This window comes from Phyllobates terribilis, unplaced genomic scaffold (genome assembly GCF_046119375.1).
Source record: "Phyllobates terribilis strain yellow unplaced genomic scaffold, ASM4611937v1 Scaffold_4__5_contigs__length_816908805, whole genome shotgun sequence".
In the NCBI taxonomy this organism is placed as follows: Eukaryota; Metazoa; Chordata; class Amphibia; order Anura; family Dendrobatidae; genus Phyllobates; species Phyllobates terribilis.
The window spans coordinates 693,061,476-693,323,572 of record NW_027362764.1 but is presented as its reverse complement, the minus strand read 5'-3'; the positions used below and the strand labels follow the sequence as shown (position 1 = coordinate 693,323,572).

Genomic DNA, 262,097 nt, shown 5'->3' with positions numbered 1-262,097 from the left:
TGTCCGGGGCTGGAACCCCTGTGGACGTATAGGCTAAGCAAATGGCCTCCCTGAGCCACCTAGAGATGGTACCCTTGGACACCCCGTGACCTTTCCTACACCCTTGAAAGGCCAGGAACAGAGAACCGTCTTTCCTCCACAGACTGGTCATATGAATGTACTGTAGCAGGGACCTCCTAACATCTAGGTTATGGAACCTGACTTCCCCTGAGTTCTTGGGATTGCTGCAGAACGAGGGTAGCACAATCTCCTGACTACGGTGAAATCTAGATACCACCTTGGGAAGGTATGCTGGATCTGGCCGCAAGGTGACCCTATCCTCAAAGATTTGTGTGTAAGGAGGATTAACCGAAAGGGCCTGCAGATCACCCACCCTACGGGCTGACGTTAAGGCCACTAGGAGGATGGTCTTAAGGGTGAGAATTTTTGGAGAAACCTTGTGTAGAGGTTCAAATGGTTCACTAGTAAGAGCGTTCAAGACTAAGTTCAGGTCCCAAGGAGGAACACCCAAGGATCTAACCGGTCCTGCTCTGGCACAGGACTTGATAAACCTCGAGATCCACCTATTCCCAGCCAGATTACAATTGTAGAGTGCTCCCAAAGCTGAAACTTGAACCTTAAGGGTCCCTGTAGCTAGACCCAGGTCCCGCCCCTTTTGCAGAAATTCCAGGATCCCTCTGATCGGAGGTTTGCTCGATAGCGGGATATCTATAAACTCTAGGAATTTACCCCAAACCCTGCTATAAATCTTAGTTGTAATTGGTTTTCTGCTCCCCAATAAAGTAGAAACTAAGCCTGGTGAAAACCCCTTGCTACTCAATAGCGACCTCTCAAATTCCATGCCGAAAGATGGAACCCCCTGGCCTGGGCATGGAATACTGGTCCCTGCATGAGAAGGTCCGGCCTCTCTGGTAGAATCCAGGGATCTGACACTGACATTAGCCGAAGCAGAGAGAACCAAGGCCTCTTGGGCCAAAAAGGGGCTATCAAAATCACCCTGGCGCCTTCCTCCCGGATCTTCCTCACCACTACTGGAATCATCACTAATGGTGGAAAGGCATAGGCCTTCCTGAACCCCCAAGGAATCTGGAGGGCATCTACGGCATGGGGATTTTCTGCCGGATTTAGGGAGCAAAATCTCTGCACCTTTCTGTTTGCCCTTGTGGCGAACAGGTCTATGTCTGGCTGCCCCCATAACTGGACAATCTGATGGAAGACCTCCGGGTTCAACCCCCACTCCCCCTGTCTTAGGGTATGGCGGCTTAGAAAATCTGCTTTCACGTTTTCTATCCCCTTTATGTGAAGGGCGCTGAGGGATAGGAGGTTTCGCTCTGCTAGACCAAGGATCCTGTCTGCCACCACCATCAGAGGGCGTGACCTTGTCCCTCCTTGGTGATTCACATAGGCTACTGCTATCCGGTTGTCAGACCTGACCTGGACATGGTGATTTTGGATGTGAGGGAGGAAGCCCCTGAGGGATCTTTCTACGGCCCAAAGCTCCTTTAAGTTTGAGGATGCTCCCCCCTCGTGGTAAGCCCAGTGACCCTGTATTGCGAGTTCTGCCAGATGACCCCCCCCATCCGGAACTGCTTGCGTCGGTCGTAATTACCCGATCTACTGGTCTGGACCATTGAACGCCTGCGGTTAGATTTCCCCTGACTGTCCACCACGAAAGGGAATCTACTACTTGTGGGGAGAGAGAGAGCCTGCCTTCTAAATGCCCGTTGCAGGACGTCTGTGCTGACAGGACCTCCCACTGAAGCCGCCTCATATGCCCCTGGGCCCACATTACTGCTGGGAGACAGGCCGTCATAGAACCCAGGAGGGACATTGCCTCTCTCAGAGACATCTCTGGAGCTTGAATGGCCTTCGAGACTAATGCAATCAACCTGCAGATTTTGTCCTCTGGGAGGAAGCAGGTTTGGCGACGAGAGTCTAGGATTAGACCCAGAAAGGTCTGAGTCCTGGAGGGGGTTAGTCTTGATTTTTGGAAATTTACTAACCACCCCAGCTGATGCAACACTTCCGTGACCACTAGGAGCTGACTGGAGCAGTGGGCTTCTGTTTTCCCTATTATCAAGAAGTCGTCTAAATATGGCACGATCACTACATTCTTGATCCGTAGGAAGGCTGTCACTTCTGCTATTAGTTTCGTAAATATTCTCGGGGCAATGGAGAGGCCAAAGGGTAGGGCAGCAAACTGAAAACGCCTCAGCTTCCCCTGAATAAACAGGGCTACTCTCAGATACTTCTGATACTCCGGATGGATTGGGACGTGATAATATGCGTCCTTCAAGTCTATTACAGCCATAAAGCAGTTGCGATGTAAGAGCTTCACTGCCGAGCTTACTGACTCCATCTTGAAAGTCTGGTTTTCTACTACTTGGTTCAGACTCCTGAGGTTGATGATGGTCCTTAAGGACCCGTTTGTTTTTTTTATCATGAATAGTGGGGAATAGAACCCCCTCCCTCTCTGTGTTGCTGGTACTTCGAGAAGGACCTGCTTTCCTACTAACTCTAACACTTCTGTTTCCAGGGCTAATTGTTCTTCCTGGACCTTTCGTAGGGGGGTAACCACAAAGGTCCGCCAGGGGGTCTGGCTGAACCGGATCTTCAGGCCCCCACTGATAATTTTCAGAATCCAGGGGTTTGCTGTTATCGCATCCCAAGCTGGAAGAAAGTGGGAAAGCCTTCTACCCACTTCCAGCCTGGCGTCATTGGGAGGATCTCTTCGAACTCGAGGATGGTCCTCCAAACATGTAGCCCGATTCTTTTTTGGACTTGGCTTCCCATTTCTTTTTGTCTCCCGGAGGACGACCCCGGTTAAATTTTCTCCTCCGAAAACTAAATCTTCTTGGTTCCCCCGAAAATCCCGGGAACCCTTTGGTTTTATCGCCTGCTTTTTCCAACAGGTCTTCTAACTTTTGGCCAAACAGGAGTCTACCATCACATGGGAGGGAGCACAGTTTCTGTTTCGAAGGTAGGTCGCCTGGGCAACCTTTGAGCCACAAGGCCCGCCTGGCTGCATTGGATAGTCCCGCTGCCCTAGCTGACAGTCTGACCGAGTCAGCTGAAGAGTCGGCCAGGAAGGCCGATGCTGTTTGTATTAGAGGTAGCTCTGCAAGTATTGCCTGTCTGGAGACCTTTTTATCTTTAAGCTGGTCTTCCAGCTGTTGGAGCCACACCATCAAGGACCTCGCCACACAGGTGCTAGCCACCGCTGGTTTTAGGCCACCTGCCGCCGCCTCCCACGTGTGGCGCCCCTAACCAGTTTGTCTGTATTCTCAATGGGGAAGCAGGGTCTACCGCCCCCCGATGAGGAAGAGGACGATGAATCCCACTGCTCCTCGGACTGGGAGGAATCAGAGACGGGGGAAACCTCTCTACGGGGCCTTTTCTTCCCTCTAAGGAACCCTTTCAGGGACCCCTGAACTTCTGCATGTACTATGGACTTTAAATCTGCAGTAAAATCCCGGGAATTCTCAGCTATGGTTTTGGTCACACAGCCCTGGCAAAGTGGTTTCTGCCACTCTACTGAGAGAGAAGCTTGGCAAAGGGCACACATTCTATGCTTTTGCTTGGCACTACTCTTCTTAGGCTCCTAAAAAAAGGAAGCACATAAGAGACTTCCCGTTATTAACCAGTGACATTCACGAAGCTCACTCACCCTCGGAGGTCACAAACGGGTACCGGATTCGGAGGCTGTCGCGGAACCGATGATTCCATTCTGGATGGTCCAGAGGCACTCGAAGCCTTACTCCTGCGGCTGCCACTACGATTACTCGAGCGGCTGTCTGTATACGATGCATCCCTCTGCTTTTTCTGTTGCTGAGGTGGGGGGGCAAGCTGCTGCTGCTCCTGGCTATCTGGATCAGCCATGTCTCAGAAGCGCACCACGCTTCCAGGATAGCTCCCCCCCCCTTAAATATAGGGCCATCCAGCCTCCTCCGGTCTGTGGGCCCTCCCCCTTCCTCAGGCCGGAGCTCCGTTGAAAAAAAAAAAAATAAAAATAAAAAACCGGCCTGGGACGCTCCGATGGGCGCCGCCATCTTGGATCGGCACCGCCTCCTGACGTCACCCAGCGCGCCACTCCCAGCGTGCCCTGCGCCGTGACGTCAGGCGCGTCACACCCGGAAGCGTTCCACACTGCAGGGGGAGGACGGCGCCGCGGTCTCCGGGAGGACAGAGCCTGCCTCACCGCGTGCGCCCCGCTCGGCGCAGAGACCCCAGGGGAAGCTGCGGACGGCGCTTCAGGGATACTGAACCCGGAGCACAGGCCAGTGCCCGCTCTTCCACACCGGGACAGCCCCAGGTAAGTCTTGTTTCTTCCAGACAGGTTCCCCATCAAGGACAGGAAACCAACTGAAGCGAGGGAGAGGTACCGCCCTTTTATTTCAGACGGTTTCCTGTCCTTGGTGGGGCGGATCCTCTCTCTCAAGGTGTGCTGTCATGGGGGAGGGGAAAAAAAAGTGTAATGTGTAGGTGCATATATTTCACTGTGGCCATTACCAGAATAATATAAATTAGAATAAAAACAATGCATAGGGACCCTAGCCATCATATTATATGCAGGACTATCTGTGGGACCATCATATTATGTTCAGGACTATATGTGAGGCCATCATATTATGTGCAGGACTATATGTGGGGCCATCATATTATGTGCAGGACTATATGTGGGGCCATCGTATTATGTGCAGGACTATATGTGGAGCCATCATATTATATTCAGGACTATATGTGGGGCCATCATATTATGTGCAGGACTATGTGTGGGGTCATCATATTATGTGCAGGACTATATGTGGAGCTATCATATTATATTCAGGACTATATGTGGGTCCATCATATTATGTGTAGGACTATATGTGAGGCCATCATATTATGTGCAGGACTATATGTGAGGCCATCATATTATGTGCAGGACTATATGTGAGGCCATCATATTATATGTAGGACTATATGTGAGGCCATCATATTATGTGTAGGACTACATGTGAGGCCATCATATTATGTGAAGGACTATATGTGGAGCCATCATATTATATTCAGGACTATATGTGGAGCCATCATATAATATTCACAACTATATGTGGGGCCATCATATTATGTGTAGGACTATGTGTGAGGCCATCATATTATGTGTAGGACTATATGTGAGGCCATCATATTATGTGCAGGACCATATGTGAGGCCATCATATTATGTGCAGGACTATATGTGAGGCCATCATATTATGTGCAGGACTATATGTGAGGCCATCATATTATGTGCAGGACCATATGTGAGGCCATCATATTATGTGTAGGACCACATGTGAGGCCATCATATTATGTGCAGGACTATATGTGGGACCATCATATTATGTGTAGGACTATATGTGAGGCCATCATATTATGTGCAGGAATATATGTGGGGCCATCATATTATGTGCAGGACTATATGTGAGGCCATCATATTATGTGCAGGACTATGTGTGGGGTCATCATATTATGTGCAGGACTATATGTGAGGCCATCATATTATGTGCAGGACTATATGTGAGGCCATCATATTATGTGCAGGACTATGTGTGGGGTCATCATATTATGTGCAGGACTATATGTGGAGCCATCATATTATACTCAGGACTATATGTGGGGCCATCATATTATGTGCAGGACTATGTGTGGGGTCATCATATTATGTGCAGGACTATATGTGGAACCATCATATTATATTCAGGACTATATGTGGAGCCATCATATAATATTCAGAACTAAATGTGGGTCCATCATATTATGTGTAGGACTATATGTGAGGCCATCATATTATGTGCAGGACTATATGTGAGGCCATCATATTATGTGCAGGACTATATGTGAGGTCATCATATTATGTGCAGGACTATATGTGTGAGGCCATCATATTATGTGTAGGACTATATGTGAGGCCATCATATTATGTGTAGGACTATATGTGAGGCCATCATATTATGTGCAGGACTATATGTGAGGTCATCATATTATGTGCAGGACTATATGTGAGGCCATCATATTATATGCAGGACTATATGTGAGGCCATCATATTATGTGCAGGACTATATGTGGGACCATCATATTATGTGTAGGACTATATGAGGCCATCATATTATATGCAGGACTATATGTGGAGCCATTATATTATATTCAGGACTATATGTGGGACCATCATATTATGTGCAGGACTATATGTGAGGTCATCATATTATGTGCAGGACTATATGTGGAGCCATTATATTATATTCAGGACTATATGTGGGACCATCATATTATGTGCAGGAATATGTGTGAGGCCATCATATTATGTGTAGGACTATATGTGAGGCCATCATATTATGTGTAGGACTATATGTGAGGCCATCATATTATGTGCAGGACTATATGTGAGGCCATCATATTATGTGCAGGACTATGTGTGGGGTCATCATATTATGTGCAGGACTATATGTGAGGCCATCATATTATGTGCAGGACTATATGTGGAGCCATCATATTATATTCAGGACTATAAGTGGGGCCATCATATTATGTGCAGGACTACGTGTGGGGTCATCATATTATGTGCAGTACTATATGTGGAGCCATCATATAATATTCAGAACTATATGTGGGTCCATCATATTATGTGTAGGACTATATGTGAGGCCATCATATTATGTGCAGGACTATATGTGAGGCCATCATATTATGTGCAGGACTATATGTGAGGCCATCATATTATGTGCAGGACTATATGTGAGGTCATCATATTATGTGCAGGACTATATGTGTGAGGCCATCATATTATGTGTAGGACTATATGTGAGGCCATCATATTATGTGTAGGACTATATGTGAGGCCATCATATTATGTGCAGGACTATATGTGAGGTCATCATATTATGTGCAGGACTATATGTGAGGCCATCATATTATATGCAGGACTATATGTGAGGCCATCATATTATGTGCAGGACTATATGTGGGACCATCATATTATGTGTAGGACTATATGAGGCCATCATATTATATGCAGGACTATATGTGGAGCCATTATATTATATTCAGGACTATATGTGGGACCATCATATTATGTGCAGGACTATATGTGAGGCCATCATATTATGTGCAGGACTATATGTGAGGTCATCATATTATGTGCAGGACTATATGTGGGGCCATCATATTATGTGCAGGACTATATGTGAGGCCATCATATTATGTGCAGGACTATATGTGAGGTCATCATATTATGTGCAGGACTATATGTGGGGCCATCATATTATGTGCAGGACTATATGTGAGGCCATCATATTATGTGAAGGACTATATGTGAGGTCATCATATTATGTGCAGGACTATATGTGAGGTCATCATATTATGTGCAGGACTATATGTGGGGCCATCATATTATGTGCAGGACTATATGTGAGGCCATCATATTATGTGCAGGACTATATGTGAGGTCATCATATTATGTGCAGGACTACATGTGGGACCATCATATTATGTGCAGGACTATATGTGGGGCCATCATATTATGTGCAGGACTATATGTGAGGCCATCATATTATGTGAAGGACTATATGTGGGGCCATCATATTATGTGCAGGACTATATGTGGGGCCATCATATTATGTGCAGGACTTTATGTGAGGCCATCATATTATGTGAAGGACTATATGTGGGGCCATCATATTATGTGCAGGACTATATGTGGGGCCATCATATTTTGTGCAGGACTATATGTGGGGCCATCATATTATGTGCAGGACTATATGTGAGGTCATCATATTATGTGCAGGACTATATGTGGAGCCATTATATTATATTCAGGACTATATGTGGGGCAATCATATTATGTGCAGGACTATATGTGGGGCCATCATATTATGTGCAGGACTATATGTGGGGCCATCATATTATGTGCAGGATTATATGTGGAGTCATCATATTATGTGCAGGACTATATGTGGAGTCATTATATTATGTGCAGGACTATATGTGGAGTCATCATATTATGTGCAGGACTATATGTGGGGCCATCATATTATGTGCAGGATTATATGTGGAGTCATCATATTATGTGCAGGACTATATGTGGAGTCATCATATTATGTGCAGGACTATATGTGGGGCCATCATATTATGTGCAGGATTATATGTGGAGTCATCATATTATGTGCAGGACTATATGTGGAGTCATCATATTATGTGCAGGACTATATGTGGGGCCATCATATTATGTGCAGGATTATATGTGGAGTCATCATATTATGTGCAGGACTATATGTGGAGTCATTATATTATGTGCAGGATTATATGTGGAGTCATCATATTATGTGCAGGACTATATGTGGAGTCATTATATTATGTGCAGGACTATATGTGGGGCCATCATATTATGTGCAGGACTATATGTGGGGCCATCATATTATGTGTAGGACTATATGTGGAGTCATTATATTATGTGCAGGACTATATGTGGAGTCATTATATTATGTGCAGGACTATATGTGGAGTCATTATATTATGTGCAGGACTATATGTGGAGTCATCATATTATGTGCAGGACTATATGTGGGGCCATCATATTATGTGCAGGACTATATGTGGGGCCATCATATTATGTGTAGGACTATATGTGGGGCCATCATATTATGTGCAGGACTATATGTGGAGTCATCATATTATGTGCAGGACTATATGTGGGGCCATCATATTATGTGCAGGACTATATGTGGGGCCATCATACTATGTGCAGGACTATATGTGAGGTCATCATATTATGTGCAGGACTATTTGTGGGGCCATCATATTATGTGCAGGACTATATGTGAGGCCATCATATTATGTGCAGGACTATATGTGGGGCCATCATATTATGTGCAGGACTATATGTGGAGTCATCATATTATGTGCAGGACTATCTGTGGAGTCATCATATTATGTGCAGGACTATATGTGGAGTCATCATATTATGTGCAGGACTATATGTGGGGCCATCATATTATGTGCAGGACTATATGTGAGGCCATCATATTATGTGCAGGACTATATGTGGGGCCATCATATTATGTGCAGGACTATGTGTGGGGTCATCATATTATGTGCAGGACTATATGTGAGGCCATCATATTATGTGCAGGACTATATGTGGAGTCATCATATTATGTGCAGGACTATATGTGAGGCCATCACATTATGTGCAGGACTATATGTGGAGTCATCATATTATGTGCAGGACTATGTGTGGGGCCATCATATTATGTGCAGGACTATATGTGAGGCCATCATATTATGTGCAGGACTATATGTGAGGCCATCATATTATGTGCAGGACTATGTGTGGGGTCATCATATTATGTGCAGGACTATATGTGGGGCCATCATATTATGTGCAGGACTATATGTGGGGCCATCATATTATGTGCAGGACTATATGTGAGCCCATCATATTATGTGCAGGACTATATGTGGAGTCATCATATTATGTGTAGGACTATATGTGGAGTCATCATATTATGTGCAGGACTATATGTGGAGTCATCATATTATGTGTAGGACTATATGTGGGGCCATCAAATTATGTGCAGGACTATATGTGGGGCCATCATATTATGTGCAGGATTATATGTGGAGTCATCATATTATGTGCAGGACTATATGTGGGGCCATCATATTATGTGCAGGATTATATGTGGAGTCATCATATTATGTGCAGGACTATATGTGGAGTCATCATATTATGTGCAGGACTATATGTGGGGCCATCATATTATGTGCAGGACTATATGTGGAGTCATTATATTATGTGCAGGACTATATGTGGGGCCATCATATTATGTGCAGGACTATATGTGGGGCCATCATATTATGTGTAGGACTATATGTGGGGCCATCATATTATGTGCAGGACTATATGTGGAGTCATCATATTATGTGCAGGACTATATGTGGGGCCATCATATTATGTGCAGGACTATATGTGGGGCCATCATACTATGTGCAGGACTATATGTGGAGTCATCATATTATGTGCAGGACTATATGTGAGGCCATCATATTATGTGCAGGACTATATGTGGAGTCATCATATTATGTGCAGAACTATATGTGAGGCCATCATATTATGTGCAGGACTATATGTGAGGTCATCATATTATGTGCAGGACTATTTGTGGGGCCATCATATTATGTGCAGGACTATATGTGAGGCCATCATATTATGTGCAGGACTATATGTGGGGCCATCATATTATGTGCAGGACTATGTGTGGGGTCATCATATTATGTGCAGGACTATATGTGGAGTCATCATATTATGTGCAGAACTATATGTGGAGTCATCATATTATGTGCAGGACTATATGTGAGGCCATCATATTATGTGCAGGACTATATGTGAGGCCATCACATTATGTGCAGGACTATATGTGGAGTCATCATATTATGTGCAGGACTATGTGTGGGGCCATCATATTATGTGCAGGACTATATGTGAGGCCATCATATTATGTGCAGGACTATATGTGAGGCCATCATATTATGTGCAGGACTATGTGTGGGGTCATCATATTATGTGCAGTACTATGTGTGGGGTCATCATATTATGTGCAGGACTATATGTGGGGCCATCATATTATGTGCAGGACTATATGTGGGGCCATCATATTATGTGCAGGACTATATGTGAGCCCATCATATTATGTGCAGGACTATATGTGGAGTCATCATATTATGTGTAGGACTATATGTGGGGCCATCATATTATGTGCAGGACTATATGTGGGGCCATCATATTATGTGCAGGACTATATGTGGGGCCATCATATTATGTGCAGGACTATGTGTGGGGTCATCATATTATGTGCAGGACTATATGTGAGACCATCATATTATGTGCAGGACTATGTGCGGGGCCATCATATTATGTGCAGGACTATATGTGGGGCCATCATACTATGTGCAGGATTATATGTGAGGCCATCATATTATGTGCAGGACTATATGTGGGGCCATCATATTATGTGCAGGACTATATGTGGGGTCATCATATTATGTGCAGGACTATATGTGGGGCCATCATATTATGTGCAGGACTATATGTGGCGCCATCATACTATGTGCAGGATTATATGTGAGGCCATCATATTATGTGCAGGACTATATGTGGGGCCATCATATTATGTGCAGGACTATATGTGGGGTCATCATATTATGTGCAGGACTATATGTGGGGCCATCATATTATGTGCAGGACTATGTGCAGGGCCATCATATTATGTGCAGGACTATATGTGGGGCCATCATACTATGTGCAGGACTATATGTGGAGTCATCATATTATGTGCAGGACTATATGTGGAGTCATCATATTATGTGCAGAACTATATGTGAGGCCATCATATTATGTGCAGGACTATATGTGAGGTCATCATATTATGTGCAGGACTATTTGTGGGGCCATCATATTATGTGCAGGACTATGTGTGGGGTCATCATATTATGTGCAGGACTATATGTGGAGTCATCATATTATGTGCAGGACTATATGTGGAGTCATCATATTATGTGCAGAACTATATGTGAGGCCATCATATTATGTGCAGGACTATATGTGGGGCCATCATATTATGTGCAGGACTATATGTGGAGTCATCATATTATGTGCAGGACTATATGTGAGGCCATCATATTATGTGCAGGACTATATGTGGGGCCATCATATTATGTGCAGGACTATATGTGGAGTCATCATATTATGTGCAGAACTATATGTGAGGCCATCATATTATGTGCAGGACTATATGTGAGGTCATCATATTATGTGCAGGACTATTTGTGGGGCCATCATATTATGTGCAGGACTATGTGTGGGGTCATCATATTATGTGCAGGACTATATGTGGAGTCATCATATTATGTGCAGGACTATATGTGGAGTCATCATATTATGTGCAGGACTATATGTGAGGCCATCATATTATGTGCAGGACTATATGTGCGGCCATCATATTATGTGCAGAACTATATGTGGAGTCATCATATTATGTGCAGGACTATATGTGAGGCCATCATATTATGTGCAGGACTATATGTGGGGCCATCATATTATGTGCAGGACTATATGTGAGGCCATCACATTATGTGCAGGACTATATGTGGAGTCATCATATTATGTGCAGGACTATGTGTGGGGCCATCATATTATGTGCAGGACTATATGTGAGGCCATCATATTATGTGCAGGACTATATGTGAGGCCATCATATTATGTGCAGGACTATGTGTGGGGTCATCATATTATGTGCAGTACTATGTGTGGGGTCATCATATTATGTGCAGGACTATATGTGGGGCCATCATATTATGTGCAGGACTATGTGTGGGGTCATCATATTATGTGCAGGACTACATGTGGGGCCATCATATTATGTGCAGGACTATGTGCGGGGCCATCATACTATGTGCAGGATTATATGTGAGGCCATCATATTATGTGCAGGACTATATGTGGGGCCATCATATTATGTGCAGGACTATGTGTGGGGTCATCATATTATGTGCAGGACTACATGTGGGGCCATCATATTATGTGCAGGACTATGTGCGGGGCCATCATATTATGAGCAGGACTATATGTGGGGCCATCATATTATGTGCAGGACTATATGTGACGCCATCATATTATGTGCAGGACTATATGTGAGGCCATCATATTATGTGCAGGAATATGTGTGGGGTCATCATATTATGTGCAGGACTATATGTGAGGCCATCATATTATGTGCAGGACTATATGTGGAGTCATCATATTATGTGTAGGACTATGTGTGGGGCCATCATATTATGTGCAGGACTATATGTGGAGTCATCATATTATGTGTAGGACTATGTGTGGGGCCATCATATTATGTGCAGGACTATATGTGGGGCCATCATATTATGTGCAGGACTATATGTGGAGTCATCATATTATGTGCAGGATTATATATGAGGCCATCATATTATGTGCAGGACTATGTGCGGGGCCATCATATTATGTGCAGGACTATATGTGAGGGCATCATACTATGTGCAGGACTATATGTGAGGCCATCATATTATGTGCAGGACTATATGTGGGGCCATCATATTATGTGCAGGACTATGTGTGGGGTCATCATATTATGTGCAGGACTATATGTGGGGCCATCATATTATGTGCAGGACTATGTGCGGGGCCATCATATTATGTGCAGGACTATATGTGGGGCCATCATATTATGTGCAGGACTATATGTGACGCCATCATATTATGTGCAGGACTATGTGTGGGGTCATCATATTATGTGCAGGAATATGTGTGGGGTCATCATATTATGTGCAGGACTATATGTGAGGCCATCATATTATGTGCAGGAATATGTGTGGGGTCATCATATTATGTGCAGGACTATATGTGAGGCCATCATATTATGTGCAGGACTATGTGTGGGGTCATCATATTATGTGCAGGACTATATGTGAGGCCATCATATTATGTGCAGGACTATGTGTGGGGCCATCATACTATGTGCAGGACTATATGTGAGGCCATCATATTATGTGCAGGACTATTTGTGGGGTCATCATATTATGTGCAAGACTATATGTGGAGTCATCATATTATGTGCAGGACTATGTGTGGGGCCATCATACTATGTGCAGGACTATATGTGAGGCCATCATATTATGTGCAGGACTATGTGTGGGGTCATCATATTAAGTGCAGGACTATGTGTGGGGCCATCATACTATGTGCAGGACTATATGTGAGGCCATCATATTATGTGCAGGACTATGTGTGGGGTCATCATATTATGTGCAGGACTATATGTGGAGTCATCATATTATGTGCAGGGCTATATGTGGAGTCATCATATTATGTGCAGGACTATATGTGAGGCCATCATATTATGTGCAGGACTATATGTGGAGCCATCATATTATGTGCAGGACTATATGTGGGGCCGTCATATTATGTGCAGGAATATATGTGGAGTCATCATATTATGTGCAGGACTATATGTGGAGTCATCATATTATATGCAGGACTATATGTGGAGTCATCATATTATGTGCAGGACTATATGTGGGGCCATCATATTATGTGCAGGACTATATGTGGAGCCATCATATTATATGCAGGACTATATGTGGAGTCATCATATTATGTGCAGGACTATATGTGAGGCCATCATATTATGTGCAGGACTATATGTGGAGCCATCATATTATGTGCAGGGCTATATGTGGAGTCATCATATTATGTGCAGGACTATATGTGGAGCCATCATATTATATGCAGGACTATATGTGGAGTCATCATATTATGTGCAGGACTATATGTGAGGCCATCATATTATGTGCAGGACTATATGTGAGGCCATCATATTATGTGCAGGACTATATGTGGGGTCATCATATTATGTGCAGGACTATATGTGGGGCCATCATATTATGTGCAGGAATATATGTGGAGTCATCATATTATGTGCAGGACTATATGTGGGGTCATCATATTATGTGCAGAACTATATGTGAGGCCATCATATTATGTGCAGGACTATATGTGGAGTCATCATATTATGTGCAGGACTATATGTGGAGTCATCATATTATGTGCAGGACTATATGTGGGGCCATCATATTATGTGCAGGACTATATGTGGAGTCATCATATTATGTGTAGGACTATGTGTGGAGTCATCATATTATGTGTAGGACTATATGTGGAGTCATCATATTATGTGTAGGACTATATGTGGAGTCATCATATTATGTGTAGGACTATGTGTGGGGCCATCATATTATGTGCAGGACTATATGTGGGGCCATCATATTATGTGCAGGAATATATGTGGGGCCATCATATTATGTGTAGGACTATGTGTGGGGCCATCATATTATGTGCAGGACTATATGTGGAGTCATCATATTATGTGCAGGACTATATGTGGAGCCATCATATTATATGCAGGACTATTTGTAGAGCCATCATATTATGTGCAGGGCTATATGTGGAGTCATCATATTATATGCAGGACTATATGTGAGGCCATCATATTATGTGCAGGAATATATGTGGAGTCATCATATTATGTGCAGGACTATATGTGGAGTCATCATATTATGTGCAGGACTATATGTGAGGCCATCATATTATGTGCAGGAATATATGTGGAGTCATCATATTATGTGCAGGACTATATGTGGAGTCATCATATTATGTGTAGGACTATGTGTGGGGTCATCATATTATGTGCAGGACTATATGTGGGGCCATCATATTATGTACAGGACTATATGTGGGGCCATCATATTATGTGTAGGACTATATGTGGGGTCATCATATTATGTGCAGGACTATGTGTGGGGTCATCATATTATGTGCAGGACTATATGTGGGTCCATCATATTATGTGTAGGACTATGTGTGGAGTCATCATATTATGTGTAGGACTATGTGTGGGGTCATCATATTATGTGCAGGACTATGTGTGGGGTCATCATATTATGTGCAGGACTATATGTGGGGCCATCATATTATGTGCAGGACTATATGTGGGGCCATCATATTATGTGCAGGACTATATGTGGGGCCATCATATTATGTGCAGGACTATATGTGAGGCCATCATATTATGTGCAGGACTATATGTGGAGTCATCATATTATGTGCAGGACTATATGTGGAGTCATCATATTATGTGCAGGACTATATGTGGGGCCATCATATTATGTGCAGGACTATATGTGGAGTCATCATATTATGTGTAGGACTATATGTGGGGTCATCATATTATGTGCAGGACTATGTGTGGGGTCATCATATTATGTGCAGGACTATATGTGGGTCCATCATATTATGTGCAGGACTATATGTGGGGCCGTCATATTATGTGCAGGACTATGTGTGGGGCCATCATATTATGTGCAGGACTAAATGTGGGGCCATCATACTATGTGCAGGACTATATGTGAGGCCATCATATTATGTGCAGGACTATATGTGGGGCCATCATATTATGTGCAGGACTATATGTGGAGTCATCATATTATGTGCAGGACTATATGTGGGGCCATCATATTATGTGCAGGACTATGTGTGGGGCCATCATATTATGTGCAGGACTATGTGTGAGGTCATCATATTATGTGCAGGACTATGTGTGGGGTCATCATATTATGTGCAGGACTATGTGTGGGGCCACCATATTATGTTCAGGACTATATGTGGAGTCATCATATTATGTGCAGGACTATATGTGGAGTCATCATATTATGTGCAGGACTATATGTGGAGTCATCATATTATGTGTAGGACTATGTGTGGGGTCATCATATTATGTGCAGGACTATGTGTTGGGTCATCATATTATGTGCAGGACTATATGTGGGGCCATCATATTATGTGCAGGACTATATGTGGAGTCATCATATTATGTGTAGGACTATATGTGGGGCCATCATATTATGTGCAGGACTATATGTGGAGTCATCATATTATGTGTAGGACTATATGTGGGGTCATCATATTATGTGCAGGACTATATGTGGGGTCATCATATTATGTGCAGGACTATATGTGGGGCCATCATATTATGTGCAGGACTATATGTGGAGTCATCATATTATGTGTAGGACTATATGTGGGGTCATCATATTATGTGCAGGACTATGTGTGGGGTCATCATATTATGTGCAGGACTATGTGTGGGGCCATCATATTATGTTCAGGACTATATGTGGAGTCATCATATTATGTGCAGGACTATATGTGGAGTCATCATATTATGTGCAGGACTATATGTGGAGTCATCATATTATGTGTAGGACTATGTGTGGGGTCATCATATTATGTGCAGGACTATGTGTTGGGTCATCATATTATGTGCAGGACTATATGTGGGGTCATCATATTATGTGCAGGACTATATGTGGGGCCATCATATTATGTGCAGGACTATATGTGGGGCCATCATATTATATGCAGGACTATATGTGGGGTCATCATATTATGTGCAGGACTATATGTGGGACCATCATACTATGTGCAGGACTATATGTGAGGCCATCATATTATGTGCAGGACTATATGTGAGCCCATCATATTATGTGCAGGACTATATGTGGGGCCATCATATTATGTGTAGGACTATATGTGGGGCCATCATATTATGTGTAGGACTATATGTGTGGCCATCATATTATGTGCAGGACTATGTGTGGGGTCATCATATTATGTGCAGGACTATATGTGGGGCCATCATATTATGTGTAGGACTATATGTGGGGCCATCATATTATGTGTAGGACTATATGTGGGGCCATCATATTATGTGCAGGACTATGTGTGGGGTCATCATATTATGTGCAGGACTATATGTGGAGTCATCATATTATGTGCAGGACTATGTGCGGGGTCATCATATTATGTGCAATACTATGTGTGGGGTCATCATATTATGTGCAGGACTATATGTGGGGCCATCATATTATGTGCAGGATTATATATGAGGCCATCATATTATGTGCAGGACTATATGTGGAGTCATCATATTATGTCCAGGACTATGTGCGGGGTCATCATATTATGTGCAGGACTATGTGTGGGGTCATCATATTATGTGCAGGACTATATGTGGGGCCATCATATTATGTGCAGGACTATATGTGGGGCCATCATATTATGTGCAGGACTATATGTGGAGTCATCAGATTATGTTCAGGACTATATGTGGAGTCATCATATTATGTGCAGGACTATATGTGGAGTCATCATATTATGTCCAGGACTATGTGCGGGGTCATCATATTATGTGCAGGACTATGTGTAGGGTCATCATATTATGTGCAGGACTATATGTGGGGCCATCATATTATGTGCAGGACTATATGTGGAGCCATAATATTATGTGCAGGATTATATGTGGGGCCATCATATTATGTGTAGGACTATGTGCGGGGTCATCATATTATGTGCAGGACTATATGTGGGGTCATCATATTTTGTGCAGGACTATATGTGAGGCCATCATATTATGTGCAGGACTATATGTGGAGTCATCATATTATGTGCAGGACTATATGTGAGTCATCATATTATGTGCAGGACTATATGTGGAGCCATAATATTATGTGCAGGATTATATGTGGGGCCATCATATTATGTGCAGGACTATGTGCGGGGTCATCATATTATGTGCAGGACTATATGTGGGGTAATCATATTATGTGCAGGACTATATGTGGGGCCATCATATTATGTGTAGGACTATATGTGGAGTCATCAGATTATGTTCAGGACTATATGTGGAGTCATCATATTATGTGCAGGACTATATGTGAGGCCATCATATTATGTGCAGGACTATATGTGGGGCCATAATATTATCTGCAGGAGTATATGAGGCCATCATACTATGTGCAGGACTATATGTGGGGCCATCATATTATGTGCAGGACTATATGTGAGGCCATCATATTATGTGCAGGACTATATGTGGAGTCATCATATTATGTGCAGAACTATATGTGGGGCCATAATATTATGTGCAGGAATATATGTGAGGTCATCATATTATGTGCAGGACTATATGTGAGGCCATCATATTATGTGCAGGACTATATGTGAGGCCATCATATTATGTGCAGGACTATATGTGAGGCCATCATATTATGTGCAGGACTATATGTGAGGTCATAATATTATGTGCAGGACTATATGTGTGAGGCCATCATATTATGTGTAGGACTATATGTGAGGCCATCATATTATGTGCAGGACTATATGTGGGGCCATCATATTATGTGCAGGACTATATGTGAGGCCATCATATTATGTGCAGGACTATATGTGGGGCCATCATATTATGTGCAGGACTATATGTGGGGCCATCGTATTATGTGCAGGACTATATGTGGAGCCATCATATTATATTCAAGACTATATGTGGGGCCATCATATTATGTGCAGGACTATGTGTGGGGTCATCATATTATGTGCAGGACTATATGTGGAGCTATCATATTATATTCAGGACTATATGTGGGTCCATCATATTATGTGTAGGACTATATGTGAGGCCATCATATTATGTGCAGGACTATATGTGAGGCCATCATATTATGTGCAGGACTATATGTGAGGCCATCATATGTGCAGGACTATATGTGAGGCCATCATATTATGTGCAGGACTATATGTGAGGCCATCATATTATGTGCAGGACTATATGTGAGGTCATAATATTATGTGCAGGACTATATGTGTGAGGCCATCATATTATGTGTAGGACTATATGTGAGGCCATCATATTATGTGCAGGACTATATGTGGGGCCATCATATTATGTGCAGGACTATATGTGAGGCCATCATATTATGTGCAGGACTATGTGTGGGGTCATCATATTATGTGCAGGACTATATGTGAGGCCATCATATTATGTGCAGGACTATATGTGAGGCCATCATATTATGTGCAGGACTATGTGTGGGGTCATCATATTATGTGCAGGACTATATGTGAGGCCTTCATATTATGTGCAGGACTATATGTGGAGCCATCATATTATACTCAGGACTACATGTGGGGCCATCATATTATGTGCAGGACTATGTGTGGGGCCATCATATTATGTGCAGGACTATATGTGGAACCATCATATTATATTCAGGACTATATGTGGAGCCAACATATAATATTCAGAACTATATGTGGGTCCATCATATTATGTGTAGGACTATATGTGAAGCCATCATATTATGTGCAGGACTATATGTGAGGCCATCATATTATGTGCAGGACTATATGTGAGGTCATCATATTATGTGCAGGACTATATGTGTGAGGCCATCATATTATGTGTAGGACTATATGTGAGCCCATCATATTATGTGTAGGACTATATGTGAGGCCATCATATTATGTGTAGGACTATATGTGAGGCCATCATATTATGTGCAGGACTATATGTGAGGTCATCATATTATGTGCAGGACTATATGTGTGAGGCCATCATATTATGTGTAGGACTATATGTGAGCCCATCATATTATGTGTAGGACTATATGTGTGAGGCCATCATATTATGTGTAGGACTATATGTGAGGCCATCATATTATGTGTAGGACTATATGTGAGGCCATCATATTATGTGCAGGACTATATGTGAGGTCATCATATTATGTGCAGGACTATATGTGAGGCCATCATATTATGTGCAGGACTATATGTGAGGTCATCATATTATGTGCAGGACTATATGTGAGGCCATCATATTATATGCAGGACTATATGTGAGGCCATCATATTATGTGCAGGACTATATGTGGGACCATCATATTATGTGTAGGACTATATGAGGCCATCATATTATATGCAGGACTATATGTGGAGCCATTATATTATATTCAGGACTATATGTGGGACCATCATATTATGTGCAGGACTATATGTGAGGTCATCATATTATGTGCAGGACTATATGTGTGAGGCCATCATATTATGTGTAGGACTATATGTGAGGCCATCATATTATGTGTAGGACTATATGTGAGGCCATCATATTATGTGCAGGACTATATGTGAGGCCATCATATTATGTGCAGGACTATGTGTGGGGTCATCATATTATGTGCAGGACTATATGTGAGGCCATCATATTATGTGCAAGACTATATGTGGAGCCATCATATTATATTCAGGACTATATGTGGGGCCATCATATTATGTGCAGGACTATGTGTGGGGTCATCATATTATGTGCAGGACTATATGTGGAACCATCATATAATATTCAGAACTATATTTGGGTCCATCATATTATGTGTAGGACTATATGTGAGGCCATCATATTATGTGCAGGACTATATGTGAGGCCATCATATTATGTGCAGGACTATATGTGAGGCCATCATATTATGTGCAGGACTATATGTGAGGTCATCATATTATGTGCAGGACTATATGTGTGAGGCCATCATATTATGTGTAGGACTATATGTGAGGCCATCATATTATGTGTAGGACTATATGTGAGGCCATCATATTATGTGCAGGACTATATGTGAGGTCATCATATTATGTGCAGGACTATATGTGAGGCCATCATATTATATGCAGGACTATATGTGAGGCCATCATATTATGTGCAGGACTATATGTGGGACCATCATATTATGTGTAGGACTATATGAGGCCATCATATTATATGCAGGACTATATGTGGAGCCATTATATTATATTCAGGACTATATGTGGGACCATCATATTATGTGCAGGACTATATGTGAGGTCATCATATTATGTGCAGGACTATATGTGAGGTCATCATATTATGTGCAGGACTATATGTGGGGCCATCATATTATGTGCAGGACTATATGTGAGGCCATCATATTATGTGCAGGACTATATGTGAGGTCATCATATTATGTGCAGGACTATATGTGAGGTCATCATATTATGTGCAGGACTATATGTGAGGTCATCATATTATGTGCAGGACTAAATGTGAGGCCATCATATTATGTGCAGGACTATATGTGAGGCCATCATATTATGTGCAGGACTATATGTGAGGCCATCATATTATGTGCAGGACTATATGTGAGGTCATCATATTATGTGCAGGACTATATGTGAGGCCATCATATTATGTGCAGGACTATATGTGAGGCCATCATATTATATGCAGGACTATATGTGAGGCCATCATATTATGTGCAGGACTATATGTGGGACCATCATATTATGTGTAGGACTATATGAGGCCATCATATTATATGCAGGACTATATGTGGAGCCATTATATTATATTCAGGACTATATGTGGGACCATCATATTATGTGCAGGACTATATGTGAGGTCATCATATTATGTCCAGGACTATGTGTGGGGTCATCATATTATGTGCAGGACTATATGTGAGGTCATCATATTATGTGCAGGACTATATGTGGGGCCATCATATTATGTGCAGGACTATATGTGAGGCCATCATATTATGTGCAGGACTATATGTGAGGTCATCATATTATGTGCAGGACTATATGTGAGGTCATCATATTATGTGCAGGACTATATGTGGGGCCATCATATTATGTGAAGGACTATATGTGAGGTCATCATATTATGTGCAGGACTATATGTGAGGTCATCATATTATGTGCAGGACTATATGTGGGGCCATCATATTATGTGCAGGACTATATGTGAGGCCATCATATTATGTGAAGGACTATATGTGAGGTCATCATATTATGTGCAGGACTATATGTGAGGCCATCATATTATGTGCAGGACTATATGTGGGGCCATCATATTATGTGCAGGACTATATGTGAGGCCATCATATTATGTGCAGGACTATATGTGAGGCCATCATATTATGTGCAGGACTATATGTGAGGCCATCATATTATGTGAAGGACTATATGTGAGGTCATCATATTATGTGCAGGACTATATGTGAGGTCATCATATTATGTGCAGGACTGTATGTGGGGCCATCATATTATGTGCAGGACTATATGTGGGACCATCATATTATGTGCAGGACTATATGTGAGGTCATCATATTATGTGCAGGACTATATGTGAGGCCATCATATTATGTGCAGGACTATGTGTGGGGTCATCATATTATGTGCAGGACTATATGTGAGGCCATCATATTATGTGCAAGACTATATGTGGAGCCATCATATTATATTCAGGACTATATGTGGGGCCATCATATTATGTGCAGGACTATGTGTGGGGTCATCATATTATGTGCAGGACTATATGTGGAACCATCATATTATATTCAGGACTATATGTGGAGCCATCATATAATGTTCAGAACTATATTTGGGTCCATCATATTATGTGTAGGACTATATGTGAGGCCATCATATTATGTGCAGGACTATATGTGAGGCCATCATATTATGTGCAGGACTATATGTGAGGCCATCATATTATGTGCAGGACTATATGTGAGGTCATCATATTATGTGCAGGACTATATGTGTGAGGCCATCATATTATGTGTAGGACTATATGTGAGGCCATCATATTATGTGTAGGACTATATGTGAGGCCATCATATTATGTGCAGGACTATATGTGAGGTCATCATATTATGTGCAGGACTATATGTGAGGCCATCATATTATATGCAGGACTATATGTGAGGCCATCATATTATGTGCAGGACTATATGTGGGACCATCATATTATGTGTAGGACTATATGAGGCCATCATATTATATGCAGGACTATATGTGGAGCCATTATATTATATTCAGGACTATATGTGGGACCATCATATTATGTGCAGGACTATATGTGAGGTCATCATATTATGTGCAGGACTATATGTGTGAGGCCATCATATTATGTGTAGGACTATATGTGAGGCCATCATATTATGTGTAGGACTATATGTGAGGCCATCATATTATGTGCAGGACTATATGTGAGGCCATCATATTATGTGCAGGACTATGTGTGGGGTCATCATATTATGTGCAGGACTATATGTGAGGCCATCATATTATGTGCAAGACTATATGTGGAGCCATCATATTATATTCAGGACTATATGTGGGGCCATCATATTATGTGCAGGACTATGTGTGGGGTCATCATATTATGTGCAGGACTATATGTGGAACCATCATATAATATTCAGAACTATATTTGGGTCCATCATATTATGTGTAGGACTATATGTGAGGCCATCATATTATGTGCAGGACTATATGTGAGGCCATCATATTATGTGCAGGACTATATGTGAGGCCATCATATTATGTGCAGGACTATATGTGAGGTCATCATATTATGTGCAGGACTATATGTGTGAGGCCATCATATTATGTGTAGGACTATATGTGAGGCCATCATATTATGTGTAGGACTATATGTGAGGCCATCATATTATGTGCAGGACTATATGTGAGGTCATCATATTATGTGCAGGACTATATGTGAGGCCATCATATTATGTGAAGGACTATATGTGAGGTCATCATATTATGTGCAGGACTATATGTGAGGTCATCATATTATGTGCAGGACTATATGTGGGGCCATCATATTATGTGCAGGACTATATGTGAGGCCATCATATTATGTGAAGGACTATATGTGAGGTCATCATATTATGTGCAGGACTATATGTGAGGCCATCATATTATGTGCAGGACTATATGTGGGGCCATCATATTATGTGCAGGACTATATGTGAGGCCATCATATTATGTGCAGGACTATATGTGAGGCCATCATATTATGTGCAGGACTATATGTGAGGCCATCATATTATGTGAAGGACTATATGTGAGGTCATCATATTATGTGCAGGACTATATGTGAGGTCATCATATTATGTGCAGGACTGTATGTGGGGCCATCATATTATGTGCAGGACTATATGTGGGACCATCATATTATGTGCAGGACTATATGTGAGGTCATCATATTATGTGCAGGACTATATGTGAGGCCATCATATTATGTGCAGGACTATGTGTGGGGTCATCATATTATGTGCAGGACTATATGTGAGGCCATCATATTATGTGCAAGACTATATGTGGAGCCATCATATTATATTCAGGACTATATGTGGGGCCATCATATTATGTGCAGGACTATGTGTGGGGTCATCATATTATGTGCAGGACTATATGTGGAACCATCATATTATATTCAGGACTATATGTGGAGCCATCATATAATGTTCAGAACTATATTTGGGTCCATCATATTATGTGTAGGACTATATGTGAGGCCATCATATTATGTGCAGGACTATATGTGAGGCCATCATATTATGTGCAGGACTATATGTGAGGCCATCATATTATGTGCAGGACTATATGTGAGGTCATCATATTATGTGCAGGACTATATGTGTGAGGCCATCATATTATGTGTAGGACTATATGTGAGGCCATCATATTATGTGTAGGACTATATGTGAGGCCATCATATTATGTGCAGGACTATATGTGAGGTCATCATATTATGTGCAGGACTATATGTGAGGCCATCATATTATATGCAGGACTATATGTGAGGCCATCATATTATGTGCAGGACTATATGTGGGACCATCATATTATGTGTAGGACTATATGAGGCCATCATATTATATGCAGGACTATATGTGGAGCCATTATATTATATTCAGGACTATATGTGGGACCATCATATTATGTGCAGGACTATATGTGAGGTCATCATATTATGTGCAGGACTATATGTGAGGTCATCATATTATGTGCAGGACTATATGTGGGGCCATCATATTATGTGCAGGACTATATGTGAGGCCATCATATTATGTGCAGGACTATATGTGAGGTCATCATATTATGTGCAGGACTATATGTGAGGCCATCATATTATGTGCAGGACTATATGTGAGGTCATCATATTATGTGCAGGACTAAATGTGAGGCCATCATATTATGTGCAGGACTATATGTGAGGCCATCATATTATGTGCAGGACTATATGTGAGGCCATCATATTATGTGCAGGACTATATGTGAGGTCATCATATTATGTGCATGACTATATGTGAGGCCATCATATTATGTGCAGGACTATATGTGAGGCCATCATATTATATGCAGGACTATATGTGAGGCCATCATATTATGTGCAGGACTATATGTGGGACCATCATATTATGTGTAGGACTATATGAGGCCATCATATTATATGCAGGACTATATGTGGAGCCATTATATTATATTCAGGACTATATGTGGGACCATCATATTATGTGCAGGACTATATGTGAGGTCATCATATTATGTCCAGGACTATGTGTGGGGTCATCATATTATGTGCAGGACTATATGTGAGGTCATCATATTATGTGCAGGACTATATGTGGGGCCATCATATTATGTGCAGGACTATATGTGAGGCCATCATATTATGTGAAGGACTATATGTGAGGTCATCATATTATGTGCAGGACTATATGTGAGGTCATCATATTATGTGCAGGACTATATGTGGGGCCATCATATTATGTGCAGGACTATATGTGAGGCCATCATATTATGTGAAGGACTATATGTGAGGTCATCATATTATGTGCAGGACTATATGTGAGGCCATCATATTATGTGCAGGACTATATGTGAGGCCATCATATTATGTGAAGGACTATATGTGAGGCCATCATATTATGTGCAGGACTATATGTGAGGCCATCATATTATGTGCAGGACTATATCTGAGGCCATCATATTATGTGAAGGACTATATGTGAGGTCATCATATTATGTGCAGGACTATATGTGAGGTCATCATATTATGTGCAGGACTATGTGGGGCCATCATATTATGTGCAGGACTATATGTGGGACCATCATATTATGTGCAGGACTATATGTGAGGTCATCATATTATGTGCAGGACTATATGTGAGGTCATCATATTATGTGCAGGACTATATGTGGGGCCATCATATTATGTGAAGGACTATATGTGAGGCCATCATATTATGTGCAGGACTATATGTGAGGCCATCATATTATGTGCAGGACTATATGTGAGGCCATCATATTATGTGAAGGACTATATGTGAGGTCATCATATTATGTGCAGGACTATATGTGAGGTCATCATATTATGTGCAGGACTATATGTGGGGCCATCATATTATGTGCAGGACTATATGTGGGACCATCATATTATGTGCAGGACTATATGTGAGGTCATCATATTATGTGCAGGACTATATGTGAGGCCATCATATTATGTGCAGGACTATATGTGGGGCCATCATATTATGTGAAGGACTATATGTGAGGCCATCATATTATGTGCAGGACTATATGTGAGGCCATCATATTATGTGCAGGACTATATGTGAGGCCATCATATTATGTGAAGGACTATATGTGAGGTCATCATATTATGTGCAGGACTATATGTGAGGTCATCATATTATGTGCAGGACTATATGTGGGGCCATCATATTATGTGCAGGACTATATGTGGGACCATCATATTATGTGCAGGACTATATGTGAGGTCATCATATTATGTGCAGGACTATATGTGAGGTCATCATATTATGTGCAGGACTATATGTGGGGCCATCATATTATGTGCAGGACTATATGTGAGGCCATCATATTATGTGCAGGACTATATGTGAGGTCATCATATTATGTGCAGGACTATATGTGGGGCCATCATATTATGTGCAGGACTATATGTGAGGCCATCATATTATGTGAAGGACTATATGTGAGGTCATCATATTATGTGCAGGACTATATGTGAGGTCATCATATTATGTGCAGGACTATATGTGGGGCCATCATATTATGTGCAGGACTATATGTGAGGCCATCATATTATGTGAAGGACTATATGTGAGGTCATCATATTATGTGCAGGACTATATGTGAGGCCATCATATTATGTGCAGGACTATATGTGAGGCCATCATATTATGTGCAGGACTATATGTGAGGTCATCATATTATGTGCAGGACTATATGTGGGACCATCATATTATGTGCAGGACTATATGTGGGGCCATCATATTATGTGCAGGACTATATGTGAGGCCATCATATTATGTGAAGGACTATATGTGGGGCCATCATATTATGTGCAGGACTATATGTGAGGCCATCATATTATGTGAAGGACTATATGTGGAGTCATCATATTATGTGCAGGACTATATGTGAGGCCATCATATTATGTGCAGGACTATATGTGAGGTCATCATATTATGTGCAGGACTATATGTGGAGCCATTATATTATATTCAGGACTATATGTGGGGCCATCATATTATGTGCAGGACTATATGTGGGGCCATCATATTATGTGCAGGACTATATATGAGGCCATCATATTATGTGCAGGACTATATGTGGGGCCATCATATTATGTGCAGGACTATATGTGGAGTCATCATATTATGTGCAGGACTATATGTGGAGTCATCATATTATGTGCAGGACTATATGTGGGGCCATCATATTATGTGCAGGACTATATGTGGGGCCATCATATTATGTGTAGGACTATATGTGGGGCCATCATATTATGTGCAGGACTATATGTGGAGTCATCATATTATGTGCAGGACTATATGTGGAGCCATTATATTATATTCAGGACTATATGTGGGGCCATCATATTATGTGCAGGACTATATGTGGGGCCATCATATTATGTGCAGGACTATATATGAGGCCATCATATTATGTGCAGGACTATATGTGGGGCCATCATATTATGTGCAGGACTATATGTGGAGTCATCATATTATGTGCAGGACTATATGTGGAGTCATCATATTATGTGCAGGACTATATGTGGGGCCATCATATTATGTGCAGGACTATATGTGGGGCCATCATATTATGTGTAGGACTATATGTGGGGCCATCATATTATGTGCAGGACTATATGTGGAGTCATCATATTATGTGCAGGACTATATGTGGGGCCATCATATTATGTGCAGGACTATATGTGGGGCCATCATACTATGTGCAGGACTATATGTGAGGTCATCATATTATGTGCAGGACTATTTGTGGGGCCATCATATTATGTGCAGGACTATATGTGAGGTCATCATATTATGTGCAGGACTATATGTGGGGCCATCATATTATGTGCAGGACTATATGTCGGGCCATCATATTATGTGCAGGACTATATGTGAGGCCATCACATTATGTGTAGGACTATATGTGAGGCCATCATATTATGTGTAGGACTATATGTGGGGCCATCATATTATGTGCAGGACTATATGTGGGGCCATCATATTATGTGCAGGACTATGTGTGGGGCCATCATATTATGTGCAGGACTATATGTGAGGCCATCATACTATGTGCAGGACTATATGTGAGGCCATCATATTATGTGCAGGACTATATCTGGGGCCATCATATTATGTGCAGGACTATGTGTGGGGTCATCATATTATGTGCAGGACTATATGTGGAGTCATCATATTATGTGCAGGACTATATGTGGAGTCATCATATTATGTGCAGGACTATATGTGGAGTCATCATATTATGTGCAGGACTATATGTGAGGCCATCATATTATGTGCAGGACTATATGTGAGGCCATCATATTATGTGCAGGACTATATGTGAGGCCATCATATTATGTGCAGGACTATATGTGGAGTCATCATATTATGTGCAGGACTATGTGTGGGGCCATCATATTATGTGCAGGACTATATGTGAGGCCATCATATTATGTGCAGGACTATATGTGAGGCCATCATATTATGTGCAGGACTATATGTGGAGTCATCATATTATGTGTAGGACTATGTGTGGGGTCATCATATTATGTGCAGGACTATGTGTGGGTTCATCATATTATGTGCAGGACTATATGTGGGGCCATCATATTATCTGCAGGACTATATGTGGGGCCATCATATTATGTGCAGGACTATATGTGAGCCCATCATATTATGTGCAGGACTATATGTGGAGTCATCATATTATGTGTAGGACTATATGTGGGGTCATCATATTATGTGCAGGACTATATGTGGGGCCATCATATTATGTGCAGGACTATATGTGGGGCCATCATATTATGTGCAGGACTATGTGTGGGGTCATCATATTATGTGCAGGACTATATGTGGAGTCATCATATTATGTGCAGGATTATATATGAGGCCATCATATTATGTGCAGGACTATGTGCGGGGCCATCATATTATGTGCAGGACTATATGTGGGGCCATCATATTATGTGCAGGACTATATGTGGGGCCATCATACTATGTGCAGGACTATATGTGAGGCCATCATATTATGTGCAGGACTATATGTGGGGCCATCATATTATGTGCAGGACTATGTGTGGGGTCATCATATTATGTGCAGGACTATATGTGGGGCCATCATATTATGTGCAGGACTATGTGCGGGGCCATCATATTATAAGCAGGACTATATGTGGGGCCATCATATTATGTGCAGGACTATATGTGACGCCATCATATTATGTGCAGGACTATATGTGAGGCCATCATATTATGTGCAGGACTATGTGTGGGGTCATCATATTATGTGCAGGACTATATGTGAGGCCATCATATTATGTGCAGGACTATGTGTGGGGCCATCATACTATGTGCAGGACTATATGTGAGGCCATCATATTATGTGCAGGACTATATGTGGAGTCATCATATTATGTGCAGGACTATATGTGGAGTCATCATATTATGTGCAGGACTATATGTGGAGTCATATTATGTCCAGGACTATGTGCGGGGCCATCATATTATAAGCAGGACTATATGTGGGGCCATCATATTATGTGCAGGACTATATGTGAGGCCATCATATTATGTGCAGGACTATGTGTGGGGTCATCATATTATGTGCAGGACTATATGTGAGGCCATCATATTATGTGCAGGACTATGTGTGAGGCCATCATATTATGTGCAGGACTATATGTGAGGCCATCATATTATGTGCAGGACTATATGTGGAGTCATCATATTATGTGCAGGACTATGTGTGGGGTCATCATATTATGTGCAGGACTATATGTGGGGCCATCATATTATGTGCAGGATTATATATGAGGCCATCATATTATGTGCAGGACTATATGTGGAGTCATATTATGTCCAGGACTATGTGCGGGGTCATCATATTATGTGCATTACTATGTGTGGGGTCATCATATTATGTGCAGGACTATATGTGGGGCCATCATATTATGTGCAGGACTATATGTGGAGTCATCAGATTATGTTCAGGACTATATGTGGAGTCATCATATTATGTCTAGGACTATGTGCGGGGCCATCATATTATGTGCAGGACTATGTGTGGGGTCATCATATTATGCGCAGGACTATGTGTGGGGTCATCATATTATGTGCAGGACTATATGTGGAGTCATCATATTATGTCCAGGACTATGTGCGGGGTCATCATATTATGTGCAGGACTATGTGTGGGGTCATCATATTATGCGCAGGACTATGTGTGGGGTCATCATATTATGTGCAGGACTATATGTGGGGCCATCATATTATGTGCAGGACTATATGTGGGGCCATCATATTATGTGTAGGACTACATGTGGAGTCATCATATTATGTGCAGGACTATATGTGGAGTCATCATATTATGTGTAGGACTATGTGTGGGGTCATCATATTATGTGCAGGACTATGTGCGGGGCCATCATATTATGTGCAGGACTATATGTGGAGTCATCATATTATGTGCAGGACTATATGTGGGGTCATCATATTATGTGCAGGACTATGTGCGGGGTCATCATATTATGTGCAGGACTATGTGTGGGGTCATCATATTATGCGCAGGACTATGTGTGGGGTCATCATATTATGTGCAGGACTATATGTGGGGCCATCATATTATGTGCAGGACTATATGTGGGGCCATCATATTATGTGCAGGACTATATGTGGGGCCATCATATTATGTGCAGGACTATATGTGGGGCCATCATATTATGTGCAGGACTATATGTGGGGCCATCATATTATGTGTAGGACTATATGTGGAGTCATCATATTATGTCCAGGACTATGTGCGGGGTCATCATATTATGCGCAGGACTATGTGTGGGGTCATCATATTATGTGCAGGACTATATGTGGGGCCATCATATTATGTGTAGGACTATATGTGGAGTCATCATATTATGTGCAGGACTATATGTGGAGTCATCATATTATGTGTAGGACTATGTGTGGGGTCATCATATTATGTGCAGGACTATGTGTGGGGTCATCATATTATGTGCAGGACTATATGTGGGGCCATCATATTATGTGCAGGACTATATGTGGGGCCATCATATTATGTGCAGGACTATATGTGAGTCCATCATATTATGTGCAGGACTATATGTGGAGTCATCATATTATGTGCAGGACTATATGTGGGGCCATCATATTATGTGCAGGACTATGTGTGGGGTCATCATATTATGTGCAGGACTATATGTGGAGTCATCATATTATGTGCAGGATTATATATGAGGCCATCATATTATGTGCAGGACTATGTGCGGGGCCATCATATTATGTGCAGGACTATATGTGGAGTCATCATATTATGTGCAGGACTATATGTGAGGCTATCATATTATGTGCAGGACTATATGTGGGGCCATCATATTATGTGCAGGACTATATGTGACGCCATCATATTATGTGCAGGACTCTATGTGACGCCATCATATTATGTGCAGGACTCTATGTGACGCCATCATATTATGTGCAGGACTATATGTGAGGCCATCATATTATGTGCAGGAATATGTGTGGGGTCATCATATTATGTGCAGGACTATATGTGGGGTCATCATATTATGTGCAGGACTATATGTGGGGCCATCATATTATGTGCAGGACTATATGTGGGGCCATCATACTATGTGCAGGACTATGTGTGGGGCCATCATATTATGTGCAGGACTATATGTGAGGCCATCATATTATGTGCAGGACTATATGTGGGGCCATCATATTATGTGCAGGACTATATGTGGGGCCATCATACTATGTGCAGGACTATATGTGAGGCCATCATATTATGTGCAGGACTATATGTGGGGCCATCATACTATGTGCAGGACTATATGTGAGGCCATCATATTATGTGCAGGACTATATGTGAGGCCATCATATTATGTGCAGGACTATATGTGAGGCCATCATATTATGTGCAGGACTATATGTGAGGTCATCATATTATGTGCAGGACTATATGTGACGCCATCATATTATGTGCAGGACTATATGTGAGGCCATCATATTATGTGCAGGAATATGTGTGGGGTCATCATATTATGTGCAGGACTATATGTGGGGTCATCATATTATGTGCAGGACTACATGTGGGGCCATCATATTATGTGCAGGACTATATGTGGGGCCATCATACTATGTGCAGGACTATATGTGAGGCCATCATATTATGTGCAGGACTATATGTGAGGCCATCATATTATGTGCAGGACTATATGTGAGGCCATCATATTATGTGAAGGACTATATGTGGGGTCATCATATTATGTGCAGGACTATATGTGGGGCCATCATATTATGTGCAGGACTTTATGTGAGGCCATCATATTATGTGCAGGACTATATGTGGGGCCATCATATTATGTGCAGGACTATATGTGGGGCCATCATATTTTGTGCAGGACTATATGTGAGGCCATCATATTATGTGCAGGATTATATGTGAGGTCATCATATTATGTGCAGGACTATATGTGGAGCCATTATATTATATTCAGGACTATATATGGGGCCATCATATTATGTGCAGGACTATATGTGGGGCCATCATATTATGTGCAGGACTATATGTGGAGTCATCATATTATGTGCAGGACTATATGTGGAGTCATCATATTATGTGCAGGACTATATGTGGAGTCATCATATTATGTGTAGGACTATATGTGGGGCCATCATATTATGTGCAGGACTATATGTGAAGTCATCATATTATGTGCAGGACTATATGTGGAGTCATCATATTATGTGTAGGACTATATGTGGAGTCATCATATTATGTGCAGGACTATATGTGGAGTCATCATATTATGTGCAGGACTATATGTGGAGTCATCATATTATGTGTAGGACTATATGTGGAGTCATCATATTATGTGCAGGACTATATGTGGAGTCATCATATTATGTGTAGGACTATATGTGGGGCCATCATATTATGTGCAGGACTATATGTGAAGTCATCATATTATGTGCAGGACTATATGTGGAGTCATCATATTATGTGCAGGACTATATGTGGAGTCATCATATTATGTGTAGGACTATATGTGGAGTCATCATATTATGTGCAGGACTATATGTGGAGTCATCATATTATGTGCAGGACTATATGTGGAGTCATCATATTATGTGTAGGACTATATGTGGAGTCATCATATTATGTGTAGGACTATATGTGGAGTCATCATATTATGTGCAGGACTATATGTGGAGTCATCATATTATGTGTAGGACTATATGTGGAGTCATCATATTATGTGCAGGACTATATGTGGAGTCATCATATTATGTGTAGGACTATATGTGGGGCCATCATATTATGTGCAGGACTATATGTGGAGTCATCATATTATGTGCAGGACTATATGTGGGGCCATTATATTATGTGCAGGACTATATGTGGGGCCATCATATTATGTGCAGGACTATATGTGGGGCCATCATATTATGTGCAGGACTATATGTGGGGCCATCATATTATGTGTAGGACTATATGTGGGGCCATCATATTATGTGCAGGACTATATGTGGAGTCATCATATTATGTGCAGGACTATATGTGGGGCCATCATATTATGTGCAGGACTATATGTGGGGCCATCATACTATGTGCAGGACTATATGTGAGGTCATCATATTATGTGCAGGACTATTTGTGGGGCCATCATATTATGTGCAGGACTATATGTGAGGTCATCATATTATGTGCAGGACTATATGTGGGGCCATCATACTATGTGCAGGACTATATGTGGGGCCATCATATTATGTGCAGGACTATATGTCGGGCCATCATATTATGTGCAGGACTATATGTGAGGCCATCATATTATGTGTAGGACTATATGTGGGGCCATCATATTATGTGCAGGACTATTTGTGGGGCCATCATATTATGTGTAGGACTATATGTGGGGTCATCATATTATGTGCAGGACTATTTGTGGGGCCATCATATTATGTGTAGGACTATATGTGGGGCCATCATATTATGTGCAGGACTATATGTCGGGCCATCATATTATGTGCAGGACTATATGTGAGGCCATCATATTATGTGTAGGACTATATGTGGGGCCATCATATTATGTGCAGGACTATATGTGGGGCCATCATATTATGTGCAGGACTATGTGTGGGGCCATCATATTATGTGCAGGACTATATGTGAGGCCATCATACTATGTGCAGGACTATATGTGAGGCCATCATATTATGTGCAGGACTATGTGTGGGGTCATCATATTATGTGCAGGACTATATGTGGAGTCATCATATTATGTGCAGGACTATATGTGGGGCCATCATATTATGTGCAGGACTATATGTGGAGTCATCATATTATGTGCAGGACTATATGTGGAGTCATCATATTATGTGCAGGACTATATGTGGAGTCATCATATTATGTGCAGGACTATATGTGAGGCCATCATATTATGTGCAGGACTATATGTGAGGCCATCATATTATGTGAAGGACTATATGTGAGGCCATCATATTATGTGCAGGACTATATGTGGAGTCATCATATTATGTGCAGGACTATGTGTGGGGCCATCATATTATGTGCAGGACTATATGTGAGGCCATCATATTATGTGCAGGACTATATGTGAGGCCATCATATTATGTGCAGGACTATATGTGGAGTCATCATATTATGTGTAGGACTATGTGTGGGGTCATCATATTATGTGCAGGACTATATGTGGGGTCATCATATTATGTGCAGGACTATATGTGGAGTCATCATATTATGTGCAGGACTATGTGTGGGGTCATCATATTATGTGCAGGACTATATGTGGGGCCATCATATTATGTGCAGGACTATATGTGGGGCCATCATATTATGTGCAGGACTATATGTGAGCCCATCATATTATGTGCAGGACTATATGTGGAGTCATCATATTATGTGTAGGACTATATGTGGAGCCATCATATTATGTGTAGGACTATATGTGGAGCCATCATATTATGTGTAGGACTATATGTGAGGCCATCATATTATGTGCAGGACTATATGTGAGGCCATCATATTATGTGCAGGACTATATGTGGGGCCATCATATTATGTGCAGGACTATATGTGGGGCCATCATATTATGTGCAGGACTATGTGTGGGGTCATCATATTATGTGCAGGACTATATGTGGAGTCATCATATTATGTGCAGGATTATATATGAGGCCATCATATTATGTGCAGGACTATGTGCGGAGCCATTATATTATGTGCAGGACTATATGTGGGGCCATCATATTATGTGCAGGACTATATGTGGGGCCATCATACTATGTGCAGGACTATATGTGAGGCCATCATATTATGTGCAGGACTATATGTGGGGCCATCATATTATGTGCAGGACTATGTGTGGGGTCATCATATTATGTGCAGGACTATATGTGGAGTCATCATATTATGTGCAGGATTATATATGAGGCCATCATATTATGTGCAGGACTATGTGCGGAGCCATTATATTATGTGCAGGACTATATGTGAGGCCATCATACTATGTGCAGGACTATATGTGAGGCCATCATATTATGTGCAGGACTATATGTGGGGCCATCACATTATGTGCAGGACTATATGTGGGGCCATCATACTATGTGCAGGACTATATGTGAGGCCATCATATTATGTGCAGGACTATATGTGGGGCCATCATATTATGTGCAGGACTATATGTGGGGCCATCATACTATGTGCAGGACTATATGTGAGGCCATCATATTATGTGCAGGACTATATGTGGGGCCATCATATTATGTGCAGGACTATGTGCGGGGTCATCATATCATGTGCAGGACTATATGTGGGGCCATCATATTATGTGCAGGACTATATGTGGGGCCATCATATTATGTGCAGGACTATGTGCGGGGCCATCATATTATGAGCAGGACTATATGTGGGGCCATCATATTATGTGCAGGACTATATGTGAGGCCATCATATTATGTGCAGGACTATATGTGAGGCCATCATATTATGTGCAGGACTATGTGTGGGGTCATCATATTATGTGCAGGACTATATGTGAGGCCATCATATTATGTGCAGGACTATGTGTGGGGCCATCATACTATGTGCAGGACTATATGTGAGGCCATCATATTATGTGCAGGACTATATGTGGAGTCATCATATTATGTGCAGGACTATATGTGGAGTCATCATATTATGTGCAGGACTATATGTGGAGTCATCATATTATGTGCAGGACTATATGTGGAGTCATCATATTATGTGCAGGACTATGTGCGGGGTCATCATATTATGTGCAGGACTATGTGTGGGGTCATCATATTATGTGCAGGATTATATATGAGGCCATCATATTATGTGCAGGACTATATGTGGAGTCATATTATGTCCAGGACTATGTGCGGGGTCATCATATTATGTGCAGGACTATGTGTGGGGTCATCATATTATGTGCAGGACTATATGTGGAGTCATCAGATTATGTTCAGGACTATATGTGGAGTCATCAGATTATGTTCAGGACTATATGTGGAGTCATCATATTATGTCCAGGACTATATGCGGGGTCATCATATTATGTGCAGGACTATATGTGGAGTCATCATATTATGTCCAGGACTATGTGCGGGGTCATCATATTATGCGCAGGACTATGTGTGGGGCCATCATATTATGTGCAGGACTATATGTGGGGCCATCATATTATGTGTAGGACTATATGTGGAGTCATCATATTATGTGCAGGACTATATGTGGAGTCATCATATTATGTGTAGGACTATGTGTGGGGTCATCATATTATGTGCAGGACTATGTGTGGGGTCATCATATTATGTGCAGGACTATATGTGGGGCCATCATATTATGTGCAGGACTATATGTGGGGCCATCATATTATGTGCAGGACTATATGTGAGTCCATCATATTATGTGCAGGACTATATGTGGAGTCATCATATTATGTGTAGGACTATATGTGGGGCCATCATATTATGTGCAGGACTATATGTGGGGCCATCATATTATGTGTAGGACTATATGTGGGGCCATCATATTATGTGTAGGACTATATGTGAGTCCATCATATTATGTGCAGGACTATATGTGGAGTCATCATATTATGTGTAGGACTATATGTGGAGTCATCATATTATGTGTAGGACTATATGTGGGGCCATCATATTATGTGCAGGACTATGTGTGGGGTCATCATATTATGTGCAGGATTATATATGAGGCCATCATATTATGTGCAGGACTATGTGCGGGGCCATCATATTATGTGCAGGACTATATGTGGGGCCATCATATTATGTGCAGGACTATATGTGGGGCCATCATATTATGTGCAGGACTATATGTGAGGGCATCATACTATGTGCAGGACTATATGTGGGGCCATCATATTATGTGTAGGACTATATGTGGGGCCATCATATTATGTGCAGGACTATATGTGGGGCCATCATATTATGTGCAGGACTATATGTGGAGTCATCATATTATGTGCAGGATTATATATGAGGCCATCATATTATGTGCAGGACTATGTGCGGGGCCATCATATTATGTGCAGGACTATATGTGAGGCCATCATATTATGTGCAGGACTATATGTGGGGCCATCATATTATGTGCAGGACTATGTGTGGGGTCATCATATGATGTGCAGGACTATATGTGGGGCCATCATATTATGTGCAGGACTATATGTGACGCCATCATATTATGTGCAGGACTATATGTGACGCCATCATATTATGTGCAGGACTATATGTGAGGCCATCATATTATGTGCAGGACTATATGTGAGGTCATCATATTATGTGCAGGTCTATGTGTGGGGTCATCATATTATGTGCAGGACTATATGTGGAGTCATCATATTATGTGCAGGAATATGTGTGGGGTCATCATATTATGTGCAGGACTATATGTGGGGCCATCATATTATGTGCAGGACTATGTGTGGGGTCATCATATTATGTGCAGGACTATATGTGGAGTCATCATATTATGTGCAGGACTATGTGTGGGGTCATCATATTATGTGCAGGACTATATGTGGAGTCATCATATTATGTGCAGGACTATGTGTGGGGCCATCATATTATGTGCAGGACTATATGTGGAGTCATCATATTATGTGCAGGACTATATGTGGGGCCATCATATTATGTGCAGGACTATGTGTGGGGTCATCATATTATGTGCAGGACTATATGTGGAGTCATCATATTATGTGCAGGACTATGTGTGGGGTCATCATATTATGTGCAGGACTATATGTGGAGTCATCATATTATGTGCAGGACTATGTGTGGGGTCATCATATTATGTGCAGGACTATATGTGGGGCCATCATATTATGTGCAGGACTATATGTGGAGTCATCATATTATGTGCAGGACTATATGTGGAGTCATCATATTATGTGCAGGACTATGTGTGGGGCCATCATACTATGTGCAGGACTATATGTGAGGCCATCATATTATGTGCAGGACTATGTGTGGGGTCATCATATTATGTGCAGGACTATATGTGGAGTCATCATATTATGTGCAGGACTATATGTGGAGCCATCATATTATGTGCAGGACTATATGTGGAGTCATCATATTATGTGTAGGACTATGTGTGGGGCCATCATATTATGTGCAGGACTATATGTGGGGCCATCATATTATGTGCAGGACTATATGTGGAGTCATCATATTATGTTCAGGACTATATGTGGAGTCATTATATTATGTGCAGGACTATATGTGAGGCCATCATATTATCTGCAGGAATATATGTGGAGTCATCATATTATCTGCAGGAATATATGTGGAGTCATCATATTATGTGCAGGACTATGTGTGGGGTCATCATATTATGTGCAGGACTATATGTGGGGCCATCATATTATCTGCAGGAATATATGTGGAGTCATCATATTATGTGCAGGACTATATGTGGAGTCATCATATTATGTGCAGGACTATATGTGAGGCCATCATATTATGTGCAGGACTATATGTGGAGTCATTATATTATGTGTAGGACTATGTGTGGAGTCATCATATTATGTGCAGGACTATATGTGAGACCATCATATTATGTGCAGGACTATATGTGGGACCATCATATTATGTGCAGGACTATATGTGAGGCCATCATATTATGTGCAGGACTATATGTGGAGTCATCATATTATGTGCAGGACTATATGTGGAGTCATCATATTATGTGCAGGACTATATGTGGAGTCATCATATTATGTGCAGGACTATATGTGGAGTCATCATATTATGTTCAGGACTATATGTGGAGTCATCATATTATGTGCAGGACTATATGTGGAGTCATCATATTATGTGCAGGACTATATGTGGAGTCATCATATTATGTGTAGGACTATGTGTGGGGCCATCATATTATGTGCAGGACTATGTGTGGGGTCATCATATTATATGCAGGACTATATGTGGGGCCATCATATTATGTGCAGGACTATATGTGGGGCCATCATATTATGTGCAGGACTATATGTGGAGTCATCATATTATGTGCAGGACTATATGTGGGGCCATCATATTATGTGCAGGACTATATGTGGAGTCATCATATTATGTGCAGGACTATATGTGGAGCCATCATATTATGTGTAGGACTATATGTGGGGTCATCATATTATGTGCAGGACTATGTGTGGGGTCATCATATTATGTGCAGGACTAAATGTGAGGCCATCATATTATGTGCAGGACTATATGTGGGTCCATCATATTATGTGCAGGACTATATGTGGGGCCATCATATTATCTGCAGGACTATGTGTGGGGCCATCATATTATGTGCAGGACTATATGTGGGGCCATCATATTATGTGCAGGACTATGTGTGGGGCCATCATATTATGTGCAGGACTATATGTGGGGCCATCATACTATGTGCAGGACTATATGTGAGGCCATCATATTATGTGCAGGACTATATGTGGGGCCATCATATTATGTTCAGGACTATATGTGGAGTCATCATATTATGTGCAGAACTATATGTGGAGTCATCATATTATGTTCAGGACTATATGTGAGGCCATCATATTATGTGCAGGACTATATGTGAAGTCATCATATTATGTGCAGGACTATATGTGGAGTCATCATATTATGTGCAGGACTATGTGTGGGGCCATCATATTATGTGCAGGACTATATGTGGAGTCATCATACTATGTTCAGGAGTATATGTGGGGCCATCATATTATGTGCAGGACTATATGTGGAGTCATCATATTATGTTCAGGACTATATGTGGGGCCATCATATTATGTGCAGGACTATATGTGGGGCCATCATATTATGTACAGGACTATATGTGGGGCCATCATATTATGTGCAGGACTATGTGTGGGGCCATCATATTATGAGCAGGACTATATGTGGGGCCATCATATTATGTACAGGACTATATGTGGGGCCATCATATTATGTGCAGGACTATATGTGGAGTCATCATATTATGTGCAGGACTATATGTGGAGTCATCATATTATGTGCAGGACTATGTGTGAGGTCATCATATTATGTGCAGGACTATGTGTGGGGTCATCATATTATGTGCAGGACTATGTGTGGGGCCATCATATTATGTTCAGGACTATATGTGGAGTCATCATATTATGTGCAGGACTATATGTGGAGTCATCATATTATGTGCAGGACTATATGTGGAGTCATCATATTATGTGTAGGACTATGTGTGGGGTCATCATATTATGTGCAGGACTATGTGTGGGGTCATCATATTATGTGCAGGACTATATGTGGGGTCATCATATTATGTGCAGGACTATATGTGGGGCCATCATATTATGTGCAGGACTATATGTGGGGCCATCATATTATGTGCAGGACTATATGTGGAGTCATCATATTATGTGCAGGACTATATGTGGGGCCATCATATTATGTGCAGGACTATATGTGGGCCATCATATTATGTGCAGGACTATATGTGGGGTCATCATATTATGTGCAGGACTATATGTGGGGTCATCATATTATGTGCAGGACTATATGTGGGGTCATCATATTATGTGCAGGACTATATGTGGGACCATCATACTATGTGCAGGACTATATGTGAGGCCATCATATTATGTGCAGGACTATATGTGAGCCCATCATATTATGTGCAGGACTATATGTGGGGCCATCATATTATGTGTAGGACTATATGTGGGGCCATCATATTATGTGTAGGACTATATGTGAGGTCATCATATTATGTGCAGGACTATATGTGGGCCATCATATTATGTGCAGGACTATATGTGGGGTCATCATATTATGTGCAGGACTATATGTGGGACCATCATACTATGTGCAGGACTATATGTGAGGCCATCATATTATGTGCAGGACTATATGTGGGGCCATCATATTATGTGTAGGACTATATGTGGGGCCATCATATTATGTGCAGGACTATATGTGGGGCCATCATATTATGTGTAGGACTATATGTGGGGCCATCATATTATGTGTAGGACTATATGTGGGGCCATCATATTATGTGCAGGACTATGTGTGGGGTCATCATATTATGTGCAGGACTATATGTGGGGCCATCATATTATGTGTAGGACTATATGTGGGGCCATCATATTATGTGTAGGACTATATGTGGGGCCATCATATTATGTGCAGGACTATGTGTGGGGTCATCATATTATGTGCAGGACTATATGTGGAGTCATCATATTATGTGCAGGACTATGTGCGGGGTCATCATATTATGTGCAAGACTATGTGTGGGGTCATCATATTATGTGCAGGACTATATGTGGAGTCATCATATTATGTGCAGGACTATGTGCGGGGTCATCATATTATGTGCAGGACTATATGTGGGGCCATCATATTATGTGCAGGATTATATATGAGGCCATCATATTATGTGCAGGACTATATGTGGGGCCATCATATTATGTGCAGGATTATATATGAGGCCATCATATTATGTGCAGGACTATATGTGGAGTCATCATATTATGTCCAGGACTATGTGTGGGGTCATCATATTATGTGCAGGACTATATGTGGGGCCATCATATTATGTGCAGGACTATATGTGGAGTCATCAGATTATGTTCAGGACTATATGTGGAGTCATCATATTATGTGCAGGACTATATGTGGAGTCATCATATTATGTGCAGGACTATGTGCGGGGTCATCATATTATGTGCAGGACTATGTGTAGGGTCATCATATTATGTGCAGGACTATATGTGGGGCCATCATATTATGTGCAGGACTATATGTGGGGCCATCATATTATGTGCAGGATTATATATGAGGCCATCATATTATGTGCAGGACTATATGTGGAGTCATCATATTATGTGCAGGATTATATATGAGGCCATCATATTATGTGCAGGACTATATGTGGAGTCATCAGATTATGTTCAGGACTATATGTGGAGTCATCATATTATGTGCAGGACTATATGTGGAGTCATCATATTATGTCCAGGACTATGTGCGGGGTCATCATATTATGTGCAGGACTATGTGTAGGGTCATCATATTATGTGCAGGACTATATGTGGGGCCATCATATTATGTGCAGGACTATATGTGGGGCCATCATATTATGTGCAGGACTATATGTGGAGTCATCATATTATGTGCAGGACTATATGTGGGGCCATCATATTATGTGTAGGACTATATGTGGAGTCATCATATTATGTGCAGGACTATATGTGGAGTCATCATATTATGTGCAGGACTATGTGTGGGGTCATCATATTATGTGCAGGACTATATGTGGAGTCATCATATTATGTGCAGGACTATATGTGAGGCCATCATATTATGTGCAGGACTATATGTGGGTCCATCATATTATGTGCAGGACTATATGTGGGGCCATCATATTATGTGCAGGACAATGTGTGGGGCCATCATATTATGTGCAGGACTATATGTGGGGCCATCATACTATGTGCAGGACTATATGTGAGGCCATCATATTATGTGCAGGACTATATGTGGGGCCATCATATTATGTGCAGGACTATATGTGGAGTCATCATATTATGTGCAGGACTATGTGTGGGGCCATCATATTATGTGCAGGACTATATGTGAGGCCATCATATTATGTGCAGGACTATATGTGGAGTCATCATATTATGTTCAGGACTATATGTGGGGCCATCATATTATGTGCAGGACTATATGTGGAGTCATCATATTATGTGCAGGACTATATGTGGAGTCATCATACTATGTCCAGGACTATATGTGGAGTCATCATATTATGTGCAGGACTATATGTGAGGCCATCATATTATATTCAGGACTATATGTGGGGCCATCATATTATGTGCAGGACTATATGTGGGGCCATCATATTATGTACAGGACTATATGTGGGGCCATCATATTATGTGCAGGACTATATGTGGAGTCATCATATTATGTGCAGGACTATATGTGGGGCCATCATATTATGTACAGGACTATATGTGGGGCCATCATATTATGTGCAGGACTATATGTGGAGTCATCATATTATGTGCAGGACTATGTGTGGGGCCATCATATTATGTGCAGGACTATGTGTGAGGTCATCATATTATGTGCAGGACTATGTGTGGGGTCATCATATTATGTGCAGGACTATGTGTGGGGCCATCATATTATGTTCAGGACTATATGTGGAGTCATCATATTATGTGCAGGACTATATGTGGAGTCATCATATTATGTGCAGGACTATATGTGGAGTCATCATATTATGTGTAGGACTATGTGTGGGGTCATCATATTATGTGCAGGACTATGTGTGGGGTCATCATATTATGTGCAGGACTATATGTGGGGTCATCATATTATGTGCAGGACTATATGTGGGGCCATCATATTATGTGCAGGACTATATGTGGGGCCATCATATTATGTGCAGGACTATATGTGGGGTCATCATATTATGTGCAGGACTATATGTGGGACCATCATACTATGTGCAGGACTATATGTGAGGCCATCATATTATGTGCAGGACTATATGTGGGGCCATCATATTATGTGTAGGACTATATGTGGGGCCATCATATTATGTGTAGGACTATATGTGGGGCCATCATATTATGTGCAGGACTATGTGTGGGGTCATCATATTATGTGCAGGACTATATGTGGGGCCATCATATTATGTGTAGGACTATATGTGGGGCCATCATATTATGTGTAGGACTATGTGCGGGGTCATCATATTATGTGCAAGACTATGTGTGGGGTCATCATATTATGTGCAGGACTATATGTGGAGTCATCATATTATGTGCAAGACTATGTGTGGGGTCATCATATTATGTGCAGGATTATATATGAGGCCATCATATTATGTGCAGGACTATATGTGGAGTCATCATATTATGTGCAGGACTATATGTGGGGCCATCATATTATGTGTAGGACTATATGTGGGGCCATCATATTATGTGCAGGACTATATGTGGGGCCATCATATTATGTGCAGGACTATATGTGGGGCCATCATATTATGTGCAGGACTATATGTGGGGCCATCATATTATGTGTAGGACTATATGTGGAGTCATCATATTATGTGCAGGACTATATGTGGGGCCATCATATTATGTGCAGGACTATATGTGGGGCCATCATATTATGTGCAGGACTATATGTGGGGCCATCATATTATGTGCAGGACTATATGTGGGGCCATCATATTATGTGCAGGACTATATGTGGGGCCATCATATTATGTGCAGGACTATATGTGGGGCCATCATATTAAGTGTAGGACTATATGTGGAGTCATCATATTATGTGCAGGACTATATGTGGGGCCATCATATTATGTGCAGGACTATATGTGGGGCCATCATATTATGTGCAGGACTATATGTGGGGCCATCATATTATGTGCAGGACTATGTGTAGGGTCATCATATTATGTGCAGGACTATATGTGGGGCCATCATATTATGTGCAGGACTATATGTGGGGCCATCATATTATGTGCAGGACTATATGTGGGGCCATCATATTATGTGTAGGACTATATGTGGGGCCATCATATTATGTGCAGGACTATATGTGGGGCCATCATATTATGTGCAGGACTATATGTGGGGCCATCATATTATGTGCAGGACTATATGTGGGGCCATCATATTATGTGTAGGACTATATGTGGAGTCATCATATTATGTGCAGGATTATATATGAGGCCATCATATTATGTGCAGGACTATATGTGGAGTCATCATATTATGTCCAGGACTATGTGCGGGGTCATCATATTATGTGCAGGACTATGTGTAGGGTCATCATATTATGTGCAGGACTATATGTGGGGCCATCATATTATGTGCAGGACTATATGTGAGGACATCATATTATGTGCAGGACTATATGTGGGGCCATCATATTATGTGCAGGACTATATGTGGGGCTATCATATTATGTGCAGGACTATATGTGGGGCCATCATATTATGTGTAGGACTATATGTGGAGTCATCATATTATGTGCAGGACTATATGTGGAGTCATCATATTATGTGCAGGACTATATGTGGAGTCATCATATTATGTGCAGGACTATATGTGGGGCCATCATATTATGTGCAGGACTATATGTGGGGCCATCATATTATGTGCAGGACTATATGTGGGGCCATCATATTATGTGCAGGACTATATGTGGGGCTATCATATTATGTGCAGGACTATATGTGGGGCCATCATATTATGTGCAGGACTATATGTGGGGCCATCATATTATGTGCAGGACTATATGTGGGGCTATCATATTATGTGCAGGACTATATGTGGGGCCATCATATTATGTGCAGGACTATATGTGGGGCCATCATATTATGTGCAGGACTATATGTGGGGCCATCATATTATGTGCAGGACTATATGTGGGGCCATCATATTATGTGCAGGACTATATGTGGGGCTATCATATTATGTGCAGGACTATATGTGGGGCCATCATATTATGTGTAGGACTATATGTGGAGTCATCATATTATGTGCAGGACTATATGTGGAGTCATCATATTATGTGCAGGACTATATGTGGAGTCATCATATTATGTGCAGGACTATATGTGGGGCTATCATATTATGTGCAGGACTATGTGCGGGGTCATCATATTATGTGCAGGACTATATGTGGGGCCATCATATTATGTGTAGGACTATATGTGGAGTCATCAGATTATGTTCAGGACTATATGTGGAGTCATCATATTATGTGCAGGACTATATGTGGAGTCATCATATTATGTGCAGGACTATATGTGGAGTCATCATATTATGTGCAGGACTATATGTGGGGCCATCATATTATGTGCAGGATTATATGAGGCCATCATATTATGTGCAGGACTATATGTGAGGTCATCATATTATGTGCAGGACTATATGTGAGGCCATCATATTATGTGCAGGACTATATGTGGGGCCATCATATTATGTGTAGGACTATATGTGAGGCCATCATATTATGTGCAGGATTATATGAGGCCATCATATTATGTGCAGGACTATATGTGAGGCCATCATATTATGTGCAGGACTATATGTGGGGCCATCATATTATGTGCAGGACTATATGTGGGGCCATAATATTATGTGCAGGATTATATGAGGCCATCATATTATGTGCAGGACTATGTGTGGGGCCATCATATTATGTGCAGGACTATGTGTGAGGTCATCATATTATGTGCAGGACTATGTGTGGGGTCATCATATTATGTGCAGGACTATGTGTGGGGCCATCATATTATGTTCAGGACTATATGTGGAGTCATCATATTATGTGCAGGACTATATGTGGAGTCATCATATTATGTGCAGGACTATATGTGGAGTCATCATATTATGTGTAGGACTATGTGTGGGGTCATCATATTATGTGCAGGACTATATGTGGGGCCATCATATTATGTGCAGGACTATATGTGAGGCCATCATATTATGTGCAGGACTATATGTGGGGTCATCATATTATGTGCAGGACTATATGTGGGGCCATCATATTATGTGCAGGACTATATGTGGGGCCATCATATTATGTGCAGGACTATATGTGGGGTCATCATATTATGTGCAGGACTATATGTGGGACCATCATACTATGTGCAGGACTATATGTGAGGCCATCATATTATGTGCAGGACTATATGTGGGGCCATCATATTATGTGTAGGACTATATGTGGGGCCATCATATTATGTGTAGGACTATATGTGGGGCCATCATATTATGTGCAGGACTATGTGTGGGGTCATCATATTATGTGCAGGACTATATGTGGGGCCATCATATTATGTGTAGGACTATATGTGGGGCCATCATATTATGTGTAGGACTATGTGCGGGGTCATCATATTATGTGCAAGACTATGTGTGGGGTCATCATATTATGTGCAGGACTATATGTGGAGTCATCATATTATGTGCAAGACTATGTGTGGGGTCATCATATTATGTGCAAGACTATGTGTGGGGTCATCATATTATGTGCAGGACTATATGTGGAGTCATCAGATTATGTTCAGGACTATATGTGGAGTCATCATATTATGTGTAGGACTATATGTGGGGCCATCATATTATGTGCAGGACTATATGTGGGGCCATCATATTATGTGCAGGACTATATGTGGGGCCATCATATTATGTGCAGGACTATATGTGGGGCCATCATATTATGTGTAGGACTATATGTGGAGTCATCATATTATGTGCAGGATTATATATGAGGCCATCATATTATGTGCAGGACTATATGTGGAGTCATCATATTATGTGTAGGACTATATGTGGGGCCATCATATTATGTGCAGGACTATATGTGGGGCCATCATATTATGTGTAGGACTATATGTGGGGCCATCATATTATGTGCAGGACTATATGTGGGGCCATCATATTATGTGCAGGACTATATGTGGGGCCATCATATTATGTGCAGGACTATATGTGGGGCCATCATATTATGTGTAGGACTATATGTGGAGTCATCATATTATGTGCAGGACTATATGTGGGGCCATCATATTATGTGCAGGACTATATGTGGGGCCATCATATTATGTGCAGGACTATATGTGGGGCCATCATATTATGTGCAGGACTATATGTGGAGCCATCATATTATGTGCAGGACTATATGTGGGGCCATCATATTATGTGTAGGACTATATGTGGAGTCATCATATTATGTGCAGGACTATATGTGGGGCCATCATATTATGTGCAGGACTATATGTGGGGCCATCATATTATGTGCAGGACTATATGTGGGGCCATCATATTATGTGCAGGACTATATGTGGGGCCATCATATTATGTGCAGGACTATATGTGGGGCCATCATATTATGTGCAGGACTATATGTGGGGCCATCATATTATGTGCAGGACTATATGTGGGGCCATCATATTATGTGCAGGACTATATGTGGGGCCATCATATTATGTGCAGGACTATATGTGGGGCCATCATATTATGTGCAGGACTATATGTGGGGCCATCATATTATGTGCAGGACTATATGTGGGGCCATCATATTATGTGCAGGACTATATGTGGGGCCATCATATTATGTGCAGGACTATATGTGGGGCCATCATATTATGTGTAGGACTATATGTGGAGTCATCATATTATGTGCAGGACTATATGTGGGGCCATCATATTATGTGCAGGACTATATGTGGGGCCATCATATTATGTGCAGGACTATATGTGGGGCCATCATATGTGCAGGACTATATGTGGGGCCATCATATTATGTGCAGGACTATATGTGGGGCCATCATATTATGTGTAGGACTATATGTGGGGCCATCATATTATGTGCAGGACTATATGTGGGGCCATCATATTATGTGCAGGACTATATGTGGGGCCATCATATTATGTGCAGGACTATATGTGGGGCCATCATATTATGTGTAGGACTATATGTGGAGTCATCATATTATGTGCAGGACTATATGTGGGGCCATCATATTATGTGCAGGACTATATGTGGGGCCATCATATTATGTGCAGGACTATATGTGGGGCTATCATATTATGTGCAGGACTATATGTGGGGCCATCATATTATGTGTAGGACTATATGTGGAGTCATCATATTATGTGCAGGACTATATGTGGAGTCATCATATTATGTGCAGGACTATATGTGGGGCCATCATATTATGTGTAGGACTATATGTGGAGTCATCAGATTATGTTCAGGACTATATGTGGAGTCATCATATTATGTGCAGGACTATATGTGGAGTCATCATATTATGTGCAGGACTATATGTGAGGTCATCATATTATGTGCAGGACTATATGTGAGGCCATCATATTATGTGCAGGACTATATGTGGGGCCATCATATTATGTGTAGGACTATATGTGAGGCCATCATATTATGTGCAGGATTATATGAGGCCATCATATTATGTGCAGGACTATATGTGAGGCCATCATATTATGTGCAGGACTATATGTGGGGCCATCATATTATGTGCAGGACTATATGTGGGGCCATAATATTATGTGCAGGATTATATGAGGCCATCATATTATGTGCAGGACTATATGTGAGGCCATCATATTATGTGCAGGACAATATGTGAGGCCATCATACTATGTGCAGGACTATATGTGGGGCCATCATATTATGTGCAGGACTATATGTGGGAACATCATATTATGTGCAGGACTATATGTGAGGCCATCATACTATGTGCAGGACTATATGTGAGGCCATCATATTATGTGCAGGACTATATGTGAGGCCATCATACTATGTGCAGGACTATATGTGGGGCCATCATATTATGTGCAGGACTATATGTGAGGCCATCATATTATGTGCAGGACTATATGTGGAGTCATCATATTATGTGCAGAACTATATGTGGGGCCATAATATTATGTGCAGGGTTATATATGAGGCCATCATATTATGTGCAGGACTATATGTGAGGCCATCATATTATGTGCAGGACTATATGTGAGGCCATCATATTATGTGCAGGACTATATGTGAGGCCATCATATTATTTGCAGGACTATATGTGGGGCCATCATATTATGTGCAGGACTATATGTGGGGTCATCATACTATGTGCAGGACTATATGTGGTGTCATCATATTATGTGCAGGACTATATGTGAGGCCATCATATTATGTGCAGGACTATATGTGAGGCCATCATATTATGTGCAGGACTATATGTGGGGCTATAATATTATGTGCAGGATTATATGAGGCCATCATACTATGTGCAGGACTATATGTGAGGCCATCATATTATGTGCAGGACTATATGTGGGGTCATCATATTATGTGCAGGACTATATGTGGGGCCATCATATTATGTGTAGGACTATATGTGGAGTCATCATATTATGTGCAGGACTATATGTGAGGCCATCATATTATGTGCAGGACTATATGTGGGGTCATCATATTATGTGCAGGACTATATGTGGGGCTATAATATTATGTGCAGGATTATATGAGGCCATCATACTATGTGCAGGACTATATGTGGGGCCATCATATTATGTGCAGGACTATATGTGGGGTCATCATACTATGTGCAGGACTATATGTGGGACCATAATATTATGTGCAGGGTTATATATGAGGCCATCATATTATGTGCAGGACTATATGTGAGGCCATCATATTATGTGCAGGACTATATGTGAGGCCATCATATTATGTGCAGGACTATATGTGAGGCCATCATATTATGTGCAGGACTATATGTGAGGCCATCATATTATTTGCAGGACTATATGTGGGGCCATCATATTATGTGCAGGACTATATGTGGGGTCATCATACTATGTGCAGGACTATATGTGGGGCCATCATATTATGTGCAGGACTATATGTGGGGCCATCATATTATGTGCAGGAATATGTGTGGGGTCATCATATTATGTGCAGGACTATATGTGGGGTCATCATATTATGTGCAGGACTATATGTGGGGCCATCATATTATGTGTAGGACTATATGTGGAGTCATCATATTATGTGCAGGACTATATGTGAGGCCATCATATTATGTGCAGGACTATATGTGAGGCCATCATATTATGTGCAGGACTATATGTGAGGCCATCATATTATGTGCAGGACTATATGTGAGGCCATCATATTATATGCAGGACTATATGTGAGGCCATCATATTATGTGCAGGACTATATGTGAGGCCATCATATTATGTGTAGGACTATATGTGAGTTCATCATATTATGTGCAGGACTATATGTGGGGCCATCATATTATGTGCAGGACTATATGTGAGTTCATCATATTATGTGCAGGACTATATGTGGAGTCATCATATTATGTGCAGAACTATATGTGGGGCCATAATATTATGTGCAGGGTTATATATGAGGCCATCATATTATGTGCAGGACTATATGTGAGGCCATCATATTATGTGCAGGACTATATGTGGGGTCATCATATTATGTGCAGGACTATATGTGAGGCCATCATATTATGTGTAGGACTATATGTGAGTTCATCATATTATGTGCAGGACTATATGTGGGGCCATCATACTATGTGCAGGACTATATGTGGGGCCATCATACTATGTGCAGGACTATATGTGGGGCCATCATATTATGTGCAGGACTATATGTGGGGTCATCATACTATGTGCAGGACTATATGTGGGACCATAATATTATGTGCAGGGTTATATATGAGGCCATCATATTATGTGCAGGACTATATGTGAGGCCATCATATTATGTGCAGGACTATATGTGAGGCCATCATATTATGTGCAGGACTATATGTGAGGCCATCATATTATGTGCAGGACTATATGTGAGGCCATCATATTATTTGCAGGACTATATGTGGGGCCATCATATTATGTGCAGGACTATATGTGGGGTCATCATACTATGTGCAGGACTATATGTGGGGCCATCATATTATGTGCAGGACTATATGTGGGGCCATCATATTATGTGCAGGAATATGTGTGGGGTCATCATATTATGTGCAGGACTATATGTGGGGTCATCATATTATGTGCAGGACTATATGTGGGGCCATCATATTATGTGTAGGACTATATGTGGAGTCATCATATTATGTGCAGGACTATATGTGAGGCCATCATATTATGTGCAGGACTATATGTGAGGCCATCATATTATGTGCAGGACTATATGTGAGGCCATCATATTATGTGCAGGACTATATGTGAGGCCATCATATTATGTGCAGGACTATATGTGGGGTCATCATACTATGTGCAGGACTATATGTGAGGCCATCATATTATGTGCAGGACTATATGTGAGGCCATCATATTATGTGCAGGACTATATGTGAGGCCATCATATTATGTGCAGGACTATATGTGAGGCCATCATATTATGTGCAGGACTATATGTGGGGCCATCATATTATGTGCAGGACTATATGTGAGGCCATCATATTATGTGCAGGACTATATGTGGGGTCATCATACTATGTGCAGGACTATATGTGAGGCCATCATATTATGTGCAGGACTATATGTGAGGCCATCATATTATGTGCAGGACTATATGTGAGGCCATCATATTATGTGCAGGACTATATGTGAGGCCATCATATTATGTGCAGGACTATATGTGGGGCCATCATATTATGTGCAGGACTATATGTGAGGCCATCATATTATGTGCAGGACTATATGTGAGGCCATCATATTATGTGCAGGACTATATGTGAGGCCATCATATTATGTGCAGGACTATATGTGGGGCCATCATATTATGTGCAGGACTATATGTGGGGTCATCATACTATGTGCAGGACTATATGTGGGACCATAATATTATGTGCAGGGTTATATATGAGGCCATCATATTATGTGCAGGACTATATGTGAGGCCATCATATTATGTGCAGGACTATATGTGAGGCCATCATATTATGTGCAGGACTATATGTGGGGTCATCATACTATGTGCAGGACTATATGTGGGACCATAATATTATGTGCAGGGTTATATATGAGGCCATCATATTATGTGCAGGACTATATGTGAGGCCATCATATTATGTGCAGGACTATATGTGAGGCCATCATATTATGTGCAGGACTATATGTGAGGCCATCATATTATGTGCAGGACTATATGTGAGGCCATCATATTATTTGCAGGACTATATGTGGGGCCATCATATTATGTGCAGGACTATATGTGGGGCCATCATATTATGTGCAGGACTATATGTGGGGTCATCATATTATGTGCAGGACTATATGTGGGGCCATCATATTATGTGCAGGACTATATGTGAGGCCATCATATTATGTGCAGGACTATATGTGAGGCCATCATATTATGTGCAGGACTATATGTGAGGCCATCATATTATGTGCAGGACTATATGTGGAGTCATCATATTATGTGCAGGACTATATGTGGGGCCATCATATTATGTGCAGGACTACATGTGGGGTCATCATATTATGTGCAGGACTATATGTGGGGCCATCATATTATGTGCAGGACTATATGTGGGGTCATCATATTATGTGCAGGACTATATGTGAGGCCATCATATTATGTGCAGGACTATATGTGGAGTCATCATATTATGTGCAGGACTATATGTGGGGCAATCATATTATGTGCAGGACTATATGTGAGGCCATCATATTATGTGCAGGACTATATGTGGAGTCATCATATTATGTGCAGGACTATATGTGGAGTCATCATATTATGTGCAGGACTATATGTGAGGCCATCATATTATGTGCAGGACTATATGTGAGGCCATCATATTATGTGCAGGACTATATGTGAGGCCATCATATTATGTGCAGGACTATATGTGAGGCCATCATATTATGTGCAGGACTATATGTGAGGCCATCATATTATGTGCAGGACTATATGTGAGGCCATCATATTATGTGCAGGACTATGTACACAACTCTTAGTACATCACAACCATATCTCAGATACAGAGATAAGGAACATTTCTTCTCCTTATCCTCTGTCTTCTAAAGTCAGGAATCCCCTCTCATGATTCAGAGAATAGACTTGTTATCAGTGGTGTAACAATCAATGCTGTGATTAAAAGAGACTGACCGCAGTATTAAGACTACACTGTGAACCAAATGACCATAGCATTTACATTACACTGTGGACTGAATGACCACAGCATTTACCTTACATTGTGGACCAACTGATCACAGTCATTATTCCTGAGCCAACCAATTTTGGCCTTAGTTTGTTTTACTTTTTGTTATGTATAACGTGTAGCAGGAACATATTATCAACAATTTGACTATTTACAGGTGACTGACGAAATGGTGGAACGTGACATTTTTTCTTGAGGACTCCAAGACGAGATAAAAAATATCACATCTGGTAAATAATATTCATATTATTTACTGATAATTGTTGGTCTAGGCCAGGCTTGCACAACATACTGTCCGCAGGTCGCTTGTGCCTGCCAAAGGAAGCTGTGCACATTGCTAAGTTGTGCTTGATGCGCTGACTTTGAGATGCTAATACATTTGAAACCTGTGGCACCACGATAGGGGTGTAACTTATATTAATAGTTTAGATAGGTCAAATGTGGTTACAGATTCCCTTTAAGGACATAATGGGAATTGTAGGTTCATGCAATACAAATGTATATGAGGCTGACCTGACATTACAATTGATTCCTGTACCAAGCTTGGTGTTGTATACATGTACTGATGGTGTTTGTGGCACTACATTCATGAACTGGGAGTGTTTCTGGTGCTGCATTCACTTACGGACAGTAGATTCTGGCGTTGCATTCATATACTGACTGTGGTTCTGGTGCAGCATTCATGTAATGGTTTTGGTTCTGATGCTTAATTCATGTGCTGATGGTGGTTCTGATGACTCATTGATGTACTGATAGTGGCTCTGGTGTTGCTCCCATGTGCTGACAGTGGTTCTGATCTTGTACACATATAGCAATCCATACCGTGCTTCATGGCTATGTTGAAACTTAAAGAAGCGTCAAAACTTAGATTATGAGGAGGACTTGGCGAGTTTCTGCTACAAAAAAATTCAGTTTAAATTTGCATGTGTTCATTTCACAAAAAAAATTACCCCTAAAAGGTTATAACTTTATTTAATTTATTTAAAAAATATTTTACCACTGCAAATGTGAAAAAAAAAGAAAAAATGGTGATCTCGGTTTGCAATTAATAATGATAATTTTTATTTTTATAGCGCTAACATATTCCACAGCACTTTACAATTTTAGAGGGGGTTGAACAGACAAAAAGACAAGCATAACTCAGATATTAAAAGGAGTGAGGGCCCAGCTCGCAAGCTTATAGTCTATGAGGAAGTGAGCTGAGATCTAACTCTGTGCACGGCTGACACTGGTGTCATTTTCCTGAAGTCCACCGTGAGGTCAATGTACGTAGTGGGGACTTCGCTCCTGCCTCCGTTGCTTGGCACCGCCAGGACACTACCAGCCCAGAGCCCGTAGCATCGCCCCCGCCGACGTCCTGCAGTGGTGACCCTGCTCCTGCCTCCTGAGACCCCACTCCCCCGCCGCCACCCCACAAGGCTATATTCAGACTATAAGACACATCCCCATTTCACCCCCAAATTTTTTGGGAAAAAAGTGCGTCTTATAATCTGAAAAATACGGTATATCTTACAACAACCATACATCTCAGGTACAGAGATAGGGAACATTTCTGACTTCAGCAATTACACCATGACTGCCGCTCAGTGAGACAGTGGGACCTGATACTTGCCCCTGTCAACTGCAGGAAACGAAAAACAAGGCAGGTAACGTAACTAATCAGGATAGAAATAATTTCTAGACCTACAGCTGTATGATCTTTCTGTTTAACCTTTGCCTATTTAAGAAGCATAAATATTCAAGCTATAACTTTGTACAGAGTAAGACATAGTAATAATGAATACAATAATACAATCATAATCAATAATTATATATGCAAAAATGAGAAAAACATGGTAATGAGCTATATGCCATTTTCATAAAGAGTCTGGATGTCGTACATTTATGCTTATTTAAGGTAAAGCGGGACAGGAGGACCCATCTTATCATTAAGGAATTACACCACTTAAATTTGCTTTTCAAACCCCCTGTATTTTAGGGCAGCTCTTTAGGAGGTGATAAAATGTTTGGGGCGTTTGCCTGGGATGTCAGGACAAAATTTAGCCAGCCGGGATGTATTGCTGCGTGGCCTCCCTTTCTGAGCTAAGTATGTAATCTGTATATCACCCCATGGACAGGTGTATAAGTCATGGCCTTGTCCTGCTCTGCCCTTATTCACATTGGCGTTGTGTAACACATGGTAAGGTTTTAATACTAGACAGGCTAGGACCGTCCTGATGGGTACACCTTGACGTGATGGGATGGCTTTTATGCTTTCTTGCTGAAAATAGCATTAACTAATTACCCTACGTTATTTACATGTACCATTACTATTTACTTATTTACTTGCTGTAGGATATATGCTCATTTTGTTTTTTGGGGGTTTTTTGTCTGTGAAATGGCCACAGTGTGAACATGCTCTTATATTTTGCACCTACAGTTGTGCTCAAAAGTTTACATACCCCGGCAGAATTTTTCCTTTCTTGGCCTTGTTTCAGAGAATATGGATGATAACAAAAAAATTTTTCCTCCCCGCATGGTTATTGGTTGGGTGAAGCCATTTATTGTCAAACTACTGTGTTTTCTTTTTTAAAATTTTAATGACAACCAAAAACATCCAAATGACCCTGATCAAAAGTTCACATACCCTGGTGATTTTGGCCTGATAACATGCAATTTTTTGAGGATCACTTTCTTGTACATGCAAATCTCTTTATTGTACTGTAATAACTAATTTTGACCACTAGGTGTCAGAATTGGTAAAAAAATTATTTTGTTAACACAGTTCTGAAATATAATGTATTGTCAGTCACTAGTTTGGGGCTGCTGGCTACTACACTTACACTATATGGTCAGAAGTACTGGGACATCTACAGATTACACTGACAGGAGCTTTCGTAACATCCTATTCTAGATCTATAGACATTTCAATGGAGTTGTTTTCCCTTTTGGATCCCAAACAACTTCCACTTTTTGGGGAAGGCTTTTCACAAGATTTTGCATACCTCTGGACATTGAAAGACAGGAAAAGGGGACACTTTTCCTGTGCTTCTCACTAAATTAGAATATCATCAAAAAGTTAATTTATTTTAGTTCTTCAATACAAAAAGTGAAACTCATATATTATATAGAGTCATTACAAACAGAGTGATCTATTTCAAGTGTTTATGTGGCCCCCCTGAGGGTTCGGTCACCCCAGAGATACTGCATCTCAACCAGAGGTGTGGTATCTCACTCTCAGGTAAGGAAGGAGTACAGCTCGGGACCCTAACACCTGCATCCAAAACATACCAGCAGTGGGGGTAGTGTTAGAACTCTCCTGTTAGGTTTTTTCTAGTTTGCTGGTCACATGACCATTTTTGCCTATTTAATCCGGCTCCGCCCTCCTGGCCTTGCTGGACTTCATTGTATTTTCTACTCTTGAGCTAGCTTGGTACTCTGTTACCTTTCTCTGTTAGTTTTGCTAGGTCTTCTGACCTCTATGTTCTATGTTGTGTGTTTGTCTTTACTGCTACAATTTCTGCTAGGAGGTGTCCAACTTTATCCCAGTCCCTAGTTCTTGTAGGGATCCCTCCCTTGCATCTATAGGTCTTCGTACAGACTAGCCGAGGACTTTAGCGGGTCTGATCGCAGGATCAGGTTCCCCGTTACATCGTAGGGATCCAGTTTAGTTCTATTGTAGGGACAGATCTCCTGTCTTTCCTTAGTGCTCGTAGCAGATCATAACAGTAAGTCCAGCCCAAAAAATTTCTCTAAGAAAAGACCTCCAGTTTCCATCATGGTCTCGGTTCAAGATTTGGCTCAACGCTTGCAGGGACTCTCTCTGGAGGTGGCCGAGCTCCAACAACACGTGAGTAGCTGTTCTGGAGCACATTTTGTGGAGCCAAAGGTACGTCTGCCTGATCTATTTTTAGGTGAACAACAAGATTTTTTTTCTTTTAAAAATGCTTGTTTATTGTATTTTCGTTTAAGACCCGGATCCTCTGGTGATGAATCACAGCGCATAGGGTTCATAATGTCACTTTTGCGCAAGGATCCTCAGGGATGGGCTTTTTCTCTCCAACCTAGTGATCCGTGCTTTAGATCAGTGGATAGTTTTTTTTCTGCTTTGGGTTTGTTGTATGATGATCCTGATCGTGTCTCATCTGCTGAGTCTGAATTGAGACGTTTGAGGCAGGGATCAGGTAATGTGGAAAAATATTGTTCTCACTTCCGTCGGTGGTCTGCCCAGGTGGGGTGGAACGATTCAGCTTTGAAAAGTTTGTTTCTTGCGGGGCTAGGTGAAAGGGTTAAAGATTTGCTGATTGCTTATCCCACACCTGGAAACTTGCAGGAGGCTATGCAATTAGCTATACGGGTGGACAGGAGACTGCGTGCAAGGGTTAATGAGAGCAAATCCTCTGCTATGTCAGCTCCGAGTCTTGAGAGGGTCTGTGCTGACAAAGGAGAGCCGATGGAGATTGGGGCGATGACACCCCGCTCTCAGGAAAAAGACCGCAGGCTTTCTGAAGGTTTGTGCTTCTATTGCGGAAATTCTGGTCATTTTATTAAGAACTCTGTGCTTCGTATGAACAAAGAAAAAAAATGGTCAGTTATGCACGTATAGCCTGTTTAAATACTAAGGGAGTATTCCTATCTGCTACTACCGCTGCTCAGGAAGAATTAATTGAATTTCGGTCTATTTGTGGATTGTGGTTCTACTCTGAATGTGATTGATGGGGGATTCTTGGAAAAACTTACATTAAAACCTAAACCTTTGTCATCCCCTATTGCTGTGGTTTCTGTTGATGGCTCTCCCTTGAAGAGTGTTACTCACAAGGTCTGTGAGTTTCCCCTCACTATTAATGGTGTTCATCAAGAGAATTTGGATTTGGTAGTATTGAATAATTTGCCTTCTCCAGTAATATTGGGGTTGCCCTGGTTAAAATTGCACAATCCTGTACTGGATTGGTCTACCAATGAAATTAAGTCCTGGAGCCCTAAATGTTATGACAAGTGTTGTAACGGACGTATTGCTGCGGTGGAAAAAGGGGAATTACCTGTACCTATTCAGGATTTTTGGAGAGTTTTTTCTGAGGAGGAGTCACAAATTTTGCCTCCCCATAGAGACTATGATTGTACCATTGAATTTGTCCCTGGAGCGACTCTTCCTAAAAGTCGTTTATTTAATCTTACTATTCCTGAGAGAAAGGCTTTGGAGGAATACATACAGACAAGCTTGGCCGCTGGTCACATTAGGCCTTCCAAGTCTCCTGTGGCTGTTGGATTTTTTTTTGTTAAAAAAAAAGATGGCGGTTTACGTCCTTGTCTGGACTTTCGTGAGATTAATAAAATTACGGTACGCAATCCTTACCCACTGCCATTGATTCCTGATTTGTTTAACCAGTTAGTGGGGGCCAAGTGGTTCTCTAAAATTGATCTCCGGGGGACATACAATTTGTTGCGCATGAAGGAGGGTGATGAATGGAAGACTGCTTTTAACACTCCTGTGGGTCATTTTGAGAACCTGGTTATGCCTTTTGGTCTCACCAATGCTCCAGCATTTTTTCAGAATCTTATTAATGACATCCTTAGACCTTTGATCGGCAAAAATGTGGTTGTGTATTTGGATGACATTCTGATTTATTCGCCTGATCTGGAGTCTCATTGGCGGAGCGTACGTGAGGTTTTACAGTTATTAATGGACAATTCGCTTTTTGCTAAGCTGGAGAAATGTGAGTTCGCTGTACAGAGAATTAGTTTTTGGGTTACATTATCTCCAGTGAAGGTTTTGAGATGGACCCGGTTAAAGTTCAAGCTGTGCAGGAATGGCCTAGGCCTATTGGTTTGAAATCGATACAGAGGTTTTTGGGTTTCGCCAATTATTACAGAAAATTCATAAAAAAAAATTCTATTATTGTCAAACCGCTGACCGATCTCACCAGGAAAGGTGCTAATGCGGTTCAGTGGACTTCTGAGGCCATTGAAGCTTTTGTGTTTCTAAAGGAGAGGTTCAGCTCTGCTCCCATCCTTATGCAGCCTGATGTGACTAAGCCGTTTTTGGTTGAGGTTGATGCTTCTTCTGTGGAGGTTGGTGCGGTGTTGTCTCAGGAAAGCAAGGATGGAGTACATCCCTGTGCCTTTTTTTCAAAAAACTTTTCTGAGACTAAACTTAATTACGATATTGGTAATTGGGAATTGCTGGCTATTAAACTCGCATTTGAACACTGGCACCACCTCTTGGAAGGTGCTGAATTTCCCATTCAGGTTCTTACGGATCATAAAAATCTGATCTATCTTGATGCTGCCAAGCGCCTGAATGCCCATCAGGCTAGGTGGGCACTTTTTTTCTCGCGGTTTAATTTTTCCGTTACTTACATCCCGGGTACCAAGAATGTTAAAGCGGATGCTTTGTCTCGCAGCTTTTCTCCCATGGTCAGTGCTGAGGAGGAGGAGAGCATTTTACAAGAAGGTGTTGTGATTGCTGCTTTGGACTCTGTTTTGGAGGATGAGATTCTTAAAGCTCAGGAGAATGCCCCATCTAACACTCCCCATGGGAGGTTGTTTGTGCCTAGGACCTTTAGGAGAGATTTGTTTATTGAGTGTCATGAGTCTCGGTTGGCAGGTCATCCAGGAATTTCTGAGACCAAGAGACTTGTGGGTCGCAGTTTTTGGTGGCCTGGATGGCAGAAGGAAGTCATTAAGTGGGTGCGTCAATGTACTGTGTGTGCTAGATCTAAGTCTTCGCATGCTCCTGCTGCGGGGTTGCTTTGCCCTCTGGAGGTTCCTAGTGCACCTTGGACACATCTGGCTATGGACTTTATTACTGACCTTCCCCCCTCTGAAGGTTTCACGGTCATCTGGGTGGTCGTGGACCGTTTTAGCAAGATGTGTCACTTGGTTCCCTTCATCAAACTGCCTTGCGCTAAGACACTCGCTAAGGCCTTTGTCAAGGAAATTGTCAGACTACATGGCGTTTCTACTGACATTGTTTCTGATAGTGGACCTCAGTTCGTGGCTCGTTTTTGGCATGCCTTTTGTGACAGGTTGGGAGTTCATTTGTCGTTTTCATCCGGATATCATCCTGAGTCTAATGGCCAGACAGAAAGAAAGAACCAGGATGTTGAACAGTTCTTGCGTTGCTTTGTGGCAGACAATCAAGAGGGGTGGTCTGAGTTTCTGCCACTTGCTGAATTTGCTCTTAGCAACCATACATCCTCTTCTGCTGGGTGTTCGCCTTTTTTTTGTTGTTCTGGGAGACATCCGTCTTTTGGGTCATTCTCCAAATTGGTATCGGCTGTGCCTGAGGAGGAGAGTTTTTCCGGTGATTTGGAGAGAGTTTGGACGGATATGCGTAATAATCTTCAGGAGGCTAACAAAAAATCTAAGAGGTACTTTGATAGGAAACGGCAAGAGGTTTCGTTTGCTATTGGTGACATGGTTTGGTTGTCCTCTAAGAATCTGCGATTGAGGATTCCTTCGAAAAAATTGGGTCCCAAGTTTGTAGGGCCCTTTAAGGTGCTTCAGATAGTTAACCAATCTGCTGTTAGGTTGGAGGTTCCTACTTCCTGGAAGATTAATCCGGTGTTTCATGTTTCTCTGTTGAAAAAAGCTGATGTGTCGGTTGGTGACGCCTCTGCCACTGTTCCTCCGGTGGTGGAGGACGGGGAATATGAGATTTCCCGCATCCTAAATTCTAGACGGTATAGAGGGAGTTTGCAGTATCTCGTCGCTTGGAAGGGTTTCGGACCCGAGGATAACTCATGGGTGAGGGCGGATGATGTTTCTGCTTCCAGACTTGTCAGAGCGTTTCACAGGAAGTTTCCTGATAAGCCCGGTCCTAGGGGATCCGGAGGATCCTCTTAGAAGAGGGGGTACTGTTAGAACTCTCCTGTTAGTTTTTTTCTAGTTTGCTGGTCACATGACCATTTTTGCCTATTTAATCCGGCTCCGCCCTCCTGGCCTTGCTGGACTTCATTGTATTTTCTACTCTTGAGCTAGCTTGGTACTCTGTTACCTTTCTCTGTTAGTTTTGCTAGGTCTTCTGACCTCTATGTTCTATGTTGTGTGTTTGTCTTTACTGCTACAATTTTTGCTAGGAGGTGTTCAACTTTATCCCAGTCCCTAGTTCTTGTAGGGATCCCTCCCTTGCATCTATAGGTCTTCGTACAGACTAGCCGAGGACTTTAGCGGGTCTGATCGCAGGATCAGGTTTCCCGTTACATCGTAGGGATCCAGTTTAGTTCTATTGTAGGGACAGATCTCCTGTCTTTCCTTAGTGCTTGTAGCAGATCATAACAGGTAGGGCGAGATTGCTCCTAAGGTAGAGCACAGTCCCGGGTCCCTAGCTGATGGGAGGAGCTATGTAGTGGGTGTGGATGGAGGAAGTAGCTTAGGGGAGCACATGAGAGGAAGGTATAAATAGAGAAGCCATCTTGTTCAGTTCAGTTCAGTTCAGTCCAGTCAGAACAGTGAGAACAACCTACAGTTAGTGGAGCAGGGCCCTGCAGGAGCTCTGCTCAGGCAGAGGGCCTGAGGAGAGGCCCCGGACTGAAGAGAGAGGAGCAGGAAGGGCTCCAGGAACAAAGAAGGGACCCCAGGGGTTCTGGCAGTGTGAGAGGCCACCCGTACGCCCGAATCTACCAGGAGGTGGAGGGGTCAGGCCACACAAAGGGGACCGGTCCCTCAACTAGCGGAGGACTTTATGCCTTAACTAGAAACCAGAGGCTGCAGTATTTCATGTCCTGTAGCCAACAGTCCATATCAGTCTCACCAAGAAGGTAGCTATAGAGGACCCAGGGGACGGAACAGACGTCGCCCGACAAAGCCCGCAGGTACCGGATTGGGACACTTGGTATGAGGTGCAGGGAAGAGGCCAGAGAGAGGACACGGAAGGGGGTCCTGCTAAGTACTCCGGAGATACCTGAGGGTGGACTGAACCCCTCCCTGAGTAAGCGCAGCACGACGAGGGAAGTTACTTTGGTGCCTGTAACTTGGACTACAACAACCGTGAGTAAAAGACCCTGAGGACTGCATTCCATTGTCTCTGCGCCATCAACCCCTGCACTACAACGCCCAGCACAACCTATTACATCAACACTGCCCTGGAGCTAATCTCTACCTGTGGAGAGCCACACCATCCCTGCTGCACTCACATCAGCTCCAGAGGACCTGCTCCGCAGCAGCGGCCCCCTTTAGCCACATACCACAGGTGGAGTCACGAACTTTATACAATCACTATAAATCCCTTATAAATAAACCTCTGTTATTGGCTGCCCTGGGTCACGGACTGGGTCACCGCCACTGTGACATCCCCCAGTATCTACCGGCCCGGCACCGGGTACCCCACGGCCCAGGGGGCGCGTCATTTATTTCTGTTAATGTTGATGATTATGGCTTATAGTCAATGAAAACACAAAAGTCATTATCTCAGTAAATTAGAATACTTTATAATAGCTTGAAAAATGTTTTTAAAATCCGAAATGTTGGCCTACTGAAATGTATGTTCAGTAAATGCATTCAATACTTGATCGGGGCTCCTTTTGCATCAATTACTCTATAACTGCAGACTTATGAATCCGCACAGTGCATGCACTGTGCGCTGCAGGGATTCGCCGGTTTCAGACCCGGTAACGGAGGGTATGTATGAGTTATACATACACCCAGCCGGCGGGCGCGGCCTCGCTCTCCATATACTTGGGTTGAGCGAGGCCGCACCCTCTAGTTGGACACACCCACTCACCATCCGCGTCACTAGTCGGGCCGTGGCCTTAGCTCTATACAAGTGTATGAACATGCTCACACAGAGTGACTGCAGACTCATCGGTTTTGACCGGACGTCCGCTTTAAGATTTGCCTTCACTAAAATTAAGAGCCTAGGCCAAACCAAGCATAGCATTGTGTCATAGCAGCCACTGAAATACCTAAATAACTTTAACTTAAAGGGGTTGTCTCATGTTCATTAATAGTGAACAAAATGATTGTAAAAACAAGCAACTTTGCAATTTACCTCAAAAATCCTTTCCGTTTTCAAGAATGGAGGGATATTTTTGTCTATATTTTACTGCTCATTGCCTAGGTTACTTAGTTTAATAGGCAAAGAGTGTGCTTTTGCAACCTGTTTGATATACAGCTTGCAAGTGCAGCTCTGAAGCTGTCCGAATTGCTGGACCTGGATAGCATCTGGGCCCATACACTTTTCTGATGCTGTCGGCAGCATAGGAGAAGGCACAGTTCAGAGCAGCTGTGCTATCATGACGCTTGTCTGCCAATCTTCTGAAGCGCACCACCCCCTGCCAAGCAGAAAACCAAGAGGCAATGTTGAAGTCAATTTATAATTTTGTGAAAGAAAATTGCACTTATGGAAGTTTTGTTTTTTTAATTGAAAACAAGTTTGCCCTCTTTGTCCTGCCCTGCATAGGAGACCAATCCTGTGCAGAGTGCTACCAGGAAAAGTCACCCCAGATACAGGTGACGCGCCCCCTGGGTCATGGGGTACTCCGTAGCCGGGCCAGTCGAAGCGGGTAGATGTCACAGTGGCAGTGACCCGGTCCGTGACCCAGGGCGATAAATAAAAGAGGAAAAGTAAAAGGGGAATGAAGTATTTATATATATTGTTCGTGACGCCACCTGTGGTATGCGGCTATATGGAGCCGCCGCTGCAGTGCAGATCCTCTGGAGCTGATGGTGACGCAGCAGAGTTGGTTCAGCTCTCCACAGGCAGAGCTTAGCTCCACGGCAGGATGTAGTGATACTATAGGGTAGATGTTGTTGGTGCAGTGTAGTGCAGGTGATGGCGCAGATAATGACTAGTCCACAACTTAATGGTGGTTTCCTCTTATCTTTATTTGCGGTTGTTAAGCAGACCGGGGCACAGGTACTAGCTGGTAGTAGAGGTCCGGGAGGCCTGGAAGCAAGTTGGGGATCCACCTCGCCAGGTAAAGTTGTAGGCCTTCCCTGTGCGCTAATCTCTTGGTCTCTTTGGTCCTGCTGCTTGTAGCTATGCTGCGGCCCTCCTCCCTGAGTAAAACGTCTGTTCCTCACCCGTATGGCAGGCAGCTCGGGCCTTCTTGGAGTGTCGCTCCCACGTGGCGGTGCTGGGCCCTATGTGCTGCTGAGTCTCCGGGCGTCTGATGGGGCCAGGAGACCTGCAGTCTCCTGCCCTCCGATTTCTGCTGCTGGGCCTTCAGTGCCCCACAACCTCGGACTCCGGTGTCCGGTTCTTCTGCGCTTCCTGCTGGTCTGGAGCCAGGAAAGTGTTGTATGCTGGTATACCTGATTAGGGGACCCCTCCTTTCTTCCAGGCATGGCATCACCCCCTGTGAGGAAGGCAATGCCACTATGGCAAACGGACCCCTGGGGTGCGACATTCTCCCCTAGTTCAGAACACCCTGACTGAGGATACCTTTTTGAATTAACAATTAACAACAATAACAATTCTCATTACAAATAATTTAAAAAGTCTCAAAAAGCAAAAATCACAAAAAACAAACTAGAAATGAGAGCAGTCATTGCGGCGCTTAGTCTTTACGCCACAATCGGGGAATTGTCTTTTTCCGGATACTGAAGTTTGGTTGGTGGGAACCGCCTCAACCCACTAAGTGTATCGTCCCTGGGCGTGGCTTTAGGGCACTCTGTCGGTTGGCCTGGTTTTCGGCCACACCTGCGGTTTATTTTCAAGGCCAATTATTAACTATATTCAACATTGTCCTGACCACACCTAGTCCTGTGGTCCAATTGTCCATAAGTTTAACAACTATATACTTTACATTTTTATTCTCTTACACTTTAGTTCCTCCAGCGGGCAGGGAGCTGACCTTTAGTACTACGGGTTGATCTACGCAGTACATTTGTTGTCACTGACCTACCCGGGTCTCTAGTATCTACCGCTGGTGTGGTGGGCTCAGTGTGGAGTACTCTACGGTTAGTCTGAGGTAACACTGGTAGACTTGGTAGTCTTCTACGAACTCTTTGACTCAATATGGGTATGACAGATTCTCCGCTAGCAGGGGGTAGATTCACTTGTTCCACTGCTGATGAACCATCTATTTCTGGGGCCAACTGGTCCCTCTGCTGTTCTAGAGTCTCTGCGGCATCCGGTGAGGCCACTTGGAGAAAGGTCAGGACAGGTACCACAATTGCTCGGTTCACCTGCGTCCAAGACCGGGGAAATTCTCCAAGGATTGTTTGGACTGTTTCTTCCACCTTTCCTGTGTGCTGGGGGTTGTCTTGGTCTTCTTCTTTGTGTTTCAACTGATCAGGGCATATCTTCAAGTGGTCTCTTGAGACTGCCGCTGAAGCTTCCCCTCCATCTTTACTGATGAGTCATACCTTGGTGTTATCGAAATTTGAAGGTAAGACGGTGTATGGCTCAACCTCCCACTGGTCATCTAATTTGTGGACTTGTCTCTTCCTTTAGAGTATTTGTTCTCCAGGTGACAAGGGAATTGCAGGTGCATGCTGATTGTAAGTTTTTTCTTGCCTCTGTCTCGACTGGGGCAAACTTCTCTCCACACATTCTTGCACCTTGTGGTATTGTTGCTGCCGCTCCATATCCCAGTCTGCATCTGGTGATGTCGTCTCAGGTGTTAATACTCCCATGTCTAAGTCAATGGGTAGCTTGCCAGGTCTTGCTCTCATCAGGTAGGCAGGTGTACAGTTGGTGGAGTTCACCGGGATGTGGTTATATAGGTCCACCAAATCTCGTAACTTCTCAGGCCACAGGCTAAGTTCTTCAAGTGGCAATGTCTTCAACAGGTCTATCACCACCTGGTTCATTTTCTCGCACAACCCGTTGGTCTGGGGATGATACGGCGTCGTCCTTATTTTCTTGCAGCCGTACAAGTTACAGAATTCTTGAAACACTTCTGCTTCAAAGGCTGGACTTTGGTCGGTGAGCACTTGTTCAGGGTAACCGTGCGGGCGACAAAAGTGTTGTTGAAACGCTTTGGCTGCCGTCTGAGCCGTCTGATCTTTCGCTGGCACTACTACCAGGAATCGGGAGTAGTGGTCTACTATGGTGAGAGCGCAGACATAGAATGACTGGCTTGGGGCTAGCTTCACGTGGTCCAAGGCTACCAGTTCAAGTGGTTGTTTGGTGATTATGGGCAGCAGGGGAGATCTCTTGATTGCTTTCCTCATGCCAGCCCAGTAGACTCGCTCACGTAGCAGGGCTTCCAACTTCTTCCACCCGAAGTGTCCTGCTCCATCGTGGTACGCTTCTAAAACCATTGGCGCATCCCGCCTTGGGACTACCACCTGCCAGACCAGTTTGTGTGTCCGGGAGTTGATGCTTCTCCAACACAGCTTTCCCTCGTAGATGAACAGCTTGCCTTTCTCCTTCCACAACTGTTGGGTCTCCGGTGGAGCATCTGGATCAGGGTGTGAGTCAGCTTGTGTCAGCAACTCCTTCACTAAGTGGACAGCTGGGTCACTATCCTGCGTCTCTGCCCATCCATGGTGGGGCAATGGGTAATAAACGTGGCCTCTCTGTTGGCGGAGCGCTTGTTCCTCACACAGTGGGTCACCCCATGACGAAAGCGGGTAGCTCTATCTCCTCCAGCTCTTCCGGGTCTTCTCCCCCATCTGGCAAGTTGGGCACCCTGGACATTGCATTAGCATTACTGTTTTTATGCCCCACCCGATACTTGATGGTAAACTCATAGTTGGACAGTCGAGCCATCTATCGTTGTTTTAGGGCACCAAGCTTCGCAGTCTCCAGGTGCGTCAGCGGGTTGTTATCTGTGAAGACTGTAAATCTGGAGGAGGCGAGGTAATGTTTAAAGCGCTCTGTTACAGCCCAGACTATGGTTAAAAACTCCAACTTGAAGGAACTATAGTTGTCGGGGTTCCTTTCCGTAGGACGGAACTTCCTGCTGGCGTAGGCAATCACTCTCTCTCTGCCCTGCTGTACCTGGGACAGCACCGCTCCCAATCCCACGTTGCTGGCGTCCGTATGGAGTATAAAGGGTTGGCCATAGTCGGGGTTGGCCAGGACTTCGTCTCCCGTAAGAGCCACTTTCAGTTGAGTGAAGGATTCTTCTTCTGTTTTACTCCACTTAAATGGAGGATTCGAGTTCTTGGCCTTCTTGGACTGGCCTACTAAGAGGTCTTGCATGGGTGCCGCTATCTTGGTGAAACCCTTGATGAATCTCCTGTAGTAGCTTACTAGCCTGAGGAACTGCCACACTTCTTTGATAGTTGAATGTCTTTGCCAGTCCTTGATCACGGTGACTTTTTCTGGGTCTGGTGCTACACCTTCGGCGCTTACCACATGACCTAGGTACTGCACCTTGGGCTTCAACAGGTGGCACTTGGACGGCTTTACCTTCAGGCCAAAACCAGATGGGCTTTGAACACCTTGGCCAGGTGCTCCAGGTGGTCTTCATATGTCTTTGAGTAGACAATTACATCATCTAGGTACAGCAGGACAGTTTAGAAGTTTTTGTGTCCTAGGGAACACTCCATTAACCGCTGGAAGGTTCCTGGGGCGTTGCAGAGCCCGAATGGCATGCAGTAGAACTCGCTGAGGCCCATTGGTGTTGTTAACATGGTCTTTTCTCTGTCCGCCTCTGCCACGGGAAACTGACAATACACACTGGTGAGATCCAAAGTGGAGAAATAGTTAGCGGATATCAGTGCTGCTAATGATTCCTCAATTCTGGGTAATGGGTAGGCGTCCTTATGTGTAATGTGGTTAATCTGCCTGTAATCAACACACATCCTCATTGGACTATCTTTCTTTCTAACGAGAACTAATGGAGCTGCCCAGGGGCTACAACTATCTCTGATCACCCCAGCCTCCTTCATCTCCCGTAACATTCCTTTGGCACATTGATAGTGAGCTGGGGGTACAGGCCGGTACCTCTCTTTAATGGGCGGATGATCTACTGTGGGGATATGATGTTGGACCCCTTTTACCTGCCCAAAGTCTAGTGGGTGTTTGCTAAAGACTCGCTCATATTCTTGGACCATGCGGTACACTCCATGCTTTTGGTGCAAAGGGGTGGTCAGTGCCCACTTGTAGCTTCTGACACCAATCCTCCAGCTGCCCCTTGGAGTCATTATCCCCCACCGGTTTGGACGGAGGCAAGGGTTCCACTGCCTTTATTGCGTTGTTACTGACAGTGAACAGCTTAGCAAGGGTAGCATACCGTGGTAAATTGACCTCTTTCTCCCCACAATTCAAGATGCGTATAGGTACTCTCCCCTTGCGGACATCGACTACACCCCTGGCTGTCAAGTTGGTTGGCCTACTATCAGAGTACACGGGCTCTACCAGGGCCTGATAATCATGACCCCTGAGACCTATTGCAGCCCGACACCATATTAACATTTCACTCCTAGGGGGCATTGCAATGGGGAATGGATAACTCATTCGAACACTGCCAATTTCTCCTCCAGACAGCTCTACCTGTTGTCTTTGCATCAGGGCTCTGATCTCCTTGTACAGAACTCGCTGCTGACTTGAACTGGCAGTCTCTGTGACCTGCAACAAAACAATAATTTCTCCAAGAAAATTTTCTATCACATTGGTGCCTAATGTTATCATAGGATGACTTTCTTGGCTATCAATATCAACAATAATCATTCCTTGTGATGGCAATTCTACTCGGCCAACTTTTATGGTCACCTCTTTATACCCCACCCGAGGCAAGGGCTGATCATTGCTGGCATAGATGATAAGATGTTCATCTGGACTGCGGGTAATGTCTGAATCAGTCCAGTATCGTTTGAAAAGGATATATGGCATCGTTGTCACCTGGGAACCAGTGTCCAGCAATGCATTCATCGGGATGCCATCAAGCACGACAAGTAGGACCGGTCATCCTCCCACGTACTTGTTTCGCCAGCTTTGTGGGCCTGGTCATCTTACTCCTGGGGGTTGCTCGTTTAAATTACGGAATCTTGTGAAGTGCCCCGCCTTTTCATAGCGGCGGCAGATCGGTTGTCCGTCCTGGTCGTAGCGATCGTTGTTCCTCCCTCTGGTCGGTGAAATTCTTCTCTGTCGTCACCACGAGACGTCATCTGGACTGGAAGCCAGCTGGATCTTTTCCTTTTGAGACACTTGCATGGCCTGCACGGTTTTGGTTAGTGTAGCCACACTTTTGGTCAGCTCCTGGACCTGAAGGCGTAGGTCTGCAGAGGGGTCATTATCTAGGGTCTGCAAGTCAGCCTACACATTTGCCGGGGAAAAGGACGCCACCTCCTGGTGGTATGTGATAGCTGGGCGCTGGAGGGATGCAGTGCCACCTGGGGTTGGTTCTCGTAGCACCCGGATGGCTCGGTCTTTAAATTGTGCAAAGTCCAGATCAGGGTTTTGCAGAGCCATAATGCGCAGCTGTGTCCGGTGAGCATTAGACATGAGCCCCTCAATAAACTGCTCAGTTAGCAATCTGTCCTCGTCTCGCACACTGTCGGGGTCTACCTGTTTAATGGCCCGCAGCGCCTCCTGCAGGTTTAGAGCATAGTCCCGTACACTATTCTGCACCATTTGTTTGCACCCGTAGAACTTCATTTTAATTTCTGCTGCTGTGCGGGTGTCAAAGGTATCCTTCAACTGGGCCAGTATTTCCTTAACAGTGCCTTTGTCCCTGCCCGGCCAGGACTTCACCTCTCTCTGGGCTGCACCGATTAGCTGGCCTATGAGGATGCTGACTTTTTGCTCCTCAGACAGGGGGTACACTTTAAACAAACTGCGCAGTCTCTCCTCAAAGTTGCACTGGGTGTGTGACTCCCCTGAGTACTGGGGAAACCACGCCGCCCCTGGTATATATGGCATTGATAACGGCATTACAGTGGCGGCGGCCGTGCCCGCGACTGAGTCCTCTCCCATATTGGGCATCTTACTCCCCCCCCTAGTGAACCTCAGCTAGGTCCTGGGTTTCTGCTGGAGTACCAGTATGCTGCTCTTCAGGTGCGAGGGATCGCTCACCCGGCGGTTTCGGATCGGGGCCTCCTGCTTCCCTTGGCTGACGGCAAATGACGTGATGACACAGTTCAGTAAAGTCTATGGCACACAGGACCCGGTTATACCGGGCTTTGTGAATCCTGTTCGCGACGCCAAGTCACGTGGGGTACTCGGTAGCCAGGCCGGTCGATGCGGGGAGATATCACAGTGGCAGTGACCTGGTCCGTGACCCAGGGCGGTCAATAAAAGGGGAAAAGTAAAAGGGAATTAAGTTTTTATATATATTGTTTGTGACGCCACCTGTGGTATGCGGCTATATGGAGCCGCCGCTGCGGTGCAGATCCTCTGGAGCTGATGGTGGCGCAGCAGAATTGGTTCAGCTCTCCACAGGCAGAGCTTAGTTCCAGGGCAGGATGTAGTGATACTATAGGGTAGATGTGGTTGGTGCGGTGAAATGAAGGTGATGGCGCAGATAATGACCAGTCCACAACTTAATGGCGGTTTCCTCTTATCTTTACTTGCAGTTGTTAAGCAGACAGGGGTACAGGTACTAGCTGGTAGTAGAGGTCCGGGCGGCCTGGAAGCAAGTTGGGGATCCACCTCGCCAAGTAAAGTTGTAGGCCTTCCCTGTGCGCTAATCTCTTTGGCCCTGCTCCTTGTTGTAGCATCTGCCCCCTGACAGGCAGAGACGCCGCCCCCCTTACTGCCGCGCTCCCGGCCTGGCGTCTTCCGGCTCTCCTGCTGCTGCTGCCGGCGCGCAGCTTCCCAGGCACTGAGATTAGGGCATGCACGCGCTCCCTCCCTCTTAAAGGGGCCGCGCGCGCCGTCCTAAGGAGTCCCCGGCCAATGGCCGGAGGACCTCTCATATAAAAGGCACCTCCTCCAAAATGGAGGTGCCCGTGCAAGGTTGTAGCGCTGTGTGCTAAACTCTGCTTCAGCCCTCAGGTCCCGCTGCTAGCCTGACTACCAGTCCAGTCCGCGAGCCTAACTACCAGTCCAGTCCGCCAGCCTGACTACCAGTCTAGTCCGCCAGCCTGACTACCAGTCCAGTCCGCCAGCCTGACTACCAGTCCAGTCCGCCAGCCTGACTACCAGTCCAGTCCGCCTGTCTACCCGTGTCCACCTGCCAAGTACACTCTCCAGCCCGACGGTCTGCCTACGGTCCTAACTCGCCAGTCTGTCTATGGGCCAGGCTTGCCTGCCTACCCGGAGAACGTACCAGTTACCTGCCGTGCCTACCAGCCAGCCTACCTGGAGGCTCCTGCCAGATACCCGTAGTGTCTACTAGTCCGTCTTCCCGGATCACCCGTCAGCCTGCCTGCCGTGCTCATCTGCTATATTGGTCAGTCCCTGCCTTCTGACCCATGGGAGTCACCTGCTCTCATACAAGGACTGGTCCAGAGTAGCACCTGGTCCCTCTGCTCGGTCCTTCCCTGGTTCACGGAGTCAATTGAGCCGCCGTGCGACCTTGGTCAGTCCGAGTTGATACCTAGTTAAGCCCCTCTGGTCCCTCCTTGCACCGCAGCACAGAGGTTCCACCACCCGGATCCGTAACACTTTTAGCTATGCTGCGGCCCTCGTCCCTGAGTAAAACGTCTGTTCCTCACCCATATGGCAGGCAGCTCGGGCCTTCTTGGAGTGTCGTTCCCACGTGGCCGTGCTGGGCACTATTGTGCTGCTGAGCCTCCGGGCGTCTGATGGGGCCAGGAGACCTGCAGTCTCCTGCCCTCCGGTTTCTGTTGCTGGGCCTTCAGTGCCACACAACCTCAGACTCCGGTGTCCGGTTCTTCTGCGCTCCTCTCTGGGGTGAGCTGGCTTACAGCTCCACTTCCCAGGTCCTTCCTCGTCGCTGTCCTGTCTTCAACTCCTTGCAACTCACTCTAACTAACCCCGCCTCTAGATCCCAGTTGCTAAGGGGAGGAGCTCACCTTGCTGGTCTGGAGCCAGGAAAGTGTTGTATGCTGGTATACCTGATTAGGGGACCCCTCCATGCTTCCAGGCATGGCATCACCCCCTGTGAGGTAGGCAATGCCACTGTGGCAACCGGACCTCTGAGGTGCCACACAGGCACAATAACATTTTATTTCACAAAAAATTAGAATGAAGGAGAGTTTTATAGAAAAGTTTATGCACGGAACTCAATAAATTTTGTTGTTGAAAAAATGTTGCATTTTGTGCCCAAACCTGGCAGGGATGGCTAGGTATCTTCCATTGAGGTTAACCACTCGAGATTCATTGGCAAAAGGTAGTGCAATCCATTAGTTTTGGCATCTATTATTATGTACTCGGATATATAGGAGTATAATTTCCATGTAACTGGATGGCTGAGTGCATGGTTTTTGGGCACAGGTACACAATAGAAACACTGAAGATGCAATGGAGGTAGTGTACAGAAAGAACTAGGTGAGGATGATGATGGGGCTGATGATAATGACCAAGCACTACTTGTGGGTGCAGACCGGTTACCAGAAACATGACCATGAGGAGAGGTAGTAGGACAGCTTGAACCTTGCTGATCTCGATGGTCAGTTACCTTTCCCCACATGAGCAGGTGATACCGTTTCATGTACTGACGGAGTGATGTATTTCCTAGTCTATGTGTGTCAGAACATACCCGGCTTATTTTCCAACAGCTCAGCTTGCACACTACAATAGATTCGTCCAGTGGCAATGTGGAAAATAATTCCCATACACAAGATGCACATATGAATCACCACCACTACATCCGCCAAAACAACCGTTAGGCACTATTGAGCCTCCTAAACCAAAAATAAGCCCGACATCACCTGCTCTAGAGGATCTTTTAGCCGCATGTTGCCTGAGCTGTCTATCGTCAAGGCCAATACCCTCTTCATCTGATGACATAAACTCCTTGGCACCCCTGTCTGGTTCCCATTTATTGTCCACCACAGAATCATCCTCACCATCGTCATCTCGGATCCGGTTGACATTTACCTCTGTCTGGGGAATGACATGCGCTCCCTCGCCTCGCCTGATTCCCATGTCGAATTTTGCCCTGGCTCAGCTACTACTACTACTGCCAATGCCCCTACCACCATGACTCGCAGTGCCAGCAACACAGCTCGGCATTAGATTTTAGTTCTCCATCTCCTCTGGTCCCATGTCTTCTGAGTAGAAAGTTGTTCTGGTCTAGTATCTTCCTTAGCCCCATCTGCTGTGTGTTAATGACATATGTAAAGGAAGGTTAGCAACAAATATGAATCAACATATGATGGCTGTGCAAACGCCAAAATATAATAACCTATAAATAGATTGCACAACAGCAAATGATAGCAAAATAGAACAACTTTATTTTGTAAAATTAGACAGACAGAATCAACAAAACAGAATCCAACAGGTGGTATTCAGAAGGTGGGGCACTAGAATAGTAATAAAATTTCATCTTGGGTACATACAAGTATTTATACATGATTAGCCATATTGTATTATATAGAGTACACATAAACATAAATATAATAGTCACAAGGCAGGTAAGGAGTAAGCCAAATGATATAAGTTCATCCGTGTTGAAAAAAGTGGTGTAAAGGGCTCAAAAGCAGTAAATAACAAGGCCCATATACAGTACAGACCAAAAGTTTGGACACACCTTCTCATTTAACGATTTTTCTGTATTTTCATGACTTTGAAAATTGTACATTCACACTGAAGGCATCAAAACTATGAATTAACACATGTGGAATTATATACTTAACAAAAAAGTGTGAAACAACTGAAAATATGTCTTATATTCTAGGTTCTTCAAAGTAACCACCTTTTTCTTTGATGACTGCTTTGCACACTCTTGGCATTCTCTTGATGAGCTTCAAGAGGTAGTCACCGGAAATATTTTTCACTTCACAGGTGTGCCCTGTCAGGTTTAATAAGTGGGATTTCTTGCCTTATAAATGGGGTTGGTACCATCAGTGCAGAAGTCAGGTGGATACACAGCTGATAGTCCTACTGAATAGACTGTTAGAATTTGTATTATGGCAAGAAAAAAGCAGCTAAGTAAAGAAAAACGAGTGGCCATCATTACTTTAAGAAATGAAGGTCAGTCAGTCTGAAAAATTGGGAAAACTTTGAAAGTGTCCCCAAGTGCAGTTGCAAAAACCATCAAGCACTACAAAGAAACTGGCTCACATGAGGACCGCCCCAGGAAAGGAAGACCAAGAGTCACCTCTGCTTCTCAGGATAAGTTTATCCGAGTCACCAGCCTCAGAAATTGCAAGTTAACAGCAGCTCAGATTAGAGACCAGGTCAATGCCACACAGAGTTCTAGCAGCAGACACATCTCTACAACAACTGTTAAGAGGAGACTTTGTGCAGCAGGCCTTCATGGTAAAATAGCTGCTAGGAAACCACTGCTAAGGACAGGCAACAAGCAGAAGAGACTTGTTTGGGCTAAAGAGCACAAGGAATGGACATTAGACCAGTGGAAATCTGTGCTTTGGTCTGATGAGTCCAAATTTGAGATCTTTGGTTCCAACCACCGTGTCTTTGTGCGACGCAGAAAAGGTGAACGGATAGACTCTACATGCCTGGTTCCCATCGTGAAGCATGGAGGAGGAGGTGTGATGGTGTGGGGGTGCTTTGCTGGTGACACTGTTGGGGATTTATTCAAAATTGAAGGCATACTGAACCAGCATGGCTACCACAGCATCTTGCAGCAACATGCTATTCCATCCGGTTTGCGTTTAGTTGGACCATCATTTATTTTTTAACAGGACAATGACCCCAAACACACCTCCAGGCTGTGTAAGGGCTATTTGACCAAGCAGGAGAGGGATGGGGTGCTACGCCAGATGACCTGGCCTCCACAGTCACCAGACCTGAATCCAATCGAGATGGTTTGGGGTGAGCTGGACCGCAGAGTGAAGGCAAGAGGGCCAACAAGTGCTAAGCATCTCTGGGAACTCCTTCAAGATTGTTGGAAGACCATTTCCGGTGACTACCTCTTGAAGCTCATCAAGAGAATGCCAAGAGTGTGCAAAGCAGTCATCAAAGCAAAAGGTGGCTACTTTGAAGAACCTAGAATATAAGACATATTTTCAGTTGTTTCACACTTTTTTGTTAAGTAGATAATGCCACATGTGTTAATTCATAGTTTTGATGCGTTCAGTGTGAATGTACAATTTTCATAGTCATGAAAATACAGAAAAATCTTTAAATGAGAAGGTGTGTCCAAACTTTTGGTCTGTACTGTACATATTAAGAAAGGCACCTCTACATACAGTACAGACCAAAAGTTTGGACACACCTTCTCATTTAATGATTTTTCTGTATTTTCATGACTATGAAAATTGTACATTCACACTGAAGGCATCAAAACTATGAATTAACACATGTGGAATTATATACTTGACAAAAAAGTGTGAAACAACTGAAAATATGTCTTATATTCTAGGTTCTTCAAAGTAGCCACCTTTTGCTTTGATGACTGCTTTGCACACTCTTGGCATTCTCTTGATGAGCTTCAAGAGGTAGTCACCGGAAATGGTCTTCCAACAATCTTGAAGGAGTTCCCAGAGATGCTTAGCACATGTTGGCCCTTTTGCCTTCACTCTGCGGTCCAGCTCACCCCAAACCATCTCGATTGGGTTCAGGTCTGGTGACTGTGGAGGCCAGGTCATCTGGCGTAGCACCCCATCACTCTCCTTCTTGGTCAAATAGCCCTTACACAGCCTGGAGGTGTGTTTGGGGTCATTGTCCTGTTGAAAAATAAATGATGGTCCAACTAAACGCAAACCGGATGGAATAGCATGCCGCTGCAAGATAATGTGGTAGCCATGCTGGTTCAGTATGCCTTCAATTTTTAAATAAATGCCCAACATTGTCACCAGCAAAGCACCCCCACACCATCACACCTCCTCCGCCATGCTTCACGGTGGTAACTAGGCATGTAGAGTCCATCCGTTCACCTTTTCTGCGTCGCACAAAGACACGGTGGTTGGAACCAAAAATCTCAAATTTGGACTCATCAGACCAAAGCACAGATTTCCACTGGTCTAATGTCCATTCCTTGTGTTCTTTAGCCCAAACAAGTCGCTTCTGTTTGTTGCCTGTCCTTAGCAGTGGTTTCCTAGCAGCTATTTTACCATGAAGGCCTGCTGCACAAAGTCTCCTCTTAACAGTTGTTGTAGAGATGTGTCTGCTGCTAGAACTCTGTGTGGCATTGACCTGGTCTCTAATCTGAGCTGCTGTTAACCTGCGATTTCTGAGGCTGGTGACTTGGATAAACGTATCCTCAGAAGCAGAGGTGACTCTTGGTCTTCCTTTCCTTGGGCGGTCCTCATGTGAGCCAGTTTCTTTGTAGCGCTTGATGGTTTTTGCAACTGCACTTGGGGACACTTTCAAAGTTTGCCCAATTTTTCGGACTGACTGACCTTCATTTCTTAAAGTAATGATGGCCACTCGTTTTTCTTTACTTAGAATTTGTATTATGGCAAGAAAAAAGCAGCTAACAGTCTATTCAGTAGGACTATCAGCTGTGTATCCACTAGACTTCTGCACAACACAACTGATGGTCCCAACCCCATTTATAAGGGAAGAAATCCCACTTATTAAACCTGACAGGGCACACCTGTGAAGTGAAAACCATTTCCGGTGACTACCTCTTGAAGCTCATCAAGAGAATGCCAAGAGTGTGCAAAGCAGTCATCAAAGCAAAAGGTGGCTACTTTGAAGAACCTAGAATATAAGATATATTTTCAGTTGTTTCACACTTTTTTGTAAAGTATATAATTCCACATCTGTTAATTCATAGTTTTGATGCTTTCAGTGTGAATGTACAATTTTCATAGTCATGAAAATACAGAAAAAACTTTAAATGAGAAGGTGTGTCCAAACTTTTGGTCTGTACTGTATATAGTCCACTGGTTAGTGGAGTAGGATTGCACGGTCTGATTTTCACATGGTAGTGAGAGAATCTAGTAAAGTGACCGTGCATAGAGGGTGCAAGTGTGCAAAAAAAATAAAGAAATAAGGAGCTCATGAGACCTGGATAATCATTATCAAAATTAAAACAGAATATCACCACATGGAGGAACCAATGTAGTCAAATAGACATGCTTACCGCCAAAGTGCTGGTGCCTCACACAACGTTTCCCAACGCGCGTTTCGCACTGCGGGCTTTAACGAGGGATTGGCTTACTCCTTACCTGGCTTGTTACTATTACATTTATTTTTATGTGTACTCTATATAATACAATATGGCTAATCATGTATAAATACTTGTATGTACCCGAGATGAAATTTTATTACTATTCTAGTGCCCCACCTTCTGAATACCACCTGTTGGATTCTGTTTTGTTGATTCTGTTTGTCTAATTTTACAAAATAAAGTTGTTCTATTTTTCTATCATTTGCTGTTGTGCAATCAATTTATAGGTTATTATACAGTTAGGTCCATATATATTTGGACAGAGACAACATTTTTCTAATTTTGGTTCTAGACATTACCACAATGAATTTTAAACAAAACAATTCAGATACAGTTGAACTTCAGACTTTCAGCTTTCATTTGAGGGTATCCACATTAAAATTGGATGAAGGCTTTAGGAGTTTCAGCTCCTTAACATGTGCCACCCTGTTTTTAAAGGGACCAAAAGTAATTGGACCGCTTAAATAATTGTAAATAAAATGTTCATTTCTAGTACTTGGTTGAAAACCTTTCATTGGCAATGACTGCCTGAAGTCTTGAACTCATGGACATCAGTAGACGCTGTGTTTCCTCCTTTTTGATGCTCTGTCATACCTTCACTGTGGTGGTTTTCAGTTGCTGTTTGTTTGTGGGCCTTTCTGTCTGAAGTTTAGTCTTTAACAAGTGAAATGCATGCTCAATTGGGTTGAGATCAGGTGACTGACTTGGCCATTCAAGAATATTCCACTTCTTTGTTGAAATAAACTCCTTGGTTGCTTTGGCTTTATGTTTTGGGTCATTGTCCATCTGTAGTATGAAACGACGACCAATCAGTTTGGCTGCATTTGGCTGGATCTGAGCACACAGTATGGCTCTGAATTCATCAGAATTCATTCGGCTGCTTCTGTCCTGTGTACCACGCCTTCGCCATACTTTTTCTCTTTCCATCATTCTGGTAAAGGTTGATCTTGGTTTCATCTGTCCAAAGAATGTTCTTCCAGAACTGTGCAGGCTTTTTTAGATGTTTTTTTTAGCAAAGTCCTGTCTAGCCTTTTTATTCTTGATGCTTATGAGTGGCTTGCACCGTGCAGTGAACCCTCTGTATTTACTTTCATGCAGTCTTCTCTTTATGGTAGATTTGGATATTGATATGCCTACCTCCTGGAGAGTGTTGTTCACTTGGTTGGCTGTTGTGAAGGGGTTTCTCTTCACCATGGAGATTATTCTGCGATCATCCACCACCGTTGTCTTCCGTGGTCGCCCAGGTCTTTTTGCATTGATGAGTTCACCAGTGCTTTCTTTCTTTCTCAGGATGTACCAAACTGTAGATTTTGCCACTCCTAATATTGTAGCAATTTTTCGGATGTTTTTTTTTTTCTGTTTTTGCAGCTTAAGGATGGCTTGTTTCACCTGCATGGAGAGCTCCTTTGACCGCATGTTTACTTCACAGCAAAACCTTCCAAATGCAAGCACCACACCTCAAATCAACTCCAGGCCTTTAATTTGCTTAATTGAGAATGACATAACGAAGGGATTGCCCACACCTGTCCATGAAATAGCCTTGGAGTCAATTGTCCAATTACTTTTGGTCCCTTTAAAAACAGGGTGGCACATGTTAAGGAGCTGAAACTCCTAAACCCTTCATCCAATTTTAATGTGGATGCCCTCAAATGAAATCTGAAAGTCTGAACTTCAACTGCATCTGAATTGTTTTGCTTAAAATTCATTGTGGTAATGTCTAGAACCAAAATTAGAAAAATGTTGTCTCTGTCCAAATATATATGGACCTAACTGTATGTAAAGGGAGTTTGACAGCACAGAATGACTGTTCAAGTCAAGTACAGGTGCCCGGTGCACCATGACAGGGCCAATCATTTATGTACACCTTCACACCAACTTGTTTCCCTCAACTGGCAAAATTAGGACACAGGGTATTAAACTGACCTTGTGGCTTGAAATTGCAGTAATACAGCACAATCCAATTTGAGCCTTTTTCTTGCGTGTCCCTAATTTATAAAAGCATAAAATGGCGCTGCTTGGCCTGTTCTCATATTTTATACAGCTTTGAGAGTGTGAAAATTACTGATGAAACACTGTTGGTAAGGCTGGGGTTACCGGCCGTCGATTCTTTCATACGACAGAAAAGGGACCGATTACGCAAATGACACTCGTTTCAAACTCTCTCTATCTCCTCCTGGAGTGCAGTCCAATGTTTCACACGCACCAATAGACTTGTATGGATGAGTGCGATCCGATCCTCGGCATGTGATTCAGCATGAAAAAAAAAATTGCAGATCTGCACTGCCCCACAGTATAACATTCTGAGTGCTATCCGGTTTTTAATCGGATTGCACTTGTCCGATTTAAACGCTCTTGTGAGCAAGCCCTAAAAGCGACACACTGACCAAACACTAATGAAACTCAGATCCAAAACACTGATGAACAATAGCCCTTATTTTTACATACAAGAAAAAGCACAGATGTCTGAATGAGGCTTAAGGAGAACTGAACAATAGTAAAAAAATATAAAACAAAGTTTAAAAAAATGTAAATAAGGCTGTGTGCCCACTATGCGTTTTTCAAGCGTTTTTGCTGTGGAATTTCAGTAGCGAAAATGCTTAAAAATTGCTTGGTAGTACGTGCCCCATGGTCCCCAATGATAATCCGCATGTGCTGTGCACATTCTGCGGAAATTTCCGCTGCGGATTATCATTGCGGAAAAATACGCAGCATGTCCATTATTTTTGCGGATACGCGGCGTAATTGCCGCCATTGACTTGCATTGAATCACTTAATATCCGCATGACTACATGTGCACATGCGGATATTAAGCGATTCAATGTGCGGATGGTACCCGGGTCTGGAGAAGAGGAGACTCTCATCCAGACCCGGGTATCATAGTACCGGTAAAAAAAAGAGTTTAAGATAAAAAATATACATTATACTCACCTTCTAATGGCTCGCGGTCTCCTTTACGATGCGTCCTCGCTCCCCGCTGCTCGCGATGGTGTTAAAAGACCTTCCATGACGTCATTTAGTCATGTGACAGGTCACGTGACTGCTGACTAAATGACATCATGGAAGGTCCTTTTACACCATCGAGAGCCGCCCAAGACACCGGACGCACTGGAGAGAAGACCGCGGGCCATCAGAAGGTGAGTATAATGGGTTTTTTTTTGTTTTTTTTTACCATTTTTTTAAATATTAACTTGGTCACACTATATAAATCCATGCTGGATTTATATAGTGTGACCAAGTTGTCCAGCACTTTTCCAAGTGATGCTAAAATCGCTTGGAAAAGCGCTTGATAAGCCGCATGCAGAAATTCATGCAGAAACGCTTGACAAACGCTTCTACCTGGCGGGAAAAACACATGTAAAATCCGCATGCGTTTTTCCTGCCAGGGAGATGCAGAAAAAATCAGCAGCATTTCTGCTTCGTTGGCACATAGCCTAACAGTTTGAATCATTCCTTTTTAATCCCGTTTAAAAAATACTAAAAAAATAATCATTTGATATTGTCACATCTGTAAAAGTTCGATCTCTCAAAATATAAAATTGTTTTAACCATATATTAAACACCGAAAAGAAGAATAAAAGTTGAAATGCAAAAACACAGAAAATGAAAAAATACCTTATCTGTGTATGTGCCCACAATGTCTTTTTCAGTCCTTTTCCAGCAGACGCTCCCTCCTCCACCATTCTCCTTGTGCGTCTGACAGTTTAGCGCTGCCGGCTAGTGTAAGATATAGAGAAAAGATGTTGGTGGCGAAGTCGCCACAGGAAACGACGGCGAAACCATAAGCACAGCAGATCCAAAAGAAAGGCCGCAAGCGTTTTCCTGAATCGTATTTGTCTGGAAAAACTTAGGGGAACAAAGTTATCATGTGCATATTCCCTTAGTTTGGTATCTGCATACTTGTTCTGGCCTGAAGAATCATATTGCCAGGTCATTTTTACCACATAATAAATACTGTAAAAAAAATAAAATAAAAAAATTAAAAAAAAATGGAGGAATTGCCCTTTTTCTTCTTCACAGTTTTACCGCAGTTGGATTTTTTTTACCCGGCTTTCTCTACATTACATGATTAAGTGAATGCTGTCATTCCTAACTACAACTTGTCCCTTTAAAAAAAAGCCACCATATGGCTATTATGATGGACAAATAAGAAAAAAAAGTTATTGCTCTTGGAAGAAGGAAGGTGTAAAATGACACTGCAAAAGTTTTCCAGTCGGGAAGGGGTTAACAACATGTGATTTTTTTTGGGGGGGGGCTTTATTCACACATCAGTATTTTATCATTATTTCTAGGTCAAAACCAGCAGTGTCTCAAAAACACAGAACAGATGTCAGTCTTTCAATTATAGTTTTTCTCTGTAAGTTCCACTCCTGGTTTTGGCTACAGATACTGATGAAAAATACTGATGTGTGAATAAGGCCTTACACTTTGTGGCTTTGTGCTCTGCTCATGTTACAGTTGTTATTTGCTGTAGCTCTGGATCACTAGTATCTGTTTTCTAGGAAATTTAACCTTTTACCAGCTGAGAAATGTGATTCAGATTGAGAGGGCTGGGCGCGGCCTGTAAGGAAGGAACAGGCATTGTGGTGTATATACGTCATACATAAAATGCTTGGAGACAAACAGTGGCAGACAGAGGGTTAAACATTCCCAGTAGGGAGATCCTGGCCTCTGTGCACTTCCTGCAGTGTTAGCTTACATGAGAATTACCATTTAGTTCTGTAAGGAAGAGCCAGCACCAGAGCTGAGACCACCCTTGGGCATGGAGCTTCTGTCTCTCCCATTCTCCTTGCTGCCTGTTGGGAATGCTACTTGTATCGTCCTTGCTGTTGTACTTTGTCTATTAATTCACTGGGTGAAGAACAGAAAAGGACATAATTACCCCCCAGGACCCTTCCCTCTCCCCTTGGTGGGGAATGCCTTCCATCTGGACTTCAACAACTTACCTGAAAGTTTATCCCAGGTAAAACTATAGGAATAATTTTGTCTGCACATAAGCAAGGGAGAGATGAACTACTAAACACACGATGAGGGGATCCACCTAAAATGCAGAACATTTGGCATAAGCCTGAATTCACACATCCGTCTGATTATCGTTCGAGAAGTAGACCTTTTTTTTTTTTCCATTGAAGCAGATGAACTTTTTATTCATTGACGCATAATAATGTATCAGTTAGAATCGGATGGAACTCTGAAGTACAATGTGTGTCTTTCTAGTCTAATGTGTCTCACAAATTCCCATAGACTTTAAGGTTACGTTCCCACAATGACCTTTTGGTGAGTTTTTGACTCTGCAGAATTTCTGTCGCATTTAAATTAGATTACTTGCGTTTTTTCATTGATTTTTGGGGGCTTTTTTTTTTTTTTTTGGAACATGCGTTTTTATTGCATTTTTGACGCTGCAGTTTTTGTCTCTTGTTGGTATGTCATGCTTCAAATATAGCTGCTTTGTTTGTTTGTTTTTGCTTTCTGGTATTTGGCTTTGACAACTTTATTGATATATGTAGATGTGGATTACATGCGCTTCTGATGTTTTTCCGCCACAGATGTGGTGGACAAAAAAAAAACATGCATTTTTTTTTTACTGGCAGATTTTCCACATCTAACATAAAACCAAGAGAAACACCAAATATAGGATCCAAAGATCAACAGAACAATTATAGAGTAAGATAAACCTTTATTAGACAAATGGGTACGGTGGCACTACAAGCACAACAGTGCCCGCACTAAGAATTTTTTGTAAATCAAGACATAGTGCCATCAACAGAAAGTAGAAGGACCGCAAGGGAAAGATATACATGCATAGATATTATTCCAAAAAAAAATACATACAGCTCTAGCAAAAATTAAGAGACCACTGCAAAATTTTCATTTTCTGACTTTTCTCTTTATAGGTATATTTTTGAGTAAAATGTACATTGCTGTTTTATTCTATAAACTACTGACAACATGTCTCCGAAATTCAAAGCTAAAAATGTTGTATTTATTTGCAGCAAATGAGAAATCAAAATAATAAAAAAGAAGCAGTGCTTTCACACCTCAAATGTTTTCTTTGCATTAAGTTCTTATTCATTTCGAAACAACATTACTCATGTTTTAACTCAGGAAGAGTTCAGAAATCAATATTTGGTGGAATAACCATGATTTTTAATCACAGCTTTCATGCGTCTTGGCTGCTTTCCACCAGTCTTTCACGCTGCTTTTGGGTGACCTTATGCCATTCCTGGCACAAAAATGTAAGCAGTTCTTCTTTGTTTGATGGCTGTGACGATCCATCTTCCTCTTGATTACATTCCAGAGGTTTTCAATGGGGTTCAGGTCTGGAGATTGGGCTGGCCATGACAGGGTCTTGATGTGGTGCTCCTTCATCCATTCATTGATTGACCTAGCTGTGTGGCATGGGGCATTGTCCTGCTGGAGAAAACAGTCCTCAGAGTTGGGGAACATTGCCTGAGCAGAAGGAAGCAAGTGTTTTTCAAGGATAACCTTGTATGCAGCTTGATTCATACGTCCTTCGCAAAGATTAACCTGCCCAATTCCAGCCTTGCTGAAGCATCCCCAGATCATCACCGATCCTCCACCAAATTTCACAGTGGTGCAAGACACTGTGGCTTGTATGCCTCTCCAGGTCTCCGTCTAACCATTAGAAGACCAGGTGTTGGGCAAAGCTGAAAATTAGACTCATCAGAGAAGATTACCTTACTCCAGTCCTCTATGGTCCAATCCTTATGGTCTTTGGCAAACTTCAGCCTGGCTCTCCTTTGCTTCTCATTGATGAAAGGCTTTTTTCTAGCTTTACATGACTTGAGGCCTGCCTCTAGGAGCCTGTTACGAACTGTTCTTGCCATGCACTTCACTCCAGCTGCCATTTGCCATTCCTTTTGTAGGTCACTTGATGTCATCCTGCGATTGCTGAGTGACATTCGAATAAGATGACGGTAATCCCGGTCAGTGGAGAGTCGCTTTCGCCCTCTGCCGGTCTGTAGCTTTGTTGTCCCCAATGTCTGCTGCTTGACCTTGTTGTAATGGACTGCCATCTTCGGAATTTTAAAGATGGAGGCAACATGGCGCTCACTGTATCCCTCTGCTAGTAAAGCCAGAATTGAGCCCTTCTTTTCCTCACTCAAGACTTTTCTTTTCAACTCCTTTTGCATGGTTAAACGTTATTTCTTTCATTCAAATTACATTTGGGCTATTCCTAGCACTTGTTTTGCCATCCATCTTGTCCTATTGCAAGAGGATAGTGAAGACCACAGCAGTGTTTTTTATACTTTCCCTCGTTACATAAGATTGGGTTCAGGTGATCACCTAATCAGAAGCACATTAAGTAGAATGAGGTGGACTTTGGTTGCACTGGAATGGAAGTCAAACATGTAGAGATGGTGATTTTTAGTAATATTTTCTCTCTCTCTCTTTCCTTTCTCTCTTTCCTTCTTTCTCTCTTTCCTTCTTTCTCTCTTTCCTTCTTTCTCTCTTTCCTTCTTTCTCTCTTTCCTTCTTTCTCTCTTTCCTTCTTTCTCTCTTTCCTTCTTTCTCTCTCTCCTTCTTTCTCTCTTTCTTTCTCTCTCTCTCTCTTTCTTTCTCTCTCTCTCTCTTTTTTTTTCTCTCTCTCTCTCTTTTTTTTTCTCTCTCTCTCTTTCAAATTCAAATGAGCTTTATTGGCAGGACTAAGTACATATTAGCATTGCCAAAGCAAATGGTAAAAAATAGGTGGGTGGGGGTGGGGAGTAGGGAGGCATATAGAGGTCCAGGATATATCAAGATCCTTTTAGAGGGTAGGGGCATGTCCAAGGTGGGGTACAGAAGTCCATGGCATATCATGCTCTTAGTTGGGGAATAGGGGCATGTCCAGGGTGGGGTATAGACGTCCATGGTATATCAGTCTCTTCTTAGTCTTTGGCAGGCACTGACATATTGCGCTGCTATGGACGCTGCACTTTCCTCTTCCCCCAGTAGTATCGGCAGTTTCTCTTCCTCCTCCATGGAGGTGAAGTCAGGGAGGAGATCAGACAGTCTCTGGAAGTGAGTGTCCCTCACTGCGGAGTATTTGGGGCACCTCAGCAAGAAGTGGGCCTCATTCTCCACGGCCTCCTGGGGGCACTGCTGGCACAGTCTGCTCTCTCGGGGCTTGTAGTTCTGTCGGTGCCGCCCGGATTCGATGAGTAGGCTGTGGGCGCTCAGTCTGTATCGGCTCAGGATCTGTCGCTCTTTGGGGTTTTCCAGTTTCTCTAGATATGGGGCTAGTTTGTACTCCCTCTGTAGGTTCTGGTATATCGTCCGTTTCTGTGATTTGTTTATGTCATTTCTCCAGATATTCCTCTTTGCCTTTGTGTACCATTTTCTGAATTTCGCCTTTTGTCAGGCCATGTGGGTTGGTGGCTTGGTCAGGCTGTCTTTGGGTACTTTGTGTTGGGAGGTTTCCTGGGGCTTCCCGGTTTAGGAAGGCTTTGTGATGGTAGGAGCTGGGACTACTGCTTTGTAGATGAGCCTTGAAAGACAGCGCCTTCTTCTGGATCTTGAGGTGTAGCGGGAATCTGCCCAGCTCTGCTCGGCAGGTGCTGTTTGATTTGCTCCGATGGACTTGGAGAAGATGCTTGCAGAACTCTAGGTGGAATATTTCAGTCAGTCCAGCGTCCCACTTTGACCAGTTTGGGTATGAGACTGGGCCCCAGACCTCACTGCCATACAGAACGATTGGGGCAATGATGGAGTCAAAGATTTTTAGCCAGACGGTTACTGGTGCCTTGAGGTGGTACAGACGTCTTCTGATGGCATAGAAAGCTTTGAAGGCCTTGTCTTTCAGTAGCTCTATGGCTTGCTTCAAGCTCCCTGATTGGCTGAGTTTTAGGCCCAGGTAGGTGTACTTGTTGGTTTCTGTGAGTGGACAGTTGTCTATCGTAAAGGGAGGATGGCCAGCAGGTTTCTGCTTTCTTTTCTGGAACACCGTGATGTTAGTTTTCTTCTGGTTGATTGGCATTGCCCATGTGCTGCTGAAGGTCTCTAGGATGTTCAGATGATCTTGGAGGCCTTTCTCGGTTGGTGATAACAGCACGAGGTCATTAGCGTACAGCAGAAATTTCACCTGGGTGTCATGGAGGGTGAGTCCTGGTGCTGAGGAGGACTCTAGGGCCACCGCCAGCTCATTGATGTAGATGTTAAAGAGCGTTGGACTGAGGCTGCAGCCCTGTCTCACACCTCTGCTTTGTTGGAAATAGGCCGTCCTCTTTCCATTGACCCTCACACTGCAGCTATTCTCAGTGTAGGAGCAATCGGATGACATCATATGTTTTGCCTCCTATTCCGCTCCCTAGTAGTTTTAGGAATAATCCTGGGTGCCACACTGAGTCAAAGGCCTTTTTGAAGTCCACGAAACAAGCGTATATTTTCCCGTTTTTTGTATCGTGGACATGGCTCTTGATGAGGCTGTGCAGGGTGTAGATGTGGTGCTGTGGTTCGGCATGAACCCTGCTTGGCTCTTGCTGAGGACGTTGTGCTCGGTGAGGAAGGTGAGGATCCTCTTGTTCAGGATGCTGTTGAACAGTTTTCCCAGGTTGCTGCTGACACATATCCCCCGGTAGTTTGCTGGGTCGTACTTGTCCCCGTTTTGTATTGGGGTTATGAGGCCTTGGTTCCAGATTTTGGGGAAGTAGCCGGCCTGCAGTACGTTATTGAATAGTTTTGTTATCGCAGCCTGGATGTCTGGCGGGCTGTGTTTTAGCATTTCTGGGAGGATCCCATCTGGGCCGCTGGCTTTTTTACCTTTCATCTATGTGATCCTTTCTGTTATTTCTGTCATTGTGATTGGTGTATCCAGAGGATTTTGGAAATCTTTAAGCTTTTCCTCCATATCTTTCAGTTTTTTTCACAAGCTCTTTTTGTGTCGGGTTCAGGTCTTCGCTTGGGATGTCTTTGTAAAGGTCCTTGAAGTACTGGAGCCAGATGTTGCCGTTCTGGATGTGGAGGCTGTTGCTTTTCTGGTTGGATCCAAGGTGATTCCACAGTTCCCAAAATTGTCTTCAAGGGCGTCTTGGAGTTGAAGGAGTTTGGTGGAGATGTGGTTTTGCTTTTTCTTTCTGAGGATGGCTTTGTAATTTCATTGTATGGTGTGGTAGTCTTCTCTCAGAGTGGGGTTGTTCGGGTCTCTGTGTTTTTTATTTGAAGCCATTCTTAGGGCCTTCCGTATGGTCTTGCATTCTTTGTCAAACCAGTTGTTGGTATTTGGTTTACTCGGCCTCTTGCTGATGCATTTTTTCAGGTCGGACATTTCTGCCATGGCATAGAGAATGTTGTTAAGGTCCCTTACCGCCAGTTGTGCTCCTTTTGGGTTAAGCTCATACACATTATTATGGAAGTGTTGGAGCTTCTCCTTGACCTCTGGTCTATTGATGGAATCTTTATATTTTGAGGCCGACATCTTGGACCATTTGAAGGATGGCTGCAAGCTAAAGAGGCCGGTCTTTTGTGAGGTTTGTGAGGGTGATTTGATTGTGGATTTTATGTATAGAAGCAGTTGGTTGTGGTCCGACAGGTGTGTTTGTGGGGTGACTATGAGGGCGCCAATATTTGTGGGGTCCATATCTGTGATGGCATAGTCCATCACACTGCTGCCCACATGGGAGTTTAGGGTATATCTTCCCAATGAGTCTCCCTTGGTGCGGCCATTGAGGATACGAAGTCCCAGGCTTCGGCATAGGTTCAGAAGTGTTCTGCCGCTTTTATTAACTGTGCAGTCGTAGCTGTTCCTTTCGGTGTGCACTGGGTTGTCACAGTCTGTGTCTGCTCCAAATATATAGATGTTTCCATCAGTGGTCAGGTAGTCTTTTTCCCTTCCCGTCCTTGCGTTGAGGTCTCCGTAGATGAGAACGTTGCCCAGAGTCTTGAAGTGGGCAGCTTCAGTTTTTAGGGTCTCAAAGGTGTCTGGAATGAAGTATGGAGACTCTGGAGGGGCTACATATGCTGCACACAGGTAGATGTCTGCCTGGGAGGTGAGGATGGAGTGGCTTATTCTTATCCAGATGTGGCTGTCTCCTCTCTTCACGGCTCTGATATGTTCATGGAGCTTCTCTTTGTACCAGATTAATATTCCTCCTGAGCTCCAGCCCTGTTTGATGTTTTTGTTTTTCAGGGCAGAGACAGAATTCCCTGTATCCGGTGGGAACATGGGATTCATTATTTGCCTTAGTCCATGTTTCCTGGAGGATCTGTATATCTATGTTTTCCAATCTTTGAGTAAAGTCTGGGTCGCTTGTCTTACATCCAAAGGCAGAAGTGTTCAGGCCCTGGATGTTCCAGCTACTAATGATGAGGGTTGACATGGTGTAGCTGTGTACCTTGTAATTGGCTGTCCTGCATAGGACATCTTGGATTGCTGACTGGTGATCTTGTTGTAGGTAATTGGTCGCATGAGGGCCCTGCACACGGAGCTGAGCATGGTCTTTATTTCTGCCAGGTCACTGCTCTGCTTCACTCTGTGTGGGGCGGGTGGTGTCTTCCATGGTTTGTGTCTCTCATGGGCTTGTTTTACATACAGGTTGCAGGTTCCAGTTTGTTGAGCATATTCTGTTTTAGGTCTATTAGTTGTCGGTGCTCTTTCTACCGGTTTTCGGTTTGCATGGGTTCTTGGTCCGGGGATTCTGTTGAATACTATGTCTTTAAGGTCTTTGGCAAGAAGGCTGACTCCTTGGTTATTGAGATGTTTATCGTCATACAGGTGGTGGTGGTTTATGACGGGATGTTGTGCCAGGGTGATGTCTAGCGTCGTGGTGATCTTGGCTGCTAGCTCTCTGTTGACATCTTGGGTGATGTGTTTGAGGGAATCTTTTCTTGGCAGCAGAGACGAGAGGATAATTTTACTGCTGGGGAAATTTTGTTGCGTGGTCTCTGCTAGCTGACACAATTGTCCTGCTACCTGCTGGTGTTGATCCTGGAGATTGTTGGTGCCTGTATGTATGACGATGTGGTTTGGGTTGGTGAAATATGGATCATAAATTACTGCTGTTGCTTGTTCTATAGTTGAACAGCGGATTTTAGAAACCCCTTTTCCAGGGAAGAGTCGTCTTGTGTTGAGGTATTTTCCATTGGAGTCTATAATCAGGACTATATCAGGATGTGGTTGTTGACTGCTCCTGTGAGAACTTCTGTTTTTGTTTTGATTGTTGCTCTGTTGTGTTGCTGTAGCCTGCTGTTGTTTTTGACTTGGGGTTTGTTTGATGCTCGGGTCTGGCTCATCCTGTGTTTCTTGGTTATTTAGTGATTTGCTCTCAGTATTTATGCAGTTGTTTAAGTTAGTGGTGATGTGGCTGTTGGCTCTCATTGTGTCTTCACCTATCTCCTTCCCTGGGCCCCCCTCCTGTGTCTGGCTCTTTAGGTTTGCTATTTGTTCTTTTAATTTAGCATTTTCTTGCCGTAGATCATATATTTCATGTTTGATTTCTTGCATGGCTGAGTCCAGTACACACTTCAGTCTGGTTACCTCTGCGGCTGTGGGGTCATTTGTTTGACTTTGGATCTGTTCTTTAAGCAGTGTGAAGTCCCTCTCCAGCTGAGACAGGCATTTTCTAAGGGTCTCCAGTGAGGGGAGTGCATTATCAGGGCTTTGGGCTGCAAGAGGGTCCCTGGTGGTCCTCTTTGTAGTACTTGTGGGCCCATTACTCTGCCTACGTACTGGCTTTACTACTTTATATGTTTGAGCCTTGACTTTAATATGAGGGAAGGTTACCTAAAACGCCTGAAGGTTGTCCTCATTTCCCTGTATGACTATTGTACCAGAGTAGTATAAGTTAACGGTGAGTGAAATATCCTCATCTTGTGGGTTTATTACTCTGATTTGTCGGCCCTTGCTGATGCCACCTTTTATAGGTATAGAAGATGTAAGGAGCCCCTCAATAAACTGCTCAGTTAGCAATCTGTCCTTGTCTCGCACACTGTCGGGGTCTACCTGTTTAATGCCCCGCAGCACCTCCTGCAGGTTTAGAGCATAGTCCCGTACACTGTCCTGCACCCTTTGTTTGCACCCGTAGAACTTCATTTTAATCTCCGCTGCTGTGCGGGTGTCAAAGGTATCCTTCAACCGGGCCAGTATTTCCTTAACAGTGCTTTTGTCCCTGCCCGGCCAGGACTTCACCTCCCTCCTAGTGAACCTCAGCCTGGTCCTGGGTTTCTGCTGACATACCAGTATGCTGCTCTGCAGGCGAGAGAGATTGCTTACCCGGCGGTTCCGGATCGGGGCCTCCTGCTTCCCCTCGGCTGACGGCAAATGACGTGATGATACAGTTCAGCAAAGTCTATGGCACACAGTACCTGGTTATACCGGGCTTCGTTTATCATGTTCGTGATGCCAAGTATGACGCGCCCCCTGGGCCGTGGGGTACTCGGTAGTCGGGCCGGTCGGTGCTGGGGATGTCACGGTGGCAGTGACTCGGTACTTGACCCAGGGAGGTCAGTTAAACAAAAAGTAAAAGGGGAATAAAGTTTTTGGAGAATAATGTTCGTGATGCCACCTGTGGTATGCAGCTATGTGGGGCCGCCGCTGCGGTGCAAATCCACTGGAGCTGATGGTGACGCACTAGAGTTGGATCAGCTCTCCACAGGCAGAGCTAAGCTCCAGGGCAGTATATGATGAATTGTGGAGGTAGATCTTGTTGGTGCGGTGTAATGCAGGGCTGAGGGTGCAGATAATGACCAGACAACAAATTAATGGCGGTTTCCTCTATTTTTACTTGCGGTTTGTCAGAGCAGACCGGGGCATGGGCACTAGCTGGTAGCGGAGGTCCGGGCGGCCTGGAAGCAAGTTGGGGATCCACTTCACCAGGTGGAGTTGTAGGCCTTCCCTCTGCGCTATTCTCTTTGGCCCTGCTGCTTGAAGCTATGCTGCGGCCCTCGTCCCTGAGTAAAACGTCTGTTCCTCACCCGTATGGCAGGCACCTCGGGCCTTCCTCAAGTGTCGCTCCCACGTGGTGGTGCTGGGCCCTATGATGCTGCTGAGCCGCTGGGTTTCTGGTGGGGCCAGGAGACCTGCAGTCTCCTGCCCTCCGGATTTAGTTGCTGGGCCTTCAGTGCTCCACAACCATGGACTCCGGTGTCCGGTTCCTTTGCGCTCCTCTCTGGGGTGAGCTTGTCCACAGCTCCCTTCCCCAGGTCCTTCCTCGTTACTCTCCTGTCTCCAACTCTCTTCAACTCACTCTCTCTAACCCTGCATCCAGATTCCAGTTTAAAGGGGAGGAGCTCCCCTTTCTGGTCTGGAGCCAGGAAAGTGTTGCATGCTGGTAAACCTGATTAGGGGACCCCTCGTTGCTTCCAGGCATGGCATCACCCCTTGTGAGGGAGGCAATGCCACTGTGGCAACCGGACCTCTGGGGTGCCACATAAGTAATAGGGAGGAAGGAAGGGAGGGAAAGAGGGCATGGAAAGGGAAATGTATTGCTTGTGAAATAGGGTTTGCAAAAACTGGGTGATAATTGCATACCCCCCCCCCCCCCAGGGTTGCCTTGCACTACTTCGTCTCTTGGATAGCTTGGTCAGGTAAATACCATAGGAGGATATCCAGTCCTCTTCCACTCTGAAGAAGCAATTTGCATATTTAATTTTCCAGAGGAACATTGAATGGCCTAGAAGTCTCCTCACATTGGCATGACAGGCTAGGTATGTCACTCTCCACAAGGAGAAACGTTACCCCACAGCATCATCAGCGCTAACCATCTTGGTAGGCATTTCAAAACGGTGCAGAAGGGTGCAGAGGTCCTTTAATCTGCGCTTACTCCGCAAATGTGATTTGCACCAAGTCAGTACTGTGTTGGCCCAGGCTATGCACATCAGATACTGCGCCACTGCTCGTTGCTGCTGCCACAGTCACTGCAACATGTGCAGGGTGGAATTCCACCGTGTCGGCAAATCGTATATCCTTTGCGGTCTCAAAAAAGGCCTGGCCTAAGAAACCCTTGCCGGCCATGCGAACTGCAGACTCACGACTGCTGCTGGGCACAGCCACAGTTGTGGCTGAGGATGCAGTGCTTGTTTTGGTTGTATCACGCTGTGTCTTTGTGGGAGGCCGCAACATAACCTTCTCGTCTTCCTCCTACTTCTCCACCTCCTCTGCTGAGCTACTCGTCTTCGTGCATCTGGGTTCACACCCAGTGGGATCTACAACCTCATCGTCATCTTATCTGTTCTCTTACTCCTCACCCTGAGTCACTCTCCTCCTCTTCCTGCCCTGACAGCATAGTACAGTCCGCGTGCACCTCAGGTACCTGATACTCATCAGGATCACCTCCACCCCCAGGGGTTAACATCTGGTGATGAGGGTCTGGATTCTGCTCGGACCCCATTTCGTCCAGGCCCGTATCCAACAGAAAAAAAATTTGGGCATTGATGCAGTTGCTTTCCTCCACTTCAGCCTGTGTATCTTTGGAGCAGACCTCTGATGCTCATGAAATAGATTGTATGAATAGCTCTGCAGACTCGCCCATCTGTGGCTCCCCACAGCCAGTTGGGCAGTTACAGAGTTGTGACTCGGGGAGAAACCAGGGTAATTGGGGTGCCACCTCTGAGGACTGGTGTGTGTGTGTGTGTGTGTGTGTGTGTTGTTGAGGAGGAGAGCCAACTTGATGCTGTGCTTGCCATCCACTAGAGCACATGCTCTTTCTAGCCCTCATCTACAAGGCGTATCGCTGTGCGGCTGCCAAAGAAAGGGAGTGGTGTAGCCTGTCCAGTAACAGAAGTTGGCAGTTGTCTTTGGATAGGACAAGACTGTGTTCGTTCAGTAGAGCTTTCACTAACATTACCACCTACCCCACATACACCTTGAACACCAAACCTATTTCCCCTTCCACCACAGCCTCGATTCCCACCCCCCCACACACTCATTTTGTACCCTTCCCCTCTTGTAACCAGCTGTTCCACAACCCTAGGCCCAGACCTATCACTAAAGTAACAATCCGTATTTATTTGCTGAGCTAGTGTGGGTGGAGCACGCTATTGGCACCAAAAATTGAGATTCAGAAATGTGGACTCCTGGCTAAAGCAAAACTAGTAGCGCAAAATATTTATATGCAGGAATGTGGTCTGATTTCTGCAGCACGCTATTTAGCACCAAAAATTTTAGATTTTCAAATGTGGACTCCTGCATGGCCAAAAATATTACCAGCACAAAATATTTATATGCACAGATGTGGCCTTGTTTCAGGACCACGCTATTAGCACAAAAAATGTAGAGTTTCAAATGTGGACTCTTGCCTGGAGCACAATATTAGCAGCACAAAAGAGTTATGTGCTGAAATGTGGCCTGGTGTCTCTGGACCACACTATTGGCAAAAAGGATTGATATGCCAGAGGCTCGATTTCACAGCCACATCGGATCCTATCTATCTGAACTAGTTAGCTAGGCGGTTGATTGTCAGTCAGCTATCTCACTATCCAGTAGCAGCAGCAGATGCAGCCTCTTTGTGCTGTTACACTGACAAAATGGCGCCACAACAACATGTCCGTTCTTTATATGGAGAGGGACATGTGACTTCGGCAGCCAATGACACAAGCCCTTGTCTGGACATTGAGGATGGTTTCTGCACCCGGATTGGCAGCCAGAATCTCCACACATTAAGTTAAGGAAAAAAAATTAAGAATAATAGTCTGCTGCTCCTCTGACCTTTACCCACCCCCTCCTCATCAAACACGTCCCCACCGCTCGACATATATCACCCCTTCCTAGCCAAAGTCCTAAAAAAAGCATTAGTGGGAATGCAATCATTTTAGTGCACTTTGGCTGAATTTTGACAATTTTGGAGTAAAAACGCTCGTGGGTTCGAACACGAATCCGAATGTGCAATGTTCATGCCGACTGTGACACTGTCGGCCGTTTTCTGAACAAGTTTGCTCATCTCTAGTCGCTAGGCAACAGTGAGTTTCAGCTCCCTCCAAAGATTTTTCTATTGGGTTTAGGTCTTTAGACTGGCTATGCCACTCCAGGACCTTGATATGCTTCTTATGTAGGTGGTTGGCCCAAATCTTGCGATACATAAACCCATCCATCTTCCCTTCAATAAGGTGCAGTTGTCCTGTTTCCTTTGCAGAAAAGAACCCCTAAAGTATGTTTTCCCCACCATCCTTCACGGTACTGTACTGTATTATACTCATCCTCCAAACATGGCAAGTGGAGTTGATAACAAAAAATTCTATTTTGGTCTCATCTGACCACGTGACCTTCTTCCATGCCTCCTCTGGATCAATTAGATGGTAATTGGGGAACTTCAAACGGCCCTAGACATGTGCTGGCGTAAGCAGGGGGACCTCTCGTGCCCTGCAGGATTTTAATCCATGACGGCATAGTGTGTTACTGACAGTAATGTTTGAGACTGTGGTCCCAGATCTCTTCAGGTCATTGACCAGGTCCTCCTGTGTATTTCTGGGCTGATTCCTGACCTTTCTCAAAATCATCCTTACACCATGAGGCAAGATCTTGCATGGAGCCCCAGACCAAGGAAGATTGACAGTCATCTTGTGTTTCTTCCATTTTCTAATAATTGTGCCAACAGTTGTTGCCCATTGTCCCGTAGCCCATCCCAGCCTTGTGCAAGTCTATAATTGTCACTGGTGTCCTTTAGACAGCTCTTTGGTCTTGTCCATGGTGGAGAAGTTGAAGTGTGATTGAGTGTATGGACAGGTGTCTTTTATACAGGTAACCTGTTCAAACAGGTGCAATTAATACAGGTAATGAGTGCAGAGTAGGAGGGCTTCATAAAGAAAAGCTAAAAGGTCTGTGAGAGACAGAATTCTTACTGATTGGTAGGTAATCAAATACTTAATTAAACTACATTTTATTGCACGAAATATGTAAAAATCATACAATGAAATTTTCTGGTTTTTATTTTTAGATTCTGTCTCTCACAGTTGAAGTGTACCTACTATAAAAATTACAGACCTCTCCATTCTTTGTAGGTGGGAAAACTTGCAAAATTGGTAATATATCAAATACTTATTTTCCCCACTGTATATACACCGTGCAGTATACATACAGATACTGGGAGAGCTGGCAGCATTCCCAGAAACTGACTGAGTGCAGCACCGCCCACCTGCACGGCAAGCTCTGCTCTCTAGTAAGTTTCCATAGCCCTGAAGTGTGGGAGAATCTGCCATCACAGTAAGCAGCAGATTCTCATCCACAGATCATGTGACATGCTGGGCAGATCATGTGACATGCTGGGCAGCTCAGGTTACAGAAGGATGTGACAAAGCAAAGTATTGTTAAGTGCTTATCTATAGTGGTTAGTTCACATGAAAGAGACATGTAAAGTAGTGGCCTACCTCTTTAAGTAAAGAGCATTCAATTTACATTAACTCTTGCTAGCGCAGCACCAGATCGCTCCTCCAATGCTGCAGAGGCAAAGCTCCCACTGCCAGAAACATCAAGAGAGCGCACAGTTCAGTGCAGGGGTGCGACCATATTCACGAGGGCACCATTCCCGACAAGCAGGAAGCCAGGGGCAGTGCCCTCCTGAATAAAATTAAACAATTCCTTTAATGGAGGATCTGAGTCATTAATACTAATACACTATAATATAAATGTTAATTCTTATATTCTTTGCGCACTCTAGCCTTACTTTTTATTGTAAGTATGTATAAAAACTTTATTTTTTTATTTAGTTTTCTTTTTAATATCATTAGTGCAATTTTGACATGTATTTTTGTACTTTTTTTTTTAAATTTCTCTTTTTCTAATTTGTTACAGTTGGGAAAGCAGTATGGAAATGTTTTCAGCCTGCAGATTTTTTTTGAGAACTCTGTAGTATTAAATGGATATGATGCGATAAAAGAAGGACTAGTAACTAAATCAGAGGACACCGCTGACAGACCCTCCATACCAATGTTTGAGCATCTCGGCTTGAATAAAGGTAGGTGTCAATACGTATATACAGGATGTGGTAGATCGGCTCACTCGGCTGTACACAGGAACATCATCTCTTTAAATCTTCTTGCTGGTTTATCAAGAGTACGGCATAAACCACGGCAATGTTAGCAAAACAAACATGGCCTTCCCAGCCTAACAGTACAAACAAAACATAGCGTATGGCACAGTCCTTGTTGCTATGGGAAACTGCCAGCTTCAGGAATAAAACAGCCCAAGGTTTAGCTTTTCTTCTGACAATACCGCTCCAGAGCGTATGCCTCCAGACCCACCCCACACAAAATGCTCTAAAAGGCTGGGAATTTTTCCTCTGAATTCCTCCCTTTCTACAGGTGTTTAATCACCTTAGCACTAAACATTGGCGATTAACCCCTTTACAACCCAAGGAGGTTTGCACGTTAATGACCGGGCCAATTTTTACAATTCTGACCACTGTCACTTTATGAGGTAATTACTCTGGAATGCTTCAACAGATCCCCCTGATTCTGAGATTGTTTTTTCGTGACGTATTGTACTTCATGATAGTGGTAAAATTTATTCGATATCACTTGCATTTATTTGTGAAAAAAATGGAAATTTGGTGAAAATTTTGCAATTTTCAAAATTTGAATTTTTATGCCCTTAAATCAGAGAGATATGTTGCACAAAATAGTTAATAAATAACATTTCCCACATGTCTACTTTACATCAGCACAATTTTGGAACCAACTTTTCTTTTTTATTAGGGAGCTATAAGGGTTAAAAGTTAACCAGCGATTTCTCATTTTTCCAACAAAATTTACAAAGCCATTTTTTTTAGGAACGACATCACATTTGAAGTGACTTTGAGGGGCCTTTATACAGAAAATACCCAAAAGTGACACCATTCTAAAAACTGCACCCCTCAATGTGCTCAAAACCACATTCAAGAAGTTTATTAACCCTTCACGTGTTTTACAGGAATTTTTGGAATATATAAGAAAAAAATTAACATTTAACTTTTTCACAAAAATGTTACTTACCCAATTTTTTTATTTACACAGGGGTAACAGGAAAAAATGGACCGCAAAATTTGTTGTGCAATTTTTCCTGAGTAAGCCGATACCCCATATGTGGGGGGGGGGGGGGGGACCACTGTTTGGGCGCACGGCAGGGATTCAGAAGGAAGGAGCGCCATTTGACTTTTTAATTGTAAAATTTGATTGAATAATTAGTGGATGTACCCCTGATGTGCCTAAACAGTGGAAACCCCCCACAAGTGACACCATTTTGGAAACTAGACCCCTCAGGGAACTTATCTAGATGTGTGGTGAGCACCCTGAACCCCCAAGTGCTTTACAGAAGTTTATAACATGGAGCCGTGAAAATAAAAAAATCTAACTTTTTCCACAAAAATGATGTTTTAGCCCCAATTTTTTTATTTTCACAAGGGTAAGAGGAGAAAATGGACCCCAAAAACTGTTGTGCAATTTCTCCTGAGTACGCAGATGTGGGGAAAATACAGTGTTTGGGCGCACGGCAGAGTTCAGAAGGGAAGGAGCACTGTGTGACTTTTTGAATTCAAAATTGGCTGGAATCGAGAGTGCACGCTATGTCGCGTTTGGAGAGCCCGTGATGTGCCTAAATAGTGGAAACCCCCCTCTAGTGACCCCATTTTGGAAACTACACCCCTCAAGGATTTTATCAAGGGGTATTGTGAACATTTTGAACTCAGAGGTACGACACAGAATTTCATAACATTAGGTCATCATATTGAATAAGTTGTCATTAGTCTTGAGAGCAAGTGATCGCTACTTGAGTTTGCATCGGGTACTTGGGTATGCACCATGTATCGCTTGTGCTCGAGTGACATGCTCGAGTCCTCGCCCACATGTTCCACGGTTGTTAGACGCCCAAAAACAACCATACGGGGATCGCTCGTGCATGGCAGGAAATCCCCGCGAGGTTTATTTGGCCGCAAAGCATATGGGGTGGAGACTCGAACATGTCACTTCAGCACCCGCGATACTCGGTGCATTCCCGAGCACCCAATGCAAGCTCAAGTAGCGAGCACTTGCGCTCAACACTAGTAGCCATATCGTCATGTTTTCCTTTTTTACTTTTGCAAAAAATCCCAACCCTAGCCCCAATCCTAGCCCCAGAGTTTATTTTTTACGCCGTTCCTCGTGTGGTATAAGTGATTAGACTTTATTCTTCAGGTCGGTGCGATTACAGCAATACCAGAATCATATCGGGTTTTTATGATTGACAGCTGTCACACACTAAAAGACACATTTTGTAAAATCTAGTTTTTGCATTGCCATATTTTGAGAGCTATAATTTTTCCATATTTTGGCCAACAGAGTCATGTGACGGCTTGTTTTTTGCGGGATGAGTTGACGTTTTTTTATTGGTGCCATTTTCAGGCATGTGACATTTTTTGATCGCTTTCTATTCCGTTTTTTTGGAGGCAGAATAAACAAAAACCAACAATTCAGGAATTTTTTAGTTTTTTTTTAAATATTTTTATGCTGTTCTGCGTGTGGTAAAATTGATAAGGCAGCTTTATTCTTCGGGTCAGTACGTTTACAGTGGTACCACATTTATATCGTTTTTCTATGTTTTGGCGCTTTTACACAATAAAAGCTATTTTATAGAAAAACATTTTTTTTGCATCGCTTTATTCTGAGAGCTTTAACTTTTTTATTTTTTTGCTGATGGAGCTGTATGGCGGCGTGTTTTATGCGGGACAAGATGACGTTTTCAGCGGTACCATTTTTATTTATATTCGTCTATTTGATCGCGTGTTATTCCATTGTTTGGCGGTATGATGATAAAGCATTGTTTTTTTGCTTAGTTTTTTATTTTATTTTACCGTGTTCACTAAAGGGGTTAACTAGAGGGACAGTTTTATAGGTCAGGTCGTTCCAGACGCGGCGATACCAATATGTGTACTTTTTATTATTTGTTTTTTTCGTAATAATATTTATTGATGGGTACATTATGTTTTTATTTTTGGTGGATTTTTTTTTTTTTCATTTTTAAACACTTTTTTTTTACTTTTATTCTTTGTCCCACTATGGGACTTTCACTTTTTTTATTCTGATCACCTGTATAACATAAGTATGGAGCACCATCCCTGTGCTATACAGGCTGTCAGCACTGCAGATGCAGAAGATACTTTGGTCATGCACTGCGCATGACCAAAATATCTTCCTGCTGTCTGGTGACCTGGGTGTTGTCATGACATCCGGGAAGCTGCGGCAGACATCGCTGGACGCCAGCAGGAGAGGTGAGTATCCTGATCACCTCCCCTTGCACTGCAATGCAGCGGTCGACTTAGATCACAGCATTGCGGGGGTTAATGTGCCGGGAGTGGTGCGGGACCGCTCCCTGCACATAGTCACAGCTGACACCAGGCGGCGATCGCGCCCCCACAGCCTGTGTGCAGGCGCGATCGGCAAGATGTACTAATATGTATCAGGCTCTTAAAGCTAGGGCGTAGATACGTATTAGTACATCTTGAGCTTTAAACGGGTTAACCCCTCTCAGCACTTTGTGTGTTGGAACACTTTGTTAGCTGCAGTATTTTAAGCATATAAAATATCAGTGCTACACATCTCCCCTCCAGTACTTTGCCAATGACTTTGTCACAAGGAGTATATAATAAGATTTATCTTATGTGAATATTAACCTATCTGAGGAGAGCACACTGAGCCAGGCTGCAGCTGTGACCTCTGTGGGGGTTTGCTTTTTCTCCTTTATAACTTGGGCCATGTTTTGATTGGCCAGTGACATGGAGGAGAAAAAGCAAATGCCCACAAAGTTCTGTTCTGTAAGCCCTGTTTGTGACGCCCCCACTGGGCCGTGGGGTACTCGGTAGCCGGGTCTGTCGATGCTGGGGGATGTCACAGTGGCGGTGACGTGGTCCATGACCCAGGGCGGTCAAAAAAAGGGTTATAAAGAAAAGGGGAATTAAAGTTTTATATATATAACATTCGTGACGCCACCTGTGGTATGTGGCTATATGGGGCCGCCGCTGCGGTGTAGATCCTCTGGACCTGATGATGATGCAGCAGAGTTGGTTCAGCTCTCCACAGGCAGACCTTAGTTCCAGGGCAGGAAGTGGTGATCATTGTACCATCCTTCTTTCTAACGAGAACTAATGGAGCTGCCCAGGGGCTACAACTATCTCTGATCACCCCAGCCTCCTTCATCTCCCGTAACATTCCTTTGGCACATTGATAGTGAGCTGGGGGTACAGGCCGGTACCTCTCTTTAATGGGCGGATGATCTCCTGTGGGGATATGATGTTGGACCCCTTTCACCTGCCCAAAGTCTAGTGGGTGTTTGCTGAAGACTCGCTCATATTCTTGGACCACCCGGTATACTCCATGCTTTTGGTGCAAAGGGGTGGAGTCAGTGCCCACTTGTAGCTTCTGACACCAATTCTCCACCTGCCCCTTGGAGCCGTTATCCTCCGCCAGTTTGGATGGAGGCAAGGGTTCCACTGCCTTTATTGCATTGTTACTGAAAGTGAACAGCTTAGCAAGAGTGGCATACCGGGGTAAATGGACCTCTTTCTCCCCACAATTCAGGATGCGTATCGGTACCCTCCCCTTGCAGACATCAACTATCCCCCCTGGTTGTCAAGATGGTGGGCCTACTATCAGAGTACACGGGTTCTACCAGGGCCTGATAATCTTGACCCCTGAGACCTATTGCTGCCCGACACCATATTAACATTTCACTCCTAGGGGGCATTGCAATGGTGAATGGATCACTCATCCTGACACTGCCGACTTCTTGTCACGGGTGTGTCGCCACGAAGATCGTCACGAGTACACAGCCTGACTTCTCGCAGCTGACTTGTTGGTGCTTTGTGTTTTTCGGCAGTGAGGGAGTTAATTCTCTCTCTCTCTGTGCTAGACGAGGTCCAGCCTCGCCCAGCTGCAATCAATACTTCTGTAGTGAGACTCCTTCAAATGCCTGCTGGTCTGTTTGGGAAGTGTCGGTGAAAGCATTTCATTCAGACTTTCAGAGCGGATCGTGGTGTTTGGAGTTTCTGAGATAAGTGTATTTGGAGTGTCTTTTCCCTTCCTCGCTTTATCATTTATCTCCTTTCCCGTTGGTGTTCCCTCTGTTGTAGTTGTGTAGTTGTTGTATGCAAGGTGGTTTTGGTTTTTCCCTTGTACTGTCTCGTTCGTCTAAGTACTGTGTGTGGGCATATTATTACTTGTCCCCTTTTGTTGTGATCGGGGTCCTTCTCAGGACTAGATTACTTAGGTGCAGGGATCCTCAGGAGGTAGGGGTTACGCTGGCGGCCTGGACCTCTGTACCTTTAACAGTACCTCCAGGTTGAGGGATTAGCCAGGGCCCCAGCTTAGGGTCAGCTTAGGCCCCCTACCTCCAGTATACAGAGACAGCGTGACACTTCTCCACCAGACAGCTCTACCCGTTGTCTTTACATCAGGGCTCTGATCTCCTTCTGCAGAACTCACTGCTGACTGGAACTGGCAGTGACTGCGACCTGTTGCAACAAAAGAATAATTTCCCCAAGGCAATTCTCTATCACATTGGTGCCTATAGTTATCATAGGATGACTTTCTCGACGATCAATATCAACAATAATCATTCCTTGTGATGGCAATTCTACTCGGCCAACTTTTATGGTCACCTCTTTATACCCCACCTGAGGCAAGGGCTGACCATTGCTGGCATAGATACTAAGATGTTCATCTGGACGGCGGGTAATGTCTGAATCAGTCCAGTATTGCTTATAAAGGATATATGACATCGTTGTCACCTGGGAACCAGTGTCCAGCAATGCGTTCATCGGGATGCCATCAAGCATGACAGGTAGGACCGGTCATCCTCCCACGTACTTGTCTCGCCAGCTTTGTGGGCCTGGTAGTCTTACTCCTGGGGGTTGGCCCTCTGCCCCAGGGGTTGCTCGTTTAAATTAGCGATCGCTGTTCCTCCCTCTGGTTGGTGGAATTCTTCTCTGTCGTCGCCACGGGACGTCATCTGGACTGGAAGCCAGCTGGATCTTTTCCTTTGGAGACACTTGCATGGCCTGCATGGTTTTGGTTAGTGTAGCCACACTTTTGGTCAGCTCCTGGACCTGAAGGTGTAGGTCTGCAGAGGGGTCATTATCTAGGGTCTGCGCGTCAGCCTCCACAGGTGCCGGGGAAAAGGATGCCACCTCCTGGTGGTATGTGATAGCTGAGCGCTGGAGGGATGCAGCCCCACCTGGGGTTGGTTCTCGTAACACCCGGATGGCTAGGTCTTTAACCCCTTTACAGCCCATGACGTATTAATATGCGTCAGTGCCCTGGGCTTTAAGAGCCTGACCCGTATTAGTACGTCATCGCGATCGCGCGCGCACACAGGCTGTGTGGGCGTGATCGCCGCCGGGTGTCAGCTGATAGTCACAGCTGACACCTGGTACTATGTGCAGGGATCGGTCCCGCACCGCTCCCAGCACATTAACCCCCGAAATGCTGCGATCGAAGTTGATCGCAGCATTGCGGTGGCAAGGGGAGGTGATCGGTATACTCACCTCCTCTTCCGGCCTCCAGCGCTGTCTGCCGCGGCTTCCCGGGTGTTGCCATGATGACCCGATGTCGTCATGACAACATCCGGGTCACCAGACAGCAGTAAGATTGTTTGGACATGCGCAGTGCATCTCCAAACTATCTTCTCCCTGTCCAGCGCTGACTGCTTGCATGGCACAGGGATGGTGCTGCATTCCTCTGCCATGCAGGCGATCAGAATAAAAAAAGTGAAAGTCCCATAGTGGAACAAAGTAAAAAAGTAAAAAAACTCCCAGAAAGTGAAAAAAAAAATAAAAAAAAAATCCACTAAAAATAAAAATATAATGTACCCATCAATAAATATTATTAAGAAAAAAACCAAACAAACAATAAAAGTACACATATTTGGTATCGCCGCGTCCTTAACGACCTGGCCTATAAAACTGTTCCACTAGTTAACCCCTTCAGTGAACACGGTAAAAAAAAAAACAAAGCAAAAAACAATGCTTATCATACCGCCAAACAAAAAATGGAATAACACGCGATCAAAAAGACGAATATAAATAAAAATGGTATCGCTGAAAACGTCATCTCGTCCCGCAAAAAAACAAGCCGCCATACAGCTCCATCATCCGAAAAATCAAAAAGTTACAGCTCTCAGAATAAAGCGATGCAAAAAAATCATTTTTTCTATAAAATACAGTTATATGAAAAAGTTTGAGCACCCCTATTAATCTTAAGCTTAATGTTTTATAAAAATTGGTGATTTTGCAACAGCTATTTCAGTTTGATATATGTAATAACTGTTGGACACAGTAATGTTTCTGCCTTGAAATGAGGTTTATTGTACTAACAGAAAATGTGCAATCTGCATTCAAACAAAATTTGACAGGTGCATAAGTATGGACACCTCACCAGAAAAGTGACATTAATATTTAGTAGATCCTCCTTTTGCAAAAATAACAGCCTCTAGTAGCTTCCTGTAGCTTTTAATGATTTCCTGGATCCTGGATGAAGGTATTTTTGACCATTCCTCTTTACAAAACAATTCCAGTTCAGTTAAGTTTGATGGTCGCCGAGCATGGACAGCCCTCTTCAAATGATCCCACAGATGTTCAATGATATTCAGGTCTGGGGACTGGGATGGCCATTCCAGAGCATTGCAATTGTTCCTCTGCATGAATGCTTGAGTAGATTTGGAGCGGTGTTTTGGATCATTGTCTTGCTGAAAGATCCATCCCCTGCGTAACTTCAACTTTATCACTGATTCTTGAACATTATTGTCAAGAATCTGCTGATACTGAGTGGAATCCATGTGTCCCTCACTTTAACAAGATTCCCGGTGCCGGCATTGGCCACACAGCCCCAAAGCATGATGGAACCTCCACCAAATTTTACTGGGGGTAGCAAGTGTTTTTCTTGGAATGCTGTGTTTTTTTGCCGCCATGCATAACGCCTTTTTGTATGACCAAACAACTCAATCTTGGTTTCATCAGTCCACAGGACCTTCTTCCAAAAAGAAATTGGCTTCTCCAAATGTGCTTTTGCATACCTCAGCCGACTCTGTTTGTGGCGTGCTTGCAGAAATGGCTTTTTTCCATCACTCTCCCATACAGCTTCTCCTTGTGCAAAGTGCGTTGTATAATTGACCGATGCACATTGACACCATCTGCAGCAAGTTGATGCTGCAGCTCTCTGGAGGTGGTCTGAGGATTGTCCTTGACTGATCTCACCATTCTTCTTCTCTGCCTTTCTGATGTTTTTCTTGGCCTGCCACTTCTGGCCTTAACAAGAACTGTCCCTGTGTTCTTCCATTTCCTTACTATGTTCCTCACAGTGGAAACTGACAAAACCAGGGGAGGAGTCCTGAGGAGATAATTTGCATATTCCCACTGCATTTTGGGGTAAGTGAAGAGTCTCCGTGAGCTCAAAGAACACTGGATTTTGGCTGTTGGAGCTGAAAAGAGGACATCGGTAAACCAGGGGAGGAGTCCTGAGGAGATAATTTGCATATTCCCACTGCATTTTGGGGTAAGTGAAGAGTCTCCGTGAGCTCAAAGAACACTGGATTTTGGCTGTTGGAGCTGAAAAGAGGACATCGGTAAACCAGGGGAGGAGTCCTGAGGAGATAATTTGCATATTCCCACTGCATTTTGGGGTAAGTGAAGAGTCTCCGTGAGCTCAAAGAACACTGGATTTTGGCTGTTGGAGCTGAAAAGAGGACATCGGTAAACCAGGGGAGGAGTCCTGAGGAGATAATTTGCATATTCCCACTGCATTTTGGGGTAAGTGAAGAGTCTCCGTGAGCTCAAAGAACACTGGATTTTGGCTGTTGGAGCTGAAAAGAGGACATCGGTAAACCGCGTGCCTGCCGGCGCGCGCATTTTGAAGCTTTTTTTTTTTGAAGCTTTTTTCACTGTTTTCAGAACATTAACAGTAAGAACATGGAACAGTCCAGGAGCCATTTGGTGAGCTGCATATCCTGCTACATGTTCACAGACTTGCCAGTGGAAAAGCCAAACTTCACATGCCAGAAATGCAAGCTTGTGTCCCTGTTGGAGGAAAAGTTGCAAAATCTAGAAGAGAGGTTAACTACCTTGAAAATCATTAAGGAAGGTGAAGAGTTCTTAGACAGAGCAGAATTATCTCTTCATGATTCAGAAAGAGAAGAAATTCGAACTGCACCTGAGGAAACAGAGGAATGGAAGCATGTGACCCACAGAAGCAGGAGGATCGAGAGGCAGTCAGCACCTATACTGCTCAGGAACCAGTACCAGGCTCTCTCGCAGGAGAACCATGAAGAAATACAGCAAGATAAGACTTTGCCAGCAATGAATAACCTTGTAAGCCCTCAGAATCCTCCTGGATGGAGAAAGAAGAATGTTGTGAAGAAAAAACGGAGAGTGGTGGTCATGGGGGATTCCCTGTTAAGAGGAACAGAGGCCGCTATCTGCAGACCAGACATAACCTCAAGAGAAATGTGCTGTCTTCCAGGAGCAAAAATTAAAGATGTGTCTGACAGGATATCAAGACTCTTCAGACCTACAGATCACTACCCATTCCTGCTAATACATGTGGGGACAAATGACACCGCAAGAAAGGACCTGGAAACCATCTGCAGTGACTTTGAAGACTTGGGCAAGAAAGTGAAAGAATTGGGAGCGCAGGTGGTCTTCTCATCCATCCTCCCAGTGGATGGCCATGGAACAATGAGGTGGAATAAGATTCTACAGGTAAACAACTGGCTACGTCGATGGTGCCGTCAACAAGGATTTGGATTTCTGGATCACGGAATGAATTACCTATACGATGGACTACTTGCTAGAGATGGGGTGCACCTTACGAAGACTGGAAAACATGTATTTGGAAATTGCCTTGCTGCACTCATCAGGAGAGCTTTAAACTAGAACAATGTGGGAAGGGAAGCAAAAGGCCAGAAAAAGCCATACAGCTGACAAATACTATTGAGATCTCTGCTACTGGAAGTGGAAAGGAAGAACAAAGACAAAACAATTTAAATAATAAAAATATGGGAGGAAGAGAAACCAATCACAAACTAAAATGTTTTTATACAAATGCACAAAGCATGGGCAACAAACAAGGAGAATTAGAACTACTAACGCAGGAAAAGAAATATGATGTCATTGGAATCACTGAAACTTGGTGGGACGATACACATGATTGGAATAAAAGGCTAAAAGGATACAACTTATTTGCAAGAAACAGACTTGATAAACGAGGAGGAGGTGTCGCATTGTATGTTAGAAAAGCGTATATCTGCACAGAGATTAAAGCTTCAGAGACTGGGAGTTCTGTGGAAACTGTTTGGGTAAGAATACAAGGAGAGAACAACGGAAAGGACACCATTGTAGGCATTTACTACAGGCCACCTGGGCAAGCTGAAGATATGGATGAACTCTTTATGTATCAAATGACCAAGTTCTCAAAAAAATATGACGTAGTGGTCATGGGAGATTTCAACTATCCAGACATTTGTTGGGAATCTCTCTCAAGTAAAACTAACAGGTCAAGCAAATTCTTATCCTCTCTTGCTGACAACTTTATCTTCCAAAAGGTAGGGGAGAAAACAAGGGGATCTGCTACTTTGTATCTAATCCTTATAAACAGGGAGGAAATGGTTGAGGAGGTAAAGGTGGCTGGGACCCTAGGAGGCAGCGATCATGCTATTATAGAATTTTGGATAACTAGAGGAGGAAGACATGTGAAGACTCAAACTTCAAGGTTAGATTTTAGAAAGGCAGATTTTAAGAGACTCAGAAAGAGAATAGGAGGGATCCAATGGCTGGATGTCCTTAAGGACAAAAATGTCCAGGAAGGATGGGAAATTTTTAAAAATGAGATTCTCAAAGCACAATCGTTAACAATCCCGAAAAGTAGGAAGAATGGGAAGCATTTAAGGAAACCAGGATGGATGAACACAGAACTTAAACACATGCTAAAAAGAAAGAAAGAAATGTTTATTAAATGGAAAGAGGGAGGCATATCTAAAGATTATAATGCAGTATGCAGATCCTGCAGGGCATGTATCAGGTTAGCTAAAGCTGACAATGAATTAAGGCTTGCAAGAGATGTCAAAAGCAATAAAAAAGGATTTTGGGGGTATGTCAAAAGTAAAAGAAAAGTCAAAGATGCTATAGGATTTTTACAGGATGAAAATGGAGAAATGGTAAGAGAGGATGTTGAGAAGGCCAAACTTTTTAATTCCTATTTTGCATCTGTTTTCTCTCAGAAAGAAAATGTAACATCAACTGATCTTCACTGTCCTTTTAAAGGAATAGAAGAATCCAAGTTATCTGTAAACAGAAAGATTGTGAGGGAATATTTAGCTAACATAAATGAGTTCAAGTCTCCAGGTCCAGATGAATTACACCCCAGAGTACTGAAGGAGATCGTAGAAGAAATTTTAGAACCACTCTCCATAATCTTTGAAAATTCTTGGAGAACAGGAGAAGTCCCAGAAGACTGGAGAAGAGCAAATGTTGTTCCTATCTTCAAAAAGGGGAAGAAGGTGGACCCAGGGAACTATAGGCCGGTGAGTCTGACTTCTATACCAGGAAAGATCTTTGAACAAATTATTAAACATCATGTATGTAAGTACCTGGATAAGAATGAAGTGATTAACCAGAGTCAGCATGGGTTTATAACTAACAAGTCATGTCAGACTAACTTAATTTCCTTCTATGACAGAATCACTGACTGGGTGGATCAGGGAAATGCTGTAGATATAGTATATCTTGACTTCAGCAAAGCATTTGACAAAGTATCTCACACCATCCTTATTGAAAAAATGACCAAGTATGCAATGGACCAGGCAACTGTTAGGTGGATTCATAACTGGCTTAGTGATCGGACTCAAAGGGTGATTGTAAATGGCTTCACATCCAGCTGGATGAATGTCTCAAGTGGGGTACCACAGGGCTCCGTCCTGGGACCTGTATTGTTCAACATCTTTATCAATGATTTAGATGAAGGAATTGAGGGTAAACTGATTAAATTTGCTGATGACACAAAGCTAGGAGGGATAGCTAATACTAGAGAAGAGAGAGAGAGGATTCAAAAAGACCTAAATAAACTGGAGCAGTGGGCAGCAACCAACAGAATGGTTTTTAACAGGGAAAAATGCAAAGTACTACATCTGGGCAATAAAAATGAAAAAAGCATATACAGAATGGGAGGAATAGAGCTAAGCAACAGTACATGTGAAAAAGACTTAGGTATACTAATAGATCATAGACTGAACATGAGTCAACAGTGTGATGCAGCAGCAAAAAAGGCAAATACAATTCTGGGATGTATTAACAGAAGCATACAGTCTAGATCACGTGAAGTCATTATTGGTCTTTACTCCTCTTTGGTCAGACCTCATCTGGAATACTGTGTACAGTTTTGGGCACCACATTTTAAAAAAGACATAGACAAACTGGAGCAAGTTCAGAGAAGAGCGACCAGAATGGTGACTGGTCTGCAAACCATGTCCTATGAGGAACGGTTGCAGGATTTGGGAATGTTTAGCTTGCAAAAAAGAAGACTGAGAGGAGACTTAATAGCTGTCTACAAATATGTCAAGGGCTGTCACATTGTAGAAGGATCATCTTTATTCTCATTTGCACAAGGAAAGACTAGAAGCAATGGGATGAAACTAAATGGGAGGAGACACAGATTAGATATTAGAAAAAACTTTTTGACAGTTAGGGTGATTAATGAGTGGAACAGGCTGCCACGAGAGGTGGTGAGTTCCCCTTCAATGGACGTCTTCAAACAGAGGCTGGACAGACATCTGTCTGAGATGATTTAGTGAATCCTGCTTTGAGCAGGGGGTTGGACCAGATGACCCAGGAGGTCCCTTCCAACTCTACCATTCTATGATTCTATGACAGGTTAAATCTCTGAGACAGCTTTTTGTATCCTTCCCCTGAACAACTATGTTGAATAATCTTTGTTTTCAGATCATTTGACAGTTGTTTTGAGGAGCCCATGATGCCACTCTTCAGAGGAGATTCAAACAGGAGAACAACTTGCAAGTGGCCATTTTAAGTAGCTTTTCTCATGATTGCATACACCTGGCTATGAAGTTCAAAGCTCAATGAGGTTACAAAACCAAAAAAAGTGCTTTAGTAAGTCAGTAAAAAGTAGGTAGGAGTAATTAAAACAAGAAAATGATAAGGGTGCCCATACTTATGCACCTGTCAAATTTTGTTTGAATGCAGATTGCACATTTTCTGTTAGTACAATAAACCTCATTTCAAGGCAGAAACATTACTGTGTCCAACAGTTATTACATATATCAAACTGAAATAGCTGTTGCAAAAACACCAATTTTAAGAAAACATTAAGCTTAAGATTAATAGGGGTGCCCAAACTTTTTCATATAACTGTAGCTTTTATTGTGTAAAAGCACCAAAACATAAAAAACTATATAAATATGGTACCGCTGTAAATGTACTGACCCGAAGAATAAAGCTACCTTATCAATTTTACCACACCCGGAGCAGAATAAAAAAATGTAAAAAAACACAATTCCTGAATTGTTGTTTTTTGTTTATTCTGCCTCCCAAAAGCTGGAATAGAAAGCGATCAAAATATGTCACATGCCTGAAAATGGCACTAATAAAAACGTCAACTCATCCCGCAAAAAACAAGCCGTCACATGACTGTCGGCCAAAATATGGCGATGCAAAAACTAGATTTTACAAAATGTGTCTTTTAGTGTGTGACAGCTGTCAATCATAAAAACCCGATATGATTCTGGTATCGCTGTAATCGCACCGACCCGAAGAATAAAGTAATCTCATCACTTATACTGCACGAGGAACGGCGTAAAAAATAAACGCTAGGGCTGGGGTTGGGGTTGTGCTAATGTTAGGGTTGGGTTTTTTTTTTTTTCAAAAGTAAAAAAAAAAAAAAAAAAAAAAAAGATGACGATATGGCAACAAGTGTTGAACGCAAGTGCTCGCTACTTGAGTTTGCATCAGGTGCTCGGGTATGCACTGAGTATCGCGGGTGCTCGAGTCTCCGCCCCATATGCTTTGCGGCCAAAAAAACCTTGCGGGAATTGCCTGCCATGCACGAGCGATCCCCGCATGTTTTTTTGGGGGTGTCTAATTAAACCGTGAAACATGCGGGCGGGGACTCGAGCATTTCACTTGAGCACCCGTGATACATGGTGCATACCTGAGTACCCGATGCAAACTCAAGTAGCGATCACTTGCGCTCAAGAGTAATGACAACTTATTCAATATGATGACCTAATGTTATCAAATTCTGTGTCGTACCTCTGGGTTCAAAATGTTCACTATACCCCTTAATAAAATCCTTGAGGGGTATAGTTTCCAAAATGGGGTCACTTGTGGGGGAGCTCCACTGTTTAGGCACATCACGGGCTCTCCAAACGCGACATGGTGTCCGCTAACAAATTGAATGGAAAATCGGCTCAAATTGTTAGCAGACACCATGTTGCGTTTGGAGAGCCCCTGTGTGCCTAAACATTGGAGCTCCCCCACAAGTGACCCCATTTTCGAAACTAAACCCCCCAAGGCACCTATCTAGATGCATAGTGAGCACTTGGAACCCTCAGCTGCTTCACAAATTGATTCGTAAAAATGAAAAAGTGGAAAAAGAAAATACTTTTTCATTTTTACAAATCTATTTGTGAAGCACCTAGGGGTTCCAAGTTCGCACTATGCATCTAGATAGGTGCCTTGGGGGGTCTAGTTTCCAAAATGGGGTCACTTGTGGGGGGTTTCCACTGTTTAGGTACATCAGGGGCTCTCCAAACGCAACATGGCGTCCGCTAATTATTCAAGTAAATTTTACAATCAAAAAGTCAAATGGCGCTCCTTCCCTTCCGAGCCATGCCGTGCGCCCAAACAGTGGTTTTTCCCCACATATGGGGTATCTGCGTGCCCAGGGGAAATTGCACAACAAATTTTGGGGTCCATTGTTTCTTGTTACCCCTGCGAAAATAAAAATAATTGGGTCTAAAGTAACATTTTTGTGAAAAAAGTTAAATGTTCATTTTTTTTCTTCCACATTCCAAAAATTCCTGTGAAGCACCTGAAGGGTTAATAAAGTTCTTGAATGTGGTTTTGAGCACCTTGAGGGGTGCAGTTTTTAGAATGGTGTCACATTTGGGTATTTTCTGTCATAAAGACCTCTCAAAGTGACTTCAAATGTGATGTGGTCCCTAAAAAAAATGGTTTTGTAAATTTTGTTGGAAAAATGAGAAATCGCTGGTCAACTTTTAACCCTTATAGCTCCCTAACAAAAAAAAATTTTGGTTCCAAAATTGTGCTGATGTAAAGTAGACATGTGGGAAATCTTATTTATTAACTCTTTTGTGTGACATATCTCTCTGATTTAAGGGCATAAAAATTCAAATTTTGAAAATTGCAAAATTTTCAAAATTTTTGCCAAATTTCCATTTTTTTCACTAATAAATGCATGTGATATCGAAGAAATTTTGCCACAATCATGAAGTACAATATGTCACGAAAAAACAAACTCAGAATCAGGGGGATCCGTTGAAGCGTTCCAGGGTAATTACTTCATAAAGTGACAGTGGTCAGAATTGAAAAAATTGGCCTGGTCATTAACGTGCAAACCACCCTCGGGGGTAAAGGGGTTAAATTGCGCAAAGTCCAGATCAGGGTTTTGCAGAGCCATAATGCTCAGCTGTGTCCGGTGAGCGTTAGACAGGAGCCCCTCAATAAACTGCTCAGTTAGCAATCTATATATACAAATGTTCCAACAATACATCCCTAATTTCATTTTAATAGACCGGGCAAGTGCCCCACATTGAAGCTATACAACTCATATAAACTTTGAAAAGAGGAGGAGAACACTGAGTAAAAGCTAAACACATATAATTTTATTAATTCATTTCATTAAAAAATTACACGAATATTTAAGGTCATTCAATGTTGAGATGTGGAGATGAGTAACCCAGTGCAAGGCTGGAACACCCGGTCACAGTACACACGCATAGGTTAATTAAGTCAGCTGCATGAATTAAACATGCTAGTAAACTAAATAGTAAGCAGTAATATGCCAGATATGATGTACCAAAAAATTATTAATCACATAGGTACTTCATGCAGCAATGCTTTTGCTAATATCAAATGATAACACACAGCTATAGATGGAAAGCCCATACAATAGTCATAATGGTGATACATATCGCTAGAGCATAAGTATAAAAGAGAGGGCTCCATCCATAGTTAATAGAAGTCAGCTCAAAAGCAAAAGTCACTCATACCCATGCTTGCAGAGATCTGCACCGGGTCCCCAGCCAAGCCTCAGCCCCAAACGCACGCTTTCACCGTCTGGCTTCCTCAGGGGGCGTGGTCAGACACATATCCATCCTGTGTTTATAACTACAAGGACCTTCCGTTCCCATGTTCAAATTGAGCCAATAGCATTACAGTAGGCGGCGCATGCGCCCCCGAGCTGTCGTGTCCGCGGAAGCCCCACCCCCGTCAATCACTCGAGCAGGGCCAGGCACGAGCCACGGAGTGCAGGAGAGATCAAAGATAGGGAGCGGGGCACCGCAAAACAGGGCAGAGGGGGCGCATGCTCACCATACGCAGCACAGCACAACCGCCAGCAGTCTCAGATGTATACAGGTGGTACCCCCTTACATGGACCAGTGCTGCAATAAATGCAAGAGAGAACGTTACCCAACCTAGGAATAGTTATATAAGAGAAAGTGCAATTGTGCCTGAAAGTGACTGCCAGTCAGAATGTATACGTATATACATCCAGAGAAGCAGATCCAAGTCTAAAGTGCAAATGTGCAATACACTTCACCAGTGAGAATACAAAGTGCAGATAAATAGTCAGCATGGACACATCACACAAGATGTACAATTTCCTACAGACAGCATATTTGATATATGTATTATAAAAAGCTTCATATCCGCTTCATACTTCACTTTGAATTTCATTAGTGCTGAATTTGCAGAGGTTGATGATCTATGCCAGTAATTCCCAAAGGAGTGAAGTCCTCACATTATACAGCTCAGGAAAAGCCAATCCCAGAGGGTAATGTCCTCCAAACGCAGAGTTAAAATGCATCATGGCAGAAGAGAGGAAAGAAGAAAGGGTCATATGAGACCCTAATCCTTGCGGACTGTAAGCATTAATTTGAGAAAGCGAAATTAGTAACAGAATAGACCAAATGCAATAGTAATGTTAAAACCGAATAAAAACGACACAAGATAAATATATTAAAAACCCGTCTCTACAAAGAGGCAGGGAAAAGGCAGAGACACACATTAATTACAAATATGAAGCAAAGCCCAATGCCTCATTGAGGCCTTGCGGTACCATGGTTCCCAGAAGTGTGATCCAACGGCATTCCTTTTGTGCCAGAAGGCGTTTTATGTTGTCCCCTCTAATGCCGCATTGTACATGTTCAATACCGCGCACCATAAAACATTTAGGATTACAATTGTGGGCCTTATGGTAATGGCGGGGTATTGTTTTTAGTTGAGAGGGGTCTATAGCGGTTGCAGCCGCACAAATATCCCTCACATGTTCGCGCATACGTATCCTCAATTGTCTTGAGGTTAATCCAACGTAAATTTTAGGGCAGCTGCACACAGCATAATATATTACCTGTGAGGTGGAACATGTGATGTGCTGCTTAATCATATATGTCTTCTTCCCATTGGCCGTAGCAAAGCTCGTCGATCTCAATATATTTTTGCATGCAATGCAATCACCACATGGGAAACATCCAGAGGGGGGTCCACGGGTTCCAAACGGGTTTACTTTCATGTGGACATAATGACTTTGTGTCAATAAATCTTTTAGGTTAGGGGATCTTCTTGGTGTCATAAGTGGATGGTCTGGAATGAATTGAGACAAAGCGGGCTCAGTTTTTAAGATATTCCAGTGCTTCCTCAAGCACTCCCTCATGGTGTCCCATTCCCCATTGTAGGTTGAGATGAACCGAACTACCTCATTGGCATCATGGTTTTTGGGGGGTGGATATAGTAATGTTTCCCTCCCCCTCCTTTTAGCTTTGATATAAACATTTCTATTGCTGTAGCCACGGGCTCTAAATCTTTCCCGCATGTCATCAGACTGTGTTTCAAAGTGCACGTCTGAGGAGGAGATCCGTCTGATTCTCATAAATTGTCACACCGGGATACCTTTAATGATAGAGTATGGATGTCCCGAGCTGGAGTGTAGTAACGAATTTACCGAGGTGGACTTCCGATGGACATCAGTCTGAAGTTGGAATGAGGAATCCACACATATCTTAATGTCCAGAAAGTCCACCTGTGTCTTGCAACTGGAATGCGTTAGTTTAATATTGAATCTGTTTACATTCAGTTGCAGCATAAATTCCTGGAGTTGGGCCTCAGTGCCTTGCCAGATGATCAGCGGCCTGCACACCTCCCCCGCCAAAAATCTCTCTCTCCCAGTAACCCAGGAGGAGGTTGGCATAAGAAGGGGCACAGGCCACCCCATCGCAGTGCCGCACCCCTGCAGGTAAAATACATCCTTGAACACAAAAAAATTGTGCGTCAGGATGTAGGCCAACAACTCCAGGATTAGGTCGCAGGTCTGGTCATCCCAGTTGCTATTGTGTAAAAAGAACTTGCATGCCCCGAGGCCATCTTGATGTCTTATACAGGTGTAGAGTGCCTCTATGTCCGCCGTAACTAGTATCATATCACTATCCAGGACCATCCCATCGATGCGGGCCAGGACGTCCTTCGTGTCACGTGCATAGGAGGGCAAAGTTTCAACTAAGGGTTTTAAATAAAAATCAATGAATTTGCATATTGGTTCACATAGCCCCCCAATGCCGGACACGATCGGACGCCCTGGCGGCTCCAACGGGTTCTTATGGACCTTGGGCAGAAAGTAGATGGTAGGAATTCTGGGGAACTTAGTAGTCAGACCATCATAGGCTTTTTTGAGGATAATGCCCTTATCAAAGGCCCGAAACAATATATCATCCAGTTCAGCAGAGTAAGTAGTCATTGGGTTCTGCCCTAGCCTACAATAGGTTGTTTTGTCCCTCAAGTGTCTAAACGCCTCCAGGGGTTGCTCGTTTAAATTAGCGATCGCTGTTCCTCCCTCTGGTCAGTGAAATTCTTCTATGCCGTCGCCACGGGACGTTATCTGGACTGGAAGCCAGCTGGATCTTTTCCTTTGGAGACACTTGCATGGCCTGCATGGTTTTGGTTAGTGTAGCCACACTTTTGGTCAGCTCCTGGACCTGAAGGCATAGGTCTGCAGAGGGGTCATTATCTAGGGTCTGCGCGTCAGCCTCCACAGGTGCCGGGGAAAAGGATGCCACCTCCTGGTGGTATGTGATAGCTGGGCGCTGGAGGGATGCAGCGCCACCTGGGGTTGGTTCTCGTAACACCCGGATGGCTCGGTCTTTAAATTGCGCAAAGTCCAGATCAGGGTTTTGCAGAGCCATAATGCGCAGCTGTGTCCGGTGAGAGTTAGACAGGAGCCCCTCAATAAACTGCTCAGTTAGCAATCTGTCCTCGTCTCGCACACTGTCGGGGTCTACCTGTTTAATGGCCCGCAGCGCTTCCTGCAGGTTTAGAGCATAGTCCCGTACACTGTCCTGCACCCTTTGTTTGCACCCGTAGAACTTCATTTTAATTTCTGCTGCTGTGCAGGTGTCAAAAGTATCCTTCAACCGGGCCAGTATTTCCTTAACAGTGCCTCTGTCCCTGCCTGGCCAGGACTTCACCTCTCTCTGGGCTGCACCGATTAGCTGGCCTATGAGGATGCTGACTTTTTGCTCCTCAGACAGGGGGTACACTTTAAACAAACTGCGCAGTCTCTCCTCAAAGTCGCTCAGGGTGTGTGACTTCCCCGAGTACTGGGGCAACCACGCCTCCCCCGGTATATACTGTATGGCATTGATAACGGCACCACAGTAGCGGTGTCCGCGCTCGCGGCTGAATCCTCTCCCAGGTTGGGCATTTTCCTCCCCCCTAGTGAACCTCAGCCAGGTCCTGGGTGTCTGCTGACATACCAGTGTGCTGCTCTGCAGGCGGGAGGGATCGCTTACCCGGCGGTTCTGGATCGGGGCCTCTTGCTTCCCCTCGGCGGACGGCAAATGACGTGATGACACAGTTCAGTAAAGTCTATGGCACACAGGACCCGGTTATACCGGGCTTCGTGAATCCTGTTCGTGATGCCAAGTTGATGTGCCCCCTGGGCCGTGGGGTACTCGGTAGCCGGGTCGGTCGATGCTGGGGGATGTCACGGTGGTGACCCGGTCTGTGACCCAGGGCGGTCAATAAAAGGGGAATAAAGAAAAGGGGAATTAAAGTTTTATATATATAACATTCGTGACGCCACTTGTGGTATGCGGCTATATGGGGCCGCCGCTGCGATGCAAATCCTATGGAGCTGATGATGATGCAGCAGAGTTGTTTCAGCTCTCCACAGACAGAGCTTAGCTCCAGGGCAAGAAGTGGTGATGTTATAGATGTTGCTGTGCAGTGTAGTGCAGGAGATGGCGCAGATAATGACCAGTCCACAACTTAATGGCAGTTTCCTCTTATCTTTACTTGCGGTGGTTAGGCAGACCGGGGCACGGGTACTAGCTGGTTGTAGAGGTCCGGGCGGCCTGGAAGTAAGTTGGGAATCCACCTCGCCAGGTGAAGTTGTAGGCCTTCCCTTTGCACTAATCTCTTTGGCCATGCTGCTTATAGCTGTGCTGCGGCCCTCGTCCCTGAGTAAAACGTCTTTGTGCTCACCCGTATGGCAGGCAGCGCCGGCCTTCCTGGAGTGTCACTCCCACGTGACGGTGCTGGGCCCTATGTACTGCGGAGCCTCCAGGCGTCTGATGGGGCCAGGAGACCTGCAGTCTTCTGCCCTCCGGTTTCTGCTGCTGGGCCTTCAGTGCCCCACGACCTCGGACTCCGGGGTCCGGTTCTTCTGCACTCCTCTCTAGGGTGAACTGCCGTGCAGCTCTAATCCCCAGGTCTTTCCTCGTCGCTGTCCTGTATTCAACTCCTCTCACTAACTCTAACCAACCCCGCCTCCAGATTCCAGTTGCTAAGGGGAGGAGCTCCCCTTGCTGGTCTGGAGCCAGGAAAGTGTTGCATGCTAGTATGTCTGACTAGGGGACCCCTACTTGCTTCCAGGCATGGCATCACTCCCTTGTGAGGGAGGCAATGCCACTGTGGCAACCAGACTCCTGGGTTGCCACATTTGCTGGGAACTCTATATTACAAGGGGTCGTAACTTTAGAACGGAGGAGCACAGAAAAAAAAACCTTCCAGAATCAGTGTAGCATCACCAGTTGGATAAGGTACTCAGTTCAAACTGACAAAAATCCAGTTAAAAACGGCCTGTTCATTCTGCCACCCTATGTATCACTGAATTTTTGGTGCAGAGGATACAATCCATAGTTAAATTCAGGGAAAATGCATGGAAATACCTGCAGATAGTTTCCAAAAAAAAAAAGAAAAAACTGCAAGGGCCAAGCGTGCACACATAAGGAGGCTAATTGAATGCAACAGCGCAAACAATGAGGAGACGGTTAAATAAACAATGTTGGTTAAGTGCCACTAACACAAAAAGGAAAATCTAGAAGTATATATAAACATACAAGTAAGCACTATATGGCGGGTTACAGTAACAGGGTCAGAACAGTATATTATGCATAGCTATTGTATTTAGTCATATTGCTGTGTCAACCTTCTATTACATACACTGTTCTTGTTATCTAGCAGTTAAGTGACTGTTAATGCCTTTGTCTCAACTTCACAGGCGTCATTCTCAGCACTAGGCCCGTCTTCATCGTAGTCTCTAGAAGCTCCTCTGATCGTTACATTGGCCCTAGTGGGGGTCATCGGTGTTTCCCGCTAGGCCACAAGTCCTAGATATGCGAGTCACTGGGTATACAGTGTGTTCGTCGCACTGGTCGTCTCTGTTCCCTGAAGCACAGCCCCACCCCACACCCTCTACTGTATGTTCCACAGGAACGGTCCTCTGCTACAGCCGGTCAGTCTCCCGAGCCTAGTTCAGATCTGGTCACGGACTTCTACTGGCGTGGGATGTGGATCTTCTACTTGCGCTTCTTATGGTCACTGATTTTCCCCTCAGCTCAGGCCTTCTCTGGCATCTCCTCCCTACTGGGCTCTAATGTGGCGATGGTGGCTGTAAGCCCACCTAGCAGCCACACGACCTGTCCTGGTCTAGGTTCTGGCGCCAACTGCCTCTACTCGGCCCGGCCACGGTCGCTGCAACCAGGAAAGGAAGATGAGAACGCACCTAGACAAACACGAAGTGTGCTCTCGGCCCCTGCAGTGTCAATGTGTGCAGAACTGAGAACTGAATGTAAGACTGGGTCACACAAGCGTATAAAAATATCGGACTACCTCTTGAAGCTTATCAAGAGAATGGCAAGAGTGTGCAAAGCAGTCATCAAAGCTAAAGGTGGCTACTTTGAAGAACCTAGAATATAAGACATATTTTCAGTTGTTTCACACTTTTTTGTTAAGTATATAATTCTACATGTGTTAATTCATAGTTTTGATGCCTTCAGTGTGAATGTACAATTTTCAAAGTCATGAAAATGCATATATATATTTTTTTGTCTTTCACACCCATCCAGTTTTGGAGTGAATTCGCAGCATGCTGCAATTCTTTTTTTTTTCTGTCACCCATGACGGCACAACGAGAGAGGGGATCCGCCCTTCAAGGACAGGAAACCTTCAAGATAAAAAGGGCGGAGCCTCTCCCCGCTTCAGTGGTTTCCTGTCCTTGATGGGGGACCTTCCTTCTCGTCGGGCGCAAGAATGACAGCAGGAATCAGGATCGTCTTACCTGGGCCGGGGTCGGTCGGGTTTGGCATGGCACAGTCTCTGCTGCGGCCGGTCCCATGAATCCTGGAAGCGCCGCGGGGGGCGCCAACATGTGGTCTCCCCGTGTGCGGGCGGTGGTTTTGCGGCACCTGCACAACATGGTGGCCGGCAACCCCGCGTCCCGGATGTGACATCACGGGGCGCGACGGGAGATGACGAAACCGGAAGTCGGTCCCCGATGACGTGCGCCGGGACCTCCTGACCCCCGTGCGGGGGCGGTACCGGAAGCTCCGGGGACGCCGGCGGTGATCTCCCTGGCACAATGGAGGTACTTAAGGGTAGATCACCGGCCAGGCTGCGGCGCAGTGTAAGTAATGGCCTCACAGCAGCCCTCCCCACCGCATCAGCAGCAAGAGCAGCAGTCCATGCTGCAGCTGCAGCAGCCCAGGGAGATGGAGCAGCCACAGCAGCCTCGGCGCCAGAGGCGTACCCAGGAGCAGCGTCCAGCGCAGAGTAGGAGCAGTGGACGTTCTGGGACACGTAGCGCCAAGGATTCCAGATCCAGCCGGCATAGCTCCAGCAGGGTTGATGATTCCGCGGTCTCCAGAGGAGAAGTATGGGATACCGTCCTGCCTCCAGTTCCGGTACCCTGTCTTTGTTTACTGGGTGGTGAGTGAGCTACATGAAAGTCGACGTATTAATGTAGACTTTTTCTGTTTTGTCTCTCTCTCTCCCTTTCCTTCCTACGGTAATGGTCAGGATGTCCCTAAGAAGTGTAAAGAGAAGTCCAAGCATAGAGTATATGCCCTGTGTGAACCGGGCCTAACGAATGATTGGCCCAAAAGATTATGCCAACACCCCCACTTTCAGGCTCTGAGTCCGACGAGGGAATGTTGGATGACTCCACTGACTCTTCCTCCTCGGATAGCGGGGCAGGGCCAGGTCATTGTTTTCCCCTGGAAAGTGTGGATGGCTTAGTAAAAGCCGTCAGGTCCACAATGGGGTTGGTTGACCAGAAAACAAAGAAGTCAGTGCAGGATATTATGTTTGGCACCTTGGATCGCAAGAGACAACGAGTTTTTCCTGTTAATGATAAGGTGCAGGGTCTTATCAGGAAAGAGTGGGATAGGCCGGATAAAAAGGGCCCCCTTCCATCCTCCTACAAAAGGAAATATCCGTTTAGTGAGGAGGATACAGCTTCCTGGAGTAAGGCCCCGAAGCTGGATGTGGCACTATCCAAAGCTTCTAGGAGATCTTCCCTCACTTTTGAGGACTCGGGGATGCTGAGAGACCCGCTGGACCGGAAGGTAGATACCTTCCTTAAGGGTACTTGGGAGTCGTCGGCGGGGGCATTGAAGCCAGCCATAGCGGCAACTTGTACAGCGAGGTCCCTTATGGTATGGTTGGACAGGTTAGAGGACCAGATTAAAAACAATGAGTCACAGGACTCCATTCTGGCCTCTCTGCCGGTACTGAAGAGAGCGGCGGCCTTCTTATCAGACGCTTCGGCAGATTCCGCCAGACTAGCGGCAAGATCTGTGGCCCTGTCTAATGCTGGCCGTAGAGCGGTCTGGCTGAAGTGTTGCCCAGGGGACATACAGGCAAAAGGAAAACTATGCTCTCTTCCATGTGAGGGGGATTTTCTGTTTGGTACCTCTCTGGACTCAATTCTAGAGAATGCGGGGGACAGTAAGAAAGGGTTCCCTAAGCCTTCCATCCCATCCTTCAAGCAGTCCTTTCGGAGGAAGAAATTTGGTCGCAGGAGGGCATCCGGGGAACAATATAGATGGGAGGATCGTTCCAGGAAAGGGAAAGGATTTTTGTTTGGCGGGCCCTCCCAGGATAGTCGCAAGCCGCCGAAGTGACACTCTATCCCAGGTGGGGGGGAGGCTCTCTCTCTTCCTTCCAGCCTGGGAAAAGATCTCTTTCAGTAGGTGGATCCTCAATTTAGTGAAATCAGGGCTAAAGCTAGAGTTTCGGAGGAATTCACCAGACAAGTTTATTCTGACTGCCCTAAGATCCTCTCTACCAGAACAACGGGCACTGGAGGAAGAAATATCAGTTCTCCTGCAAAAGAATGTCCTGCTAGAGGTGTCACCACAAGAGGAAAGAGGGGGGTTTTATTCCCCCTTATTCCTTATAAAAAAGCCGGACAATTCATACAGAGTCATCCTCAATCTGAGAAGGCTAAATGCGTTCCTGAACATTCCGTCATTCAAGATGGAGACAATAAAATCAGCTATAACCCTTCTATTTCCCGGCTGCTACATGGCAGTATTGGACCTAAAGGACGCATACTATCATGTGCCGATCCATCGCAATTTTCAGAAATACCTCAGGGTAGCCGTAAATATGCAGGGAATTGTCAAGCACTTCCAATACAGAGCGCTTCCCTTCGGACTGGCAGTGGCGCCCCGCATATTCACAAAACTGATAGCGGAGGTTACAGCCCATCTCAGGGAGGAAGACAGACTGGTCATTCCGTATCTGGACGACTTCCTGATAGTGGGCAAAACATACAATCACTGCCTGGGCCAGGTCGATCAGGTATGCACCATCTTAGAAGACTTAGGATGGTGTTTAAACCTAGAAAAATCCAGATTGATCCCTCTCACTAATCAGATCTTTTTAGGCCTTACGCTGGATTCGATTCTGCAAGAATGCCGCCTCCCCGACCGAAAGAGGGAGAAAATAAAGAATCTAGTTTCAGCAGCAATAGCGGACCCAGTCATGACTCTCAGGGGGGCAATGTCTCTGTTGGGATCCCTCACCTCCTGCATCCCCGCAGTACCCTGGGCCCAATATCATTCAAGAGAGTTCCAATGGGACGTACTAAGAAACGAAGTGATCCTGAGGGGACATCTAGAAAGCAGGCTAATTCTCCCCCAGAATGTGATTCAGTCTCTGTATTGGTGGTTGGAGACCAGCACGTTCCAGACAGGCGTTTCTTGGGTTACCCAATTCACCAGGGGACGCCAGCCCCAGGGGGTGGGGGGCGCACTTGGACAACCACCCGATACAGGGGACTTGGTCACAGGAGGAGAGTCTGGAGTCCTCCAATTTGTGGGAGTTACGGGCGGTAGAGAAAGCACTGATCAGCTTCTTGCCCCTACTAGGAGGTCATCACGTGAAGATTCTGTCCGACAACCAGGTTGCGGTGGCTTATGTGAACCACCAGGGGGGAACCCATTCAAGGTCACTAATGCAGGTTGCGGGGAGAATATTTTCGCTGGTGGAGGGAAAAGTTCTTTCGTTAAGGGCCCTTCATATCAGAGGAGAGGACAACATGAAGGCAGACTTTCTAAGTCGCAGGCCATTATTGCAGGGAGAATGGGCTTTAAATCTCTCGATCTTCCGCCAGCTAGTGGCCATGTGGGGGTCTCCAGAGGTCGACCTGTTTGCAACCCGTCAGAACAGCAAGGCAAAGAAGTTCTGCTCACTGAATCCCTTAGAGAACCTGCTAGTAGTAGACGCCTTCCAGTGCAGGTGGGATTTCACTCTGGCCTATGCCTTTCCCCCAACGTGCCTAATTCCAGCGGTGTTGAGGAAAATTCGGGAGAATCAGGCTCGAGTGGTTCTCATAGCCCCCTTCTGGCCCAAGAGGCCGTGTTTTTTCTGGCTAAGAAGCATGTCCATCACGAACCCCTGGATTCTTCCAGAGATTCCCGACCTTCTTGCTCAAGGGCCTATATTCCATCCTCAGGTGAAAAGATTGCACTTAGCGGCCTGGAACTTGAGAGGTCGTTGCTAGAGGGTTGGGGTTTCTCATCAAATCTAGTCACTACTCTTCTAAAGAGTAGGAAGCCAATCACTACTAAGATCTACAGTAGAGTCTGGAAGAAGTTTTTGTCGTCATCTCAGGGAGTTTCCCTGGGGGGGGGGGTTCCCATTACAGCCATTTTAGAATTTCTTCAAAAGGGGCTAGTAAAGGGTCTAGCAGTGAGCACCTTAAAGGTCCTAATCTCTGCCTTGGGAGCCTTATACAGTTATAATCTGGCCGGTAACAAGTGGATTTCCAGGTTCGTGAGGGCATGTAGTAGAGCCAATCCAGTCCCTACTGTAAGGGTCCCTTCTTGGGATTTAAACTTGGTGCTAAACGCATTAACAGGTTCTCCCTTTGAGCCCCTTAGCTCAGGGTCCATAAAACTACTTACCCTAAAAACAATACTTCTGGTGGCCTTAACATCAGCACGGAGGGTTAGTGAGTTACAGGCTTTGTCGGCAGATCCACCTTTTACCCTAGTACTAGACGATAGGGTAGTTTTGAGACCAGACCCTGCTTTCCTACCTAAAGTGGTTTCTAGGTTTCATATGTCTCAGGAGATAGCCCTACCATCCTTCTGTCCTGAACCCAAAAATAGCAAGGAGGAAAGGTTTCATACATTGGATGTCAGGAGATGCCTTATACATTATTTAGCATCCACAAGCTCATGGAGGAAGGATAGGTCTCTCTTTATCTCCTTCCAGGGCTCCCGAAAGGTATTGAGGGTCTCAAAAGGCACTCTGTCAAGGTGGATCTGGGAAGCCATTGCGAGGGCCTACACGGGTTCAGGCAGAGATCCCACTGACAATTTGAAAGCCCACTCTACTCGGGGCATGGCTGCTTCCTGGGCATAAAGGGCGGACGTGCCCATTGAGCAAATATGTAAGGCGGCCACATGGTCATCGCCGTCCACTTTCTATAGCCACTATAGACTTGACCTTTCTGCCTCCTCTGATCTCACGTTTGGGAGAAGGGTTCTGCAGGCTGTGGTCCCTCCCTCACATACTTAGTTCTCTGTAATTCTCTCGTTGTGCCGTCATGGGTGACAGAAAAACATGTATATTACTTACCGGTAATGTGTTTTTTTGGAACCCATGACGGCACCTTTATATTCCCTCCCTGTCACTGTGGTGTACACCTCCCGGTGGGTGGGTGTTGAGTGTTCACATGGGTGAAATTCGTTATAGTTATTAAAATTATGTGCTCTAACCGGAGAGTCCTCTCATGCTCTGTAATCCATTGAAGCGGGGAGAGGCGCCGCCCTTTTTATCTTGAAGGTTTCCTGTTCTTGAAGGGCGGATCCCCTCTCTCGTTGTGCCGTCATGGATTCCGAAAAAACACATTACTGGTAAGTAATATACGTGTTTCATGACTAATACGGCTGTGAAAAAATGCAGATCTGCATTGCCCCATTGAATAACATTGCCCAGAGTGCAGCAATCCCTTTTTATTTTTGTATTGGACTGCACTCGTCCGAGTTATACGCACGTGTCAATGAACCATTAGGCAAAGTGCCAAAGTGGGCGCTGGCAATCAACATAAGGAGAGAAACGGAGGATTGTAATTGAGAGGGCGGGACGGTGCACTGAGTACTTGACCATCCAAGGGTGAACTGAGGACCCCTCACTTTCATATGTAATTTTAAAAACAAATTGTTTCATGGAAAACCACAGTAGTGAATCTGTACAACAGGGGCTAAGTCCCATATAGGAATGTATAAGTAGTTAAATTTTAGTTTTGGGGGTGATGGACCCCCTTTTAAGATCAGATCTTCCCTTTAAATAAAAAGACCAATGCGTTCAGTTGAATTTGTCTGGTTTCACTCTATATTCAGTGGCCATTGTTTCAAACTATTGCATCCAACATAAATCCTGTAGTGAATTTAAAAGAAACCAGAGCCGAGTTTAGTGCGTTGTGGTATCTTGCTCCCTTAAGATAGATTGAATTACCCACTAATGTAAAAAATGAGTTTTTTTGTTTTTTTTATGCAAACATGTTCATATCTGTCTGGGTAAAGGGCGGGGAAATTTATTGGAGATTTTATGACCATGTTAGACAACATGAGAAACCAGTTTGATTTAACTTTGTATATAAATCTATAGTAAAGAATTGAGCCTTTGGCGCAGAGGTCACCAACTTGAACCACACTGGATACTAAAGGAAATGTTTAACTAAAAAATAAGTTCTGATTTAATAAGATATTTGCAATATTATTATTATTTTTAAAGAATTAGAGTAATATATATATATATATATATATATATATATATATATATATATACACAGTGCCTACAAGTAGTATTCAACCCCCTGCAGATTTAGCTGGTTGACACATGCGGAATTAACTTGGCATTGTGACATTTGTACTGTAGATCAGCCTGGAAGTGGGAAATGCACTGCAGCAAATTTTGTTTTTGCTTTTTTTTTTTTTTTTTTTTTAAAACGTTAAAAGTTAATTCAGAGTGTCATTTATTATTCAACCCCTCAAACCACAAGAATTCTGTTTGGTCCCCCAAAAGTATTAAGAAGTAGTTCAGGCACCAAGAATAATGAGCTTCACATGTGTGGATTAAAGATCTCTTTTGCCAGCCTTTTCTGACTATTTAAGACCCTCCCCAAACTTGTGAACAGCACTCAGACATGGTCAACATGGGAAAGACAAAGGAGCATTCCAAGGCCATCAGAGACAAGATCGTGGAGGGTCACAAGGCTGGCAAGGGGTACAAAACCCTTTCCAAGGAGTTGGGCCTACCTGTCTCCACTGTTGGGAGCATCATCCGTAAGTGGAAGGCTTATGGAACTACTGTTAGCCTTCCACGGCCTGGACAGCCTTTGAAAGTGTCCTCCCGTGCCGAGGCCAGGCTTGTCCGAAGAGTCAAGGCTAACCCAAGGACAACAAGGAAGGAGCTCCGGGAAGATCTCATGGCAGTGGGGACATTGGTTTCAGTCAATACCATAAGTAACGTACTCCACCGCAATGGTCTCCGTTCCAGACGAGCCTGTATGGTACCTTTACTTTCAAAGCGTCATGTCAAGGCTCGTCTACAGTTTGCTCATGATCACTTGGAGGACTCTGAGACAGACTGGTTCAAGGTTCTATGGTCTGATGAGACCAAGATCGAGATCTTTGGTGCCAACCACACACGTGACGTTTGGAGACTGGATGGCACTGCATACGACCCCAAGAATACCATCCCTACAGTCAAGCATGGTGGTGGCAGCATCATGCTGTGGGGCTGTTTCTCAGCCAAGGGGCCTGGCCATCTGGTCCGCATCCATGGGAAGATGGATAGCACGGCCTACCTGGAGATTTTGGCCAAGAACCTCCGCTCCTCCATCAAGGATCTTAAGATGGGTCGTAATTTCATCTTCCAACAAGACAACGACCCAAAGCACACAGCCAAGAAAACCAAGGCCTGGTTCAAGAGGGAAAAAGTCAAGGTGTTGGAGTGGCCTAGTCAGTCTCCTGACCTTAACCCAATTGAAAACTTGTGGAAGGAGCTCAAGAATAAAGTCTACATGAGACACCCAAAGAACCTAGATAACTTGGAGAAGATCTGCATGGAGGAGTGGGCCAAGATAACTCCACAGACCTGTGCCGTCCTGATCAGGTCTTATAAAAGACGATTATTAGCTGTAATTGCAAACAAGGGTTATTCCACAAAATATTAAACATAGGGGTTGTATAATAATTGACCCACACTTTTATGTTTAAAATTTAATAAAATTCAACTGAGCAACATAACTTTTTGGTTTGTAAGATTTATGCTTCTGTTCATAAAACCTACTCTCGTTTGCAGTTTGAAGGCTCTAATTTATTTGCATCTTATCAAACCAGCTAAATCTGCAGGGGGTTGAATACTACTTGTAGGCACTGTATATGTATATGTGTATGTATATATATATATATATATATATATATATATATATATATATATATATATATATATAATGTGTATGTATGTACTGTATGTGTGTGTATGTATATATATTATACAAAAAAATTTATTTTATTTTTTTTTTTCTTATTTAGATTATTTATGTTGCAAAAATCTTGAAATGTTGTAGTTTTCACGTAGGCAATCAGACCACAAACAATAAGCCTGCATTTTCAGTTTTCTACATGCTGCATATGAAGCTTTACTGTTTAGACTGAGGCAGGGTCAGCAGAGGATGAAGAATTAAAGTGGTCATGCCAGATTATGATATTGATGACCTATCAATATCTGGCACCCCCATCCATCACCTTTCATCAGCTCTGGTTGGATGTAAATCTCAGGCTACTGGGGGATGGGTAGGTTGTATAGGTGAACGAGGGGTGCGGCTGAGTTACAAGACATGCTGTCCCTTATTGGCTCAGTTGGCAGCATTAGGGTAAGTGCACATTCAGTTTTTGAGGAGTCTTTTTGAGCTGGTCCATTCCAAAAAAAAAAACCCTGAAATATCGCTCAGTTTTTTTTTTGGAGTTTTGTATTTTTGAAGAGGCTTTTAAGAGTTTCACTTTGGTTTTTGCCCCAAAACCTCCTGAAAAAAAACTCACTGTGCAAATACCCATAAAATGCTTGAAAGACTCTTCCTAATAATTTCCATTGTAAAATGACTCCCTGGTCATATGATCAGTCTTTCAGGGGCTTCTTATTTCTTAGTAGACCCTGAGTGGTGTTGATCCACACTGGATATTAAAAGAAAAGTTTAACTAAAAATGACTTCTGCTTTGATTAAAAAAAAAAACCTGTTATTTATTGTAAATGTCTTTTTAAAAAATATATTTTTTTTTTATTTAGATTTATATTGCAAAAATCTTGAAACATTGTAGTTTTCACATCAATCAGCCTGCAATTTTCAGTTTTTTACATGCTGCATATGAAGCTTTGCGGTGTAGACTGGGGCAGGGTCAGTGGAGGATGAAAAATTAAAGGGGTCATCCCAGACTATGATATTGATGGCATATCCATATCGGCCACCCCCACCAATCACCTTTTATCGGCTCCAGCTGGATGTAAACAGTCTACGGACCGGAACCGTATGGCTCGATACACTGTGTAGTGGCTGTTTCTGTGTACTGCACCTCCTCTCAAATACATCAGACTATCTAAAGGGTTTGGGCACTTTTAATCTGAATTTTCAGTAGGGAGTGTGAACACTTAAAGTGCCTAGGACAGCAAGAATTTAAAATGATGCCCTGCTCCGTTCTCAGTCATCCTCTTTGGCTCCCCTTCTTTCTTCTGTCTCTGGGGCTCTCTTCTCCTTCCCTCCTCTGGTTCCTGAAAGGAGATTCCAAGCTGAATGAGTCCTCCACACACAATGATGGGTTTGATTTATGGCCCACGAAAGGAAGTAGTGCAAAAAAAAATTTTTTGACAGTGAGGATGATCAATGAGTGGAACAGCCTGTCACGAGGTGGTGAGTTCTCCTTCAGTAGAAGTCTTCAAACAGAGGCTGGACAGACATCTGTCTGAGATGGTTTAGTGAATCCTGCATTGAGCAGGGGATTGGACACAATGACCCTGGAGGTCCCTTCCAACTCTAACATTCTATGAAGAATTTCCTACCTTCCACTCGCAAATCCATGCATTGCTGGAGGAACACGTAATTGTTCCCTTGCATTACTGGAAGCAGGTGGAGCCAGCATTGAAACTATCCTGTACTTGTTAGTCTATGCCTGCTGTCCTCTCAGAGAAGCAGCAGGCCACCGTCTGAGCTGATGCTGCACTGTACATGATGGGTAGCTGTGGTCAGGAGTGGGGTCCCCGCGCTAGCTACGCTGCTGGTTGCCATATAATCTATCTGTATTATTATTTTCTATTTAACTACTAGAAAAACTGTTCAGACTTCAGAAACGGTTCAACCCATTTTCCACAAATTGGCTAACATTTTACTGCTTCCTCTTGACGTTGTTACTATTGGGCTTGCAGCACTTCAGAAAACTAAACATAAGAAAGACCCATACAGAGCAACGAGCAAACTTATTTACAGTCTGCAATCAGCAAGAAGTGGTTTTCATTTTAGATTTTGCAAAGCAAAACTGGGTAAAGTCAAATTATCTAACAATTAATTGCAAAGCTTCACTAAGGATGACGTAGCGGCTCTACAAACGCAGCGTGATCGAATATTCTTATTGATCTGCCTTCTCTCCCAATATAACATTCAACAGAACAGACTTGGCTTCTTAAATACTTATGACTGAAGGAATAAAGTATAACCATTACCTCATGGTCATTTCTTATTTCATAATTCAGGATGGAAGCCACACACCTGAAACAATAAACATTATGTCATCCTGATATTTTGCAGATCACAGTTCAAGGTCATAGATATATTTCCTTATGCATTAGATCACTGCTTCATTATTTACATGTTACCTCAGTAAAATACTGTCAGCATGACACAAGAATATCCCGGCGCAAGTAATGTAGGGTCAATGTCAGGATCCAGCCATCCCATTTTGAGGACTGGAAAGGGGACACTAATTGACACCCCTAATCCAACCCAGTTCCGTTTGAGGTCCCACACCGAAATAGTGTCCAGAGTGAAGTCCCTTAGTATTCACACCCACAATCGTACCACATTTATAACCCTCATAAAGGATGACACCCCAAGCCACACAGTATGATGCCGTTACTCACAGTATTTTGCCCTCACGGTGCATCCCCCAAACAGTATAATATGCCCACAGTATGTTGCCCTCACAGTGCATCCTCCACACAGTATAATATGCCCACAGTATGTTGCCCTCACAGTGCATCCTCCACACAGTATAATATGCCCACAGTATGTTGCCCTCACAGTGCATCCTCCACACAGTATAATATGCCCACAGTATGTTGCCCTCACAGTGCATCCTCCACACAGTATAATATGCCCACAGTATGTTGCCCTCACAGTGCATCCTCCACACAGTATAATATGCCCACAGTATGTTGCCCTCACAGTGCATCCTCCACACAGTATAATATGCCCACAGTATGTTGCCCTCACAGTGCATCCTCCACACAGTATAATGTGCCCATGTGGCACCCCAGGAGTCTGGATGCCACATTGGCATTGCCTCCCTCACCGGGGGTGATGCCATGCCTAGAAGCAAGGAGGGGTCCCCTTATCAGGTGACACTAGCATCTAACACATTTCCTGGCCCCAGACCAGAAGGGGGAGCTCTAACCCGGTTTCAGGGGAGCTTCCCCTTCAAACTGGAGCCTGGAGGCGGGATTTAGAAAAGTCAGTTGGAGACAGGAGAGCGACGAGGAGAACCTGGGGAAGGGAGCTGTGACCAAGCTCTCTCCAGAGAAAAGCGCAAGAAACAGGACACCGGAGTCCGTGGTTGTTCGGATACTAAAGTCCCGACAACTAAATCCAGAGGGTAGGAGACTGCAGGTCTCCCGGCCCCACCAAACGCGTGGCGGCTCAGTAGCATACTAGGCCTGGCGCCGCCACGAAGGAGCGACACCTGAAAAGGGCTCAAGCTGCCTGCCATACGGGTGAGGATTTAATGATTGTTCAGGAACTAGGGCCGCAGCATAGCTTTAAGCCGCAGGGCCACAGAAGTTTGCGCAGAGGGAAGGCCTGTAACTCCACCTGGCGAGGTGGATCCCCAAATTGCTTCTAGGCTGCCCGGATATCCATCACCACCTGTTACCAGTGCCCCGGTCTGCACCGTCAAACCTCAAGTAAAGGTAGAGGAAACCGCCATTAATGTGTTGTCTGGTCATTATCTGCGCCCTCAGCCCTGCACTACACTGTCCCTGCCGACAGCATCTACCTTTTCAGATCTCCATATACTGCCCTGGAGCTTAGCTCTGCCCGTGGAGAGCTGAACTATCTTTGCTGCGTCACCATCAGCCCCAGTGGATCTGCACCGCAGCGGTGGCCCCCTATAGCCGCATACAACTGGTGGCGTCTCGAACATTATCCCCAAATCTTTATTTCCCCAATTGACTGTTCTTTATTTGACCCCCCTGGGCCACAGACCGGTTCACTGTCATTGACTACCCCAATACAGGACCGGCCTGGCTACAGAGTACCCCACGGCCCAGGGGGCGCGTCACCCACAGTATGTTGCCTTCAGACATTTCATTTGGGTATTCAGCAATGACCTCAAGGTATTTTGAGAATACCATATTTCTACTAGCTCTGCTGATGCATGTCCAGCTCTTTAGTCCCTGATTAGGGATTCTACAACTGTACACCGGGCTGCAGCAGTGGAAACCCCATTACTACCCCGTGTGTGGGGACACATGCGATTGTATTCCTTGCCTAAGGAAAGCAGCCTTTTGACTACCCTAATCCTTACCCAGAGTATATTACACAAGGTACTGTCCTCCTTTTCTCCCAGCCCCATATATATTATAATGATCCTCATAGTATGCACCCCAAAGCATACAAAGAGTATAAAGACCTCTGTTTTCTAGCATGGTATCTTTGCAGCACTGGGGTCCTGGGTTCAAAATCCGCCAAGAACAATATCCGCAAGGAGTTTGTATGTTCTCCCCATGTTTGCTTGGGTTTCCTCCCACACTCCAAAGATATACTGATGGGGACTGTAGCTTGTGAACTCCAATGAGAACAGTAATGATGTCTGTAAAGTGCTGTGGAATATGATAGCACTATTCATTTTTCTCTTAAAAATAAAGACCTTCATTTAAAAACTGCATTTTGTGTTATCTTTGTCTAATATTTACATTTGTTTTGTGATCTGAAATAAGTGTGACAAATATGCAAAAGAATAAGAAATCAGGTAGGGGGCAAACACTTTTTCACACCACTGTACATACAGGAAGCAGTCACTTCACGCTACACTAATCCCCTCCCACTATGGGCTTGTCCCAAACATAAACTCCTAATTTACCCTAGTGTCACTACCTAAACTAGTCACAACACCTAAACAGTGCACTGTGCCTATCCTATACTACCTATCTTATATTATCACATCTTACACTGTACATTCTTAACATTATGCATTACCTTTACATTACTTATACACTATACATATTACACTGCACATGACATAATATATAAAAAGACACAAGACTTGGTACACATGATGTGATTGGTGTCTTCAGGGGTGGAAATGCAAAAATCCAGTCCACCACCCTTACACACACTCCTTAATAGAGGACAGATATTTCTGATTCTTCCCTTCTACAGAGAAGTTGACCATGAACTGCTGTCTCCCGTGAGTTTGTCTGCACCCCACTGTGTGAGGAACCAGCCCATATGGCTTGGCCTGCTACTTTGTTGGGGTGTATTTTAACTACTCCATCTGGTGCTCTATCTATACTATAAAATCAATGACCGATCCTTTATTGAGCCATCTATATATATAATCGTCTTATCCCGTCTGTCTGTCTGTGTGTCTGTCTGTCCAGGAAATCCCACGTCGCTCATTGGTCCGGCAGCGGCCAATCAGCGCCGCGGGATTTCTGAAAAAAGATGGCGGCCGTTAGCGGCTCAACTGCGGGACGGAGCTCAGCGGCGATGCAACCGGGAGATGAGCGCCGCGAGGTTCTTATCTCCCGGCCGGTAGCAGCGGAAGGACCGCCGGCGGCGCTGCGGGTCGGGATACTTCTGCTGCGAGCGCCCGCTATGTCCCGGGTTCTCGCAGCGTAAGTAGCCGCACAGGCAGCGCCGCTCCCCGGTCCTCACCAAGACGATTCGATGATTGGTCATGGTCTTCGGACCCGACCAATCTCTGATCTTAGCGCAAAACTTAAACACCGCTGTGCTGATTGGTCGGCGACGCCGCCCGTGACCAATCACCGATTTGGGCGCCACATTTAAATATCGGCCCCGACCAATCAGCACAGCGGTGTTTAAATGTGGAGCCAAGATCGGTGATTGGTCGCGGCCGAAATTTAAATTTGGCGCCCAAATCGGTGATTGGTCGCGGTCAGCGTCTGCGACTAATCAGCACAATAGTGTTTAACTTTGGCGCCAAGATCAGTGATTTGTGCGGCAGATTTAAATAGCGGCCGCGACCAATTGGATGTCAGCGGCGCTGCCTGTGCGGATACTTCCGCTCCGAGAACCCGGGACATGAGCGGGCGCTCGGAGCAGAAGTATCCCGCCCCGCAGCGCCGCTCCCCGGTCCTCCCTTCACACCCTAGCCGCTGATGTCCCCACAGTATCCGCATGGTGTTACAAAGGTCCACCAGCGACCAATCAGCGATTTTTAACACAAATGTCCGGAACTTTGTAACACCATGCGGATACTGTGGGGAGATCAGTGGCTAGGGTGTGAAGGGACAATCGGGGAGCGGCGCTGCGGGTCAGGATACTTCTGCTCCGAGCGCCCGCTCATGTCCCGGGTTCTCGGAGCGGAAGTATCCGCACAGGCAGCGCCGCTGACATCCATGCGGCTAGGGTGTGAAGGGAGGACCGGGGAGCGGCGCTGACATCCAATTGGTCGCGGCCGCTATTTAAATGTGCCGCACAAATCGGTGATTGGTCGCTATCTTGGCCCGCGACCAATCACGGATCTTGCCGCAAAAGTTAAACACTACGGTGCTGATTGGTCGCGGACGCTGCCCGCGACCAAGCACCGATTTGCGCGCCACATTCAAATATCGGCCGCGACCAATCACCGATCTTGGCTCCACATTTAAACACCGCTGTGCGGATTGGTCGCGGACGCTATTTAAATGTGGCGCCAAAATCGGTGATTGGTCGCGCCCAACGTCGGCGACCAATCAGCACAGCGGTGTTTAAATGTGGAGCCAAGATCAGTGATTGGTCGCGGCCGATATTTTAATTTGGCGCCCAAATCGGTGATTGGTCGCGGGAAGCGCCAGCGACCAATCAGCGATTTTTAACACAAATGTCCGGACCTTTGTAACACCATGCGGATACTGTGGGGACATCAGCGGCTAGGGTGAGAAGGGAGGACCGGGGAGCGGCGCTGCAGGTCGGGATACTTCTGCTCCGAGCGCCCGCTCATGTCCCGGGTTCTCGCAGCAGAAGTATCCGCACAGGCAGCGGCGCTCCCCGGTCCTCACTAATACGATTCCGCTCCCCGCTCCTCACCAATACGATTCGCTGATTGGTCGCGTGCGGAGAGCACGACCAATCATTGATCTTGGCGCTCAAGTTAAACACCGCTCTGCTGATTGGTCGCGGCCGCTGCCCGCGACCAATCACCGATCTTGCCGCCACATTTAAACACTGCTATGCTAATTGGTCGCGGACGCCAGCCGCGACCAATCAACGAGATTGGCGCCAAATTTAAGCAATGCTCTGCTGATTGATCGCGGTCGCTGGCCGAGATCAATCAGCAGTATTGGCGCAAAATTTAAACCCCGCTCTGCTGATTGGTCGCGGTTGTCGGCCTTGACCAGTCAGCAGTATTGGCGCCAAATTTAAACCTCACTCTGCTGATTGGTCGCAACCACCGGCCGCGACCAATGTTCGTTTTTTGTGCCAAATTTAAACAACGCTCTGCTGATTGATCGCGGTCGCTGGCCGAGATCAATCAGCAGTATTGGCGCAAAATTTAAACCCCGCTCTGCTGATTGGTCGCGGTTGTCGGCCTTGACCAGTCAGCAGTATTGGCGCCAAATTTAAACCTCACTCTGCTGATTGGTCGCAACCACCGGCCGCGACCAATGTTCGTTTTTTGTGCCAAATTTAAACAACGCTCTGCTGATTGCTCGCGGTCGCTGGCCGCGACCAATCAGCAGTATTGGGGCAAAATTTAAACCCCGCTCTGCTGATTGGTCGCGGCCGGCGGCCGCGACCAATCAGCGATTTTGGTGCCAAATTTAAACAATGCTCTGCTGATTGGTCGCGGCCGTCAGCCGCGACTAATCAGCGATTTTGCCGCCAAATTTAAACACCGTTCTGCATCGCTCTGCTGATTGGTCGCGGTCGCGACTAATCAGCGATTTTGGTGCCAAATTTAAACACGCTCTCCAGTCCTCACTAACACGTTCGCTGATTGGTCGCGGATGCCGCCCGCGACCAATCAGCGATTTTGACGCAAAATTTAAACACCGCTTTGCTGATTGGTTGCGGCCGCCAGCCGCGACCAATCAGCGAGATTGGTGCCAAATTTAAACAACGCTCTGCATCGCTCTGCTGATTGGTCGCGGTCGGCGGTCGCGACCAATCAGCAGTATTGGCGCTAAATTTAAAAACCGCTCTGCTGATTTGTCGCGACTAATCAGCAATTTTGGTGCCAAATTTAAACACGCTCTCCAGTTCTCACTAACACGGTTCGCTGATTGGTCGCGGCCGCCGCCCGCGGCCAATCTCCGATATTGCCGCCAAATTTAAACACCGCTTTGCTGATTGCGCCCGGTCGGACGCATACATATTCTAGAATACCCGATGCGTTAGAATCGGGCCACCATCTAGTCTAACATAATTAGGCATCTTTGCCAAGGCAGATACTCATTTGCAGGCAGCTGTTTTGGGGTACTGCCCCAATTTATGTTTTTCTATTATAAGGGGCAAATCCTTGAAACATCCATCTGGGTCTACATTTCCACCATCAAACCCTTGCTCTTCAATGTTGAGGGACAAATACCCTGAAACAGCTTTAACCCTTTATGAACATGAGGAATCCGGCACTTGAAACATGTCCTGCCAACCTTACACCTCACCCCCTGCCCGTGGATTTTATGGTGCTATCTGCATATGATTTTGATTTATTATATTACTTTATCACATTCCTTCTTCTCTATCTAATAAAGGAGACATTTCTTAAAATAAAGAATGTCATGTAATGCAATAAGGGGCATGTGCAGTCAGTGCTCCTCTCTTGTGAGCTCAATGGCACCTTCTGATGTACAGATGTTCTTCCCCAGGGATTGCATTCACTGGCTACGGTCAACATTGGAAGGAACAAAGACGATTTACCCTATACACTTTGAGAAATTTTGGCATGGGAAAGAAATCTATGGAGGAGCATATACAAGAAGAAGCTGGCTACCTCTGCTCGGCTTTTCAGGCCAATGACGGTACCTAAAACTACAAACTTTTTTTTATTCTAGCTATTAGTATCAATTAATGTACTAAATCTAAATAAAAGAGAAATGAAGCATAAAATACAATGTAGAACTGTTCCTATTTTGGTTGTCTGTTCTCAGGACGTCCCTTTGATCCTTTTATGGTGATTACTAATGCCATCAGCAATGTCATCTGCTCAATTATTTTTGGAGATCGATTTGAATACAGCGATTCGTCATTTCAGAGAATGATTTATCTGCTGAAAGAAATGTTTGAGCTGGAAGCGAAACCCATCACTCAGGTAGATATTTATTCCATATATTTGTCTAATATGGTATTGATCAGCCAATTTTATTAAGTTCCACATGGATGGAATTTGGACTACCCATTTTTAGGGTATGTGCCCACGATGCAGATTTGAAGTAGAAATTTCCTGAGCGTTTTTGTCTCTCCTTGCCAGAAAAAAACACATGCAGTTTTTACATGCATTTTTTGAAGCGTTTTTGAGCATTAATGAATGATTTTTGGAGCTAAATAAAGTTGATGGGACATTGCTTAAGACCTTGAATTACCATAAGAACTAGGGTGAGTATATTGATACATTTAAATGATTAAAGAATGGGTCTGTAGTATTTCAAATAAAGGGTTTATACTGTGTGTGTTTTCTTTATTTTGTTTGGTCATGAAAAGGTCTGATTGACACCTTGACATCACCAAACAAAAGAGCTGGGTGTCAGCTACTCCCATTCACCCAATCTTCATGAGCATTTATATTCCCTTAATTAATGCGACTGCTGTGAGCTTTTTTTTTAGCCTGGGAATGTGCACTAGGCAAACATTTTCCCTGGCCATAATTAACATCTCACAGCTGGTTCTTAGCCACTACATCCCCCAATCAGCACTCAGCAGCGCTTTGGACACAACGTATTTATGTTGTGTCCAAAACGCGGAGTTCTAATGCCGCACTTTTGTTGTCGGTAAATGTGAATCCACTGCATATAATGACACTTCAATCAGTCAACATCTGCAGAAGAGACTAGCGTGTCCGCTACAGAAGTTGACATGCTGCGGGTGAGTTTGGGTACGTGGCCACAATCAGGAGCCGCTGCAGGTTTAACGCTGCATGTATATACAGCGTCAAACCCGCAGCATCCAGATGTTACAGCATAGTGGATGGGATCTCTAGAAATCCCATGTCCACTATGCGTGCATCAGAGGCTGCGAATCACTCGCGGACACTGACATGCGGCGCGTCTTTCAGGACTGCAGCACGTCAAATTTACTTGTGGAGTCGCTAGTCTCCACAACAGAAATTTGACCACTAAAAAGTATTGAATGTGGTAAATCTGCATGGTTAAGTGAACACATGTGGATTTACCTGCGTTCTATAGAATGCAATGTTTTGGACGCAGCAAAAATTTGCGTCCAAAGCGGTGCTATGTCTGAATTATGGGCACAAAACCTAAAATAAAATAAAAAAATTGGCGTGGGCTCCCGCGTCATTTTTATAACCAGCAGAGGGAAAGCCGACTGCTGGCGGATGATATTATTAGACACGTGAGGGGCCATTAGCCAACAATGTTCCATGGCTATTAATATCAGCCCACAGCTGTTTGTTTAGCCTTTACTGGCTAGATTACAGGGGGACCCCAGAAAAATTTTTATGTGGAGGTCCCCCTATAAAATCGATCCAGCAAAGGCTAAACTAGACAGCTGCGGGCTGATATTAATAACCATGGTAGGGGTCATGAATACTAGCCCCCTCCGCGGCTATTAATATCACCCTTCAGCAGTCCCAGAAATGGTGCATCCATAAGATGCGCCAAATCTGGCGCTAAGCCTTACTCTTCCACACTGCACTGTAGCGGTGGCAGGAGGTAATGGGGTTGGGGTTCACGTCAGCCTTGTATTGGCGGCTGACATGAAGCCCAGGTCAGTAATGGAGGGTGTCTATAAGGTCACGCGACCATCAGGTGATCAGTAACCTCACCGCAGGTCCTGGAAGTACACGGCGGGGCGAGAGCTTACGCCCCGCAGTGTACTGTGAGCCGCCGAAGAGACGACATCGCAGAGGACAACACTGGGGGCCTCCGGACAGGTGAGTGTGAAGTTTTTTTTTTGTTGTTGTTTTTTTAATTCTTACTTTTTTATTCTTAACTGCCGCTGGCATGCAGACTGGGAGGAGCAGACTGCTGTTCTCCCATCCACATTGCTCTCCCTGTTATCAGCCAGAGCAGCAGTCGGATGAGAGAAGTAGCAGCCTCCTCTCCCGACCCAAGTACCCGCCGCGGCGCGACTCCGGCACGATTTTGCACCTATTGATTACATTGAAACGCAGCAAATACGCATATATAGATATTATACGAGGGTCAGTCAATAAGTAATTGACGCACCCCTGGGCCTGTGTCGCACAGCGTTGCGCATGCAGGAGCTTACCCGGAGCCGGATCTGTTGAGGATTGTAGTCTCGTGGCAGTGACCCGGTCCGTGCCCAGGGAGTCAGACTAAGTGGCGTTGTATTAGCGGTAGATGTTGGACGACTACGCCACCCGTTGAATGCAGCGAAGGAGCTGCCGCTGCAGGGCAGACCGCTGAGGCCGGTGGTAGGATTGTGCAGCGTGATAGTATCACCCCCAACGGGAGGGGTATGGCCTCAGGGCAGCCGACATGGATGATGGGGGTAGCAGGAATCACTCAGAGACTATGCGGTGTAGTTCAGGGTCTTTACTGGTGATAAAGATAGACCCTCCCAGAGTACTGGCTAGCGATCGGGGCCTGGTCAGTCCTTGAGCAGATGGGATCTCCCCTGGCCAGGCGGAGTTGTAGGCCTCCCAAACTGACTGTACTCTTCTGGCTACCTTGCTAGAGGCGGGTATAAGTAGCCCACGTCCCTGAGTGTACCGTGTGGTGCTCACCCGTATGGCCGGTGACTCGGGGCCTTCTAGTGGCGTCCGCTACACGACGGCAGTGCTGGTCCCACGCGTGTGACCGTGCCTTCGGGTTTCTTGGCCAGAGGACCTGAAATCCCCTGCCGGGCGGTTTCTACTGCTTGGTAAAGATTAGTCCCCACAGCCTCGGACTCCGGGTCCGGTGATAGCTTCTCAGTCAGGGCGAGCTCTGCAGCTGCCAGCCCCTGACTCCTTATAGCACTGCTCCCACAGAGCTCCTGATGTTCTTTTCCTATATCTGCTGCTCTTCTCTGTCTCTACTTCTTCTCTACACACTAACCCTGCCTCAGCCCTAGGTTTATATAGGGGAAGTTCTTCCCCTCCCAGGACTGGGCAGGAGGTGTGGCATGCATAGGATCCCTGACCAAGAGACCTCCCACCTGCTCTCAGACATAACATTGCTGTTACTGTGGAAACCAGACCCCTGGGGTGCCACATTCCCCCCTAGTGAAATTTAGTACTCCGGGACTAAACATATTTTTAGAAAAAACATAACAAGGTATAAACAATAATAATACAATAAGAAAAACACATAAAGATGGTTACGGCGTGTCCGCAACCGGGTGCAGTTTTGAAGAAAAGCAAGGTGTCCATTTCACCAAAACAGGGAGACGTAACCAGGTAGGGGTCTGTCCTGCCCCGAGTCCTTAACAGTCTTTAGTCCATTCCTAGGTTACGCTCCAACCAATTGTACAAGGATTCCCGGTAAATCCACCAAGGACTCCTAAAAATAACTAGAAACACATAATTATTTACAAGTAACAGACAGGTGACCACAAATAAAACAATTTAAACACTTCAAATCCTCCAACGTGCGGGTAACTGGCCTCTAGTGGCCCTAGTGGACCTACGGAGTTGACTGTCTGGCCCTGAACTACAGGGTGTAGTAGCTGTCAAGGGTAAACTGGGCAGCTGTCTACGGGCTCTTTGGCTCACTAGGGGTATGGCAGGCTCACTATGAGCAGAGGGTTGATCCTCCTGTTCTGCTTGTGTGGAGTCTGCTGCCTCCTGGACCGGCTGCTCTTCCAGCTCTACCTGTTGCTCCGTAGGCACTTGGGATGCTGGTTGGAGGAACGTGAGGACGGGTACCACAACTGCACCATTGACTTGAGTCCAGGACCGAGGGAAGTCTCCGAGCACAGTACTAACCATATCTTCCCTTTCCTCTACGGGTCGAGGGTCTTCTTGCTCTCCTTCTGGGTTCCGTAGCTGTTCGGGACACTTCTTCAGGTGATCCCGGGATACAATGGCTGTGGTTTCCCCTCCGTCTTTACTGATGGTACAAACCTTTGGGTTGTCGTGGCTTGAGGGCAGTACGGTGTACGGGTCCTTCTCCCACTGGTCGTCCAACTTGTGGAGCCGTCTCTTCCTCTTCAAGACCTGCTCTCCGGGTACCAGGGGAACAGCGGGAGCATACTGGTTGTAAGTTTTCTCTTGTCTTTCCCTAGCGAGACAGAGACTTCGCTCCACGCTCTCCTGTACGTTCCGGTACTGCTGCTGCCTCTCTGTGTCCCAGTCTGCTTCCGGTGAAGTGTCCTCGGGTGTCAGGACTCCCATCTCCAGGTCAACAGGTAGCTTACCAGGCCTTGCCCTCATTAGGTAAGCCGGGGTACAGTTGGTGGAACCTACAGGGATGTAGTTGTATAGGTCCACCAGGTCGGGCAGCTTCTCAGGCCACAGACTGCGTTCTTCCAGGGGCAACGTTTTCAGAAGATCCATTACCACCTGGTTCATTTTCTCACAAAGTCCATTAGTTTGCGGATGATAGGGTGTCGTCCTTATCTTCCGGCAGCCATACAGATTGCAGAATTCCTGGAAGACCTCCGCTTCAAAGGCAGGTCCCTGGTCCGTCAGCACTTGGTCCGGGTACCCGTGTGGACGGCAGAAGTGCTGCTGGAAGGCTCTAGCTGCTGTTTGAGCTGTTAAGTCCTTAACGGGGACGACAACCAAGAACCGGGAGTAATGATCCACAATGGTTAACGCGTAGACGTAGCCACTTCTGCTTGGGGTCAGTTTTACATGATCCAAGGCTACCAGTTCCAACGGCTGCTTGGTGACGATGGACTGAAGGGGGGTCTTCTGGCTGGCACGGTCCTTCCTTCTTAGGTTGCACGGGCCACAGTCTCTGCACCACCTCTCGATGGTTCCCCTCATGCCTACCCAGTGGAACCGCCCGCGCAGCAGGAACTCCAGCTTCTTCCATCCGAAGTGTCCAGCCCCGTCGTGGTATGCCTCCATCACCATGGCTGCGTCTCTTCGTGGCACCACTACTTGCCAGATTAGTTCATGCGTCCGGGAGTTAACCATTCTGCGGCACAACTTCCCCTTGTAAAGGAACAGTCGACTCTTCTCAGCCCACAGTTGTTTGGCTGCCTCCGGAGCGTCTGGGTCAAGGCGAGCCTCTGGCCGAGTCAGCATCTCCTTCACCAGTCGGACGGCAGGGTCACTGTCTTGCGTTTCCTCCCAGTTGTAGTGAGGCAAGGGGTTAAACGTAGCGGCTTGCTTACTCCTTACCCGATGGGAATACTGGATAGTCCCATGACGGTGGAACGCGGGGAGTTCGACTTCTTCCAGTCCCTCTGGATCTTCTCCTACGTCCGGTAGGTTTGGCATCCTGGACAGGGCGTCCGCTTTGGTATTGGAGCGTCCTGCCCGGTATTTGATTGTGAACTCGTAGTTGGACAGACGGGCCATCCATCTCTGCTCTAGGGCACCGAGTCTTGCCGTGTCCAGGTGTGTCAACGGGTTGTTATCCGTGTACACGGTGAACCGGGAAGAAGCGAGGTAGTGCTTAAAGCGTTCGGTGACTGCCCACACCACTGCCAGGAACTCTAGCTTAAATGAGCTGTAATTCTCAGGGTTTCTTTCGGTGGGTCACAGTTTTCGACTGGCGTAAGCGATTACTCGTTATTTCCCCTGCTGGATCTGGGACAGTACGGCTCCTAGCCCGATGTTACTTGCGTCGGTGTAGAGGATAAAGGGCTGGCTGTAATCAGGGTACGCCAGGATTTCATCCCCCGTGAGGGCCATCTTCAGCTGGCGGAAGGACTCTTCTTCTAACTCCTCCCATTTGAAGGGCGGCTTCTGGTTCTTGGCCTTCCGGGACTGGCCTATCAGGAGGTCCTGCATAGGAGCCGCCTTTTTGGTGAAACCGGGGATGAATCTGCGGTAATAGCCTACCAACCCGAGGAACTGCCGCACTTCCTTTACACTGGAGGGACTTGGCCATTCCTTAATTGCGGTGATCTCATCAGGGTCGGGAGCCACTCCGTCAGCGCTCACCACGTGTCCCAGGTACTGCACCTTTGGTTTTAGGAGGTGACACTTGGAGGGTTTTACCTTTAGGCCGTAGTTTGCCAGAGCTTCGAACACTTCCGCCAGGTGTTTCAGGTGGTCCTCATAAGTCTTGGAATATACGATGACATCGTCCAGGTACAACAGGACCGTCTCGAAGTTTCTGTGGCGAAGACAGCACTCCATTAATCGTTGAAAGGTTCCTGGTGCGTTACAGAGTCCGAACAGCATGCAGGTAAACTCGCTAAGTCCCATCGGGGTGGTGAATGCGGTCTTCTCCCGGTCCGCCTCTGCTACAGGAACCTGCCAGTACCCGCTAGTGAGATCCAAGGTAGAGAAGAAGTTAGCAGATCTTAAAGCAGCCAAAGACTCCTCTATCCTTGGTAAGGGGTACGCATCCTTGTGTGTGATACGGTTGATTTTCCGGTAATCTACACACATCCTCATGGTGTTGTCTTTCTTTTTGACTAAGACTAGTGGAGCTGCCCAGGGGCTACAGCTATCCCTGATCACCCCAGCCTCCTTCATGTCCCTAAGCATCCCCTTGGCGTGTTGGTAGTGTGCAGGGGGTACGGGTCGATACCTCTCTTTTATGGGAGGATGGTCTCCCGTGGGGATGTGGTGTTCTACCCCCTTGACTCGCCCGAAGTCTAACGGGTGTTTACTAAACACTCTCTCGTACTCTTGAACCACCCGATAGACTCCCTGTCTCTGGTGTGAGGGAGTGGAGTCAGTACCCAAATGTAGTTGCTGACACCAGTCCTCCATTTTTTCCTTAGAGCCGTTACTTTCCTCCGGGGAAGATGGAGGCAAGGGTTCTACGGACTGTATGGAATTTTGATTGATGGTATACAATTTGGCTAGCGTGGCATACCGGGGCAGGTACACTTCCCTCTTCCCGATATTTATTATGCAAACGGGCACCCTCCCATGGCGTACATTGACCACCCCCCGTGCTGTCAAAATGGTGGGCCTACTGTCTGAGTAAACTGGTTCTACCATTGCCTGGTAATCTCTACCTCTCAGACCAATAGCTGCCCGGCACCAAATCATCATTTCACTTTTTGGGGGCATGGCAATAGGAAAAGGGTCACACATTCTTACGCTACCAATCTCACCACCGGAGAGTTCTATCTGTTGCCGTCGCATCAGTGCCCGGATCTCTTTCTGGAGCACTCGCTGCTGGCCGGAGCTGGCGTTCTTGGCAACCTGCTGTAAAAGGAAAATCACCTCTGCAAGACAATTTTCAATTACATTAGTTCCTAGAGTTATCTTTGGGTGACTCTCGTGCTTGTCAATGTCTACAATGATCAGTCCCTGTGCCGCCAGTTCAACTCTACCGATTTTAATGGTCACCTCTTTAAATCCAATCTGTGGCACGGGCTGACCATTGCTGGCGATGATACTCAAATCGTCGTCAGGGTAGCGGGTGATATCCGAGTCATTCCAGTACTGCTTGAAGAGCACGTACGGGATAGTGGTAACCTGTGACCCGGTGTCCAGTAGGGCACTCATAGGGATGCCATCCAGTACCACAGGCAAGACTGGACGTCCTCCCACATATTTGTCGCGCCAGTTCGATGGGCCTGATGATCTTTTTCCTGGGGTTTGGCCCTCTACCCCAGGTTGTGCCAGTTTAAAGGACAGTACCTTGCCATATGTCCGGGTTGATTGCAGCGGCGGCAGATGGGTTGTCCGTCCTCGTTGTATCGGTCGCTGGGTCTTCCTCTGGCCGGTGGGGTCCTCCTTGGTCGACGCCACGGGATGTCCTCCGGTCCGGATGCCAGCTGGATCTTCCCTGGAGTGGAAACCTGTAAAGACTGCACAGTTCGGGTTAGCGCGGCAACGCTTTTAGCTAGCTCTTGGACCTGATGGTGCAGGTCTGGAGCCGGGTCATTGTTCAAAGCCTGCGCATCAGCTCCCACAGGCCCTGCCGACAAGGGCGCCGCCTCCTGGTGGTAAGTGGTAGTGGGGCGTCTGTGGGTCACAACGCCACCTGGTGCCGGTTCTCGGAGCACCCGGATGGCTCTGTCCTTGAACTGTGCAAATCCCAGATGAGGGTCCTGTAAGGCCATTGCCCGCAACTGGGTTCGGTGGGCATTGCAATATAAACCCTCTATAAATTGTTCAGTCAACAGCCTGTCCTCGTCTCCCACGCCGTCAGGGTCGGTCTGCTTAATGGCTCTCAGGGCCTCTTGTAGGTTCAGGGCATAGTCCCTTATACTCTCGTGTGCTTGCTGCTTGCACCCGTAGAATCTAAGCTTGATCTCGGCTGAGGTGCGGGTATCAAAGGTGTCCCTCAGCCGGGTTAGTATCCCTGCAACAGTCCTCCCCCCAGGTGGCCAGGACTTTACCTCCCTTTGGGCTGCCCCGGTTAATTGGGCCACCAGGATGCTCACTTTTTGCTCTTCTGTGAGGGGATACACCTGGAAGAGGCTATCCAGCTTTTCTCTAAAGTCATGCAGGGTATGTGACTCCCCTGAGTACTGGGGTAGCCAGGCCGCTCCCGGGATATAGGGCATGGTGAAAGGCATGACTGCAGCAGCGGTGGCGCTGGCGGGGGTTGAGGCAGTGAAGCTCTCCTCCGTATCCGACATCTTCCTCCCCCCTAGTGGACCGTGGCCTACCTTGCGATGATCCTCTTCCGTAGGCCGCGGCTCCGCAGTGGATCGTCAGGGTTGAGGACCTTCCGTCGCGCTCCTGTGACGTCGGCGTCTGCTGGGCTCCTTCCAGGACCTTACGCAACGTCCGGACGTGAGGCGGGGCTTCAGTTCTCGCGCGCTTTCGGAGTCCACGCCCCTCTTTTTCCCGCGCGGCGTCTTTAAGATGGCGTCCAACGGCGGGAAAACTCCACGGATGGCGGGAAGAAGGCAGAAGATGGCGCCGGATGGCGGGAAAACTTCGCGGATGGCGGGAAGAAGGTAGAAGATGGCGCCGGATGGCGGGAAACCTCCACGGATGGCGGGAATCTTCACCACTGGTAAGTTTGAACAGTCTTTTTCAGGCACGCAGTACCCGGTGGTTGCGGGCACGAGATCCTGCCGACTACGCCAAAAGTTGACGCACCCCTGGGCCTGTGTCGCACAGCGTTGCGCATGCAGGAGCTTACCCGGAGCCGGATCTGTTGAGGATTGTAGTCTCGTGGCGGTGACCCGGTCCGTGCCCAGGGAGTCAGACTAAGTGGCGTTGTATTAGCGGTAGATGTTGGACGACTACGCCACCCGTTGAATGCAGCGAAGGAGCTGCCGCTGCAGGGCAGACCGCTGAGGCCGGTGGTAGGATTGTGCAGCGTGATAGTATCACCCCCAACGGGAGGGGTATGGCCTCAGGGCAGCCGACGTGGATGATGGGGGTAGCAGGAATCACTCAGAGACGATGCAGTGTAGTTCAGGGTCTTTACTGGTGATAAAGATAGACCCTCCCAGAGTACTGGCTAGCGATCGGGGCCTGGTCAGTCCTTGAGCAGATGGGATCTCCCCTGGCCAGGCGGAGTTGTAGGCCTCCCAAACTGACTGTACTCTTCTGGCTACCTTGCTAGAGGCGGGTATAAGTAGCCCACGTCCCTGAGTGTACCGTGTGGTGCTCACCCGTATGGCCGGTGACTCGGGGCCTTCTAGTGGCGTCCGCTCCACGACGGCGGTGCTGGTCCCACGCGTGTGACCGTGCCTTCGGGTTTCTTGGCCAGAGGACCTGAAATCCCCTGCCGGGCGGTTTCTACTGCTGGGTAAAGATTAGTCCCCACAGCCTCGGACTCCGGGTCCGGTGATAGCTTCTCAGTCAGGGCGAGCTCTGCAGCTGCCAGCCCCTGACTCCTTATAGCACTGCTCCCACAGAGCTCCTGATGTTCTTTTCCTATATCTGCTGCTCTTCTCTGTCTCTACTTCTTCTCTACACACTAACCCTGCCTCAGCCCTAGGCTTATATAGGGGAAGTTCTTCCCCTCCCAGGACTGGGCAGGAGGTGTGGCATGCATAGGATCCCTGACCAAGAGACCTCCCACCTGCTCTCAGACATAACATTGCTGTTACTGTGGAAACCAGACCCCTGGGGTGCCACATAATGCCTCCTATTTTTTTTCTCCTTTTAATTGGCAAGAAATTCAAATGCAATTACATAGGTTGAAAACCACAACATTAACGATTGATTAATTTGTCACTTTTCAATATAATCTCCATCCATTTCCACAGTCTTGGTCCACCGTTTAACAAGGGCATGTATTCCAGCATGGTAAAAAGCATTCTTGGGACCCACCGTGCACAAACTTTTCTGTATCCCAGTTGTCCAATAATTGTCATCACACTGCCTTTACTGAGGCAGATAATGCCACACAATTCATCTGCAGTCACCCGGCGGTCACCACGAATGATGTCATCGACTCGCTGAATGTTGCTTGGAGTCACTGCGGTTACTGGCCTGCCACTCCGCATTTTGTCAGCCAACGGTGATGGCCCTTCAGCTGTGTTACAGCGATGAACCCATCGTCTAACAGTACTGACATCCACTGTTGCATCACCGTACACATTTTTCAGTCTCTCATGATCTCGAATGGGCGTTTTACCTTCTGCATGCAAGAATTCAATCACAGAACGTTGTCTAATACGAACATCGATGTCAGCCATTTTGCAAACGGATACAGTCCTGCCACCTGTTGGTGCAGGAAGTTGCAATTGCTGTGGATTTGAGAAGAAGGTTTGAGGAATTGTGCCAAATTCGAATATTTAACATAACTACCTTATTTAAGGAGAAAAAAAATAGGCATTACTTATTGACTGACCCTCGTATATGCGGGTTTGCTGCTATTGAATGCAAATCAATGCAAGTCAAGACATCACAGTCTGAATTGGTTGTGCTGCGGATTGTGCCACAATGATAATACGCAGCGGAAATTTCCACATCATGTGCACAGCTCATGCGGATTATCATTGGTATACATGGCAGACCTCTTACCAAGCGATTTTAATGCGTTTCTGCGGCGGAATAACCGCCGCGGAAATGCATTAAAACCGCATTGTGTGCACTCAGCCTTATAATGACTTTGTTGGCAGCTGTGGTGATGGAGGAGGCAGCACATCTGGCATCCCTGGGCAGTGCAGGCTCCATACCAACTAGTTATAGTAATATTCAATTAAAGCACACATGTCAAACTCTGGCACGCGGAGCGATTATATTTGGCCCTCGACACATGCACCCCCCCCATCCTCGTCTGGCCTTGCACTTTCAACTGTATTTGCATCCTGGATGACTCTCCCTTCGCCATCATTTTCCCTCAGCATCTTACGTCTCAACACTGTGGAAGCAGTGACATCACTGTTTCACGTCCGCTGTACCGAGTAGTGAAGAGTTTCAGAGCACTTGCTGCTGAGACTGGAGCGGCGGGAAACCGGTGAGTATTTATTTATTTATTTTAATGTGGGGCCATTATTGTGTATGGAGGACTGTGTGGGTCCCATTATTGTGTATGGAGGACTATGTGGGGCTCATTGTGTATGGAGGACTATGTGGGGCCCATTATTGTGTATGGAGGACTATGTGGGCATTGGGGCCATATGCTTTTTACTGCTCGTACATAACATATATTATTAATAAAAATAATAATATTATGCCATTTATTCCATGGCACTTTACATGTGAAAAGGGGTATACATAGCAAAAACAATTACAATAATATTGAACAAAACATGATGGCGACTGGTACAGGAGGAGCGAGGACCTTGCCCGTGAGGTAGTTCCAATCTACAAGGAATGGGTGAGGATACAGTAGGTGAGGATAGAGCTGGTCGTGCAGCAGTATGGTGGAGCGAGGGTTACTGCAGGTTGTAGGCTTGTCTGAAGAGGTGGGTCTTCAGGTTTCTTTTGAAGGTTTCTACGGTCGGTCGGCGAGAGTCTATGTTGGGGTAGAGAGTTCCAGAGTAGGGAGGATGCACAGGAGAAATCTTGTATCCGATTGTGGGAGGAGATAAGAGGGGAGTAGAGAAGGAGATCTTGTGAGGATCAGAGGTTGCATGTGGGTATGTACCAGGAGATTAGGTCAGAGATATATGGAGGAGACAGGTTGTGAATGGCTTTGTATGCCATGGTTAGAGTTTTGAACTGGAGTCTCTGAGCAATGGGGAGCCAGTGAAGAGATTGACAGAGAGGAGAGGCCGGGGAATAGCGGGTGGACTGGTGGATTAGTCGGGCAGCAGAGTTTAGGATAGATTGGAGGGGTGCGAGCGTGTTGGAAGGGAGGCCACAGAGCAGGAGGTTGCAGTAGTTGAGGCGGAAGATGAGGGCGTGCACTAGTGTTTTTTGCAGATTCATGGTTGAGGAATGTGCAGATCCGGGAGATATTTTTAAGTTGGACTTGGCAGGAAGTGGAAAGAGCTTGGATATGTGGTTTGAAGGAGAGATAGGAGTCCAGGGTTACCCCAAGGAAGCAAGCTTGAGGGACTGGGGAGAGTGGACAGCCATTGACGTTGCTAGATAGGTGAGTTGGGGGGATTGAATGAGATGGCGGAAAGATGATGAATTCTGTTTTGTCCATGTTAAGTTTAAGAAATCTAGCAGAGAAGGATGAAATAGCGGACAGACATTGTGGGATTTTGGTTAGTAGGGAGGAGATATCTGGTCCAGAGAGGTAGATCTGTGTGTCGTCAGCATAGAGGTGATAATGAAAGCCATGAGACTCTGAGCTGTCCCAGGCCTAAGGTGTAGATGGAGAAGAGTAGGGGTCCTAGAACTGAACCTTGGGGGACACTGACAGATGAGGAGGTGGTGTGTGAGTGGGAGACACTGAATGTCCGGTCTGTTAGGTATGAAGAGATCCAGGATGGGGCCAAATCTGTGATGCCAAGAGATGAGCAAGTCTGGAGTAAGAGGGAATGGTCCACTGTGTCAAAGGCAGATGACAGGTCCAGGAGGAGGAGGACAGAGTAGTGCCGCTTGGATTTGGCGGTTAGTAGGTCGTTGGTGACTTTAGTCAGTGCAGTTGCAGTAGAATGGTATGGTCGGAAACCAGATTGTAGGCGGTCAAAGAGGGAGCAGGAGGAGAGGTGGGAGGACAGTTCAGAATGGATTTGTTGTTCCAGTAGTTTTGAGGCGTAGGGGAGCAGTGATATGGGGCTATAGCTAGTCAGAGAGGATAGGTCAAGGGAGGGCTTTTTAAGGATGGGTGTGATCGAGGCATGTTTGAAGCATGAGGGGAAGACACCAGTTGTTAGTGACAGGTTGAAAAAGTGGGCTATAGTTGGGATGAAGATAGTGGTAAAGTTTGGGATGAGGTGGGATGGGATTGGGTCAAGTTCACAGGTGGTGAGGTGTGATTTGGAGAGTAAAGAGGCAAGTTGATCTTCTGTAATGGTGGAGAAGGTGGTTATGGAGGAGGAGTATTGAGTAGGTGTGGGGAGGGGCTGTGGGGACTTTAGGCAAAAGCTTTGTATCATAGTGTCAAAGTCTTCCGCTGAAATAAGAAGAGAGGGAGGAGGCACTGGGGGATGGAGGACAGAATTGAAGGTATTGAATAGTTATTTGGGGTTGTGAGACAGGGAGGATATGAGAAATAAGCATGTGTGTTTTGCTACAGTGAGTGTGGACTTGTAGGTAGTGAGGGACTGTTTGAACACGATGAAGTGCTCATTGGAGTGGGACTTTTTCTATCTACGCTCAGCAACCCTGGAGGCCAAAGTTCTTTAGTCAGTCTGGTGTGCCAGGGTTGTCTGTTGATTGTGCGAGCTTTGGTATGTGTGTGGGGAGCGACCGAATTGAGAGCTGCAGCTGTTGTGGTGTTGTATAAAGTGGCAGCAACATCTGCATCATGTAAGGACCTAATGTCTGTAAGAGGGAGAAGGGATTCAGAGAGTGAGTGTAGGTCAAGGTTGTTTAAGATTTCTGCGAGGGTGTGTAAGTTTGTGGAGAGGATAGAGAATGTAAGTAGGTTGTGGTCAGAAAGAGGGAGAGGTGAGTTAGAGAGGTTAGATAGGGAACAGAGGCAGGTGAAGATGAGGTCTAGTGGGTGGCCATCTTTGTGGGTGGCTGCAGAAGACCACTCAGTAAGGCCGAAGGAGGAGTGAGGGATTGAAGCGTAGAGACAGCTGAGAGGGAAGTGTCAGTGGGGATGTTTAAGTCACCCATGAGGATAGTGGGGATGTCAACGGAGAGTTGCCAGTAGCCAGGTGGTGAAGTGGTCAAAGAAGGTGGTGGTTGATCCTGGGGGGCGGTAAATGACAGCCATTTGGAGGTTGGAGGGGGAGTAAATGCACATGCAGTGCACTTCAAAAGAGGGGAGAGTAATGGAGGACGACAGTGGGATTTGGGTGAAGGAGCAGTTATCTGATAGGAGGTAACCTATTCCTCCACCATGCTTGCCGGTGGGGCGGGGTGTGTGGGAAAGGTGGAATCCACCGTACGAAAGTGCAGCACAAGAGGCCGTGTCAAAGGGGGTGAGCTCCCGAGGATGATGATGCTGAGGAATGAATGCTTGTTTGTGATGAAGAGATCGTGAATGTAGGAAAGTTTGTTGCAGACGGAGCGAGCGCTCCATAGAGCACCTGTTAGAGGGACTGGGGAAGCGGGGGCTGGGCGCATGGGTATGAGGTTAGAAGGGTTACGAGAGTTTGGAATAGATAGTGGGTAGGAGGTAGAAGTGATTGTAGGGATGTGATGAGGAGGGTCAGGATTTGGAGAGATGTCGCCGGCAGTGAGGAGGAGGAGCAGAGAAAGTGTTAGTAGATGGAAGCAGGAGAGGGCATCAGGTGTCTGTCTGTGTTTGGAGACAAAGGATTGTATGTTGAAGAATAGCTCTGAGGAGGAGGAGGTGAGATGGGTGGGCAGGATGGACGGAGAGATGAAGAGTTCATTACTAGGTGTAGGGATTAGGGGTGGTTGGAAAAGTTGAAGGGTTAAGGGGGTGAGAGTGAAAACATGCATTGTTTACTGTGACTTAGTATTCAGTTACATTCAGTTCACTTCAGGTTCAATTCAGGATTAATTCATATTTCGCACACTTAAGCAATGGACACAGACAAAAGTCTAAGACTCCTAGCCCACAATATATTTGTAGCAGAAATTATTGTAATATACCCATTTGTGATTATGTGTTTATTTTATTCTAAGATCTATTAATTAAAATGTTCTTTGTTCGTGGGACAACCCCCTTATGTTTGTTTTCAATATGAAAAGGTTCATCGTTATATTTGATAAGGTAAAAACTTCCTCAATTGTAGACTTTTTTATAATAAATATCAGGGTTGGTCCGAAACTTTGTCCAAGTTTTTCATTTTGGCCCATTGTGTATTTGAGTTTAACATCCCTGAATTAAAGCGAACCTGACATCACCAAAACACGCCATCAATCTGCAGGTAAAAAGTGTTAAAACCCCGTGTAGTCAGCTTCACAGAGACATCAAAGTTTTAATCATGGTGTAATCCTCATGTAACTACTCTGTTATTTCACAAGCATATGAATCCTCATTGATGATGTGACTTGTATGCGTACAGATAACGGTTTATGATACAGCGACAAGTAGTCATGTGATTGGATCGCTGTTGTGGCCTTCACAATAATTTCCTGGTGGCTTTCAAGTACAAGTGTCCAACATGTCTTGTAAATCAAGAGTGCCAAACTACTCACATGAAAGTTTTGCTGTATGGATATAGTGTTGTATAAAATGTGCTTCTCTTTATTAATCAAACATTGAACTCTCCACTGGATTGAGTCTTTTGCAAGTTGGTCTCATGAAGGGTAAGCTCCTCATAAAATGTTTTCTCTTTAGCTGTACAAAATCTTCCCCTGGCTGATGAAGGTGCCTGGGTCGCATCAGAAGCTTTTCAGTATCCAACGCACTTACCTAGACTTTTTACGAGCGATTATCCAGAAACACAGGGACAGTTGGGATCCTGCAGGCAGGAGGGACTTCATTGATGCCTTTTTTGAGGAAATAGAAAAGGTAAGCAAATACTGTAGTAGGCCTTCTTCACATGTTTGTGTTTCAGGTACGTGTGGTGTCTTTTTTTTTTTCACAGATACAACCTGTACCCATTATAATCTATAGTGCTGCACACATGGCCAATAAATGCCTATGATCAGTGTAAAACATATAAGGCACACCGATGGCATCCGTGTGCTGTAGGTGTTTAACATTACAAAGCACAAGAGAAGCTTTGGAATTTTTTTCTTAAGCCATACCGGAAAAAAGCGGATAACACACTTGATCCAAAACTCTGACAGCGGTATCGGTATTATACGGACTATGAAGGTTGCCTTACAGATACAATATTGTATAATTGTCTGGCTCGACCTCCACCGAGTCGGGCCATAATAGCGGCCAATTGTCACGGTGGTCCCTCAGCAGAATCAATAAGCAATGTCCAGACTTCAGGTACAACAGGAAAAAAACTCCCTTTTACTGGAGATGATGATGATGACGACGACAATGACGACCTGCTTACTACTACTACCAACTGCTATTACAGCTCTCCACAGTTATTCATTACACTGAGTCGACAGCTCCTCATGGTGTGATGAACCCAGCTCTTTTCCGGAAATATGTAGCAGCCCTCCTCACTCCTGCTGCATATAGTACTATACGTGCACTAAAACTTCTTCTCTCAGCCTGTACCTTGGCATCCATGGCACCTCAGGCTTACAGGAAAGTACCTCAGCTCTCTTCCCACTGCTGACGGCTAAGGATCCTCCATAAACATCCCTCGTCTGATCCCTGACTGACGTCATCTTCCTTAATTTCTTAGCAGAACACATCTTCAGCCCTATCATTTGTTCCTCTTTGAGCTTCCCTTCACCACTGGCTCTGTTAGCCCCAGGTTTCTTCCTTCCCATTCTGCAGTGCACCTGGGATCCATTACCTTCCGTCTTGGCGGGCCACTGTCCATCTTTCCCTGTATGCCAAAGGGCACAGGGATGCCAGTAATTCTGTCAGGCCTTGGGCTCCAGGCGTGACAGGAGAGTCCGCTCCTAATTCTAGTATGGCGTCCCACTGGCTCGAATGGTAGACATGTAGACTGTGTACCAAAGAGGTCTCTCTCAGAATACAGCGGGCCGAGGACAAAGGATACTGGCAGACAGTTTGTTGGGGAAACACCTTTTTACTAAGAGCAGGAACGGGGTTGCCCTGGCAATGCAAGAAAGGAACAAAAATAAACTTCACACACACCTAGCTCAAGACAGCCAGTACCCCTGCACTGCACAACCAACAGGACCAGGATGTACTAACATAAGAACTATAATTTGCCTACCCAGTGGTTCCACCTAGTGCGGTAACCACTTGTTACCCAGAGCAATAATGTAATCAGATAGGTGCACAAGGCGGTCCGTGCAGTGGTGCAGCTCAACAGTTAACAAACTTAACAACTTTCTATGTTTACAATACTGTTATCCTAACTATACACAATCTCACCGCTGAGGGGAGTAACTAGCTAAGGTTCACCCAACCCTGCCTACAACCAATGTCTTTAATTGAGAACCTGTGTTTGGAACCAAACTCTTCCTGCTATTTGCATGCATGCATCCACCGGGGTCCCTGTGGTGGAGCCTGAGCTCAGGACTTACCAGCCTTTAATTGTTCTCTGAAGAAGCTGTCTGATCGGGCACTTAGCTGGGAGACTGAAGAGAGGGTCCTGACCTCGTCACAGGAGCGCAGTTTTCAGTCTTTCAGACTAGCAAAGGGCCCTTCACGTCACTCAGATGCCTTGGGGGGAATCCAACACTGCATCAAACCGTAGTCACCCCCACCCCAAGGTGATTCTTTCTCTTTAGCCCACTGCACTTCTCTATCTCCCTCACTATCAGGAAGTACCTTCCTTTTATTATCACTAGTTCTAGTATTAACTATGTCCTATCCTATAGTCTAAACCACTCACTATATAAACAGTACTTATCTTATCCCTAGTCTAATCCTGTACTTACCCTGCATTACTCACATTATACATAAACACTTTCCATTACTTACATGCTGGGCATCACCATAACACATTATATAAGATGCACATCACTATTCACATTACATGTAAAACCACATGACACTATAAACATAGCTGTTATGCACACGCCCGGACTGACTGGCGTGTGCGGGTGTTGTGGTTCCACTGGACCATGGACCGGAGAGTGCCTGGAGGGGCAAGACTAAGTATCTGGCCGATCCGACCAAGGTGGCACGACGGCATACGACGCCAGTGCACCAGGGAGAAACCGGGCAGAGGGACCAGGTGCTACTCCAGGTCAAACTCCGGACACGGGGCTTGACCCACACTGGGATTACTGGAACAGGCAGGTTAGGCTGGCACAGACTGGTGGATGTAAGCAAACACGGCAGGTATGCAGATGGGTGGATACAGGCGAGTATGCAGGCAGGGAGGTACTGGCCGAAAGGACGGGCTGGAGCACAGAAAGGTTAAGACCCAGTACAGACTGGGTCACCGAACCGCAGATGCGGTAGACAACCACAGCAGAGAGGGAACGCCCGAAGCGGTGGGCAAGAACAGAGCAGGACGGGGCTGCAGGAGCAGCGAGCAAGAACAGAGCAGGACGGGGCTGCAGGAGCAGCGAGCACAAGCAGGGCAACACAGGACTGCCGGAGCAGCGGGCAGAAGCAGGGCAACACAGGACTGCCGGAGCAGCGGGCAGAAGCAGGGCAGGACAGGACTGCCGGAGCAGCGGGCAGAAGCAGGGCAGGACAGGACTGCCGGAGCAGCGGGCAGAAGCAGGGCAGGACAGGACTGCCGGAGCAGCAGGCAGAAGCAGGGCAGGACAGGACTGCTGGAGCAGCGGGCAGGGCAGGACAGGACTGCCGGAGCAGTGAGCAAAAGGGTCAGAGCGGAGCAAGGCTGCCGGAGCAGTGAGCAAAAGGGTCAGAGCGGAGCAAGGCTGCCGGAGCAGTGAGCAAGGAGTCAGAGCAGGACGGACAGGGCTCTGTTCACACGGAACAGACAGGAAGGGAAAGGCAGAGCCAGATACCCACAGGGTATTAGCAGTGAAGTAGCAAGTGGACCACAAACTCACAAACGGGAGTACAGAGACAACAAGCAGGAGTTAGGTACGAGTTCAGACTCTGCAGAAAAAGGAAAGGAACGGACATAGAGGCAAAACAGGTAAAGGATAGGAGAGAGTTCAGACTGGAACTGAGTGTATGGAAGAGACCGACGCTGCAGCGGGATACAGGAGCGGGTCTGGGAATACGGCCCCCAGAGAGGCGGGACGAACAGGCAAGGAGCGTGTTCAGACAGGACAGACAAGATACAGGAACGGATCTAGGTAATCGGCCCCTAGAAGGCGGGAGGAACAGGCTAGGAGCGTGTTCAGACAGGCCTGGAAATACAGCCTCCAGGAAAGGCAGCAGGCAAGAGTACACAGACAGGACTCAGTTCAGACAGGAACAGATACCGCAAGGCACAGACAGGCAGATCTAGGAATACGGCCCCTAGAAGGCGAAAGAACAGGCAAGAAGCATGTTCACAAGAACAGACCACAGTTCAGACACAGAACTGGAAAACAGGATAGGACCTGGCATGTCAGAGACAAAAAGCCGACTGACAGGACACAATGCTCAGGCGCCATCTTGAGGAAGAAGGTGGTATAAATACCCAAAGATGGACAGCAATAGGCTGAAGGTGCAACAGGGGCGTGTCCGCAGCAGGTACAAGAAACAGGAAGTTCAGCGGGCGTCGCCCTATGCAGCCAAAACAGACAAACAGACAGCAAGGAGGGAAGCCAGAGAGACATTCTGGACTGGAGATCAAGTGCGCGCTCTTGCACAGTGGGAGATGGACCACCATGCAAGGACGCCGCCAGGTATGTTACAATAGCACGATTATTATCTTCAAGGGTGGGAATGCAGCAGAACAGTCCATCATTATTACAACTGCACCCGGGGAGGGTGAATGAATAAAGCACAGTTTGCTTGTTTTTATAAAAAAAAAAGCTGCAGTCAAGCGATTTGGGTTTTCTGAAGATGGAAAAGCACAGAATGACTGTTCATAGCGTGGCCAGCTTAAAGCCACCTTCCCATCTGCTTGTTTTCCTGCAATCTTCACCCCACTATTCTTTGACTGCTCTGGCTTCGTAGAGCCAAATAAGGGTGGAGATAGGTGGAAACAAAGTAGGTGGGAAGGTGTATTATAAATGATGAGCACCCGTCTTGAAGCACCGAGCACCTGTATTTGATTTGAACAGTCATTCTGTGCTGACAGAGTCCCTTTAAATTCACCATGAAAACCCAACCATCCCAAGAGTATGTGTAAATGTCTTTTATTATTTTTAGGCAAATTCTGCTGGGAAACTGCTTGAGAAAGCACCAAAAAAACACCCGAAGCATTGAACATGTACATAGCAATTTTAAAAGACTTTCTGTGCACTTAGTTTTAATCTTTTAGCACTTCTTTTAACCACTTCAGACTTCAAAATCCATGAAGTGGATAAAAAGGGACTGGTCCATTGTTCACATATGAAATAAAAAATAAAAAAAAATAAAAAAATGCTGGGAGTAAAGCCACCACAAAACATGTCTGAAAGGACATGAGAAAAGACATTTCAGGAAAAACACCGCTGGCGTCTTCTGCTGCAAAAACTATGCAGGTCCACCGGGCTCTGAAACACATCCCCTTGTACGAACATCCTACTGCCACGGCTGTCCCTTTTTTGCACCCAGTCTTCCCTTCACCCTCGGAACACCTCCTTACTGGATATTTGGCAAAGTACCCTGCTACTTTAGGAAATTCTGTACATTATTCATTCCTGAACTATTCTAGGAATAAACTTGCATACTGAGCATTGTTATACATGCTTTGTGACAATTGCATCATATAAATAGGTTGTGTAGATGAAAAAATCCATTTTCTTATAAGCTGCCATGGAACTTGGAGGCATTGTATGCTGGTCACTTTGTTAAGGTTCTTACTTTCCGCAACAGAGGAGAACTGTTACAAAGAGCATCTCTCGCTCTGGAGGACCTGTCCTGTAGTACAACAACAACCCATAGGTTTGAATGGCCGCTGTGTATTCCTTCCTTCTGTGGTGTCGCTGCAGTCAGCAAAAAAAAAATATGACCGTTGTCCCTACAGATAACCTCTAATTGCTGGTGATTACTTTGTGATCTTCATATTGTCAGAGGATCCTTCTACCAAACCTAAATTGTCCCGAGCCGAGAACCCCACCTGAGAAAGGACTGATCGCCTTTTCTCAGGGTCAAGAAGGAATTTTTCCCCGTGTTGCAAATTGGCTGAATGTGTCCTGGGGTTTTTGCCTTCTGGATCAACAGATTTAGGCATAGGGATTTTAGTAATACCATTATTAGAATCACAAGAGTAATACAAAATATAAAACTAATTAAATTATTAACGGGTTCATTTTTAATTGTAATAGTGCAGTAATAATACATTTGTGAGGCCTAGTCCCAGTTAGTTAGTAAGTTAGTGTATTGTTAGTGTATTGTTAGTGTAGGGAGTACAATTGGGGGAGAAAGGTTGAACTGAACGGACCTAGGTCTTTATTCAACCTACGTTACTATGAAATAATACAAGTCAACCCTATTTTGGATGCCCATAACTTATAAACCAGAGCAGACGGTGGCAACAATCGGCATTGTTAGATAGACAGCTAACTGATTTCCATGAGTAAGGTGTAATATTGTGACAACGGAGTCATCCTGCGATCTGTTTATTGGCCGGGACCCTTCTAATTGAAAGAGATAGCTAGTGACTAGTGTCCACTACAGTGGGTGCCCGTCTCTGCTCCTTACTATAACGCCACCTGTCGGGTCAGTAAGTGTATTAGGAGAGGTTTCTTGTGTTTTTTTCTTTATTTACGGCTTTATTTTGCAATAGAGAGAAGGTGACTTTGTCTCTGATGTCTTCTATAATATCTATTATTTCTGTGCCCCCAGAATAAAGACAGTCCCACCAGCAGTTTCACCGAAGAGACACTTCTCATAGTAATAGCGGATCTCTTTGTAGCCGGGACGGATACGACATCTAACACTTTGCGCTGGTCTCTCTTGATGATGTTGCTTCATCCTCACATCCAGAGTAAGTGGACAGTAGGCAATAGTCATTTTCTTGACGTATAACTCCAAAGGTGATTACATGCGTGTCTAATGTCAGAAGTTGAATGGTAGGTTAGTCTATGTTCACATTTCCAGTAATCATCCCGTAGAACGGATCCAGCAGCAATCTGTTGGCAAAGTTGTGCAGACACAAATTTTGTCCGTTTTTAAAAAACTGATTTCAGTTAGATCCGTTTTTTGACATTGAACTATTATGGAAAACGTGTCTGTTAATTAGCCATCCGTTGTTCTCCCTTCTCCCATCCGTTTTTTGCTTAATGCATCAGTTTCAAATAGATGATTACTTGAAAGTTCACATGTCCAGTAGTATATGGTAACCCCTTCACGACCTTTGACATATATTTATGTCAAAGGTCGAGACCTTGCCTTTGATATGGGTTCGCAGGCTGAGCCCGCATCTTTCCCCGCAATTGATAGCTGATTTAATCAGCCATCAAGTGCCTTTAAACACCACATAGCTTGTTTTTCATTTTTTTTCTGATCAAATAAATTTTTTTTCTTTGAACACTGGAGTGTGGGCAACTTGAAGCAATGAAGATTGCAAGGGAGATAATCATAGGGTGGAGTTGCCATCCAATCTCGGGTCGGTTTCACACATCCGGGTATTTCCGGTACTGGAGATATCCGTGTCCGTGTGCTCCTGTATGGCACATGAGTGGCAACCATGTGCTGCCCATGTGCCGCATCAGGAGCACACGTACCCGTGCTTGGGTGTTTACAGTTAGCACTGTTCCTAAGTGCCAGATGCTGAATGCTGCCCTCATCATTGTCCCTTGGTCGAGCTGTGATCAGCATGAGCAAGGGACAATGTTGGGAGTAGTTGTCTGCTCCCGCAGTGTCCATGTGTAAAAATAAGAATAAAATCCTTATACTCACCTGTCCAGAGATATCCCGCGCTGTAATCCTCTGACCGCTGATGCCGGGGAGAATGAGCCACTCCAGCAAGCGGGCCCCAGAGCTGCGCTGAAACTGCTGTGGATGGTCAAATTATCTCTGCAACTACACTATTTTTCCTTTTTGCAGATATTTTTATTAAACTGTTAATATAACGTAATACAAAACCAATTCCAATAATTCTCCTCCAGCTCATGATGGGAGGAGGAATCTTTTTTTCTTTTTAAAAAAGATTTATATGTTAATCAGTTTTTGAGGCCCAGTGATCAGTTCCAATCTCTGGTGGGATACAACAGCTAGTATTTAGTTTAGGCCATGTACGTATCATGATTGGGATGTCCAGTTAGTTTGTATGCCAAGAAAGTTCCCAACATACATGCTAGAGAGTTCCAGTAGCACAATGAGGAGGCTGGTATATGTCAGTATGCTGCAAAAATTTAGTATTGATTTCCATGCATTGTTATCCAGTAAAGAATAAATAAAAAATATATATTATATTATTATATAAATATTTTTTTACAAGGAGACATTTTGGGTGACAGATGCCACTGTATGGTATCCATCACAGGCCTATTTTAAACATATACATTGGGAAGCTCCAGTAATTTACCTGTCCATAAACATAAAGTTATTACTGAAGCTTTCCTAGTGGGAGGTCTACAGAATGGTCAGCACTTCAATTCTCACAGCGTTTTTGCTGCAGAATTCCCCCATACTAATGAGTTGGGAAAATCTGCACCAAAAACGCAAGTAAAAAACGTAGCAAAAAGCCTCTTTTCCACTGCGTCTTTCCCACAAAGAGATGCAGAAATTTCTGCACCAAATACTTAACGCGTGCACATTATCCTAAGATATTCTCCACTTCCTCTCCTTTTATCTACTGGGACAGGACCCATAGTGGAGAACAAATGCCTTGCACCACACTGGACCTAACCTTACGGTGCAAACTGGCATATGTTTTTTAGCTTTGTTTTAAGATGTTTTGTACTTTTGCTGGGTGTTGGGTAATATTGACCAGATCCTAATAAAACTTAATGGTATCGGTAATTGATTATTATTATTTTTTGCAGCGAAGGTCCATGAAGAAATTGACCGTGTAATTGGCAGCAACAGAGCACCAACAATAGAAGATCAATCTAAAATGCCATATACCAGTGCAGTCATCCATGAAGTCCAGAGATATGGGAACATCTTGCCTATAGCTTTGCTCCATATGACTTACAGAAACACAAATATCCAAGGATTTGACATCCCCAAGGTTGAGTATTATGAGAGGAAAAATGTACAGTGAAAAGCTTTTAACCCAGCATCCAATATTCCAGCTAGGCTGATAAATCAATTGTTTGTTGTTATTTTGACTTCAGATATTAAGGGAACTACCAAAGGTTTCGTAATAACATGTTTAAATTAAAGATAAGCTTTTCTCTTTGGCGACACTCTCAGCCATTGCACTTGGCTTCATGTTAGCTTTTTAGATTCCAGTTTATTTTCTTTAGCACCGCGGAAATCGCCCTGCAATTGCCAGGATCAGAGACCACTCCAATCTTGGCCAGTTAATCCCTTAGATGCCATGCTTATTATTGACCACAGCATCTAAGTGGTTAGAAAGAGGAAGGGGTCGTCACACTAGCAGCAGCCCTGGATAATGGGTGGAGGAGGTTGTTTTGGCACCTGGGTGCCTAATATTTTTATAGGGCTGAGAGAAAGACCATAGATTTCCTGTCACTATGTTACTAACCACAAATAATGCTTTAGTGTACAAAATATTCCAAACTTGCCAACATTCTAATGGGCAATATGGGGTAATTTATGCCAAGTTCCAGGAACCCCTTGTGCTATCCCAAAACTGCTCCAATTTCCACTTTTAGGGGCATAGCCCAAGCCCTTTTCCTGTTGAATTCCAGTTCCTGGAACTTCCGGATACATATGCTACTGTTGGCAACTATGATATTTCAATTCATAGAAACATTCAATAGATTACGATATGCAGTCCTATCACTAAACTAAAATAACATTTAAATGACGTTTAAACAAAGTGTTTAAAAATAACAAATATTAAGTAAACTCTTTATAGTGCATGGTAAATGGCATTACAAACAAAAACCCACAAAAAATAATGGTGGGGTTGCTTTTTACTTGCATTCCAACACTTCCCCAAAACTGAAAAAAAGAAAATTAATATTATTTACTTCAAAATGGTTACTTGGTCTGACAAACATGGGCATGTCAGCATTTTTTGGGGGCGAACTTAGTTCAGCATAAAAACCTATACAAATTAAGGATAACACTAATCATTAATAGGTTCCCTTTAAACTACGCCATTCACTGGCCAGCACACAGTACCTGTCACATTGTATAACTCGATTTACCTGCAGATATAGGTTTAATCTGCAGGTTAATCGTGTTAGAAAGGTGTCCAGCCGCCATACAGAAAGTGCAGCTTTTGGGAGAAAATGAACCGTATATTTTTTCTAGCAGCAGTCAGCTTTCAGTCATACAGTCGTGCCGATGCGGCTCCAGTCACAGCATAGTATATAATAAGTGGCGGCTGTAACCACACCCCGACACTTTGACTGACAGCCATCTCTGCAGTGTGAGTGGTGGCTGTAACCGCAGCGGTACGCCTGTATGACTGAAAGCCAGTGGCTCCAGGTAGGAATTAAGTTCATTTTTTCAGGAGCTGAAATTTCAATATGGAAGTCGGGCACCTTACTAACACCATTAACCCTATATCTGCATTTTAATAGCGTTATCAGACATGACCGGTTCCCTTTAAAAAAAAAAAAAAAAAAAAAATTGATATATTTTCTATATTCTTCCATAAGTAGCCAAAAAGGAAAAGAAAGATTTAATAAAACTTGGCCCTCAAAAACAAGTCCTATTGGAGTTACATTTAAAGGGGTTGTCCCCTTTCAAAAATGTCTTTTTTTTTTAACTTCTAACTGAGCTTTACTTGTCTCCCCTGGTCTAGTGCTGCGTTTCCGCCACTGTCCCGGTCTCTGTATTTGGCTGTAGCGGTGACGTCATGCCGACAGCGCTGTAACCGATCACTGAGCTCAGTGGCTCTGCCGTCTACATCAGCAGATGTTTATTGAAAAGCAACAAACTCTTTTAACAGAAAAATTGAAGCGTTATTGGTCTCGGAGCGTGGCGACATAAAATTAAGTAAACTATAAAAAATATTCCTGTGGTTCTTAATGCTTAAATAGAGAATCCTTAAAGAAGCACTCCCAACCAAACTTTTATTCCATAAACCTTTCTAAATAAATAAGTGATGTAGTGTAGGTGCATTAAAATACTTGTCGATCGTCTTCCCCAGTTTCCATCGCTGCTCCAGTTCTCTCTTGATTCATGTGACTTGAATTCTGACTTGACGGATCACACTGGGGTTTCTGTGTGAACCGAAAGTCACTTTTACAATGTAAGTCTATGGAGCCTTAGAATGAGCGGATCTGGCAGCTGAGGAAGACTGTGATCGGTAAGTATTTTAATGCACCTACTACATCCATATTTAAAAATGACAAGGTGTACCCAATCAGGATGGTCCCTTACTCTAGTATCTCACTTCACAATGTGCCAGCAGACTCACCATTTTGGGGCTGTGCATCTTCTCTATTTCCAATTGTAATAAAGTCAGGTCTAGGTCCTTCTCTGCCCCATCTATTTTGAGTCACATTTCTATTGGTGGATGTCCTTCAACCTGAATCTTGTCCTGATTTCTTAGGATTTGTCCACACAACTAAATACTATCGTATAACATTAAGTCTCCTGAAATTTCTGAACATTAAGCAAAAAAACACCTAAGAATATAATAGTAATACTAGTATATGTTTTATCTTTATCAATTCAGGGCACTACAATCATACCTAACTTGAGTTCAGTCTTAAAGGATAAGAGCATTTGGAAGAAACCGTATCAATTTTACCCAGAACATTACTTGGATTCAGAAGGAAACTTTGTGAAGAATGAAGCATTCATTCCCTTTTCTGCAGGTACCAGCAAATAATGAATAGATACAGCTTAACTTTGTTTAGAATTGTGACGTCGTCAGAAATCATCTCTAATTACTCTAATTACTTTACTAAAGTCTCCAAAAAGTTTTCAACTTTGGGCCTTTTCACATGACATTTTTATTCTTTACCCAGTAGTTCATACCCTTGGTAAAGCTCACAGCCGCTATGTTAAAAAGAGACTGTGACCGATGTCAAATAGTGATATCCATTTAAAAATGGTAATTATAACGAATAAATATTAGTGTTGATTGAGTATGCCTCATTAATCCTTTCGGCGAGCACACTCAAATGCTCGCCGAGTATTTTGGCGTACTCGGTGTTTCACTCACTGTAGCCGCGCCTGTAAGTGTCACGGCTGTTAGACAGACTCTACGAGCATCCGAGCGTGCTCGCCAAAAGGGTTAATGAGACATACTCGATCAACACTAATAAATATATATGTATTGTGGAAAGGGCCTTTAAAAGTGGTTATCAAAAACTTGGGCTAGCTATACACATTGGATGACTGTCGGCCGAGTGCTGCTTTGACTGATCGTTTGACTGACTGTCATATCAGCCGACTCTCTGAAACACAAAAGTGCTCATTCAGCAGCTTATCTAAGCAAGAACAATATGATTGGCAGTGAACATGCGCGGACAACATCTCTCCTGACCATCAGTCGGCCAGAGCCCCCATAGACATCAGACTGTTGGCCGGATCAGTCGATATAGTCGGGTTCCACCAACATTCGTTTAATGTGTATGGGGAACTTTAAAAATTGCTGGGCTATTCTAAAGATGTTTAATTTGTTGACAAATTGGCACTAATGGGCTTCCGTGCTCCAGTGATCTCCTTCGTTGTTTGTCCATATACTCGCCTGTGAATAGTGCCACCTTGATGACTTTCAGGAGGCCCCAGGAGTTAGACCTCCACCACATACCATCCAAGTGTCCCTTTTTTCAAAAGACCATAGCTACTTTTGACTTTGTGCATTAGTAAACTTACTCTGTTGCTCCAGAAACTGTCTGCTTCTTCACCTTATATTTGACCTTACTTTGTACCATCATTTGGTACAGTTTGCATCAGAACAATAAATTCAGATGATGTTTAAACTTTTTAGATTTGAAATACAAAAAAAACTATTTATGCGTATATATGTGTCTAAAGGAATGGATCTATTACCTTTATGAAACATAAATGTTAGTCTTTGGCTGTCCAAAAAGTATGTCCCATTATCAATGTTTCTAAACCCCTTTATTTAGTTCATAAGGGCTTTTATATAATATGTGTATCACTCCTAAGAAGTTTTCTGATGACATAGCCAATACTGCTGGGTGGAAGCATTGTTGGTCCTCAGTATTTGAATTCTGGAGCTTGAGCTGTGGCTTTCTTCATATTCCTCTCATTTGTGTTTAGGCCGCAGAATATGTGTGGGAGAGCAGCTGGCAAGAATGGATCTCTTCATCTTCTTTACATCTCTTCTGCAACGTTTCGAATTCCGCATTCCAGATGATCAGCCATTTCCCAGACATGATCCTGTATTTACCTTCAACTACAGCCCTCATCCCTTCCAAGTCTGCTGTAAGGAACGTTAATACTGAACAGACACACAGGATACTCCATAATAATTTGCTGAAATAAATCTTTTTATAAACTCTGAACAATGTTCTTACAAACTGAATGTCAATCAAATCAATATCTGTACAGTTTATACCCATATATTGATAAATAAAAATGTATCTCACCTGACAAAAAATGTACTTGCAGATTAATGGCTCTTATAAATAAAACTTTACCAAAAAGTCAGCGTCGCCCTTGGCAATCAATCAGATAACGTCTTTCATTTTATTTCAGACTTGGTGACACCAACACGTTTTTATACATGATAGGAATAGTCTGTAGAATTTTGTTGACTGCAATTTAAATCTAATGTGTATGGGGGCCTTAACCGGTTCAGGACCGCCCACTGTACATAAACGTCGGCGCTGCCCGGGCTCTGTGCAGCGCCGACGTTTAAAAACGGTGGGTGGTCCCGCAGCGCTCAGGACCCCCAGGGTCCTGCTAGCGCTGCGGTACCGGTTCAGAGCGATAGCTCTGACATGTGGCATCATGGGGACCCGAATGGATCAGGTCCCCATGATGTTAACCTGTTCCTATCTTCTAGATGCCGCGATCCATAGCGATCGCGGCATTTAAAAGATAGTAACAGCTGGTGGTCGGCGATCGGGACCCCCCACATACCTCAGGAGCGGCGGGGATCCCGGTGCTGTGACCTCTGACATCATCGAGACCTGATTGGCTCAGGTCTCGATGATGTCAGCGTCACACCAGCCAATCAGAGAGATCACCAGGGAAGTTTGTTTTAGCAACAAACTTTCCCGGGCGATCTGCCTGATAAATACACTGTTTCTCCTCCGATCTCAGTGAGAGAGCAGAGGAGAAACCGTGTGACAAGAGCTGTGTCAGCCTTGCCACTGTGAAAGTAAAAAAATAAAAATAAAAAAGAAAGTAAGAGTTAGGGTTAGTCAGTCCTGTCAGATCTATCAGTCAGTCAGTCCTGTCAGATCTATCAGTCAGTCAGTCCTGTCAGATCTATCAGTCAGTCAGTCCTGTCAGATCTATCAGTCAGTCCTGTCAGATCAGTCAGTCAGTCCTGTCAGATCAGTCAGTCAGTCAGTCCTGTCAGATCAGTCAGTCAGTCAGTCCTGTCAGATCAGTCAGTCAGTCAGTCCTGTCAGATCAGTCAGTCAGTCAGTCCTGTCAGATCAGTCAGTCAGTCAGTCCTGTCAGATCAGTCAGTCAGTCAGTCCTGTCAGATCAGTCAGTCAGTCAGTCCTGTCAGATCAGTCAGTCAGTCCTGTCAGATCTGTCAGTCAGTCAGTCCTGTCAGATCAGTCAGTCAGTCCTGTCAGATCTGTCAGTCAGTCAGATCTGTCAGTCAGTCAGTCCTGTCAGATCTGTCAGTCCTGTCAGATCAGTCAGTCAGTCAGTCCTGTCAGATCAGTCAGTCAGTCAGTCCTGTCAGATCTGTCAGTCAGTCAGTCAGTCCTGTCAGATCAGTCAGTCAGTCAGTCCTGTCAGATCAGTCAGTCAGTCAGTCCTGTCAGATCAGTCAGTCAGTCCTGTCGGATCAGTCAGTCAGTCAGTCCTGTCAGATCAGTCAGTCAGTCCTGTCAGATCTGTCAGTCAGTCAGATCTGTCAGTCAGTCAGTCCTGTCAGTCAGTCAGTCAGTCCTGTCAGATCTGTCAGTCCTGTCAGATCTGTCAGTCAGTCAGATCTGTCAGTCAGTCAGTCTTGTCAGTCCTGTCAGATCTGTCAGTCAGTCAGTCCTGTCAGATCTGTCAGTCAGTCAGTCAGTCCTGTCAGATCAGTCAGTCAGTCCTGTCAGATCAGTCAGTCAGTCCTGTCAGATCAGTCAGTCCTGTCAGATCAGTCAGTCAGTCAGATCTGTCAGTCAGTCAGATCTGTCAGATCTGTCAGTCAGTCCTGTCAGATCTGTCTGTCAGTCAGTCAGTCTTGTCAGTCCTGTCAGATCAGTCAGTCCTGTCAGATCAGTCAGTCAGTCCTGTCAGATCTGTCAGTCAGTCAGATCTGTCAGTCAGTCAGTCCTGTCAGATCTGTCAGTCAGTCAGTCCTGTCAGATCTGTCAGTCCTGTCAGATCTGTCAATCAGTCAGATCTGTCAGTCAGTCAGTCTTGTCAGTCCTGTCAGATCTGTCAGTCAGTCAGTCCTGTCAGATCAGTCAGTCAGTCAGTCCTGTCAGATCTGTCAGTCAGTCAGTCAGTCCTGTCAGATCAGTCAGTCAGTCAGATCTGTCAGTCAGTCAGATCTGTCAGTCAGTCCTGTCAGATCTGTCTGTCAGTCAGTCAGTCTTGTCAGTCCTGTCAGATCTGTCAGTCAGTCCTGTCAGATCTGTCAGATCAGTCAGTCCTGTCAGATCAGTCAGTCCTGTCAGATCAGTCCTGTCAGATCAGTCAGTCAGTCAGTCCTGTCAGATCAGTCAGTCAGTCCTGTCAGATCTGTCAGTCAGTCAGTCAGTCAGTCAGTCCTGTCAGATCTGTCAGTCAGTCAGATCTGTCAGTCAGTCAGTCTTGTCAGTCCTGTCAGATCAGTCCTGTCAGATCAGTCAGTCAGTCAGTCCTGTCAGATCAGTCAGTCAGTCCTGTCAGATCAGTCAGTCAGTCCTGTCAGATCAGTCAGTCAGTCCTGTCAGATCTGTCAGTCAGTCAGTCAGTCAGTCCTGTCAGATCTGTCAGTCAGTCAGATCTGTCAGTCAGTCAGTCTTGTCAGTCCTGTCAGATCTGTCAGTCAGTCAGTCCTGTCAGATCAGTCAGTCAGTCAGTCCTGTCAGATCAGTCAGTCAGTCAGTCCTGTCAGATCAGTCAGTCAGTCAGTCCTGTCAGATCTGTCAGTCAGTCAGTCCTGTCAGTCAGTCCTGTCAGATCTGTCTGTCAGTCAGTCAGTCTTGTCAGTCCTGTCAGATCTGTCAGTCAGTCCTGTCAGATCTGTCAGTCAGTCAGTCCTGTCAGATCTGTCAGTCAGTCAGTCCTGTCAGATCAGTCCTGTCAGATCAGTCAGTCAGTCAGTCCTGTCAGATCAGTCAGTCCTGTCAGATCTGTCAGTCAGTCAGATCTGTCAGATCTGTCAGTCAGTCAGTCTTGTCAGTCCTGTCAGATCTGTCAGTCAGTCAGTCCTGTCAGATCTGTCAGTCAGTCTGTCCTGTCAGATCAGTCCTGTCAGATCTGTCAGTCAGTCAGTCCTGTCAGATCAGTCAGTCCTGTCAGATCAGTCCTGTCAGGTCAGTCCAGTCCGGTCAGTCCCGTCCGTTCAGTCCAGTCAAAAAATCTAAAAATAAAATGGCCCGTCAGACTTATACTGCAGAAGAGGTGTATGCCCTGCTGTGTTCTGACACTGATGACAGCGCAATCTCAGATGGAGATATGGATTTTGAGGGCTTTAGTAGCGGCGACACTGAGAGCCCAGAAATGAGCAGTGATTCTGTTCCATCCTCAAGCCCAAGGACCAGTACAACAATAGGGGCAAATAGCGCTACTGGAGAAACGTCTCCAAATCAGGGAACACTGCCCAGTACAAGCGCTGTCCCTGCTACTAGTGAATTGGCGCACCCCAGTGTACAAGGGGCTTTGCCACATGATCTAGCATTTCCCAGATGGGAGGCTTCGGATTCGGCTGCTCCATTCAGCCCTGATTTCAACGCCATTCCTGGTATAAATGTGGAGGTGGAAGATTTTGGACCAATTCATTTTTTTAATTTGTTTTTTACAGACAGCTTGCTAGAGCATATTGTCGTGCAAACAAATTTATACGCGTCCCAATTCATAAGCCAGAATCCCTGATCTTACTATGCTAGGGCAAATTTATGGACACCAACTAATGTCCCGGAAATAAAAAAATTTTTAGGACTTACATTTGCCGTGGGGCTTGTTAAAAAACCGAGCATTCGATCCTACTGGTCCAACCACCCTGTTCAAGCCACCCCTATGTTTTCAGTCATTCTGCCTAGGACCCGTTATGAAATGCTCATGCGGTTTTGGCATTTTAACGACAATAGTCAATGCCTGCCCAGAAATGCCCCAGAACATGACAGGTTATATAAAATTAGACCCATCATTGAAAATTTGTCAGAAAAATTCTTAAGCCTCTACACCCCAACACAAAATATTTCTATAGATGAGTCCCTTGTAAAATTCAAAGGAAGACTGCACCTCAAGCAATTTATCCCATCTAAAAGGGCAAGGTTTGGAATAAAGCTCTATAAAATGTGCGAAAGTTCAACCGGATACACATCCGCTTTTCGCATATATGAGGGGAAAGACAGCCAACTAAACCCACCAGGATGCCCTACTTATCTGGGGACATCTGAAAAAATTGTTTGGGAGCTGATAAGTCCATTTTTTCAAAAAGGCTACAATCTATATGTGGACAATTATTACACCAGCATACCCCTATTTAAAAGTCTGGTTGAACACAACATTGGGGCTTGTGGGACCATCCGTAAAAACCGTCAGGGGTTTCCACAACCATTGGTCAACCAAAAGTTTCAAAAGGGGCAGTCAGGGGCTGTACGCAACGGAGAGCTGCTTGCCCTGAAATATAGGGATAAGAGGGATATTTTTGTCCTCAGCTCGATCCACACAGATGCCACAAGGACCACTGTAGAACTAGGATCCACCACTCCGAAGCAAAAACCTGTGTCAGTCATTGACTACAACAAACACATGGGGGGTGTGGACCTTGCAGACCAGGTTCTACAGCCATACCAGGTATCAAGAAAGTCCTATACCTGGTATAAAAAGTTGGTTATTTATTTGTTTCAGGTGGCCACATACAATTCTTTTGTGTTGTACAAAAAAGCAGGAAATTCAGATCCTTTTCTTGATTATCAAGAAAAGGTAATTGAAAATCTTGTCTTTCAAAGTGTTAGCCCCGCTCATCCATTAGAATCTGAGGATGTGAAAAGACTCACTGAGCGACATTTTATTGCACTTATTCCAGCAACGGAAACAAGAAGGAACCCCCAGAAAAGATGTCGTGTATGTACTAAGAGAGGAATGAGGCGTGATATCCGCTACTATTGCCCACAATGCCCATCATTGCCAGCCTTATGCGTCACTGACTGCTTTAAAATCTACCACACAGAACCACGTTTTTAAACTGTAAAAATGTATCCCAATTTGTCATTCAAACATTTGGTTCATTTAGTGAATGACACATTCGAGTAGAGCTCACTTAATTTCCAGGGGGGGTTCTCCAGAATCTAAACCTTCCATTGCGTGCTTGTTTCTGGAAATCATCCATCGAGTTAAAATGGTCACTAAACCCATAGATGAATTCCCAGAGGGGTGTCATTTCCAAAATGGGGTCACTTCAGGGGGGATTCTTTAGCTCTGGTACTCTGAAAAGTGCCAGAACAGCATAATCCCCCCTGAAGTGACCCCATTATGGAAATGACACCTCTGTGGGAATTCATCTATGGGTTTAGTGACCATTTACCTATCTACTTATTTTCCCACCACTAGATTAATTTATACAGAGGAGTAGATTGTAAAATTCGGTCACTTGTTGTGGGTTTCCTCTGTTTAGGCACCTCAGGGGCTCTCCAAATGCAACATGGCGTCCGCTATCCATTCCAGTCAAATTTCCATTCCAAAAGTCAAATGGCGCTCCTTACCTTCCGAGCCAGGCCGTGCGCCCAAACAGTGGCTTTGCACCACATATGGGGTATCAGCGTGCTCAGGAGAAATTGCACAACACATTTTGGGGTCCATTTTTTCTGGCTGCCCTTGTGAAAATTAAAAATTTGAGGCTAAAGTAGCAGTTTTGTGTTAAAAATTTGTTTTTTTATTTTCACCCTTCAACATTATAAAATTCTGTGAAGCCCCTGGGGGTTCAAGGTGCTCACCACACATCTAGATAAGTTCCTTGAGGGGTCTAGTTTCCAAAATGGGGTGACTTGTTGGGGGTTTCCTCTGTTTAGGCACCTCAGGGGCTCTCCAAATGCAACATGGCGTCCGCTATCGATTCCAGTCAAATTTCCATTCCAAAAGTCAAATGGCGCTCCTTACCTTCCGAGCCATGCCGTGCGCCCAAACAGTGGCTTTGCACCACATATGGGGTATCAGCGTGCTCAGGAGAAATTGCACAACACATTTTGGGGTCCATTTTTTCTGGCTGCCCTTGTGAAAATTAAAAATTTGAGGCTAAAGTAGCAGTTTTGTGATAAAAATGTTTTTTTTTAGTTTCACCCTTCAACATTATAAAATTCTGTGAAGCCCCTGGGGGTTCAAGGTGCTCACCACACATCTAGATAAGTTCCTTGAGGGGTCTAGTTTCCAAAATGGGGTGACTTGTTGGGGGTTTCCTCTGTTTAGGCACCTCAGGGGCTCTCCAAATGCAACATGGCGTCCGCTATCGATTCCAGTCAAATTTCCATTCCAAAAGTCAAATGGCGCTCCTTACCTTCCGAGCCATGCCGTGCGCCCAAACAGTGGCTTTGCACCACATATGGGGTATCAGCGTGCTCAGGAGAAATTGCACAACACATTTTGGGGTCCATTTTTTCTGGCTGCCCTTGTGAAAATTAAAAATTTGAGGCTAAAGTAGCAGTTTTGTGAAAAAAAGTTAAATGTTCATTGTTTTCTTCCACATTCCAAAAATTCCTGTGAAGCACCTGAAGGGTTAATAAACTTCTTGAATGTGGTTTTGAGCACCTTGAGGGGTGCAGCTTTTAGAATGGTATCACTTTTGGGTATTTTCTATCATAAAGGCCCCTCAAAGTCACTTCAAATAAGATGTGGTCCCTAAAAAAATGTTTTTGTAAATTTTGTTGTAAAAATGAGAAATCGCTGGTCAACTTTTAACCCTTATAGCTTCCTAACAGAAAAAAATTTTGGTTCCAAAATTGTGCTGATGTGAAGTAGACATGTGGGAAATGTTATTCATTAACTATTTTGTGTGATATATCTCTCTGATTAAAGGGCATGAAAATTCAAAGTTTGAAAATTGCAAAATTTTCAAAATTTTCACCAAATTTCCGATTTTTTCACAAATAAACGCAAGTGATATCGAAGAAATTTTACCACAATCATGAAGTACAATATGTCACAAAAAAACATTCTCAGAATCAGGGGGATCCGTTGAAGCGTTCCAGAGTAATTACCTCATAAAGTGACAGTGGTCAGAATTGAAAAAATTGGCCCGGTCACGAAGGCAAAAACAGGCTCTGGCGCGAAGTGGTTAAAGTGGTGCAAACCCAATGTTTTTTAATGTAATTTGCCTACCATCCATTATTTAGGGCTTGTTCAACCTTGCGTTTTTACTGCGGAAAAAACACAGCATTTTCAAAAATCTCTTTGCTGGTACAGTAAATTTTCCTGCCAACGCTCTCGTTTTTGCACCAGAAAAATCTGTTCTAAATACAAAATGTGCGCACATACCCTTAAACAGATGATGTCAAGGATAAACAGACCCAGGCTATTGAATTTCAATGGCCGATCCCTTTTAGTACATTGCTTATCATCTTTACATTGTGTAAAAATTGATAGAACACGAGCAAAAACATAGGGGCCCATTCATCAAAGTTTTTTTTGCCAGAAAAAGCTTTGTAAAGTCGCAAAAATGTTGTGCAATGCCAGTTTCACTCACCTTTGTTACAATGGGCGTAGCTGTGATTAGACCATGCTCGCCCATCAAATTAATTAAAAATCCTGTCATTTTGTTTGTTTTGCTGTTGACTGTAGTAGCATTTCTGGCATGGAAGATGTGCCAAATTCATTAAGTACTCTCCACCAGTCTTAAGGAATCGACCCCATTGGCTTTTAGAAGACACCTAGAAGTCCCATGACATTGGTTTATTACTCCAACCTAATATCCCTACAGAGCTTTAGTTAGGTTATGTCCACCTCATGGTATTGCTTCTAGTGAAGCATGACTAGGTAATAAATAATCATGATAATACAGATGAACCTTAGACTGTCTCTGAGGTTCATGGAAAAAGGGGAGATCACCTCTCTACCCCATGGAAACTCAAGAAGCGTTGGCAGATCTAAGCATAATCTGGAAAGCAATGCTTTTTTGGAGGTTTCTTGTGCTTGATGCTGGAATGTTACATCATTGGCCATATAAGGCCAGGTTCACACGTTCAGTATTTGGTCAGTATTTTACATTAGTATTTGTAAGCCAAAGCCAAGAGCCGATAAAAAATGCAGAAGTTGTGACGTGTTTCTATTATACTTTTCCTCTGATTGTTCCACTCCTGGTTTTGGCTTACAAATACTGATGTAAAATACTGAACATGGCCTTAGGGTTGTACAAGGGTGAAAGCAGGGAGTTGGGGCATAGTCCCAGAAAGAAATCTTGGTGTTTTCTGTGCCACAATCAGTAACCTCCCTGATGCCTACTCCTGAAATTTATTAAAGAAAACCATGGAAGTACTGGGAAGGTGCTCAAGTAGGGTCCAATTCCGTTAACAATAATTTGTAATAAACTTGGCACTCATGATTATATGAAGCATACCAAGGTGTGTAAATGAGGCCTTATATTAAGAGAAGATTGGTAACTCTACTGAAATAAAGAGATTGCGGTATAGGATACGTACTCTTTTCTGTAGGTTACATGTGAAGAAATCTCTATTGTACCATTCATCGGTAGTTGCAGCAAGATATAGAAAGATGGAATCTTGGAGCATCCAAATTAAAAGTTCAACTTTGTGTGGACCTCTGAAAATTGTTGATTTACATTTCTTTTACTCATGAACAATACAGACAATGGTTGGCACTTTAATAACACAGAATATATGAAATAAAAACATAAAATCAAAGTTTTCAGAGCAAAATGTGTTCCAAGTCCCTCTCACTGATTTGCACCATTTATGGTACTGTAATTTTTTTTTTTATTAAGTAGAGAGCCTTTATGGTACTTGCTGTATCTTAATTCCCTATAATTAGACCCCTGCACAAGATTATTGCAAAAACACAATGTTCAATTTATTTAAAACATAAATCATAAAAAAAACTTTCTAATTACATTGTGGATGATTATCAGTGCATAAAGTTGTAATAATCCATTCCCAGAAGAGATCTGTAACTCTGAGATCAGTAACTGTAGATCAGTAACATTAGAGTTTTTTGTCTTCGTCCAGGTCTGTTAAGCAGGAGTTGCATAGAATTTGAGTGTATTTCGTCATCCAAGCTGCAAAAGTTAATAAAATTAAGGATACATTTAATCATTTTTTCACCTGAGCATTTCATTATACAATCAATGTGTTTTTGGAAACATTTTAGAATAAGCTGTTTGTGTGTGTACGTACGTACTTGAGGAATAACTCTTTCTAACCATAATATGACTTTCATCCTGCAATTTTCACTAGTTTTCTGTAAGCTCTAATTTCCAGTTCTCTCTGAGCTAGTGGATAAAGACTAGTTTCTATATTAACACTTTAAACTGCAGTAGCTGTTAATTTATTAATATATTATTTTATTGGATAGTAGCTATGTTGATGTTGAATGATCTAATCCTGTCTGCCTGTATTCACTGCTAGATGAAGTATAATGAAGATGACATGAAGACGTGGAAGAAAATATAGAATGGCGCGAAGGAAACATGACAAACTCAAAACTGAATAAACCTTTAGCCCATTCCCACATTTTCCCCTAGAAGTGGATGCAGTCTGCAAAAATGTTATTAAAGGGGTTGTCCGGTCCAAATCAATAAGTCTGCAGGCACTCTGTGTAGCTGCCGACTCCTAAATCCCCCCACCCCAGCACATGCACTGTGCACTGCGGAGATTTGCCGTTTTCAGACGCTGAACCCAAGGTTATGTATGTGTTATACATACCCCGGCCAGTGGGCGCGGCCTCACTTCTATACAGAATCACTGCAGACTTAATGATTTGTACCGGACAACCCTTTTAACCTCCTATTTCCTTTGTAGCTACGTTGGCTGACTTACTGCATATGATTAAACAATTCAACTTTGGAGGATGGAGTAAAGCTCCTATAAGGCCAGCCCTGTGTATAGCAACCATGCAAAATTTTATTGTTAACCCCATTACCTTTAAAGCTGCACTTTGGCAGCATTTTTTGCACATATAATGGTAAACAACAGTGTTACAAACAGCTGAATTCCTCCAAAAGCAGTGACAGAGACGCACCCGTTCTAATGATATCCCAAACACAAACAAAACGCAGGTGCAATTTTGTGCATTTCAGTGCTGTCGTAAAGCAATAGTATATGTTTTTAATATGGACTAAATACATTTTAGATTTTATTTCCAAGGAGCTGGAGCATTATACTTCATTTCTATTGCTGATCGTGTCTCATTAGGACGGAGTTCCGTGCACCTATTGCCATGGTCGATGAGCTGGCTTTCTTTCTTTTTGATTCCTAAAAGTAAATATTGACTCTTTAACGAGACCTGCAATATGACTTGGGATAAAAGCCAAACCAGAATCTCAATTTGCAGACACGGTGTTTCGGGGTGTTGCCCCTCATCAGTGCAAAGTATGAGAGCTGACTTAGCTAGGTGGGAGGTTCTTCACTGGTGTCTAAGGGGTAACGTATATGATATTGACTATTAGGATCGCTGCTTCCAATAGGTGGCCCTAGAGTTCTAGTCCTCTTCCTCTCTGAAGAGACAATTTGCATATCTGGATAACATAAAAATTCTTCACCGTTCAAAGCCAAGTTACATTAGATATAATGACACATAAGCAACCATAGACACAGCCGGTTTCATACTCACCACTAATACAAGTTAGCAATTTTTGTTTCTTCTGAAAAGGCAAATAAACTCCTAAGAAGTAAGCAGGAATTCCAGAAAGTGCAATTCCAATGCCGATCAGTGAATTTATAGCATCACTATAGAGCGGAACAATAACAAGGAAAAGACTGCAGATGCAATACACAACAGGGAAGAAGAGACTGACCTGTAAGCAAAAAAAAATATTTCAGAATTCATACAGAAAAAAATTATATTTTTTAATTTAAAGGGTTTTCCAGAATTTCCAAAAATTAGGTTAAACATGGTATAAAATACCAGAATAATTATTACCTAAATAAAATCCCCAAAACTCAAGCACCGCAGCTCAGGTGCTCCATGCTGATCCCTGCTTTCTTTTCTGCAGTGGTCTCATGGAATCCACCACTGAGCCCAGTGAATTGCTGTTAAAAGGGTAGTCGGAAGGAAAAAGAAACTGCGCAGTGGCCGCGTTGGAGTGACTGACTGATTTATTGATTATGTATTATGGTTCTGTTATTAAGTTATATATCACTTAAAACCTTTATGGTTTGTCAGAACCTGGAAAACCCATTTAAGGCTATGTTCCCACAAAGAGCTTTTGGTGCATTTTAGATGTTTCAGATTTACTGCACCATTTCTGCACCTATTATGTAAATTAGATTACTTGTGTTTTTTTATTGCCTTTTTGAGTGCACTTTTTTACATGCCAAGAGTGTGCAAAGCAGTCATCAAAGCAAAAGGTGGCTACTTTGCAGAACCTAGAATATAAGACATATTTTCAGTTGTTTCACACTTTTTTGTTAAGTATATAATTCCACATGTGTTAATTCATAGTTTTGATGCCTTCAGTGTGAATGTACAATTTTCATAGTCAAGAAAATACAGAAAAATCTTTAAATAAGGTGTGTCCAAACTTTTGGTCTGAACTGTATGTTACTTATGACTGTTGTATATGAACCTGTGAATTGTTAAGCGCTGCGGAATATGTTGGCGCTGTATAAATAAAAATTATTATTAATATTATTATGGGGAAAATCTGCACATAAAACTCAACGTATCCGCAAGAGAAATTGACATGTTGTGGATTTGAAACACGCACCGCACGTCAATTTATGCTGAGTAAAAAAGAAGCAAAGTGGGCATGAGTTTTCTTCAGTAGTGTTCAAAATAATAGCAGTCCAATATGAATAACCAGATTAATCACTGTTTTTGGTATAAATTGTATTACCACAAGTTAAACAATTTACTAGTTGGTGCAGTAGATTCTAAGAAAACCACCAGACTCAGCATCCATGATCTGCATGTTTTTGAGTCTGTGTACTTGAATAATTAATTGAACACTGTGGAGCAGTGTGGAGTTCAATTAGTGAGGTCAATCATTCTGTGAAGAAACAGGTGTGAATCAGGTGGCCCTTATTTAAGGGTAAAACCAGCACATGTTGTACATGCATTTCTCCTTGAAAGCCTGAGAAATAAGGGTCGTTCGAGACATTGTTCAGAAGAACAGCGTAGTTTGATTGGAGAGGCTAAAACTTATAAAGAAGTGCAAACAATGTTCTGTTCAGCTAAAATGATCCAATACTTTAAAATGGAAATCAAAACCAGAGAGAAAGAAAGCGGAAGACTACCATTCAAATGGATCAAAGAATATCCAGAATGGCAAAGGCTCAGCCAATGATCAGCTCCAGGATGACCAAAGACAGTCTCAAGTTACCTGTGAGTACTGTGACAGTTAGAAGACGCCTGTGTGAAGCTAATCTCTTAGCTAGAAGTCCCCTCAAAGTCTTTATTTTTTTATTTTTTTTATTTATATAGCCAACATATTCCGCACCGCTTTACAATTCAGACACATTATCGGCACTGTCCCCATTGGGGCTCACAATTTATACTCCCTATCAGTATGTCTTTGGAGTGTGGGAGGAAACTGGAGAACCCAGAGGAGAACCACACAAACACGGGGAGAACATACAAAATCCTTGCAGATGTTGTCCTTGGTGGGATTTCAACCCAGGACCCCAGCGCTGCAAGGCGCCACCGTGCTGCCCTGCCACTGTTAAAAAAAAACATGTACTGAAGCGGATACAATTTGCTAAAGAACACATCAACTGGCCTAAAGAGAAATGGAGAAACATTTTGTGGACTGATGAATGTAAAATTGTTCTTTTTGTGTCCAAGGGCTGCAGACAGTTCGTCAGATGACCCCCAAACTCTGCATTCAAGCCACAGTGTCACAGTACACTCTGAAGACAGTGAAGCATGGTGGAGCAAGCATCATGATATGGGCATGTTTCTCTTACTATGGTGCCAGACCCATTTACTGCATACCAGGGATCATGGACCAGTTTGCATATATTTAAATACTTAAACAGGTCATGTTGCCTTACGCTGACGAGGATATGCCCTTGAAATGGGTGTTTCAACAAGACAACGAAACTAAACACACCAGTAGTAAATGATCAAAATCTTGGTTCCAGTCCAACAAAATTGAGGTTATGGGGTGGCCAGCCCAATCACTGGACCTTAATCCCATAGAACACTTGTGGGGTGACATCAAAAATGAAATTTCTGAAGCAAAGCCAATACGAGAGAAGAGAGAGAGAGGATTCAAAAAGACCTAAATAAACTGGAGCAGTGGGCAGTAACCAACAGAATGGTTTTTAACAGGGAAAAATGCAAAGTACTACATCTGGGCAATAAAAATGAAAAAAGCATATACAGAATGGGAGGAATAGAGCTAAGCAACAGTACATGTGAAAAAGACTTAGGTATACTAATAGATCATAGACTGAACATGAGTCAACAGTGTGATGCAGCAGCAAAAAAGGCAAATACAATTCTGGGATGTATTAACAGAAGCATACAGTCTAGATCACGTGAAGTCATTATCGGACTTTACTCTTCTTTGGTCAGACCTCATCTGGAATACTGTGTACAGTTTTGGGCACCACATTTTAAAAAAAACATAGACAAACTGGAGCAAGTTCAGAGAAGAGCGACCAGAATGGTGACTGGTCTGCAAACCATGTCCTATGAGGAACGGTTGCAGGATTTGGGAATGTTTAGCTTGCAAAAAAGAAGACTGAGAGGAGACTTAATAGCTGTCTACAAATATGTCAAGGGCTGTCACATTGTAGAAGGATCATCTTTATTCTCATTTGCACAAGGAAAGACTAGAAGCAATGGGATGAAACTAAATGGGAGGAGACACAGATTAGATATTAGAAAAAACTTTTTGACAGTTAGGGTGATCAATGAGTGGAACAAGCTGCCACGAGAGGTGGTGAGTTCCCCTTCAATGGACGTCTTCAAACAGAGTCTGGACAGACATCTGTCTGTGATGATTTAGTGAATCCTGCTTTGAGCAGGGGGTTGGACCAGATGACCCAGGAGGTCCCTTCCAACTCTACCATTCTATGATTCTATGATTCTATGAAATGCCAAAAAATTGTGGGATGTAGTCAAAGCATCCTGGGCTGGAATAACAGTTGACAGGTGCCAGAAGTTGGTTGACTATTTGCAACATAGATGTGAAGCAGTTCTAAAAAACTGTGGGTATACAACTAAATATTAGGTTAGCAATTCACAGGAATGCTAAATCCTAAAAAAGTACATATTGTGAATTTGTAAAGACAAATATAGACACTGCTATTTTTTAGAACAGCCCAATGTTCATTTTTTTGTTATTTTCTGTAAAGTAGTTAAAAATTATATGCATTTCTCTTCATGTTTTGAATTAGAAAACAGTGTGCAATGTTCCCAATGCATGGAAATAAAAAATAGTATAAAGATTTTGTGCTGAACTCATGTTTTTGAACACACTGCTGTTATTTTGAACACTACTGTATATATCACATCCACTGTTAGACGTTTCACAGGCAAAGCTGTCGCTGCTGCAGAATCCATGAGCACAGTTGGGGCCAGCTGCACAACCATGCCACTAGTCCAAACTGTCTATCAATCAGGAGCACACTGCCCCTGGGCAAGCAGGAAGTTGTGAGGCAAGGGCGCAAAGAGCTCCAGAATAATGAGGATGAGACAACCCCTTTTAAATTTACTAACATGATTTCCATCAATGTGATATTGGTGCCTTAGCCAAATCAATAATATAGTCCTAGAAAACCGCTTCAACCTTCATTAGTTTGCCAGAAATCCCCATTCACTCCCTAATGATGCCTTACTCTGAAGCTGGACCTGTTTATTTTATATTAATATTAATATATTTGAGACAAAAAAAATTATACCACACTTTAGTTAGAAAAGTTTAATTTTGTCTAACCTAATTAATAGAAAAACATACTTTATGGATTTTCATGCTCTGATGATGATCTCTTCATGCTTTCTCTATGAATGAAGTATTACCTTCACAGGACGGGACCTATCAGGTTGTGTGATCCTCAATACTATCAATCCAGCAGTAGAAAGTCCGACAAACAACCAGTAGCTGAAGCTGTAGTAGTTAATCAACTGGAAAACATCTTCCACAAATAGATATATTAAAGCCATCAGTCCCTAGAAGACAAGACTATATTGTCACGTCTAATGATTAAACCTATTTTCTATATGGAATATAGCTGGACATTATAATGCAGATATATGTGTCTATTTGTGGCCTGTGGGACGCTGAAGAATAAACTCTGTGGGAAGAATAAACTCTGTGGGCATTCTAGTGGCTGTCAATAGTATAGTAAGTTATGTACATATGTGGCGGTGTTATACATTTGCTATTTACATAGATAGAAGGCTAAGATAGTACACAACAAAAAACTGACCAGCACCTCCAAATAGAATTAAGCAAGTGTGAACTGGTGCAAAGTGCTATGACTGCATAATATGCAAACAATGGAATACAGCAGCATTTAGCTGAACTCCTCCTTCCATTGGCCTAAGTCTGTTTTTAATTAGTTCTGGATACTATCTACACTTAAAAGGAGTTGTCCGGCCTAAAATGAAAAGTCTGCAGTGACTCTGTGTGACTGCAGACTTCTGAATTCCCCAGCGCACGCACAGTGCTCTACGAGGATCCGCCGGTTTCTGAGCCAGAACCGGTAGGCCCGTATGTGTCATGCATACTTCTGGCTGGAGCCCATCTAGTGGCCGCGGCCCAGCTCTCCATATACTTGTATTGAGCGAGGCAGCGTCCACTAGACTGTCACACCCACTGGACGGTCATGTCACTAGACAGGGCGTAGCCTCGCTCAATACAAGTATATGGAGCAAGGCTGCACCTACTACACAAGCTCTGTCTGGTACTGTGCACAATGAATACGTACCTGCTGGTCCGGGCTCAGAAACTGGCTAATCCTCGTAGCACACAGTGCATTCACTGGGGGGATTCATAAGTTTTTAGTCACATGGAGTGACTGCAGACTTATCAATTTAGACCGGACAACCCCTTTGAATTTGTAGGCTTTTAGCCCAGGAGAGCTATGTTTGATACACGTTATGTTAGGGTCCCATCAAAGAACGGAATGCTTTGTTGTGGATGATGGGCTCTCATGAACTGACCAATTTATGCACTAAGTACCTTAATGGTTTATAAGTATATTCTATATAACAGTAATGCAGACCAAATTTCATACATTCAATGTTTGCAGACACCTTAGCTCTTGGAAATAGGCGAAAAAAAGGCCCAAAATGGGCATGCGTAAGGATGTACGTGAGCATCTCCAAGATGGCGGATGTGGAGTGGTCCCTGTTCTGTGAGTGCATGTAAGTCTTATTGGTTATACTGATTTAATTTAATGTATTCTTGTGTGAATAGTTCACTAATACACCAGTCTGTTTTTGATAAAACATTGTATCTTACATTAAAAAGAAGAGCAGGAACAGGAGTAAAATTTTGCAGGTGAATCAGACTCAAACTTGCTGGTAGTTGGCCTTCACGTGCTCCAACATAAAAGAGTCTACGAGAATCAAAATACATTGCTACACATCACATTAGTATAAACAGCATAACGTGATAGATATGGTAAAAAGGCTATTTTATAGAGGAAAAGCTTTTAGAAACGAGAGCACATTGTATATTCATATTACAGTGGTTTTGACCACATTATTTTACAATTAGAGTTCATTAAGGACATTCTGGCCACAGATAGCCTTACACATTGCACCTTCTGCCAAGGCATATACCTGGAGCAGCTGAAGTGGTATGTGAACAGAGCCTTCTAATCACAGTAGATCTAACATATGGCATGCATCTAGACGGCTGATGATGCCCCTGATGTAAGAGTGTGGCAAATCCTATCCTAATAAGCCCTCAAGCACATGGCAGCCTACCACGACCGATTTTGTGTTGCTATTTAACACTGTGTCAGGTGCCAAATGTGGAAGATATTTTCCATTAAACACAATCCTTGTATAAGGGAACAGTTCTGTAAATTACCTTATAATCAAACCTGGCACGGTTTTATTTAAAATTGATATCAAATATGACCAAAAAACCTTAATATCAAATTGGGGACATTCCATGGTATAGTACAGTCACATGCAACCATATGGATATGCTATTACAACTGTACACAATGGTGTGTACATAGGCTTTAAGGTGGGTGTGCCTACTTGGGACATTTATGACACTCCATATCAATTGGATATAAGTGCAAAAATGACCGACAGATGTGGGTTACATTGATATGTTATGAATGGCCCAGATGGGAAAACCTAATTAATATTCAGTTAAAGGGAATCTGTCACCCCCAAAATGCAAAATAAGCTACTTAAAAATGGATATAGGGGACTGAACTTCTACAAAAATCATACCAGTAGTGTATATTTCAGTGTTCTAATGTCAATAAATCACTTTGGTGCACCCTTGCCAAGGTCCAAAGTTCAGTGCATTCTTACTCCCTCAAATTTGCATTTCAAACATTTTCCCTGATATTGATTGACAGTTCTTGTTCTGGGCAATCTTGCTGAGTGGGCACTGCCTGAGCTTAAAGAGAACCTGTCAGCACAATTTTGTAATGTAAAGTAAAGTCATGGCTGTAATGTTGCTGTAATACTGATTACATTGATACCTTTGGTGAAGAAATCGGCTTTGTTGTTCTTCTTAAATCACCATTTGGAATTTTCTGCACAGGGGCCGAACTGTTCATTCGGACTTCTCTTGCCTGCCTGTGATTCCCCGGCCCCTCCACCTGCCTCCGGTCTGTGAATGACAGGTCATTGTTTATTCAGTGATCTGTCTCCACTACTTAAAATCTCCTCTTCAAACAGAAGAAGCAGATGTGGGGCCAGGAATCACAGACTGGGAGGAGAAGACCCAGTGCATAGTCCAGCCCCTGTGCACCCAAATCTAATTAGCACAAAATCTGGTGATTTAAGAAGAACAACAAAGCGGATTTTTCATTAAAGGTATCAATGTAATCAGTATTACAGCCCCATTACAGCTATGTCTGTACTTTACATTACAAAATCGTGCTAATTAGTGATGAGCGCACATGCTCGGTTTAAGAGCGGCACTAAAAACACGCTCTGACAAAATGCTAGCGGCAGGGCAGGCCAGGACTTCCAAGGCGTAGAGAGACAGTTCATGCCACGTGTCCAGCTTGGATACCCAATAGTTATAAGGCATGGAGGAGTCACGAAGGACGTTGGTACGGTCAACAAGGTACTCCTACAAAACTTTTCCCTACTTGTCAGAGTACCCCACGCCTCAGAGCCTGGATGCTGGGAGGGTCTGAGAAAACTGTCCCACATCTTTGACAGTGTTCCCCTGCCTCTGCTGCATAGTATTTGTGTCTCCCTCACCTGTACTCCTTGGTTGTCCAACTATCTGTGACCTCTGCCGCCAGCATTGTCAGATGGGAATTTTTTTAATAATTCTTTAACGGAACTGCAACATTTTATTAGACCTCTCCGTCATGGGAAGAAGAGATAGAAAGTTCTCCTTGTAGCGTGGGTCTAGAAGTGTAACCAACCAGTAATTACTATCGCCCAAAATGTGTACAACGCGAGGGTCACGGGAAAGGCAGCGGAACATAAAGTCAGCCATGTGTGCCGGACTGCCAACAGCCAAGACTTCCCTGTCCTGACCAAGAGGACGACTATCCATGCTCTCCTCCTCATCCTGGTTCTCCTCCTTGTTCTCCCTCTCTCAGGCCATACATGCTGAACAGACAGTATGACTGTTGTGTGGGTAGTACCATCTGTAGAGCAGGAAAACAGCTCCTGTTCCTCCTCCTCTTCCTCCTCATTATCACCAAATCTGCATTGGGATGAGATGAGGCTGGGTTGTGTGGCATCACCCTGTATGATTTATTGCTCCATGACATCATGCTCCGCCTGCAATGCCTCCTCTTTAATTGTGAGCAGCAAGCGTTTCAGTAGATAGAGAAGCGGGATGGTGACGCTAATTATGGCGTCATCGCTGCTCACCATTTTGTTGGAGTCCTCAAAGTTTTGGAGGACAGCACAGATGTCAGACATCTATGCCCACTCATCAGCTCTTATGTGCGGAGGCTGACCTGTATACTGATGGGCGTGTTGAAGCTGATACTCAACAACTGCCCTCTGCTGCTCACAAATCCTTCCCAACATATGCAACGTTGAGTTCCAATGCGTGGTGACATCGCACACCCGTTGGTGAGCTGGAAGCTGCAAATGCTGCTGAAGCACGGCGAGGGCAGCGGAAGCTGTAGGTGACTTTTGGAAATGGGCACACACGCGGCGTATTTTCTCAAGCAGATCAGGCAGATCTGGGTAGATTTTGAGAAACCGCTGAACCACTAGGTTGAGCACATGTGATAGACATGGTACATGTGTGAGCTTGCCTAGCTTCAGAGCCGCCACCAGGTTCCGGCCATTGTCACACACGACCATGCCTGGCTCAGCGGTGACAGCCACAGATCTGCCTGCTCTATTACAGCTGTCAACAACTCTGCAGCGGTGTGCGGTTTGTCCCCTAAGCTCATTAGCTTCAGCACAGCCTGTTGCTACTTGGCCAAGGCAGTGCTGAAGTGCTTCCAGCTTCCGGCTGATGTGGTCCTGGCTTCCACTATATTAACCCAGTATGCAGTCAGTGAGATGTACCGTCCCTGCCCACAAGCACTTGTCCATGTGTCCATGGTTAGGTGGACCTTCCCAGTTACTGGGCACAGTTAATGTTCTGGGACATGTGCTTGTGTAAGGCAGGGACAGCACAGCGGGAGAAATAGTGGTGACTGGGGACCGAGTAATGAGGGGCGGCCGCCACCATGAGGTAGCGGAAATATTCTGCCTCCACGAGCCTAAAAGGCAACATTTCAAGTGCAAGCAGTCTAGATATGTGGCAGTTTAGCGCTTTGGACTGTGGGTGGTTGGCTGCATATTTGCGCTTGCGTTCAAAGGACTGGGGTAAGGACAACTGAACGCTGTGCTGGGACAAGGACGTCAATTATTTAGGCATCGCTACATGCTTGAAGCCGGCCCAATGAGAGGCATGAATCTATAAATGGGAAAGTGACCAGCTCTTCGGAGTGTCCAAGTGTGGGATCACTTGTCTCCGGGCACTCGGCATGGTGGGAGGAAGGAAGAACAGGGTGAGGAATATATGGTCTAGACTTACGGCTACTGATACTGGACCGTGTGGAAGACAGGGTGGTGGTGGTGGCAAACTGACTGGAAGCATTATCTGCTATCCAACCAACAACCTTTTCACACTGATCTGGCTTCAAGAGTGGTGTCCGCAGCCCCCTAGAAATTGGGACAGGAAGGTAGCTCAACATGATGTGGATGTTTGTGCCTCCATCAGCAGGCACAGTTTCATCTTGCCCATGGCTGAGACCTCTGTGTGCACCATCAGCATCCCATCGACTTCCCTGTCCTTTGCCACGCGCCTTGCCCATTTTAAATAGAGTGTAATATTTGGCACGCTCAAAAAAATGCCACGATTATTACGGCAGTAATATCAGATCACGTCTGATGACCAAGGTTTTAGGCAGTGGCCTTATAGATGTGGTACTGGTCAGTGACCAATTGTGAATAGGTTGAACAACACACAATTGGCAGACTTTAAGTGGAGTGTAATATTTGGCACGCTCCAAAAAATGTGACGATTATCAACACAGTAATATTGATTCACGTCTGATGACCACGGTTTTATGCAGTGGCGTTATAAATATAAATAATCAGGATTAAAAGCAAAAAAAAAAATTAGCCCTGATATCTATAACAGCAGCAGACAGAATGTGCAATGGACCCTATTCTGCTGTGTACAGTGTCCACAAACTCTGCCTGCCTAACTCCTGCTATCACTAGGATTAATAATATGCAGCCGGATTAGTCCTTAGAAGGACTGTTAGTTCAGATGTGTATATATAGCTGTGGAATACCTAATACCTGATTAATAAACCGCCAATTCTCTCCCTAGCTCAGCAGTACCTCTCCCTACTCTGCCTGTCTGAAGGGTAATAAACAATGACTGTGAAGGGAGAAGCACACAATAGGGTAATACCCTAATAATGGCTGCGGCATTACAGTGAGTGGCAGGCAATACCTTCATGTTTATTTGCTGTTGAAACAGCGCCAAACATGCGGGGCGGGGACTCGAGCTCCTGCCCGAACATCCCAGAAGTACTCGCCGAGCACCGAGCATCTCAAGCAGTGAGATGCTCGGGCGAGTACTGAGCAGTGACGAGCATGCTCGCTCATCAAAAGCAGGAAGGTGGATTGAGTTCAGGCAGTGCTCACTAGGGGGCGAGCAAGCACTGTCAATCAAGATCAGGGAACATGCTCAATATACAAATTAAAGAGTGTAACAAACAGTACATGGAGTCCTTGGCCAAGCCAAAGGTGCATCAAAGTGCCTTAATTTGCATGTGAAAAAGGGAAATAATTCTCTGCCACTAAAACACTAAAATATATACTGCTAATATGGTTTTTATAAGGGCTAAATTCCCTGTATAAATGTTTAAGTAGTTTAATTTATATTTTGTGGGTGACTGAACCCCTTTATATACAAGCGGGGCTAATGCAGTTAGTGGCCTAGATATTCTCTTACCTTGAAGCGGCAATTATGGATGCGTTAAGTCCACCAAAACAAGACATCGCCACTGCTATTGGGATAAGCCATTTAGCATGACCAAGCACTTCATTTCCAAATGTCTGTGAAAACAATAATGTTAGACTTGCAACCACGTGATGATAATTATATTAATAATCACCATTATTTTATGTAATGTTTATGAGGAATTACCACAGCCACTGCGTCACTTGTGAGAACAGCTGAAATATCCAGAACCACATAGTATGCAATATTGGTTAGCAAATATATAATGGTAACTATCGGCGTTGAAATGGCAATAGCAAGAGGAAGGTTCCTGAAGAAAACAAAACATAGAAACAATTTATAAAAAAAACTATGTATTAAATTAAATATGAAGATCCACCGGATACACATATCAATAATATACTAGATCTAGGTCAATTTTAAAGGGAACCTGTCACTATGAAAATATAGTTCATGCTGGCAGCATGTTGTAGAGCAGGAGGAGTGGAGTAGATTGATATATAGTTTGGTGAGAAAGTATTCAGAAGAACCTGTTTTAAAGTTTTAAACTTCCGCTTTTTTTGAGATTTTTGGCCCAGTGGGCGGTCCTATCAGTGACTGACAGCATTCCTGTATAAGAGTGCATACAAAGGTAACTGTCAGTCATTGAAGGGACCGCCCACTGGGCCAAAAATCTCAGAAAAAAACAGAAATTTGAAAGATTAAAACAGGATTTTCTGAATCTTTTCTCACAAAACTATATATCAATCTACTCAGCTCCTCCTGCTCTATAACATGGTGCCGGCAGATTAGACTGCATTTTCATGGTGACAGTGTCCCTTTAAGGTTTTTTAAAATCAAATTTAATGACATTAATCAAATATAATTGGGGTGAATACTAATTAAAGGGTATATAGATTCTAATGGAGCCTCCAAGAAGAGTAAACATAAGAGATGCAAACTTCATGCTGCTATTTTCTCTTAAACATGCATAACTATGATTTCTGAAGAAAGGATATAGGGAAAAAAACAAGAATATTTAATAATTAAAGGGGATTTGTCACAAGATTTCACAATAAAAACTGCATACATAATTAATCAGATCTTGATGAGGCTGGTTGTACCTGCCTTGAAAAATGTCAGAATTACTAAATTCTGCTACTAAACGGATCACATTATGAGTCCATCTGAAGAGTGAGAGTCTCCATCTACCCAGCATGACTGACAGCTGCAGCTTGTACTGAGCAGTGTAAGTTCTTAGCAGCAGCAGGGAGGAGGAACATTGAGGATTTTGTCAATCGAGCTATGTGCGTAGAGACTAAGTTTAAAGAAGACCTATTGGCTCTGAGAAAAGCACAAAAAGAATATGAAATTACATGATTTTTCCATGTAAATTATGCAGCCCACATAAAGGAAGAAGGTACAGCTACTTTTAACCCCTTAGTTGTCTATGACTGATCTATCCATCATAGAGATGGTTGGGTGTTTGATGGGTAATCAATGTGATGGGTAATAAAACACTTATAGGTTGATATACAAACATTGGAATTTTTTTTTTACTTACAGCGTGCCCTTGGATGTTTCTGTCTCCTTGAGTAGACAGAAAGTGAAGACAGAACCATCATCCATTTTTATTAATATGAATGAGGTGACAATTGATAGTTTTGAATGTAGTGCCTATGGCCTGCTATATGACCAATATTCATTATTATTCATAAGATCCACAATTCATTTGTGGTTTATGGGGATCTTCAGGGCACGATCATGCTTTCGCCAGCATGCATAGTAGAGCTGAGCATAGAATAGCTCAGAATCTGCTTATATGCTGCACAGAGTCTCCCCCTACACATTGATATCTCCAAGCTCAGAAACAGGAGGTCTCACAAAGATGTCATAATAGGGAGATAGTGGAGAGCACTTCAGCCAACTCTAGTCCCACTTTGTTAAACGCCCAGTGCTTTAATCACTAAATTAGACTTTTTCTAATACATGAGGGTCATTTTATGTTTTTCTTTTCCTTTATAAAGTTTCCCTAGAGATGACAGATTTTCTTTAAAGTTTTTTAAAAATATATGCAGCCATTCTGACATAGGTTTTCATGAAAGCACACCAGCGTCATCACGTTTTAGAGATCTTTGGGTTTGAACCGAGATTTAGATTTATCACCTACCGAAAGAATCCAGAATCACAAACCTTTCTGGCTTCTTAATTTCTTCTGTGACGAAGTTCAGTGTGTCCCATCCAGAATAAGAAAAAAGAGCAGAATAGAGGGCAAGAGCCATAAATCCCACATTAGAGGTGGATCCTTGAAATGCAGCGTGTAGATTATCAGTTTTACCTGGGAAGAGAGCGATGAGCTTGAGTTCAACTCCTGCAATGATTCTTGGGGCAAAGTTTAAGAATTAGGGCTGCAAAGGTATATTGGTCTTGCTACATGTAGTTGCTACCAAATAGCATAACCAAAAAGATTGATTTGTCTATGACTTGTCATGTAGCATGCATCTCTAGTCACAAGCAGATCACAATTGCATGTGACTGGAGTTGAGTGGGTCAATTGAAATAAGAATATGTCGGCTTTGCTTAAATTTCCCCAGAAATTCGATTTGCAGCAAATAAATTCACGTGGATCTCAATACTGGAAGACGGTGGGGGCAGGGAGGAGAGAGTGATGGGGAATCCAACTCTGTCACGCAAAGTATCAGTCTTCTGCCCAACTGTGCTCCATTGGGATCTTCTGATCGCTGATGACCCAATGGTGTACTGACCACCACTGAAAAAGGTATAATAATCAACAGATTTCCAGCAAAGCTTGTGGTTGTTGTTACATTACACTGACACTCATTAGATATTATCTCACAGTGGTTGCCCTATAGCCCTAGCCTTGCATATTGTATGTTATCATGTTATGTCTTTCAAAAAAGGTGAGATTTAGGACTCCAAATAGGTTTAATTATCAGAGTATGAGTTGATACAGGCATATTTAGATATGGAATGTTTGATTTCAAGGGACCTCTGTTATTAAAATGTCAGTCTTTATTACGAGGGCATTGGTTGGTGCGCCTGATTTACCACCTGCCCTGTACACAGCTGTTTTTCAGTAATGCTTTTGTGAGAGTGTGAAATGTGATAACAGCAGGAGAGCACTAGGACCCTGTGACTTTTGCCTGGCTGAGCTCAGAGGAGGGGCAGTGCAAGAAACTCTGTGTGTTCTAAGAGTGTCTGAGGTGTGAGAGGCCAGACAGGAAGTCTGTGAGAATGGAGCTGCAAGAAGACCCTGTCTTTACACGCTTCCCTGTGGAGTTTGTTTACCCCTTTCTCTGTTTAAGAACAAGTGCTGAGCTGGGGAAAGCTGTGTGGCTCTGTGGAGTTTTGTGGAAGTCTATGCTGAGTGGATTAGAGACTTTGTGCTGAAGGAGTCACGTGTCGCGTGATAAAGGAAGGGACTGAGGAATCCATTTCTGTGACGGAGCACGTGGTTGGTGTACTGGATAAGAGTGAGAGACTTCGGGAGGAAAGAAGATTTCTGGTGCCATTTCTACTGAGAGGATATTGACAAGCCTTTGTAAAGAGATCTTCCCAGACCTTAATCTGAGGCTACAGGACTAAAGTCCCTAGCGTGTGGGCTCGGCATCGGCCGACAAGACAAGGAATTTTTGCTGTTTTTGTGAACTTTGTTTTTGTTTTGGCGCCAAAGTTTTCCGGGACTAGCTGCAGCCACCGTGATTCACAGGCCTGTGATAGACTGCATCTGAGGTTAACGGTACCATAACTTTAAGATCCCCGGGTATTCTGATAATAAGGGTATAAGAGCAATTGATATAGTTTCATGCATTATTATTGTTAATAGTGGTAGGATTGTATTCAGTGTGCCATCTCAGGGGGTCCCCATATACCGCCCTCACTAGTCGGACACTGTGTTTAGGTAAAATTGTTCCAGATCACTAGAAAAATTCACATAAGCTGGAAAACTTGAGATTGGCACATTGACTTCAGCTTTTGCTGATTGCGTGTATTTAGTAGAGACAGTGTCCCAGGCAGAACCTGAGACTGATTCATTCAATACTGAATTTTAGTCTAATCCCTGTTTTAGTAAAGAAAGTGTTGTTTATTTCTGTCTCTGTCTCAGTTTGTGACTCACTGGATCTCTTTCAGACCCCCGGTCATTACACTTTCTTCTTAACTTTACTGTTTTCTGAATTTCTTCCTGCCATTTTAAGATAAAGTTGCTAAGTTTTCAACTAGATTTAGAGAGAATATTAGCAATATAAGGAACCATTGTTTTAGGTGCCTTATTCATTTGTTTAAAGAAGCTGTGGTGAGGCCAGGGACTGGAAATTCATATTCCCAGTTATGAAGGTCTCAGCGGGAATGCTAGTCTGTCTGACTTCAAAGGACCCCAGAAGAAATGGTGTATTCCCCACAGTCAGGTTATGACTTAATTACCATTACGTTACTATGCCGGCTCCAAAAGGCAATTACCAAAAGGATGCCATTGCCCAGGGTGACAAGCCAGGAGAGAAATGAATACAGGTCAGCTAGGCTATATACCTTTGTAGTGCAAACGCCTATTCCTGACAAGAGTATGGGGGAGCTAATTGAATCATGACAGTGAGGAATAGCTAATTGAATTACCTCTGAAGTCAGGGGAAGCTCCTGTGTTAGATCAATTACCATGCGCACCTTACAATGAGAATATTGCTGGGAAATGGATTATGAAATGTCTGATAGAAGGGAAGAGGAGATTACATGTAAATAGCCTATTTTCTGCCCTGCCCAAATTACGTATAAATGTGTCCCTCTGTGAGAGAGGAGGCGTCTTCTGTTGAGGGTCACCTGTTGCTACAGATGTGCAGAAAGACCCAAGGAACCGCCCTAGACCCATGACAGCACCCTTCCTGCCGTGTCCAGAGACCTTTGATGAAAGTGTGGTATATTCACTTTTATTCCTTTTAATTTTACTGTATCGTATTACTGCTTCCTTACTGTGTTTGTCTGACTACTGTATATATATATCTTGTAACCGCCTGTATATATTGTACCTAGCATCGCTCTTTTGAGTAAATAAATATATAAAATTTATAAGCTCGCTTCACATTATCCTAAACCCGGAACTCACGGAAGTTGTGAGGAAGGATCAGGGGCACGTGGCTTCGATCGGTTTGTGACAGAAGCCCTCACATTAAGATTTTTTTTCTAAATAAAACTGTGTATATGTGTATTAATGTAGTTTGTATTTGTTAATATACTCACCTACTGCCACCTTCTCCTGGATCCAGCACCGTTCCGTTCCTTTTCTCAGTGATCTCACTGCTTTTCAGGTTCTCCGGCTCTCTCAATGCTCTAAGCGTGAGCCGGAAGTCTCTTTTACAATACAAGTCTATGGATCCTTGTTCTGATGCTTCTTAGATTTACATTGCAAAAAGCCACTTTCTATTGATGCAGAGCACAGTGCGACCCAGAGAGTCTGAAGAGCAGTGACATCACTCAGAAGAGGAGCAGAACGGCTTTGGTTACCGGAGAAGGTGGCGGTAAGTGAGTATACCCAGGCTTAGTAAAAAAAATAAAACTTCATGCGATGGCTCCTTTAATAGATCTGCTTCCATATACTTCTTATTACATCAAAAGTAAGAGTTGGATTGTAGTTCAGTTCAGATCGGGAATTTTGAGGAATGTTTCTAATAATGATCTTTTGGTTTTAAAAATAAGAGAATGTCTCCCAAACTAGATGTGCTATGCAAGGGGCATTAGTCAGTGATCAAACCATTTTAGAAAACATCATTCAAAACAAATTCATTATAGAAGCATTGGGAATTAATAATTGTACCTTGGCCAATCTTCACAAGGCCTACGGAAATGATCATAACGAGGGCCAAGATCTTGACATAGGTGAAGACATCTTGAACTCTTGTTCCCCATTTTACGTGGACACAGTTAATGAACGTTAAAGTGCCTAAATGTGAAACCAAATGGGTAATAAATGTCAATGAATGGACAAGAAATGAATTATATTTACTCTAAATTACTCTTCTGAACAAATATTCCACATTAATTTCTTATAGCAACAGATAATAGTCATAATGCTATAAATAAATTATAAGTGGAACGCTCCTAATTACTACTAACACAAGATTATTTGCAGGTCATGTTGTGAATAAATCAACATCACTCATACAAGAAGTTCTATATTATAAAGTTGTTATAACTACTCTGTATGTCCATATCAACTTAAGCTTTACTTGGCTTATATATTGATGAAGGGAATTAGAGGTGGTCTGAATGCTTACATTACTAAGAACTGCAGGTAACCGGATGCGGCAAAATTCAAATTCGCCTGTGTGCACTGTTTTTCCTAGGAAATTTAATTGGTAGAGAAGTTATTCTCCACCAATTCAATGTTCCTTTTTCTGCTCTGGAGTCACTCTAGACGTCAGAGCATAATAATCGTAAGATGAAAAAAATAAAAGAAATCCTTATACTCATCTTACTGCTCACCTTTCTGGCCCCTCAGCTCCTCACCTCACCCATCTGGTCCACATTGCATCTTCTGATCCCTGCTGCTTGCACAGAAATTCCTGGGCCTCTCACAATGAGCCGATTCTGATGAGACCCTGAAGGGTTATGCGCAAGCTAGCAAAGGTTATGACATAATGCATACCATGATCTTGCATGCGCATGCGTAGATCCATCCTGTGCCTCATCAGTGTTGGAGGTCCCGGCTCAGTGTGAGAGGATCAGGAATTTCAGCATGAGCGGTGGGGATCAGAAGATATGAGAAGACTGGAGGGTAATGGTGAGGGCGTGTAAAGATGAGTGGTAAGGTGAGTATGGATTTTCTATTTTTTTTACTTTTTGATGGCCATTTACAATTCAAAAAATTGGTGGCCAGCAGCTGCCATTTTGCTAAATGTAGCAAAAAATCCACATTTTGGCAAAAGCAGATTTTTGTGAAATTAGAGAAGAATTCAATTGCACTCTAATTTATTGATTCATTTTCACTTAGAATTCAACTGACAGGTTGCACAATAAATCTGGAAGATTTCAGAAAACAACATTGTAAAATAAAAATCTGACAAACACAAATTCGATATTTTTTTATAGTATTTAAGCTTTTTACACAGAGTTATCAATGGTAACTACATAGAACAAAATGACCCTTGTTCCTGTGCTATTTTGTATTCCTAAAATGATTTTTCAAAGCTAATTTTTTCATTAACACATCCAAGAGCCATAACTGCAGCATTTCCAATTTGGTTTCCAATCACTGTCCCTGGTTCCAGATTTATATTGTGCTTGTATACACTGTACATGTGTCACTGATTGGAGAGTGTAAGATAGGTTAGAAGCACTATCCCAACTGGTAACACCCAGGTGTAAAAATGTATAGGAATAATAAAGGGACAGGACAACACAGAGTTATAAGAAAAGATGCTCCAGAATTGTTATATTATGAAGAATACAAGTATTTGTATACAAGATATACCAAAGGAGAATGCAAATATTATGGAGAATAAGTATGTATGGAGAATACAAATATTTGACATATCAGGAACAATGACTGGTTCCCTTCATTGACCGTGGTTATGGGGTTGGTTTATATGTATTGTTTATTTAGGGGTTTAATCTGGGGTCTTAATTTATTTAGGGATCAGATCTGGGTTCTGAATTATTTTAGAGGTTTGAATAATTATGTGATTTGGACTGATCTTGAGCCTGAAAAATAAAGGGGTCTCATCTGGGTTCTGAATTATAGCACCAGGTCTGTGGTCCGAATTAAAGCAGTTGTCCACTACTTGGGCAACCCCTTCTCAATCACTGTTTCCCCCAAGTAAAATAATAGCAGATATACTCACTTTCGGTGCTGGCGCTGTTCCATGTGATGTCACATGATCCCTGCAGCCAATCAGAGAATCTGCAATTCATTCTCTCCTCCTTCAGATGTAACTGTCATCTGTAGGAGAAGGCAGAGCAGCCGCAGCCTTGGCTTCCTCTGGATGTCAGTTACATTCAAAGGAGGGGAGAATAAAGTAGCCTCTGATTGGCTGCAGGGATCGCCCCGAGAGAGGCAGTGTTGTCACTGCTGGAACGTCGCCGGCACCAGAGATGAGTATAGCTGTTATTATTTTACTTGGGTGAAACACTGATTGAGAAGGGGTTGTCCGAGTAGTCAACAACCCTTTTAATTCAGACCCCAGACTTGGCACTATATTTAATTCAGACCCCAGACGAGACCCCTTTATTATTGAGACTCAAGATCAGACCAGATCACATAATTAATCAGACCTGTAAAATAATTCAGAACTCGGGTTGTCAGAGTAATGGTTAACCCCTTTAATTTGGGGTCTGGATTTTGGTTTAGGGGTCTGATTAATTTAGAAACTTCATTTCTACTTTGACAGCTGTCATAGTTCATTTTGAATCATTGTCGATTTAATATTCTGTGAAACAATTTTTTAGCGCAGTGATTTCTAAGTAACGAACTTACATATGAATTATTTGTAGTTTTTACTTTCTCTTAAAAAATAATTAGTGTTGGTTTTTAAGATAAGAATTTTTTTTCAGTGGCACAATATTAATGGTTTAGAGAATAAGTTTTAAAACATATTTGGAAGCTGGGAGACATTAATTAGGAAAAAAACAAAAAACAGCAATTTAACTATTTTTTATGTTGTTATGTTTTTAATGTTGACTATGCAGTGTAGATGACATATTTTTTTTGTTTAACACTTTTGCAGATAAAAAACATTTTTCATGAAAAAAGTTGTATTGATACAGTCATAGAAGTCATCAGTTTCTGAAGATAAAGCTATTCAACATGATTCATTCACATTTATACTTACATATACAAGCTGCGGCAATCAGTCTGACTGCTGCATAAGGTGGTTCACAAAATGGGAAGATTGGTTGCACAATGTAGTTAGCAAATGTTATAGCAATAATTGCCTGCGATGTGGGTTCTATAATCAGTAGTGAAGACCAGAGTCTGATGAAAGCGACAAATCCTCCAAATACCTCCAGGATATAAGGATAGCTTGCCCCAGACTTTATGATGGATGTTCCAAGTTCTGCATAACACAAAGCCCCAAACATGGAAAAGATCCCTCCTAGAGTCCACACAATCAGGGACAGACCAAACGATTCACTGTACATCAGGACTCCCTTTGGAGACACAAAAATCCCAGATCCAATCATGTTTCCAACTATTAAGGAGATTCCATTGAACAGAGTGATTTCTTGCTTCATCTTCATCTTACTGTCCATATTTCCCACAGTTTTATTACTTGAATCTACTTCAATCCTTTCTTTATTTTCACCGCTGTTATTACAGCAAAATAAAGTCCAGGGAGGCGCCATGGTCGATGTTCTTCATAGCTTTACCTGGAATAGGAAAAATAGAATATTATCATCATTTAGTTCTTTCTGTAAACAGATTGTGTCTATTAGTGCGACCTGAGCAACCTGATCCACAAAACCAGGGAGAACTTCTGATAGTCATGTTCCTAATTCTAAGAGCAGATGTGACCATTTCTTGGAATCAGCTTAGATGGAAAATAATGTAATGCAAAACAGGCAAAAGGATTTACCAAAAATAAAATCAACTTTTTGCAAAGTTCATGGATGTTCTTGCCCCCTCCAAATCATATTTTTCAGATATTTGTTCAAAGTTTCTTATATTCAAAAGCCTCTAGATATATTTTTATCTGGGGTGTACACAGGTTATGAAGGAAGCTACATTAGGAAAACATGCCCATTCATTCCTTATTTGATATATAGGATTTATGCTGGTGAACACTACAAGCTCTGGGCCCCACATCCTAACAGCGGGGGCCTTCTTCTTTCTTATGGCTACTGTTAGTGGAAAGAGGTGGGCAAACATGGTTGTCTCTCCATTCCCAAATGTGGCGAATTACGAGGCCACATTCTCAAAATTGTTACAGGGGTCCCAGAGGCAGTACCTGCCTCTGTCAGACATTCATGGCTAGTACTGTGGAAATGTCATAAATCTACAAGATAGGAAAGCAGGGTGGCTCAGTGGGTAGCATTGTAGCCTTGCAGTACTGGTGCATAAATTCCACCAAGGGCAACATCTATAAGAAGTTTGTATGTTCTCCCCATGTTTGTGTGGGTTTCCTCCTATTGATTTGAATAGGGGGTGGATGTGCAGTACCCAGCCTCGGCCACTAGACAGTAGATGCAGCTGTGCAGCTCCGTAACTGGTCAATTCCGGCCACTGACAACACCAAATACAGCTGATCAGTGGGGGTGCCGGGTGTCGCACCCCCCTATCAGACATTGATGACCTATCCAAAGGATAGGTCATCAATGTTGAAGTGGTAGACAACCTCTTTAATCGTAAGTTGCACCAAATTCATTACGACTCACACACCTCTTCATAAATTGTCTTTAGACTTTTTATGGAATCAGAATTCTACTCCAAATATGAGCTGGAGTAGATTTATGCCATAATTTGCAACTGCTTGATGCTAATCATAGTGACTCTGGTGGGCTGTTGATTCCATATTTCATCTCGTTAAGCTGTGCTGACTTTTAGTAAAAAAAAGTATATAAAGGCAAAATTCTGAAAAGCTGCTTGCAACTATTCAATGTGCAATAATTTGCGACTTTTATACGCTAATATTCTGGAGCAAAAGGCATAAAGAATTCCTGTCTATAAGTTGCTTAAATTGAAGCAGTGGTCCTGTGATCTGCGCAGCTAGGGAACTGTGGTGTCTAGTTAGTGGCCAGATGACCCAAGATCTTCATGGAGACAGGTGTGATGCAAAAGAAGTCTGGTTCAGGACAGTTTTACATGAAAATGCACTGTTTTGGATTGAAAGTTCGTCTTGTTCCATATACAGTAACTCAGAAGATCAGGAGTCCATGAGCTAATTTGCTGTCAAAATGTGGTGACCCATTATAACAAAAATATATATACAGTACAGACCAAAAGTTTGAACACACCTTCTCATTTAAAGATTTTTCTGTATTTTCATGACTTTGAAAATTGTACATTCACACTGAAGGCATCAAAACTATGAATTAACACATGTGGAATTATATACTTAACAAAAAAGTGTGAAACAACGGAAAATATGTCTTATATTCTAGGTTTTTCAAAGTAGCCACCTTTTGCTTTGATGACTGCTTTGCACACTCTTGGCATTCTCTTGATGAGCTTCAAGAGGTAGTCACCGGAAATGGTTTTCACTTCACAGGTGTGCCCTGTCAGGTTTAATAAGTGGGATTTCTTGCCTTATAAATGGGGTTGGGACCATCAGTTGTGTTGTGCAGAAGTCTGGTGGATACACAGCTGATAGTCCTACTGAATAGACTGTTAGAATTTGCATTATGGCAAGAAAAAAGCAGCTAAGTAAAGAAAAACGAGTGGCCATCATTACTTTAAGAAATGAAGGTCAGTCAGTGCAAAAAATTGGGAAAACTTTGAAAGTGTCCCCAAGTGCAGTTGCAAAAACCATCAAGCGCTACAAAGAAACTGGCTCACATGCCCCAGGAAAGGAAGACCAAGAGTCACCTCTGCTTCTGAGGATAAGTTTATCCGAGTCACCAGCCTCAGAAATCGCAGGTTAACAGCAGCTCAGATTAGAGACCAGGTCAATGCCACACAGAGTTCTAGCAGCAGACACATCTCTTCAACAACTGTTAAGAGGAGACTTTGTGCAGCAGGCCTTCATGATAAAATAGCTGCTAGGAAACCACTGCTAAGGACAGGCAACAAGCAGAAGAGACTTGTTTGGGCTAAAGAACACAAGAAATGGACATTAGACCTGTGGAAATCTGTGCTTTGGTCTGATGAGTCCAAATTTGAGATCTTTGGTTCCAACCACTGTGTCTTTGTGCGACGCAGAAAAGGTGAACGGATGGACTCTACATGCCTGGTTCCCACCGTGAAGCATGGAGGAGGAGGTGTGATGGTGTGGGGGTGCTTTGCTGGTGACACTGTTGGGGATTTATTCAAAATTGAAGGCATACTGAACCAGCATGGCTACCACAGCATCTTGCAGCGGCATGCTATTCCATCGGGTTTGCGTTTAGTTGGACCATCATTTATTTTTCAACAGGACAATGACCCCAAACACACCTCCAGGCTGTGTAAGGGCTATTTGACCAAGAAGGAGAGTGATAGGGTGCTGTGGCGCCCCTGAGGGTTCAGTCGCCACAGAGGTATTGCACCTCACCAAGAGGTGTGGCATCTCCTTCTTTCAGGTAAGGATGGAGTACTGCCCTGGGACCCCAACACCTGCACTCAACACTACACTACTCCAGGCCAGCTGGAAGGGCATTATGCACTTCTTCTGCTGCCCTGTCCTTGGCTGGAGTGGGGGGAACCAAAGTGAGGGGGAACCAGTAGTGGGTGTGGGTGGAGGACGTAGAACAGGGGAGCACTTAGAGAATATATATATATAAAGGGAAGCCATCTTGGGTAGGTGTGAATTCAAAAAGAAAGAAGAGGAGAGGAGTGGTCTGAGGAGCAGAGTCTCTTCAGGATCTCTGCTCCATATTGGGACCTAGTAACAGAGGCCCAGGAGTGAGAGGGGAGTCAGGGAGGAAGGCTCTGGTAACAGAAGGGATCCCAGGGGGTACGGTGAGTGCAGGACGGCACCAGTATGCCCGAATCTGCCAAGCGTCAGAGGGATCAGGCAGCAGGAAGGGAACCGGTCCCTGGACCAGCCGTGTTACTCCAGGTCTCGGGTGGAAAACCGGAAGCTTCTGCACTTCCATGGTGCAGTTGCCACAACCTCACTCAAGTCGCGGTGAGGGGCACCAAGTAGGTCCAGGAACTCCAGGTTGCCCAGAGGGATCTCAGAGTACCCTATCGGGACTTTGTGTGGGGGAGCGCAGGGCAGGAGGAAGAAGACCCAGCGCAGGAAGTCGGTCAAGGAAGGAACATAAAGAAAGGGGGTCCCGTTAAGTGCTTCTGATATACTTGAGGGAGTGCTGGACCCTTGCCTGGCAAACGCAGCGCGACGCGGGAGGCTGACACCTGGACAGTGTACCCGAGGAGCCTAAAAGAACTGTGAGTAAACTCGGTCGACTGTACTCTACTGTCTCCGTCAGTTATTTCTACCACGCTACCACGCCTGCACTACAACGTCCAGCATTACCATCTGCATCCCTTCCATGAACTCTGCCCTGGGGGCCTGCTCCGCCTGTGGGGAGCAGAAACATCCCAGCTGCCATCCCATCACCCCCGGAGGTCTGCAACAGCGCCGGTACTCATTACCAGGAACCACAGGTGGCACCACGAGACAAAACTGTTAACAATCCCCTTTTTAAAGAGTGACCCCAGGGTACGGGCCCGGGAGCCGACTGCCGTGACATCCCATAGAAGGTCAAAGCCTGGGTACCGAGTTTCCCCCCATATCCCCCTGGGCGAGTCAGTGCTACGCCAGATGACCTGGCCTCCACAGTCACCAGACCTGAACCCAATCGAGATGGTTTGGGGTGAGCTGGACCGCAGAGTGAAGGCAGCATCTCTGGGAACTCCTTCAAGATTGTTGGAAGACCATTTCCTGTAACTACCTCTTGAAGCTCATCAAGAGAATGCCAAGAGTGTGCAAAGCAGTCATCAAAGCAAAAGGTGGCTACTTTGAAGAACCTAGAATATAAGACATATTTTCAGTTGTTTCACACTTTTTTGTTAAGTATATAATTCCACATGTGTTAATTCATAGTTTTGATGCCTTCAGTGTGAATGTACAATTTTCATAGTCATGAAAACACAGAAAAATCTTTAGATGAGAAGGTGTGTCCAAACTTTTGGTCTGTACTGTATATATTTTAACCCCTTTACGACATAGGGCGTATTAGTACGTATCTGTGCCCTGGGCCTTATGGACCAGATACGTATTAATATGCCCTATCTTTAATGCGGCACCGCGACAAAAGTCGCGGTGATAGCATTAAAATTACAGGGCCATCTTACCTTAGGGTAGATGGCGCCGGCATCTCGGGGGGTGTCGCCGCCCCTTCACACCCACGATCGCTGTGATTGGCTGTTCAACTCTGAACTCTTCTGTTACACTTCAAGACCTTTCTCCTACCTGCTCCAGTCGCTGCTGCTGTTTCGGCATCCTGCTGCGGTCTCCAGGGTCCTGGATCTCCTGCTCCAGCATCCTGCTGTTGTCTCCAGGTTGCTGGGTCTCCAGCTTCGGCGTCCTGCTGCTGTCTCCAGGGTCCTGGGTCTCCAGCTCCTTATCCTGCTGCTGTGGATCCTGCTCCAGAGCCTCTTCCAGAACCTGCTGCTGATCCTGCTGAAAGAAGAACAGAGAAGACTTTGGTAAGTGCATCTCTGTTCTCCCCTCATCCACCCCTCTCCCCCCCTCCTCCCCTCCCCCTCCCTTTACCCCCAATCCTCCTCCTCCCCAGTTTTGTTTTTTTTTTCGTGCGTCCTGCAGCGGCCGAGCGCTGAGCTAAGTCACTGATCAACGTCCGTGCTCGCTGCTTTTCAGGACTTTTTCTTGTCCCTGTCAATTCTCCCCCCCACACCTTTGCACCACATCCGCGCACACACCCAGCAGCTGCAGAGAGTTGATTGGTGACATAGTTCACCGATCCGCACTCGTGCTCGCTGTTTGCACCACCTAAGGTAGTTCCTTTTTTTCTCTTTTTTTTTTCAGAAAAAAAAAGTTCACACCAAGCACACTGACACACACACACTCTAAATAAAGTACTGACACACACGCACCACATACACGAGAAAAAAAAAATGTCCGGCTCATCCCAAACTCGCTATTCAGCGGAGGAGGCATACGCTATTGTTGCCTCCGACACTGAGACTGACAGCGAGGGCGAGGATCCCACATTTCTTTACTTTTCCGATGCCTCATCGTCCTCCTCTTCCTCCTCTTCTTCCTCCTCTTCCTCCTCAGGTGCTGCTGGACCTCCCCGCAGTCGTCGCAGGAGAGAAGATGTTCCAGCGCCCCCCACTACTGACCCCATATGGACCTTGCCCCCCGAAAATTTTGAGCCACTGATTCCTGATTTCGTGGCGGAATCAGGAATCAAGTTTGACACCACCGGCCTCACAGAAATAGACTTTTTCAAAGTCTTTTTCTCTGAGGATTTTATAAACCTCATGGTGGGCCAAACTAATTTGTATGCTCATCAATTTTTGGAACAAAATCCCTCTTCATCATTTTCTAACTGGTCTCCTGTAGACGCAGAAGAAATGATGAAGTTTTGGGGCCTGGTCCTTCATATGGGGATCCTGAAAAAAACAGAGATTCGGCAATACTGGAGTGTTGATGTTTTGTATAACACTCCAGTGTTCCGAATGGTCATGACCCAGACACGTTTTGAGGCCATCCGCAAGTTCTTGCATTACCAAGATAATGCAAGGTGTCCTGCACGCGATGACCCGAACTTTTATCGTCTTTTCAAAGTTCGGCCGGTCATCGAGCACTTCAACAACAAGTTTGGTGAAGTGTACGTGCCCCAAAGGGACATCTGCGTGGATGAGTCCTTAATTTCTTCTAAGGGGCGGCTTGGATTCCGGCAGTACCTGCCCAGTAAAAGGTCCAGGTATGGGATCAAGCTGTATAAACTTTGTGAGAGAACCTCAGGGTACACTCACAAGTTTAGAATTTATGAAGGGAAGGACTCCCGGATTGAACCCCCTGAATGCCCCCCTGTTCTGGGAGTGAGTGGGAAAATTGTGTGGGACTTGGTGCGCCCACTGCTGGATAAAGGTTATCACCTGTACGTGGATAGCTTTTATACAAGTATCCCGCTCTTCAAGTCCCTCTCTGCGCGACATACCGCAGCTTGCGGTACTGTCCGCAAAAATCAGAAAGGCCTCCCAAAGACACTAATTGGGCAGCTGCTCAGAAGGGGTGAGAGCAGAGCCCAATATAGCGATCACCTGTTGGTGGTCAAGTACAAGGACAAGAGGGATGTCCTTCTCTTGACCACCATACATGGTGATGGCAGCACCCTCAGCACTGTAAGAGGTTCCACTACACAGGTCGCCAAACCAGACTGTGTAGTGGGGTACAACAAGTGCATGGGGGGAGTTGATCTCTCCGATCAAGACCTCCAGCAGTACAGTGCTTTGAGAAAGGCCAAGGTATGATATAAGAAGCTGGCCGTGCACATTGTTCAAATGGCAATGCACAACGCTTTCCTTCTGTCAAAATGTGCAGGCCAGACTTCTGCGTCGTATCTTCACTTTCAGGAGACAGTTATCAAGGCAGTGGTGGTGGAGCGGGCCCCACTACTTCTGGAACTGAAGGACCTCGAATTGTACCGGGCCAGCATTTCCCGGGGCAGATCCCTCACAGCGGAAAAAAAGGTAAGTCACAAAAAAAGTGCTGAGTGTGTTACCGAAGGGGAATATGCAAGGACACCATTTACCAATGTGACACCTGCCCCGACAAACCTGGCCTCTGCATGAAAGACTGCTTCAAAAGGTACCATACTTCCATGGACTATTGAATTAATTTCTGACGTATGACAACCGGACGAACACTACACAGCTGACGTAGTGTTCGTCAGGTTGTCATACTTCAGTTGTGTAGTGTTGGTCAGGTTGTCCTACACAACTGGCGTATAAAACTACATTATAAAATTGACAAATCAGGTATCTGTTCCAAAAAGGGGGCACTTGCTGGGCATTTCCACTGTTTAGGCACATCAGGGGCTCTGACAACGTGACATGACGCCCGCAGACCATTCCATCAAAGTCCGCATTCCAAAGAGTCACTCCTTCCCTTCCGAGCCCTGACATGCACCCAAACAGTAGTTTTCTCCAACACATGCGGTATCAGCGTACTCAGGAGAAATTGCACAACAACTTTTGGGGTCCAATTTCTCCTAGTACCCTCGTAAAAATAAAAATATTGCGGCTAAAAGAGCGTTTTTGTGGGAAAAAAAATATTTTTTTTTCACGGCTCTACGTCATAAAACTTTGCAAAACACTTGGGGTTTCAAAGTGCTCACCACACATCTAGATAAGTTTCCTGAGGGGTCTAGTTTCCAAAATGAGGTCACTTGTGGGAGAGCTCCAATGTTTAGGCACACAGGGGCTCTCCAAACGCGACATGGCGTCCGCCAACAAATTGGAACCATGTCGCGTTTGGAGAGCCCCTGTGTGCCTAAACATTGGAGCTCCCCCACAAGTGACCCCATTTTGGAAACTAGACCCCCCAAGGCACCTATCTAGATGCATAGTGAGCACTTGGAACCCCCAGGTGCTTCACAAATTAATCCGTAAAAATAAAAAAGTGTTTTTTTTTCCACTTTTTCATTTTTACGAATCAATTTGTGAAGCACCTGGGGGTTCTAAGTGCTCACTATGCATCTAGATAGGTGCCTTGGGGGGTCTAGTTTCCAAAATGGGGTCACTTGTGGGGGAGCTCCAATGTTTAGGCACACAGCGGCTCTCCAAACGCAACATGGTGTCCGCTAACAATTTGAGCCGATTTTCCATTCAATTTGTTAGCGGACACCATGTCGCATTTGGAGAGCCCCTGTGTGCCTAAATATTGGAGCTCCCCCACAAGTGACCCCATTTTGGAAACTAGACCCCCCAAGGCACCTATCTAGATGCATAATGAGCACTTGGAACCCCCAGGTGCTTCACAAATTGATTTGTAAAAATGAAAAAGTGGAAAAAAAAAACACTTTTTTATATTTACGGATTAATTTGTGAAGCACCTGGGGGTTCCAAGTGCTCACTATGCATCTAGATAGGTGCCTTGGGGGGTCTAGTTTCCAAAATGGGGTCACTTGTGGGGGAGCTCCAATGTTTAGGCACACAGAGGCTCTCCAAACGCAACATGGTGTCCGCTAACAATTTGAGCCGATTTTCCATTCAATTTGTTAGCAGACACCATGTCGCGTTTGGAGAGCCCCTATGTGCCTAAACATTGGAGCTCCCCCACAAGTTACTCCATTTTGGAAACTAGACCCCCAAAGGCACCTATCTAGATGCATAGTGAGCACTTGGAACCCCCAGGTGCTTCACAAATTAATCCGTAAAAATAAAAAAGTGTTTTTTTTCCCACTTTTTCATTTTTACGAATCAATTTGTGAAGCACCTGGGGGTTCCAAGTGCTCACTATGCATCTAGATAGGTGCCTTGGGGGTATAGTTTACAAAATGGGGTCACTTGTGGGGGAGCTCCAATGTTTAGGCACACAGGGACTCTCCAAACGCGACATGGTGTCCGCTAACAAATTGAATGGAAAATCGGCTCAAATTGTTAGCGGACACCATGTTGCGTTTGGAGAGCCCCTGTGCGCCTAAACATTGGAGCTCCCCCACCAGTGACCCCATTTTGGAAACTAGACCCCCCAAGGCACCTATCTAGATGCATAGTGAGCACTTGGAACCCCCAGGTGCTTCACAAATTAATCCGAAAATATAAAAAAGTGTTTTTTTTCCACTTTTTCATTTTTACGAATCAATTTGTGAAGCACCTGGGGGTTCCAAGTGCTCCCTATGCATCTAGATAGGTGCCTTGGGGGGTCTAGTTTCCAAAATTGGGTCACTTGTGGGGGAGCTCCAATGTTTAGGCACACAGGAACTCTCCAAACGCAACATGGTGTCCGCTAACAATTTGAGCCGATTTTCCATTCAATTTGTTAGCAGACACCATGTTGCGTTTGGAGAGCCCCTGTGTGCCTAAACAATGGAGCTCCCCCACAAGTGACCCCATTTTGGAAACTAGACCCCCCAAGGCACCTATCTAGATGCATAGTGAGCACTTGGAACCCCCAGGTGCTTCATAAATTGATTCGTAAAAATGAAAAAGTTGAAAAAATAGAACTTTTTCATTTTTACTGATTAATTTGTGAAGCACTTGGGGGTTCAAAATGCTCACCACCCATCTATATAAGTTCCCTGGGGGGTCTAGTTTCCAAAATGGGGTCACTTGTGGGGGGTTTCCACTGTTTAGACACATCAGGGGCGTCCGCTAATTATTCAAGCAAATTTTACAATCAAAAAGTGAAATGGCGCTCCTTCCCTTCCGAGCCCTGCCGTGAGCCCAAACAGTGTTTTTTCCCCACATATGGGGTATCTGCGTGCCCAGGGGAAATTGCACAACAAATTTTGAGGTCCATTTTTTCTTGTTACCCCTGCGAAAATAAAAAAAATTGGGTCAAAAGTAACATTTTTGTGAGAAAAGTTAAATGTTCATTTTTTTCTTCCACATTCCAAAAATTCCTGTGAAGCATCTGAAGGGTTAATAAAGTTCGTGAATGTGGTTTTGAGTACCTTGAGGGGTGCAGTTTTTAGAATGGTGTCACATTTGGGTATTTTCTGTCATAAAGACCTCTCAAAGTGACTTCAAATGTGATGTGGTCCCTAAAATAATGGTTTTGTAAATTTTGTTGGAAAAATGAGAAATCGCTGGTCAATAGTGTTGAGCGAACATGCTCGACTCTGCTCGGTACTCGCCCGAGCATCACGCTACTCGGGATGTTCGGCGAGCACCGAGCATTTCCGGGTTACTCGGGCGGGAGCTCGGGTCTCCGCCCTGCATGTTTGGCGCTCTTTACAGAGCCAATGAACATGCAGGGATTGCCAGCCAGTCACTGTAATGCCGCAGCCATGTTGTTTGTGGGCATTACAGTGATTGGCTGGCCGCACAGCGCCACCTCGAGTATTTAAAACCGGGCGCTGCCATCTTGGACACAGTCGCTCCGGATCAGACAGTGTAGGGACAGCGCTGCTGATTTAGGGAGAGATATATCCTGCAAAATAGTTAGTGTAGGGTCTGTAAAGGCTGCCAGATCAAACAAACAGTCCTTCTCAGGACTAATATCCATCCCAGGTATATCAGGCAGGCAGGCAGGCAGGCTGTATAGGAGACGCAGTGGTTATACCAGCAAACGCTGCATTACAGTCCTGTGTGCTGCTCCTGTTGCTGAAATTGCTGGACTTAGCTCCAGGTCCCGGGGGCCAGGAAAAATCCTTTTTTTTTTATCTAAATCCTCTTTTTTTTTTCCTCCTTCACAATGTACAAATACCCATCTTATTAACCTTTTGGTTCCCCCCCCCCCCCAAAAAAAAAGTGTGCCTCTGATTTTTCAGACACAAATATATCTGTTGAAAATAGTCTGGTGTAGGCCAGAGAGACAGAAGTGTGCTTTTGCTGTTCCACGGTAAAAAATCTCTATTATCCTGCTTTTTGCATTTTTTGCTGTAAAAAGAAAAAAATAGTGTCTCCCTGATTTTTCAGACACAAATATATCTGTTGAAAATAGTCTGGTGTAGGCCCGAGAAATACAAGTGTGGTTTTGCAGTTCCACGGTACAAACCTCTGTATTATCCACTTTTGGGCCATTTGTATCTAAAAAAAACAGTTTGAGTGTGTCGCTCACTGTTCAGCCGCAAATATATATATATTTTAAAAAGCCTGGTATACACCAGTAAATTATTACTGTGGTTTTGATGTTCCACGGTAAAACATCTCTATTATCCTGTTTTTGGCATTTTTTGCTGTATAAAAATAATAATAGTGTCTCCCTGATTTTTCAGACACAAATATATCTGTTGAAAATAGTCTGGTGTAGGCCAGAGAGACAGAAGTGTGCTTTTGCTGTTCCACGGTAAAAAATCTCTATTATCCTGCTTTTTGCATTTTTTGCTGTAAAAAAAAAAAAAAAATAGTGTCTCCCTGATTTTTCAGACACAAATATATCTGTTGAAAATAGTCTGGTGTAGGCCCGAGAAATACAAGTGTGGTTTTGCAGTTCCATGGTACAAACCTCTGTATTATCCACTTTTGGGCCATTTGTATCTAAAAAAAACAGTTTGAGTGTGTCGCTCACTGTTCAGCCGCAAATATATATATATTTTAAAAAGCCTGGTATACACCAGTAAATTATTACTGTGGTTTTGATGTTCCATGGTAAAACATCTCTATTATCCTGTTTTTGGCATTTTTTGCTGTATAAAAATAATAATAGTGTCTCCCTGATTTTTCAGACACAAATATATCTGTTGAAAATAGTCTGGTGTAGGCCAGAGAGACAGAAGTGTGCTTTTGCTGTTCCATGGTAAAAAATCTCTATTATCCTGCTTTTTGCATTTTTTGCTGAAAAAAAAAAAAAAAATAGTGTCTCCCTGATTTTTCAGACACAAATATATCTGTTGAAAATAGTCTGGTGTAGGCCAGAGAGACAGAAGTGTGCTTTTGCTGTTCCACGGTAAAAAATCTCTGTTATCCTGCTTTTTGCATTTTTTGCTGTAAAAAAAAAAAAATAGTGTTTCCCTGATTTTTCAGACACAAATATATCTGTTGAAAATAGTCTGCTGTAGGCCAGAGAGACAGAAGTGTGCTTTTGCTGTTCCACGGTAAAAAATCTCTATTATCCTGCTTTTTGCATTTTTTGCTGTAAAAAAAAAAAAAAAATAGTGTCTCCCTGATTTTTCAGACACAAATATATCTGTTGAAAATAGTCTGGTGTAGGCCAGAGAGACAGAAGTGTGCTTTTGCTGTTCCACGGTAAAAAATCTCTATTATCCTGCTTTTTGCATTTTTTGCTGTAAAAAAAAAAAAAAATAGTGTCTCCCTGAATTTTCAGACACAAATATATCTGTTGAAAATAGTCTGGTGTAGGCCCGAGAAATACAAGTGTGGTTTTGCAGTTCCACGGTACAAACCTCTGTATTATCCACTTTTGGGCCATTTGTATCTAAAAAAAACAGTTTGAGTGTGTCGCTCACTGTTCAGCCGCAAATATATATATATTTTAAAAAGCCTGGTATACACCAGTAAATTATAACTGTGGTTTTGCTGTTCCACGGTAAAAAATCTCTATTATTCAGGTTTTGGTAGTTTTTTGCGTAAAGAAAAACAGTAGTGTCTCCTGACTGTTGTGACATAAAAATATATCTGTTGAAAATAGTCTTGTGTAGGCCCGACATCCCAGTGTGGTTTCGCAGTTCCACGGGTCAAATCGCTGTACTATCCAGTTTTGGGCCTTTGGTATCTAAAAAAAAAGCAGTTTGAGTGTGTCGCTCACTGTTCAGCCGCAAATATCTCTATTTAAAAAAGTGTGGTATACCCCAGTAAACAATAACTGTGGTTTTCCTCTTCCACGGTTCTAATCTACTCTTTATTACCCTTTTTCCATTGATAGTGCAAGTGTAAGCTATTTTACTTCATTTACAATGGGCAAGGCGCGTGGCAAGGGACGTGGAAGTGGACGTTCTGGTGATGGTTCGTGCAGAGGACGGGGCCGTGGCCAAGGTGAAAATGTGCCACAACCAACAGCCACATCTTCTCGCTCCCACTTCTTGACCGAATTACTAGGGAAGCACAGAACAACACCAGTATTGAGAACTGATCAGTGTGAACAGGTTATTAATTGGATAGCAGACAATACTTCCAGTTACCTGGGCACCACCACCTCCGGTCTGTCTTCCACACAGTCAACTCTTAGTAGCCGTGAGTCTCGACCGCATACTCCTCCTCACCCTGATGCTCCTTCCTCCCACCATGCCGAGTGTCGTCAGACAGCAAGTGATCCCACACTTGGACACTCTGAAGAGCTGTTCACTGGTCCATTTCCATATTTGGGCCCCTCGCCTGATACGTTTGAAGTGGTGGAAGAGGAGATCCCATGTTGCGATGCCCAAATATTTGAACAGCCACGGCCACAGGAAGTCGACGTTGGCAATCTGTCACAAGAGGTGGACGATGACGAGACACAATTGCCAGGAAGTGAGGAGGAGGATCGTGGTGCACAAGTGGAAGAGGAGGAGGTGGTGGATGATCTAGTAACTGACCCAACGTGGAAGGAGGACATGCAGAGTGAGGCCAGCAGCACACAGGGGGAGGGAGGCAGAGTACCCCAACAGGCAGGAAGAAGCAGTGTGGTGGCCGCAGACAGAAGGCAGGCAACCGTTCCCCGTAACACCAACACGAGGGACGTTGCCAGTACAAGCGGTAGGTCTTCCAGAGTCTGGATTTTTTTTAAAGACTCTGCTGATAACCCCAAAAAGGCCATATGTTCCACCTGCCATGCCAGCATCAGCAGGGTTGACAAAACTACCAGCCTGACCACCACCAGCATGATCAGGCACATGGCAGCAAAGCACCTGACTTTGTGGGGCGAAACCCAGGGTCCACGACCAGTGTCAGCGGGTGTCACCACTGCTTCTTCCACTGTTGTGCGTGCAATAGAACCCCCTGTTGTGTGTGCAAGGCAATCCCCTGTCCATACTGCATGTAAAGATGCCCCCTCCTCTCAGTCTTCACTTGTTATGGCAGTTTCTCAAGAAACAGCATCAACGTCCACGTCCACGTCCCACCGCAGCGTTCAATTGTCCATATCCCAGACCTTTGAACGAAAGCGGAAATTCGCAGCTAACGCCCCACAGGCCACAGTCCTAAATTCGCACATTTCACGACTGCTTGCATTGGAAATGCTGCCTTTTAGGCTGGTGGAGACGGAATCCTTCCGCAATCTTATGCGGTGGCCGTCCCTCGGTACTCGGTCCCCAGCCGACACTATTTTGCCCGGTGTGCCATCCCCGCACTACACAAGCACGTGTCCCAAAGCATCTGCCGTGCCCTCAACAACGCAGTTACTGGGAGAGTCCACCTGACAACGGACACGTGGACAAGTGCTTGTGGCCAGGGACGGTACATCTCTCTGACGGCACACTGGGTAAACATAGTGGAAGCCGGGACCTAGTCGGACCTTGGGACGGAACACATCCTCCCCACACCGAGGATTGCGGGCCCTATGTCAGTCAGAGTTGCCCCCACAGTGTACAGCTCCTGCGCATCCTCCTCCTCCTCCTCATGTTCAGCCTCCATCTCAGATATCACCACATCAGTTACAAGCTGGAAGCATTGCAGTACTGCCTCCGCCAAGCGGCAACAGGCTGTGCTGAAACTCATAAGCTTAGGTGATAAACCTCACACTGCTTGTGAGTTGTGGACAGCTGTGAAAGAGCAGGCAGATCTGTGGCTGAGACCGCTGAACCTACATCCCGGCATGGTCGTGTATGACAATGGACGTAACCTGGTGGCGGCTCTGAGGCGAGGTGAGATCACACACGTACCATGCCTGGCTCATGTGCTTAACCTCGTGGTTCAGCGGTTTCTTAAATCGTACCCCGAGTTGCCAGATCTGCTCGTGAAAATTTAAGGTGCCCCAGCGAGGTAGTCGTGGGCGAGCTGTAGCCCCCTCTCGCTATGGCACCCTACAGACAATACGTGTCCTCCCTCTGAAGTGTTGCTGTGTATGTAGTGCTCTTCACTTACTTCAAGCCATCCGATCGCGGCTTTCTCCAGGAATTTTTCTTCTGGGACCAGGGCAGCAATAATTTCAGAGGACACGAGGTTCTTAACCAGAACTTGGACTTTACTTGGGGAAGAGGAATATGTACAATATTTACAGGCAGATATAATGGATAAGGCCCGACAGGTTATCTTCTCTCTCACAGGTGCTGGCAACATCTTCAGCCCCGGTTCCCTCTTTAAACAGTGGCCTGGATCAAATGTCTCCCCCACGTCTTGGCCTGGAGTCCTATTTAACTTCCTCTGCTTCCCACAGACTAGAAGTGCCCCGGGTCCTCAATACTTCTCTGTTGAGTTTCTCCGGCCAGCTAACAGGACTCTTGCTCTTGCGTAAGGGAACTTTCACACTGAGATCCCACTGTCTGAGGGTAGGGAGCTCCCGTCTACCCTAGCAGCCACATATATATTCAGGCTGCCTGTAATCAACAACGTCCTATCTCTTAATGGCCTCTGGACACTAAACAGAGGCTTTTTGCTAATGTGCCCACCCTCTGTGAGCTGTCATCACAGAACTTTAACCCATCACTGTCTATAACTCTGCTGGCAGACTCAACCTGACATCTGCACCCAGAACAGTGGCATCTTGTGGCTGTTTTCAGGTACTACAGCCCAGAAGGAATTATACCAGGAACAAGCTCTATATCCCTCAAGGCTTGATCAGGGCACTAAGTTCCCCCTCTACTCTACTGACTGGACCACTGAAGCTAACCCCTTAGCTTGGCCTACCAACAGTTCAGTGAGGTCTAACGATGGGAACACTTTCTTTAACTAATTTAGTGCCCAAGGAAGGCTACGTCCTTCCCCACTATTACAAAAGTACGCTGCCTGTCAGCTCATTTTCGCAAGTCGGCTACAGCTTCCGCCGCCCTTGCTGTGTTGCAGCAGCGTTTGCAGCTTCCGGCACACCGACTGGTGTGTGATGTCCCCACACGTTGGAACTCTACCCTCCACATGTTGCAAAGGATTTGTGAGCAGAAGAGAGCAGTTGTGGAGTACCAGCTGCAACAAGGCAGTCGATATTCAGGTCAGACTCCACACATAAGACCTCAGGAGTGGACCTGGATGTCTGACATATGTACCATCCTGACAAACTTTGAGGAGGCCACCAAGATGGTGAGTGGCAATGACGCCATCATTAGTGTCAGCATTCCACTTGTCTGTCTTTTGCAACGCTCTCTGCAGAGAATTAAAGAGGAGGCATTGCAGCCAGAGTATGATGAGATGGATCAAGAAGCCGTAGCGGGCGATTACACACAGCCCAGCCTCATCTCATCCCAACGTGCATTGGGGGACAATGAGGGAGAGGAGGAGGAGGAGGAAGAACAGGAGCTGCTATCATGCGTTGTAGACGGTAGTACCTGTACAAGTGTCATACCGTCGGTTCAGCGTGGGTGGCCTGAGGACAGGGGGGAGGAGGAAGAGGAGGAGGAGGAGGAGAGCATGGTCAGTCGTCATCTTGGTGAGGACACGGAAATCTTGCCCGTTACCAGTCTGGCACGCATGGCTGACTTTATGCTACGCTGCCTTAACCGTGACCCTCGCGTTGTCAAAATGTTGGGTGACAGTCATTACTGGTTGGTGACACTTGTAGACCCCCGCTACAAGGAGAACTTTCACTCTCTTATTCCTGAGGTGGAGAGGTCTACAAAAATGGGGCAATACCAGAAGGCCCTTGCTGCAGAACTCTTAAAAAAATTCCCATCTGAATACGCTAGCGGCAGAGGTCACAGTTCGTTGCCCAACCAAGGCGTACAGGCGAGAGAGATGCAACTCCAATTCAGCAGAGGCAGGGGAACACTGTCAACGTTCTGGGACAGTTTTCTGACACCCGCCCAGCTTACAGGCCCTGAGGCGCGGGGTACTCTCACAAGGAGTGGAAAGTTTCAAAAGATGGTGAGGGAGTACCTTGCCGATCGTACCAGCGTCCTCCGTGATTCCTCTGTGCCTTTTAATTATTGGGTATACAAGCTGGACACTTGGAATGAACTCGCTCTGTACGCCTTGGAGGTCCTGGCCTGCCCTGCCGCTAGCGTGTTATCGGATCGTGTTTTTAGTGCCGATGGGGGAATTATAACTGATAAGCGCACTCGCCTGTCAACTGACAATGCTGACAAGCTAACTCTTATCAAAATGAACAAGGGCTGGATTGGGCCAGACTTCTCATCACCACCAAATGACAGCAGAGTAACATAAAGTCAAATCCACTGTGTTATTTCGGGAGGTGTATTCACATGCACCGCTTCACACCCACACATGGGTATACGCTTCCTCGTTTTGGCTGTTTAATCTTCTTCTCCTTATCCTCAGCCTCCACCACCACTATACCACCAGGGTGCCAGCATTGCAAGTTCCTCCATCCTAATTTTTGGCAGCTTTTGCTGGGAAAGCATAAGCAAATACCATGGGACACCCACTCCCCAATAATGGGACTTATGTTTGTAATATGCTGTACTGCATGGCTCTTGTAAGGGGCATTGCAAGTTGCTCCATCCTAATTTTTGGCAGCTTTTGCTGGGAAAGCATAAGCAAATACTATGGGAGACCCACTCCCCAATAATGGGACTTATGTTTGTAATATGCTGTACTGCATGGCTCTTGTAAGGGGCACTGCAAGTTGCTCCGTCCTAATTTTTGGCAGCTTTTGCTGGGAAAGCATAAGCAAATACTATGGGAGACCCACTCCCCAATAATGGGACTTATGTTTGTAATATGCTGTACTGCATGGCTCTTGTAAGGGGCATTGCAAGTTGCTCCGTCCTAATTTTTGTCAGCTTTTGCTTGCAAGGCATAAGCAAATACTATGGGACACCCACTCCCCAATAATGGGACTTATGTTTGTAATATGCTGTACTGCATGTAACGCGCCACCTGGGCCGTGTGTACACGTGTGTGGGATACCCAGTGCCGGGTCTCTGGGGTCTGTAGTCTCCGTGGCGGTGACCCGGTCCCGTGGCTCAGGCTGGTCAAACCAGTGGCAATCTTTCTTAGGTTTTGAGGTTAATTGTCCGACTGCGCCACCCGTGGATTGCGGTCAGGGAGTACCACCGCTGCGAGGCAGACCGCTGAGGCTGGTGTTGTGTGCGCAGCATAAAATGGGATAACTCCCCTCGGAAGGAGTATAGCCTCAGGGCAGTGAGTGTGTATGATGGGGGTGATGGTGCACGAGCGCAGCAGGAATGACTCAGAGTCTTTGCAGTGCAGTTCAGGGTCTTTACTGATGATTATAAGGTAGACCCTCCCGGGAGTACTGGCTAGCATAAGAGGCCTGGTCAGTCTGTGAGCAAGCAGGAGTTCCCCTGGCCAGGTGGAGTTGTAGGCCTCCCCGTCTGTCTGCACTCTTCCTGGCTACCTTGCTGTAAGCGGGTAGAAGTAGCCCATGTCCCTGAGTGTACCGTGTAGTGCTCACCCGTATGGCTGGTGACTTGGGGCCTTCTGTTAGCCTCCGCTCCACGACGGCGGTGCTGGTCCCTTGCTTGTGACTGAGCCTCCGGGCTTCTATGGCCAGAGGACCTGAAATCCCCTGCTGACTGGTTTCTGCTGCTGGATATATAAGTCCTCACAGCTTCGGACTCCTGTGTCCGGTTCCTATTGTCTTCTGCCAGGGCGAGCTCTGCTCAGCTTCCAGCCCCTGGTCTTTAGCTCCTAGCTCCTACAGAGCTCCTTGCTGTTACTTTCCCTTGCTCTCACTCTGACTCTGACTGTTCTCTGACTCACTCAACCCCGCCCCAGATCCAGTTTATAAGGGCAGAATTCTCCCCTCCCAGGATTGGGGCAGGAGGATGTTGCATGTTTAAGGGATCCTGACCAGGAAACCTCCCACTTGCTCTCCGACGTAATATCTCTATTACTGTGGTGACCAGACCCCTGGGGTGCCACACATGGCTCTTGTAAGGGGCATTGCAGTTCCTCATAATTTTTGGAAAGCCTTCCATTCACTGCTTAGGCCAACAGTGCACGGGAGACCCAGTTGCTATAAATGGAAAAAAAGGTTTAGTTAACGCCCTCTGACCTCCATGTCATTTCCAAGGGGCATTGGAGTGGCTCGAAATTTTTGGTAGGCATTGCACTCACTGTATGCCCTATAACTGTGTAGCCGAACCGCTCCTTTTGCTACAGAAACATATCCTACAAGACATATGTGGTTGACTGGCCTGATATTGATATGAATGGTCCCTGTTCCTCCTGCTCTTTCTCCTTTGCCACTACCTCATCCATCATTTATCACCTGAAGCTTTGTTTTAACGGGAGTCATAGAACTTGGATAGTAGCAGGAAAACATCCAGCAATCCTCGGAGGAGGTAGGATATGCGCCAAAACGCTGACCACCTCAGGCCTAGCCGCTACTACATACATGCGCTTGCATTACAACAAAACAAAGCAGATGCTAACTTCTATCATCCTCATCATGCTCCTCACCTTGGCACTCTCAACTCCCCTGATGGAGAAGCCAGGGCCCACCGGAGGAGTCTGATAGTCCGGTGGGCTCGGCCAATGCTGCCCTAAAGCAGGCCAGGCTAAGAAAAGTGTGGGAAAGGTTACCGGGACAAATAGGGGTGGCTGGGGACCGAGTATGGACACCCGGCCACCCCCTGGAGGCTGGGGAGCAAGCGGGGACACCCGGCCACCAGGAGGCTGGGGACTGAGTATGGATACCAGGCCACCGACACAGCCATGGCGTGGAGGCCAGATTCCGCCTCCACATGCCTAAAAGGCCCAATTTAAAGTGCAAGCAAGCAAGCAGTATGGTATTGCAGCCTGGGGGTGGTTGGGTGGCAGGCTGCATACTTGAGCTTGTATTGCAAGGAATGGGGGAGGTACAATTGAACACTGCCCTGGGACTAGAACTTGCATGGGGATAGTTGCAAGTCTGCATCTTCTGATGCGGTAAGGATCACTTATGATGGGCACACTTTTAGACAGTGACCTGGGAGTCAGAGATGCTTCCAGGGGTCTTCCCCATGCTGTTCCCTTGTCTTTTCAGCACTTTATGCATGTGTCACACAGCACATGGCCAGATAAGGTTGTAAAATGTTAAAATGACATTTCACGGTGAATGCATTTGTCATAGTTGAAAGCAATACAAAAGTGCAAAAACGCATAAAAAATGCTACTTGTGAACATAGCCGAAGGTGTGGAGGAGTATTTTTGTTTTTGATCATTTATTTTAACTTATACACAAGTCTTTTCCCTGGAAAGGATGTTCCTTAACTAGTGTTGAGCATTCCGATACTGAAATATCGGGTATCGGCCGATATTCGCGGTATCGGAATTCCGATACTTAATTCCGATACTTTTACAATATCGAATACCGGAATCGGAAGTTCCCATAATGCCTGCGCTCTGCAGTGTCTCTGAAGTATGACAAGCTGGATGGCAGCGCTCAGCTGAGATCCAGCATGTCATCAGAATGCCATCCCAGCATGGGAGAATTCTCCTGATCGTTTAAAAGCCGGCGGGCGGTAAAAAGACGCCGGCTTTTAAACAATCACAGAGCCCCATACTGCTTCCCCGCAGCCTCCCACCCCGATCCTCCGCTCCCCTCGCCACCTCCCATCCCGATCGTAAGTTAGGACCGGGCGGGGAGCGCAGCACCAAGGAGCGGGGAGCGAAGGACCCGGGTGGGGAAGCCGGCAGTGAAAAGACTTCATCGCCGGCTTTCCCGTTCTGTGCTGCGCTTTCCCGCCGGTTATTTCAAATGAACAGCTGAGGTATCAGGTGATGCCGATCAGCTTTTCATTTGAAGTAGCCGCGGTGCCCTCAGAGGGTTCACGTGAGTTCATGCTTGACTGCATTGCATGAACTCACATGAACTTTCCCACGGCCGCACAGGTCAGCCTCACCTCCCAGACGATCAGCCCGTCATGATTGGTGTGTGTGGGTGTCTGTGCGTGTGTCTGCGAGTGTGTGAGGGGTGTCTGTGCGTGTGTCTGCGAGTGTGTGCGGGGTGTCTGTGCGATGTCTGCGGGTGTGTGCGATGTCTGCGGGTGTGTGCGGTGTCTGTGCGATGTGTGCGGGTGTGTGCGGGTGTGCGCGGTGTCTGTGCGATGTCTGCGGTGTCTGTGCGATGTCTGCGAGTGTGTGCGGTGTCTGTGCGATGTCTGCGAGTGTGTGCGGTGTCTGTGCGATGTCTGCGAGTGTGTGCGGTGTCTGGGCGATGTCTGCGGGTGTGTGCGTGCAGGCAGACATAGGCCGATGTGACACTACTACTCCCATCGGCCTATGTCTGTCCCCCGTCCACTCGTGCCAGCAGGATCAGCTCGATGGGAGCAGTAGTTCCCATCAGCCTGATCCTGCTATTTAAATTGTCCTACTGTGTCCCCAATAAATTTTAAATACATGTCATTGGTGGCTAGTGGTTGCCTACAATAAATTAGTTCATACATTACCTGTCCCCGCCGATCGCCACCTAAAATAAAGTAAAAAATAAAAAACTACACCTATACTCACCTAGACACCTAATTCCCCGAAGCCATCGATCTCCTGTAATAAAATATAAAATAATAAACCACAACCTTATCCTTACCCCTCCGTAGTAGTCCACGAGTGTCCCACGATGATCTCCAGTTTAGAGCAGCCACATAGAATGTGACCGCTCTGAACCGCTGCCGCCGCTAGAATGATGGGTCCGTAAAGCAGCCCCGTCATTGCATAAGCGGGTTCGCCGGAGTTCAGGCAGCGCTGCTCCGGTTAGCTCCTTTACGGCCCTGCTGTATCGTGAGAAATTCCCACGGTACAGCAGTGCCGTAAAGGAGGTCTCCGGAGCTGCGCTGCCTGAATGCACTCCGGTGACCTCAGTCAGTGGCTCCCGCTGCCGGGAGCGGACGTGTTCCCGGCAGTGTGAGCTTACAGCAGCCATGCACAGCTGTCACCATCTCCAGATGTGACAGCTGTGCATGGGAGATCAGCGCAGGAACGTGGACAGGTAACAATTTTTTTTTAGTAAACTAAGAATTAAATAAAATTGTGTGTTTTATTTCAAATAAATTATTTTTTTCTGGGTGTAGTGTGTTTTTTCTTTTTAAAACTTTGTAGGTTAGTAATGGGGGTGTCTTATAGACGCCCATCATTACTAACCTGGGCTTCATGGCAGCTGGAGCTGACATGAACCCCAACCCTATTACCCCCTGCCACCGCACCAGGGCAGCGTGGAAGAGCGAGGCTAAGTGCCAGAGTTGGCGCATCCTATGGATGCGCCATTTCTGGGGCGGCTGACGGCTGGTGTTTCTAGCCTGGGAGGGGGCCAATATTCATGGCACCCTTCCTGGGCTATTAATATCAGCCCCCAGATGTGCCTAGCCTTTGCTAGCTATTAAATAGGGGGTACCCCACGTCATTTTTTTGGGGGGGTCCCCCATTTTAATAGCTAGTAAAGGCTAGGTATTCAGCTGGGGGCTGATATTAGTAGTCTGGGAAGCTCCGTGGGTATTACCCACTTCCCAGGCTTCAAACATCTGCCCCAGCCGTCTGCTTAACTTCCGCTAGAGCCTAAAATTATGGGGGATCCCACGCCAATTTTTTTTTAAATAAATCCTTTATTTTAACACTAAATGACATTTGAGGAGTTAATAAAGATGCAGTCCCTAAATTATTATTTATTTTTTAATTAATTTTTCCCAAAAATTTTGACGTGGGCTTTGCCATATTTTTGTATGCCAGCCAGATACAGCATCCAGCTTCTATGAACGCGCCATTTTCCGGGGTGGCTGTGGACTGCAATTTGCACCGGGGGGGGGACAGAAAGCTTGGGCCTCCCTGCGCTGCAGATTCCATCCCCCAGCTGCCTAGTTGTACCTGGCTGGACAAACAAATAGGGAGAAGCCCCACGTATTTTTTTTTTAAATTATTTAATGAAATTCATGAAATAATAAAGAAAAAAAGGGCTTCCCTATATTGTTGTGTCCGGCCAGGTACAAATAGGCAGCTGGTGGTTGGGCGCAGCCTGTTCCTGCCTGCTGTACCTGGCTGGACATAAATATAGTGCGAAGCCCCACGTCAATTTTTTTTTAATTATTTCAGGAAATTCATGAAATAATTAAAAAAAATTGATGTGGGGCTTCGCCCTATATTTGTGTCCAGCCAGGTACAGCAGGCAGGAACGGGCTGCGCCCAACCACCAGCTGCCTATTTGTACCTGGCCGGACACAACAATATAGGGAAGCCCTTTTTTTAAAAAATTATTTCATGAAATAATTAAAAAAAAATTGACGTGGGGCTTCGCACTATATTTGTGTCCAGCGCAGGGGATGGACAGCCCATTTGTCGTCGATGCAACCAGCCCGGACACATTTCCAGGTACTGTAATTTAAACGGGTCCAACCTCGGGCAGAGGGCCAACCCCCAGGTATAAGATCACCAGGCCCTTACAATTGGCGTAATAAGTACGTTGGGGGGCGCCCGGTTTTACCCGTGGTGCTGGACGGTATCCCCATGAGCGCCTTGCTGGATACTGGGTCACAAGTAACCACTATCCCTTATGTACTTTTTAAGCAGTATTGGACTGATGCTGATATCGCACGGTATCCAGACAGTAACTTGAGCATCATCGCCAGTAATAGCTGGAGGAGGTAGAACTCCCCGCGTTTCACCGGTATGGAGCCGCTCAACACTCTCACCGCGTGAAGGAGGAGGATCTAACAACTGTGATGATCAATCCCCTACCTCACCACAGCTGGGCCGAGACCCAAGATAGTGACCCTGCAGTCCGCCTGGTGAAAGATCTGCTGACCCGGGAAGACGCCCGCTTAGATCCAGATGCCCCAGAGGAAGCCAAGCAGCTATGGAAGGAGAAGAGCAAGCTGTTCCTCTACGAAGGCAAGTTGTGCAGAAGGATTGTCAACCACCGGACGCACGAGCTGACCTGGCAAGTCGTGGTCCCAAGGCGGGATGCAGCTATGGTCCTGGGGGCTTACCATGACAGAGCGGGGCACTTCGGTTGGAAGAAACTGGAGTTCCTGCTAAGAGGAAGGTTCTTTTGGGTCGGCATGAGAGGAGCTGTAGAAAAATGGTGCAGAGACTGTGGCCCTTGTCACCTGAGGAGGAAGGACCGCACCAGCCAGAAGACACCCTTGAGGCCCATCGTCACCACGCAGCCTCTTGAGCTGGTAGCTCTGGACCACGTCAAATTGGCTCCCAGCCGGTCAGGATACATCTATGCCCTGACAATCGTGGACCACTATTCCCGTTTTCTAGTGGTGGTCCCGGTAAAAGACTTGACAGCCCAAACAGCGGCCAGAGCCTTCCAGCAATACTTCTGCCGTCCACACGGGTATCCGGAACAGGTCCTGACAGACCAGGGTCCAGCGTTCGAGGCTGAAATCTTCCAGGAGTTCTGCAACCTCTATGGCTGTAAGAAGATTCGTACAACGCCTTACCACCCCCAAACCAACGGGATGTGTGAGAAGATGAACAATATAGTTATCGATCTCCTGAAGACGTTGCCCCTGGAGGAACGCAGCCTATGGCCAGAAAAACTGCCGGACCTGATAGACCTATACAACAATATCCCGGTGAATGCTACAAACTGCACCCCGGCTTACCTGATGCGAGCTAGACCAGGTAGGCTGCCCGTAGACCTGGAGATGGGAGTCCTAATACCTGAGGACACCTCCCCGGATGCGGACTGGGATACGGAAAGGCAACTGCAGTACAAGAAGGTACAGGAGAGTGTGGAGAGGAGCTTGGCCCAGGTGAGAGAAAGGCAAGAAAGACTCTTCAACCAACACGCCCCTGCTGGTCCCCTAGAACCTGGTGAGCAGGTCCTGAAGCGGAAGAGAAGGCTTCATAAGTTGGACGACCAGTGGGAAAGGGAACCCTACACCGTACTGCAGTCTGACCACGACAACCCAAAGGTGTGCGTAATCACCAAGGACGGAGGAGAAACCACTAGTGTCATCTCCAGAGACCACCTCAAAAGATGCCCCGAGCAACTCCGTAGTGCAGAAGAGGATCAGAGTGACCTTGAACCCGCAGAGGACAAGGAAGAAATGATCAGCACCGTTCTCGGAGAGTTCCCTCAGTCCTGGACTCGCATAAACGATGCCATAGTGGTACCCGTCCTGCATTTCCTGCAACCGGCACAGCAGCAACCAACACCAGAGCCGGAAGGTGAAGAGGAGCAAGCGGTTCCAGAGGCAGAAGAGCCTGTACCAGCAACCCAGGAGAGTCAACCCTCTGCTGACAGTGAGCCTGCCATGCCTGCGGTAAGCCAAAGGACCCGCAGACAGCTGCCTGCCCTACCTGTACACCCAGCTGGTAGCTGTACCCCTAACGCTAGTGGGGAAAGCCAGGTTGGTCCACCACCAGACAGTGGGCTACGTAGGTCAACCAGGAGCACAAAGGGACAGATACCCGCTCGCTGGAGAATATAGAGTGTACTAAGATTGTAAATGACCCTGTTGCCAAATGTTGAATTGTTTGCAAAGTTACATGCATGTTTGGTAATTCTATGTTTTAGTTTCTTGCAGCTACCATAAGGACTCACAGGTTATGGACTTTTTATAACCGGGACCTGGTATGGACTGCGTTCGGAGCCTAACCCAGGAATGAACTAAGACTGTAAAGGACTTGGGGTAGGACAGACCCCCACCTGGTTAAGGCTCCCCGTTGTATTGGTAATATGGACACCCGGTCACAGGCCACACTGTGACCTTAAGAACTCAATTTGTGCGTCGTCTGTCTATTAATGTTTTATTGTTATGCATATTGTCTTTGTTTACTGTTTAGTCCCGGAGTACTAAATTTCACTAGGGGGGAATGTGTCACCCTGGCCTGGATGCCACAAAATGTATTAAAGCTGTGTCTGAGAGCAAGGGGGAGGTTCTCTGGTCAGGGGAACATTAGCATGCAATGCCTCCTGTCTCAGGCCAGTAGGGGGAGCTGGCTGCCCCTATAAAAGCTGGTGCTGGGGGCAGGGTTAGAGAGAACTGGATGGCCTGTCTCAGCACTGAGACGTGCCCCAGAGTGGAGCAGGGACAGAAAGTTGATTGCACCTAAGAGGAAGTGTGGCAGGAGGAGAGCCACAAGCCAGAGACAAGAGGCGAAGAGAGCCTGTCTTGGCAGATTACAGACTTAATTTACCAGACTTTGGTGTCTGAGGCTGGAAGGATTCCACATCCCCCAGCAGAGAACCAGTCCGCAAGGGACTGTATATTCCTTGGCCTAAGAAGCCTGGAGGCCCTGCCACAACCGAAGGGACCAGTAAAGCCGTACAAGGCTGGGCGCAGAAAGGAACCCACGTCGCAGGCCATACAGGCGAGAATACACGGAAAGCTCGGAAACGTGGGCTGTTACCCTATAACGAGGAGATAGCCAGAAGGAGCGCAGGAAGCACGGTAGGCCTACACCCTCACCCTGACCAGGGCCAATTTCCCCGTTGCTCTCAGACATCCATGTCCCCTCCTAGCTGGGACTGTTTATGGGTCAGTTTACCTGTTTCAGTAAAGACCCTGGACCGCAACCTATTGTCTGTGTGCTCCTTCGCGCCTCCAGCACTACCGGTACTGGGACTCTCACCACCATCACTCCCACCATCCACAACACTGCCCTGGGGCCGCACTCTTCCCGTGGGGAGTCACACCATCCCAGCTGCATATATCATCAGCCCCAGTGGTCTGCCCTGCAGCGGCGGTTCCTAATGACCGCAAATCCACGGGTGGCGTAGTCGGACATAAACCACCCTGAGCCACGGAACCGGGTTGACACTACTACTCCCATCGTTCCCTATTGCCCGGAGCCGAGTGCCCCACGGCTCAGGGGGCGAGTCAGCTTCCCACGCCAATTTTTTTTAAAATAAATCCTTTATTTTAACACTAAATGACAAGTACAGTAATCAACACTATCACTGTACTTCTTATATATGTGACTGACATGTTTCTATCTATCTAATCTATGTGTGATGCTCTATTCTTTCTGTTGTAAATTGTCGGGTACCGTTGTATGCCGCTGATGAATTGCCGGCTTTTCGCGTAATACATTCTACATTATTCTTAGTTGTTTTACTTCATGTAGAATTAACCTACAAGGAAAGAAAGGGTTTATTTTCATTCCGATATTTGTGTCCCATTGACTTGCATTGGTTTCCGGTATCGGAATCGGCGATATCCGATACTTTTTGGGTATCGGTCCGATCCAATCCGATACGATATTTCCTGATATCGGAAGGTATCGCTCAACACTATCCTTAACATATTTCACAGGAAAAAAGTTTCACTTTCGCTTTTGAACGTTTTATTGTGAGCCTGTAAAAGTGGCTTAATACCTCTGACCACGTTGTTGACAGCAGTGACCTGGGGGTCAGAAATGCTTCCTGGGGCAATCCCCATGCTGTCCCCATGTCATTTGAGCACTGTCACTATCGTTTTGGGCACTTGCTAGGCTTTCTACAGACTGTCGGGGGTGCCACCGCAAAAATGCTCGAGTCTCCCATAGACTAACATTGGGCTCGTTGCTTGGGTCGAGCACCCGAGTATCACGGCGAGCTCGGCCCGAGCTTCGAGCACCCGAGCATTTTAGTACTCGCTCAACACTACTGGTCAACTTTTAACCCTTATAGCTCCCTAACAAAAAAAATTTTGGTTCCAAAATTGTGCTGATGTAAAATAAACATGTGGGAAATGTTATTTATTAACTATTTTGTGTGACATATCTCTCTGATTTAAGGGCATAAAAATTCAAATTTTGAAAATTGCAAAATTTTCTAAATTTTCGCCAAATTTCCAATTTTTTCACAAATAAACGCAAGTGATATCGAAGAAATTTTACCACTATCATGAAGTACAATATGTCACGAACAAACACTCTCAGAATCGGGGGATCCGTTGAAGCGTTCCAGAGTAATTACCTCATAAAGTGACAGTGGTCAGAATTGTAAAAATTGGCCCGGTCATTAATGTGCAAACCACCCTCGGGGGTAAAGGGGTTAAAATGAATCAGTAAACTATTACACTCTGCTGACACAATTGCCAGTATTGATGGGGCGTTTAGGCAGTCAAATAAGTGTGCGGACGATTCTCATGCCTAAAGTATGTATTTTGTAACCAGGCAGATTCCAAACATTTTTCCAGAGCAGATTAAAATAAAAATTAAACAAATGTGATCGGTTGCATTCATTTATATCCATTAGACCCAACATGAACGTTCCAGCTGTTTTACTGGTAGATGTAAACTTCTATACACCCACACACATCCCTTTTCCTGACCGTGATAACCAAAGTTTACTTATAATAACTATCATCAGAAATTTAATACCGGGACACATACAGTTTGTGAGATTTACAAATCTGGTGTGTTGAAATTATATCTTCATTAACCCATTATTGTTGTTTATTAGTTTGATGTGTGTAATTGTAAGTTCAGGCTTGTTTCCTACTAAACAATTTTACTATGCTGCTTAAAAATAAAGATGTTAGGAAATTACAAATATTGCGTTACTAATATAGTATGATTTACACCTTGGGTATTATATTTTACATGATTAACAACATACTTAACTGCTTCCAGACCATCCAAAGAGTTGAAATGTCCGGGCAGTCCATGTATTACTCGGCAATGATGTTCTAAAGTGACGCACCCCCTGGGCCATGTTGTTAGGGATACCCGGAGCCGGATCAGATGGGGGTTGTAGTCTCCGAGTGGCTGTGACCCGGTCCGTGCCCAGGGTGTCAAACTCAGTGTGCGGCAGTCCTTACAGATGTTCTAGTGTCGACTACGCCACCCGTTGATTTGCGGTCAAAAGGCCGCCGCTGCAGGATGGTCCGCTGAGGCTGGTGGTGTGTGTGCAGCTGTGGTAGTATAACCCCCAACGGGAGGGGTATAGCCTCAGGGGGTCAGACGTGGAGGATGGTGGTTGTGAAGGTGCAGCAAGGAGACTCAGAGGCATAAAATGCAGTTCCAGGGTTTTACTTACTGGTGTTGCTCGGGTCACTGTGTACAGCAGTGACCACCCAAGCCGTGCTGCGTCCACCAGGTCCTGGACTCGGTCAACTCCCGGGCAATTCTTGAGTATGGTCCTGAGCTCCTTTCTGACTCTCCCTTCTTCTAGCCGTTCCCACCAGGGATCCACTTTTGGCCGGCTCCCTCGGGTCTCTTGGTGGTCAAGCCTCCTCTGGGCTCCCTGACCCTATGCTTGGTATGCCTTTCTAGTGGATTTGGTGAGGGTCGTGGCAGATCCTGCCCACGACCTCCGGTTCCTGGCTAAGGTGTGCTGTAGCCTCCGCCAGCTTGGGATCCGGTACCCTTTTGCCGACCCTTCACCCTTTTGTCCTTATTCTGGGATCTTGGGGTCCCCTCTCGTCCTGCGCCTCTGGGTCCCTCTTCCTTCTCCTCTGCTCTGCGTCTCAGGCTCTCAGACAGACTGTCTGACTGACTCACAGGCTGATTGACTACTGACTGACCCTGATCTAAGATGGTGCCCACCTTATATACTCCCTCTATGTGTGAGCTCAGGTGACCAGCACCCAATGAGCTCCTAGCTTTACCCAGGCTGCTCCCCCTATCTGCCCCTACACTACTGGGATGTTCCACCCCCCTCCCACTCCAGCCAGGGACAGACGCTGTCGTACCTGCACATATATCTGGTGGGAGTACCGTTGTTCTGTCCCCCGGAAATGGGATGTATGTAGTGCATGCAGCCTACTAGCTCAGTTCCATACTCCATCCTTACCCGGGAGTGGAATACCACACCTCTGGGTTGAGGTGCAATACCCCTGTAGCAGCCGAATCCTCAGGGTGCTACATTCCCCCCTGGTAAATCACAGCACGTCCTCGGGCTGTAAAAGAATAAACATCCAAAAACATACAATTTTTTTTTTCCAAACATCAACATATAGAACATTATATATATCATAAAACTTTTCATATTAAACTTTCTTGTTCCTCCGGCCACGGTGCAAATTGTGACCGGGTAAGTGCCACAGTCTCTTCTGGAAGAAAAAACAGTTTCCTATAAAACCGGTAGGGGGCGCCTTAGAAAGCGCAACTATGTACAAGGGGAATATGGCCGCTCTCAGTCCTCGGCCAATGGGGAAGAGGAATGGCTGTTCACAGTCCTCAGCCTGTTGGGGGATAGGGACACATGGGTACAGTTCACTGGTCCCAACGGGGACTATATTTTAAACTATTAACTGTTCTTGTACCCTGATGGGTAACTATTTTACAGTTTCACGATACCGTACTCTAATGACGGCGTCCTCCTGTTCCTTCTCGCGGACAAACTTCAGACCCGTCCGGGTCCTCTTGCTCCTCCTCACACCGCAGCTCCTCCTCCATCAGGCGATGTACATGGAGGGCGTAGGGTCCTTTGGCACACTTGTGCCGGGTGAACGTGACCTCGTCCCCTACGTACAGGTCACGACCTCTGTGTCCCTCCGGCAGATGGCTTTCTACGTCTCTGCAGGTTACAAAGACGTCGCCGGGGGTATGATGGTCTCTTATGAAGCCCCACCCATGCTGCAGGTTGAATTTAATCACAGTCCCGATGGTACGGGGACCATGAGCTGCACGGGGGTTCCTCCGGGTCCGGCTCTTCTGTTCAGCGCTCTGTATTTGCAGCCGCTGCTCACGGACCCGCCTCTCTCTCCTTTCCCTGTCAAAGACCTCCAGCTGCTGCCGGCAGCACTCTGCACGCTGGGCTGCGGCCGCCCGTGTTTCTTGGGTGAACCCCATGAGGTCTCCTCCTGTGGGGTCCCACTCAAACTGCGCCTCCTCCAATGAGAGCGGGGTCATCTTGACAGGCGCCGGAGGCGGTATCAGGGGCTCATCCAGGGGTCTTTCTTTCCGGAGTCGGGGATGGTGGTACTCCGGTGGCCACACAAAGGGCTGCCCATCCGGGCAAGTGTGCTGGGCAAACAAGTCTTCACCCAGGTGTGGCGCTGTGGATGTTGAGGGCGCGGAGGTGGTAGCGGCGCCCAGGTTTACCAGGCCTTGCGACCAGGCTTGGGGCACCCTGAAGGTGAAGGGCACCGTGAAGACGGCGGCACCCGGGTGTTCCTGGCCTTGCGACCAGGCCGGTGGCTCGGCAGAGGTAGAGGGCGCTGTTGGTACTGCGGCGCCCGGGGGCACTCGGCCTTGCGACCAGGCCGGTGGCGTCTCCTGCTTGGCCGCGCTCTGGATCGAGGCGCGTGACGTAGCAGGGGGCGTGGCCGCGGCTCCGGCCGCTTGAGGCCTAGCTTGGAGCGATGACGCAGCGGTTACGGGAACGGTGAGTGGGGCTTCGGGCTCTGCGACGGGGAGCTGGGGCAGGTTTACGGCTTCTGGGCACGGGATGCGGTCGTCCCCATTACCTGCCTTCATCTCTTCGGCTCCCTCCGCGGCGTCGTCTCCGGCCGTCGTCCCTCCTTCGCCGTCCTCAGAGGTGGATTTGCTCCTCGCTGCGGGTGGCATGCTTCGCTGGCGGGCTCCAGCCTGCTGAGCCATCTCTCTGCTCCACTCCGCCAGTGTTTCCTGCTGCACCCGGGCCATCCTCCGTGCGAGGCCCTCCAGCGCGGTCTGTGCACGCTCCCGATCTCCGGGGAGCTGCGCCAGGATCTCCAGCAGGCCTTCTGGAGTGGCGACCTGCAACAGGCTCCTGACCACAGGGTCGGTGCTGCCTGACTCTCCCTCCATCTCCGGGTGTGTTCTCTCTGGACTCTCCTCCAGACTCTTCCAAGCTGCTCCCATCTTCTTTCTTTTGTTCTGCCTACGCCCATCCTGAGGGCGGTCCTGGGGCAACTTTGTGATTGCCAGCTTCAGGGGCAGTTCTCTCACGCTGATGGACATATCAATCATCACAGTCTCTGCTGGTTGGGGCGGTTTCCACTTTTGGCGCCATTTTCTGTCCTGGCCCACGATGGGAGGTGTCCTCTTGCCATCCTTTGGCACGCCCATAATGGCGTCCGCTCTGCCAAGGCGGGAAATCTTTTCTGATGGCGGGAATCGCTTCCCAGTGGCGGGAAACTCTGTGGATGGCGGGAAAAGACTGCAGATGACGGGCAAATGGCGGGAACTGATCCGAGATGGCGTCCGATGGCGGGGACCCTCTGGAACCGGCGGGAGACTTCTTTTTGAGGTAAATGCGAACTTTTCTTCAGGCACGCAGTACCCGGTGGTTGCGGGCACGTGATCCTGCCGACTACGCCAAAGTTGACGCGCCCCCTGGGCCATGTTGTTAGGGATACCCGGAGCCGGATCAGATGGGGGTTGTAGTCTCCGAGTGGCTGTGACCCGGTCCGTGCCCAGGGTGTCAAACTCAGTGTGCGGCAGTCCTTACAGATGTTCTAGTGTCGACTACGCCACCCGTTGATTTGCGGTCAAAAGGCCGCCGCTGCAGGATGGTCCGCTGAGGCTGGTGGTGTGTGTGCAGCTGTGGTAGTATAACCCCCAACGGGAGGGGTATAGCCTCAGGGGGTCAGACGTGGAGGATGGTGGTTGTGAAGGTGCAGCAAGGAGACTCAGAGGCATAAAATGCAGTTCCAGGGTTTTACTTACTGGTGTTGCTCGGGTCACTGTGTACAGCAGTGACCACCCAAGCCGTGCTGCGTCCACCAGGTCCTGGACTCGGTCAACTCCCGGGCAATTCTTGAGTATGGTCCTGAGCTCCTTTCTGACTCTCCCTTCTTCTGGCCGTTCCCACCAGGGATCCACTTTTGGCCGGCTCCCTCGGGTCTCTTGGTGGTCAAGCCTCCTCTGGGCTCCCTGACCCTATGCTTGGTATGCCTTTCTAGTGGATTTGGTGAGGGTCGTGGCAGATCCTGCCCACGACCTCCGGTTCCTGGCTAAGGTGTGCTGTAGCCTCCGCCAGCTTGGGATCCGGTACCCTTTTGCCGACCCTTCACTCTTTTGTCCTTATTCTGGGATCTTGGGGTCCCCTCTCGTCCTGCGCCTCTGGGTCCCTCTTCCTTCTCCTCTGCTCTGCTTCTCAGGCTCTCAGACAGACTGTCTGACTGACTCACAGGCTGACTGACTACTGACTGACCCTGATCTAAGATGGTGCCCACCTTATATACTCCCTCTATGTGTGAGCTCAGGTGACCAGCACCCAATGAGCTCCTAGCTTTACCCAGGCTGCTCCCCCTATCTGCCCCTACACTACTGGGATGTTCCACCCCCCTCCCACTCCAGCCAGGGACAGACGCTGTCGTACCTGCACATATATCTGGTGGGAGTACCGTTGTTCTGTCCCCCGGAAATGGGATGTATGTAGTGCATGCAGCCTACTAGCTCAGTTCCATACTCCATCCTTACCCGGGAGTGGAATACCACACCTCTGGGTTGAGGTGCAATACCCCTGTAGCAGCCGAATCCTCAGGGTGCTACAAAAGCATCAGTGCATAGTAAGCAGCTAGACACCCAGACTCCCCATAAGAGAAGGCAGAGAAAAGTCAGTGATCAGGGAGGCATAAATGGTAATCTATATCTTCCAGATCACGGACAGCGCATCCTCCTCCCTCCTAGCAATCATGTGATCGCTGAATGCAGGGAGGGAGCAGGAGTTGCTGGGTTATAACTAAGATCAGCTCTGAAGTGCAGCCAGGAATGTGAATTTGCCCTGTAACTGGGCTGGCATATTACGGTGGAAATCAGATACAGTTGAAACCAGAAGTTTACATACACTATATCAAAAGACACATATGCATGTTTTTCTCAATATCTGACATGAAATCAGAATAAACCTTTCCCGTTTTAGGTCAATTAGGATTACCATAATGTTTAATATTTGCCAAATGCCAGAATAATGAGAGAGAGAATGTTTTAAGGCATTTTTATTACTTACTGCAAAGTCAAACGTTTACGTACACTAACATTGCTATGCCTTTAAACAATTCTGGACTGCCCATATGATGATTTCATGTGTTTGGAATCTTCTGATATGTTTTTTGGCAACATCTGAGTTAATTAGAGACACACCTGTGGATGTATTTTAATGCACACCCGAAAGACACTCCTTCTTTGTGTAGCATCATGGAAAGTCTAAAGACATCAGCCAAGATATCAGGAAGAGAATTGTGGACTTGCACAAGTCTGGCTCATCTTTAGGTATAATTTCAAGATATCTGAAGGTGCCTCGTTCATCTGTACAAACAATTATAGGCAAGTACAAACAAGATGGGAATGTCCAGCCATCATGAGCGGTATGCTCAGGAAGGAGACGGGTTCTGTGTCCAACATGTGCATATCAACCCAAGGCCAAAAGCAAAAGACCTTGTGGAGATGATGGCGGAAGCTGGTAAGATTATGTCAATAACCACAGTGAAACGAGTACTGTATCAACATAGGCTGAAAGGTCACTCTGCCAGGAAAGAGCCATTACTCCAAAAGAAACATAAAAAAGCCAGTTTGCAAATGCACACAGGAACAACATCCTTAATTTCTGGAGACATATCCTGTGGTCTGATGAAAGTAAAATTGAACTTTTTGGGCATAATGACCATCGTTACGTTTGGAGAAAAAGGGAGAAACTTGGAAGCCTAAGAACACCATCCCAACTGTGAAACACGGTGGTGGCAGCATCATGTTGTGGGGTTGTTTTGCTGCAGGAGGGACTGGTGCACTTCACAAAATAGATGGCATCATGAGAAAAGAAGATTTTGTGGCAATACTGAAGCAACATAGCTAGACATCAGCCAGGAAGTTAAAGCTTGGGTGGAAATGGGTCTTCCAAATGGACAATGATCCAAAACATACTGCCAAAATGGTAACAAATTGGCATAAGGATAACAAAGTCAATGTTTTGGCGTGGCCATCACAAAGCCCTGATCTCAACCCTATTGAAAATTTATGGACAAAGCTGAAAAGGCAGGTGCAATCAATGTGACCTACACACCTGGATCAGTTACACCAGTTTTGTCAGGAGAAATGGGCCCAAATTCCGACCAACTATTGTGAGAAGCTTGTGGAAGGATATCCCAAACGTTTGACCCAAGTCATTCAGTTTAAGGGTATGTGCCCACGCAGCGTTTTACAAGCGTATATGCTGCGGAATTTCCGCAGCTAAACGCTTGTGAAACGCTTGTTTATCCGTCCCCCATGGTCCCCAATGAGAATCCGCAATTTCAATGCCCAAGCTGCGGATTTTTCCGCAGGGTTTATGCTGTGCTCAAAAATCAGCAGCATGTCCATTAATTTTGCGGACACGCATGCGGAATTGCCTTGTCAATGCAATAAAAAACGCAAGGCAAATCCGCATGTCACAAATGCATCATAAACGTGCGAAAAACGCTTGCAAAATTCTGCAAGCGTTTTTCCGGGAGAGGACATGTGGAAATGAAGCAGAAATTTTCTGCTTCATTTCTGCAACGTGGGCACATAGCCTAAGGGCAATGGTACCAAATACTAATGAAATGTATGAAAACTTTTGACTTTGCAGTAAGTAATAAAAATGCCTTAAAATATTCTCCCTCTCATTATTCTGGCATTTGGCAAATATTAAAAATTATTGTAATCCTAATTGACCTAAAGTGGGAAAGGTTTATTCTGATTTCATGTCAGATATTGTGAAAAACATGCATATGTGTCTTTTTATATAGTGTATGTAAACTTCTGGTTTCAACTGTATATATAAAAAAATATATATTTAAAGAGAACCTCTCAACAAATCTTTCATCTTTACCTGGACAAAAGATGTAATTGTGGCGCCCCTGAGGGTTCGGTCGCCACAGAGTTATTGCATCTCACCCAGAGGTGTGGTATCTCACTCTCAGGTAAGGAAGGAGTATGGCTCAGGACCCTAACACTATATCCACTACCCCATATTTCCAGGGGACAGGGCAATAATGCTCCCACAGTAGAGCACAAGTGTCCCTGATCCCTGGCTGGAGTGGGGAGGAACCACTCAGAGAGGGGGAACTAAGTAGTGGGTGGGTGGAGGACGTAGATCCTGGGAGCACTGAAAGGAAGCAGTATAAAATAGAGACACGATCTTAGGTCAGCAGTCAGTTCCAGTCAGACAGACTGAGGAGGAGTCAGGGAGCAGAGGCGCTGTATGAGCTCTGCTCCACGGGTGGGCCTAGTCAGGAGGCCTGAGCCTGGGAGAGAGAGAAGAGGGAGCAGGACGGCTCCAGGAACAAGGAGAGAAGGGACCCTAGGGGTACGGGCCGTGCAGAAGGCCACCCGTACGCCCGCTGCTACCAGGAGGTAGAGGGGTCAGGCCAGAACAGGGAACCGGGTCCCTCAACTAGTGGAGAAACAGCAAATGCTCAACTAGGAACCGGAGGCTGCAGTGTTTCAAGTGCTGTAGCCATAAGTCCACACCAGTCGCACTAAGAAGGTAGCCACATAGGACCCAGGGGACGGAACATACGTCGCCCGCTAAGGCCCGAGGGTACCGGATAGAAGTGGCGCTGGGTGTGAGGAGCAGGAAGAGGCCAGAGGAAGGTACACAAAACAGGGTCCTGATAAGTGCTCTAGAGATACCTGAGGGTGGACTGAGCCCCTCACTGAGTACGCACAGCACGACGTGGGAAGTTGCTTGGACGTCTGTAACTTGGAAGTTGATAACCGTGAGTAAAGACCCTGGAACTGCACTATCTTGTCTCTGTGTTCCTTGTGGCGCCAGCACTCACAGCACTAGAACGCTCTGCACAATCACCACCATCATCCAGTCACGCTGCGCTGAAGCTACACTCCTCCTGTGGGGAGTCACATCACCTTGCTGCACATACCACCAGCTTCAGCGGACTGCTCCACAGCGGCGGTTACCAATAACCGCACTCCACAGGTGGCGTAGTCGGACATTAACACTTACAGTGGGTACCGAAAGTATTCAGACCCCTTTAAATTTTTCACTCTTTGTTTCATTGCAGCCATTTGGTAAATTCTAAAAAGTTCTTTTTTTTCTCATTAAAGTACACTCTGCACCCCATCTTGACTGAAAAAAACCAGAAATGTAGAAAATTTTGCAAATTTATTAAAAAAGAAAAACTGAAATATCACATGGTCATAAGTATTCAGACCCTTTGCTCAGTATTGAGTAGAAGCACCCTTTTGAGCTAGTACAGCCTTGAGTCTTCTTGGAAATGATGCAACAAGTTTTTAACACCTGGATTTGGGGATCCTCTGCCATTCTTCTTTGCAGATCCTCTCCAGTTCCATCAGGTTGGATGGTGAACGTTGTGGACAGCCATTTTCAGGTCTCTCCAGAGATGCTCAATTGGGTTTAGGTAAGGGCTCTGGCTGGACCAGTCAAGAATGGTCACAGAGTTGTTCTGAAGCCATTCCTTTGTTATTTTAGCTGTGTGCGTAGGGTCATTGTCTTGTTGGAAGGTGAACCTTCGGCCAAGTCTGAGGTCCAGAGCACTCTGAAAGAGGTTTTCATCCAGGATATGTCTGTACTTGGCCACATTCATGTTTACTTCAATTGAAACCAGTCGTCCTGTCCCTGCAGCTGAAAAACGCCCCCATAGCATGATGCTGCCTCCACCATGTTTCACTGTTGGGATTGTATTGGGCAGGTGATGAGCAGTGCCCGGTTTTCTCCACACATACCACTTAGAATTATTACCAAAAAGTTCTATCTTCGTCTCATCAGACCAGAGAATCTTATTTCTCATAGTCTGGGAGTCCTTCATGTGTTTTTGAGCAAACTCTATGCGGGCTTTCATATGTCTTGCACTGAGGAGAGGCTTCCGTCGGGCCACTCTGCAATAAAGGCCCGACAGGTGGAGGGCTTCAGTGATAGTTGACTTTGTGGAACTTTCTCCCATCTCCCTACTGCATCTCTGGAGCTCAGCCACAGTGATCTTGGGGTTCTTCTTTACCTCTCTCACCATGGCTCTTCTCCCACGATTGCTCAGTTTGGCTGGACGGCCAGGTCTAGGAAGACTTCTGGTGGTCCCAAACTTCTTCTATTTAAGTATTATGGAGGCCACTGTGCTCTTAGGAACCTTGTGTAATGCAGAAATTCTTTTGTAACCTTGGCCAGATCTGTGCCTTACCACAATTCTGTCTCTGAGCTCCTTGGGCAGTTCCTTTGATCTCAAGATTCTCATTTGGTCTGACATGCACTGTGAGCTGTGAGGTCTTATATAGACAGGTGTGTGCCTTTCCAAATCAAGTCCTATCAGTTTAATTAAATACAGCTGGACTTCAATGAAGGAGTAGGACCATCTCAAAGAGGATCACAAGGAAATGGACAGCATGTGACTTAAATATGAGTGTCTGAGCAAAGGGTCTGAATACTTATGACCATGTGATATTTCAGTTTTTCTTTTTTAATAAATTTGCAAAAATATCTACATTTCTGTTTTTTTTTTAAGTCAAGATGGGGTGCAGAGTGTACTTTAATGAGAAAAAAAATGAACTTTTTAGAATTTACCAAATGGCTGCAATGAAACAAAGAGTGAAAAATTTAAAGGGGTCTGAATTCTTTCCGTACCCACTGTATATACCCAGACTACCCCTTGGTTTGACCGCCCTGGGTCACGGACCGGGTCGCCGCCATGGTGACTACAACTCCCAGCATCTACAGGCCTGGCTCCGGGTACCCCACAGCCCAGGGGGCGCGTCATAATAATGGCTGCAAAGCAGAATAAAATGTTTTTTGTTTTTGTTTTTTAAATTTCGCCTCTCCGTTGTGATATAGGGAAAATATATATTCTTGTACCGTGTTAGCCAGTAGATAGAAAAATATTTAGATTTGAGAATCCTCAGTGGTTGATACCTTTTAATGGCTAACTGAAAAGATGGTAACAAATTGCAAGCTTTCGAGACTACGCAGATCTCTTCATCAGGCTAGTATACCACAAAATCTCAAGAGTGACATATTTATACACAATAAGACACGCAAAAAATGCAATAGGTAAGACAGGTGATGAAAAGCAGAGTTATTATGGAAGAGATAAACAGTTCTGGCTATAAATATTTTAGCAGTTAATAGATAAGGAGTGTGAAGGTTTTATTGTCCTGTGACTAGGTCCAGTGTTATGAATCATGATGGCCTCACAAGTCTGAGGAGCAACTAAGGAATGTGGTGTAATGTTAGTGTAATTAGTATTGTGTTTTTATTAAACCCTTCACGACCTTGCGATTTTCCATTTTTGCGTTTTCGTTTTTTGCTCCCCTTCTTCCCAGAACCATAACTTTTTTAGTTTTCCATCGATATGGCCATGCGTGGCTTGTTTTTTTTGGGACGAGTTGTACTTTTGAATGACACCATTGATTTTCCTTATAGTGTACTGGAGAACGGGAAAAAAAATCCAAGTGCGGTGAAATTGCAAAAAAAGTGCAATTATAAATAGTTTTTTTGTTTTTTTATTTACCATGTTTACTGAACGCTAAAACTGATCTGCCCTTATAATTTTCCAGGCCACTATGAGTTCACTGATGCCAAACATGCGCAGGTTATTTTTTATTTAAGTGGTGACAAAAAAAATCCAAAGTTTGTAAGAAAAAAATATGGCGTCATTTTCGGAGACCCGTAGCATCTTAATTTTTTGGGATCTGGGGCTAAGTGAGAGCTTATTTTTTGCGCGCCAAGCTGATGTTTTCATTGATACCATTGTTTTTATTGACACCATCACCTGTTATTGAATTTTATTGCAATATTGCAGAGACTAATAAAAACGTAATTCTGGCTTCTTGTTTTTTTTTCTCGTTATGCAGTTTACCAATCAGATTAATTGATTTTATATTTTGATAGAGCGGACATTTCTGGTCACTATGTGGTGGTAATATGTGATCTTGTCATGGTGTAGCGGTATTTATCTCTTGTGTGTGGTATTATTCGGTCACTATGTGATGGTAATATGAGGTCTGGTCATGGTGTAGCAACATTTGTCCCGTGTATGTGGAATTATTCGGTCACCATGGGGTGGTAATATATGGTCATTTCATGGTGTGGCTGTTTTTCTCCCTTGCATGTGGTATGATTTGTATATTGGACTTGGTATAGTGAATTGTGTTATGTTTGGAGATCACTTGTTTACTTTGATATCAATAATGAGAAGATTCTATATTTCCATTAGAGATTAAATACTTGGAAGTTTAATCCCTCCCTGCCCTGTGACACAGTGGAAAAAATGCACTTACAGGGGTTCTCCAGTGAAAACAAGTAATTACCAATAGAATAAGTAATAACTTATTGATTGGTGGGGGTTCAACTGCTGGGGCCCATTAGAATCCCATTAGAATGGAGCAGCATTTACGACTCGACCACTGATTCATTCATTTCCTAAGTGGCTGTGTGTGCTGCACTTTGCTTTTTCTGGCAGCTCCAAAGAGGATGAATGGAGTGATAGCCAGACATCCTCATTCTTCCAACCTGTGCGGTTTTCAATGGTTGGACTCTGCCGATCAATACGTTATCACCAATCCTGTGGATCCGATGGATCGGTGATAACTTGCTTTCACCAAAGAACCCCTTTAATGCAAACTCCATAATTGTACATCAGATTTATAGTGTGTGCACAGTAGATGTGCAGGAGTCACCTATATTTTACAGTCGACGCTCCACTATAACAGGTATAATGGCTCCTGTGGGCTCCTGACACCCCAGTTTGACCATGTACCCAATCATAAGCAGGCAGCAACTCAGCAGAAAAAGAACATGCCCCCACAATAGCTTAGATTTTTCAGTGTGTGAGATGTAATCGTACAACTCTGATCTCCTGGACTAACCTCCTGCATGATTAGAAAGTGTAATTGAGTTTAGATCAGCATAATTTAGTCCCTCTGCAGTACAGCAGAGCTGACCGTGGTATGAGAGGAGGAGAGCTTATAGAAGGGTTTGCAACATGACACAACTAAACTCAGATCTGCTGCCCATAACCCCACATGGACCTTTTTGATTGCTTTTTTGTAGTTTTTGTATGTGTTTTTTTTTGGGGGGGGGGGGATTTTGATATAAACTATTAGCTTCAAAGTAAACGCTGTCTGAAGAATGGTCAGTTCACTTCTTTTAGCCATTCATGGCTTTTAAAGCCTTAAGTCATTATAGAAACTCAGAAAGACTGAATGCACACTAGGCACAGCAAATCATTTTGACATTGCAGTGTATGTGTTCAATCTTTTTAGCATTCTTTAAGCACTTTGACGGGCAGATTTCAACCGGAATCCTCCTGTAAAAGATGCGGTGTGCACATACACTAAGGGAGGACATATCTGTACAGAACCGGAATTAAGTTTTTGTTCTTAGGTCTGTGACTTCAGCTCATGAAAAATAGGAGAGAAACAAAAGTGTTGCATTTTTTTTTGTTCAGTGTATGTTATGTGGTAAAAGTGACGCCTTCCAGCAGCCTGTAGATTTCCTAAAAATGTTCAAAAATCTCCAGTTATAAAAAAATGACAGAATCCTACTTAGGGTATGTATATGCACACAACATCTTTTTTCAGGTGGTTTCCCCCTGGATCCCACCTGAAAAAGAACTAATTAATTGTTAAAAACAATGAACATATGCACTGCAATATCAAAACGACCTGCTGTCCATATGTTTCGTCTTCTGTAACTTCTTTTAAATGCTTCAGGATTTGAAAGCTGTTGAAGTGGCTAGAAGAAGTGACCTGACCATTCCTCAGGCAGTTTTAGCATCTTATTTATATACATATATATATATATATATATATATAAAAACCCGCTGACGAACGGCAAACAAGTGACAAGGAAGGCACTTCAGGAAAAGCACAGAGGGTCTCCTGCTTCAAAAACTACGGGGGTACACCAGTGTCTATAAGATGCCATGTGGACATACTTTTAGTGTTTAAGTGAAACAGAGGGTGGAGGGAGACATCTGATTGACTTATGGTACACAGCACGCTGCTGACATCACTCCAGGAAAAGTCTGGAGGAATAAAGGTAGAAAGTGTGCAATTACCTGAATCAGCAGTGATAAAGAGAAACACCCAAAATATGAAAGTAACCTACCATTGATGGACACAGACAGAAGAGGGCCCCTGTACAAGAACAGAATGTGGACCCTTTGCCGTTCATAGCTTGTCATAATGCACAATTCCACCTGCTTTGGAGGTAGAAGGAGACCCCCTTACCTCGTGGACCCCAGATTGCACCAATAGTGTGTCCGCCCCATTACCTACAATATTCCTAGCTGCTCTGTATCTAATGTACATGTACAACCGCCTGGGAAGGGAAGGGACTGTCACTTTTTTTTGTAAAATTGTCTGTTCCTACTTCTGCCATTACTTTGGTTTGCCAAACTACCAATTTTTTTTTACATTTCTGGCTTATCCTATCTGATGTGGGGATGCCACATTAGCATAAAATTTTATCTAGGGCAGCATGGTGGCTCAGTGGTTAGCACTGTCGTCTTGCAGCGCTGGGGTCTTGGGTTCATATCCTACCAAGGACAACATCTGCAAGGAGTTTGCATGTTCTCCCCATGTTTGCTTGGGTTTCCTCCGGGTTCTCTGGTTTCCTCCCACACTCCAAAGACATACTGATAGGGAATGTAGATTGGGGACAGTGCTGATAATGTGTCTGAATTGTAAAGCGCTGCAGAATATGTTGGTGCTATATAAATAAAAAGATTATTATTATTTGAAGCACTGCTTAATCTTTCCAGAAAACTCATACATACTACAACGTACAACCCTACAGTCATATGTGCAGAGGAGGTTCATATAGTCTAAATAGCAGAGAAATTTAGATACCTCTTACCTTTATGGTCATTGTACTAGTCAGTCTTTCAGAGAACTACCGAGATTTTCTTGCGTGAGGCAGCAGAAATGAGAGTTTGTTTATTTTGGCTTTTAAATAACAGGCATCATGTACTGAAACAAACAGCTGAGGGTAAATGATACGGGCATCACTTTCTTGTCACGATGCCACAAGTCCTCTGGTTTATTTTAGGCATACAGCATGTACTGTATGTTAATACCAACAACAACACAACTGAATGGCACTGACCAGGTCTTACCATTATTTTAATTTTTTAATGGCTTAATTGAGTTATATTAAACGTTTTTTCGAAAACGTTTGATGACTACACAAAATAACAATAATATAAAGGAAAAAATAAAGAAATATGTTTTAACTAATATTTTTCTCTTTCGATCAATGGACATTTTTAAATATCTCTCTTATTGCCTTAACTGAGAATCTGTCATGATGTCTCTCCTTTTACTGGACAAAATAGCACTGCAGTATTTTTTCTTTTTAAACATTCTTTATCTAAGTAAATAGAACAGAAACAAATGACATCAGTGCCGCATATGGAATTATAGACAAGGAAATTGAGATATCCTAACAATATCAATAAAAAGACAATAGTATCTCAATGGAACAAATCAAGGCACTTGAAACAATATATAACAAGACAAATATAAAACTAAAGCTAGTATACCTAGACAACAAGAGACCTAAGCTAGGGAAATGAATAATATCTGAATAAAGTATCAGAAAAGAATTAATACAAGGGAGCATAATGTATGAGAGACATCACATACCAAAACAAAGTTACGTGTGTTGGGGTGCTTTGGCAAGATTAATAAACAACCTGAATGAGGTAGGAGATAAACAGTAATGGGAAGGAGAAGGAGGTGCTCAAGATATGACAGAATAAGTAGTTGTTATTTTTAACCCACAAAACCGCTAAACCGGCCAGGTAGGTTTCCAGGGAAACCAAACCTCAAGAAAATGGGAATGCCGGGAAGTCTCCCAACTAGTGAGCTCCTCCAACCGCCTAATCATGTCAACCTTATTCAACCACTCAACGTGAGCGGGGGGTGTAACCTGCAACCAGTGCAGAGGGATCAGGTATTTCGCCGCCCCGAACAGTAGAGGGAGCAGATCATGTTTGTTAGGTTTAAAATTTTGAGATGGGCAGGATAGTAAAACTTCTTTCGTAGACAAGAGACCCCTTATCAAACCTAGGTCTTTCAAAGTCTCCTCTATTTTAACCCAAAAAGGTCTAATATTAGGGCAGTACCAAAATATATGGGACATGTTCCCCACCCCTGCTTTACATTTCCAGCAAAGGTTAGAGTCAGACAATCCATAATGGCATAAAAGTTCTGGCGTTCTATACCACCGTGTTAATATTTTGTACTAATCCTCTAGCAAAGATATGCACTTGGAGAATCTGTGAGAATTAGTAAGAATGGATTTGACTTCTTCATCCGCCAAAGAGATGTTAAGTAGAGATGAGCGTTGTTCTACTCGAACTGTTCGCCAATCTCAAATTCGAGCTGTTTTGGGCGGTGTTCGAGCCGTTCGGCGAACACGAACAATTTGAGAAAAATTCGGCTGTTCAAGGTTATGTTCGATAACTGTTCGTGCACCAAAATCATAACTGGATTTTTTCTCAGTAATGATGAAAATTAATGTTAATACGCAGTTTGAGTGTACAGCGGGGTGGGGGGAGGGGCAGGGGATGGATCTCTGCAGGAACAATGAAGATCTCCATTTTTTTTTCTCTTTCCCGCATTTACAGTGGGGAGGTGCAATCTGTCAGCCTATCAGCAGCGCACACACGGAGCGAAGTGCTTTTTTTTCACACAAGCAAGGGCATGTGTCATTGGCAGTGTATGTCACATGTCCTTGCCCTATAAGACCAAGCCATTTTCCCCGTCGCCACCATTTTCTCACTGCTGCAGCTGCGTGTTAGACGGCACCGCTGTTGCTGTGTGCGCTATACCTTGTTAATTTCAAGCCAATTTTCGCACAAATATACAGATAGCTTGGGAGTAGGGAATAGTTGTGATTGCAGTCCTTTTAAGGACTAGGTTACAGCATTTCCTACGACATCAGGTTGCAAACTGAATATATTTTTTTCTGCATCTACCTCTGAAAAAATATTGGGCTTCTAGCTGTGTGTGGGACTTGTTGTATTAGTCCATCTATACTGACCTCCATCAGGTTGCAAACTGAATATATTTTTTTCTGCATCTACCTCTGAAAAAATATTGGGCTTCTAGCTGTGTGTGGGTCTTCTTCTATTAATCCATCTATACTGACCTCCATCAGGTTGCAAACTGAATATAATTTTTTTCTGCATCTAGCTCTGAAAAAATATTGGGCTTCTAGCTGTGTGTGGGTCTTGTTCTATTAATCCATCTATACTGACCTCCATCAGGCTGCAAACTGAATATAATTTTTTTCTGCATCTAGCTCTGAAAAAATATTTGGCCTTCTAGCAGTGTGTGGGACTTGTTCTATTAGTCCACCTATACTGACCTCCATCAGGTTGCAAACTGAATATATTTTTTTCTGCATCTACCTCTGAAAAAATATTGGGCTTGTAGCTGTGTGTGGGACTTGTTCTATTAGTCCACCTATACTGACCTCCATCAGGTTGCAAACTGAATATATTTTTTTCTGCATCTACCTCTGAAAAAATATTTGGGCTTCTAGCTGTGTGTGGGACTTGTTGTATTAGTCCATCTATACTGACCTCCATCAGGTTGCAAATTGAATATAATTTTTTTCTGCATCTAACCCAGCCAATAGTTTTGGCCTAATACCACAGTTTGGCCACTCAGCTCTGCTCGGTTACCATCCATTGTTTTTTTGTGCAAACAACTCCAGAGTTGTGAATTAGTTAACCACCAAAATGAGTGGAAAAAGGCCTGCTGCTGGTGGAAAGGGGAATAGGCGTGTTGGGAAGGGGAAAAAAGGTTGTGTCCGTGGGGTAGGTGTTAAAGCAACAGTAACATCTGCAGAAGAAAGACCATCTTCCAGCCAAACTAAAATGTCTACTTCTTTTAGCGGACAATGTGATAAGATCCCTTTCTTACGGCCACGCCAATCGCTACAAATTCCAGATGAGGCACAAAAACAGCAGGTGCTTCAACGGATATCAAGTGCTCCTTTAAGTGGGCTCTCCTCCACATCAACTTCAACATCACAAATACTCCAGTCCTCAAAGGTGTCACCCAAATCGCACTTGCTTCCTCACAGCTCCCAAATCTCCAGCTGCCCATCTGAGTATGAGGTAGAACAGATGGTTGAGTCTGCAGAGCTGTTTACTCATACTATAGCCTGGGAATCAGAGGTCGACTCCAGCGCTTCTGTGAATCCAGACGAGGAAATGATCTGCACTGATGCCCAGAATCTTTATGAGTCGGATCCAGGACCAGACGCAGAAGGTTCTGACCATAATGTAGACCCTCATTCCCAAACTGTAACTCCTGTTGGTGGAGACAATGAGGAAGACGATGATAAGACTCAAATACCTGATTGGAGCGACAACTTTAGTTTTTTGTCAGGGCAGGAACAGGTTGGCTCTGAGGACGACGGGTGTGATAACACACAGGGTGATGATGATGAGGTTGGAGATCCCACTTACTGTCAACCCACAGTCAGCCAAGAGATGAGGTCAGCAGAGGAGGTGGAGGAAGATGCTAGTGACGACGAGGTCAGGTTGTGCCTTCCTGGACAGAGACGTAGTACTGGAAGCACGTCAACAACTGCATCCTCAAACACAACTCTGCCTCTCACCACAAGTCGTGGTGGCTCTTCAGGTCGCATGGGTGCTAAGCCTTGCATAGCCTGGGCATTTTTTCAGATCGATAAAGATGACCCAACTCGTGTTATCTGTAACATTTGTCAGCAAAAGCTAAGTAGAGGCCAAAAAATACATAATTTGAGTACTTCATGCATGAACCGGCACATGGACATGAAGCATAAGTTGCAGTGGGAAGCTCAGTGTGCTACAATGCGGCCTAGCCGGCCGGGCCAACCACCGTCTGCCATATCTTGTGCATCCGCGGCCTCTTCATCCTCTGTGACTGGGGGGACAGCAGTCACACCTGTTTTGGGGCGCAGACCTGCCACCTCTTTACCCACAACAGCCAGCGTGATTGGCAGGTCATCATTTTCTTTGGAGGTGGGAACACCAGCTGGTGTTGAGCGCTGTCCGACATCGATAGCACCACCTTTGGATCAAGGCAACCTAACATGTCCGCCTGCATCTTCCTCACAGACCGGCAGTTTGCCGGGGACACCCTTATCAACCCCGTCTAAGCACAATAGCCAGCCCTCGGTCCCTCAGATGTGGACAAGTAAAAGACCATTTCCTCCTAGCCATGAGAAAGCTAAGAGGTTGAATTTCACCATCTGCAAGCTCTTGGCTACAGAAATGCTGCCTTTCCGCCTGGTGGACACAGAGGATTTTCGAGACCTTATGTCCGTCGCAGTGCCCCAGTACCAGATGCCCAGTCGGCACTACTTCTCAAAGAAAGGTGTGCCTGCGCTCCACCAGCATGTCGCACACAACATCACCGCTTCTTTGAGAAACTCTGTGTGTGACAGGGTGCATTTCACCACAGACACTTGGACGAGTAGGCATGGACAGGGGCGTTACATGCCGCTGACTGGGCACTGGGTAACTATGGTGACAGCAGGACAAGGGGCTGCTGTCCAAGTCTTGCCGTCCCCACGAGTTGTGCGTCAATCCTCTTTATGTCAAAGTTCCTCCACTGCTTCTGCCTCCTCAACCTCCTCTCGGTCTTCCACCTGCACCCAAAGCCTGTCTGGTCATGCCACAAGCTTTCTAACTGCGCAGAAGGGATCCTGCACATCTCCTTACTATGCTGGCAGTAGGGCTCAACGTCATCAGGCGGTTTTTACATTGAAATGTCTGGGAAATGTGAGTCACACAGCTGAGGAGTTGTGGTCAGCTCTGGAGAACCAATTTCATGAATGGTTGTCTCCACTGGACCTGAAACCAGGGAAGGCCGTGTGCGACAATGCTGCAAACCTGGGTGCGGCCCTTCGCCGGGGCAATGTCACACACGTGCCTTGTATGGCTCACGTGTTGAACCTGGTTGTCCAGCAATTTTTAGCCCACTATCCCAGACTAGATGGCCTTCTGCAGAGGGCACGGTCGCTGTGTGCTCACTTCCGCCGTTCGCATCCCGCAGCTCAGCGACTTACATCTCTACAGAAGTCGTTGGGCCTGCCACTTCACCGGCTAAAATGCAATGTGCCTACCCGGTGGAATTCAACTCTGCACATGTTGCAGCGACTGTGGCAGCACCGACAAGCCCTGGTGCAATACGTTCTGACGTATAGCCTGGGCCAACGAGATTCAGAGGTGGGGCAAATCACGCTGGAGGAGTGGTCTCAGATCAGGGACCTATGCACCCTTCTGCACAGTTTTGAAATGGCGACGAAGATGTTTAGTGCTGACGATGCCATTATCAGCATGACTATTCCGGTGATTTACATGCTGGAGCACATGTTAAACAGAATTCGGAGTCAGGTGGTGGCACAAGAGGAGGTGGAGGAAGTAGAGGAGGAGGAGTTATATGCGGAAGGGCTAACATCTGCAAGGTCCAGACGGTCGGCAGCACCAAGGCGGCAGGCATGTGAGGGTGGGGGAGATGGTTTTACCAGGGCGCATGGTAGCAGCCAAACTAGTGAGGAAGGTGCAGGAGCCCAGGAAGAAGTGGAGGACGAACTGATGGAAGACTCATCAGATGAGGGAGACCTTGATCACATTTCTGTTGTGCGAGGTTGGGGGGAGAGGACAGAGGAAGGAAGCATGATTGTTACCTCGCCACCAACACAACAGGGACTTGGTGCTCCTGGATGCGCAACACACATGAGTGCCTTCTTGCTGCACTACCTGCAACATGACCCTCGAATTGTGAGAATTAGAAATAATCCTGACTACTGGGTTGCCACACTGTTAGATCCCCGGTACAAAAGTAAATTTGCAGAAATTATTCCTGCCATAGAAAGGGATGCACGCATGCAGGAGTATCAGCAGAGACTGTTGCAGAATCTTACATGTGCTTTTCCACAAAATACCAGTGGTGCACGTAGTGAATCTCACAGTTCCAACTTGCCAACCGTGGGACCGTCAAGTGTTCAGCACTCAAACCGTAACAGAACCACAGTATCTGCTGGTAACATCAATTTTGCGGAATCATTTCACCACTTTTTTAGCCCATCCTTTGCAAGGCCACAGGAGACAAGAAGTCTGACACATAGTCAACGCCTAGAGACGATGGTACAGGAGTATCTCCAAGTAAACATTGAAGCCACGACTGTGTCACTGGACCCTTGCTCTTTTTGGGCTTCCAATCTGGATAAATGGCCGGAGCTAGCCACTTACGCCTTGGAGATCTTGTCATGCCCCGCAGCCAGCGTTCTGTCTGAACGTGTGTTCAGCGCTGCTGGTGGTGTGCTGACAGATAAGCGCACGCGGCTCTCCACTGATAATGTAGACAGACTCACGTTCATAAAGATGAACAAATCATGGATCCGAAACGACTTTTCTACCCCTGTGTCATCCTGGGGAGAGTAAAAGCTTGATGATTGGTTAAAATCACCCTACCAACCATTTTAAGCTTTCAAATTACTAATCATGTTTATCTGTATCTTGACTGGAAAATAATTTGGCTTTGTAGCAGTGTGCAGCACTGATCCTATTAGGCCATCTATACTAAAGCTTCACCAGATTTAAAATTAAAAATAATTTTTAGCTGCATCTAGCCCGGAAAATAATTTTGGGGCTCCGAGATGCGCAAGACACATAAGTGCCTTCTTGCTGCACTACCTGCAGCATGACCCTCATATTGTCAGAATTCGAAGTAATCATGACTACTGGGTTGCCACACTCTTAGATCCCCCAAACTTTTCGATCAACCTTTTCATTTTAATAAAGACCAAAAAAATGGTCATTTTTGAAATTATAAGCATTAGCAGGTTGTTAGAAACTGAAATCAAAAAGTTTTCAACTCAAAACTTTATTCTAGGTGATGTTACATTTTCACATAGGACCCCTTGTTCGAAAGGAGCTTCTGAACTCTCTCGTCCATTGAATTTGTCAGGTTTTGGATGGTTTCTGCTTCAATTGTTTTGCATGAGGACAGAATACCCTCCCAGAGCTGTTGCTTAGATGTGAACTGCCTCCCGCCATCATAGACACTCCTTTTAATGATGCTCCAAAGGTTCTGAATGGGGTAGAGGTCAGGGGAGCATGGGGGTCACACCATAAGTTTGTCCCCTTTTATGCCCATATCAGCCAGAGATGCAGATGTTTTATGTGCAGCATGAGATGGTGCATTATCATGCAGAAAAATGATCTTGCTGTGAAATACACGGTTCTTCTTCTTGAACCATGGCAGGAAGTGCTGTTTGAGAAAATCCACATACATTATGGAGTTCATCTTTAGCGCCTTCAGGGATCCTAAAGGGGCCGACAATCTCTCTCCCCATGATTCCAGCCCAAAACATTACTCCACCTCCTCCTTGTTGGCGCTGTAGCCGTGTTTGCGTGGGGTGTCCATCAACCAGCCATCCTCCACTCCATCCATCTGGACCATCGAGCGCTGCACGGCACTCATCCGTGAACAAAACTGTTTTGAAATCAGTCTTCTTGTAATGTTTGGCCCACTGGAGCCGTTTCTGCTTGTGTGAAGTGGATAGAGGAGGTCGACAGGATGGCGTATGCACAGCTGCAAACCTCTGAAGGACCCTGCATCTTGTTGTTCGGGGGACGTTGGAGGCACAAGCAGCTTCAAAAACTTGTCTGCTGCTATGACAAGGCTTTTTGGCCGCTGCTCTTTCAACCTGACGTAATTGCCTGTAGGAAAGAGTCCTCAATTTGCCCTTATCAGCACGCACACGTGTGTACTGTGAATCAGCTACATACTTCTTGATTGCCAAGACACTTCATCCTGATCATCGCACAATGTTGATTGTAGTCATGCCTTGACCTAAACACTCCACAATTTGTTGCTTCTCAGCAGCCGACACATCCTTTTTCTTTCCCATTTTGGCAGAAAATGTAGGCTGCTTAATAATGTGAGAGAGCCTTCTTAAGTAGTCTTGCCTTTCATTGGACACACCTGCCAAACTAATTAGCACAGGTGTCTGCAATTGCTTACAGTGATATAAAGAGCCCTGACACACATCACCATCAATGAGTTTAACTGACAAACAAACAAATTCTTCCCTTATCACTCCTAAACACTTTTTGCATAATAATTTGGAACGCGGTGTACATGTGCTTTTTCACAAAACACCAGCGGTTCACGTAGTGAATCTTACAGTTCTAACTTGCCAACCGTGGTCTGTATGGAGTTGTTCAATAAAGGGCCCAAAATTAAGATAACATAGATGGGAGAGGTCTCTATGAATAGGAATTCCTAAGTATTTGATACCCTGTGAGGGACAGGCAAAGGGAAAGTTGGACTGGATGGAATCCTATATGGATTTGGGGAGGGAGACATCGAGGGCCTCAGACTTCGCTGCATTGATTTTAAAATTTGACCATGTAACAAAGTGATCTATTTCAGCCATAACAGCAGGGATGGATATATGTGATTGAGTGATATATACTAGGACATCATCAGCAAATAGAGAGCACTTGTACTCGGTGCCTCCCACCTCAATCCACCTAATATTGGGGTTATGGTGAATTGATGAGAGCAGGTGCTCCGTCACTAGGATGTATAAGAGAGGGGACAGAGGACATCCCTGCCTTGTCCCATTGGTGATTGTGAAAGGTGATGAAAATGTTCTGACGCACCCCCTGGGCCTTGGGACACCCGGAGCCGGACCCTTTTTGGTGGATGCTGGTGGTTGTAGTCTTCGTGGCGGCGACCCGGTTCCGTGGCTCAGGGCGGTCAAACCAGTGGCGGAACTATTTATGTGGTTTTGATGTTTAAATGTCCGACTACGCCACCCGTGGATTGCGGTCAGAGTGAACCGCTGCTACAGGGCAGACCGCTGAGGCTGGTGTTGTGGGTGCAGCAGAGCGTAGCATAACTCCCCACGGGAGGAGTATAGCCTCAGGGCAGTGTATGCGGAGGATGGGGGTGATGGTGCAGGGCAGCAGCAGTAACGACACGGAGTCAGTGATGCAGTCCAGGGCCTTTACTCACAGTTCTTATTATCCAGACCACGTCTGCAGGTAACGGCTGCCCACGTCGTACTGTGCTCACCAGGTGAGGGGCTCAGACAACTCCCAGATAACTTTGGAGCACTTCACAGGACCCCCTTTGTGTGTCCTTTGTCTGGCCTTTCTTACCAACACTTCTGTCCGGCTGCCTCGGGACTCCTCTTGGTAAACTTGGCGCCAGTTTCCCTGACCCTATGTGGTGCCTTCCTAGCGGGTGTAGCGAGGGGCTGCGCCACATAAAATGTCAGAGCCTCCGGTTTCTAGCTGAGGGTCGTTTCCTGCCTCCACTAGTTCGGGGACCGGTCTCCCCCTTTGGCCTGACCCCTCCACGCAGGTGGATTCGGGCGTGCGGTGGCGACTCGCCCATCCGCACCCCTGGGATCCCTTCATTCCTCGTTCCTGGAGCCTTCTCCGCTCCTCTTCCTTCCTTCTCCCTCTTCCAGGCCTGGGCCTCTGTTACTAGGCCCGCCTCCGGAGCAGAGCTCATGCAGAGCCCCTGCTCCCTGCCACTTCTGCTCAGACTTCTCTGCACTGAACTAAGATGGTGCCCACCTTTTATACTCCCTTCTCAATGCACCCAGGAACTGCTTCCTCCCTGCTCCTGCACTACAGGGTTCCCCTTCCTCAGTGTTCCCTCCCCCCACTCCAGCCAGGGACAGGGACTGTCGTGCCCATCTCAGGGGCATATTGGTCGCCCTGCCCCACGGCAATGTGGTGTAATGCATGCAGGTGTCGGGTCCTGATCCACACTCCATCCTTACCTGAGAGTGAGATATCACACCTCTGGGTGAGGTGCAATACGTCTGTAGCAACCGAGCCCTCAGGGTGCTACAGTTCCATTTATCTTCAGCCTAGGTGACGTATTGCGATACAGGGCCGTGATTTTGGCTATAAAAGGGTCCCCTAGACCCCTACCCCAAGCTTTTTAAGAGAATCATATATGGCGTGCCAGGAGACTCTATGGAATGCTTTCTCAGCATCCAACGAGAGTATCTAATTACAAATTTTTAACTGCATCTAGCCCAGGAAATACTTTGTGCCTAGTAGCAGTGTCTGCTAGTCAGCGGATTATCCCGGCTGTTAAGCAAGCTACACCACCTGTAGTTTAGACACTTAATTTTTTCAAAGGAAATGATTCGGGACCATGGGATACTTAGTGAAGAGCATCAGGAGGCACCCCAAGGCATAGGGGCTGGGACTGGCAGTAGGATGCCTTGCGGTGGACAGCCGAGCTCGATCCTTATAAAAGCTTTTTAACTGCAGCAGCTTTAGTGGACGCTACTGGAGCTGGAATTACGCGGCTGCTGGCATGAGACTTGCCCTCCAATAGATCCTTGTAAATGGATTTAAAGTGTATTCATTCAAATTAGAGAGACAATTTAAATTAAAAAGCTTAGAGCTGCCTCCACCACAGGGGGGCTCGCTCGACCCACCAGCGGACAGGCACCAGTATTGGGAGAGGGGGGCTGGCCGTCAGGGTTCACCGCGGCTCTGGCACAAACCCGGCGACACGGAGGTGGCACGGGCAGGAGCGGACTGGCCGTGTCGGCTTCTCACTTTTTGGATTTTAGAAGGGCATGACATGCCTATATCTGTGTCTCCCCCTCCTTTTACTCCTCCACCTCTTTTATTTTCGCATGACTATATGTACTTGTCACTTTTCCATGTGTTAGTTATGTCTTCTGAGCAGTTTGTCAGCTTTTGGACACCTTTGAAGGTGTTTTCTATGTGTTTCTATGTGTTTTTGTTTGCCTGCCATTGTTTTTAACGGTGTTCGAAGGTGTTCGACGAACAGTTCGGCGAACACACGGGTGTTCGACGAACCGAACCGAACTCGAACACTACGGGGGTGGCTCAACACTAATGTTAAGTTCCTTTTCCCAAGAGTATATAAAGGAAGGTTTTTGGAAGGACTGAGGCAGGATCATATGGTTATATATCTTCGATATTCCTTTAGGAAAAGGGAACGAGAGTTTACATAGCATGTCCACCCATGAACCTCCTCCCGCACCAGGGAATTTAGATTTAAACATCGAAAGAATGTGGGTGACATGTTTGTGTTGTAAGAAATTAATGGGGCCCGTGGAGGAATTACCGGCCATGAATCCAGCAATGGAATTTTATTGATCAGGAACTGTTTGATTGAATAGTTTGATTGAATAGTTCGGCAAATCCGACCAGAGATTATAGGGATCTGAATAATTTGGGTCTAGAAAGTACGGAATGGTAGACATAGGGGACTGAGCTGAGGGAAGTAGCACTGCAGTATTTTTGACAGAATCTTAAACAAAGAAGCCTCTGATACAGATGTGGACACATCTATGGGAATCATGTTATAAAGCAGGTTGAGCTGAGCATATTGATATACAGTATATTCAGAATAATTTGTATCTCAATAATATTTGCATTTCATTATTTCCTTCACGGTCCTATGGGTAGTACTATTCAGTGACTGACAGCCTTCTTAGTTTAAAGGGAATCTGTCAGTAGGACCAACCCTCCCTCACCCGTCCACATGTGCATGTAGGTCATAGGAAGCTGAATAAAATGATACTTTGATATCTACAATCCAATGTCTTATTCCAAAGATATACACATTTTTCTTAATATGTAAAAAAGCTGTTAAGATCTATGAACTGGACAAAGATCTCCCTGAGAATCTGCCTCCAGAGCTTATATTAAATCAAATGGGGCATTACCAATGTGAGAAATGTAATGACTGACATTCTGCTTTCCTGATCTACACACGTGGTCAAAATTGTTAGTACCCCTCGTTTAATGAAAGAAAAACCCACAATGGTCACAGAAATAACTTGAATCTGACAGAAGTAATAATAAATTAAAAATCTATGAAAATTAACAAATGAAAGTCAGTCTTTGCTTTTCAACCCTGCTTCCACAGAATTTTTTAAAAATTGAACTCATGAAATAGGCCTGGACAGAAATGATTGTACCCCTGAAAATAATGTGACAAAAGGGACATGTTAAATCAAGTTGTGTCCACTAATTAGCATCACAGGTGTCTACAATCTTGTAATCAGTCAGTGGGCCTGTATATAGGGCTACAGATACTCACTGTGCTGTTTGGTGACATGGTCTGTACCACACTCAACATGGACCAGAGGAAGCAAAGGAAAGGGTTGTCTCAGGAGATTAGAAAGAAAATGATAGACAAGCATGTTAAAGGTAAAGGTTATAATACCATCTCCAAGCAGCTTGATGTTCCTGTGACTACAGTTGCACATATTATTCAGAAATTTAAGATCCATGGGACTGTAGCCAACCTCTCTGGACATGGCCGCAGGAGGAAAATTGATGACAAATCAAAGAGACGGATAATGGTAATAAAAGAGCCCAGGATAACTTCTAAAGAGATTAAAGATGAACTTCAAGCTCAAGGAACATCAGTGTCAGATCGCACCATCCGTCGTTGTTTGATCCAAAGTGGACTTCATGGGAGACGACCAAGGAGAACACCATTGTTGAAAAAAAATCATAAAAAAGCCAGACTGGAATTTGCAAAACTACATGTTGACAAGCCATAAAGCTTCTGGGAGAATGTCCTATGGACAGATGAGATGAGACAAAAATGGAAGTTTTTTGCAAGGCACATCAGCTCTATGTTCACAGACGGAAAAATTAAGCATATCAAGAAAAGAACACTGTCCCTACTGTGAAACATGGAGGAGGCTCTCTTATGTTCTGGGGCTGCTTTGCTACATCTGGCACAGGGTGTCTTGAATCTGTGCAGGATACAAAGAAATCTCAAGACTATCAAGGGATTCTAGAGAGAAATGTGCTGCCCAGTGTCAGAAAGCACGGTCTCAGTCGCAGGTCATGGGTCTTGCAACAGGATAATGACCCAAAGCACACAGCTAAAAACACCCAAGAATGGCTAAGGGGAAAACATTGGACTATTCTGAAGTGGCCTTCTATGAGCCCTGACCTAAATCCTATTGAGCATCTTTGGAAAGAGCTGAAACATGCCGTCTGGAAAAGGCAACCTTCAAACATGAGACAACTGGAGCAGTTTTCTCATGAGGAGTGGGCCAAAATACCAGGAATCGTTTGATTGCAGTGATTGCCTCAAAAGGTTGTTCAACAAAATATTAAGTTAAGAGTATCATCATTTCTGTCCAGGCCTATTTCATGAGTTTAATTTTGTTTATTTTCATAGATTTTTTATTTATTATTACTTTTGTCAGATTCAAGTTATCTCTGTGACCATTGTAGGTTTTTCTTTCATTAAACGAGGGGTACCAACAATTTTGACCACATGTGTACATGTCTCACACTTTTGAAAAAATATCACAAAATTAGGATGGTGTCTTTAATAGTTGTTTGAAGGGTTTGATCCGCACATTTTTTATTTACATCGATTCCTTGATAACAGTGAACGTATAAAGTTTCTCTTTGGTCAAGCCAGGCGAAATATAGAAAACTACCTGACATAAGATTGTTTATTTTGGTTGTTGTTTTACAAAGTGAATCAACTGTAGAAGACTTTTTTCTCAATTTATTTATTTAATTAATTTCAAATTAACTTTTGAAAGAAAAACTATTTATAACAGAGTCTACCTGTTTCCTAATTAACAGTTCAAATGAGAAAAGGGAAAAATATAAAACAGCAACAAAAGGAAGATAAAAAGGCAAAGAAAAAAAACCCTCAGCAATTTATAGCCCTGAATATTTTGCCAAATAGTTCACTTATAGCCCCAGGCTGCATGTTTTAATTAATTATTTGCATCTAATTATCCAAGTACAGTGTTACGAATGTCTTATCTTCATGAGTCAACCTCAGCTACATGCAAGCCAGATGATGGCTGTTCAGTGGCCTGTTAAGACAGGCCAATCAGGATTCTATCTGCACAGAACGATCGTTAGCATTTTCAGTATGCACACAAAGAATATCATGTTATCAGCAGCACGGCACATGATTACACAGTACAATGTGCTGCCGAGAACAATGATTTTTAAGCACGCTTAAAAATCATTGCACCTGAGAAACGAGTGTGATTGCTCTTGTGTTTTGTTGAAATCTCAAATTGGGATATTTCTATATTCCTATCTTTCAGACACCTAAGATAATTCATAAAAAATGACGTGAGACTTAAATGCATCCATGCACAAAGCCCTACAAATGTCAAAAACTTCATACCAGTCTTTCACTCCTAGTACCTGCAGATTAGAACCACATACCCAGACAGGATAAAGAATGTTAAGACTAATTTCTCCATTTTCATATGCTGTGTATGAAAAAAATCTAAAAATCACTTGGAATATATTTTTAGGAACATTATACATTTTTGTTGCAATAATTCCTGAAAAAGTTTGTGCAATCATCAAGTATTTTCATACATTTTTTTTGTTTAAGCAGCACTCCACATGCGGTTTAAGGGGTAATATCTTTCCTTGTGGACAGTGACATGCCTGACATTCCAGTTTAAGGAGACTTATAGGCCATTCAACTGTCCTCTGATAAATTATATATGCAAATTGTCTCTTCACAGAGGAAGAAGACTTGAACTCCAGCGCCACCTATTGGAAGTAGCAATCCTAAAAATCAATATTGACCCTTTAACGAGCTTTGCCACATGACTTAGGATAAAAGCCAAAATCAGAATCTCAATTTGTAGACACGTGTTACGAGTGGGTGTTACTTCTCCTCAGTGCAAAGCATCAGATCTGATTTAGCTGTATGAGAGGTCTGTGACTGGGATCTAAGGGGTAACGTCTCTCCTTGTGGAGAGGCACATGACTGACATGCCAGTGTAAGGAGACTTATAGGCCATTCAACACTCCTCTGATAAATTATATATGCAAATTGTCTCTTCACAGAGGAAGAAGACTTGAACTCTAGTGCCACCTATTGGAAGTAGCAAAGTCAATATTGACCCTTTAGGATAAAAGCCAAAATCAGAATCTCAATTTGCATACACGTGTTACAAGTGGGTGTTACTTCTCCTCAGTGCAAAGCATCAGATCTGATTTAGCTGTATGAGAGGTCTGTGACTGGGATCTAAGGGGTAATGTCTCTCCTTGTGGAGAGGCACATGACTGACATGCCTGTGTAAGGAGACTTATAGGCTATGCAGTGCTCCTTTGGCAAATTAAATATGCAAACTGCTTCTTCAGTCAAACTTATGTCATATATTAATTGTCTAATTCCAGGTTGGTTTTCTCCATACATTCCCCCCCATGTCATGCTGTGTTAAGGGACCTCAAATTTGACCACCAGTCTAAATCATGCTCTCTTGTGTAGTCTCTGACTTCCTGCGAAATATACTGTTCAAATCTCTCCTGGCATCTTTCAGACTCTTCACCTCCCCACCCAGCTTTGCTCCCTTAGTTTCACTCTATGGCCTCCCATGCAGCTATCGATGGAGGAGATGTATAAGACTATTTAAAAAAAAACCTGGCTGTGTTGTCAATAGCAACCAATCACAGTGCAGCTTTCATTTTGTATTCTACTCTTGAAAAATGAAAGCTTCACTGTGATTGGTTGCTATGGGCAGCCAAGACCATTGTCAATAAAGTCCATAAAATGCAGACTCTATACAATGCTTGGCTGCAGAGTTATAAATCTACCCCTGACTCACCAACGATCTATACCTTTAACCTGTTGGAAATGCAGCCATTTTTCATTGTCTTGCTTTTTCTCCTCATCTTCCAACAGCCATTGCTTTTTTTATTTTTCTATCAACATAGCCATATGAGGGCTTGGTTCATGTGGGACAAGTTGTCATTTTGAGTGACACCATTCACTTTATTATATCATTTACTAAAAACAAGATAAAACTTGTTATGTGGGTTGGAATGGAAAAAACAACCAAAAAAAACCCCAACAGTGATTCCACTATATTTATTTTTGTATTTTTATTATATTCATCTACAGTAAAAATGACATGTTAACTTTATTTTTTGGGTCAGTGCACATATGGTGGTCTGTGTTATAATATTCTTGGAATCCTAACTTTTTTCTCTTTTGGTTGATAGTGTTATAGTTCCATGTTCCCAAGAAAAGTAAAAATTGTGTTTTTTTTCCCCAGTGGAATTTTTTCCCCAGAAAATAAGTATTTAACTGTCCAAGCAAATGGATGGGATATCATAAAAATTAATGCATTGTTGAACTACATTTTTGTGCATTTTTTCTGTACAGGCTTCTATGGGGAGCACGAAAAAAAAACCGAAATGTAAAAATTGCATGCAAAAGGGCTCATTCAGACGTCAGTGATTTTACTCGTCTGCAAAAAAAAATTATCCGCGTTTCATCAATGTTTTTGATCAGTTTTATCAGTGTTTGCTTAGTGTGTCAGGTTTGTGACTCACCCCCTGGGCCGTGGGGCACTCGGGACCGGGCTTCAGGGCAATGCTGGGAGTAGTAGTGGTGACCCGGTCCCGTGGCTCAGGGTGGTCAGACCAGTGGCAGTGTTTTATATGTTTTAGGTAATGTCCGACTACGCCACCCGTGGATTGCGGCTATTATGAACAGCCGCTGCAAGGCAGTCCACTGAGGCTGATGGTGTGTGCAGCTGAGGTATTGTAACTCCCCACGGGAAGAGTGCAGCCCCAGGGCAGTGAGCGTAGATGGTGGGGATTGTAGTGCAGGGCGTCCCAGCACCGGTAGTGCTGGCGCGGCAAGAAATGCAAAGACAACGTGTTGCAGTCCAGGGTCTTTTAGTCACAGTTCGTATAGTCCAAGTCACTTCTGTACAGGTAATGACTGCCCGAGCCGTGCTGCGTCCACCAGGTGAGGGGCTCGGTCAACCCCCAGGCAATTCAGGAGCATGGCACAGGACTCCCTTCTTTCCTTCCCCTGGCTCGTGCCCCACCAGTGACCAAGCTTTTGTCCAGCTGCCGCGGATCTGTGCGGGTAAACGTGGGCCCCTTTTCCCGCTATCCTATATGTTGCCTTCCTAGCAAGGTTTAGCAGGGGGTCGCACCAAGTAATGATCACGACCTCCGGTTCTTGGCTGAGGGATAATTTACCTCCACCAATTTGGGATCCGGTACCCTTTTCTTGCCTGACCCGTCACCCGATTTCACGTTGGTCTTTAGGGTCCCTTCTGCCTTCTTGTTACTGAGCCCTTCTACACTTTGGGTACTTCTCTTCCTTTTCTGTTCCTTTCTGTTTCTGTTCCTTTCTGTTCCTGTTCCCCTCTCCTCTCTGGCTCCGGCCTTCACCCTAGGCCTGCCAAGTGGAGTTGAGCTCAGGCTGAGCCGCAGCTCCCTGTCAGCTCTCTACTCCTTCACTCTGCTTCTTCTCTGACTGACCCAGAACTAAGATGGTGCCCACCTTATATACCTTCCCCCAGAGTGTGTGAGCTCAGGTGACCAGCAATCAATGAGCTTCTACCTATGCTCAGAAACCGTCCCCTTCTGCTCCTACATCATTGGGTTTCCCCCCCCCCCTCCCCACTCCAGCCAGGGACATGGTCTGTCGTGCCTGCATTACTATATAAATGGGAGCACCGTTGAGCTGTCCCCCGGAAATGGGGTGTGTGTGATGCATGCAGCTAACTGAGCCCTGGTCCATACTCCATCCTTACCCGGGAGTGGAATACCACACCTCTGGCAGAGGTGCAATACCCCTGTAGCGGCCGAACCCTCGGGGTGCTACATTTGTTTTTAACCTTACATAGATAAAATATATATCCTAAATTAAAATTTCCCATCTATAAACCAACACACACATCTGGCAAAGAGATGTCAAGAATATACCATTAAGAACTTGACAGTATGAAAGGGTTTATGTATCAGTCTACAACAGAAATTGGCACCTATCATGTCCGAAAATATTGCATTTCGAACATGTGCCCAATTATTTGTTGAACTAGCGCCTCAAGCCCCGAGTAAGAGTCTGTGTTGCTGTCTTGACATAATTGAGGTTGTGTATTTTGTACCACTCCAGCATTTTGGTTTTTTTTCAGTGCTGGAGTGCTGCTTCTAATGTTCGGTCTTGGCCCCTGGTCTTATACTCACACTCCGGCATCTTCACCTTTTTTTTGCGCCACTCTAATTCCGTGGCACCATCTTGTGACTGCAACTTCTGACTACCCAGAAGTCAGAAGTTACGTAACAAGCTCTCAATGCAAGTGTAGCACCCTGAGGATTCGGCTGCTACAGGGGTATTGCACCTCAATCCAGAGGTGTGATATTCCACTCCCGGGTAAGGATGGAGTGTGGATCTGAGCTCGGTAGGCTGCATGCACTACACACATCCCATTTCCGAGGAACAGACCGACGGTACTCCCACTTAGAAATGTGCAGGTACGACCGAGTCTGTTCCTGGCTGGAGTGGGAGGGGGGTGGTACATCCCAAGTAGTGTAGGGGCAGATAGGGGGAGCAGCCTGGGTAAAGATAGGAGCTCATTGGGTGCTGGTCACCTGAGCTCACACATAGAGGGTGTATATAAGGTGGGCACCAACTAAGAACAGGGTCAGTTGCAGAGAGAAAGTCAGGAGCAGAGGAGAAGAGAGACCCAGAGTGAGAGAGGAGAAGAGAGAGAGACCCAGAGGGAGAAACAGCAGAAAAGGACTCCAAGATCCCAACTTAAATCCCCGGGTGAAGAGTCGGCACAGGGTACCGGAACCCAAGCTGGTGGGAGTAAAAACACTCCCCAGCCAGAGACCGGCGACCGTGGGCAGCGTTTGCCACGGTCACCCACCACATCCACCACGAAGGCATACCACGAGGAGGGTCAGGGAACCCAAGGCCAAGGGTGTCCCAACAGAAGGCCCGAGGGAGCTGGACCTGGGTGGATCAATAGTGGGGACGGCCAGAGAAAGGACTGAAGGAGAGCTCAGGGTCACGCTCCGGACTTATTTGGGAGTTGGCTGGATCCAGAACCTGGTGGACGCAGCACGGCTCGGGAGGTCACTCGAAGCTGGAGTGACCAGAACATCAGCAGTGAGTAAACATCCTAAACTGCATAACCCGACTCTGTCTCTGATTGCCGTCTACACTGCATCACCACAACTCCCATCCTCTGCACCTGATCCCACTGGGGCTATACCCCTCCCGTTGGGGGTTATCCTATCAAGCTGCACCAACACCACCAGCCTCAGCGGACCCTGCTGCAGCGGCGGCCACAGTGACCGCAACACAACGGGTGGCGTAGTCGACAAATAAAGAACTTATAACATCTGTATGACTGCCACATACAACTCAGTTTGACACCCTGGGCACGGACCGGGTCACAGCCACTCGGAAGACTACAACCCCCATCTGATCCGGCTCCGGATATTCCCACTAACGAATATGGCCCAGGGGGCGCGTCAACTTTGGCGTAGTCGGCAGGATTACGTGCCCGCAACACCCGGGTACTGCGTGCCTGAAGAAAAGAACGAGTTTACCTCAAAAAGAAGTCTCCTGCCGGTTCCGGAGGGTCCCCGCCATCGGACCCCATCACCAGTCGATTCCCGCCGGTTGTCCGCCATTAACAGCTTTTTCCCGCCATCTGCAGAGTTTCCCGCCACTGGGAAGCGATTCCCGCCATTTCCAAAGGTTTCCCGCCTTGGAAGAGCGGACGCCATTATGGGCGTGCCAGAGGGTGGCGAGAGGCCACCTCCCATCGTGGGCCAGGACCGAAAATGGCGCCAAAAGTGGAAACCGCCCCCACCAACAGAGACTGTGATGCTAGAGGTGTCTGTCAGCGCGAAAGAACCGCCCCTGGAGCTGACAATCACCAAGTGGCCCCGGGACCGCCCTCAAAGGGGGAGGAGACGAAAGAAAAGAACGAAGATGGGTGCCGCCTGGAGCGGTCTGGAGCGGGCGCACCCGGAGGCAGGAAGCCTGGAGAGGAGTAGCAGAGAAGCTCACCCGGAGATGGCGAGAAAGCAGAGCAGCACCGGCCCGTTGGCCAGGAGCCTGCTAGAAACCGAGGAGGGAGAGCAGAGCAGCACCGGCCCGCTGGCCAGGAGCCTGCTGGAAGAAGAGCAGAGCAGCACCGACCCGTTGGTCAGGAGCCTGCTGGGAACCACGACCCCACTAGGCCTAGTGGAGGTCCTCGCACAGCTCCCCCGAGACCGGGAGTGTGCACAGACTGCCCTGGAGGGCCTCGCACGGAGGATGGCCCGGGTACAGCGAGAGACATTGGCGGAGTGGAGCCGAGAGATGGCCCAGCAAACCAAGACCCGGAGCACGCCAGCCAAGATGAGGAGACAGACCGCCTCTGAGGATGGCGCGGGAGGACCCAAGGCCGGAGACGGCGCCGAGAAGGGAGCCGAACGCATGGAGGCAGGTAAAGGGGACGTCTATACCCCAAGCCGGGACACCGCTTACCTGCCCCAGCTCCCCGTCGCAGAGCCCGAAAGTCCCCCTGCTGTGCCCAAAAACGCCATGTCACCGACGCAGACTAGGCCCCAACCGGAAGCCGCCGCCGCGACCCCTGTGACGTCGCACGCCTCGACCCCGAGCGTTACCAAGCAGGAAGTACCACCAGCCTGGTCGCAAGGCCTAGTACCCCCGGGCGTCGCATCACCAACAGCGCCCCCTACCTCCGCGGAGCCTCCGGCCTGGCCGCAAGGCCAGGTAGCCCAGGGTGCCGCCGTCCTAACGGTGCCCTTCACCTTCCAGGTGCCCCAGGCCTGGCCGCAAGGCCTGGGCAACCCGGGCGCCACCACCACCGCGCCCGCACCCGTAAAACCAAGGGTGCCGCGTCTGGAAGAGGACTTGTTTGCCCAGCACACGTGGCCGGACGGGCAGCCTTTCATCTGGCCCCAGGAATATTATGAACTGGAGCACCAGAGGAGAGTTGGGGCCATGTGTGCACCCCTGATTCCGGCTCCGAAGCCCGTGATAAGGATCTCGCCCCCGCTTGAAGAGACCCAATTTGAGTGGGACCCCACCGGAGAAGACCTAATGGGGTTCACTCAAGAAACCAGGGCAGCTGCAGCGGAGCGTGCTGAGTGCTGCCGCCAACAGCTCGAGGACTTCGAGAGGGAGCGGAGAGAGAGGCGGGTCCGGGAACAACAGGCCCAAATAAGGAGCGCCGAGCAGAAGAGCCGAACCAGGAGGGACCCCCGTGCAGCGCACAGTCCCCGCACCACCGGGACTGTAATTAAGTTCAATATGCAGCATGGGTGGGGCTTCATCAGAGACCACAACACCCCCGGCGACGTCTTTGTCACGCGCAGAGATGTGGAGTCCCATCTGCCGGAGGGGCACAGAGGTCGTGACCTTTATATCGGGGACGAGGTCACCTTTACCCGGCACAAGTGTGCCAAAGGACCTTACGCCCTCCATGTGCATCGCCTGACAGAGGAGGAGCTGCGATGTGAGGAGGAAGAGCAAGAGGATCCGGACGGGTCTGAAGCTGAGATCCCCAAAGAAAGAGCAGGAGGAAGACGTTGTTGAGTACAGCGGAGTAGGTGCTGTAAATAGTTACCCGATCGGGGTATAAAGAAACTGTTATTGCTAATATAGTCCCCGTTGGGACCAGCTGAGTGAACTGTTTACCCGTTTACCCTTAATCCCACAGGCTGAGGACTGTGAGCAGCCATTCCCTTTCCCTCCTTAACTGGCCGAGGACTGAGAGCGGCCATATCCCTGTAAATAGTTGCGCGTCCTAAAGCGCCCCCTACCGGTTTTATAGAAAAACCAGTTTTCTAGAAAGACTGTCGCACTTTACCCGGTCACACGTTGCACAGTGACCGGAGGAGGAGCCAGAGGCGACGAGAATGTTTTATATATATATAATGTTTTATATGTTTTATATGTTTATGAAAAAAATTTGTATGTTTTGGTGTTGTTTTGTCTTACAGCCCGAGGACGTGCTGTGATTTACCAGGGGGGAATGTAGCACCCTGAGGATTCGGCTGCTACAGGGGTATTGCACCTCAATCCAGAGGTGTGATATTCCACTCCCGGGTAAGGATGGAGTGTGGATCTGAGCTCGGTAGGCTGCATGCACTACACACATCCCATTTCCGAGGAACAGACCGACGGTACTCCCACTTAGAAATGTGCAGGTACGACCGAGTCTGTTCCTGGCTGGAGTGGGAGGGGGGTGGTACATCCCAAGTAGTGTAGGGGCAGATAGGGGGAGCAGCCTGGGTAAAGATAGGAGCTC

General features: G+C 44.9%; 2 protein-coding genes across 7 annotated transcripts; one reads left to right on the top strand and one right to left on the bottom strand.

Annotated features, from left to right (window-relative positions):
* The first annotated feature begins 58,880 nt into the window (after positions 1-58,880).
* Positions 58,881-166,547, top strand: LOC141265890 (cytochrome P450 2D17-like). Of its 4 annotated transcripts, none has more exons than XM_073679559.1 (9): positions 58,881-59,006; positions 97,880-98,042; positions 137,427-137,579; positions 137,709-137,869; positions 153,558-153,731; positions 159,678-159,819; positions 161,822-162,009; positions 164,602-164,743; positions 166,161-166,547. In XM_073679559.1, exons 1-9 carry the CDS (start codon positions 58,896-58,898, stop codon positions 166,337-166,339), a joined length of 1,413 nt encoding a protein of 470 aa, XP_073535660.1. In that variant the 5' UTR covers positions 58,881-58,895; the 3' UTR covers positions 166,340-166,547. The 4 variants fall into 4 exon arrangements, with proteins under 4 accessions (XP_073535660.1, XP_073535659.1, XP_073535661.1 ...); XM_073679558.1 differs by lacking the exon at positions 58,881-59,006 and adding an exon at positions 63,801-64,105; XM_073679557.1 differs by lacking the exon at positions 58,881-59,006 and adding an exon at positions 83,752-84,124.
* An 8,678-nt stretch (positions 166,548-175,225) lies between these two features.
* LOC141265889 (Y+L amino acid transporter 2-like) lies at positions 175,226-239,943 on the bottom strand. Of its 3 annotated transcripts, XM_073679556.1 has the most exons (11): positions 212,216-212,751; positions 202,032-202,241; positions 196,809-197,346; positions 193,796-193,921; positions 190,165-190,309; positions 188,179-188,302; positions 187,984-188,087; positions 182,812-182,908; positions 181,365-181,514; positions 177,009-177,192; positions 175,226-175,455 (listed from the first exon to the last, which is right to left on the bottom strand). In XM_073679556.1, the coding sequence occupies exons 3-11, from the start codon at positions 197,320-197,322 to the stop codon at positions 175,382-175,384; spliced, it is 1,518 nt and encodes a 505-aa protein (XP_073535657.1). In that variant the 5' UTR covers positions 197,323-197,346; positions 202,032-202,241; positions 212,216-212,751; the 3' UTR covers positions 175,226-175,381. The 3 variants fall into 3 exon arrangements, with proteins under 3 accessions (XP_073535657.1, XP_073535655.1, XP_073535654.1); XM_073679554.1 differs by lacking the exons at positions 202,032-202,241; positions 212,216-212,751 and adding an exon at positions 239,829-239,943; XM_073679553.1 differs by lacking the exon at positions 202,032-202,241.
* Between the last annotated feature and the right edge of the window lie 22,154 nt (positions 239,944-262,097).

Excerpts from the sequence above, each read along its gene's own strand:
- LOC141265890 (XM_073679557.1), top strand. The coding sequence starts at position 83,924 with ATGGAGCTTCTGTCTCTCCCATTCTCCTTGCTGCCTGTTGGGAATGCT. Across the intron at positions 98,043-137,426 it reads GCATCTCGGCTTGAATAAAG|GGATTGCATTCACTGGCTAC; the intron begins GTAGGTGTCAAT and ends GTTCTTCCCCAG. Across the intron at positions 159,820-161,821 it reads GCTTCATCCTCACATCCAGA|CGAAGGTCCATGAAGAAATT; the intron begins GTAAGTGGACAG and ends TATTTTTTGCAG.
- LOC141265889 (XM_073679554.1), bottom strand. The coding sequence starts at position 197,322 with ATGGCGCCTCCCTGGACTTTATTTTGCTGTAATAACAGCGGTGAAAAT. Across the intron at positions 188,088-188,178 it reads CAAGTGACGCAGTGGCTGTG|ACATTTGGAAATGAAGTGCT; the intron begins GTAATTCCTCAT and ends TTGTTTTCACAG. Across the intron at positions 175,456-177,008 it reads ATTGCTAACTTGTATTAGTG|CTTGGATGACGAAATACACT; the intron begins GTGAGTATGAAA and ends TAACTTTTGCAG.